The 288,358-nt window shown below is 40.4% G+C and overlaps 10 protein-coding genes and 3 long non-coding RNA genes across 22 annotated transcripts; 8 read left to right on the top strand and 5 right to left on the bottom strand.

Moving 5' to 3' along the window:
- Nucleotides 1-9,983: 9,983 nt before the first annotated feature.
- On the bottom strand, nucleotides 9,984-77,537 carry ccser2a (coiled-coil serine-rich protein 2a). Of its 3 annotated transcripts, XM_037782770.1 has the most exons (12): nucleotides 76,914-77,537; nucleotides 58,114-59,603; nucleotides 57,817-58,028; nucleotides 41,407-41,500; nucleotides 36,932-37,040; nucleotides 36,631-36,811; nucleotides 33,914-33,979; nucleotides 33,659-33,778; nucleotides 26,566-26,712; nucleotides 16,827-16,911; nucleotides 15,238-15,277; nucleotides 11,169-11,378 (listed from the first exon to the last, which is right to left on the bottom strand). In XM_037782770.1, the coding sequence occupies exons 2-12, from the start codon at nucleotides 59,558-59,560 to the stop codon at nucleotides 11,315-11,317; spliced, it is 2,565 nt and encodes an 854-aa protein (XP_037638698.1). In that variant the 5' UTR covers nucleotides 59,561-59,603; nucleotides 76,914-77,537; the 3' UTR covers nucleotides 11,169-11,314. The 3 variants fall into 3 exon arrangements, with proteins under 3 accessions (XP_037638697.1, XP_037638699.1, XP_037638698.1); XM_037782771.1 differs by lacking the exon at nucleotides 15,238-15,277 and having other exon boundaries at nucleotides 11,145-11,378; nucleotides 76,914-77,535; XM_037782769.1 differs by lacking the exons at nucleotides 15,238-15,277; nucleotides 16,827-16,911 and having other exon boundaries at nucleotides 9,984-11,378; nucleotides 76,914-77,533.
- A 3,129-nt stretch (nucleotides 77,538-80,666) lies between these two features.
- Nucleotides 80,667-90,354, top strand: LOC119495918 (SPARC-like protein 1). 2 transcript variants are annotated; one of them, XM_037782836.1, is made up of 9 exons: nucleotides 80,667-80,934; nucleotides 81,446-81,527; nucleotides 83,246-83,318; nucleotides 84,532-84,643; nucleotides 84,894-85,012; nucleotides 85,122-85,276; nucleotides 87,416-87,528; nucleotides 88,965-89,059; nucleotides 90,060-90,354. In XM_037782836.1, exons 2-9 carry the CDS (start codon nucleotides 81,465-81,467, stop codon nucleotides 90,113-90,115), a joined length of 786 nt encoding a protein of 261 aa, XP_037638764.1. In that variant the 5' UTR covers nucleotides 80,667-80,934; nucleotides 81,446-81,464; the 3' UTR covers nucleotides 90,116-90,354. The 2 variants fall into 2 exon arrangements, with proteins under 2 accessions (XP_037638764.1, XP_037638765.1); XM_037782837.1 differs by having other exon boundaries at nucleotides 81,419-81,527.
- Nucleotides 90,355-96,565: 6,211 nt separating this feature from the next.
- Nucleotides 96,566-108,602, top strand: ndnfl (neuron-derived neurotrophic factor, like). Of its 2 annotated transcripts, XM_037781901.1 has the most exons (5): nucleotides 96,566-97,128; nucleotides 99,681-99,933; nucleotides 102,630-102,754; nucleotides 106,449-106,980; nucleotides 107,086-108,602. In XM_037781901.1, the coding sequence occupies exons 2-5, from the start codon at nucleotides 99,755-99,757 to the stop codon at nucleotides 107,906-107,908; spliced, it is 1,659 nt and encodes a 552-aa protein (XP_037637829.1). In that variant the 5' UTR covers nucleotides 96,566-97,128; nucleotides 99,681-99,754; the 3' UTR covers nucleotides 107,909-108,602. The 2 variants fall into 2 exon arrangements, with proteins under 2 accessions (XP_037637829.1, XP_037637828.1); XM_037781900.1 differs by having other exon boundaries at nucleotides 106,449-108,602.
- Nucleotides 108,603-111,330: 2,728 nt separating this feature from the next.
- Nucleotides 111,331-114,312, top strand: dnajc9 (DnaJ (Hsp40) homolog, subfamily C, member 9). Its single transcript, XM_037781902.1, has 5 exons — nucleotides 111,331-111,643; nucleotides 112,875-113,015; nucleotides 113,349-113,603; nucleotides 113,759-113,845; nucleotides 113,937-114,312. Exons 1-5 carry the CDS (start codon nucleotides 111,470-111,472, stop codon nucleotides 114,042-114,044), a joined length of 765 nt encoding a protein of 254 aa, XP_037637830.1. The 5' UTR covers nucleotides 111,331-111,469; the 3' UTR covers nucleotides 114,045-114,312.
- A 691-nt stretch (nucleotides 114,313-115,003) lies between these two features.
- Nucleotides 115,004-128,681, bottom strand: fam149b1 (family with sequence similarity 149 member B1). 2 transcript variants are annotated; one of them, XM_037781897.1, is made up of 16 exons: nucleotides 128,378-128,681; nucleotides 126,741-126,857; nucleotides 125,517-125,661; nucleotides 124,636-124,784; nucleotides 124,350-124,487; nucleotides 122,315-122,476; nucleotides 122,038-122,219; nucleotides 121,805-121,947; nucleotides 119,996-120,064; nucleotides 119,376-119,488; nucleotides 118,851-119,075; nucleotides 116,951-117,074; nucleotides 116,571-116,696; nucleotides 116,279-116,360; nucleotides 115,756-115,893; nucleotides 115,004-115,591 (listed from the first exon to the last, which is right to left on the bottom strand). In XM_037781897.1, exons 1-16 carry the CDS (start codon nucleotides 128,422-128,424, stop codon nucleotides 115,509-115,511), a joined length of 2,043 nt encoding a protein of 680 aa, XP_037637825.1. In that variant the 5' UTR covers nucleotides 128,425-128,681; the 3' UTR covers nucleotides 115,004-115,508. The 2 variants fall into 2 exon arrangements, with proteins under 2 accessions (XP_037637825.1, XP_037637826.1); XM_037781898.1 differs by lacking the exon at nucleotides 119,996-120,064 and having other exon boundaries at nucleotides 128,378-128,679.
- A 240-nt stretch (nucleotides 128,682-128,921) lies between these two features.
- On the top strand, nucleotides 128,922-135,812 carry ecd (ecdysoneless homolog (Drosophila)). Its single transcript, XM_037781899.1, has 14 exons — nucleotides 128,922-129,159; nucleotides 129,267-129,497; nucleotides 130,481-130,598; nucleotides 130,715-130,802; nucleotides 131,467-131,645; nucleotides 131,968-132,160; nucleotides 132,382-132,510; nucleotides 132,653-132,778; nucleotides 133,469-133,554; nucleotides 133,662-133,765; nucleotides 133,990-134,239; nucleotides 134,597-134,664; nucleotides 134,748-134,962; nucleotides 135,071-135,812. The coding sequence occupies exons 2-14, from the start codon at nucleotides 129,293-129,295 to the stop codon at nucleotides 135,305-135,307; spliced, it is 1,998 nt and encodes a 665-aa protein (XP_037637827.1). The 5' UTR covers nucleotides 128,922-129,159; nucleotides 129,267-129,292; the 3' UTR covers nucleotides 135,308-135,812.
- A 2,587-nt stretch (nucleotides 135,813-138,399) lies between these two features.
- Nucleotides 138,400-145,081, bottom strand: si:ch211-248a14.8. Of its 3 annotated transcripts, none has more exons than XM_037781437.1 (5): nucleotides 144,906-145,081; nucleotides 143,453-143,510; nucleotides 142,824-143,025; nucleotides 139,039-139,339; nucleotides 138,400-138,926 (listed from the first exon to the last, which is right to left on the bottom strand). In XM_037781437.1, the coding sequence occupies exons 2-5, from the start codon at nucleotides 143,476-143,478 to the stop codon at nucleotides 138,520-138,522; spliced, it is 936 nt and encodes a 311-aa protein (XP_037637365.1). In that variant the 5' UTR covers nucleotides 143,479-143,510; nucleotides 144,906-145,081; the 3' UTR covers nucleotides 138,400-138,519. The 3 variants fall into 3 exon arrangements, with proteins under 3 accessions (XP_037637365.1, XP_037637367.1, XP_037637366.1); XM_037781439.1 differs by having other exon boundaries at nucleotides 143,460-143,510; XM_037781438.1 differs by lacking the exon at nucleotides 143,453-143,510.
- A 2,740-nt stretch (nucleotides 145,082-147,821) lies between these two features.
- LOC119495716 lies at nucleotides 147,822-152,908 on the bottom strand. The gene is made up of 6 exons (XR_005208549.1): nucleotides 152,813-152,908; nucleotides 149,140-149,265; nucleotides 148,729-148,989; nucleotides 148,497-148,628; nucleotides 148,249-148,378; nucleotides 147,822-147,997 (listed from the first exon to the last, which is right to left on the bottom strand). It is a non-coding gene; the product is annotated as an uncharacterized LOC119495716 (long non-coding RNA).
- Nucleotides 152,909-153,586: 678 nt separating this feature from the next.
- p4ha1b (prolyl 4-hydroxylase, alpha polypeptide I b) lies at nucleotides 153,587-171,464 on the top strand. 3 transcript variants are annotated; one of them, XM_037782471.1, is made up of 16 exons: nucleotides 153,587-153,847; nucleotides 159,118-159,200; nucleotides 159,347-159,443; nucleotides 159,639-159,790; nucleotides 160,142-160,279; nucleotides 160,444-160,683; nucleotides 162,573-162,790; nucleotides 162,892-163,068; nucleotides 163,870-163,940; nucleotides 164,621-164,686; nucleotides 166,509-166,608; nucleotides 166,832-166,885; nucleotides 166,984-167,049; nucleotides 168,517-168,585; nucleotides 169,148-169,244; nucleotides 169,960-171,464. In XM_037782471.1, the coding sequence occupies exons 1-16, from the start codon at nucleotides 153,834-153,836 to the stop codon at nucleotides 170,028-170,030; spliced, it is 1,713 nt and encodes a 570-aa protein (XP_037638399.1). In that variant the 5' UTR covers nucleotides 153,587-153,833; the 3' UTR covers nucleotides 170,031-171,464. The 3 variants fall into 3 exon arrangements, with proteins under 3 accessions (XP_037638399.1, XP_037638398.1, XP_037638397.1); XM_037782470.1 differs by lacking the exon at nucleotides 163,870-163,940 and having other exon boundaries at nucleotides 164,616-164,686; XM_037782469.1 differs by lacking the exon at nucleotides 164,621-164,686 and having other exon boundaries at nucleotides 153,589-153,847.
- Nucleotides 171,465-171,621: 157 nt separating this feature from the next.
- actn2b (actinin, alpha 2b) lies at nucleotides 171,622-198,134 on the top strand. The gene is made up of 21 exons (XM_037782468.1): nucleotides 171,622-171,955; nucleotides 176,934-177,048; nucleotides 177,273-177,392; nucleotides 177,522-177,608; nucleotides 177,744-177,831; nucleotides 178,778-178,856; nucleotides 182,623-182,704; nucleotides 183,019-183,104; nucleotides 183,328-183,420; nucleotides 183,764-183,994; nucleotides 184,748-184,895; nucleotides 185,302-185,452; nucleotides 188,491-188,599; nucleotides 189,455-189,595; nucleotides 191,215-191,397; nucleotides 191,682-191,816; nucleotides 192,154-192,333; nucleotides 193,341-193,487; nucleotides 194,170-194,235; nucleotides 194,331-194,489; nucleotides 195,898-198,134. Exons 1-21 carry the CDS (start codon nucleotides 171,827-171,829, stop codon nucleotides 196,054-196,056), a joined length of 2,688 nt encoding a protein of 895 aa, XP_037638396.1. The 5' UTR covers nucleotides 171,622-171,826; the 3' UTR covers nucleotides 196,057-198,134.
- LOC119495717 lies at nucleotides 186,080-188,481 on the top strand. The gene is made up of 3 exons (XR_005208550.1): nucleotides 186,080-186,694; nucleotides 186,790-186,848; nucleotides 186,951-188,481. It is a non-coding gene; the product is annotated as an uncharacterized LOC119495717 (long non-coding RNA).
- Nucleotides 198,135-201,435: 3,301 nt separating the features above from the next.
- ryr2b (ryanodine receptor 2b (cardiac)) lies at nucleotides 201,436-286,587 on the top strand. Its single transcript, XM_037782524.1, has 104 exons — nucleotides 201,436-201,695; nucleotides 204,763-204,882; nucleotides 205,346-205,450; nucleotides 207,028-207,102; nucleotides 207,231-207,309; nucleotides 207,459-207,571; nucleotides 207,940-208,063; nucleotides 208,997-209,093; nucleotides 209,183-209,257; nucleotides 209,694-209,850; nucleotides 210,032-210,196; nucleotides 210,631-210,752; nucleotides 212,328-212,511; nucleotides 212,599-212,734; nucleotides 213,693-213,788; nucleotides 213,998-214,116; nucleotides 214,848-214,981; nucleotides 217,882-218,123; nucleotides 219,433-219,625; nucleotides 219,857-220,076; nucleotides 220,312-220,416; nucleotides 220,593-220,696; nucleotides 221,647-221,730; nucleotides 221,942-222,101; nucleotides 222,388-222,535; nucleotides 222,810-223,018; nucleotides 224,250-224,424; nucleotides 224,629-224,837; nucleotides 225,003-225,189; nucleotides 225,530-225,662; nucleotides 226,017-226,131; nucleotides 226,457-226,617; nucleotides 228,438-228,597; nucleotides 228,809-228,895; nucleotides 229,047-229,273; nucleotides 229,570-229,783; nucleotides 229,893-230,519; nucleotides 230,639-230,839; nucleotides 230,945-231,056; nucleotides 231,192-231,332; nucleotides 231,916-232,192; nucleotides 232,388-232,502; nucleotides 234,051-234,183; nucleotides 234,505-234,608; nucleotides 234,943-235,078; nucleotides 235,888-236,074; nucleotides 237,433-237,541; nucleotides 238,685-238,805; nucleotides 239,520-239,689; nucleotides 240,123-240,343; nucleotides 240,924-241,014; nucleotides 241,606-241,746; nucleotides 244,510-244,673; nucleotides 244,929-245,007; nucleotides 245,767-245,856; nucleotides 246,118-246,255; nucleotides 246,412-246,489; nucleotides 248,343-248,418; nucleotides 248,585-248,708; nucleotides 248,931-249,046; nucleotides 249,437-249,513; nucleotides 251,119-251,231; nucleotides 251,461-251,510; nucleotides 251,661-251,721; nucleotides 252,255-252,502; nucleotides 253,290-253,371; nucleotides 254,737-254,867; nucleotides 255,009-255,329; nucleotides 255,438-255,675; nucleotides 256,036-256,123; nucleotides 256,238-256,324; nucleotides 256,494-256,655; nucleotides 257,206-257,268; nucleotides 258,840-258,962; nucleotides 260,419-260,531; nucleotides 260,842-260,938; nucleotides 263,367-263,497; nucleotides 264,145-264,196; nucleotides 264,415-264,468; nucleotides 265,208-265,307; nucleotides 265,647-265,726; nucleotides 266,478-266,554; nucleotides 266,990-267,063; nucleotides 267,361-267,441; nucleotides 267,756-267,844; nucleotides 268,089-268,217; nucleotides 269,082-269,186; nucleotides 269,447-269,528; nucleotides 269,642-270,930; nucleotides 271,064-271,137; nucleotides 271,432-271,567; nucleotides 271,640-271,726; nucleotides 272,545-272,757; nucleotides 273,499-273,629; nucleotides 273,857-273,899; nucleotides 275,164-275,300; nucleotides 277,064-277,124; nucleotides 277,497-277,643; nucleotides 277,843-277,977; nucleotides 279,111-279,267; nucleotides 279,531-279,595; nucleotides 283,207-283,307; nucleotides 285,281-285,332; nucleotides 286,305-286,587. Exons 1-104 carry the CDS (start codon nucleotides 201,513-201,515, stop codon nucleotides 286,398-286,400), a joined length of 15,000 nt encoding a protein of 4,999 aa, XP_037638452.1. The 5' UTR covers nucleotides 201,436-201,512; the 3' UTR covers nucleotides 286,401-286,587.
- Nucleotides 226,888-227,451, bottom strand: LOC119495766. Its single transcript, XR_005208555.1, has 3 exons — nucleotides 227,352-227,451; nucleotides 227,067-227,251; nucleotides 226,888-226,985 (listed from the first exon to the last, which is right to left on the bottom strand). It is a non-coding gene; the product is annotated as an uncharacterized LOC119495766 (long non-coding RNA).
- Nucleotides 286,588-288,358: the final 1,771 nt, after the last annotated feature.

Here is a 288,358-nt window from a genome sequence, read left to right as displayed (position 1 = left end):
TTTAGCCATGCCTAGTCCCTACATTAACCCTGCTACAACACACCGGGGATTAAAATCACATACTGTACAATTACCATTAGCAGTGTCCTGTTTACCTTTTATGCACCACTCGCCACTATAGGCCCGCTGTGCACTGTCACAGGAACTTTCACTTGTAAAAGCGCCCACACGTCAAAGTATAGGTCAGCTACGTCCGTGTTTATCAGCCACTCAGCATGACAGTCAGGTTTTCGGGAGTTTTTATACAGCAGAGGTGAGCCACCTCATCTGAAACAAAGACTACAACAGACATCGTAAAAGATTAAATAAAAGGTTGACCTATTACACATAGATTTAATGAGTGTGGATATTGTTTAGGAGGCTATCATCTAACTATGAGACGAGGTGACATGTAAATCTTAAATAATATGACCCCTCTATCTGAATATCAAAGTAGTATTGCTCACTAATTTACAAATTGCTATAAAGTACATCAGTTACCTGTACACACCTTTTCAATTAAATGCACTTAAATTACAACATGTGGAAAAGACTGCTGTTTGGCGTGAGCAGATTTAGTCTACATCCACACTGATATGTTTTTGTTTTAAAATACATAACTTTTGCTACTTTTATGCCTAGCGTCCACACTACTCGATGACGCACACACCCACGTTCGCCTTCTCTTATAAGTCATGACGTGTCCTTCACTGATTCATCACGCCACCATCACTAGGGCTCTATATATTGGCAAGAATCTGGCGATACAATACATACATATCATGATACAGAGGTTATGATTCAATGCATTTCCCATTATGACCGTTGGGTCTTGCAGTCGGTGGAGAGCGACTGCGGCGCCTGGCTCGAAAAACTGCGGCCGCCTCGATCTCGTGAGGTTATCGTTTCCCACGTGTGCATGATGTTAGAGCAAATCGGCATCAAGTCGGACACAAATCTAACCGGCATGCATTGCGCGGTGATCGCCGGTGAACGATTCTGCGCAGGCCTGGCTCATCTCGAACGAGCCTTTGCATCAATTCCCGTGCCCAGTGTACGTGAATGGTCATGTGATGTGCGTTTTAAGGCATGCTAGTATGGACGGAGATTAATTCGGAAAGGGTCTTAAAACTCATCTGAACAAAGATTGTTTTTTGTTTTAAATCGCTGTTTTAAATGAAAACGTATTAGTGTGGATGTAGCCTTATACTGTAAAATAAACTGCACCACGAAAGGTTGAAGAGATTAGCAGCTGGAGAGGGAGAGGTCGCCCTGTCAGACTGAGATATGGGATTATTTGCCCCCCAAAAAGTGAATGGGTGTTTTGCTTAAACAGGAATATATTTTTAATTAAATTAAGTTTAAGATAAGCGTCATCGTGTAAGGGTGGCAGATAATGCCGTGACATTTGAGGCAGTGATAAGTAAGTGAACGTAGGCCACAGAGCAATAGACTGTGAGTTTATATAGGCAATGAGTGCAGCAGCAGCAGCAGTAAACAGTAGGCTCAGCAGGAGCTCAACAAAAGAAATGTAATTATGATATGAAGAACAGCAAAGCAAGCTGGGACATTAATCCCTTTGATTTGAGGGGAAATATTTTTGTTTCTTATGCACCACAAAAGCCGTGTTGATAATACATTATATATTTATATTACAGGGAAACAACCATGTCATTGAGGTTGTGTACATGACAACAATAATATTTACATCTCTAAAGCCAATTTACATAATTAGTTTCCACCAAGTTTGCAGTGAGTTTACAGGGAAAATCCCCTTCAACAACCACAACAATCCAATCAGGGGGGTAAATATGCCTCAGAAGCTATTCAGCCCACAACACTTCAAATACTCAAATCATGAGCTGGCCTCATATTTCATCTCCAAGTAAATGAACAACAAAAAAAATGCACATGCCAAAACAACAACCAAGGAAAAATTCAGCCAGTACAAGAAGTTAAATCACAAGTCATATCAAGAGAAACATTGCACATGTCCAGCAGCAAACTAGCAGCCAGCAGCAGAAGCCAAGACATCATCAACAAGCAGAGCAACACAACAGCCAGCAGCAGAACAGCAGCAGCACAGTACAATAACACAAAGGTTAGCACAAACAGCAGAAAGAAACTCACCTTGAAGAAGTGAAAGGGGTGGTTTCGGACTTTTGGTCTGCTCCCAAACAGGAAAGTCTGATTCCGGTTTGAAGTCCCCTTTGAGGCCACATCTGCTATATGATTAAAGCCAAACAAACCAACAGAGAGTGCTGCAGCACCAACATCATCATTTGTCCACAAGAGTCTCCTGAAAGCACATGTTGGCATGCAACCAGTGTTTATGTCCATGTATATGAGTTGTAGCAGCAGCAGCTGTCTGCAGCAGTGTTTTAGCAGCATATAGTTAACTAAATGAGCCAAGCAGCAGAGTGAAGAAGTTAAGAGCAGAGCAGGTGGTTTTAATTGGCCGCCATTTTTTGAAAAGGTGTGTTGCAGTCAGAAAGCCTAAGTCCCGCCCCTTCCGGTGTCACCTATGGGACCTTGTTTCTGAAAAAAATATGAATGGTAGTCAATGGCGAGGGACAAATATATTTTTGATGCCGTTGGAATTGTGCCATGAATCACAAATATACGACGGAGTATTAGGGCCACATTGAGGAAAAAAACATCTGAGATTTAGAGAATAAAGTCATAACTTGATGAGAAAAAAAGTCATAAAATTACGAGAATAAAGTCATAAATTTACGTGAAAAAAAGTCGTAATAATACGAGAATAAAGTTGTAATTTTACGAGAAAAAAGTTGTAATATTACGAGAATAAAGGCGTAATTTTACGAGAAAAAAGTCGTAATATTACGAGAATAAAGTTGTAATTTTACGAGAAAAAAGTTGTAATATTACAAGAATAAAGTCGTAATTTTACGAGAAAAAAAGTCTTAATATTACAAGAATAAAGGCGTAATTTTACGAGAAAAAAGTCGTAATATTACGAGAATAAAGTTGTAATTTTACGAGAAAAAAGTTTTAATATTACGAGAATAAAGTCGTAATTTTATGAGAAAAAAAAGTCATAATATTACGAGAATAAAGTCATATGTTTTCCGTGTTATTTTAGAGGGGAAATAGAGCAGTGTGCCACATGTGTGAAAATGAGGAACCTGGAGCATCTTGTGAAGTTATACTTATATAAAGGTTTCACAAATAAGGAAATACTTAATCTTTTGGTACATCAGCACCACGTTATCATCAGTATCAGGACCTTGAAAAGATTGTGCAAGAAACTGCGTTTATTCCGAAGAAATAAACCGAGACAAAAAGCTTTATGGAGGCTTAAAATTTCCAAAAAATACTAAATATGTCAGGCAGAATTTGGGGGAAAATTTTCATTGAACGATGCAGACATAAAAATACAAGTAGTTCCTAGGCTTTGGGCTTAAGTTTAAACATTATGAAGCTTCAATGAAGAGCTGGAACATACAGAATATAAATGTGCCAAAGGTGAAATGAAAAGGGAACATTAAGGTTTTTACCACCCTGCTGATAGAAGTGCTCCTAATTTGCATTATTGAAGAGCCCCATTTGTACAATTTTATATTTTTTATGTCAAACAAGAATGTGCACTTTCCTCAATATTATCCCCAAAATGTCTCTACCAAACCTGTGTCCTGTAGCACTCTTAACGTTATACGCAGAGAAATATCTGCAACATATATTTGACAGTTTATGATGAAAGAGCCTGGCTTCCTTTCAAGAGAAAACCTTTTGCACTCCATCTCCCACTTTTCCAAGTTAATGACAGTGTCACGCTACTCCTTGCGCTTGGCAGGCTGTTATCCACCCATCACCTCCGAAGCGTGTAACCTCATTAGTAAGTGGACTATATGCAAGGTGTACAGAGGCTGCATAGTTTGTAATGAATAGAGATGAGTTATGCTTTATGAGGAATTGCTTTAAGTCCTAACAGCATCCTCATAGGGGCCTGAACATTGCTTAAATTTCTCAAAAAAGTGCCCCTGTGACACGTGCGCTAGGGCTTTGTGCCTGCTTTTGAAGTTTGTTGAAATGAATAGAAAAAAAGGGTGATAATTATTCTAAAAATGACAAAACATCAGACAAAAACCACGTTTCACGATCATACTTCTTTATTTCCACAGAAATACAACCAGTAGACGGTGAAAACAAGGAGAAGAAACTGAGAATGAGGTTTCTCTTTCATCTTGAACTGAGGTCAGCAGCTTTACGATTGTCTGTGTAAGCGTTGGCGAGGATCTGTAATCCGGATCAATGAACAGCATTGACTATCAAAGTAGTAGCTCCCACCATACCAGGGATTTCACCTTTGGCCTCTCATCGGTGGCACAGCTCCATCTTCCGCTCTGATGTTTAACATTTGCCATTGACCTACAGCTATAAGCATTGAAGGTAAACACGTCTGGAGGTCTAACATGCGAGCAAACGTTGATGGAAACAACATATTAAAGAAACATAGTTAAAGGTGACAAAGCTCCATTTAACAGAAGATTAGCTGAAACACCCCTTGTCAGATTTTTGGTTCGACCTTTATTGCTGTCTCACGCGGCTTCCTAGAAAAATACGATTACCTTCGCAAAACAGAGACACAATGGGAAAGAAGAAAGAATAGAAGAAATCAAACGGTACCGTAAAACCAAGTAGCTTTCTCAATCCAGTTTAATGTTCATTCAGCATTAACAACTAATGACATTTAAAGTGCCTCAGATCAGAATTTTCAAAAAGCTTTATTTGCTTTTATTTCATTTGCATAAAAGGTTGCTAAAAAAATAATGTAGCTTCTCCCTCATGTTTTTTGCCTAAAACAATATTGCACAGTATACTGGAGACAGTGCTCAGCAGCTGAAAGCAGCTGATAATGGAGATTATGTAGTGATGAATACAGTGACCTTGTGTATTACGGGAAGGAAATATGAACAGCTACACTACGGTATATGTGCTTTATCTGCTAACACGATAGACTTCTAGGTGGAAGTTCAGCTATGATAGAAATGACAACTGTAATACTTGGTGTGTGAAACTGCTGTAATAGTACATCAATGGACTGTACCTGTCTGTCGCAGTTTTTATAACATATTTAACAACAAGTCAAGTAGAGTTAGTATAGGTAGAGTTACTGTAAAAATAGATAAAGGCATATTTGCAGTTTCATGCTCGGATATTACTTTAAAACCAGCATCAGGAGCAGGTAGAGGTGGTAACAACTGCTCCTTGTGTTAGTTTTAAACCTGCATTAACGGATTTTTTGGCCATTAGAAGCAGCAGAACTCTGACTTATAATCACCTTACAAAGTTGATACGGCGAATGTGCAATAGCTTACAGTATTTACTCATTCAGCCTTTAGGTAGCGTTCATGTGGAGTCATGTTAGTGTCCAACTTCAAGTCCAATATTTAGCTGTTTTGCAAGAGTTAGCTAGCTGCTAACTTTATTTGTCTCTCCACAGTATGGTGCTGGGCAGATAGTGTACAGTGGGTTTATCAGAGTGTTTTTTTTTGCAGCTGCCTGCTGCATCTGCAAATGACATTGATGTTAGTGAACCGAAACAGTACAGCTGTGCGCTGTAAAACCAAAACAACGAGCTACTGTAAATGATCCGTAGAGCTGAGGGGGACTGCTGAGTTACAGTAGGTGATGATTATTATGACTCTTCTTAAATACAAATATAAATATATTGTTAAAGCTAGGTTTTGGTAATCCTAAGAAACAAACAAGAGTACGCTAGATTTGAAAAATTTGTCAAACAAAAAACCCAGCCCAGTGTTGCCAACTCTTTTCCAATGAAAGTAGCTAACAGCATTAAGTCCAAAAGTCTCCAGATCTAGTGAGAAAGTTATATCATATGAAAGCTTGTCGGGAAGGAGGTTAAATAACGCTCCAAACTTACGCTAAATTTTGGCGAGGAAAAACTGGCATGGTCATTTTCAAAGGGGTCCCTTGACCTCTGACCTCAAGATATGTGAATGTAAATGGGTTCTATGGGTACCCACGAGTCTCCCTGACAGCTGTTGTTGCCTGTTGGGCTGCAGTTTGCCATGATTTGAGCATTTTTTTTATGCTAAATGTAGTACCTGTGAGGGTTTCGGGACAATATTTGTCATTTTTTTTGTGTTGTTAATTGATTTCCAATAATAATATATATACATATATACATACGTACATACATGATATTAAATACTTGACAAATCTCCCTTTAAGGTACATTTTGGACAGATACAAAATTGTGATTAATTTGCGATTAATCGCGATTTAATATTTTAATCGATTGACTGCCCTAATATACATGTAGATTATAGCAGCTTTAAAGTTAAACCGAAAGCTTGAACCTGCAAAATGCCTTTTTTTTGCAGCAACTCTACTACAGTATATGTTCTAAACATCAGTGGATTTCCTAGTTACAAGTCAAGTAATGTGTCTGAGTTGCTGTGCATCTTCATTATACTGCATTAAAAAACATCTTCATAGATAGATAATGTGTGTCAGTCCTAAACCGTTCAGAGTAATAACACGGTACAACCTGGCCCCCTTTTTCCTGTTCTGCAATGCAGCTTAATAATATGTGAGTCTTATCGCAAAAAAATAAAGGGGAATCAAGATCCTGCATTAGAATTGATCCGAGTTGCTACACAGAGCGCCCGGTTGTGGTTTTGTTATAGCATAGCTAGCAAGACTGATTGGCTTGACTGCTAAACTGAGCAGGGACATTGATTTGGAGATAGGGAATACAGCACAGGGAGAGAAGGATGTCACTGCTCTGCTTTCCCTGGCATGGCTTTGCCTTTGGCCTGTGGGCAGACACATCTCCCACTCTATCTCTCTCACACACACGCACACATCAACACACACACACTCTTCCAAGAGAGAAACACTGGCAGTCAGAGGTGTCTGGAGACGCACGTACACACACACACACACACGGACACACAAACACATTCAGCAAGCCACATTGATTTCCTGTTTGCCATTACTAAGCAGTGAGTGACACAGCTGAGGGGATTGGAGCTGCTCTCCGGACCACAGCGCACACAAACAAACATGCTATATATTCCTATTCCCTCTCGTACACACCTCCACGACATTTTACAGACAAACATTCACAAGCAGAAAAGTCTGCCAGGAACATTCACTATTTCATCTATCCTTTACTCTCTCCTCCTGCTCCGTCTTCTTGTCTCTCTTCCTGCATCTTTCTCCTCCTCTGTATGTATCTTTCCACCTCTGTTTTCATTAAAAACACTTTTCTTTCTTGGCTTCGCATAGCGGCGTTCACGGCTTGGCCGGTTTGACACAACGTTGAACCGTCCAACAGGTAAGCACGTTTTATCAGCCACATGGATCCGCATTTTTCCAGCCTCTGCCCATTCCCGGAGTTATCTCGGGACGGCCACCTTTTTTTTGGCTACGGTGGAGCAGATGGATCAATGTGTACTTGGAGAGCTCATTTTGTGTGAGCCATACCAAAACAACACACTTTGCTATAGAAGTCAAAGTGTGTGTGTGTATGTAGGCGCACTTATTTGGCTGCTGGGAAGTGTGAAGTGATGTGTGCGTTCCCTCCGAGTTTTGTGTCTCTTTGAGTTTTGTCAGAGTTCCCTGTGAACGTGCGTCTACGCAACTTGTGTGTCCGGATGTGTGTGATGTGTCCGTGTGTCACTCTCTCTCTCTCTCTCTCTCTCTCTCTCTCTCTCTCTCTGTCTCATTCCGTCTATGTAGGTTGCATTATTGGACGCAGTAGACCGGACAGTGCCAGAGGCGTACACCAAGCGGTCACGCGGCGTGACAGAGAAGAGAGCAGAGTTGCTGTCAGAAGGCCTTTTTAACACACTGCTGCGCTCCGTTCGGGGACATTTCGGGAGCGTTTGACTGCAAAAGAGCTCCGCAAAGGAGAGATAAACACAATTCTCAAAAGCTCCCCGCAGAAACATCACTAAAGCCCCAAAGGCTCCCTACCTGAAAATAACGCGCTAATACCTTTGATGTTCCCAAAGAGATGTGCAAGAGAGCGAGAGGAGGAGAGAGACGGGCAGGGGGAAACGACAGACACACACACACACACACACACACACACATACAGACACCAGGCAGCAGCTTCACACGTCTAATGAGTCCCTGTTTGCTGATGTTTCTATGTGCGGGTCACTGAGGGAGACAGTTCAAGGAAGTCAGTGGGCATTGCAAAACAAGTTATTTAAGTGCACGAGTGCTTTATTACGCTGCTGTTTTCCACTAAATTATGAAACCTAATTCCCCCACTCGCACACTGTTTCTCCTAATCATATCTCCATCAACAGCACGGTGTTATTTTTCACAAGCCTATATTTCTGTCTGAGTTGCATTTACCCAGAAGATCCGAGACCCCTTTGGCTAATACGTGCAGGTTCACTCAGGAAGCAAGTATAGAGAGGCGAAGGCTTCGTCCCGAAATCACATTCGGACAACTTCAACGTTCAACATACGTTTGTGTGAATAAACCGTAGTATGTATCTTCTTGGACGCACTGAGCGGTAATTTACGTCGTCACTTCCTGAGAGCCTCCTTGCCGGTTGGAGACGCGTAACCATGGTAAACCGTGCCAACCCCATGCCACCAAAACGACGGTATGTGAGAATCAAAGTCTGAATTAATCTAAAATATATATTAGGCCAAGCAAAGTGAAATCTTACACTTACAGTTAAATTGAAGCGTTATTGTTGGTACAGAGTTGTCCGTCAACGTGTGATATGAATGTTGTCGTCACTACCACATTGTATTGGAACCAGTATCGGGTATCGGCTCCGATACTGTGCTCATGTACTCGTACTCGTACTCATACTCCCAAAACGGCACCGATACCACTTTACGGTGGTGCGCTCAACCCCGCTGGGCCAGGATCCCACCTCCGTCGGCGCGCACCGGCCCTCACTTTCATTGCGCCACAAGGTTTTTCTTGCACCCTCTGACTCGTGCGCGCGTTAGACTCCTTGGTACATGTTTCAAGACGGGTCGGGTGGGTTGCTGACATCACCGCAGACCCTTAGTGCCTGGGCCCGAGCCCCGATCTGGTGGCACGACTCGGTTGGGGCGCACTGAAAACAGTCTGCCCCGGTCAACAGTCGCACCGGGAGCATGGGGCCGTCCCCGGCGGGGAGAGAGGGCGCAGCGAGCCCTTTGTCCACAGTGCGGCGAGGTCCGGACGGGGAGCGCTGTAAAGCTGTGGCCGCGAGCCACCTTCGCCCCGAGCCTTTCCAAGCCGACCTAGAGCCGGTCGCAGCGCACCGCCTCGTATGCGGGACTACCCAGCCTGTTGTGTGTCGCTCACACCCTCCAGCTGGATGTTAACGAGGGTCTTTTGGCACAGAAGTACTCGTATCGGTACTCGTATCGGTACTCAGTATCGGCGAGTACCCAAATGTAGTACTTGTACTGGTCTGAAAAAAAGTGGTATCGGTGCATCCCTACTACACACCCAAAAGTCGCTGAAGCTACGATGCCTGTGTGTTTTGTGCTGGAATGTACTCACACGAGCAACAGGTCTCTCTCATTCTTTCACTTCCTGGTTGGTAAAAAGAGCAAGAGTTGCTGGATAAAACACATCAGGTAAGATCATCTTTCATTTGTGCGTGGTCATAGCTAAGTTAGCTAGCTAGGTAGTGTTGGTGACGTATATTGTGCGAGATGAAAGACGTAGCTCACTGAGCGGTTTCACACAAAACTAAATGATAAACCTACGACACTGCGACTTTCTTGACTTGATTATCTTTTAAATTGACAAACATCATATGTGTGATTCATGGCGCAATTCAAAAAGGATCAAAAAAAATATTTCTCTTGTCCCATGGGGTCCACCTGAAGGGACGGGACTTCACCTCTCTAAAACAAACTGAAGTCCAAACATGTCTGCACCTCACCTCTATGTCTCTCATCTCTCACTTTCCTACACAGACACACATATTTTCATTCTGGGAGTGACAGCTCCAGAGCACTTTGACAAATTTGTTTTTCAGTCTAGCCCCCCGCCCCCTCATTCCACTTCTGCTGTTATTTTATTCTTTTTTTTCTTTCTTTCCCACTTTTTGTTTTTGTCTCCATCTTCCCCTGGGACTTCTATTACACTGCAAAGGTCACATCCTTTGTCACCTCTATGTTTAAAACCAAATGCACCTGTGAGTCAGAGGGCACAGCTGTGTGAGGGCAAGTGAACTTAGACTTTTAAATTTGATAACAGCCAGCGGATATTACGAAACAAAACTAAAGCTGACTTCTCTGAACTGTGGTAACACTTTTTGCATCAGCAGCATTCACGTGCAAGGCTTGTAAACTGGACATTTCTACCTCCATAATTCCCCTCAATCTGGAAACTCTCATATACCACTATGAATAGTTGTGAAGATAGGATCCTGCCACATGCTATTTTTCGGCTACATACTATATTTCGATCTGTCGGTCAAGTTGGAGTTGTAGCTGCTAATTTAGAAACAATACAGCAGTCACAAATACCAATGTCAGCGACACAGGCAGTCCCTGAATGGTCCATATGGGTTTATGAGCTCAGTTCCTTCAAGGTAAAACAATCACACTGTTGTTGTGGCTGGGGAGAGAAAGCGGGGAATATCAATGTCAAGGGTGATTTCAGTTTGAAGTTTTGATGGGTGGGTTTAAGCTCCTCAGGGAATCTTTGGCTTGGGGAGGCACGAGCGACTCAAAGGGATCAGGATCTTGGTTGACCCGGGGTCTTTGAGCGTCCCCTGAACGGGCTCCTCCAGGCTGGAGTCGGAGTACCGCGGATCCCCGCAAGGCTCCGATGCTCTGCGAGGCTGAAGCAGTGAAGTGCGACACGGACTTGGAGAGCGAACCTGGGGTCCGGCGTTAAAGCAGGGAAGGCCTCTAGACGGAGGGGGCAGCAGCTTGGTCCGGTTAGCCAGAGGCCCTAAGGAACACCCCAGCTTCAGAAAGGCAAAGCCGCCAGTGCCGCCTGGCTTGAGTGCAGGGAGAGACACGCGCTTGTGAAGGCGAGGAGGCTGCAGCATGCGAGGGCTAGTCGAACTAGCGGATTTAAGAGTGACAGAGCTCTGCGGTATCACAGCGGGGGCTCTCCGTTCGTGCTGTGCTGCAGACTGAGCTGCTGATGCTGGACTGTCTCTGGCAGTTACCCCCTGTGGAGCCCCAGAGCCTGGGCGGCGCAGGTGGGTGCTGAGGAGATGACTCAGCTTGTCGGGGTTTGCTGGCCCGGACACATCCGCCATAAGGTCTTCAAGAGGACAGGCAGCGTTTATATGCGTTCCTTCCTGTGATCTACTCCTTGTGAGGTCACTGTGGGCCTCGGTGGGGGGAGTTTTTAGTAGTCTTCCCTGGTGGAGGAGCTCGTTGAGGCAGGGGTTGAAAGGCTGTAGTATTTGAGGCTGCAGAAAAGAGAAAAGAGGATTTTTTTAAATGTTATACAATAGTCAAAGAACAATCAGTGTATGATAAGGTACAACTCTTGAGTTGTTTTTATCATGTTCCAGAAATGGCTGGATTTAAAAATCCCCCATTTTTTAGTGTGATCCCTGTGGAATCCGAGCATTTTTAATATTTTGGTGCTGCAAAAAATATTCCGAATAAAAAAAAAACTGTAAATGCTGCCATTCTTTGACTTGTTTATTTACTCTTCAATATCGCAGCCACTGCCAGTCGCCAAACTATTCCTAGAACGGGAGAGTCAAAGTCACAGAGGAAGCCCTGATTCAGCACTTAAAAACAAACAGAGGAGAATAACCTTGGCATGTGAGTGCCTGGGACCTACTGAAGTTCTTTGACTCATTTTGTGAACGCTGCTGCAGAGGGGCTTCAAAGCGTTCAAACCGAGAGCCACGGCGCCCGCTGCCTGCGTAAGAGCGTGCTGAGTCGTTAACCACATGAAATTTAGACCGACCGTGGTGTTGTCCTCCACCAGGGGACACACACGGCGTGAACACAAAATCATGAACACCTGTACAACAATTCTATAACAGCCCTGCAGCAATTACTGTATCAGTGAAGCTTATTATGTTCATTTTCGTGTATGTTAGAGAGCTGCTAATTATGCAGCACGACGAGACAACAAACGATGGCTTCAAAAGAGTTGAGTTAACACCTCTCTGAAACAGACACAAGAAAAACTCATTATGATTTAACAGAGTTAGCATTTGTTTCAGCACTCCTGTGTTCGATTGGTTTCTGTCTATCTGTCCATTTGCACTGCTTTATTTGTTTTAGATTGAAGAATTCACAGATTCTAGATACCTTCTGCATCACACCTCCACTTTAAAAAAGCAAGGAAGATCATTTTGCTTATACAAGAGGTACCACTATATGCCCGGATGATGTACTGTAAAGTGCCATAAAACTTTTGAAGGTGCCAAATGTGAGATTCGGAGCATTTCTATTGCCTCCGCTCGGCTCTCAACATGGCAACGGCTGAGCTGACGGCTCGCGGTGTTAACAGTGGTAAAAACAATGGCAACAATGCTGACAGAGATAACAGTGTTAAAGGGAAAGTTAAGGCGTTTGGAAGTGAGGTTGTATAAGGTACTAATCCGTAGTCAGTGTATTACCTACAGTGGATGACGGTCGGCACGCCCCCAGTTTGGAGAAACAGACAGGAGTTACCGCACGGAAGCAAAGCAATGTACTGCTGTGGACGGGGCCGGCAGAAAAAATTATTTTAGCCACTTAAAAGAAAGACTCACCTAAAAAGAAAAAACAACTCCTGTCTGTTTCTCCAAACTGGGGGCGTTCTGACCGTCAGCTACTGTAGGTAATACACTGACTATGAATAAATACCTCATACAAACCCACTTTAAAACACCCAAACTATTCCGTTAACCTCAGGGGAAACCGAAGGGCAGGTGCCACGCTTCTGCAACGGCGCTGTCAATCGGGACGGCGTTATCAGCTGTAACCAAGAGCAGTGCAGAGCGATTAGCCATTAGCTAGCCACGGGGGCATGCTCACATGCACGAACATGCACTAAAAGGCACGAGCGGCCCGGCTATGTCAACAAAGCTCGGAGAAACATTCTCTGCTCAGGTAGACATAACTATATATACAGTATATCTTTACATAGCAAATAGTAGTTTGCTGCTATATTAATGCTCTGGATATATTGCATATCGTATCGTATAGAGCACCTTTAATCTTGTTTACAACTATTCTGCACCACATTTCAAGAAAAGCAGCAGAATTCAAGGCCAACTGTGCGTTTATTAGTCCATACAACCACCAGCAAGATCAGAGCTGCTCAGATCAGAAAAAAAGTCAATACAGAAATATGTATGAATATCTTATGCCAGAACATGAGTACATTTTCTGAATAGTTTATGACCTCAACATCTATAAAAATCAATTATACTATTACTTATGCCAGCCTTCTTGGTTTGAGACCGATTCCGTAAGGCATACTAACGCCATTAATGTGTTTTTACCATCAGAAATCAGACGACTGGCTTTTTTTTCCATCAATGTCCTTTGAGCAGAACCTAAAGAATCTAAATCCACCTGGAACCATCTAAAGCTACTGCAAAGCAGGGACTCAGTTTTAGCAGAAACATACCCTCTGTGAGTTGAAAGTAGAAAGATCTCAGAGGATGTGAATATATAGCTGTGCAGGTCAAGCTGCTCTGCCTGTTTCTCCCATCAGTCATTTATATAGTGAGTGGGAGTGGATGTCCGAGGACACAGCTCCATCTCCTGGTCCTGTGCCACAATGCGTTCTCTCTAGCCTGTTACAAAACCCTTGTCCGCCACCACCAACACCTCTCAGTGTCAGTGTGTTGCTGCATGTTTTTCAAGCACGGAAATACTGTTTTTAGATTTTCAAAGTCTGTCATTTAAAAACTCTTATATAAAGAATGTTTGTGTTGATTCCTTCAATAGCTCTGATTAGTCTGCCACTCAAACCCTGAGCATGTCATTAAGCCTTTTTTCTTTTAGCTCTGACATACAGTACAGTTCCTATTGAGATTCAGCCCGAGAGTGAGTACTCCCCACTGACTCTCATAGTTCAAAATAAAATTGTTCCAATCCACAAATTACAGGTGTCACCAAAGTGAATCAACTAAATAAATCACATATCATTATAGATGCAGGCCTTGTACTATTTTTCAGTTTGGACTATGTGGTAAAAATACTAACAGAGATGTCATTTCTCATAAGACTACCGGTAATATATGACACCTTTAATTGCAAGGTTTGCATTGAGTGCAGATATTTATAGCTGGCCCAGCTGGAAGAAGCATCTGACAGTGACAGCAACATGCAGTATCTATAGGGTCAATAATTATTGGCATGTACAGCTGTCTACTACAGATACCAATAATTAGCAGCAATCATTTTGAGCCCTTTACTGCGCTGCCAAGAAGTAAATATCTCAGCTCGCTAATGATAGCTATCACTTGAATAGCAAAGACGTCAGGTCCCCACCATAACCGATCTCATCTCCAGCCTCTCTCACCATGAAAAGTGGCTGCATGATTAGAAAAACAACACGCAAGAGTCTGAATAAGGATGTAAATGATCCCCGTTATGTCTGTCGGAAGACAATGTGATTGCAGCGCATAAGCGGATCAGAGTGGCAATACGGTGGCAATCGCAATTTCGAAAAAGCTAGATTAGACTTTGTGTCATCATTTAATGGGGATGGTTGTGGAAATGGTGATTTGGATCGGGTTTGACTTTTAAGCAGTGGAAACGGTGTGGGAGCAGAGGATGTGTGATTACTTTGATTTGTCCTTTGCTTGCTGTGCTTAACTGCTTTGATAGGGGAGTTAGAATGAAAGCGATCGCTCAGGACAGTGGTTCTACGCATTCACGTCCCATAACACAGGGGTATTCTTAAATGTTATTCCTTTCGAAATCCTTCAAGGCGAAACACCTAGAATAATAATGCACCTGTTCAATGAATAAAATATAGAAAAACAAATCCACACAGAGATTTCTTCAGGCATGCATAACAGTTCTTTTGATAGGATAGAAGAAATCAAAAAGACACCAAAAAAACAGGTATATGAAATATAAAATAATTTTAAAAAATGATCACTGTGACCTCCATTAAGAAGTGCAAACCAAAGTACAGACACACAAGATCAAAACCCCAACTGAAAATCGAACGCAAAGCATGCAGACGAAGATGTCGAAGGGCATGCTTCGGTCGTGCCTCTTGACGCCAAACCACAGCCCAACGTGCAAGAGGTGGGGGCGGCAGCAGCATGTTAACTGCATGTTAAAGAAACGTTACTGTACCACGCTGTGTCAGTGAAGTACTGCACTAGGTGCTCCACTCCTTCTCATAGGCATTATGTGTGGGGGAGGCAAAGGTAGAAGAGAGAGAGAGAACATGGGAGATTCAATTGTTTTTTCAGGGACAGAGAACAGAGATGAGATGAGGAGAAAAAAAGGGTTAAAAGGCAGGGAGAGGTGGGGTGAGTAAGATGCCAGAGAGAGAAAAGGGGGGTACAGACATGTAAGACAGACACTTGGTGTTAAGAACATTTTAAATCCAGAATTAACACCCAGCCCGTGCTTGCAAGAAAAGGTCACGCATTAGCTCGACAAACAATTTAAAGCAAAATATAATTAGTGCATCTTCCATTCAGCGTGACCTGTGTGCAGAGTCCAATTCCTTCTCTGATTTCAGAGCTGAAAATTACAATGTTTACTTCTAAAGACCTTCATTACTGGCAAGAACTCGTTGCTGGTTTGTTCCCGCAGCCAGAGCTCCCAGTGGGAGGTCAGAGCATTAGCAGTCAAATCCGCTGTTTATCATCTTAAATCTAAATATAACTGTGTTTTTCCTACTGTAAAGGCACTCTTTTGATATTCTGTGTTTTATTTAATCAGACCATGCAATCTACTGGTGGGAGGACGAATGCACTTTGACTGAACGCTGGGCTGTATTCACATGTTTGTTTATGAGCACAAGTGCACTTGAGATCGAAATAACCTGATATACACTTAAAGAAAATACCCCTGTGCCACGTTTTTATCACCTTCCCTCTCGGCACAAAGCTGAGCCCCACGGGGATAGATCAAAATAACACAGCGTGGGTTCCTCTCTGTTTGTTTGTTTCTTTCTTTGCTCTTTGCTCTCGCACATATGTGTATTTTCTGAAGTCTATTTACCCATAGTCGTTCTCTGCCTCCCCTACTTGCTACCTCATGAGTACAAAAGCTTTGTTGTGGGATTCACTGTTGTTGTGACTGTGCGGCCATTGTTTCGGCAGTCCTGTCTTTGTCAATGAACTGTTTTAGTCTACAGAAAAACGTTGCAATTTAAATTTTTATATACAAAGAGATCATGCTTTAGTCATGTGTAATATTTGTTCAAGAGCAGAAGATCCAGCCTCTGTTAGGGGAACAATTATATCATTCATTTACCTTGTATTTTGACACGTTCTACTGTAAATTATGGTAGATATATTATTTTTTACAGACAGTTGAGGGAGGTAAAGTGAAGGTTAGAAATGCCGGTTTTAGAAAATCAACAAAGTCAGCTAGTTTGTGACTAAACACAGCTAATAAATGGGAACTGAGGCTAGAAATGGGCAGCACAGGGAAAAGGACACCAGCAAATTAATTGGTAAGGGCCAAGAAGTCAGACTGTGTTTAGTAAAACTAACAAGGAAAACTATTTTACATGTTACTAATCTTGTTCCAAATTAATCTAAAAGGAGACACGCAGCACAAATCATCCAGTAATTGCACAGTGGAAACAATGTATTTCAGTAGTTTAGAGGGTTTTAATTGGAGATGAAGTATTTTTTTCAGGCTACAGTATGAAGTTGTGTTATGAAAAGATGGGAAAGAGGCTGCAAAGGATGTTAGTGACTCACTCTGTCTGCGCTGGGGCATGCTGGTACGGGTCAAGCCCTGCTGCTGTGCCTGCCACGGGGACAGCAAGGGGGTGGGCAGCACACCCTACGCAGAGAAAAACACAGAGGACAAAAGGCATGACGTACCAGAACACACACACACATACACACAGAAGCATGCTAACATAGAAAACACACATACACTCCCAGTCATAAACACACTGTTAATGAATATGAATAGCCCAATTTACACAACACACAAACAAGCAGATATGCACACGTATGCTGACACACAGAGACTCATACACCAAGTCAGTGTTAATCCATCCTAAAGATTTGCTGCAAAGTTCTTTGATTAAATTCATGAAATTCTTGTCTCCCCTTAAAGGGTAACTTTGATATTTTTCAACCTGCACCCTATTTTCCCATGTTTTTGTGTCCAGCTGACTAAAAGGGACATTTCTGAAACTGGTCTAGTATTGAGGGAGAGCGCTGCAGACGGCAGCTGCTCACGGGCTGCAATGTAATCCTATTGGGGCAAGCTGGCGCCGTCATTTACATCCATTAAAAGTGCTTGTTTTTGCAATGACAGGCTCTAATTGTTATTATACGTCCCTGAGATTATGGAAAGAGTCTCGCTAAAGGAGAAGTCTCGTTCTGAAATCTTGCAACAAGATACTAGGGCTGGGACGATAGACCTATTTCCCGAATCAATACTGTAACGCTACTTGGGTGCTGATTTGATATGTATTGCAATTTTTAAGTATTGTGATTCTACAAGTATTGTGATTCCATATTACGATTTACCTGGACCCTATTTTCCTATGTTTTTGTGTTTAACTGACTAACAGGAACAACAATATCTGAAATTGGGCCAGTATTGAGGGAGAGCACTGTAGGCGGTAGCTGCTGGCGGGCTGCAACATAGTGCTATTGGGGCAAGCTGGCACAGTCATCTACGTCCACTAAAAGTGCTTGTTTTTGCCATGACAGGCTCTGGTTGTTATTATAAGTGTCTGACATTATGGAAAGAGTCTCGCTCAAGGAGAAGTGTTGTTCTGAAATCTGGCGAAGTGACGTGTTGCCGGAAGACAACAGTGGAATAATGGAATACATCCATGGTGGAAACGCCAGCCGGTCAGAGTTTGATGTGTTGGAATACAGAAAGTGTAGCTTAGTGTTATAGAAAAGATTCTCAATGTCATGGTTGAATATTCAGATGATGTCGACAATGTGGATGAGGTCTTTGAATTCGATGGCTGTCTGTATTTATTTGAGCCAGAGTATACAGATATTCAGATTTCACAACGAAACTTCTTCATGAGTGGGACTTGGACACAATAACAAACACACTGGATCAAGCAAAAGGTAAGAAAAATGTTTTATTCTAAGTAGGGTCCTTTCCATAATGTTGTGAGACACTTATAATAACAATCTGAGCCTGTCAGTGGCAAAAACAAGCACTTTCAGTGAACGTTACATTGATGCTGCTCACTTGCCCTCGCAGCTCGTTTTGCAGCGCTCTCACTCGATAGTGGACCACTTTCAGAAATTGTTGTCCCCATTAGTCACTTAGACACAAACACATGGGAAAATAGGTTCAAAAGGTTGAAAACTACCAAAGTTACCCTTTAAGGAGCTTTTCCGTTGGAAAAATACTCTTATCCCACACTGTCTGACAGTATCATAAATATTCTGCTTGTTCCATCTCTTCATTGAAGCTACATACATACAGTATATATGATGGTTACACTGAGTGAAATATTCAACCCAGAATCCATTCTTTTTATGGCAGTACTATTCGCTCAAATTTAAATATCCTATATAGAGGTCTTGCACATAATTCTGTTCCCATTTCCCCACAGTTGATGCATACTTGGTGTCTATGGGCATATGGGATCTCAAAAATAAAGTTCTGTGATTTGAACAATGTTTGGCTGCACACTGAATGTGTATTTAAATGGACAACATTCAGAAATGTTCAACACACACACACACACACACACATACAAGAGTACTGTATACACTTATAAGTTCTCCACCACATCACATTATTAAGCGTTTGTTAATAGGAAATTGTTAAGTATCCAAACACAAACACGAACATGAAGCAAAACAATGCTTTCCACACCTTTTGCCACTAAACTGTGTATATATATTTGCTAATTTAGAGTTTCGAAAACCCAGGAGATTATTTTCTCACATTGTTTGATACAATATTAGACTCATTATCCTATAAAACATTCGCTACCTGGAGACTTACAATTGTCTTTAAGTTGTTTCTCCCCGGGCCACTCTGGAAACCATTTCTTCCTCTCACTGTATAATTGTTTTTACATAAATATAGTCAAATCCATTATAAACCATCCCTAGTGCCAAGCCTGCAATCCGTTGAAGAAGAGCACTCCATCATAGGCAGTACAAAGAAAACAAGGTGACACTGGAAAGGACAAGTTATATAAGTGGGGGGATTTTTCATAAAGCTGTGATGCCATCAGTAGTTGGGAATTTGATGTATGTCTACTGAACATGCTGAAGATATTTTTCAAAGTCTCTTTAGTACATCTGTCTTGGGCTACACAGTAAGACAATTTGCGAGGATGATAAATTCACACTTACAGTATAATTAGTCACAGAAGGTGGCAAAGCCATAGGTATTTATCCACTAGGATAGATTCAGCATGTAACTGAGGCCCAATGGGACAGCTGGAATCATTGTAAGTGTGGCTCAATGTGACTGTGCTACATAAATCGTGTATTTCAATGTACCTGACAGAACACAAGCCCTTTATTGATACAAAATCTATCTTCAGGTTCAGCAATTCAAAGATCCCTGGCCCCCATGGGTGAAGGCAAAGTGAAGGGGCGGCAGGGCCATCACGTTAAGCAAACAGACGGACTAAAACCTTATCACTTCTTTCCTCAGTTGTGGATGGGGCCGCCGCTCAAATAGGACTCTAATATAGACGAGAGAAGCATTCAATCTGTCAGAGGGGAGAAGGAACAGATAGAGAGTGAAGATAGAAGATGAGAAGGGGAAGGTAGCAACTTCCCAGCAGGTCCAGCCCAAGCTATTTCAGAGCCCACCTAGTGCGTATGCTAGAGGGGGGGAGGAATGAGTTCCCCCGAGCTCTTCTCGTCCATGTCCTTCCTTGAACACCAACAACGGCGTCAGCGGGAGGCAGAAGCCTCCCGTCGAGGCTTCATTTGCAGAGAGGAAAACCTTAGGCGGCGAGAACAAGAAGGTATGTTGGTGTGCTCTCCAACGCTTCTGACAGTGTCAGGCAGCTTTATTAGACCTCTGCAGCTGCTTAACCTGTCAATTTTTTACAACACTCTCCAATGAAGGGCTGACGAAGCGTTACAAGGACAGGGAGACAGAAATTGTGAAAATATAGAAGTTTTCCATATTCCATATTCCATCAATTTCATCAAAACTTCTTTCATTTCTCGCCCACCAGTGCAGAGACCCTGGGTTTGATGCCTAAGTCCTTCCAGCTCTTTCCAATGAACACAACTGATCACAAGTGGAAAACAAGCATGGGTTCTCTTCCTTGTTGCTGCACTCAAAACTCCTTCTGGTTGGTCTTGCCTGCACAGCGGGGGTGAACTTGCCCCACGGCACTGTGGAATAGTCTAAACCTCCAACGTATTACACTCCCCTGCTAAGGCTCAGGAGGTTGTGTTGGGACAATGGTAGAGTTGGCAGAGAGTTGGTTCACATGGAATTTGGCTGCAAATTGGAAAAAAATGGGTACAAAAATCTTTGAGAATAAATAAGATACAGCAGCAACTCCCGTTTTTCATTGTCCTCTCCCGGTTTCCTCCCGACGTCATAATTCTCCCATATTTCTCACAATTTATGACAATTTTCAAACCTTTTTTTTCCTTTACGTTTTTACAACCTGTTTCTGCTACTGTACTGTGTGTATGAGACCTACTGTTTCCACCACAAGCCACAAAAAAAGCTACACCAAATGTTGTTTCCTGGCAGAAAAGAGCTGCTCGCTCCCGACAGAACGCGGTTTCAGTTCAGCGCACATCACAGCGTGCAGCGCCCAAAGTTGGCCTTTCCCCGACGGAGTGAAAAGCTGTCGAGGCGTGGCGCAAGCCACTAGAAATAATGGGTTTCAGAGCGCAGTGGTGCCGTTGTCGCGTTGTGTCTGAAAGGGCCCTCAGTGAGTGAGAGAAGGAGAGAGAAATGGAGAGATTCTCCAGCAGGGGGAAAAAATGAATGAAGGAATGAATGAAAACTGATGAATATTAGTCTATAGAGCATAGGTCAGACTGCATAGATTGACTATACGCCTTCTAGGTTAAAGTAGAAAGCTTTGTGATTCTATCAGTGTGAAGCATTTCAAGATCTCAAAGTCATTGTAACAATAGTTGTGTTTATGTTTGTAACAAAAGGGCATTCAGGACAGGACAGTCCTGAATAACCTTACACTACCATGTTTGTGCCTCCCTCTGTAAATTATGTTTGTTATCAGTTTAGACTTATTTTTTGACCGTAAACAAAGAGTTACCATTCAGATGATACTGGGGCTATGTGTGTAACCAAAAGGAAACATTTCTCTTTGTGAAAGTCATATTCAGGTTTGTACATAAAAAAACTAGGTGCTTGTTAAGGGCTTAAAAAACACTGTGCTATTGCAAAAGAGCAAGACAGAATGACATTTAGCTGAGAGCATAAAAAGAAATGGCGGGACAGAACAGGAATAAATTACAAATAAAATGGAGCAGTCATGTTTTGACATATTCTCCTCAGCAGAAATAACCACCATATCAGTAATGGTCGTATGTTCACTAGAGGCCCCTCTCGTAGTGATTTGTTAAGCTACTTCGTCTGTGCGGAGTCCCAAAAGCAGATGGCGAAATTTGGCGAAGTAGGACAAGAATTTGAAAGTCACGTAAAAGTTGTTCTTTGTGAATCCCACAACCTTTTCATCAAATAACAACAGTATTTAGAAGAATCCATGATGCTAATCCCCTAAATCCACTACACACGGAGCCTCTGGTGGCTGGCTACGGCTAATACCGCAAGTTCGGCCTGAACAATGTCTCACTTCACAGACTTTGGCAATTAAATCCTCACCTGTCCGAGATGACTCAGCTGTGCGTTGCGTGTTAATGAGCGTGCATGTGTGATGGTGTGTCTGTGATGCAAGGGGGCAGACAGAGGGGATGTGGGTGGAGAGGTAATGTCGGGATCTGAGAGGGGGAGAACGTGTTCTTTCAACCTGCAGCTTAACACTGATCACGAAGCTTGTTCAATCCCCCTGCCTCTCCTTTCCCTGTCCTCTCTCTTTCTCGCTCTCTCCGTGACAGCAAATTGATCTAATTACAACGGAGCTACGAAGTAACACGTCAAAGAAAGAACGACAAGAGACAAAAATATAGGGAAAGAAAAAGAAATCACTGAAGCAGGACAGAAAGAGAGAAAATAACAGAGTGAGACGGCAGGAGCGATATAAAAAAAGACATGAAGGGTGGTGTGCGAGAGGTGAAGAAGAGGATGTTTAAAAGGCAGAGAGGGAGTAGGAGGGTGGCTGTAATTATCTTCTCTGTCTGCCACTGATGAAATACTGCCTATTGTGTTGCCCATTGTTTCACTGCTACTGCTCATCTGCGTGTTTGTTTATCTGGGTTATTAACAAGGTCGGCTCCCTGGTCCTCAGTCTGCTGAACTCATTGTTCAGTCACATTGAGTGTGCCCCGCACTTGAGTACAAGAGATACATGTGGGCACATCCCACACAGACAATCAGGGTCTTCTCGGAACAAAAACACAAACGGATACGCACACAAACACAAGGCTGAGCAGTTTTCTATTGAGCTACGCCTGAAATGACTAAAATCATACTGCTTGTGTTTCATTTGTTGTGAAAAAGCAGAGAAGAGGCACAGAAAACATTTCTGCTGCTGTGATTGCTCTGGGGAGCAATTCAAGAAGGTTATTTTTCTCAACAAGTGACATTTAAAGCGAGGGTATTTTGGTATCATTGGGCAAAAATTCCATAATAATCTTTCAGCATATTGTAATTCAAGTGTTCTGAGAGAAAACTAAACGTCTGCACTTCCTCGTGGCTCTGTTGTCAGGCTTTAAAGAATCTAGCCCATCACGGGAGACTTTGGCCAATCACAGGTCATTTCAGAGAGAGAGAGCGTTCCTTTTGGCTGTTCATTTTACGGAGGCAGCTGTCAATCACTTGTGAACTCCGATCAAACGGTCAAAGCAGCGCTGACCAAATATGAATCAATATTTGATTACTGTTATGCCTATTTCTCACCTCAAATTTTTTCAGAAACATCTTGAGTACACCTGTTTTCCTATTACCATTTCTACCCACTGCTGCTTTAAGTAGCTTCTATTGCTACACTGCATGTGTGTCTTGCTGCGTCCACTATTTCTCTGCGTCTTGTACATTGACAGACATATACTCATGCCATATTGTGAGACTTCTTTTTCTCCTGAGCATGCTTTTGGACTCAGAATTGGATTGTAAGCAGATTGAAATGGGACGCTGCTGGAGCCGATGCCCCAAGCAGTTGGTTAGGATGTGTTGCCAAAGCCTTCCTACAGACTGAGAAGAAGTAAGTTCATCACCAACAGTGAGTTAAAGCAGCTTCCAGAGCAATAGCACACAATGTTTTTTGCTGAGAAAAAATGATGGAAATGAATGGCTCTCTTGAGGAGAATATATTAGTCAGGGGGCCAATTCAGAATAGTGCTTCTGATATGACTTTTACTAACATGATTGGGTAAAAGCTGACATCATATTTTTGTTGGTTAGAAGGGACCCATAGAATAAGGTGGTTGTCATCCTGATAATCTTTTCTGGTGACTTTTATAAACCCTTAAATATTCAAATATTCAATTCATGCTCTGCCATGGTCAAATGGTCCAATTTCACATAATATGCATATGCTTAATTTTTCATAGACATAGATAAAAGATCAATAAGGAAACTTAATTTGAATGTTATTTATTTCAATATATTTATCTTTAGGGACCTTTTTAATATAAGAAGATTGTATACTCTGTTTTGTTTTGAGTATACATTAACTTACACAATGCAAAACATGCATTGCGGCAAAAGGGATAACATGGGCTAAGACAAGACTTTGAAAATATTAACATTCAGAACATTGTCATGCTAAATAGGCTGAAACAATACAAATGGATATAACACTCAATACTGGCTAACTGAGTATTATCTTAGCAGTAATGGAAATCATAAGAAGAAAAAATCTAAAAAATAAGAAGCATCTCTACAGTCTATAGTATGGTCAAATTTGAAAACAAAAATAATAAAATGTAATACAATTTCTATGTACATTTAACACAACAGCTCTGTGAGTTTCACATGTAGTCGATTTCTGTTTTTGCTCCTGCAGTAATCTTGCACGTTGAATTTTGCACATCTACAATTGCACATTTACTACCTCAATTATGTTTTATTTAAAAAAAAAAAACCACTGTAACTTGCACACTTGCAAACCTACTAATATATATAGTAGGTTATTCAATGTTTATATTTTAGTTTTTTTTATGTAGTTAGTAGTCGGGTATGTTTATAGTGTATTCCAATATTCAGATTTTACCAGCTTTAAGTATACAATGATGAAATGACCCATAAGTCATTTTCTGAGATGACAACAAGACTAGAACACATGTAAAGGGGTTAAATATTAATACTGGGTGTAGATTGTTTGCTTTTACCCAGAGGCGTTCATTTGCAATATCAGTTTTGGCCCCGACTATATCAACTGCTTGAAGATGCTGCAGGAGTAATGAACTGTACACCGAAAAGAAAATGTTCCTAAATAGCCATGCCCAAGGGTCATAGACCACAAGCTTACTCTTTTTGTTATCCTCTTAATCCAAGCTCAAAGCACAGCGAGATTTCTCCCAAGTCAAGTTGCTTATAAGACCCAGCCAAGGACTCAACTCTTGACCTCCCAGTTCCAGGGTGCACATTACCCCTGTGGGCTACGGATAAGGCAACAGATAGCAGCATTAAAGCTATAAAAAGATTATAGCAACTGGCCTTTTGACATCAAAATTATTCTTGGCTGATCCTTTCAGCTTAGCACTGAAAAAAAATACTATCAGAAAGCAAGAGCTACTCCAGTGCTGCGATACAGCGGCACTTTAAATGTCAGAGGAGCAAAAAATCAACAGGAAAGGGCATTTCAGAGAGCGAGAGGAAGAGAAAAAACAATACAGGTGACAGCGGATTATGAATGAGTGTGTGTGCGCGTGAGTGAAGTAAAGACTGTGCGAGCGGGGAACAAAGAAAATAATATTTGTATAAAAAATGGCAGGGGTTAGAAAGAGAATAGCTAGAGAGACAGACTCAGAATAACACACAATGTGAAAAACACGAGAGGTGAAAAGCAAAGCATTGTTTGAGGAACACTGTGAACCCGGGGCTTGCTGAAGGTGCCAAACCTGTCAGTGCGAGACCGAGAGCTTTGATAACCATCTAAAAGTTTGAATAACAGAGAGAGAAACAGCTTTTTCTTTCTGTTTACTCTGCGTTCTCTTTTCTAGTTACCTTGTCGAGAAAAAAAAACGCAACAAAAGAGCTCACAGCTAACCTTTTAGAGCAACCACATGCTCTGAAAAATAAAATGCCACTAACAGAATGTGTTTGTCCCCACGGCGCAGGAAATAGTCTCCACCCTGCTGATGGCGTAGTAACGTAGGGACAAAAACATATCTAAAAACAGAACAGAGAGAAAAGCATAAACTCCATCTGACGGTGTTTTATTGCACACCAGGCAGGCGCTACAGGTCACAGGTAGATGTTCCCACCGCGGAGATGCTTCCCATCGAGCACAGCTAGCCCTGCTTTGAAGGTTGCCATAGCAACTGTTAGACCATATGCTCTTGTGGTAAGCAGGACCCTACTGTAGTGGCTTGTTTTATCCTTTATTTTTTCCTTTTGTGTACTACATAATAATATATATTTGACAAAGGCAGGGCATCGTTTCTATAATTTATTAATACAATTATACCGATAACACTGGAAATCTCTTTTGTATAATGTTTTTGAATTTTCTATATAATCTCCTTATACTGCTTATTTCTGCCTCTTTGTGTGTGTGAGTATGTGGGTGCGTCACCCATTGAGGGCTGAGAGCAGGTCAATTAGGGGAGTGTTTACTAGGCACCCTGCCTGTGGCACTCCTGCTATTGAATCAATACTTGGCTGCCGCACAGCACGCTATTGTGGCATGACACTGAACACACTGAACACATATCTATCCATCTCCCGCCTCTCTTCCTCCCATGAAACCCTCTCTCTCTTTTCCTCCCACCCTCCAAATGTTCATCTTTTCTTTCTCACTCACTCACTCGCATATTAACACCAGCCTCACAACTCCCTGTTCAGTGTGAGTTTCTGGGTATTAAGAGCGTGAGACAGAGTGACAAGCCCAGTGACAACCAAATGAACTGTATTCCATAGAGGGGGGACATGGTGCAGTTATCGAACGATTCAGGCATGGCTGGTCTGAGAGAAGCAAATGGGAAAACTGGCTGAGTGACTCAGCAACATACTGCACGCTCGATCACCAGTCTATCCCAGTACGACTGTTAAACTGAGACCACTGCACCAGGAAAGTGCTGATAATGATAATAATATCTTGTTGAAATGAGGTGAAACACACACATTTTTATTCTTACCCACTCCTGTTTTGCAAAAACAAATGTGAGCACGTCTGTTATGGGTGCTGTGAATGTTTGGACTCACAGCATGGCTCGGTGGTCTCCAGTACGTCTGGGTGGCCTTGTCATACTGATGCGGCATCCGTCTGTCCATCTGTCTGTCGCTCTGTCGTAGGGACGAGGGAGCCCTCTGGTGGTGGCACTGGCACCTGACCGGCCGTCCTTGAGCAGGCTGAGGGGACGAGAATGAATGAATCAAAGACTGAATGTTGTATTTATTATCTTATTTTTAACCTGGGCCACATTTTCCTACTTCTACATTCATGCTGGCAATAAGCTTGTCATTCACAGTCAAATCATAGTGAAATTAGAACCACCTCAATACAATGTTTAAATCATAAATGGCTTGAAACTTAAAAAAAATATATACTTTAATAGATATCTACTTTGATCAGTGCTCGAAGTGGGCCGGTACTCACAGTACCGGCACTTCTTCATTTTACTCCTCGGCGTACCGTGACATTTTATTGCGCACCGGCACTCCTCACAGGCTGCCGGTACTCTTTTCTGCCCTCTACATATCAGGTTCTCTGAGAGATTCATAATGGCGATTCATAACGGTGCAGCGCCAGCGTATTTGCACCGCGCCTCATAAGCCGTATGAACATAAAAACTATTTGGAGAGCATCTGGACGAGCCGACGCAGGGGAGGGGGGTGCTGTAATTTATCAATACAATGTTCACAACCTTTTTGTAGAATAGTTGTTCGTCATAACATTTTTTATTTGTGAACAAATATAATGAATGACACATTATTTTAAAGTTTTCTAAATCTGCTCTTATAGGGCAAACATTTCCAGAAGAATTAAATGTTCAGACGAAGGCTGTGATATATGTAAATAATAAAATAATCATTTAACTAGTAATAATAATGGTCCAAAATGATGTCAATTGCATAGTTTTGAGTCAAAAACTCCCAAACCCAATAACTCCTTGTATCTTTTATTAAAGTTGAGATTATATCTCTTTATCCTGCTACATAATATGTAGGAGCATCCTGACTGTACTGCTCCTAAAACCTGAATGATACCCGACTATAGGCGTAAAATAACACAGGAAAGCGCTTTAACTATTAACACTATGCTAATATACAAACACACCACCTTAACCCTATAATGTTCCAGCTGGAATATGATTGGAGTGTTACAGGCCTACTATAGAAGATGCATAGCCCAAGTATATTAATAGCAATAAAACTACAGATGATTATGACTGACAGTATAACATGTTTAAAGAAATAATGAATAAATAGGAACAAGTCACAAGAGATTTCTGATACGGGCCGATACACACGCCAACATGTGAATAAGACTACTGGCACTTATTTTTTTTCCCACTTCAAGCACCGACATTGATAATTAGAAGAGTGTGAATAAAAGAAAGCAAGAACTCATTGTTGGGTTTAATATCTCCTATTTAGCAGTAACTATAATTGGCAGAAAATGTGCAATGTGTTCTGCACGTGGCTGCTTTTAAATTCACGAATAAAATTGACGTTTAAAAAATAGAAAATGCATATTTTTACATCTCAATTTCTTCAGATCGAATGTGGTAGAAAACTGTCAGCAGATTATTGCGTGGTTTTGATTAGAACTGACAGGCATGATGGCTAAAATCAGGGAAAGTCAAGCCAAGGTTGTAAAATGGCTAGAATTACCCTTACATGGTAATTTAAAAAGCCTGCAGTAAATTAAACTCACTGATATTCACTTTAAGCACAGAAAATTACCTCCGTTTTAATGTGCTAAAACCACTTTGACTGACTAACTGATGGGAGTAATACATGTGAGCGTTCAGTATTAACTCAATCCAATATTGAGATAAAGGTCAGAGCAGCTGATGAGGTGCATTAAATCATTTTGTTACCGTTTCTGGTGGAAGATTTAGCACTGAATCTCATGACTTCTTTCTTATATGTGAATAAATAGCAGAGCAACTTGTGCTTGGCTGCAAAGTCTATGGCAGGATCCGACAGAAATTGATAGTTTTTGCCAGCTTTGGTGAAAACTTCAATGCAGCTCAAACAAGACGAGCGCATAATCACAAGCAGTCTGCCTCAGCAGCGGTGGAAGCTGCATCCAGAACTGCATTCTGTCAAGTCAGACTGAGAAATCAGTTTTCTGTCTTTGATAGCGCCACTTTTCTCTCTCCCATTATTCCATTTTCTCTCCTCTCAGCCCTCCACACACACACACACACACACACACACACGCATGCACGCACGCACGCACACACACACACTGAAACAGACTTTCTCCCTGCCACACACAGCTACTCTATTGTTTTCTTATTACTCCATTATGTTCAATTCAGTCAACTGTTCCCCCCCTTCTGTCTCAGCAGTTTCTCTGTAACACTTCACCTCCCTCTGTATACCTGACTCTTAACCAACTGTAATACTATTTCTTGACCAATTTCAAGGACAAGCAGCAGGTCCAGTAGCCTTTGACTTTCTAATTCTAGATATCACGTGAACCAGATGATTGGCAATCTTCACAGACTATGAAACCTAGACTGTATATACTGTAAGAAGTGGACGTAGTCAACGTGACGTCACCCATTGTTTTGTGTTCTGCCGTTTTGAAGCATTGAGTTTAACATTTTGGCCGTTGTCATGTTGGTTATTTGTAGGGTTGTCAAAGTTAACGCGATAACACTTTAACACAAATTCATTTTAACGCCACTAATTTCTTTAACGCATTAATGCGACTTGCGATTTTTAGGTTGTAGTGGGCTCAGTTTTGAAGTCAGAGTGAAGATACTAGTATCATATGAAACTAGAAAATACATTGGTACCAACCATATTATAATAGCTTGTTGCCAAGGAGGTTGAATAATGATCCAAACTTACGCTAAATTTTGGTGAGGAAAAACTGGCATGGCCATTTTCAAAGGCGTCCCTTGACCTCTGACCTCAAGATATGTGAAAGCAAGCATTTTTGCCCACTCCCATGTTGATAAAAGTATTAAATACTTGACAGATCTCCCTTTAAGGTACATTTTGAACAGATAAAAAAATGTGTGATTAATTTGCTATTAATCACGATTAACTATGGACAATCATGCGATGATGGTGATTGAATATTTTAATCGATTGACAGCCCTAGTCGCACACTAAATAAGACATTTTTAGAAGTTCAGGATGTTACAACTAACTTTCATGAACTGAAAACACACTGTGAAAGGGTTAAAGTCGAAAACACAGACATCACCTAGACTGGCCAACGCCGTGGTAGCAACCTGTCAATCACGAGATAGTCTATTTGACTCTAAATTGGACCATAATTTACTAAATGAACATCATGCTGTATTGAAGAAGACTTGAAACTAGCGACTGAGACCATAAACTCATGTTTACAATGTTTACTGAGGTAATAAATCAAGTGAGAAATAGGCTCATTTTCTCATTGACTTCTATACAATCAGACTTCCTTTTGCAACCAGAGGAGTTGTCCCCTGCAGGCTGTTAGAAAGAAAGCAAGTTTAAGGCACTTCTGCATTGACTTCACTTTTCAGATCCTGAGGTTGCCCACTGCTCTGAACCAGCATTAGTCTTTTCTCACAACCAAAAATCCAGGGTTTGTCGGCACATTGAACTGATCCAAGCCTGATGTGTTTATTTGTTTTCTGGCTTCACGGTTGTTCAATCCTGTCCTGCAGGGACATCAGAGGCCATGAGAACACAAACCATTTTCAGCATTCCTCTAACCTAGCTCCCGAAGTGCCCACATAGTGCTTCAGCAGAGCAAATATGTTTCCCTCGCATCTTCTTTCTACTCTCCCCAACATCTTCACATGTGCAGCCTTGTCAGACAGAGATCTGAAAATACGTCCAAGCTTTTTCTCATCTTACTCTCTTTGCTTGTTGCGGGTGAGGGTGCAACAATATTGTGCTTGGCTGAGGAACCTGCTGTGGGTGTGTGCTAATTCTAATTGGAGGGATGGTAGCGGTACGGACGCTGGAGGACAGGCCTCGCTTTGACATTTTGGTATTTCTCGATATGGCGGGGCTTTGAATAATGTCAGCCAAGCTCACGGTTGTTTTGCTAACAAGCGAGCCTGGTCGAGACACTAATGAATGTTAGAGAGTGGAGATGGAGCCAGCTAAAAGCGAACAGAACGGAGGTTATTGGTAGGCAGTCGTAACCGTGCAAGCACACACAAGTGCACGTGGGAGTCCAGCAACATACTGAGCAGAAACTGAACTACGATGAAGGGTACTACGGTATGTGTTCACTGATCAGTAGAAAGCAGAACCGTGGATATCTGTACACGTATCATGTGCCTTTCACACTGTGTGTTTTTATCAATCCCTCTCCGTCTGTCTTCAATATGCTACACAGGTTATTGTTTCTTCTTTCCTTTTCACGCTTTGTCTTCATACAATCTGATAAATCTCGTATGAGTGTAAACAAAAGATAATAGAAGGCTGTGCCCAGACGTGCTTTACCATCTCAGATCTGTGAAGAGAATTGGTGTCAGGGAGGTGAACCACCAGAAGAGAAGCTACAGTACATGCTTGCGGCACATGAAAGCTACATGAAGGTAATCAGTAAATATGAGCTCGGGAGCTATTACAGCCCTGTTTGTACATTCTCGAGGAACACACGCGTAGATCCTGTAATACTCAGCTGAAGATGAACCTGTATTGATATTCTACGTGTTGCTCTGACATTCACAGTGTATGAGCATTGATCATTTACTTGTCAGTGATGAGCATCACCATAGGTGTCATTCATAGATACTTCATGTAGAACGTTTCTCAAAATGTTTACTATATTTAGCATCTTATCATAAAGATAATAAAGATGCTGCTATTATTTAACAGCCCTTCATAACAGTAAATATGGTTTGGCAACATTAAGTCCAAACCATGCATTTGTGTTTATTTCTTGTCAGACCAAAGACTATATATAGATGGATGATGGATGTCTCCCCTTCTTACCACTGTACAAAAGTGAAGCCAAAATATCCCGGATTTGGGAGCTGTCATCTTGAGATTTTGACGTGATTTGGAGCCAGAGTCTGCGCAGTAGTTAGCACCACGGTAGTTGTTTGGCTAGAAAGACACAACAACTAACCCAACTTACATTTATGATCAAATTGACACATGTTCTATTACACAGCCTCGTGGCAGTTATGGAAAGTTAAAGTTACATCTCCTCTCTCGTACAATTCCCGAGCCTCCGGCTCCACAACTACTTCACTCGGAGCAGCTGTCAATCATGACGTCTCACTAGGGTGACCATATTTTCAAAACCCCCAAACCGAGACCCTTAAGTGTAGCGCACGGTCATGCGCGCCCACGTGCGTGCGTTAATATGCAGGCACCATAGGCGTTTTTATCAGGATGGCTAACTTGGCGCACTTGTGGTGCATTTGAGCATGGAGTGGGATCAGAGAGAAGGCATTATTATAGGAGGGTGCATTAAAGGCTGCGACAATCATGATTTATCACATTCACTACTTTCACCCCCTTTCATCACAGGGCAATCCCCGTCATGACACACTGACAGTTTGGGAGTCCTGTTGAGTTTTCCTCAGAAGAAACTTATTGTTGTCTGAGACTATGGGAATTATTTTTCCAACTTTAGTTTTGAACCCGAACAATCTCTATCACATCATGTTGCTCGCCACAGCCACTATAATTAAAAAGGTGGAGCTCAGACGACATTTGTCCAGGATGGAGACACCGGGTGAAAGACTGACAGGAACGGATGGTCCTGAGGGAGTTATAAGAGGAGCAAAATGCCTGTTGATGCGCAGAAGGAACTGTGTAGAATAATTAATCAAAACGACATGTTTGACGTGCACATAAGCACAGGGGGGGGGGGTTCTGTGGCTTGACAGCGCGCAACATCACTCTAGTTAGAGACTACAGTGGGGTGCGCTGTGCTGGCTCTCTGTATATATACTTATATTCGGCACACAAGTAAATGAATGAGTGGGACAGAATATGATAAACATCTATGTAAGTATGATATTGTTATCATTATTCAAATTCAGGTGAAAACTGGGACAATTTATTATTGAGTGTTGAAAACCGGGACATTTGAATGTTTTACAGATATTTGTCGGGACTCGGGACACCCGGGCTTGAAACCGGGACAGTCCCGGACAAAGCGTACATACGTCTCAACCCTTTTTTATAGCATCAAATAAGTAATTAAAACCAAACCTATAAGAAAAATGAACACTTGAAAAGATATCAGTGTGATAAGAACTACCTAAAATGGTAGAAACCATCTTTGGGGAAAATGTATTTGATGTGTATTTTGTAGGGCTGTCAAAGTTAACGAGATAACGCAAATTCGTTTTGACGCCACTAATTTCTTTATCGTATTAACGCAATCAATCTTTTGGAGGTTGTAGCAGGCTCAGTTTTAAAGCTAGTTAAGCTATAAGCGAAGCTATTATTTTGACTTTTCTGACATACTAAATAATATGGTAATATGAATATTAGAACGTAGAGCATGTGTCTGACACACATTATTCATACACTGTATGTTTGCACTTAATTTATCTAATATTATCATTCATTCTTTTGATATAAATGTGTAATTTGCACAAGCAGTCAATCCTCTCAGCGTTGATCTTGTCTATTTCTATTCTCACTAATGACTCATTATTAAAATGCTTTATATACTTAATACCTTTAAAACATCAAACAACAGACGTCAATAGCAGAAACAACATACTGTACTTAAATAAAAAGTGTCAACCGTCTAATCTAGTGTCATTTCTGTCAGAGTAAAAGTCAGACAAAAAAGATGTGCACCATCATACTCGCAGCTCCCAGCAAAAGTAATTTAACAGAGCAACATTTAAATCTAACAGAGATCTTTGTCAGGCGTCGTCAAACCGATTTACTATTTGTTGGGAGATATCAGATCTTTTGTCAGACTTTTGCCTTCCATTTGTGTTTTGTCCCAGTACCTGTAGAAGTCTTTTGGATGTGCATGCCCTACACTCTGTTTCATGTCTGTCAGAGTCCCAAATATAAGACAGGTGTACAATGTATTCCAGGAATTGAACAGTTACATCTATTCCCCCGCGTACTATATACGGTCCCCTTTTCAGACTTTTCACTTGAATCAGACTTGTTCACACCAACTCACCATTTGTTCCCGCTGATGTTGTTGTAGCTGTTGACACTGCAATGTGAGCTGAGCAATGGTCTTGTCTCGACTCCTCAGCTCCACTCTGAGCACCTGCACTTCCTTAATCAGCTCTTCCAACTGAAAACACACACACATACAGTATACTGTAGTGGTAGCAGACTACCTCAATAGGAAACTGGAGAAAAATAAAGAATATATATATACAGCATATCCAATCAATCACTGCTATAAACTTGAGATAAAGTTTCCTACCTGTGATGCAGTGCTATTGTCTTCAATCTCTTCAGGAACATCCGCTGGAGGGTCGGTATCCTCGAGCTGGAAACAAACACACACACACATACGCGCATGCACAGCAACGGGCACACACACACACACACACACACACACACACACAGAGTACACAGTGAGCTGGATCAATGACAATTGCCTTAGGCGTGCCTCAAGAGCAATATTTCGCTAGAAGAACTTTACTCTATAGCATATATACTCTGCTGACCCTGAACTGTCAGCCACAAATGTTAGATACCTGAGGCAGAGCTGAGAGTTTTTTTGAACATTCAATACATTTTTTTTCATTGCGGATAAAGCATGTCTGCAGAGGCTGCTTAAATAAGTACTTGTGTGTTTTTTTTTCAAAGCAAATCCAGATTTCATCTTTCATTGACAGAATATTCAGTGCAGTACTGTAATTACATTATTTTATTATTTTACCTATTACTGTTTGATTAAAGGTGCTAAATGCAAGATTAAAAGCATTTCTATTGCCTCCACATGGCGCTCAACATGGTGACGGCTGACCCGGTGGCTCGCAAATGCTTGGAAGTTTGACTAATTATAAAATTCATTAAATTTCATTTTGTGGAAAATGATCAAATTGTTGTTGATAAATAATTCAGTCAACTACTTAAAATATAAATTTAATTTCAACACTACATGCCACCTGCTCCTTATTCAGGTCAGGTAGATTAATTCAGTTGGAACCAGCATATCTGGATGTCTGACTGTTAGCACAATAAAGCACAGACCGATTAGGATTCAGCAAGGCTGCAGGCTCATTTTACAGGCGCTGCCTTGAGCTCCACATCATACTAAAAAAAATACAATTACGAACAGAGTTACTAATGGGCCGAAATATTTTCCCTCTTGAGGCTATACAGCCAAAGCGTTACCTAATTGCAGTGAGCACAATGAACACATCTGAAGGAGACACTTCAATTAAATCCAAACGCAAATACCGCTTTTTATGCTGTAGATGGTAAATTGAGTCGAGGCATTCAAGATAATTTCATTTTACAGAGTGTGCAGTGTGAAGTGCTTGCGCTTCTGTGCATTTCGGCGATTTCAAAGACGGGGTTGTGTGTGTTGTAGGAGCGTGGGTTTTGTGTGTTCATCTCATATGCAAGAGCACATTTCTATAGCTGACATCTGTTATTTATCTCCTCTTCTTCCCTGTCTCTTCCTTCCATTTAACGGATTTCACAATAAAAATTAAAACTAACTTAGTTCAGTTTTGTCAGAAAATTTCATGTCGCTCATGCTGAACACCTGAGGACAATGATGTGTTGTACTCCTGGCAAACTTAAAGACACAATGAGTTAGATTTTCCTAAAAAATAATGTATAGACTCATACAAAAATTGACCCTCTCAATTATCACTTCTGACCCACTAGAAAAGTGTCGTGGTGTCTGTATCTGCAGAGACCCTGTCCTCTGCCTGGATTTTCTTTGTTTGCTGTGCTCCAGACGTTTTTGGACGTCAACCTCTATAAAAACGTAGCACCCAGGTGCCAGATAGTAAGCACGCATTCAAGAGGAAGCTATGAAAATGCGCCGAACAAACAGCACCGAAAATTGTGTGTGTGTGAAGAGTGAATCTGGGGTTGGCTTTCATCCGCTGGCGAGCATCTTAACCCTAACTGCGGTCAGGAGGCGGGCGTTTCTGGTGTAGTTGAGACGGGGCCAACTTTTAATGCTGTGTTAACAAACCAGTGGGCAACCTCTGGGTATGAAAAGTGAAGCCAATGCAGGAGTGCCTTAAAACTTGCAGTCTTTCTAATGGCCAGCAGGGGGCGACTCATCTGGTCTACTTCTTGATTTATTACCTCAGTAAACATTGTAAACATGAGTTTATGGTCTCAATCGCTAGTTTCAAGTCTTCTTCAATACAGAATGATGTTCATTTAGTAAATTATGTTCCCATTTAGAGTCATATAGACCATAAAGCAGGGTATGCTTTAGGGTGTGGCAACCTTATGATTGACAGGACGCTACCAAGGCACTGAAAGTTAACTGTAACATTTTGGTCACCTGAAAATGTCTTATTCAGTGTTTGGTTGTACTAAGCTCCACACTCTCGTGTCACTTCTGGTTGTAAAAGACCAAGATGGCGATGGACAAAACCAAGATAGCGACGACCGAAAATGCTGAACTCAAGGCTTCAAAACCGTAGTCCACAAACCAATGGGTGACGTCACGGTGACTAAGTCCACTTCTTATATACAGTCTATGTTACAAACCGACAAATCCTACTCATTGTGCCTTTAAGAATATTATTCAAACTAACCTTCTATCAAACTCAAATAAAGCTGCATTTAATAAACAAAACTGCAGCTGAAGTCAAACCCAAAATCCAGACAGTTTACAGTAGGTGGCCTCATTATAAGACCAAAATAAAAGCCTGGGATTGACAACATGATCAGCATGTGATTTGTAAGGGTGATGCCACAGCCTTAGAATAATGACAAACATATAAGAGTCAGTGAGTTTTCAGTCACTGGACAAATGCAGACATAACTGAACACATATATGTGTTTGTTTATGTGAGTGTGTCTGTGCGTGTACCTACCTAGCATGTGTATGTCTTTGTATGTGTATGTGTATGTGTTGTCATCCTGTAGAATTGTATTCACGCATGCATATGTGCAAGAATGTGCAAGTTTTGGTACATGCAAGCGTGTGGATCGAACCTGTAGCAACGTTTTGAGTCTGAGCAGCTGGTTCTTGAGCGAGCTGCAGTCCTGAGTCGCGTGTTCGAGTGTGAGTTCATCCAGCATCGCCATGTAGCCATGCTGCCTGCCTTCAGAGGGGACGGGCCGCGAAGAGATCCTCGAAGCCTTGAAACCATCGTAGTGCTGGACGACATGGGCCCTGAGAAAGAGACAAAAAGCCAGAGTGAGAAACAGTCACAGAGAGTCAGAAAAGTAGAATAATGATTTATTTTGTACTTCTTTTCCAGCAACATTTTTGAATCTTTCAGTCCTAACCAACCTGCTATCATTGTAGAAGTGATCAGGTCCACTCCAGCGTTGGTGTCTACGCCGCTGGCCCTGCCGACCGGCCCTCTCTGAGCGCTCAAAGTGAGACATCCTGTCAGCGTCTATATACAGTAGGAAGAATTTAGAGCCCAGTTAGTCAGAGTAAAGAAACTTGTGTATGTCAGAAACATGAGAGGACTCAAGGGAGCGATAAAAGAGCATATACACTGTGCTATCTGACCTGAAATGTATAAAGCCAGTGTTTGGGATACTGTATGCTGTAGTTGCAGCATAGATGCAAAGAATAAAAGTTCAAGAAAATCACTTCTGTATCTGCTACTATTTGTTGAAGAGGATGAAGCAGTATTGTGCAAAGGTTAGAATGTGTTTTTCTCTATTTTTCTCTGCCAGTATCTGTCTTTCACTACCAATACACAGGTACACACACACAAAAAAAATCCTATCTTGTGGTAATGAAAACTGCTGTGTACATTTCAGATACTCTATTCTAGAATATCTGCATATAAATCATGATCTGATCCACCGATCTGATCTCTCTCAACTGTCTCCGCTATCAAATGCGAACACACACGCGTTGACGGGCCATTTTCATTTCCAAGAAGGTAAAAGGACACAGCATTTGGCAACGCTCAATAGCATATAACTGTGAAATGAAGCGGGACCGCAACAAAATTGACAACTAACAGAGCGCGACCCCCCAGGAAATCAAAAGGACCCCTGACTTTCTATATTCCAGATAGTCTTCAGACTGAGAGAAAAGGGAGAAAGAGAGAAAGAAAAAAGAGAAATGTTGGCAGATTGAATGAGCCAATCCAAGGAAAGCAGCAGTGGTGGTTTAAATACTTTACCCTGAGTGTCACCACATAGCACAGGAGGAGACGTTCTGCTTCATTCTGAGCTGTTACATTCCAGGAAACTTCAGCGCTCCCAGTAACTTCTTTTCAGCTAAGAAAAAGTCCTCTAAAAAGTAATATATTCCAACTTGGGAAAAAAAAAACATCCACAAAGGCAGAGGAACTCACACGGAGAGTGGAGAGAAATGACTCCTTGTCCAGTCAGCTTGGTGAGCAGTTAAAGGGCCAGAGAGAGAAAGTCAACCCAGCTCCCACCCTGCCTGGCTCTGTCTTTGTTGACAGCTTTGTTTTTCTGGGAACTCCCTAGGAACTTGAGCTGGGAAGAAATGACTGTGGTGGTGGTGGTGGTGGTGGTGGTGAGAGACCAGCTGTGGCAGGCAAGGGAGAAAAGCAAAGGCCTCTCTCCTGTCACGGGACCCGACAACTGGATGAAACTTCTACCCTTCCCCTTTTTTCTACTCCCCTTCTCCTCTTCCTGTTGTGTGGCAGAGTCGGGGTGTCTTTGGGAGGGAGGGAACACCCTTCCCTATCCCGTGTCTCAGGGCCTGCCCCATGGGCTGGGTCTAACTGGACTCGTCTTACTTTCACTCTGACGCTCATGACACCGGCTCTAGCCATGACATAGAGCGCTATAAATATGGCCGCATCCCGAAAAGGAGTAGGAAGGGATGACGCTCTAAATCACATTCCTCTGGAGTGAACATTCCTCTCCCTCTCTGTCTCCTTCTCTCAAAAACAAGGAGATCACTGTTTACAGACTAGAGAACAATATCAGGGGTGTAAAGCTGCCTCAGTAATATATGCCCTTTTTTGGGGGGTAAAAGGTTCCCAGTAAATGTCCCGAGATTTAATTTAGATCCTGGTCCCTGCGGTCAAAACAAAAAGTTCCTCAAAAGGTTCTTAGTTCCTGGAGAAAGTTCCTGCGGTGGAAGCGCAGCTTCAGAGAGGTGTTGATCCAACTTTATGGTCATTATGGACGATGTAGTTTATATCAGTGAGGGTAGACTAAATATTAGAAACGGCATAACAGAATACAATTGAACAACACAACAATCTGCAGCCTCCAATATGGCCATAAAGTTGAATCAACACCTCTCTAAAACACTTCCAACAAAAGCTGAACATTATGGCCTTGATAGGATTTATTGCAGTGCTGTTGCAGTGTGGAGTAGATTGCAAAGTGTACCTTATAAACTGGCAACTGTGGACCATTAAAGGACCAATATACGATAATACGATACGATAACGATAATACTTTATTGTCAGACAGGTCTGAAATTTGTTTTGCATCACAGCAGCTCCGTTTGCAACAAACGGAGCTGCTGTGATGCAAAACAATATGTTATATATTTATTGTAATAAATCATAAAATGACCATGATACGTCATCAGAGGTTAAGGAAACATGCTGAATTGAAATACTGGCTTCTCCGACAAGAATGCTAAAACCAGTATGTTCTCCTTTGAAATTTCTATTCCGGTCCAGAACGTCTCTTTTTGTTTTGGATCTGTGTGATCCCGTCCACTGCACATTTCAACACCCCGTTAACACATATCAAATAAATTGGCACGCAAACACAGTCTTCTGCAGCCATGGAAGCAAACTAATGAACTGGATCAACAGAGATAACAGAACATTAGATTCTGCCAGACCTGAAAAGCCTGGGCACATCTCTCTGTGGTCCGTGTGCAGCTGGGTTATCAAGGCAGCCAGTATTTGAGACGCACAGCCAGTGAAGTGATTCTGACTACTGCTGTTTCCTTTAAAACTACTGCATTAAAGCAGGGGTAGGCAGAATGTTTTTGGCATCATTGGGCAAAAATTCCATAATAACCTTTCAGCATATTGTAATTCAAGTGTTCTGAGAGAAAACTAGACTTCTGCACCTCCTCATGGCTCTGTTTTCAGGCTTTAGAAAAGCTAGCCCGTGACGGGAGACTTTGGCCAATCACAGGTCATTTCAGAGAGAGAGCTTTCCTATTGGCTGTTCATTTAATGGAGGCAGCTGTCCAATCAAACGGTCGAACTAGGCAGCGCTGATCAAATATGACTTAATATTCTGTTACTGTAATGCCTATTTCTTGTCTCACATGTTTTCAGAAACATCTTGTAGTGTACTGTTTAGCTGTAAAATGAGAAACTTTGCTCCGGCTGGTGGGCGGTGCTTGGTATTTCTTCAACAGATCTCAACATGGCTGCCGGGTCACAAACTTTCTCATTTTACAGCTAAACATTACACTAAATATTGTGTCAGAAAACATTTTACACGATAAATAGACATTACAGTCACAAAATATTGATTCGTTTTTTTATCAGCGCTGCCTAGTTTGACTGTTTGATCGGTCTTCGCGAGTGATTGACAGCTGATCAGAGACGGCAAGGCTCCAGCTCGGCTCTGATTGGTTGTTTTCCTCCAGTCTGTGAAATCTTGCAGATGCATTTAGGAGCACCGGAGGACACCGGAGGACACCGAAGGACACAGAGGCACATGATTTTTTTCAGATTACCTGTCTCATGCTCTACTGTCAGGATATAGTAACCGTTTTATAAAAATAACTTTTTTAAATCGTATTTGCTCCAATCTTGCCTACTGCTGCTTTAAACACATTAGCCATGAATATAGGGCTGGCTTCAGGACTGACAAGGGGAAATTCACTTCATTATGTTTCGTGACAAGTGAGGTGAATATCCCTCAACCCTTCTTTCCCTGCCTCCTCTCATGTACGTGACACACACTATCCAATGAATCCATAATAATGTCGTCAACACTATTATTCTGTGGTAATAGTGTGACCTGATTACCTTAAACACCTACAAAGAAGCTGTTTTACTCAATTCTGATGAGATAAATGATTACATTTACAAAGTGAAACTGAGTGACAAAGAAAACTCCTCAGACTACAATAGATGTGATATCAAGATGTGAGTGGGTGGTGTTTTGAAGAAGAGTGAGCTATTAAACGTATCATGCTAACTCTGTTGTCAAGACAATCAAATGTAAACTCCTACTGCTCCTACTAAGCCTTTCATGTGCACTCTGTGGATGTGCTGCTACCATACTCAAGTGTGTGTGCATCTATTCATATAAACAGAGCCAGACAGCTGGCTGAATACTGCTCCAACTCACACTCGACACTAATTTCTTTAACACCTGTCAAGTTCACGGCCAGTTGCGTGGCAGTGGTGGAGTTGTGATTAAATAACTCCTCAGCAACCAAATATTAAAAGAGTAACAGCACATAATAGACAACAATGTGTCCATTAAAGATTTTTAATGGATGTTGCAGAGGCAACTCTTCGCCTAAGGCAAGGCAGGATTCAATTTATTCAGCCCATTATATGCCATAAAGGGACATTGCTGGAAATAGAATGCTCAGACCTTGGTAATGCATTAATTTACAACTATGATCAGAACAGTTTTGCTGGAGGTTTCCACTTATACAAAAATAATGGACAACCTCCAGCCAATGAAACCGAAGCATTTGTCTTGGCCATGGAATAACCTCACAAATTTAAATCCTCTGTCGGATAACTGCAATTAATTTGTGTGTGTTTGTGTGTGAATGTGTGTGAGTGTGTGTGTGTGTGTGTGTGTGTGTGTGTGTGTGCTGACCATGCAAGCCATCCTCTGGGAGGTCCACATCCAGCATGAGGTCATCATCGTCCAACTCTCCAGTTCCCGGAGGGTCCAGGTTGTTCAGGATATCCTGAGAACCACAGAAATCACAGGTAACTATCACTTCATTAGAAGGCATTAGATAACATTACAGGCACATTATGAGTGCATTAGAGTCATTATGTCATTTTGCTTCAGGGCAAGAGTGTTTTTTGTTCTGAGACCAACTGCTGGGAGAGAAATATCTCGACACCAGGGGCCAGATCCGTGTAACTCTGCGTAGATTCAGAAACAAAACCAAAAAAACACACCATGCAGAGAAGCACAGATATACAGACGCAGTCTTTGCAAGCATATTTTTGAGTCAGACATCATTTTGGAATTGTGTGCATGCACATAAACCAAAGTCCCAATCGTCCAATTAGCCAGGAATGGATTTTCACATGAGTCTAGTTTTGACATAAATCAGCATCCTTCTGTCCTTGGTCTGGCATTAGCAATGTCTTCCAACAGCACTACAGCAGCTTTTTGTTGTTACTAACCCATATTTTATTATGAGATATAGAAACCTTCACATTTTAGCACAAAAAGGTTTAACTGATGCTGTGACATATAGTATTCTTATTAATTCTATACTGTGAAATTTAGGTGGTTATTAGGGCTGTCAAAGTTAATGAGATAATAACGCGTTAATGCAGATTTGTTTTAACGACACTAATTTCTTTAACACATTAACACAACTTGCGATTTTTAGGTTGTAGCAGGATCAGTTTTAAAGCTAGAGTGAAGATACTGATATCATATGAAACTACAAAAACCTATGAATCCAGTGGTACCAACCATGTCATATTAGCTTGTTGAGAAGGAGGCTAAATAATGCTCCAAACTTTAACTACATTTTGGGGGGAAAAACCGGCATGGCCATTTTCAAAGAGGACCTTGACCTCTGACCTCAAGATATGTGAATGAAAATGGTTTCTATGGGTACACACGAGTCTCCCCTTTACAGACATGCCCACTTTATGATAATCACATGCAATTTGGGGCAAGTCACAGTCAAGTCAGCACACTGACACACTGACAGCTGTTGTTGCCTGTTGGGCTTGAGTTGCCATGTTATGATTTGAGCAAATTTTTATGCTGAATGCAGTACCTGTGAGGGTTTCTGGACAATATTTGTCATTGTTTTGTGTTGTTAATTGATTTCCAATATTAAATATATACATACATATTTGCCCACTCCCATGTTGATAAGAGTATTACATACTTGACCTTTAAGGTACATTTTGAACAGATAAAAAATGTGCAATTAATCACGATTAAATATTATATTTGCTTTAATTCTTATTCATTCTTTACTGTGAAATTTAAGTGGTTATATAAATGAACAGGAATTGAACACAAGAGCAGGAACACCTCTACAATGCAATCCAATCATTTCATAAATACCATCTTTGTGAAACTCAACGTTGTATAGAATGGAATGCCATGCTGAACTCTTGCACTTATTATGCATGGTGTTTTTAATTGCATCGTGACATTCGTACATTAATTTTTTTCTGTTATCTATTCAATAATAGTTATTTTTCATTCCCTGTAATTAATTGTTTTTGTCATTAACAATAACAATTTATGAAGCACTGTAAATTACATTTTTTTCTTTGATACTGTTTCACATGATTCTCTCACTCCAACAGCTCAGATTATTCCATACAGCAACAGATAACCAAACAGGCTTCTGAAAAAATATCACTCAATTATGAATGATAATACAGAACACTTTGAAAAGCCAACAAAAACATTTCTCATTACGGCCTCGGAGTATGCAGTTAGTCTGACTGCTTCGCTGCTGTCTACCGAATAATTCAAAGCATACCCAAAAGCAAAGGACTGAATCAATAGTTCAAAGCTTTATTTTTCAAGGCAATTTTGTGCTTCATGAAACTAAATTGACAGGGCTTTGACTAAAAGACACAAGCATAAAATTACTCATTATAGGAAATCTCATGTGTTGCACGATAACTGGCTGGTACTCAGTGTTTCAGACTTAATGAAGAAGGAATAATGAAGGGAATTGAATAGACAACACATATTTCTGCAGTCCTCCAAATAATGCCAACCAAGATATGGGTGGAATCTTTGTTGTTTGAAGAGTCCATGTACAAATCAACCTGTCTCATCTGTTTTAATCTCTCTCACTTCCTCCGTCCTCAGATTTACGTCTTTATTCTCACCCTGTTGCTCGCTTCTTTCTAACCTCCCACCTTATGAATATAAAGAGGTTAGACAAACACTTGATAAAGCAATACATTGTGATACATTTTTTAAAACATCTATTGACCCCAGTGGGAAACCTCCGGGTCTGAAAAGTGAAGCCAATGCAGAAGTGGCTTAAACATGCATTCTTTCTAATAGTCAGCAGGGGGTGACTCCTTTGGTTGAAAAAAAAGAAGTCTGATTGTATAGAAGTCTATGAGAAAATGAGCCTAGTTATCACTTGATTTATTACCTCAGTAAACATTGTAAACATGAGTTTATGGTCTCAGTCGCTTGTTTCAAGTCTTTTTCAACACAGCATGATGTTCATTTAGTAAATTGCCGGGTTACCTTCTAGCCCGCCAAAGTGCTAAAACTAAAGGCTTCAAAATCGTAGTCCACAAACCAATGGGTGACATCACAGTGACTACGTCCACTTCTTATATACACTGTATGGTTTAACCAGAGTAATTCTACTGGTTGGGATGCTCTATTTTCAGTTTCAGCCTACAATCACACAGTTCTGGTGAAATGTCAGCAATATACTGACATCAGAATTGCGATCCTGTGATACAGTACTGTATTCTTCCTCGGCTCCAGACAGTTTAACTCTGGATCTCTTCAGCTGTCTGACAGTTCACCTGTGTGTGTGTGTGTGTGTGTGTGTGTGTGTGTGTGTGTGTGTGTGTGTGTGTGTGTGTTAAAAAGACCCTCCATACAGTACAGCAGCCAAACAACAAAAGCAGCGAAACAGCAGCAGCTGCGAGTCCCCCATCAGTGTCTACACTGGATTTTTTTCAGCCAGGGTGTTTGACAAAACACACAGCTCAGTACAAAATCATACACTTGGGTGTGTAAGTGGAAAAACACTCTAAAATAGGCCTCTAAAAGCCTCTATGAACTGGTGTACAGAGCTGCAGTGGTTAAAATGAAATCGCATCAGTTCCGTCTGAAGGAGTGCGCTGAAACGCATCCAGTGTAGACATCTTGTCAGACTCTGTGGGCATTATTACACATAGTTGCATCACAGTTGTCTCTAGAGTTGTGCTTAAACTTAAAATAAAGGCAGTAAATAAATGGAGTGTGATAAATCACTGAGTTTAAAAATGAATTTTGACATTTCAGGGGTCTCTTTAAGGCAGTAATGACTGTGGGCACGAGACTCCTCCCAAAAGCAATCTTTCTACGGAGGAGTTTTCTGTACAGTATCTGTGGCCAGAGGGGAGTGCCAATGAGGGCTAGCAGGTTGGGAGTGGGGAGACCAATTATTTTAGAGGATATGTTGGTGATTTTCAGGAGCGTTTTTGTATTGGTGAGGATGAGCATGGTGAAATAGCAGGTGGTGCAGTACAGGAGGATGGGCTCAATGATGCTACGATACAGAAGGAGCAGCAGGTGGGGTTTGACTGAGAGGGCTCTTAGTTTGCGGATGGCAGGGAGTCTTTGTTGGCAGCGTTTACGGATGTCTCTGGTGTGGTGATCAAAGCTCAGTTTATTGTACAGGATGATGCGGAGCTACTGAAAGCTCTCTACCATCTCAGATGGTTGGCCGTCGATGAAAAATGGGCCCTCCTGTATCCTTGCAGTAACTTATAACCCTATAGTTTATTGATTGTATACAATTAGCACCAAACCACTCAACTTTCTTCATTCCAGCAACATTCACAACTTACTCTCCATCTCTGTTTTTCATTGACAGGACATTACATTTCACACAGTCCACAGTAGTCATTAATGAGAGCAAACCACACTACGGAAAGGACCTGGGCTTAGGTTAAAGCTGCAGTAGGTAGAGCCGAGCTGGAGCCTGCCGACTCTCAGCAGCTGTCTCCGATCAAACGGTCAAACTAAAAAAGAGCTTCAAATATAAAAACTAATCAAATATGAATCAATATTCTGTTACTGCAATGCCTATTTCTAACATCAAATGTTTTCAGAAACATCTTGTAGTGTACTGTTTAACTGTAAAATGAGAAAGTTTGTGACCCGGCAGCCATGTTGAGATCAGTTGAGGAAATACCAAGCACCGCCCACCAGCTGGATCAAATTTGATGTGAGAAATAGGCATTACAGTAGCAGAAGATTGATTCATATTTGATCAACGCCGCCTAGTTTGACCGTTTGATCGGAGTTCGCGAGTGATTGACAGCTGCCTCCGTTGAATGAACTGCCAATGGGAACGCTCTCTCTCTGAAATGACCTGTTACTGACCAAAGACTCCCGTCCATCTAGTAATCTCTCAGAACACTTGAATTACAATATGCTGAAAGGCTATTATGGAATTTTTGCCCAATTATGCCAAGAATATTCTGCCTACTGCAGGTTTAACAAGGCAAAAGTGAGCACGGCTCACATACACCCTCTCACCGCTTGACCCTTACTAAAGTAGGGCCAAAGGTTTTGCCGTTTTGGAACTAATGGAATTAGTCTATTGAGCACAATGTAGCTTGTTATTAGCTCACCTTCCTCAAATCACCCTGGATTAACCCCCAAAAGGCACAACTAGACCACACTGTCAACCATCATACCAAATTTGAAGTTCCTAAGTTAAATAGTTTCCGAGTTCTGCTCCGGAAACAAAAGTGTGACACGCGAACAGACGGAAGGACGGAAAGACAGACGGAAGGACGGACACGCGGAGCGCTATATACCCCGGGGTATAACTACTGAAATTACATAACAGCAAATGTTCAGTAGGAACATCCAGTGTGTCTGGCGCATTTACATAATATCTTGCTCTGCTGATGTGTTGCCGAGATGTTGAATCATTTCCTGCAATGACCCTGCACTCTGACCTCTTCCATGGAGGAGGGGGAGAAAAGCAATTGTGCTACACAACTATTGTATCATATTGTTTTTGAGTATGAGAGTTACTGAAATTCATCCTATTATGAAGAGTGTAAAAACTAAGTTGTTTAATAATGACTCCCAATAATCGCGTTGAGTTGTGGACCCTCGGATTCGACTGCGAAGTCAATATCTGCTATGAACTGTTATTAAAATGCATTTGAACAGCGGCTTTGAGCCAATTAAATCGTAGCTGTTGTGCTTGCTCTCACTAATGGGAATAATGATTTGACCTGTAGGAGTATATGAGTTTGACACATGACATGCACATTTTCGATATATCTTAGACACCCAGAGGTGCTCCGTCAATCCAAACCCTGCAGCATGAGCAGCTTTCAGAATGGTAACAACCCGAGAGAAGGTCTTCCAACATACTCAGTTTCATGGCACACCCTCTGCTCCCACCGTAACGCAGGATGAATCTTCCAACAAGCACGGCTGGATCAAACACGGATTAAAACCTGAATCAAAAATCACTGGGAAAGTTTTGAGGCTGAACTTCTCTCTTTGACAGTTTGCCCTCAAATGACCTGAGTGTCTGCACAGCAGCGAAATAAAAGCTCATTACAGGAATCTTAATTCTACTCATTGCTTTCTTGGAGAGTATCTTTTTGGGATCTCTGGTAGACATTTGGTTTTTCGTGGGCTGAATGTAAATTGGCATCATGGCACACAATCAGCCAAAAAAGACAAAAGCAGGCAGCTCATTTTCAGTTCTAACACCTTCAAAGAAAAGACACAAACGTCAACGTTTGGTAAGAGTGTCACATCAATACGTGCCAGGGAGGAGTCTTTAGACTGATTCTACTTGTTCTTCTCAGAAGTCTCTGTCTCGCTCTTCTCTTTTGTCTTACAAGAAGTAAGCCGCTCTTTTCAACCCCAGTACCTTTTTATTAGTTTGTAATGAAATCTCAGTTGAGCTACTGCATGAGAGAGGAGGGCTACAAATCAACATGAAACATAGTTTTTCCAGGATCATTAGTTTTCTGAAGGTCAAATACTTTCCAAAATAATGTCTTTAGAATTACTGAAATACTAGGTGATAGCTTATGCAGTGTCTTTACATAGAAATGGACTGGGTTTGGGGGTGATGTGCTCAGCTGCTGTTGCTGTGTGTGTCTCCTGTGTGACATTAGCACCCCTGCTCAACAGCATCATTTCTTATACTCTATATCTTGGGACCCGCTGGTGGTTTTGATGGAGGATATGTCCTCTACCCCAATCTTTTCCAGATGTCACAGTAATCCATTTGCCTGACTCATTTGCAGCTCTTGAACTAAGACCGTTTTTCAACAAATAAGTCAATTTTCACTGTCAGATCACGATTGTTCTGCGGTTCGACTGAAGAGAGCCATTGTAAGATGTGTGAAATGCAGGATAATCCCGTACACCCACTGTAAAAGCCTTGTTGGTCTCATTGGTTTTACAGGGATAATTAGGTGTCCGCTGTGAGCTCTGAGTGTTTGAGAAATTAATGAGTGGTGGGAGACCGAAACATCCAGGGGAATGACTCCAAATTACAGGTTCATAAAGGGAAATACAGAATAGCAGAAAATCTTAGTTTAAATATAGTAATCTAATTTTTTATTCTCTTCCTTTTCAACTTTGGCTATAATAGGCCTCCTATCAATATAGAGTGGGAGGGCACAATGGAGGGTAACAGTGAAATAGTATACCACAAACTGTCAACAAAAACTGGTACTGGCAAGATCTCAAATACTGACTCAAATAAATACAAAACAAAATTGAAATAAATAAATGCTTGAATAAAGGCTGGAGAAAAATATGAAGGAAAAAAAACACAAAATTATACTCCTGTATATAACAGCTCACATGGCAAATCTGTCAAAATAAGTGCTTCTAGCATTATTTTTTTGATCTTCATAGCATAAGAGATGCTATTCCGTTGACCTGTTCCCATTTGGGAGAGTGTTTGTTCAGTCAGTGTTTGTGCAGAGTAATACAGAAGTTAGGGCTGGGCAATATATCAATATTATATCCATATTGTGATATGAGACTAGATATCATCTTAGATTTTAGATATCATCTTAGATATGGCATAAGTGTTGTCTTTTCCTGGTTTTTAAAGGCTACATTACAGAAAAGTGATGTAATCTTCTGAATTTACCAGAATGTTCTAGCTGTTCTATTATTTGCCTTTACCCACTTAGTCATTATACCCACATCACTGATGATTATTTGTGTAAATGTTTTGTGAAAGCACCAATGCTCAACCCCACAATGTCGTCGCAGTATCGATATTGAGGTATTTGGTAAAAAAATATTGTGATATTTCATTTTCTCCATATCGCTGTAACCGCTTATCCTATTCAGGGTCGCGGGGGGGCTGGAGCCGATCCCAGCTGACATTGGGCAAAGGCGGGGTACACCCTGGACAGGTCGCCAGACTATCACAGGGCTAGTGTCTGAAATGTTCCTTATTTTTATAATGAAAATTGTATATATAAGTCGCTAGTGGGAAAAATGCTGCTTCAGTCCCCAGCAAGAGGATGCTGTAGGTCTTTGACACTTAAATTCTGTTCAAAATAAATGAAAAGAAACTGATCCTTAAGCATTTGTGTTTTTTTTCCAGCTGTACAAATGTCACATCGAACCTAAACACGGGTATGAACCGAACTGTGACTTCTTTGTACCGTTACACCCCTACTAGAAAAATATTGCTACAAATGACAATATCCTTTCTATTAACAGTGTATTTCTGTTGTGTTATGCTATGCGAAGGCAAACATTCAGAGAACGCAACAGAAGCAATGTGGAGGAGGCACGCTGAGTGAAATTGTTTGATGGCAGCTGCAGAACAGAGCAAAGTAGAGTTAGGTAACCCTCAAATCAGCAGTATGTTTTTTCCCAGCTTTATCTTTTTCCCATTTTGTTTGGTGTGTATTGTTGAGAAAATGACAACAATGTGGTTCCTTTGCCATAGTGTGTACATATACAGTATATATATATATATATATATATATATATATATATATATACACCTTAGACATAAAACAGACTGTGTCAACACAGGAGTATTGTTGCACTCAATGCCAAACGAGATCCATCAGATGGAGGAAATGCACCGATAGAGGAGCACTCACGACGGTGAGTGGATCCGCTGACACACCCCCTGAAAACATAAACAAAGGACTGTTCCTGCATTTTCATTTTGCAAAAACAACAGCTAATGAGAAAACTCCAACACTCGGCCGACCAATCATGTAACTTCAACACTCAGTCAGTCAGACTTTTGCATTTAAAGTAACCTCCAAAGTTGCAAATACTATAAACTATAAAGCCATTAAAAACAAAGCTCTTTAGAAAGAATACATTTTTGTGCAAGAACCAAAGGAATATTTTGTTTAAATCTGATTTGAATTCTAAAACACAATAGATGGATCTCCCTCTCTCTCCTGTCAAACTTTCGTTTTCATTCCATCTGCATAGATTTGGCTGCATGCTGAACGAAACTCTCTCTAGAAATGTGAGTTACAGTAGCTTTCCTTTCACACAAGCCGTAACAAAATGGACAGAGCTGGTACCTCTACAGATCACGAGGAAGACAAGACAAACTATCCATTAAAGACTAGTTACTGAATTACATCAGCATAATTTAAAATATCATAAGGAGCATGGAATGTAAATGAGAATACTGCGAGTTGAATTGGATCATGAAGGGTTAGAGGGATTCAACAAATACACATGTATTATGCATTAGAATCCCGATGTTATCAAAATCATTCAATGAGTCACTTCTTCCAGTATTAATTGTCTGCCAGTGGTGATCCTTGTAAGACTTTTTTGACATAGTCCAAACAAGAACATCTGGTTCTCAAGACAAACTAGTAAAAAGTTAAACCTGCTTTCTTTGTTTTGTTAAACTTCCTTTTAAACATTTAGATTCCGGGACTTTAATCGACAACCTAGAAAATACATTTTTCTAAATCAAGTTTAAAAAGAAACATTAGTTTGAGTTTACGTTCAGAAATGTTCTCATTTATAGTAAACTAGAGAAAATGTTACTGTAAAACATTAAGATAGATTCACTGTGTGGACTGTTATGTGTCATAGTCAATCATGTAACTGCAAGTAAAATATAGTCAGTGATATGGTTATACTTAATCAACCAAATCTTGTCAGTGAAAATGGTCCTGCTTTTATGCTGCCAATCAGCTAATATATTATTACCTTGATCTCACATTGGGGCCCAATAAGCAGCCAATTTAAGATTTAAAATATGTGAGGGTCAGTTGAGAGACAGAGTGGTTATAAAAGGCAGCGCGGTAATGATCTGTGGTAAAATAATAGTCACGACTCTGGTTGGAAACTAGAGAGTCAATGGCGGATAATGATGGAAGTATAGGCTGTAATTTAGGGAATGACTCACAAGTTGTGTGTTATGGTCTCTATTGAACGCACTGAATGCACCAAAAGAGGCACACAAACAGCATTGTTTACCTTAAAAGGGCCGCTGCTGCTGTCAATTTAAAAAAACAAGACAAACAAAAGCAGGTGAGCTATTAAGCCTCATTAATGCAACAGCATAGCCGGTTCACTGGCAGCATGTTCCATAAATGGCTAGGCACTCTGCAGACAAAAGGCTTAAGCGCCTCACTCATTTAAACACTAATGAATTGACCCGTCTCAACCTGGCTCCACAAAAGATTGAAATTAGAGGCAAAATAAATAAATTAGGGATAAGAGGCGGTGGTAACTCTGCAGCTTTGAGGAAGCAGAGGGATGAACTAAAGGATTACAGAACCTAGGAGTTTGGTTGGAAAACAGAAGGGGGAAAAAGGAGGGGAGGCTTAATGGATAAGATACCCATAAGGAGACACAAAATACTGCTAAAGTAAAGAAAATAGCAACAAAAAAACAAACAGTCAAGTATCCAAGAGCAGAAGGGATCAGTTATTGTTTTATTATAGAATGCAAAAGGGAAAAGTTCAGGTGTTTTACATGCAAGGTTTCATGCTGTGAGGAGGGACACTGGGCTGTAATTCAAAGGGAAATGTATTACGGCTAATTAGTAGGGGTGTAACGTTACATCGATCTGGATCGATATATCGATTCAATGATCAACGATCCATTATATTGATGCAAAGGGAAAATATCGATACATATCGTCATCTTTAAAGGGATTCTATGTAAGAATCAGAAATTGCTTGTTAACAGTGACACATGTGGCCGTTAAGTCAACAATTGATTTCCAGTAATAAATATATACATACATTTGCATAAAGCAGCATATTTACCCACTCCCATGTTGATAAGAGTATTAAATACTTGCTAAATTTCCATTTAAGGTACATTTTGAAGAGAGAAAAAACGTGTGATTAATTTGCGATTAATCCCGATTAACTATGGACAATCATGCGATTAGTCGCGATTAAATATTCTAATCAATTGACAGCCCTTAATGCAATACGATATAATAACCCTGCAAATGCATACTACATTTGTTGTTAATGTGATAATGTGGTTGGTGAGAATCTGCTAGAGATGGTTTAATTCTAGTTATGTTGTATTCCATTTAATCATATCTAATATTTGGTACCTCCTTGCATTGAGAGGCAAACACGGAGAGGAGACAAATTGTTGGCTGTACTTTATAATATAAAACAATCCAATAGCACAACAAAAATTAAAAATGATACAGCCAAACTACTAATTCCATCCTTCTGACACAGTTTCAACAAAAAATGAACATGATGAGCTCCACAGAATTTATATGTATCGCAGAGGTATGGTACTGGATTTGAGTTCACTGCACAGGTGTTGCTGTTATTGTGTCCATCTCGATGTGAAAAGCAGAGAAAGCATCTATCCTACTATTTCAGCTTCAGCTTTTCCCCATGCCCGATGCATTTATGATTGCGTGTGAGCTGCCTGACAAAAGAGAATACGTAATATCAAATACTCCAAAATACTTAAATTGACTTCAAATAAATTGTGCCCAGGTCTACTGATGCTGTTGCACTGCATGATAAATTGCGCTGAGGCCTGGGAAACATTAACAGCCACTGAGAAGTCGCCCTCCATTTCACAATGCCAATTTTGTAAAGCTGGTACTGTACCGAGCTCCATGGTGCATCATGGGAATGTTATTATCAGCTCAGGTAGCCCACTCCTTGATTTTGCACAGAGGCATACGAATGCAGATAGAGCCATACATAGCCAGAAAAATACTGGCACACACGAATCAGGAACACTACAGCAAGCACACGCACACTGTGTTGTCTTAAGGATGCACAGTGCCTCCAAGTGGACTGAGCCCGCCACTGCAGTATGGTAAAGTAAACCTGTTTGGAGCTGAATATCTCATCCATTCTCTCTCACCAATAGGAAACAAACACAGGGGGAGTTTTGCTTACATAAATGCTATAAACACCTCTTTCTAAAGAGGAGTTTATTGATCTTTCTGCTTAGAGCCGTGATTGCATGCCTTGCCTTTTTACGAGTCATTGAGATTGGGCCTGATTACTCTGCATTTCTTTTTCTCCGGCATCTAATTCAGAGCAGGAGGCTTTACGCATGCACAAGACCAAGAAAGTAGCCTTACTGGAAAACTCCTGGCATCACGTTCAACTACGAACAACACTGTGATACACATTGTCAACTTTGGATAAATCCGAAAGAATTACAAATCATTTTGGACACAGACGCTGCTTTGTGACAGGATTATATTTGTGGTTTTCTTCTGCTCATTACGAGGAACCGTTTACTCAGTGAACACGGGAAGAATGAGTAAGAGAGAGAGAGAGAGAGAGCGAGAGAGAGACAAACAGATGGAAAGAAAATAGGAGGAAAAAGGGGTGGGATAGAAAGAGCTCAGTGCAGCCAATTACAGTAAGTGGGCTCATTTCCGTTAATCAAATAGCTCAGTTAGATATCTCAAAGGCAGACCTCCCTATGGAGCTGATCTTCACACATCAGCAATCAGTCACTAAGCCTCCCTTTCTCTTTCTGGTTCCACCCTTTTCATCTTCAGACCTTTCCCTCTCTTACAGCAAGGACTACTCCCTTCTTCTCTGACCAGAGATATTTGTACCTCAGTAAAGATGTTACTGCCTACACTACATAAGTTAAGACAACCTTGAGACCTCAAAAATAGGGGGGAATTCAAAACCACAGTGGGGTTATCTAGAGGTCCTCCCCCAGAGAAATTTGCGTTTCAGAGACTTTGTTTCCTGCATTCTGGTGACTTTTAAAGAATGAAAATAACAAAATAATAAGTACACTGCAAACGCCTTTTTTTGTTCAATAGGCCTACTTTTAATTTGACTTTTAATACTCAGGAAAGAAAATGTAATAATTCGCCCCTCTGGCGTGAACTTGTGTGAATCTCTAGGCTAATATTTATCAGCTTTTCATTCAGTCATTTTTTTTTTGCTCCTGCTTGAGTATTTCTTTTTCTCAGTACTCTCCATTTCTCTCTCCTTCTCTCACTCACTGAAGGCCCTTTCAGACACAAAGTGAACACGGCACCACTGATGTGCGGCGAGCACAGCTCAAACTGTGCCGCTGTGTCGCGAGCAGCTTTGCTCTGCCGGGAAAAAACATTTGGTGTAGCTCTGTTGCCGTCCAAGTGGAAACAGTAGGGATTATACACACTGTAGAGTGCCAGAAATATGTTGAGATAATGAAAAGAAAAAAAACTGTGTGAAGAATTGCCATAAATCGGGAGAAATGCGGGAGAAGTGTGACCCCGGGAGGAATCCGGGAGAGGGCAAACGAAAGAGTGTCCCGGGAGGGTTGGCAAGTATGTTCATAGAAAGTTTTCTCACAAGCAGCAAACATGCATTCATTCATTTCTCCACAGATTTCTAGTGGTGTTAAACTTTGTTGCATTGGCCTTGGGTGGGAATGATGGCTGCTACTGATGCAATAACTGCCTCCAGTTACATTCACAAGAGACACACATTCTCTAGTTAAACACAAACTAGCAGCCTTTTGGCTGTTTTATTCTGCTAGAATAGAACAACATTGGATTTTGGCTGTACATCTCTTCAATCATCTGCTTTTTGCACAGTTATTTCAATTACAAAATGACATGATATTATCAGGTATGATAATAATAGTCTAACCTAGTTTGGAACTGCAGTCAAGTCATGTGAAGAGCAATTTTGTACAACTGTTTGTGGCACATTCAGTAGAAGATTAGAGGACTGGTTCAAATTTTTCTAATCTGTATTTGATTATTCTCCAATTATGTAATTCTGTAAAGATTTAAGCAGTGTTATCTAGAATATTGTGTACATGTCTGTAGATTTAGGTGGACCACACGATGGCGAAAAACACAAGCTATAATGTGAGCTACCGTCTCCGGGCTGCTATTATGGAATGTCAATTTCAATTTGCCTTTTCAAAACGACAAACAAGTTTACCACATGATGACAGTTCAACTAATCTGCTACACAAACATGAATGCACAACACACACACTCCTTAAGACATGCTGAATGACTCTTAATCAGATACACATGGCTAAAGCATGTGTGCTTGTACTGACAGCGCCAATGAACACATGCAGTCAGAGCAACACACAAACACACACACACAGGCACTCTCCTTTTCTTTTTGCTTTGGTATTTGCTCGAGAATCCATTCTTGTGAGATAAACATGTAACATTTTCAGTGACTTGAAGCTTGTGTCAACATCACATGGTAAAAGTAGTAAACACATAAAGCTTATTATATCATTTCTAATCCAGCCCTTTTTAAGCTCTTTACGCATTCTTGAGATCAGGTGCCGTGGTACAGGCATACAGAGAACCGAAGCGAAGGCCAGCGATGCTATTAGCACACAGTTGGTGGCCAGGTCAGCATTCCTCTCAGGGAGAGAGAGGCCTTGGCATGAAACCGGCAGCAAGAGTTCAGCTGGCAGAAACCTCTAGACAGTTTTGCTTTCCTTTTCAGCCTTTGTTCTGCTCGTTTAATCCCTAATTATAAAAGGAAGGAGGAATTACTTAAAAGTGGAACTGATTAATGGGCTAAACCACGTACAGTGTGCGTGTCATGCAGGTCTACAAGGACAGTATGTGCTTGATAATGGCCTCAAAGTATATTGGCTGAACAAAGTCAACCCCCTATTAAGAGAACTTAATGACATAACAAATAGGACCTGCATTACCATACACGGCACGTCTAACACTTTGATTAACCAACTCTAAAAAAGTTGAACTTTTCTAATCACAGACCAAAGAGAAGGTTACAAGTGCATAATACTGCATATTTCTTTTCTTTTTTTACAGATAAAAATACCATAAATTCATATATAATAGGATAATAGTGATAAGCTTTAACACACCCATGGAATAACTTTAGAGTAAATATATTCAGTCGGTATGCAGTGGGATTGAGGGTAATCTAGGTTTGACTCTTGAAGCTAACATTAAGTACATTGTGTTTTATAAAAAGGACCAATATGTAATATATTCACTGTAATAAATAATAAAATGACCATGATGTGTCATCAGAGATTAAGGAAATGTGCTGAATTGAAATACTGGCTTCTCCAACAACAATGCTACAACCAGTATGTTCTCCTTTGAAATTTCCATTCCTGTCCAGAACGTCTGTTTTTGTTTTGGCCGGTGTGATCAGGTCCACTGCCCATTTTGACACCCCCTTCCCACATATGAAACAAATTGGCATACAAACACAGCCTTCTGCAGCCATGGAAGCAAACAAATGAACTGAATCAACAGATATAACATCAACGTTAGATTCTACCGACCAGAAAAAGCCTCTGCACATCTCTCTGTTGTCCGTGTGCAGCGAGTATTTGAGACACACAGCCGGTGAAGTGATTCCGACTGCTGCTGTTGGCCAGAGGCTAACGCCATGATGCTAACACATGGGGCCACTGCTTCAATGTTTTGAATTTGGACTGTGGTACCCATTTTACAATGCTAGCTGTCAGTACCACACACCTTTAAATGTATATTACAGGGCTACATTTTGAGTCTTTTGAGGTGGTCTTTTGGAGTAGTGCCCATAGAAATGTTACAAGAACTCCATTTGTATAATGGGCATCAAGGTGTCTTACCCTTTACATTTCGTTCAACCACCTCCGTCTTAAAAAATGACTGTACTTGGAAATGAAACCACTTCTCAGTCACACATGCCTATTATTTGCCAACTAGCAATCAGTTAAAGCTGCAACAGCTTTAAGTGTTCTCTGAAGTTTTTAGCCTTAGTAATCGTATCATCGCTGGAGGGTTTTCGCTGCTCTCCACTCCTTTCCCTTTCTGAAATATGCTACAGAGCAATCTGCCAGTTGACATTAAGCGAGGAGTGGGGAGCATGAGGGGCTTGTTGGCAGACGCTACAACAAGAGTCTGTACATTAGGTGAGCTAGTATCTCATATTTAGTCCGTATCAGTTTTTTAACTGAAGAATTTTCTTGAACTCTGTCATCTTCTTGATAAAAAAGTGAATGATTTTTCTTTCTTTCCTGACAGCAGTGGGAAGAAGTGGAACCAGTGGCAAAATAGTTTTAAGAAAAAACAGATTTTAGGAATGACAAACTAACAAAAGGTTATGTTTTTTAAGGCTGTCAACGTTAACGTGATAATAACACATTAAGGCAAAGTCGTTTAATCGTTTTAACGCCACTAATTTCTTTAACACATTAACGCAATTGATTTTTCGGAGGTTGTATCGAGTGAAGATACTGGCATCATACAAAACTAGAAAACCTAAGGAATCCATTGGCACCGAACATGTAGGAGGCTAAATAATGCTATGAATATACACTAAATGTTGGTGTCATGGCCATTTTCAAAGGGGTCCCTTGACCTCTGACCTCAAGATATGTGAATGAAAATGGGTTCTATGGGTACCCACAAGTCTGCCCTTTACAGACATGCCCACTTTATGATAATCACATGCAGTTTGGGGCAAGTCATAGTCAAGTCAGCACACTGACACACTGACAGCTGTTGTTGCCTGTTGGGCTTGAGTTTGCCATGTTATGATTTGAGCATCTATCTTTATGCTAAATGCAGTACCTGTGAGGGTTTCTGGACAATATTTCTCATTGGTTTGTATTGTTAATTGATTTCCAATAATAATATACATATATTTGCAAAAAACAAGCATATTTGCCCACTCCCATGTTGACTATTAAATGCTATTAAATACTTGACAAATCTCCCTTTAAGGTACATTTTGAAAAGATAGAATATGTGTGATTAATTTGCGATTAATCACGATTAAAAATTGTAATCCTATTTTTTTTTTGTTGCATTGTACACATTTATGTCAAAATTCATCACAGCAGGAAACTGGGACTCACCATGCTGTTGAGCTCTGAATCATCATAGCCGTCACATAGATGTGTCCCAGGCCCCCCAAGGGGCTCAAGACCATCCTCATCCCACATGTAGGTTCCACCAGAGCTGTTGGAGGGCGACAGCTCCACAGATGAAGCCTGAAGGACATCACCCGGCTCTGAAGACAACACCAGTGGTCCCTGGGAGTCCTGCATAGGGCTATCATCTTTATGTCCTGCAGAAGATATATAAACACAGGGTTGAACAACTGACACAAATGTAACACAAAAATTTCCTTTCAATCTGTTTTTTTTTTTTACCTGCAAGATCAATAGAGTCCCAGTCCAGGGTCTCATTGAGAAAGCTGTGTAAGCGTGTTTGAGTAGCGCTGCCAGTTTTCCTGTTGTCAGGCAGGTCCCCATCACTGAACACATCTCCCACAAAGTCAAAGTCATCTAGAAACTCTTCACTGGTGTCGCCTCTGTCAAGAGATGAGGCAGAAGATAAGGACATGTCCTCCAGAGTCTCGCCTGCTGTCTGGCCAGAGCTCTTCCTGAGCACACCACTTTCTCCTCCTTTTCCAGCTCCCGAGCTTCCGTCACTGTCACTGTGTGAGTCTGCTTTGTCAGCTTCACCAGTCCGCTCAGTGTCTATTGCTATCCCTAATAGCCCTGCACATTCAGGGGCAGCTGAAGGTCTGATATCCCCCTTGATCCTACCTGGCAAAAGAGGCTTGGCCTGTCCAGATCGAGCCAGCCTAAAGCCCAAAGACCCACTGCTGCCCAGTGATTTGGTCAGCACACAACTGGGGAGCAGAGATTTCCTCAGAGCGCTGGGAGTAGTGGGTGCTGGAGGGACCGAGAGGGTGGGCAGGGAGGAGGCAGCTGAAGGAGTTCTACTGTACTGAAGTCCTCCAAGTCCTCCACCTAGACTTCCTGAACCTCCAATGCTACCATTCAGGCCTCCGAGTCCTAAACCCACTCTTCCATTGCTTAGCTGAGGGGGTTTGAGGAAACTACTCCGAGGAGTCCGCAGCTGAGTGTTTGCCAGAGGCTTGGCTAGCTCCACAGCCCGGTTAAAAGAGAAGGACCGTATCATAGGCTGGCTGGTGGGCGAGGGAATCTGCTTGAAGTGAGTGAAGCTGTTCGACCGCACCATGTTGTCCAGATCCAATGTCTTCAGGCTGTCACTGGACTGGGACAGGCTGTCTTGAGAGCTACTTCTAGGAGAGCTGGAGTCCAACTTTGGCCGCACAAGGCGGGACTCTGACCCTGTTCGAGCAGGAATGCTGGAGCCATTAAGGCCCATTTTAGGACCTCCATTCAGTGGGCTTTGGCCTAGCTTGGTCCCTACTTGGGGACTCAACTTCATGGATTGCTTGGGGATGGACTTCGGACTGGAGACGGCCACCATTAAAGCACCTGATCTCCTCATCTTGGGTGTAGCTGGGGAGCCATTCTTTACCTCCTTTGTCAGAGAGGGAAGCTGTGCCAGAGCCTTGTCTTCAACTCCATCCCCAAGGCTAGTCGGGGTGGTGAGGCTCGAGGGGGTCGTCACCTCATCTTTCTTCCATTTCAGGGAAAAAGAAGAGGCACGGATTATGCCATTTGGGCGTGTTCCAGCGGGAGTGGTTTTAGCATCCTGGGTAGGGGTGGTTGGCTGTGTGTAACCGTTGGACAAGGGGCTAGCGCCACCAGACGAGGAGCGTCCACCGAACTTAGGCAGTCTGGATACCATGGCAGACCTGATGGGTGCTTTTTCTTCCATTAGATGCCAACAAAGGCATGGAGGAATGTGGAATCACACACAACTGAGGAGAGAATACACAAAAAGACAGCACAAGAGATGATTAGATTTAAGTGTGCATGATTTGACTTGGGACACTGACAATCAGCTTTATATCTTACTTTGAGTGGTTAATATAGTACAGTTTTATACTGTCAATGACAAACAACACTAATGCAAAGTTCCATTACAGGTTGAGTGAAAGGTGAAAGTCAAGTGTAGTTCAAAAACACACAACGCAGTCAGACACACAAGCACACACTTGCCAACGTATGCCCTTATTTGTAATGGTATTATAAATCTCTGTAATGATAAACAGTAATTATACTAAGGGCAGTCCTGTCCACTTGCTGCAGTGGTTGCATGTCTCTCTCCTTTTAAAAGATCACTGACTGTGAGGAGCATTAGGGATTAATCTGGCAAGTTTACAGGGTGACTTGAGACCTTGTCACGGCAGGTCTGGCTTGATGCTTTCACGCGGTCATGTGAGAGGCATAAAGGCTAAACTAATCTCTGTCTCTATGCAACTGGTACAGGGCCACCAATTTCAGTGGCACATGGTAAATCTGATGTCTCTTCCTTAAAGGGATAGTTAACATGTTTTGAAGTGGGGTTGTACTGTATAAGGTACTTATCCAATGTCAGTGTATTACCTATAGTAGATGGCGGTCGGCACACTCCCAGTTTGGAGAAGCAGACAGGAGTTACCGCACGGAAGCAAAGCAATGTACTGCTGTCAAAATCAATATATGTTTAAGTGTACGCTATATTTAAAGTATTTTCACCACTTTACCATACCGCCAGACAGACCTTTCCGATGGGGAACTGAAGCTGTTATCTATGCTCTCGCTAAAGCATATATACTGTACAGCAACATACAGTCTCTTTTCAAAATAAACCTCCAATGTAGGTTTACTTAGTTTTTTAGGTGTACTTATAAAACAAAATTAGTTGGTTAGGTTTAGGAAAAGGTCTTGATTTGAGTTAAAATAAGTATGTTTCTTAAAATAACTACATTTGTTACCTAACTTGCATTCATGAAGTACGGAAATACGTAACAAAACTACAGTAAAATAACTTGGTTTCTCATGGGCCACCAACAGTTTCCTGGGTGAAAGTCCTGTTGGTTTGATTGACCCATCCAACCTGTCATTTGCTCTGACCATCTAATACTGACTTGGATGGGTTTACAATGGAGTTAGTCCAAAGCAGGGGTGAAAGTAGGCTGGTAAGGTACGGTACTCCGTACCACTAAAAGAAAATGTAATTTTACCTTGAGGAACACAGGAGTTTTTTGTCTATCGCTGCTTCGATCAGTTAGTTTGTTTGTTATTGTGTGACTTTGGTTTGGATTCACCAAAGTCACACAAACAAACTAACCAATCGATGCAGCTGCAGAGTAGCAACCCTCGTGTTCTGCAAGGTGAAATTACAGTTCTTTTCAATGGAGTCTGGTTGCTTTGGCGAGAGCAAAGATGGATACAACAACTTCAGTTCTCCATCAGAAAGGACTGTCTGAAGGCAAGGTAAAGTGGTGAAAATATTCTTAATATAGCGTATACTTAAACTGATATAGATTTTTTTAGGTGAGCCTTTCCTTTAGGTGGCTGAAATATGTTTTGCTGCCAGCTTGTCCACAGCAGTACATTGCTTTGGTTCCGTGAAGTAACTCCTGTCTGTTTCTCCATCTACCGTCATCGTATTAACATATTAAATATACACTGACTATGGAACCTCATACAACCCCACTTCACAACACCCAAACTATCCCTTTAAACACTGTGCTAAGTACTTGTGACTCTATTCAAATCAGACAGCAAAAATGGATGAAACTAAATCCAGTTCAGGAAAAAGCAGTGTGCTTGTTGTGATCTGTTTGAAACCATGTAATTGTTACATAAAATCTCCCACATCTTAAGGGTCAATAAAAGGAACAAACAGGACATTCTTAATGAGAAGTTAATAGAATAATGAGCTTTAACGTTTTTGAGGAGTGCCACGCATGCCACGACCTGTAGCTGGCACTGGTTTTGGAGGATATGGCGCCAACACGCCTGGCCAACAAAATAATGGGCAAACGGATAGACAAGGCCTGGGGGACAAGGGGAAAGCAGTGCTGGGAAGGTGGCCAGCCCACTGTGAATAGTGAATGGAGGACGTACAGCCGGTAAAGCCAATGGGCTGTTTCCTGCTACTCATTGTTAAATTCATTCAATTCCAATCAGCCATGTGACAAGCGTACATGTGTTGTGGTGCACCTGCGTGTTGCATCCATCTGGCTAGTGCTGGAAAATTATGAATAGGAAAGTTACTGAGATCCAGATGGCTGGTGCGGTTAGCAGAAAGTGATTCATCTGCATTAGGGAGCATAGCAGTTACTAAAAACTGTCTGTGTACTGTTGCCTCCCATAGAAAATAAATTATTGTTGCATCAAGTAATATTCACAAATACTAATTCACTTGTAAGTAGGGCTGTCAAAGTTAATGCGGTGATAACACGTCAACGCATATTCATTTTAAAGCCACTCCCTTTCTTTAACGCATTAACGCAACTTGCGTATCATATATAAACTAAAATACCTAAGGAATCCATTGGTAACAACCATGTCATACTAGCTTGTTGGGAAGGAGGCTAAATAATGCTCCAAACTTGCACTAAATTTTGGCGTTTTCAAAGGGGTCCCTTGACTGCTGACCTCAAGATATATGAATGAAAATGGGTTCTATGAGTACCCACGATTGTCCTCTTTCCAAACATGCCCACTTTATGATAATCACATGCAGTTTGGGGCAAGTCATAGTCAAGTCAGCACACTGACACACTGACAGCTGTTGTTGTCTGTTGAGCTTGAGTTTGCCATGTTATGATTTGAGCATATTTGTTATGCTAAATGCAGTACCTGTGAGGGTCTCTGGACAATATTTGTCAGTGTTTTGTGTTGTTAATTGTTTTTCAGTAATAAATATATACATACATTTGCATAAAGCATATTTACCCACTTACCCATTCATTTGCGATTAATTGCGATAAACTATGGACAATTATGTGGTTAATCGCATTTAAATATTTGAATCGATTGACAGCCCTACTTTTAAAAAATGCCTGCTATATTGTTGATTCACAGTAGATCAAGCGGTTTCTCCCATGTGAGTGGATCCTTTGACAAACTGGCACAAAGATACAAAGGCAGATACTGGGGCAATAATCCACTCAACTTTTGCAGCGGTGGGGGAGGGGTGCTGTGTTTCGATGTGGGTCTAAAACTCTGTACCACGCTGCCCCACATTTCCATGCACAGACACACGTGTCTACAATCAAAGAGACACACTCACCACTGCCACAGAAGTCTGGCTATGACACGATCCTAATCTGCTTCATAAACACACATGGACACAAACACTAAAACGCACAGATACACACAAAATCAGGTCAGCATGTGCAGGCAGGGCAACCAAAGCCTCTTTGCCCCCGGGAGAGGGCGGTGCTAGTGTGTGTCTATGTGTGTTTAATGGGTAGCAATTAGATTAGGGCTTTTTCGCTACTGTGAATGCCCCGAGAACTTCTCAAGTTTCATTCACATCCAGCGTGGCAGATCACTATTGCATAGCAGCAAATCCACACACTGCTGTGGCAAGTGTTTATTCATCTGGGTCATCTCACTCATCCCCCAGCCACTGGAAGATATCCGTCTGCTGTGCTGGAGTTTTCTTTGATGTTTTTTTTGTTTTTTTTACATAAGTCACCATAAAGAAATCCACAGCTTCTATTCTTGTCATATTATAGTTTTGCTGTAATTATTGGGCTGTTAAATATAAAAAGAGGTGCAGTCAATGAAAAGTAATAGTCGAAATCTGCATTTAAAGTTACTACAAAGAACGTTTAACTGGTTATGAAACGGTCTCAATTTAATACTGATGCCTCTGTATGACCTACAGTAAACGAGACCATCAGTGAGAACATTGGCTATTTCTATATAGTTATTCGTAATGCTTGTCATTGGTGCCACCAGATCCTTTAATATAAATAACTATGCAATCACTTTGCCTAAATAAACACTTTTTTCACAAATCAGTAAATATCTTGTCAGAGAATCAGAAAATAATACAAGTATCTGACCAAATTTCAGTAGTGAAAGTGGTTCAGTGGTTCAGTTACTCAGTGCTACAGACACAATATGGTTGATACCCAGCATTATTCTTTAATACTAGTACAAAGACACAGGTCAGCTTAAGAGCACCACAGATAAACAACAGCCTAGTGGACTGACACACATTCAGAGGTAGGGCAGTAAACCGAGCAGGCCATCTGTCAAACTCTCATATATGAAAGCCGGCCCTTCCCCCCCCAGAGTAAAGTACTGTAAATAAATATCCCAAAGCTTCAGTAACATCAACAGCAAGGCTTGCACTAAACCCCATATTAACCACGGCCAAAAATGTGCCTCTTGTGGCTCTGCACTGCATATGAAGCAAAAACGTGGAACATTGACAGGTCGATTGGATGAATAATGTAAAGAAAACAGTGCAGGAAGACACAGTCCGACTGAAGTCAGGTTATAATCGTACTTCTATATCGTGAAAACAGAATGTTACAAGAAAAGCAAATTATGTACACTGCAATGAGAAACCCTCTAACAAGCCTGAGTGATGTTGATTTCATTTTAACCTGGTTCTACGTTGAGGTCTACAGAGATGGTGTAAATAATTAAGTTTATCTTTGTTTTCTGGTCTGAATTCTTCACTGCACTGAGAATTGGCAAACAACGGCAAAAAAAAAAGAGTTGTATCTCAAAGTCCCAGAACCTCACTGTTTTATATATTCCGTCTGTTAAGATACTGTTAAATATAGAGTTAGAATGGGAGAGACAGAGAGACTTCAGGCACACTTGTCCCACAGAGAGATCTTCTGCTAGACCTGCAAATTAGCATCTCAGCAGGGATCCCTGTGTGTGTGAAATGAGCAGGAAAGTGAGATGACATCTTTTCTTACTCTCTGTCGTACAGGGAATGGGAGCTTCCTGCCAGTGAGGCTATTTGGCCTTACTTCATTTCCGACTCAGAGGACAGCCAGACAGACAGAAAGCACCTGGCAGAGATGCGGGAAGGCTGAAAAATTGGATCCGCAAGAATAAGGTCGCTCATTACTCCTCTGGCAAAGCTTTCACTTTTGAACTGCACACACACTACAGAGATGCATTCTTCAGGAGTAACAGGATGGATGCAGATAGGATGTGACAGGCCGAAAGGCTATGATCTATTGGGTCATCGGGGCTGTACGCATGAATGGAGGTGCTCCACTACGCGCAGTAAATCCCCCATCCTGCTGTGTATCCCTACAGCCCGTCTGTCCCCATCTCCCAGTGTTCATAATTCCCTATCATTACAAAGTCTCAGCACCATCTCTCTTTAGCAGAACGCCAGGCTGCATCCATCTTTTCTCTCATACCTTTCCTTCATTCGATTTTGAAAGATTGATAAGGGGAACATTTTATTTGACTTTATTCAGACTGTGGAAACCCCAGAGGAGGATCCAGGAGCTATATAAAAAAAAACAATCCCCTTTCTTTAGTATCTTGGAAAGAAAACAGTAAACAACATCAAAAACTGACATTGAATAACTTGTGTACTGCTTATTAAACACGAGTATGAAGCGAACTGTGACTTCTGTGTACCATTACACCCCTAGTATACGTTACTGCTAACTATTTTCTAAAGCATGGCAATGTCAATGCATTCCCCTGCTTTTCTGTCAGTCATTTAATCTATATTCATTTTAACTACCGAGGCCCGCAGGATTGAGGGCGATCCCGACTGACTTTACTGTCTTTCAGAGGCTCTAGTAGGTTCAGTTTTAAGGCTAGAAGTGTAGACACAGATATGATATGAAACTAAAAAACCTAAGGAATCCATTGCTACCAACTATGTCATGCTACCATGTCGGGAAGGAAGATAAATAACGCTCCAAATTTGTGCAAAATGTTTGTGAGGAAAAACTGGCATGGCCATTTTCAAAGGGGTTCTTTGACCTCTGACCTCAAGATATGGGTTCTATAGGTAACCACGAGTCTCCCCTTTAGTCAAAATTAATGTTAGCTATTGTTGTATGGATAATATAGTTTAAAAGTAGAGATGCAAAGATTGATCGATTAATCGATTAGTTGTCAACGATTAAATTAATCGCCAACTAATTTGATAATTGATTAATCGGTTTGAGTAATTTTTAAAGAAAAAAAGTCAAAATTCTCTGAATCTAGCTTCTTAAATGTGAATTTTTTCTGGTTTCTTTACTCCTCAAAAATGTCATCCTGCCATCAGAAGAAATTTGAAGATGCTATAATCACTTACAAATCTACCCAGACTGACTACTATTTTGGTAGCTTTGCTGTTGCTATTATTTCCTGTGTAGAGTAATTGGTAGCTCATATAGTTACATTTTCAAAATAGCTTCCTAAACACAACAGACTTAACAAGCAGAGCGCTTTCTCTTTTGAATAAAAAAATCTGTATATCTGAGCAATTCAAACATGATGAGGACAACGGAAGAAAGGGAGACACAGAAGGGAAAACTTGGAGGGGAGGGACAGGAAGGATGGCTAGAGTGAGTGAGCGAGCGTGAAAAGATGAAGACTCTCTTCTGGCACTGTTTCATTCTTGGTATGATGTGGAAGGCAGCTGTAACTTGTAACTTCTCCGTACCTCCTCCATCTTTCTTTCTATATCTTTCTGTCCATCTCGGTAAATCTGTCTTTCATAGCGCCAAACTAATCAATTATATGGATCGATAGTCATAAAACCCCCGTCTGTAGAGTCTAGTTTGTCATCCAGCTGGCTCCACTCTGGATTACCCCAGACTCACACATAACCACTATATCATCCCTCTTGTCTCAGTCAGTACAGATTCAACAAATCCAAGGGCTTGTTTTAACCAACCACAGGCCAGATACATTTAAAAAAAAAGAAAATATGTCAGCCTGATGATATCCAATTCAAAGTCTCTGATCTGAAAATGGATGAAGACATAATAATATAACATTACAATCAAATGACTCTCTCGTCTCCTGCTGAATCTAAACCAAAGCCCAGTTTCATTTACATATATTGACAGAGTCCAGTGTCCCAGTGGAGTAATAACTAGGCCAGTCATCTGGACAGAGTAGTTGTGGGCCACAGCTCTGTCCCTGAAGAGATTAACAGAGTGCCATTAGAGCGGGCTAATAGAAAAAGACGGGGATGAAAGCAACTCTGACGCTAGGCTAATGTGTATTGAGTGAAAGCAATACTGGGCTGAGCTGCACTGATGCTACGTGATGCTAATCCAATGAGACAGCATAGAGTGTTTGGTAATGCTGTATACTAACTGTGCTGGATCAAATGGCAGAGACCAACAGAGGATACAGTGAGTAGAGAGAAAGTGGAGAAAGTTAAGGTGTGGCAACATGCTACATCCATAACTGTACACATTGCATGTTGTAGTATACTGGACCGCCACAAGCATATACACACATACAGACACAAAGTCAAATCACCTTTTTTTTGCTCATGGAAAAGTAGATTTAGAAAACATTACCTTAACTCAGTGAACTTATGCTGACTAGTCCAATTATTTTCATCCGAGAGTCAGAGCTAAATCCTGCCATGTCACCCTGCACTCTGTTTCCTCCATCATCTAAACTGAAAGTAAGGTAGAAGCCAAGAGAGGGTAGAGTAGAGCACAGGAACAGGAAGACAGTCTTCAGAGGTCGATCTGTCTGCTGCCTAGCTCTCTCCTTGCATGTGTGCCTGTGTGTAATGTGACGTGTGTGGCGATGGGTGTGTGGGTGGGGAGAACAGAGCCTTTATGGGTGTGTTTAATATTTGATAGGGCATCTTTTAGGTGCCCCATCCAGTGGGCTGCAAGAGGAGAGTTGAGGAGAAACTATGTTTTGGGGGAAAAAACACTAAAAGAAGAAAAACATCATAAAGACTCCAGTAAAAAAATTAATTATCTGTAGCAGGAAAAAATCTGATCAATTATCCACAAAATGGTACAAAGTCTAAAGACTAAAGCCACATATAACTTCCGACTCAAGACATTTTACCAACAAGCTAAAGTAGCAATTGTTAGTGCGCATGCTGCTGTATTCCCTATAATGTCATGAGATCACCATAGGGGATAATAAAAGGAAACAGATCCTGCCTATAGCACTCAGCTGCACATGAAAAGTCCAGTAAAGAGGAATTAGTTGTGGTTCTCATAAAGATTCAATGCGAGTTTCAATTTCCCCCGTTTCACGGTTGACAGCATACTGGTTCCACTCAGTCAACCGTTTCCAGCTAAGTGCCAGCAGTAAAACCGTACGAGCTTTGCCAGTTCCTCAATACCTCCTGTTTATAAGTGTCACGTGCCCTGATATATCACAGCAGGGAGTCTGATCCAAACCACATCAGCAGCAGTAAAATAAAAAGCTAAAACACAGGGTTTCTAAGGACTAATTCAGCCTTTGCATTGCTTCCTGTAGTGCTTCTATTAACAAGCCTCAATCAAAATCAGCTGTTAGACAGCTACGTCATTATAGAGTGTTGCAGGAATGAGTCCTAAAACCCTGGAAATGAGTTAGCATTTAAGCACTTCCTGTTCCCTCGCCTGGAAGTCAATGGATTTTCTGAATGGGTTTTTAGTTAGATGCCTAAAAAGGTCTGTGGTTAACACAAGCTTAAGAGATTTTAACATTTTGTTCTACAATATAAAATACATTGGTTAATACCCCGCGTTAACGCAAATTAGTAATTAGTATCATAAACGTTTCTTTGCCACATAGCTTATTTTCTGCAATAATCCAAAATCCAATGGAAAAATCCCATTGGCTTTTTGCCCAGGGAACTGGTGTGATTCTAACTTCCAGGTTGGCCTACAAAAATACGTCATCCCTGCACCACTCTGTGTTGGTGTTCTTCAAAATTGTCGTGACTGCTAATTCTAGCCTGAAAACTTTTTCTACCGTATAACTTTGAACTGTGGAAAGAAATAAAATATGTTTCGTGCTACATTAATTTAGGATATATGCACAGAACCAAGACAGTGACAAAGAAAGTCTGAACCAAAATGAGTCATACTACTGACTAGTCACGACACAAACATGCTCAAAAAGTCCTCCTCATCCACCCTGACTCATCCATAAGAATAACTCTGCCACTGCCATCTTTCTGGGTATGCTGAGCAGTAGAAGTCTTGGCAGAATCTAATTATCTTCACTGTTTGAGCAGCCCAGATGTCCACACACCCATCACCACAATCACATTTTCTCCTAACACCACTCCTCCCTCTATGATTTATCGTTCACAGTTTTTAGTGTGTAGACATGAATAGACAGACACCAGTATCTCTTCCCTCTTCCATATATGACCTTCACTTGAACCCTGCTGTGAGAAGACTGCAGTGCAATTTGACAGCTCCATTTAATTCTCACCTCCTGATTGGCCACAAGGGCTAGAAAGAGTCGTGAGGCAACAGCGCAGGTGTCAATCACTGTCAGCGAGGTCATTTATGTACGGAAGATGGTAGCCAAAAGCCGGGCGGACAGCAGCACGAGGGTTACTTTTCTGTTTGAAGCATAATCAAACTTCACTGAGACCACAGGACATCACATTCTTGATTGATCAACCAAGTGAGACATCACACAACTGCTGCCAACAATGTACTAATTTAGTCGAGTGATAAAGCTCTCTTGCCTGAACTGACTGGATGAGAATCGGTACCAAATCGGTTAGGCAGCATTTTTTCATATTTTGAAATTGATTCATTTGACCTTATTGGAAGAGTATGTTGTTACGACAAAATCTGAAAGTGCAAAATGTCAAAATCAATAATTCCTCCTAACAATCCTGATTATTCTACACAGTTTTTTTTCTATAATTATGCACACAGTCTTGGTTTCAACTCAAAATAACCCATGGCGTGCATGGGTGCACGTGCATGTAACATAACCGTGAAGGAACTCCACCCTGTCCCTGGCCAAGTGGATGTGTGAGATCATTTTAATACATTTTTATATTGCAGAATTTTAATAAATCTGCAGCACAGAATTTATAGCAAAATTTAATGATGAGCTGAAAACATCTATGGAAAACATCTACTGAAATGTATATTGGCAGCACACGGGAAGTAAGTCATGCTGGTGTGAAAGCATATTTTATGATCTGTTATTAACTGAGATAGTTAATTTCTCTTTATGATATCAAATCTGATATGGAAATAGTCTGCTTCAAAGCTTTGATGAGAACATGAACACTAAATGAACCCAGAAAGCATGACAACATTTATATGAAGCATAATATCACTTTTAACTGAAGTAGAGGCGCATGCATAGGATTATGCACCGCTATCTCAGCCCCTTAAGTGAAAGATAAATCCTTTATAAGCATGCTTTCTCACATGATTCTTGAGCAGAACCACACACCACAACATTTACATAGCAACTAGGACTCGGGGTCACATGCAGAGTTTACAACCAGTTCAGCAACCGCCTGCCTTCCCCCGAGCTTTTCTTTGATACCACAACAATGACATCCATTTGTCTGCTGTGCCAACGGCTTTTCTCCACACTGACATGTGAGTTCATCTGAAATATCTCCAGCTTATCAGCCCGCTGTGCCGTTTATTGGGCATTTATGCCAACTCTGACTCATTCCTTATCGCCACAAGATACAATGCAAAACACAGGCCTGTCATGAGAGGTGAGAGATGTGGCTTTCAGAGAATGAACCTAATGTTAAGGCCCTGAATATGAAACATAGTCTAGCCTGAATAATAAGCTTTTAATAGATCATGTTCCTGCTGGATTTATCCTCTGTGAATGGACAATACACTGCTACTTCCTCTCTGCCAAAACTTCCCTCTTTTCCTGTGCCTCCTTCCTTTCCACTCATTCCATCAGGCTGAATTCTCTTAACAAACGCTTCCCCCAATCTCTTTCTTAAGCAGCACATGTTTGTACAGTAACTAGCAAACAGTCTCATGTGAGGCTAGGGAGAATAAGGCATTCTCACATCAAATAAGGTCACAACTCGTGGTTAACATCCACCAAAGTCCATACCTTGGTGTCCAATTTTTCACAGGGATTAGAGCTATTAGGTCAACTGATGAAACTAGAGGGGAACCCATCCAAAAGAGTGTCTGATACAATGGAGTAACCTTTCTATTCACCTCGGGAGATAAACTGGCTGAATACTCATTGGTTGTGGCCAGATAAACCCTGCTGTGTAAATTGCTTTGAGCACAGAAAGGCACCGTAGAACAATGAAGTCCATTATATGGTGCTGTTGGATGCTGCAGTTGAGCCTGCCATGCAAACACAGCATTTGAATATGTCTGTGCAGGTAACCCCTTAGACATTCAGGACAGGATTCTTGCCTTTGAACAGGACATGAGTAATGGCTCTGTTATCTTGGGTGAAATAGAAGTTTAGGAGTGACAATGATATGGCAGTACTGAGTGGCTAAAAAGGGGCAATGTGCCAAAATGAAACTGGTACAGTAACACGAGAACAGAATGTTTTATTAGCTTGGCAGTGCTCTGGAAACAAGCCATCATGTCTGAGAAAAACATCTATTTTGAACAGATGCATGCGGACTGCAGCAGGTCACATACTGTGACTGAGAGTGAGCAGCTCACAATCTGCAGCACATTATGCCGACCTTACACAAGACGACTTTTCAAGTGATTTCACTCTCGCAGACATATTTCCAATGTCAGAATAAAACCACGAGAGTTTTTGCTAGAGTTGCGGCGCGCTCCTGTGATCATAAAACTCGGTTCAAGCTGTCTTAAGTCAGTCTTTTTCACGTCATTCTGATAAAATCAAACAAGTTTATTATTATTATTGTAAGTTCAATGACGTGGACATTGTCAACAACCAATAGATGCGCTCTCTCCAGCACCAAACGGGAAGCAGTAAATGGATTAGAAAGTAAACATGGAGAAACTGGTGGAGTTGTGGAGTGAACAAGAGTGCCTCTTTGACGCGTCCTCCCATTTATACCATGATAGAGTGGAGAAGGAAAAAAGCTGCAGCCCCAGCTGTGAGAGGGTATCAGACTTACAGTCTTTTAAAAGTCTTCTAATGTATGGTAGGCATTAGTTGTCCAATGCCTGATCCCAAGGACATACAGTAAAGACTCTATAATATCACATGACTCAAAGCTTTGAGGGATTATTGTACGGGATGTAAAGGTTTTAAGGGGAGCGAACCATGCGATCTGGTGTAGTTCAAGCTCAATGCAGTCACATTACATGAAGCTAATAAGACACAGAAGGACTGGGTGACATGCTTCGTTTATCTGTCACATTGATATGAGCCACAATGGCAGCTGACATGCTGACAAGTGCAGACCTCTGGTGAGGAGCATACTGCCATGCTTCTGAATTTGACCTCAATATAGGAACAGCATGCGGTTCAAACATCATATAAAGTACTATCAACACCTGTGAGGGTGTACCACTGGTATGTAGGAGCTTTAAATGATGCACGTTATTAGCTCGTTTGAGATGAGCAACATCCATCATCGGCGATCGCCGCTCAATGCACGCCGGTTAGATTTGTGACCGACTTGATCCGGACTTGCCCTGACATCATGCAAATGTGGGCAACGATAACCTCATCGAGGCGGCTGCAGTTTTTAGAGCCAGGTGCCGTAGCTGCTCTCCACCGACTGCAAGACCAGGGAATGATGGGACACACCTGGCTGTCGCCTGATCAAGGAGCTGATTGGCTCTTAGTTTTTCACAGCAAACACCACGTATTGTAGAAAATACAAATTGTCTGTATAATTGTACAATTTAACGAAAGATTGTAGCCTATTAGTCTCATGTTGTGACACACATCTGTGAAACACATCTTGTGTGGTTGATAATCATAATAACACGATCCTTATTATTCTCTAACAAAGCTGATGACTGTTAATATTATTACTAACACCTGTGAGTTTCCTATTATAGCAAGTGTGTGAAACAGGTTTATTCAATTTTGAGTCAAAGATTTCAGCAACTGCTCATGTCTTGACAATAAATGTCAGCAACAAGACAATAATGACACACATCTGCTGCTACCACCCTGCATTGTGTTCATAACAACACCTGTGCAAACACACTATTTGGAGCAGAAGAACAGAGGGACTCATACACAGGGAAAAACACTCAACCCATTCTATATAAAAGTGCTGCTTTCTGTACAGAAAACATCAATTGTATATAACCTACAGTTCTATATAATACAACAGTTAAACAGTGTGCCAATATCACAGTGCAAATGAAGAGATTGTAAATTTATCACTCTCAATAAAAAACATTTAATAAAATGTTTAATGTCAAAGCATTTACACCAAATTGAGACCAGGCAGCGGCAAAGTGCGGCTCGCGGCAATAATTAAATTTTTCTACAGGCAGTATTCATGTATTTCAGGTGGGAAGAATTCTTTTGAAACATAGGTCAACATGTAAAAGGAGTCACGGGATCTATTTACTGATTGGCTGCGGGTCCTCTCTGACCGCACTTTGCTGCTAAAAGTTAGACTTTTCTCAATTTTTGTTTGGCTGCACTTCGCCGCAGAATCAAACGGCCGCGGCTCGCTGAGCTTGGGAGCCGCCGCCGCAGCTTTTCATAGACATTGCGTGGCAGTTTGCCACATGCCACACTTCGCCACTGTTCTGGTGTGAACTCGCCGTTCAATGTCACTCTTCGGCCTTTTTTTCCCTCAACCATGCCATCTTTCACTGTCTTTTCCCTATATTGACCCATTGATGCTGTAGTTTAGGTCAGTATTTTTCATTGCTGCCTTTACAATTTCTATTACAGTCTTTTATTTTATTTGAAGGGCATTTCCTGATCTTTTAAGGGCATTTCTGCCCAAAGCGCCTGTCAGTTTCTGACCCTGTGTCAGTACATCTGAGATCCTGCGTGTCTACACTCTGCTACACACTGAGCTATTCCAAGCACTTAAACATCTGTGGTCTTACCGAGGGAACTGATAAGCGTGGCTATGTATAGCTCTAATGATAGGCCTCATACAGAGAGCGGAGAGGGTAATGAGGATCAGAGAAAAGTCAAAGTCAAAGCCAGTTGCAAGGCTCTGAGCACAACACCACAATGCATACAAACAAACTACACAACAACACACATAAACATACTCAAAACTAAATTATGAGCACAATGTATTATCCTGAATGACCTAATCTCCGGGCATTTAATTTTTAGTTTACACCACCTTACTTTAGTGTGTTTATTTTCACCATGGGATTTGTGTGTGCGGTGAACGGGTGCAATTAACGCAGTGAATTACACGAAATCCCAACGGCAGAATTAGCACAACACACTGTCGGTCTTTCTCACTCGCTCTCTTCTTTACCGTCTCCAGCTGGAGATAGATTAACAGAAAGCAGTCAATGCTGTTTTGGAGGTTTACGCACAACTTTCAGCTCAAGAGGAAACGAGAGAAAAGTCCCGGTAGAGAAATAAACTAATCACTGTGCGGCCCGGTGCGGTGTCAGTGCTGGGATCTGAGGCGAGAGCGGCCGGTAGTGGTGGACGGTGCAACTCCAAAACGTCCCGAAACTCCATTTCAAACGCCGGACCACGACAATATGTGTATCCGTCCTCCGGTGCGCTGTGGCCGGCGTGCGGAGGTGCGGCTCTTTGGTGCATACAGTAAATACAACACCAACAGCTCATGTCTGAAAGGTTGTTTAACGCCTCACCTTGATCTATGCTGACTCCCTCAGTCTGTGATTTCTCGCAATGCCATACAAATGACTCAACACTTCTCAGTGCTCTAAGTAGTCGCTTTTAGCATCATGCATTCACACTTTAACATCTTATCCATTGGCCTCGAGGTCGCCCTTAAGGGAAATTGCAGTGTCTTGGAATGACTACTATGCACAGGGTAATGTGTATAATGTGTATCTTCACACATAGCTAGACGCTGACGGTTAGGGCACACATGTAGACAGGCAGACAACAGAGACACTGTCTGGGAAAACCCTCACATGTTGAACTGCAATTTGGGGGGTCTTTAGCAGGCAGGTGCATAGTGGAGACATTCAGCTGTTGTTAGGGGGGGAATTAGATTGTAAACACACCCTCAGCCAAGTTGGCGCTCCAGGACCTATGCCAACAGGTGCCTGAGAAACACACACATGGATTTGCATGCGTGTGTGTGTGCGTGTGTGTGTGTGTGTGTGTAAACGCAACCCCACCCAAACACTGAGCACACCAGAGGAGTGTCCATCTCACTAAGGGGCAATTAGTCATGCCTTATACTAATGTGTGTCGGCACATTGATGCCATGGCGCTTTCGCAGTGTCTGACCTGTAATAGATCACGGCTTAAAATGGCACAGACACAGATAGTTATGAGACCTGACTGACAGCAACTTCAGTTGCGGTATAAAAATATGAATATGTGAGACTGCACTGCATGGTATAAAAACCCTGGTTAAATTTGAACTCCTGTCATGAAGGCTAATCATGAGTCATCTTAAGTTACCCTTTAAACCTGACATGTGCATGAGGAACACACGGTTTCGGTGGTGTATCTCAAACAAGACTGAGTTGCCCTCAAGAATTAAGTATTGAGACTTACAGAGAGAGACTGTGTGACATGGTGAGACACTTGTCAAGCAAGAAATACTGGTCAACTGGCCATCACTCCATACCAGGCGTCAGATCCACTGGAATCAGTTCATTTATAAGACTGTCATTGGTAAAACCCCTCATATCTCCGCTCACTACTCACTATTTCTAACAGTAACTTAACTTAACAGTAGCAATTTAAGTTCCAGCACCTATATACTGTATATATATATATATATATATATATACAGTATATATTTGTATATACTGTATATATCGATGTTTTATTTTTAGGGATGCACCAATCTGACTTTATCAGTCCCGATACTGATAACGATACCTGGGCTTTGGGTATCGGCCAATACTGAGTACTGATCAGATACCTTTAATTAATAAACTGTATGCCTCACTGTGTGGAAGTGACTTGGATTATTCTTTTATGTGTAAGGCAACATCTGGCTTGACTTAAATATTGCTTTCCTACCTTTGTAAAACAAAATATGACCAATAAATACATAGATTTAGATACATTTACTGAATTATTCTTGATTATTAAAATAATAAATCACACACCAGCAATTTGTTAAAAAATCTTAAAAATTAACAGTGTAAACCTTTTTAATGCAGCAAAAAATTGGTCAAAACTTAAACAGGATTAATATTACAGTATATAATGTGTCTAGTGTATAAACATAAAATTTAATTGAATAGATCGGCCCCATTGTCACCAATACCCAATCCAACCATTTAAGTCAGTATCGGCCCGATATCCAATCGGATATCAGTATCGGTGCATCCCTGTTTATTTTTGTCTAATGTTTGGTTGTATTTATGTTCTATGTTTAATGTCTTGTATCGCCTTGCCTTCTGTCGCTGCCTCTTGGCCGGGTCGTCATTTCAAATGAGAATTGGTTCTAAATAAAGGTAAAACTAATAAAAAATAAATAAATACTCCAAAATGTTTCACTGTATCTACACTGTGAGACCAGTGTGCACAATTTCTGCTATAGTTTGTTATATAATAAGTAACTTTGAATATGCTTATATTACATAAAGGCCTGGTCATCCTCAGTCATGGTAGAGTAACTCTTTCCAGGGCATGTTATTATGACTGTGGGGGGTGACGCTGTGACTGTAGAAAACATGGCCTCTTCTGCTTCACTGATAAATAGAACCTCATAAAAGGTTATCTGCTGCTTCTCTTCATCAGTTTAATTAAAAAAATATATATACATAGCTACCATCTTCCCGATAAGACAAATAAGGAGATGCATTATTACATAAAGGCAGCAAATATTGCCAACAGAGTACGTTTAATTGTTTCCCCATCATTTCACAATCATAACAGGAGTTCTGCACTCTGGTTTACACACCAAAAAACTGACAATAACCTGATATTTGCAGGTGGAATTCATTCATTCATTCATTCATTCATTCATTTCATTCTCACTGTGCAATATCATTTTCCACTTGTGCAATTGTGTTAATAGTCTGTTTATTGTCAATACTGTATATACTGCTCCTATTTTTATACTTCCTTCTATTTAAATGGTTCATATTTTGTTACACTTTGTTTAGCTCTTTTTTTTAAATGTGTTAGCTGATGCATCTTGTTTTTTTGCACTATCCCCTTTGCTGCTGTACACTGCAAATTCCCCCACTGTGGGACTAATAAAGGAATATCTTATCTTATCTTATCTTATCTTATCTTATTTACAATATGATTGCACTTACCAGAGTTATTATGCCGTTAAAAGCATGTTTGCAGCCTCTCAGCGATGGGTCCGCAAACAGTCTGTCCACTTGTTCGTTGTCTTGTGAATAACATGTTGTAAAGTAGAAGTTGTTGGTCTTTCACTTTCTGTTAAAACTGTCTCTCATGACGTCATGATTCACTGATGAAGTGAGAGCTAGCCACATAGTCACTACACAAGTTAAACGAACAGCTTTTTAGCTTGATATATACTAGTATCAAGTCTGTATGTTGAGTCCTGTACACTTAAGACGAGCTGACTGGAAAATAAACACACAATATGTTGTGAATTTCCTCGCATTTCCATGAAGTAACAACACTTTAAAAAGGTTAAAATAGCCCGAAGCTACTACTGTATCGCTGAACTAACTGTCAACCGTGGCAACAACGACCAACTGATGAATAGCGACCGTTACCATGGATGTATTAGATCGTTACCACGGTCCGTAAAGCCGAAGTGAAGACGTAAACAAAACTGCTGTAAAAAATCCTCATAGAAAACAGTTCTTCTAGTGTTGTAAATGAACTAACCACAGCAGCAGAAGACCTCACCACACGGTGCCAGACGGACTTCCCACAGCAGGTCATCATATCTCTGACAGCGTCGCTTCCAGCTGGGCGGAGCGTCTACAGATGTCACCTGGGTCTCAAAGAGTGACGCTGCTAAATGCTACATGCTACTATGTTTGGATGATGTGACGTCAGACTATAATGATGACGCGTGCACAGCAAATCATGACAGTAATAGTACATTTACTCTTTTTGTAAGAGTTTGTCAGAAGAAGTATTGAAAATAACATGCTACATGCACATCATACAATTATTTATAATTTTTCTAAAAAAAAAAATCTATATTCATAAGAAAAAATGGTCAGGAACCATAAGCCAACTTTCCTGCACTTTATTAATGAGTTATATATAATACAGCACCTCTTTAACCACGTTTATGATTTATTTGATGAGGAATAATGTATGCTTTTTTTCTTTTTTATAAAATTATATTTTAGAGGTTTATCTAATTTAATTTTAAATTACTCTTTTGTAAGAGTTTGTCAGGAGAAGTATTGAAAATCATACACTTATTTATAATGTTTTCTAAAAAAAAAATCTACATTCATTAGAAAAAATGGTGCCAACTTTCCTGCACTTTATTAATGAATTATATATATTACAGCACCATCTTAACCAATGTTAAAAACACTAAGACATTTAAGTTATTCAATTAATATAATATGATGCATATAACATAAACTCTGGCATTATGAAACGTATATGTAATTACTCTTTTGTAAGAGTTTGTCAGAAGAAGTATTGAAAATAACATGCTACATGCATATCATACAATTATTTACAACTTTTCTAAAAAAATTATTTTTTATATTCATAAGAAAAAATGGTCAGGAACCAAGCCAACTTTCCTGCACTTTATTAATTAATTATATATATAATACAGCACCATCTTACCCAATGTTAAAAACACTAAGACATTTAAGTTATCAAATTAATATAATATGATGCATATAACATCACAACACATTATTATTAATAATAATATTATTTATAATTCATTCTGATGTTATTCATTTTTATTTTTAACTTAAACTGAATTGGTATGACTGTTTGTAATTTATGTACTTCTATTTTAATTGTAAGTTTAAACAAATGTTCTATATGTTGTTACATTGTCAACAAAACAAATTGTAAATGTTTGACTTAAATAAAGGTAAAAAAAAAAATTATGATAAAAAAGACACAACATAATAAACTATTTGAAGAGGAATAATGTATGCTTTTTTTCTTTCTTATAAAATTATATTTTAGAAGTTTATTTAATTTAATTTTAAATGATCACTATTATTTCTATTATTTATTTCTAATTTATAACATTATGTTGAGTAAATGTCTGCAATGTTTGTACATTTCAATGTTTTTCAATTAAAAAAGACCACAAACTCCACAACAGTGTGCACAAGTATGCCTATATGATCACAAAGCACCAGTGGTGGAAGAAGTAGGCTACTCAGATCTTTTACTTTAGTAAAAAAAAATAATAATAAATAGCAAGACCACTGTGCAGAAATACTCTGTTACAAGTAAAAGTCCTGCATTTAAAATTGTATTAGCATCAAAATATAGCAAAAAGTACTTTACTTTATGCAGAATGGCCCATTTCAGTATATAGTATAGGCCTATCAATGAATTACAGTATAATTATTGATGCATTAATTGCATGTCTTTATCACTTAAAGGCTTATTGGTATAATAATATCAGAATGTACATGTATTTGTTGATTATATTTTGTATTATTAATCTGAATCTGGAAAGTAACTAGTAACTGGGTAAAAAAAAGAATTCCATATCAACAAAATATATTATTATAGGTTAAGATAAGATAAGACTTTATTGATCCCTTGTACATTAACGTGATTAACGTACACATTAATGCAAGTACACAATAATCCAATAATAATTTAAAAAAATAGTGTAATATAATCAAACATTCCTGTATAATCTGCCTAAAATGTCCCTAAATTCGGGGATGGATCATCCCACGGGGCCCCCTGTAAAACATTAGATCTGGGCCCCGATTGCCCCCCCTGTTGTGGTCATTTCTGACGGGTGATCAAGGCAGGAGATATAACAAAATGCTATCATTTTGTTTGATATTGTGATCTGGTGATGTATGTTCCCAAAAAAAATATGCAATTACTGAAATTACCACAAACCATCTTATATAAACTGACAATGGGACCTTTAAGGCCCCTGAAGATAGGTCAGTTGCTCGCATTGCACCGTTGGGGGCGGCTGTAGCTCAGTGGGTAGAGCGGTTTAACCACAAGGTTGGTGGTTTGATCCCCGGCTCCTACTGGCTGCATGTCTAAGTGTCCTTGAGCGAGACACTGAACCCCAAGTTGCTCCTCGGGTGCTTCACAGCAGCCCACTGCTCCTAAATGCTTAAGACGGGTTAAATGCAGAGGTCAAATTTCATGTATGTACCTGTATATATATGACGAATATAATAAAGTTTAAAGCTTAAGCCTAAGCTTTCTTAAATTACAACATAAACCCGCTGCTGCTTTACCAACACTGTACTTTTCAAGGATATATTTGTTATATAATTTTTTTATGTTTTACTAATTCATGTTTTTTTGTTTCATGTTTTCTCCTCAATTTAATATTCAATGTTTCTTCCGTGAGGGGAGCTTACTTAGGGAAAATGTTTAAAGCATGGTTTCATTAAATATTTTAAGAGGAAACTGAGTCAAAAAAACAACTTTAAAGCTAAAAGTGTTCACAAAATTATGGCCTTCCTTCAAGGAGAAAAAAACAACAACAACAGACTGACGCATAACTTTAAAATACAGGTTGTGATTTTACAGAATTTGTCATACAGTGAGACTGTTATTGATCAACATAACCACTAGAGAGCAGCCTTTTCCCTTTTATTGCTGTTGACAGTGGTGTCCTTCAAACACATTCATTCTCTTTTACCTGTGCGTGTGTTTGCATGTGTCTGAAATATGAAGGGAATTTTAATGTGAGAAGGACAGAGAGAAGAAGAAGAAGAAGAAGTGTGGCCATATGCTCTCTCTGGCTTGTAAATCTTTCTGTGGACAAGTGCCAACTTCAATGAAAACCACCCTACTTCCCCAAAAACTAACCCTCTCTCTTTCAGTATAAGTTCAGCTCTCCTGTACTTTCCCCCCATATCTCAGCAACAACACTTCAGATACTTGTGCACTTTCTCAACTCCAGTCAACAAGGAGCTAATGTGAAGGGAAGAAAGTCAGACAGAGCAGAGAGGAGGGGTTAGATGAGGCAAGAATGTTAAAATAGATGGATCAAATGAACAGAAAACGTAAAGACTGCTGAAGAGGAATGTAAAAAAGAATACACCCTCACAGGAGCCGGTGAGACGGAGAGACACAGGTATCAGGCAACAAGGAAAAGAAGGAGAACACGAACAAGGGAATAACAACAGAAGAAAGACAGAGGCCCAGGTAAGATCTTTTTTTTTTTCCAGCAGCCAGGAGGATAGAGAATGACTTGTTAGACTATAATAACTTCCTCAACTGAAATCCTGAATGTCCTCTCAGTGTAATTCAACCCTCTGTTTCCTCTGTGATGGAAAATTATTGTTTTCTTGAGTCTCAATGAGCTGCATTGTTTCCCCGCTGCATTATCGGAATGACTGGAAATAGAGTAATAGTCGGTAATTGACACCACAGAGGAAAGAAAAAGAAAAATGCATCTATTAACGGAGCATTATCTGAGTAAACTGATCGTTCTTCAGCACTATTTATTTCTTAGATTTGAACTCAAAATGTAATTGATATCAAGAAATGTAAAGGTGGAGGGGTGATGCTGCTGGAAATAGATACAAATATGTATAATGTCTCTGTTTTACTCTCATATGTGTTCTACAGAGATAGTAACCACGGCTGCATGATCGCTGTGAATTAGACCAATATTTTCCTCCTGCAGGAACATTTGTCATTTCCCCTCTTGTAGCCCACTGGATGTTTCAGCCATGAACCTGAGCTTGACCTTTGCCCTGTTTCTTCTCCTGAGTCTTCACACTTGTACAACCACGGTGAGTCTAACGCTGTCTGTGGCTTCTGTCTAAATGTGCTTACAGGGACGATTCTAGGATCAGACCTTTAGGGGGGCTCAGCCCCTACAATGAGAATGTGACATGTGTGCAGTCAAAGCCGTAGGTTTCGTTTTAACATTGAGGGGGACACATATTAAGTGGGGGGGTCATGGGTGTCCTCCCCCAGGACAGTTTGAGCATGAAACACTTAATTTCCTGCATTCTGGTGAGTTTTCATGCACCAATTTCTGCCTTTTCTGCATCAAATAAGGTGGAAATGTCTTTATTTATGTAAAGGAAAACAAAATTCAGGCGCCAGGTGACAATACAAAATATAATGGGATATAATGCAGTAGCCCAAGGCTCTCAGTCTGTATTGCTTTCAAATATTTATTCTCCTGTTGATAAACATTTTTCATTTAATGTTATGCCTTTATAACCTATATCTATGGTAAAAACAACCAATATGACCCAACATTTGACCCCGTTCTCTGTCAGAACATTCAGCAATTTTATTTGCCAACGTTTCAACTTATTTGTTTTTAATCTATGGCATCATGAAATTCACTACCTACCTCTTCTCCTTTGGTTTTACTGGCAGACTACCAACGTTAAAGATACAAACCGCCACCTACCCTTATGGAGTGTGTAACAACATGACTTTATAGAGAAATCTGGTTATTAAACCTGTTTAAATAACCTGTTATTGTTTATAGCAGGTCAGTTATATATATAAATTGTGTATAAGGGCTTAGCCCATGCTCTATTATGTCTCATAAGTTGTTGCAGCAATTTTGGGGTTGCAAAAAACTGCATGGTTTTTACCTAAAACTGCATGGGAGTAGCATAAAGTGGACATGTCTGTAAAAGGGAAACTAAATGGGTACCAATAAAACCTGTTTTCATTCACATATCTTGAGGTCAGAGGTCAAGGGACCCCTTTGAAAATGGCCATGCCAGTTTTTCCTCTCCAAAATTTAGCTTAACTTTGGAGCGTTATTTAGCCTCCTTCCGACAAGCTAACATGACATGGTTGGTACCAATGGATTCCAGCTGTAAACAAATGGTAAAAGATGGATTCATGGATACTTTGTAAGACATTTAGTGTTCCGTCACCTGTTTGTTTTTCCACTCATCAGGAATGTTTTGTGATTTTTTGCAAAGATGAGCTATGGAAGTGTGGCTTCAGTATTTTGGGTCAGCATTGCACCTGTTTCCCATCTCATCTGGGAGGACTTTGGGGGCAGATGTGGACCTGGCACCAACTACAAAGTTTCTAGAAATATAAGTTTGGATTTGGGGCGTATGAAGAGAGATGGATGTGATCTAGAATGCATGCCAGTTACATTGTGGTTTTCATTTGATGTTTTTTTTTTTCATCATCATTTACATTACACTGACCGCAAGAAGTTGAAATGTTTTGATAATTTAGATTAGATAATTCGCCTCTTCACCTGTGATGCATCACACTGATGAAAACAGAAATTATTGTCATGTGAGGACGTATCATTTTTGGCTCATGATGAAGTCAAAGAGAGTCGGTTTACAATGACAGACACGTTTATAATGTAGAGTTAAGTGCATGTCTGTGGAATGACATGAGAAGAAAAACAAAGGATCCTTTCATCCTTTCAGCTCTGCCTAACATGATACAGTAGGAAAACTGTGTCCGTGTCCATGTGTGTGCGTGTGTGTGTGTGTGTGTGTGTATGTGTCAGGGAGGCAAAGCCCAGCGCAGACAGAGACAAGCTGAGGAGAGACTGAGACCGTATATTGGCAGAGTAGAGCCAGGTAAGACATAAAGTACAGTAGAGGGGTGCCATTTTCTGGCTGCATGTCAGTTACATATCTCTTATAGACAGAGTAAGTTCTGTTTAAGGTTATTTGCTCTCTTTCTTAAGTCCAAAAAAAGGTGCAAAAGAAAAGAAGAGCATCATGGGCTGCATCTAGTGATGAAAAATATGTTTAAAATTGTTTACATAGCTCTAAAACTGGCAAGGACAGTCCAGAGTCCAGAAAGTACAAGACAAGTAGTATTCATAATGAAAGGAATGAGCAGACAATGATCTGTACCAGTGGTTCCCAACCTATTTTCCTTGAAGCCCCCCCCCCCTACTTGTAGCTAAGAAAAGCTGAGCCCCCCAGCGCCATCACCCTAAAATAATTACAAATCCCCAAACAAAATCCTCTATTTGAATAAAGTGATTCAGTGTATTAAATGAGTTGGTCTTTTTTTTATTAAATCAGCTTTCTTTAATCAATATAACTTGTCATTTTCATCAACATAAATAAAGTGATGACGTCTTGACAGATTCGCCAAGTGAATGCAGATACATAATATGATCTTTCTTTTGGTAACGACTTCATTAATTTACTATAGCGTTGGAACCAAAATTGATTTTTGGTTATTGTGCTTAAATACAATTTAATTTATTTGTTAGATGGCTGCTAGACTGCCCCGTTAATATAGGGGCCGGCCTCCCCAAATAGGTTTTTGACTGCAGTGAACATGTTGTTCTTCAAAGGCTAAATGCCAACAAATATGGATTGAACATTTCGTTAGATTTTGCTACTGAGTATCCAAAAATATATATCATTTTAAATAGTTTTATTTGCAGACTTTTGTATAAATTATCCAGTTAGATACAGATACAAGTGTTATGATTTTAGTTATACGAGCAAATCTCATTTTGGCAACTTCAGAGCAGACAAATCAGGTGATTGTCACATCATTTATTGTACTGCCATTATTCATTTGCTTTACTTTTCCTTCTCCTAAGTCACTTTGTTTGTTCATCCACCACTCTGTGACATTTCATTATCTTACAAAGACTCTTACAAGACCTTTTATATGATGCTCTCATCCAAAACACCTTTAATCAGCGCTGAAAGATAAATAAGTGGTCATAGGAGCAGGCCTGTAATCAGTCAAAGAAAGCACAGATGTTAAACTTGGAAACAGAAAAAAATGATGTAGTAACAACAATGTTTCCTCGTGTTTCAGAAAAGCTTTGTGAGCTGCTGAAATGCCACAGTCCAGTTGGATCTTGGTGCCAGGTAGTTCGGGAAAATGGAGTCCTCGTCCCCAAGTGTGTGTGTCCTCAGTTCTGTCCAAGGTAAACACCTCATGGTATTTAAACCAAGTGACAGTCTATTTGGGATTTTGATCATTTTCTGTTTGTGACAGAAAATGTATCCTTTATATTTATGTAAAGTTGCTTATTCACTGTTTCAATTTGTTAATGATTCTCATAAAAACGAAAAAAGTTGTAGATTTTGATATGAAATCATAAAGTACACATGTGCACATTGTATGATCCAGCCTCACATAAAGTTTTGCTTTTGGGCACCGGCTCGTGCGATCAGGCAGAGGGCACCAGTGTGCAGTGTTCTGGGAAAGACCTATGGGAATGAGTGTTTGCTGCATAAAGAAGCCTGCAGAAAAAGACGCCGCACAGGGCTGGCTCACACAGGACCTTGTCTGGGTAAACACACACACACACACACACACACACACACAGTATTAGATATTACAAACAATTTCCACTGTGTATAACAGCCTGCCAAAGTAGCTCTGTTATCCCTCTTGATCAGTCCCCAAGGCTGAATGCACCGAGGAGGAGTTAAGCCAGTTTCCATATCGTCTCCTGGACTGGTTTCTGCTCCTGAGTCGTATGGGGGAGTCCTATGCACCTGCTGCTCCGCCCCAGAGCTGCCTCAGCCACACCCAGAGGACACAACTAGCACAGGTAACTGAAATTATACATGTTTAAAGTGAACCTATAAGCAGCAGACTGACAGACACCAAAAGTCTGCAACAGAAGGAGAAAATGATTGTAGAGTACTAAACATGATTTATGATGATGCAATGAAATCAATGTCCACAGCAAAAATGTAATACCAAAGAAACTATAGCCGGAAGAAGAATATACCAAGGGATCCCTTTCACTCCCAGCGTAACCTAACACTGAACACAAAGTTGTTTTTGACACCAGACACCGCCGTCGTTCCAACATACAAACTGTGCTTCATGCATTGTCCAGTGAGAAATCGATGCTAACAACCTACTGTAGCTCTAAGTGGCAAGTTCTTGTGTTGCTTGTGGTGTGGTACTCCACAGAATGAGACACAGGCTCTCAAGAACGTCATGTATAAATAGGGTTTGGTCAATAATCACTAAATTATTCAATAAGATGTTGAATGGAGGGATAACTTAATATTCTTCCGCCAGCCACCTTAACCTCATGACCTCAGATGAATTAAAAGAAAACGAATGCATTATTTTGATGATCTGAAAAGTGATATACTTTTGACAGTGATTCTCAAAGTGGGAATCATTTTCTATAAATTATAAAACTGTGCTGTATCCTTAAAAAGTGTATATCTACAGATGGGGACCATTTGCACCAATAAAACAAGTGGGCCAATAAAACTCTGATGTGATTGCACACAGCAAGTTCATTATTTTTAAATTGAAGCACTTACTGACAGTCAGCTTTAGACTGGTAAGTTTAAAGATCTGGATTTATTAGGACTTTGCCAGTCTTGTTACTGTTCATCCTGATAAACTAAACTAACATTTGCTAATTAGCAGTATAGGCTATAGGCCTAAACACAAAGTACAGCCAATGGGAATGTCATGAGCTTTAGTATTTGACCCAGTGGTGTCATTACATGAAAAGTCAAGGGATCACCAAATTAATTGGGATTAATCCTCTGAAGACCTTGAATGTCGGTACCAAATTTCATGGCAAAAAGGAATGGGAATCACAGAGCATTCTGGGGCGGCAACGCCATTGTTGGGGGTAGCGTACGGTAGCTGTCATTATCTGTCAATCGTTCATCGACAGAAATGTATAAAGTACGTGCGAAAGACAAATGCCCATGTAAAGAGAAGTTGACAGAGGCAAGGGGTCGATATATTACAAAATTGAAGTTGTTTAATGATATTGATCCTTACAAATTAGGAGGACCTTGAGAGTTTGCCACCCATTACAGTCGCTGATGTGTTTTGGCGTCAGTGAACACCTGTCAGCAGTTCAAAAATATGTAAATCTTTGGAGGCCAACACAAAACAATGACAAATATTGTACAGAAACCCTCACAGGTACTGCATTTAGCATAAGAAAATATGCTCAAATCATAACATGGCAAACTGCAGCCCAAAAAGGCAACTACAGCTGTCAGTGTGTCAGTGTTCTGACTTGACTATGACTATGACTATGACACTGCATGTGATTATCATAAAGTGGGCATGTCTGTAAAGGGGAAACTCATGGGTACCCATAGAACCCATTTTCATTCACATATCTGGAGGTCAGAGGTCAAGGGACCCCTTTAAAAAATGGCCATGCCAGTTTTTCCTTGCCAAAATTTAGTGTTAGTTTGGAGCGTTATTTAACCTCCTTGGTGACAAGCTAGAATGACACGGTTGGTACCCATAGATTTCTTAGGTTTTCTAGTTTTAATATGATACCAGTATCTTCACTCTAGCTTTATAACTGAGCCCTCCGAAAGATTGATTACGTGAATGCGTTAAAGAAATTAGTGGCGTAAAAACATATTTGCGTTAACACGTTATTATTGCGTTAACTTTGACAGCCCTATTATACGTATACTACATTTCGTCTTTAGAATCTTATTCACTGTGTAGTGTTGTATGTTAGTTCAGCAGTTCTTTTGGCAGATGGCACTCTTTTACCCTCCAGGTGATGTCACATTCCCATTCCCTATCTATAGGGAATAGCTGCAGGCCAACATTGCCATCTTGACATCTAATGTCGCAAGCATGGCTAACAATGCATGTTTATGTCATTTAGTGCCATACAAATTAAATAAGCAGTGCAAACCACAATTATTTTTTTATCTCTCTTCTTCTCTTTCTTTAGAAAAGATTTACCATCCTGGACAAGAACAACGATGGCAAGTTGAGCCGCAGGGACCTGAGGAAGCTGCGTTACAAGAGGATGCCACTGGAGCACTGTGCTACACCTTTCTTTCAGTCAGTCCCACCTCTAACGCTACATTGCTGCCTCCAAGATTGTACCTGTTGGATAATACAGTATATGATGATTAACTTAGTCAACTGAGATTTAAAGGGACTATTTGTAACTTTCAGAAATGTTTGTTAACAGCGACACCTGTGGCCGTGAAGTCAACGAAAGTCAGCGTCGGGATCACGCTTGCTCGCTCTACATAGACATGAACGAGCATCGCTCAAAACAGTGAGGCGACACACGTCAGCTAAAAGCACAATATCACTCTATATTTCACCTGCTTGTCAGTAATGTTAGCTGACCAGACGAAGGTCTCTCCATGAATCACTGCTGATCCTAGTGTTGGCTTTTCCTGTTGGCTGAAGCATATGCGAGCGCGCATGTGTCCCGACCCGGTACATTTATACGCTTAAAAAGTTACAAACGGTCCCTTTAAATGAATTCAGTATTGGCATGTTTTTTTTTTCCTGAAATGTCAAGCACATACCATCATAGCATTCACATATAATAACTATGATTATGACGATTATTATGATTCATTTTTTAGTGTTGCATGTATTTTCAGGTATAAAAGTAGCATGGGTGGAAAACCATCTATGATTACATGGCCTATTTGATAAGTAGGTAAAATCCTACTTACCATGAGGAGACTTAGGAGTAAATACCGTGAGGGCTGTGTCGCTCACCATGTTCATATCAACATCACACCATGTCACACAAAGGCTCATAATGTGAACCTTCTGTCTCTTGCAATATGTTACTTTCCAGCTAATTACTGAAACACCAAGGGTTAAAAATGTCACACAGCGATGCATTTCGCCCCCGCTCTGTGACCAAGTTGCACCTCCCACCATGCTGTTCTCTCTGCACGCCATCCATCCATTCATCCTCCATGCCAACACCCGCTTCCTGTGTCCTCCTCCCCTCCGATCTCATGACCACACCATCTCTCCATCATCTTACTCCTCCTCCTCCATGTTGAAGCACTTCTGTCCCCCTTCCGTGCTCCCTATACTTTCATCTTCAGATCCTCTGCCTCTCTTTCTGTCAATCCTTCCTTCATATTCACTCATTCTTTCATCCTTCCATCTCTCCCCCTCTTTCTCTACCATCCATACTACCACCCAACCCCCTTTTTCTCTGTCAGTATGCGGTGACAGGTTTTGTGGGAGAAGGGCTGGCTGTGTCAATGTCAAGCCATTCCCAGCAATGATAATGTTTATTACCCACTGTGTCTCCCGCTGCCCATGGATTAACACAAATTGAAGGAGTACCCTTCAGAGATGACGCTGCAGGGTGAACTGAAAGACAATAGCTGTTGAAGAGCCCCAACGCACTATGTCTTTGTGTATCTGTCGTGTTGTGTGTACATGTAACAAGTGCATGAACACATGCTGTGTTCTGAGGTCACCATGTGTTATATACTGTGCTGTGTTTGCAGGTCATGTGACCGTAACAGGAACAGGAAGGTGACCCTGCGAGAGTGGACGACCTGTCTGGTGGATCACTCCGAGGCCTGGTTCTACCATTTCATGTGTAAGTCACAACTTTTTTGCCTCAATGTTGCCGTAATTCCTCATGGTGACAGACGGATGTTGATGAAGGTTATAGCTTACTTAAAGCACATTGCAAAAGAGCAAAGTTTATCAACCAGCTTAAGGGGAGACATGTTCTTCCATTCATTTTGCTTTCAAGTTTTACTTCAGGATTAAGTCTAAATCATGAACTTTCTCCTTACGACAATATTTTCCTGGATGAGGATTACATTTATTATACACTTATTACATTTAGTATTGTACGTCCATAAAATTGGTGGACTTCTGAGAAGTAGATTTAAAAAAAAGAATGGTCAGAATAGTTGCAGTGGAGGCACAGACATCCTGAGTTTCATTGACTTCAGGGAAATGAACCCTGATGACATGATTAGGGTCTAGTAGTAGTACTCCTCGAGATGAGTAAAATGGTTCAGGCTTGATCTCTGTTGGTCTGAATTTGGTCAGACACCAAAATTCAGATTAGAACATCCAGATTCAAACACAAGCGACCCACATTTTTTTTTACATGACTTGAATTTTGATTCCATGCCATTTTTGACTCCAAATTGAACTGAATTTGAACAATTTGAATTTGAAAAAAATACAACATAACTTTGAATATTGAGCACTTGAATTTTCTACCTGAATTTGTGAACCCTAAAAATATGTATATTCACTGGAAATTAAGTTTTTGCACAAACTTTATATTAACTTTTATTGACCACATGAATTCAGATATATCCAGAAATATTTCGGTGCTATAAATTGTATTGTATTTAAATTTCAACATTGAGTATTCAGAGTTGATTCAAATAGACAACTAAAGAACATTACCTACAAGAAACATAACAGAATTAATTTAAAAAAAAATCTTTTGTTAAACACATGCTTTTTCCAAGTCAGTAAAGCAAATTGTCTACACTTATATATCATTTGTCTCAATTATATCACATGCCATTCCAAACCAAAATGATTTGTTGTTTTATTTGTTTTATCCACAGCAATGAGAATGGGCTCCCGTCAGCTGTGTCCAACAATCAAAGAGAACCACCTTTGACATGAAAAACGGCTATGATCTCTTTCCCGCATGTCTTTTGTACTGTAAAGAACTCGCTGAAGACAAAGTCACCACAGTTACCTGATTTAAAAGCTACAGGATGGCATCTCTACCACACTGCTCACGCATCTGTTTCACATTGCAGCTCGTAACACAGTGATTTATAACCTCATCAAATGTGAACGTCTGCTGGTTGTCTGTGCATTCATGTGAGTAAATAAATGTCTGGACGGACTGACCGCCAGTCTTGTTAATTACATTTGCTGACATTTGTACATTTGTGTTGTAAAAGACAATAGGCAGTATCAAGTACCAAATGACTTGGCATGCTTTGAATAGCCAATTAAAAGGGAGGACGGCAGCAGTGCAGACAGACAGCGTGATGTACACTGAATGACAAACTAGATGGGAAGTAAAGATAAAGGGGGAAAAGAAGGGCTTATAATGGGATGACGTGACCGGAGAAGAGACAAAGAGATAATAAAGGTGGTGAAGGGGAGAAGTAGAGGAAAGTGTCATAATGCACTAGAGGAGAGCGAGGGAGGGGAAAGGAGGGAAGCAAAGTGACTGAAGGAAGGAGAGAGAAGTGTAAAGTGTGTTTGTGAAAGATGGGAGGAGGTAATGCACTGTAAATGGGAGTTGAGAGTAATGGAGTAATGCATAAAAAATGGATCAGAAATGAGGGAAAGACTGAGAACGGAGAGTGAGAGGGGGGGAAGGGACGGCTGAGAAAAACGGGAGGAACTGAGGAGAAGAGGAAACGCAAGAAAAAAGGTTTTGATGCTGCAAAATATTTCCTTTACAGCCGACTCTGTAAATAGCATCTCCGAGCATGATGCAGAATATTTGAAACACTTGACCTCTGTCAAGGTAAACAAAAAAAAAAACTTGCATAATGCAAGCTTGCTGACTTTTTGTACATATGTACCATCTATAATACATGCTGCTCTAAAAACTCTTGTTGCATCTTGTTTGTTTTGCTCTGTTTTGTGCGTGAATGTGTGTGTGTGGTTTGTCTCGTGTTGGTGCTACAAGATCAATAGGAGGATGCGTGTGTGTGGCCTGCGGTGGTTTCTTTGGTATGACTGGTTTCTCTGGACTAATTAGCCTTCACATTTACCATGCCTGAAGGATGAGGGGGGGTGAGAAAGAAAGAAGAAGAAGACACTGGAAAGAAGATGAAGAAAGGGGGAGAGATTTCAGCACTCAATGTGAGATGCAGATTCAGTGCAGACGCGAGGCGAAAAACGAGGACCGAGGACTGCTTGCTCTACATGTCGTGCGGAAAGAAAGTGCATCATCATGAATATCAAAACAAGATGTTTTCATTCCGTCAGATTTTCATTCCAAAACTTTTTGATAAAGTGGAGTGTACCACTGGAGGGCTGCAATTGGCGTACGGAGTGAAAAACAAGTCTAAACTGGGAGAAAAACAAGAAAAACAGGCATGGAGAAAGAACAAAAACGGAGAGATTAACTTTACTGAACTGAGATGGAACTGTATTTGCTAATGATGAGCGACCTGGTACCCGCTTCGACTGTTATCAGGCCATTAAATAGGCGTTACAACTTCTTTAGATTTAGGCAAAAACAGTTTTTGGTTAAAATAACTACGGACACAAAGACAACTACACATTATTGATCTCACACAGGATGTGAACTCCAGTCTCCCGGGTGAAAATCCTGTGTTTTGAGTCTCATCCATAGTCCCCAACGTTCACCCCTCAATGAGTTTCACGCTATCTATAATGCAGCGCCTGACTACCGCTTCTGCTCCTGTCATAACTACTACGGTCGCTTGAGGTCGCTGTCATGTTCTTTTATACCTTCTTTCGGTGATCTACCATGTGAATAGATGATAAAAACCTACTAGTGGGTGTAGTAGGCCCCTACTGACACACATCTATAGGGCTTATAGCGACTGATAACGCTTATTTGATAGCCTGACAACAGTCTAATCGGCTGGACCACCGGAACATCTAGTTGTTGGTCCTGTCTCTCCGCTATATGTAAAAAAAAACAAAGTCCATGCCCCCACTACCTCCTCCAAACAAACATCTCTCCTCAATCGCTCCCTTCTTCCCCAGGGACTACTTCATCTATGTGGAAAAAAATAAATAAAATGAGCTGTTGGAGCCACCCCTGGAGGTCCAGCATAGCCTACACACCTCCTCCTCCACCGCCTCCTTTTGTGTGTCTTCATACCCCCCTCCTCGGTGCTAATAGATTCCCTTTCATTACCTCTGGACCACCACTCCTTCCATCCCCCCATCCAAAAACGCAGAGGGCAGTTGTAGATTGATCCACCTAATCCTACTCTACCTTTCTCTCTCACACACACACACACACACACAGGCACACACCGTTCACCTCCATCCCTACTGTCCTCCCCTGTCACACCCCATTTGGGTATTAGAGGAGAGACATATCTGTGTGCCACCCACCTCTCTAACCTTGTTCTCTCCACACCTCCTCCTTTTGGAGCTGATCAGAGATCTGATCTGTGATGGCTTGCTTGCATCACTCTCTCTCTCTCTCACACATTCACACACACACACACACACACTCCCAAGGGACTCTGACAGCACAGGAGCAGATGGGCGGCTGGTGATGACATGTTGTTAAAAATAAGAATTCCTGTTAACCCGTTGTCAGCTATAGCACGCCCTCCCTCCCTCATGTCCTCCCCATTTCATCTCCTCTCTCTCTGTCAATTTCTCTCCATCACTTCTTCTCACTGTCAATCCCTCTTTCTCTCTTTGCTTCTACGGCACTGTCCATGTAGGCTATTACTCAGTACCAAAGCCAACTATAGCTGTGGCAAGTGAAAGCACGCAGCCCCGAGACCCCCCGACCCCCAGAACATGATATTTAATACATGGTTGTCATAAAGACGGCCACTTGCATTATGCATGGCTTGTAAGCAGGCATCAATAATAGATGAAAAGGCCAGTTTTGCAGTTTCTTTTCATGCGATTAAATGAAATTTTAACTCTCACTTTCTGTCGCTCTCTGTGCGGATGGAGTTTGTCCGGTGACTGTATGACGATAAATTATTAAACGGCAACACAAGAGGAGAGGAGCTGTGCGGATCAAAAGAAATATTCAGGCCAGTCACGATGGCAGTGAAACAGAGAGAGGATGTGTGTGTGAGAGCTTGCGAATGTGTGTCACCCAAGCTTGTGCATCAATTCCAGGTCTGACAGATGTCCGACAGATGTCCGACAGATGTCCGAAGTCTTAGGAAAACAGACCACAACGTGTTTCTCAAATCTCCCCCGAAAAACAGTATAAAAGTTGTTATAGTACGCAGCTCATACACAAAGTTGTATGTGTGCAGTAATCTCTCAAAGGTTAATCACCATCCAATCTTCAAACGCAGCCGCCGTATCGTGCTCTGCCAGATTGCCGACTTTCAGAACTTCTTAGGGACTGTAAAGTGGGCCAGCGAATGGAGAGGGAGAGGGAGACTGGTGGCTTTGAAAGAGAGTCCAGCCGCAGCAAAGGGTCCTCACTCAAAAAAAAAAAAAAAAAAAGGACCAGTTGTGATACATTTATTAATAGCGCTCATGGGCCACATTTTTTATTCTTCTTTGAAGTGATGTTGCAGACAGAGAGGAAGGGAGAGAGGGGATCTCTCAGATTTTAGCCTCCGGTCAGACAATATTCCCTCTGGGTGGAGTGGGTCCCATTCAGAGCGACCTCAATAGCCCTCCACTGAAGTACCTGGTGAATGAGCGAGAAAAGGCCCCATCACAGAACGGCAGAGGGGGAGTTAGCACACAATGAGGCGAGCCTCTTTCTATTTTCCTAATGATATTGATTAAAGAGCTCAGGAGAGAGAGCGCCGTACATGAGGCCCACCATTGTGTGGAGAGGAGAGGGCTGGGTTGGGTTGGAGAGCTACTGATATGAATGCCCCCCAATCCTCTGAGATCTACACTTGACCTATAGGTGGAGGACATAAAGCCTTCAACATGGATGTCCATATACAGTCTTTATAGGTATAATCTCTGTCTGGTAGAATTCCAGTTCATTACATTGTGTTCTCACTCATAACAAGCGGGGAGCACAGGTTTCTTATTTCAGCTATACAGACCGGAGGATTAACTCTGAAAACAAGTCCCAGACAGCAAATAGCCAACAAGCTACTGAATGCAACAGTTTTCCCAAACTTCCCTAACAGCAAGACTGAAATCAAGATTGCAAAGTCTTCGATGAGAAAAATATGTAGAGAGAGAAAAGGTGAGGAGATTTATTGTTAAAGGAATAGTAGTCTGCACAGTAAATATGAAGCTACACAGATAACCTCCCGTAACACCTCGAATTGGCATTTTTACACTGCAGTTTTTGTACATATTTAACAAACAAGAGATTGTGTAATGTGTTAATTATTGAGCCAGGCTAGCTGCTTACACCTGTTTACAGTCTTTGAGCTAAGTTAAGCCAGCCAACAGTCTCTTGGCTCCAGCTGTACAGACGTTGAGAGTGGTATCGATATCATCTTGGCCTAAATCAGTGCAAAAAAGTGAAGAAGTATTTTCCAAAATGTCCATTTATTCCTTTAAAACAATGGATACGATAGTTGCTGAATTTTGCATAACAAAACTATTTAAACAGTTTAACTGTTCCTTTAACTAAGATGTAACTTTATTAACTTTGTATGCAAGAAGGTATAAGCATGAATTCATTGAAATAATACAAATCTGTAGTAGTTCATGTTCAAATTATGTAGGCTATATAACATGAAATAACACCCAGACTAGAATGGCACTAGGAGAGCGGAGACCTCCGCCAAGGTGCCCGAGTACGATTGCCCCCCCTCTCCGTTCAGGTTGCGCCATCATCTATGTCTATTTTTGTTTATGTTGAGATCAGCTGTGCGTAGCGGAGCATCGTAAAACACTTCATACAAACTTGACAGAAACAAAATAAAACTCACCAAAACCTTTCCCACAATCACCAAGTGTGCTTTGGTCGAACTCAACTCTAATTTTATCGAGTTTAATTTGAAAAAATGCCGAATCTGCAGTTGTCCCATAACATAAGGAGGTCATAAGACATTTTGCTGCAGTCTGACCTGAGGAGTTAAAGGTGCTCTTTATGATATCCAGAGCATCAATATAGCAGCAAACAACTATTTGCTATGTAGCTAAATATATAGCCTAGAGGAGTAATGTCTACCTCAACAGAGAATCAAGTCACTCTCACTCTGTGTGTGTTGTAATCAGCGCTTCTTTGTGCTTTGTTGACATGGCCGGCTCGGCCGTGTATGTTTTTAGTGCATGTTTGTGCATGTGAGCGTGCCCCATTGGCTAGCTCACGGCTGCAGCTCTGCATACAGAGGTTACAGCTGATCGGTTACCAACCGTTGGCGTCATCGCAGAAGCGTATAGCACTCATCCTCCAGTTCTCCCCCAGGTTAACACTGTTAGCTCTGTCAGCACTGTTGACTTTTATTTCATTGTTAGCACCGTTAGCTACGAGCTGCCGGCTCGGCTGATGCCATGTTGATCGCTGTGCAGAGGTAATAGAAATGCTCCTAATCTCACATTTAGCACCTTTAAATACTGATAAAATATGTGCATTTATTCATTTACCATATATTATGTAGCCTACTTTATTTTTAAGTCCCCAAACCATCCTTAAGTAAACATCACATTCAAAACTACCGTACATTGATATTATCTGAATTTGAATCCAGTAAACAAACCAAAATCCACTGAAATCCCAAAGAGATCTGCTATCCATATTTAATGGCAAAAATAGCAGACACATAAACAACCTGTAGTTATACCTATAGGAGCTCCAAGTAACATGATGCAATGTAGAAAATGATATATGATATACAAAAATCACATCCAAGTGATGATGAAACAAGGGGCATACTGTTTTCTTTTATTATTATTATTATATATCTTTAGAAAAAATGAATACTCATTCAAATATTCTCATTCTATTCATTTAATGGAAAAAAGATAAAGGTTAAAATGTGTAAATGTTTCCTCAGCACTGTTAGAAACATGTCAAAAGTCCAGTTTGTCTCTTTTTATTTAACATGGCACAGTTTTTAATTTGTTTTTAAAGCCAGCAAGCACACTAAATATTTGCATAAATCCATTAAGCATCAGATAGGCCGTCCACTTCCATTTAAACATGTTCATTTAGAGGCAGTCTAAGCACCTGATTGAACAAGCGATAAGGGCACAAAGACAGTGTAACCTCTAACATGCTGTCTGAAGCCCTCTCCTACAGATGTTATCACACCAGAACGGTTAATGTATTTAACTTTTGCATCACCTCCCCTTTCCCTAATGCTGCTCTCTCTCTCCCTCTCTCTCTCTCTCTCTCTCTCTCTCCTCATCACCACCCCCCATCCAGCGACCTCACCACCAGCCCCCTCACACTCACCCACTCGCTCCCTGCACTCTCAGATTGCACATTCAGATACACAAACACACACAATCACACGTGAGCCCATTTGAATTGCAAGTGAGCTCTGTTCACTATACCAGAGAGGACGTAAACAGAGAAGTGAACAGAAAAGGAGGGGGAAAAAAGAGTATAGTTACAGAGGGAAAACAAGAAGAGAGGAGGAGAAGAGGGGGGACACACAAGCTTCACTGACCGGACGACATTTACACAGTGTTTAATAGGACATGCCCCCACGTGTGAAGGACTGAGAGACAGCAGAGTGAGGAGAGTGCCTGGGGAGCCTTGCACCACACCAGGAGCACACAGGAGCTGGGACAACCCTGAAGGGACACCTGATACCCTGAAGAGACACCTCCTGAAGTACAAGGAGCGAGCAGCACCCCATGGGAGACGGAGTCAGAGGAACACCCGACAGCAACCTGCTGTCGCTCCTCCTCTCCTCGCGACCGGCTCTCATCCCCTTCTCCTCCTCCTCCTCCTCTTCCTCCTCCTCCTCCTCCTCCATCCTCGCTCCCTCTCTCATTTGATCCCATCCCTCACTTCCTGCGCAGGAGAGGGAGAGCGTGCACTGAGAGAAGGTAAGGGGGATGCATGCATGCATGCATGTTGTTGTCCTTGCAGGGCATGTGTGTGAGTGTGTGTGAGTGCATCAGTGTCTCATATTTCAACTGGAAGTCAGCAACTTGTTTCTCTTTGGATCAGTTCTGTGTGTGTGTGTGTGTGCGTGTGTGTGTGTGTGTGTGTGTGTGTGGACTCTGGAGGGTTTTTAAAAACAGCTGAGACAGATGCAGGGCACTTTTCATTTGTGGTAGGATCACTTTCATCTTGACAGCATGTTTAAGGGCTGGTCTCATCTGTCATCTGTGTATTTAGTTGCTCTCTGACTACCAATAATTCTCTCTCATTTCGAAATCTCAAGAAGAAAAGTATGAGTGCAGAGTGTGGCAGTGATCGCAGAGACATAAAGTATGCATCAAGAAAGGGCATGATACTAAAAGTACGAAAGTGTGTGACAGATGCAGTCACATAGGGACATGGAAAGTGAGGAAGAAGGGTTAATATATTCAAATGTGCATGCAGCGAGGTAGAAAATCAGCCGTAAAATCCTATCAAGTTCCGTGGTCATTGCGTTTTTCCCCCCTGCCATCATCTCGTCAACCCCCGCCACGAACCACAGACCAGTCCTCTGCCCATAGTAGTTTTTGGGGGGGGGACAACGGATCCTGCAGGGACCACCCCATGCCATTTAATCTGTCCCTGCCCACAGATAACAGAAGGCAGATGGTCCTGCCAGAGCACAGGGAGATAGAAGATAGCGGAATACAATGTGCAGACAGATAGCACACAGCACTCAACCTGTCCCTCTGAAACTGAGCCTGCATCAACTTCTAAATGAGGGGGCCGAAGCAGGCAGGAAAAGGAAAGAAGGGCAGGGAGAGAGAAAGAAAGAAAAAGACAAACAGAGCAGGGGTTGACATATCTTTAATTAAAACCCAAACAGTATCCAGAATAAACAGTGAGTTGACAGTCTGGGATAAACATAATGGAAAGAGGAAACTAAAAGAGATGAAAAAAGAGCAGAGAGTAAGCAGGACCATCAAAGTCAGGAGCTCCTGTGTTTAAAGGGGAGTGTGTATTTATTTATAGAGGGCGGTGGTTAAGTTCACTAAGCTCCCTCTCTCTGGAAGACCCAGCCTTTTTTTTGCCTTATGAAAATTCAATTGGCCATAATTTGCTGAGGAGCCGTATGCATATTTTATCAGCGGGTGCGTTTTGAAGAAACAAGCCCGCCAAGCTTCTTTTTTTTCATTTTCATCAAGAGGGGGAGTGTGAGGTCGTGCAGCCGTCTGGTAATATGTGACACATTAGAACCCATTCGACATGGGGGCTAAAGTAAACACCAATCAGCTTCATGTGTCTGGCTAAAAACGCCATAACAAATTCATCGCAACCTTGTTGCATGGCAATAATGTTTCTTTCCCCCCCCTCTGATTCCAACCCGCTCTCTTCCAGTTCTCCTCTTTCCCTCTCTCCGTCTCATTCCCTCTAATTACTCTAGGATCCAACATCCTCCTCTTCTTGCTCTCCATTTCCACAGCCATCTCTTCCTCAGCCTCCCCTTCCCCTCCCCTCCCCTCCCATTTCAATCTGCCTCTCTCTCCCACTGCATGTCTCTCAGTTAAAGCTTTATGGGTCGTTCACTCCCCTCTTTCTTTGCAAGGATAATGAGCAGGCGCCTCTGTTTCGACTTTGTAGCCGTGCGCCGGTTTGTGAGTTTGGATCCGTGCGCGTCCCGGGGCCCGAAAGACTCAGATGTGTACCTTCTGTAGCCGCCTCCGTGGTTCCACTGTGATTGTCATCTGATCTATAGGGCACAGCACTGACATAATACACCTTGTTAGAGGAAGGCGGGGAGTGTGTTTGTGAAGACTCTGTGACTTTGAACATATGTGTTTTCTCTGGGGAGCGAGAAGAACACTGAGACCTGTAATCATCCTATCCACTATCACTACACACACAATCACACACTATATATAAATATACACATAAAAAAAGACAGATACAATAATAGAGTGTGAAAGAACTATAATAAAAGACAGAAAAATCTGCTCTTGTTTGGGTGCTGCATTTATGTATGCTGATTGGATCCGACTGCAGATCAGAGCAGCTCCAGGTGTTGTTTGTGTCTCTTCACATCAGCATGGCGTCACTTTTTCTCCTGATAAAATGTCTGCTAATACCCGTGATGAAAGACATTTAGAGAAGAGACTCATTTGACTAAAAATAGAAATGTCGATGTAAATGCATCGACTTCAGAGTGATGTTAGAAACCCACTTTGCACTTTGAAAAGTAGTGTGATTTTTTTTAGTGTCAAGCTGTGCTATACACGCACACATCCCAGAGTAATATAGCGTGGCAATTTCTATACCGCTGCATGAATAATTCTGTCTGAATAGGATAGGATGTTTCTTCATATCAATGAATCATCAGCAGCCGCAACAGCCTCTTTAGTGTCTGTGTGAATGGTACAGTAGAAATTTAACTATTGAGTGTGTTACTGTGTGTGTGTGTGTGTGTTGCTGATGGGCTCTGATTGATGTTCTTGACCTTTCCATCGTGTATTCTCAGAGCCCAGGAGACATCCAAGAGGTTGCGACTGAGGGAAGTCAAAGAGTGAAAAAGACAGACAGCAAGAACCAGCGATGGCACCCGTGTCCCTGTCCTGGTGTCTCGGTGCAGCTTTGGCACTGTTTTGTGGCTCTCCGTGGCCCCAGGTGCACTCCGCCCTGGCACCTGAGAATGAGGTGCCACTGCGCCCAACGACATGGTTCCCAGAGGGAAAGATCACCTCTGTAACTCTCCCTAAAGGACGAACTCGCAGGTAACAGATGGGATGAAGCAATATGCATTCAGGTGGTCTAGTCAGATCTATAGTCTATTCAGATAACTGTCAATGTTGATCCATTTTAATTACTTATATACATTACTACTGGGTAGCTTGTGAATTTATCAGAATCTGTAAAGTAACTAGTAACTAATGTCATCAAATATAAACTATGGCTGTCAATCGATTAAAATATTTAATCGCGATTAATCGCATGATTGTCCATAGTTAACACAACTTAATCACACATTTTCTATCGGTTCAAAATGTACCTTAAAGGGAGATTTGTCAAGTATTTAATATCCTTATCAACATAGGAGTGGGCAAATAGGCTTGTTTCATGCAAATGTATATTATTGGAAATCAATTAACAACACAAAACAATGACAATTATTGTCCAGAAACCCTCACAGGTACTGCATTATGCATAAAAATATACTCAAATCATAACATGACATGACTATGACTTACCCCAAACTGCATGTGATTATCATAAAGTGGGCATGTCTGTAAAGGGGAGACTCGTGGGTACCCATATAATCCATTTTCATTCCAATACATGTATCTTGAGGTCAGAGGTCAAGGGACCCCTTTGAAAATGGCCATACCAGTTTTTCTTTGCCAAAATGTAGCGTAAATTTGGAGCGTTATTTAGCCTCCTTCGCAACAAGCTAGTATGATATGGTTTTCCAGTTTCATATGATACCCGTATCTTTACTCTAGCTTTAAAACCGCTACAACCTCCGAAAGATCAAATAGTGGCAAAAATTGCAGGTTGCGTTAATGCGTTAAAGAAATTAGTGGTGTTAAAACAAATTTGCGTTAACGTGTTATTATCGCGTTAACTTCGACAGCCCTAATGAAAAGTAGAATATTTCCCCTTGAAATGTGGTGAAGTAGAAGTACTATAATGGTAGCAGGAAATATAAATACTCTATTAAAGTACCTCAAAATTGTATTTTTCACATGAGTAAATGTACTTTCCACCACTGACAGTGATCGACAGTGCATGAAAAGTAAAGTAAGTAAAGATGTTTTTGAAACTTAAAGGCAGGGTAGGTAATAGTGACAAACTAGCAAGAGTGTACTAGATTTAAAAAATGATCCAACCAAAAAAACCAGCCCAGTGTTGCCAACTCTTTTCCAATGAAAGTAGCTAGCAGCATTAGCTTTTTCCATTGGGTTTTGGATTAATGCAGAAAATAAGTTCTGTGGCTAACACACGTTTATGATACTTATATGTTTTGTTCCGTAAGATAATGTCCACAAAAGAACACCACTTTTATGATTTTTGAAGCGTGAATGCAATCACAAGAAGTAAAAAGCTGACGTTAGGCTATGAACGAATTGCACCACGGTCGCATGATTGCGAGTATACACAACGAGGCTGTAAAAGCAACGAGTCGGCGTGACGACGTTTAGAAGTCTCATTTAGCCAGTTGTTAACAACTGCCTTTTAACAATGGTGATGCCTTTTTTTAGAAAAAAAGTTTCAACAAATATAACAAAAAAAATGTTTTTGAACAGCACAAACAACCCTACCTTTAACACCACACTAAGATTGTGTGAAGATTTTCACCTCGTTTGCAGTTCATTGAAGGTGCATGAATAAATCTTGAGGCCTGCTCATCAGATTTGCCCTTGTTTCCACTTCAATAACATGTCACCAGCCCATCCATCGACCACCTTTTTGGAGACGGTGGCTGATTCCAGCACCACTGTAGCGAGAGCGAGAGGAAGTGGAGCCCATTTGGCCTGAACCCCACACACCAGTGCCAGTGCTTGCTTTCTAAAACTGGGAGCTGAAAATTGCGAAATGCATCTCTCTGTGTGCTGCAGTCTGTCCATCGGTGCAGTTATGCAGAACCGCACGGCAAATAATGGTGAAAAAACACTGATTCAGAAATCAATCACTCTATTAAATAAGCCGCAAAGCGCCCTTGAGAGTGACAGTGTCGCACATCTGCTTGGAAACAACCGCTTCCACCATCTGCACCAAATCATGAATAATGATGTTTGTAAGGACGGAGAACAAATATTTATTAGCAAATAACCGCGCGGTTGCTTCATTTTGATGAAGGGTAACTAGCTGTGAAGAAATGACATAACAAAAAGAGACAGACTTCTTCTATGTCGCGTCCTTGTTTGAGGTGAAAAGTTCAACATTGACTCATGAGTTAACAACAGTGAGTGTTTGAATTAAACCAAGACCAGACCACCACAGCGGGAATGTTAAACGTCCTTTAACTGCCATCTAAAATGCAAATCAGTAATCCAACATGCAACAACATCTGATCACAATAATGGTTTCTATGCTGAGCACGATTCCAGATAGTTACAGCAAACAGGCAGATATCCATCTGAGACTGTCAATGCAGTCTTATCATCCGACTCCCAGGTCACCTCTCCTGATCTGCTATCAAACCCCTGATCAGCATGTAGACAAATGGAAAGACAGCGACTGGCAACGGTCTGCAACGTTGAAATTCAATTCAAGCTTTTGGAAAAAGAAAAATTTCAACCAGCCCATGCACCGTATCTGCAGAATCATCCAACAAAATGAAAGAATGTTGCACAGTATGCACTTGTCTTCTCATCCATCACCTCGCTGCTTAATCGAAACAGGATGTTATCTTTTTGACAGTCCCCCGTGATGAAACTTCTTTGTGGTTATCTCTGGTGTTTCTCCACAGGCTATACTTCACGCTGAAGAAGAAGGCTCCGGTGATGTCGGTGACTGTCAGCCCCTGTGACCTCCCCATCGAATGGAGCTTGGCAGCCCGCACCCTGAAGGACAAACCCCTCAAGAGCCTGCAGTGTGAGTGAACAGTAAGACCACAACTTTATGGAAGTTTTTATTGGACTTTATTAGTTGTAACCCACAGAAGACGTGTTTATCACTTTACATGTAAACCTTACAATACATATTTACAGAATAAGTTATGTGTATTTGCAAATCGCCCTATATTTTTGTGGATGTGACTTTACACAACACAAATACAAAAATGCGTTTGTGGGTAGTGAAATATTTGCAGATCATGTTACATATTTGTGAATTGTCTTCTGTGGATTACAACTATTATCTACAGATCTGCTGCGGTACCAATCGGACAAATTATGTAAACAAACAGGAGGAAAGTTACAAATGTCACATGGCCCACAAATGCACAGGAGGTGATCTGCAAATGCGAAATAGATGCACAAATGTCTAGATATCACTTTACATGTAAACCTTAAAATACGTATTTACAGAGTAAGTTATGCGTTTTTGCAAATCGCCCTTTTGTGAATGTGACCTTATACAACACAAATACAAAAATACATGTTTGTGGATAGTGAAATATTTGTAGATCATGGTACACATTTGTGGAAAGCTTCTGTGGGTTACAACTAATAAAGTCCAATATAAACTTCCATACAACTTGCACCTCTAGGCATCCACTGTACCCTGAAGATCATCACTGCGTCTGGCTAAGCCAAGACGATCAATTAGATATTATCATCACTATATCACAGATAGGGATTTAGTAGAGGGCAAAGACTCTAATCTTACTTAAACACTTTGTGTTTGTAAAAGAAAGTTTACTTTTTGGAACACCAGAAGTTTATTACAGTATAAGAGTGATCACACTATTGGAAGTCTTATAAGGTATATCATTGTTTACATTGCTTGTTTGTCTTTTGTTTGCAGCCTGGAGGTCATAGCTTTAAAGGGGCTCTATGTAAGAATCAGAAATTGCTTGTTAACAGTGACACCTGTGGCCGTTAAGTTGCAGCGTCCTGTTGCTCGCACTTGTGCTCGTACTACGTAGACGCAGTGAGGCAACACACACAAGACTGAACGTGACAGCTAAAGCCACAGTATCACTATATATTTCACATGCTTGGCAGTAATGTTTGCGGACCAAACGAAGGTCTCTCCATGAATCGAAGGCCCGGCCGATGTTGATACTAGTGTTAACTTTTCTTGCTTCAGCCTCCCGATCGTGGCCAGAAGGCACAGGGGAGACATCGTAGTTTTGTTCTCCTGGGCCGGAGTTGACTTGGAATTCTTCCCTTTAAAAACAGTCTACAGGCTGATAGAGGAAACCCAGAAAGTCGCGGAAGGTCTAAATTTTTATGTTGGGTTACAACCTGTTCACACATTGGCAATAAAAAAAGATTAAAACACGTTTATAAAAACGTACACACAGTCCCTTTAATTTACCACTGCTGTTATATCACATTTATAGACCAATAAACTGATTCCCTTCGACCAATCACATCACAGCTGAGGCCTTTGTTTTTTGAAAGGAGATTTTCTCTGAATTTCTTTGTCACAAATTCTCAGGTAGATAAAACTAAAATTATTTCTCCGTCTTCTTATCAGCACATTTTACCCGTTTGTCTATAAGTTCAAAGCAAAATAAATGATATATATTTTTTTCTAAATGCCACCCACTATCTCTGACAAGGACAGAGACAGTGAGTGTGATCATATCTGGTTGTCACACCGCCATAAATGTTATATGAGGCTTTGGATTTCAAAATCTCATAAAACACACACATGAACTGAAAAGCGCTGCCAACTCCTGATTCAAACATTGAAATAAAACTGAGCTCTTATTTTGTGCTTCACCAACCAAACAAATCAAATACACTCAAGAGATTAAAACATACTATAGAGCAGCAGAATTACAGAAGGGCCTAAAACTAAAGTCAGGGCAATAAGGGCTCAAAGTAAATCAAATTTCTAACCTAAAGAGGTGCAGATTTCTAGAGAAGAAAATATACCTCGGAGTGTTCAATGAGCACTTTTCAAGGTTAACTAAACAAGCTTCTCTACATGGTAAAATAACATTATGAAGTTATAAAATGACACATGAATCATTCAGACCCTGAGCTCGTGGGTCCCCATCGCCGGCCTGAATTATTCACTTTGATTCTGTAACATTTGGTCTCATTTGAGGAGCGATTTCTCATCTCCAGAAGTGATGAACAGTGGAGACGAGCGGCGGCAGGGTTTTTTTTTTTTGTCGGGTTTATTTTGCCAGTTCAGACGTTCAAGTGAAGAGTGTGTACTTCAAAATGACAACACTTCAGGTATGAATAGAAATACTGGCAACCATTTTTGAAGTGGCAATTGACGTATTTATGTATTTGTTCATTTGTGAGGTGTTTAGGGTTTTCTTTATATCAGCCAGGTTCTGTTCTGTTTGTTGTTCATTGTTTCATGCACAATTGCCGTGCTTGTGTGTCCTGCGACCCCCAAAATACATTACATCATACATTAACAGGGCAGCATGTTGGTCATGTGCTTGTTATTTAACTGAAGGCAGCTAGCAGTGACCACTTCCTTTATTATAAGTTTAAAATCATTTAAAGAGATAAGAGTCTCAAGTTTAAGCTTGGCCTGCAGATTGTTCCAGGACCAGGACCGTAGGGGAACAGGCTTGTTTTGCCAGCTTCTGTACTGATAGAAGACACCTCAAACTGAAGCCATTTAAGATTATAATACAAACTTCCGACTTAAGAAGTGGGAAATTTGCCAGAGATGATCTTATAGACCAAAATGTACCAATGATGTAACCTGCGCAAAGTGAGGGATGATCATCCTACCATCCTCTATAAGGTACAATAATGGGTCCTGAAGCTAGAATCAGCTTGTATTAGCTTATAATTAGTCATGGTTTTAGTTTAGGTTGAGTTTAAAAGCAAAAAAAGCTGTTTAAAAATAAAAAAGCTGTACTATTGTACAGTGTCTTTGTCTGTTCAGTTACGATTGCTGCCCACTGAATCAGAATACTTTCTTCAGTCTTATTTTAAGCTCAAAAGTTTAACTCCTGGGTGCAACATATGTCCTATAATTAATTGAAAAGTCCAATCTCAGTGTATGTGCACTGGAGGCTGCAACACTTGTGCAAGTTGCATGATTGGTTTCCAAACTAGTGGTGATGTCACAAAATCCTGGTTGTACGTCCACATTTTTAAGGTGAGCACAGAGAAACTTTCCCCCTTCATCAAACGAATGTGAAAACAGCGTTCTTGCAAGGTCGGCTCTAGACCTTTAGGTAGTGCCCTCTGCAAAATTCGGATTTGGAGGCCAATCACAATCTTACGTCCTGATCCTTACTGCTGTTTTGATGCGCACGGCACAGTGTGCCCACCACTCCGGGCCCCCAGTGCGCTCAGCCACAGTGTGACGTTTAAGTGCAGCCGGGCAGATGAAAAAGTGTATTTCTTTCATAATTTATTTATTTGTTCATTTGTTACATCAAAGCAGAAAATGAGGAAAGGCGCCCATCGGCATTTTTCTTTTTAATTCTTTTTTTTTTTTTAGAGGGCGACCAGCGCCCCCCAGAAGGTGGCGCCTCAGGCGACCGCCTATATGGCCTATAGGCCTTAAGCCAGCCCTGCTTTCTAGTGACTAACTCTGCACAGCGAAGGTCACACATCCAAGTGAAGTGAGCAATAAGCAAAACACATTGATCAATTATATGTGTGTTTTCCATTTTATGTTTCTTCCCTCACAGGGAGCACCAAAAAGAGTATGCCCGAGGTGTGGTGGCGAGGTCCCGGGATTGAGGAGAAAATGCACAGCTTCACAGGCAACGCAGTTGACACCTTCCGGGGTCCTTCCAATCCCCAGGCGTCCATCTACATCCTGAGGCTGCGCTCTAAACAGCAGAACACCAGAGCTACAGTGTACCTCCACGAAGGCCTGGGGCAGTCAGGCGCCTTCCCTCTGCTCCCAGCTGACCCCAGAGTTCACACATTAGGTGTGGGCATGACCAGTGTCACCCTCAGCTGGGCGCCCAGTGCCTCCATCACCAGCCTCCCGCAAACGCAGAAAAGCTACGACTACTGTGTCCTCGTCAACTCTCAGCAAAACTACCCCAGCCTCTGTGCCGCACGAGAGAGCACGGGGAAAAAGCAAGACCCGAAAGAAGAAAAGAAGGAGAGAAGGAGGAGAGTGACGGCGTGGCCGATTTTGAAAGAGTGGTGGTGGCAGCAGTGGGACTCGTATCCTGAACCCCAGAGTCCACCTTCCTCCCTCGCTGATGAGTACGCTGACCTCCAGTGTGCGTGTCAGGGGACGGAGAGCGTTTGCACTGTCTCTGAGCTCCTGCCTGACACCCAGTATTACTTTGACGTCTTCGTGATCGACAGGCTGAACGGGACCAGCATGGCGTACAAGGGGATGTTCGCTAAAACGCACGAGGAGGCTCGGCCGGCGATCGTCACACTAAGAGAAGGGGAGCTGAGGTGGGTGACCTTCGGCGACAGAGGCTCCAACTCGGAGCAGTTCTTCACTTTCCGTCCTCGGGGCTGGCAGCAGAGCGGCCTCCTCACCTTGCAGAGCTGCAGTGGAGGTGAAAAGGTCAAAGTCACCGTATCCAATAAAGGTCAGGTTTTGACCTCCCAGGCTGTAGGGGGAGATTTAGTGCACATTTGGCTCCAGGGAAGTCCGTCCTATCTCATCCACTTGGAGAGAGAAGGAACTACCGCCGGCCAGATCTCTGCTGCTGCTGCAGACCCGGCTCTACCAGGAGGTCTGATGGCTTCAGTCAAAATGCAGACCTCCTCCGCCTACCACCGCAGAGGGGTCCCATCTCTGCCCTCCACCTTGCAGATCAAATCCTTCAACCGGTTGCGTGGTTGCAACAGTGTCACCCTAGCATGGATGGGCACAGAGGAAAGGAGCCTGTACTGCGTGTACCGCAGAAAGCTGGGAGAGCATGAAGCAGAGGCAGGGGGAGCAGAGGCAGGGGGAGCATCGGCGCCCTGTCTGGGACCAGAGTCCCGCTCTGACACCGAGAGGGTTCTCTGCAAGTATTTCCAGGAGCTGAATCCTCGGCGGGCCGTCACTACAGCTGTGATCGGGGGCCTGGAGCCAGGGATGGCCTATGTGTTTGATGTCTATCTAATGAGACGCTGGGGGATCCCTATCAAGTACGCCAGCAAGATGGTGAAGACCAGAAAGGAATGCTGAGCTGCCGCCCCCTACAGGAGGTTTTTAGACTGTCCCAGTTTAGGGGAAAATGCATCGGCCATGGACAATGCTGTAGACTGACCATGAGAACAAAGCCATTTGACTGTTGTGGAGAGACTGTTACCATAACAAGGAAATATTCCCCCTGGAGGAGCCATGGTTTTATTCAAACTCCACTCGCACTATGCAAGTGGATGGAAAGCATATGAGAAGGATTTGCACACCAGCAAAAGTTCATAACATTTACAATACAACTCTCGTGCTTTTTGTCATTTTGTTATTCATTGTTGATCATGATAATGACGTGCCAGTTGTCCAAGTGCTTATTTTGTGTCGGAGTACAAAAGGACAGATGAGGTTTGTGATGACAGGAAGTCAATGCAAAAACAACAACAGAGACTGTGCCAAATATGCAACAGAAACAGATGGGGCAATAATTGGATAACATCTGAGATGTGGGGGTGGGAGGGTGGGCGGGGGGGTTGCAGTGTATATCTTCAGTGCTGCATATTGTACAGGCTTATAAACACAGATGGGTGCAATCTACAGATGCTTAGTTCAAAGTCAGTGTGTATCTTTGTGTTCTGCTTTCGCATGAAACAGTGAAAAATACTTAGTGACTTGCCTCATTGTCTTTGATGTATTCTTGTGCTGCTTCAAACGCACCAATAAATACTAGGGGTATCTGTACGTTCTTGACTGAGTGATGCATGCACGTGAACTGGACTGTCAAATTAGATTTTCGTGCTACCAAATTGTTTTCAGATAGCTTCCACTTTTACTGTAGTAGATGACACTTTGTGCAGCTCAGCGCCATAGGCTACTAATATGAGACATTTCATTCTAGGGAGATTAAACATGTTTATAGATGGGGCTGCATTGGAAAGACTCAGGTTCAAATATTACAGGGAACTTCTGATGTGGCTTGAAGTAGTTCTGTCGTGTCTTCTTGACATGAAACTCTCACTTTTTACAGTATGGGACCTTTAAAGGTACAGTGTGTAGGATTTTGATTAGCATATAGTGGTGTGGTTGCAGATTGCAACCAACTGAATAGCCCTTCGCTCACTCCTCCCTTTCCAAGACTGCGGTAACGTGAGCCACCGAGTGCAAAACCGTGGTAACGCCGTTCGCCTCACTCAGAGACCATCCTTACCATAATAACACTACTTTAGGAGAAACGGAAGTCAGACGGTGGCTGGCGGTACCGCGGTTTTGCACTTCGTGGCTCAAGTTACAGTTTCACAAGTGTGTCGGAGTACTACGGTGGCCTTCAGGTAACGTAAAAACACAAAAAGCTCTCGTTAGAGCCAGTGTTTGGTTTGTCCGTTCTGGGCTACTGTAGAAACATGGTGGAGCTACATGGCGGACTCTGTGAAGAGGACCTGCTCCCTATGTATATATGAAGGGCTCATTCTAAGGGCCCAGACTTAGACAAGCCCAACATCAAAGAACTAGTGGCGACGGAGGTCGCCCGTTGAGTGGCCTCATGTCGCCTTTGTTGTCTTGGCCAAAAAGGTTTTTCATTCATCATTCAAAATGGGAAACCGGAAGACCGAGGATGGTGGATATACAAGCCGTGGTTATGATACGTACATGAAACAAAGAGGCGTTTGCCGACCATTTTCACACCACTCTAGCTCAACACTTATCTTCATTCCAGATGGCCATGTGGTTGTGAAAATATCCGTGTATTGGAATGATCAGATGAGATGAAGATGAAAAATGAGAAGAGCCTTCTTTGTTTTTCCTCTTGACTTTACTCGTTGGCTTGCTTTCCTCATGTCCCTTTCTCTTCTTGTGCAATGATTCGTTTAAGCTGAACACCAATCATAATGCTTTCTCTCACAGACGAGCTGCGTCGCCGATTCAACATGCTGAATTGGCCGAAAAAACTCTGACACGGCAGACTAGGGCCAACGGTACACACGGAAAAAACTATGCCGACAGACGCTCACCGACGGCCGACCGTTGGCTTAGTGTGTCAGGGCCTTTAGCTAACGAAAACACAATGATTCTTAGTTTCAGGTGATTATACACTAATGAAAACATTGTTATGAATATTATATTCTATTTCTGCTAATAGATCCCCCGAAATGTTACACACCTTTTCTTCCAAGACAAATCTGTCCTTTGCGGTCAAGTAATTACTCAACTATTTTCTCAACCAACTCAACCATAAGGCTGCATAAGAGATCAAATATTAGCGCAGAAATCATTACACTATTTTAGCAGTATAGGCTATAATTCTGATAATTAGTGAGTAAAGTGTGTCGGTAAAAAGTCAAACAGTATAAGGTGTTACAATCAGAAATTTAGGATTAATGTTACGAAAGTGAGCTTAGAATTTAAAACGGAGTCAGGATTAGGTTTAAAATAAAATAAAACTTATTAGTTAATTATTATCAATTAATAATCAGAATTGGGATTAGCAGTCTAGAGGAGTGTTTATATTTATGAAAGAATTTGTTCAACGTTTTGACACCTAATAGATTATCAACGGACTAATCAAGTTAGTGTTACTTTGCATAACTCCACGAAATCAACAAGATAAGATAAGATAAGATAAGATAAGATAAGATAAGATAAGATATTCCTTTATTAGTCCCACAGTGGGGAAATTTGCAGTGTACAGCAGCAAAGAGGATAGTGCAAAAAACAAGATGCATCAGCTAACACAGTAAAAAAAAGAGCTAAACAAAGTGTAACAAAATATGAACCATGTAAATAGAAGGAAGTATACAAATAGGAGCAGTATATACAGTATTGACAATGAACAGACTATTAACAAAATTGCACAAGTGGAAAATGTATAATACAACAATATATACAGTACAACAACAGCAGGGTAAAGACGTTATTTATGTAAGATGAGATAAGACAAGATAAGATGAACCTTTATTAATCCCCGGAGGGAAATTCAGGTGTCAAAGCAGCAACATCAGCAAACAGAGTGAAACACAGGAGAGGTAAAGGTATACAAACATTATAAAAACAATAATAGAGATATAAAAGATACAGAGTGAATGGGAGAACATAGTGTGTAAAGTCCGTCAATAAATAAATGTAGTATGTGCAATAAATAAATATACATATACAAATAAATAAATAAATATATATATATATATATATATATATATATAAATAATAATATATAATAATTATATATATATATATAATATATAACATATAATATATAATATATATATATATATATATATAATAATATATATATATATATATATATATATATATATATAAAATGAAAGATAGGCGACTAAGTAAAATACAAAAAATGCAAAACAATTCATTAATTCAATTATTTCTCCAGAGCCTCTTTCTGTTGTCCTCATTTACATAATCTGACGAATTCGATGATGGCAACCAATAAGAGGGCGTTTGTATTGTTACGTAAGCACGTCGCTGTACGTAATGCGGAAGTGACAGGCCAGCGCGCCAAATTGACACTGCCAACAAAGGGAAAGCTGGAAATAAGGCTTATTGACTTTCTTCACAGTTAACAACTAAACTCAAACTGCGTTAGATTAAATAGTTTACAGGATGGGTTTACTCGAGAGGTGCCAGGAGCTGTTCAAGACCTCAAACCCCTACGAGGTGCTGGGCATCAACAGAGAGGCGACCGAGGCTGACATCAGGAGGAGCTACTACAAAGTCTCTCTGAAGGTCCACCCGGACCGGGCTCCTGAAGACCAGCAGGCCACAGAGAAGTTCCAGGTTAGATGTGCTCCTTGTTGGCTGTCAGACTCACACAATGAACACAAGCTAGCTGTCCTAGCTGACTCCAGTAGAGCAGTGAGAAGTGACCAGATCCCATGCTGAATTTAACCTAGTTTAGGTGCCTTTTTGTTAGAGCTTTGGTGTAATTGTAGCAAGGTGCAAAATTAGAAATTAGGAAATTAGATGTGTTATGAACCATACATCAGGGTCATAACAATGCCGATTAGAAGAGGGCAATATGGACAGCATTTTTGGGCATATTATATGTACTGTCATATCTCAATTTTGCTATATTATACTGTTTATTGTGGAATACTACATTTTCTCAATGGAGTAACGTTATAGGCAAGGCAAGGCAGCTTTATTTTGTAGAGCACATTTCAGCAACAGGGCAATTCAAAGTGCTTTACATAAACATTCAAGAACATTGCGAGAAAGTGCAAAAGAACATTAAGACATAATTAAAACAATTATAAAAACATTAAAGATTAGAAAATAAAAACAAGCTAAAAATAAAAGCTAGGATAGAAGCTAAAATTGAAATATAACACACAAGAGTAAAAGCTCTAGTGCAGTATATAAGATCATTATCTGGTTTAATAAAAGGCAGCAGCAAACAGGAAAGTTTTAAGCTTTGATTTAAAAGACCTCAGAGTTGGAGTTGGTCCTGCAGGTTTCTGGGAGCTTGTTCCAAATATTTGATGCATAAAAACTGAATGCTGCTTCTGCATGTTTAGTTGTGACTCTGGGGACACTAAGCAGACCTGATCCAGATGACCTGAGAGGTCTGGATGGTTCATAACATAGCAGAAGATCAGAAATGTATTTTGGCCCTAAACCATTTAGTGCTATAGCTCAAATAACCATATGAAAATGTGTGTATTTTTTTGAGTGTCCAGTGAATTAAATACCTGGCAGATTATGATAACAATCCTGTTAATCCAGTCTTCTTGTCAGCCAGGTAAAAATACCTGTTCATTAATTGCAGCATTGCCCACAAGGTGCTAATACAATCAGATATATCAAATGAATAGCTTTGGTATAGAAGGTATGGCAAATTATGACTATTGACAAATGTCTGTATTGTCATTTCACCTAAATTGAATATAGATGTGTATATCATATAACGTGTATAATAATAGTACATACATATACCATACTTTCGGTAAGCTCTGCAGATGTGTGTGTAAAATTGGGTCTCACCTGAATTTTTTTTGTTGCCCTCCAGGTGTTGGGAAAGGTGTATGCGGTGCTGAGCGATAAGGAGCAGAGAGCTGTTTATGATGAGCAGGGGACGGTAGATGAAGAGTCTGACCTCCTGAGTAAAGAGCGCTGCTGGGAGGACTACTGGAGACTGCTTTTCCCCAAGGTAACGGAGCACAGCTGGTGTTTGCTTTATTGTTATTAACAAGAGTGACTTAATAATGAGTCACACCACATTGCTTTGTCTTTGTGTTGTACATGCGATGACGTGACACTCGGGAGTGAGTCACTTGTATTCCAGGAATGTTATTTTAGATGATAGACAGTAGATCAGGGGATCGATGGGGTGTCACTGCACCTGCCGCAGTACAGCAAATAAATGTACCCTACTAGTTTATTTGATGCAGCATCATTAAAATTGCACATTAACATAATTTTATTTCCTTGACCAGCAACTGTCATACAGTATGTGTTTTTTTCCTCACCATCTATCTCCTAGATTACGGTGAAGGACATCCTTGAATTTGAGAATAAATATAAGGGCTCCGATGAGGAGCGGCTGGATGTGATCCAGCTGTACGTGCAGCACGAGGGAAACATGGACGCCATCACAGCTTCGGCCATGTGCTGCTCCCAGGAAGATGAGCCCAGGCTCTGCAGCATCATCCAGGCAGCTATCGAGAGCGGAGAAGTCGCGGCGCTTCCGGCGTTTACGCAGGAGACCGATAAGAAGAAGAGGGCTCGTAGGAAGAGGGTGAGAAACGTGTTGGCGTTAAAGCCACAAAATCCTCAAAGCTATTTCCTAGATTTTCTCACAGTTGTTGAATGGCCAAAAGATGCCTCCAAAACCTTTAAACTTTTCTACTTATAAGGTCAGTCTTAATAATGTGATTACAATTGACCTTCCAGGCTGATAGAGAGCGACAGGAAGCAGAGGAAATGCAGAAAGAGATGGGGCTCGGTGAAGAGGATGACAGTCTTGTGATGATGCTTAAGGTAACAATTGCACACACACATGTATGGAATTGTTATGGGGTTGTTTGTTTGCTTTTCTCTCAGTAACCATCCTTTCATTCTTATTTTCCAGCAAAAACAGAAGTCCAGAGAGCAGAATTTCAACGGCTTCTTGTCTGACCTGGAAGCAAAATATGCCAAAAAAAGTGGTGCCAAAAAAGGAAAAAGAGGGAAAAAGTGAGAAGCATACAGGCTCTGGTTGTAGCAGATAAAATGTATATAGATGGTGGCACTTGTTCAAAAAACACCATTTAAGATCAATAAGAGCGTTCAAGTAACATGTATGAGCAGCAGCTGTCTAACTGCTCTAACTTCTGTATGTCCTTGATCTGGCCTTTGTAGCTTTTTATGTGACGCTTATCGAAATGTAAATGCATCTTTTATTCTTTTCACGTGTTTTGTTTTGTGTGAAATTCTTCATAAAACAAGAATAAATTCATATTTATATACATCATTTGTACACAGCTTTTTATTGTTTTTGTATCAAATGGAATCAAAGAAAACACATCAAAGAAAAGCGTTGATTTTCAAGCTTTGTCACCTTTGTAGCATGGCTGTCCGATATACTATTTTTTAATAATGCATGAAGGGAAAACTACCCTTTGTGCAGTAACCCTGAAGGCACGGTCACACATGCGCGAAATTAACATTCACCTCCCGTTCACTTCAATTCTGTGCGAGCGAGAAAAACATTTGCTTCTGGTTGCGAAGCAAATTCACATCTCACATTCTCTGGTGAATTTTCGGTGGGACTTCTAGCTCACCTGGTAGAGCGTGCTCAGCACAGTCCTTGGCAGCGACCCGAGTTCGATTCCAACCTGTGTGCCTTTGCTTGGCAAATTAATTTTTGCCTCAGTAGGTGATGGTCACTCGCCTGCATTCGCGCATGTGTGACCGTCCAATGATGTTACCTGTCAAAGCATCCCCACTTGGCTTTGCTCAGGTGAAAACAAAAATGTACCTCAAATATAGTATTTTGTGCAGACACGATGAATGACTCCTTAGTTATTTACAAACAATTTCTTATAACTGCCTCTTGTATTCCTACATTAATCTTAAGGTGATGTTCAGCCACCACATTACCTCTTATGATTTAAACTGAGCTTTAATGGAGAAAAAAGGCAACTGAAAACATTCGAGGTTGGTTAATTTCTTCTCTTTGTTTTTAACACAGGGTGTTTGAGTCTGGGTCCTTATAAAAAGATACAGTACCAAACTCTCTGACGTAGCATCAGAGATGGAAAAAAGTGCTTGTTATCCTTTCTATCCCTGTCTGAGTGGATGTGTTATCCCCTGCATAGTCATTTACCAGCAAAACAACAACACACCACGGAGGCTAATATACTGTACATTCACATTTAAATAGATATATACACATTCAGATCATACATACATACATACATACATAAGTATAAATGTCCAGGCATACACCTCATGCTGTACATGAAGATGGAGTTATCGTTGTGTTTGGCAGCCACATAAGCTGATTTCTGAAATACAAAAATAGGCCTCTTAACAAAAACTTCATCAAAGCAGCATCATGTGAAAAAAAATTTTGCTACTTCTGTAAAAAAAAAAAAAGTTTAGTGGAGTGTTGCACTTTGTTGTGAATAAAAATGAATGGCTGAAGGTGTCTGGAGGCAAACTACAAGCCAGGTCTGCTGGCTCTGGATGAGATGCCTCCCCTGGTGTATGAGCGAGGTGGGACTGACACGGGCACCAGCGGCGCTGCGGAGGAAGAGGAAGGATCAAAATCTCGAGTTAATGAAGATACTGACTGAAATCATCTCACCGGCAGGTAAAATCTTACTTGAAGCCAGCTGCTGCAACCTCTTTGATTCATAGTTTATCTGAGAACTGGAAGAGTTTCATCAGCGCTATAATCTACTGACCTGGGACGGGGACTTGTGAGTCTGGCTCCTCTTTATCTTTGATGGGCGAGTGCCCCAAGGGGTGGTGGGAAAACGAGTCCAAGAAAGATGAGCTGCTGATGCCAAGACTGATGCCTGTCACGCCGATTCCAAGAGAGTCTGGTGGAATGAACGAATAAATGAATGCATAAGTGATTAACTGATGCACTACTGGGTATGTACAGTACAAGTACAGGCAAAACAAAATGAAGTGGGTCTCAGTGTACAGTATCGGTGATTGCCAACGAGGGGATTTAAAATAAGAAGCTCTAAGCAATGGATAAATGGCTGAAATAGACAGTGACAAATAATGGATAAACACTTGAAATTGATGGCTAAACTACCAGTGGAACATGAATGGGTGGTGTTGATGAAGCGGTATTTGTATTAGTCTGACAGGGCCCTCTGAGAAAAACAGTTGGGATCCACTGTAGTATACCACATCTCTTTTCTGGGAGCATTTTTTTATGTTTTTATATTCAACTATTCAAGTTGAATTTCTGACCTGTGGCAACAGAGGCTCTGCCTGTCCGCCCCTGCCCGATGTTGTCCAATACTGTGAAGGAACGACGGTATGGAGTATCCGACTGAAAAAAAAACAAAAAAAGGGGTTCAAACATAAATCTCTGACACTCAAACCACTAAAAAGAATCGCCATTGATCATAAAATACAGAATATAAACTTTGCCAGCCCATTACTTGGCATATAAAACCCTTCTGCTTAAAGGGTAACTTCGGTATTTTTGACTTGTGAGAGTATGTGAAGAAGGCGTCTGTGATGATAAACAGCATCTTACCCTGTATGTGTGAGTGGTGTTGGGGCGAGAGAAGACGTCCAGTAGGAGGTGACGATCCCTTGGTATTAAACTGCCAGCTTCATCATTTATAGCACTATGGGCGCGGCTGGATGGGCCTTTCTGACGCTGGTCGGACGGAAATAATGGACAGATACGCAATCTTTTAAACAGCTGGTTAGAGGTGGTTTACGGCATTTGAAAAAAATTGACCAATGCATTTGATAGATGCTACAATGCAATTGTTTTTAGACTGTATACTTTAACACTTAAACCTATTATCTATTCAGAAAGCCTTCATTTAATCTGTGTTTCTGTTCCGGTGCTGTAACTGAAGTTCTTCATTGTCAGTGTAGTTGTGTTTCAGCAGTGTTGTACTCCACCTGTGCAAGTTTGGACTGCTGCCCCGAGTGAGACGACTCTGGGTCTCCGGTGCTGATGGGGGGAAGGAGTGTGTTCCTGCTCAGAGGCAACAGCGGAGACGTCAGGCAGTCGCTGGCTGTGTGTCTGTGGAAGAACACACACACTTCAATAAAGACCATAACTATCGATATGGATTGTTCTACGCTGCATCTGTGACGCTAAACTTATACTTGTTTCTGAAAAAGGTTGTGGGAGTTGTGAAAATTCACAGCTTAGGTGTAAGGATGAAATTCAAAGTTAGAATTTGACTTCTTGTGATAGGGTAGAAATAAAGAAAAGATGTGATTAGATAAATGTAGAAAATGTTTGTTCTTTAGGGCTGCGGTGAATTCTTTTGCCACAGTGCTATAAAATGTTGAAGTCATCCCTCCCCAGATAGAATTTGATGACCAAGATGCTACGGTAACAGTACTGTTTTTTGACATATTTGCATATAATTATCAATTTCCTACTTATTCCACACGTATCTCTTGTCTCTTTAGACCCCCTCATTCCCGAACTTCCCAATCTCAGTTTAGTATATTCTACCGAGGGTCCAAAATATGACATTTTCTGCCTTTACATTTGCATTTGCATTTTAAAAGATCCCAGAAATCACTTCTTCTAACCAACCAATATTTCCCATATGGACTGCCTATGAGCTGGGTCCAAACAATATTTCTTTTGTCCTACAAGTCTAAAAGCCTATTATGAACGCTTGATTTTCTTTTTTATTATCATTTGTGTTTATTTTCTCCCTATTTTCTATCTTATTTATCTTTCTTGCCTTATGAAAACTCTGCCATATCACACGAGTGTATGATCTTAGTTTGTTAATGACAGTGAATTATGAATGAGTCTTCTTTATGTGTGTGTGTGTGTGTGTGTGTGTGCGTCTTATTACTGATCCAACATATTTGCGTAACAGATGGGTGTTTATGGGATGCATTGCTGCCAAGTACTTTGCTCAACTATGTCTCTGTTTTACACTATGTTTTTTACTGCAGTATGTCTAAAGTATTGATAAATACATACAAATTGTGCACATTACATTACTGTAATTATTTCCTGTAATATGCCGCCTTGAGAATGCCACTTCACAAGCCTCTGGAAGGTTTTAGGCAGTTCTCCTTCACATTCCCTTGCAAATTGTATATGGCATCTTTTTTTTTTTTTTTTTTATACGTGTAAATAAAGAAATAAACAAACTGTGATATTAAAGGAATAGTTTTGAATGTGCTATTTCACTTTTTTGCTGAAAGTTAAATGAGAGGATCCCACTCTCAAATCTGTCTGTTAAATATGAAGCTGGAGTTTAGCATAAAGGCTGGAAACAGCTAGCCTAGATCTGACTAAAGACTCAAAAAAACAGCTATCAGTACCTCTGAATCTCCCGAATTAATGTGTTGTATCTTGTTTTATGGGCGGTTATGTGCCGGACTATTTCTTGGGGTTGAGCCTCATGGTGATGACAGTAAAGCAAAAGTAAAGTGAAATTACAAACGTTTTTACACTTAAAGTCTTCGATGTTCTCATCTAACTCTCGAATGAGCATAAAATGACATAAAAGTGCTCACAGAGTTTAACATTGAATAGAATATTTGACATTTCAAAAGAAAGGAAAACTACGTCGCATCACTTTAAACTATTACTCTTTCACCCGCGGTTCATAACAAGTTCATCTGTGAAGTTGATTTCACACATGAAACTTCTATCACCCACCCCATTATTCAGAGCCATGAGGCACAGAGTTGAAAGGGAGTCTGTTTTCAAAGTAATCTCACTCTGCCTCTGCACAACTTCAGAGACCGTAGGGGGAGATTGAGAGTACAAAAGCGAGATAGGAGTTTGGGTGGGGCTTCCCATGACACTACAACTCACAGACGTGTCCCGCGGATGACCTCATCCATGGATCCCGCTGCGCTGGCCTGACTAAGACTGGGAACCAGTGGCAGGAGGGTTCTGGGAGGAGGGTTTCTGCGTCGGGCAGACTGTGCCGGGCGGGACAGCGAGGAAGAGCTCTGCTCCAGGGTTCGGCGAGGGCGAGGTTTGTTGGAGGGGACCGCGCTGGAGCCTGGTCTGTGAGACGCTCGCTCTTCTGGCTCCCTGTATGGCAAGGACAGAGAGAGGAGCACAGTCGCTGAATGGTGCATTTCCACCTGCTGCCAGCTGACTGTGTGCTCTGCCAAACAAGGTGTTAAGACCAGGGACAGAAACATGGCATGAGCACGGCTATTGTCCCTCTATACTTTGTTTACCTGCATATGGAAAAGAAGAACTACAAGACATCTATGCCTGTTTTCATTCCCATTCAAATGCGTCGTGGATGTGTCATTGATTTTGCTTTTATTTTTTTCACTTTGGCACCAATGCTCATTGGATAGGAGAGTAAAAATGTGTGCATACTGGTTTCTTTCCAGCACACCCAGGTTCCTCTGCTGCAGTGGGATGCTGTGGATCACGATGAGGTCATTCAGGTTGTGCTGGGTCGCTGCTGTTCCTACTGGGACCCTTCCAGCCTGGGGAATGGTGTGAAAGTAATGAGACAGAAGGGGAGGGTAAAGGAAAAAGATGCAAAAGGACAGGAATGATTAAGAGAGATGTAAGAGGAGACATAATACAGGAGGAGAGGCAAGTCAGATACAAATAATGTATTTTACGAGAGCCAGTAGCCACACAGTTAGTTGATTCCATATCTACAATACAACATATTGTCAAAGAAATGGTTATTCATCATGCATTGATGTCAGGAGGGCCCCATATCCGCTATGCCATCAACCAAAAATAACATTCACATAACATTTAAAATGCAACAAAAGCAATAACTAGCAAAACAAAGCATTCTCGTTGTGAAAGGAAATAAAGTAGTTCATGTTGAAAATAAGTTGCAGTTAATCAAAACGGTGGTGATGAATTAATCAACAGGCAACAAGCACATTTATTCTAGAGATAAAGATAATGAGCCGTCATGGATGGTGTGCACACGACACGCCACCACTTTGGCTCTAAGTGAGGGAGTTACATACACTGGAAGGCCTTTTCTGCTTTTTGGTTTTCCGTCTGGACTTGTGCTTTGAGCCCCTTGACTTTGTGTTCTTTGAGGGGGGAAAAGGCAATGACCAAAAGGAAGATAGTGGATATAGAAGAAAAGGAAGGGAGATGGGTGAAGAACATGGAGGGAAATATAGACAGAAAGAAGAAGGGAAGAATAGACAAACGAAACAAAAGGTGCACGAAACACATTGGCAAGGTGAGGGGCAGAGAGTGAAGAGGGAAGAAAAGGAAACAGTGATACAAGTTAATGAACTGGAAGCATTGAAAGACTAAAAGAGCAACAGGCAGGAGTGAAAAAAAAGTGTGGACTGTGGAACAGAGACATGTGACTAAAGCCTGCTAAGACCTCACAGTTAGGAATGCTGAGCAAATGTTATATACAATACAGTAGTCTCCTCAGGGCTGAAATGATTCAAGGTCAACTTGAGTAAGACATGTCTTCTAATACAAATATCATTTTATTTTCATGTTATATATTGCAGTTATTATTAAAGTGAAGAAAACTCTAAAAAGTAAACTGTTGTTTAAAGGTGGTATTGATAACTTTGATAACTTTCAGCCACTAGATATCGCACTCTCCCTCCTCCGTTCCATAGAGAGGTGAAGCCCCGCCCCTTCCGGTGGACAACCATGAGACCTTATTTAGGAAAAAATATGTACGGTAGTCAACGGCGAGAGACAAATATTTTTATGATCATGTTTAAATTGTGGCATGAATCACACATATGATGTTTGTCAATTCAAAACATAATTTTCAAGTCAAGAAAGTCGCAGTTTGTCGTAGGTTTGTCGTAGTATCATTTAGTTTTGTGTGAAACCGCTCAGTGAACTACATCTCTCGTCTAGCACAGTATACGTCACCAACACTAGCTGGCCAACTTAGCTATATTTCACACACAAATGTAACGTTTGTTGCACCTTACCTGATGTGTTTTATCCAGCGACTGCTGGTCTTTTTATCAGCCGGTTGACAGAACGAGCGAGACCCGTTGCTGGTGTGAGTACATCCCAGTACGAAACACATCAGGCATCGTAGCTTCAGAGAGAGAGACGTCACTACGTGACTTTTGGGGTGTGTAGTCTTTGTAATTATGTGTTTTCAAAGTCTTATTCTTCAACAGTTTTACAACAAACTGGGACTTTCTTGACTTGCAAAATTATCTTTTAAATTGACAAACATCATAATGTGTGATTCATGGCGCAATTCAAACAGAATCAAAGAAATATCTCTCGCTGTTGAGTACCGTTCATATTTTTTGGAAATAAGGTCCCATGGTGGTCCACCGGAGGGGGCGGGACTTCGCTTCTCTATTGTATTCACTTCACAACAAGTGGTTGCCAGTTCGTTGCACAACCTGCATATTTTATGGTCGAGTGGAGTGAGACTCCAACAGTCATGTCAAGTGATGAATCTTTCCTGGTAGAGCAATAAAGTCACTTTGCAACATGTAGCTATACATTAGCTATAGTTTTAGGTTATTTTGTGCAGTGGTGTTTAAGATTCATGTAATGTAATCTATGGTAATAAAACTTAGGATATGGCTATCTGGACGCAACTGTAACTAATGCTATAGTGGCTAATTTTTATGAATATAAAAAGGTCACTATTAATATCATTATTTAATATGTTTCATAACATCTGTTAAAAACCCACATAGATTACTTTTTAAAAAGGATAATCTTTTGATTGACCTCCTGAACTGCTGACAGTGATGAAAGTGAAATGTGGCTCCCCGTCTACTCGCACCCTGCTGCCTCCCGACCCCCCTCAGACCACTGACCTGGAACTGCAGCCCGGCTGTGAGCGGAGGCACCCTGCTCTGGCAGAGTTTGGGCAGCATCGTGGGCAGCATGGAGAGCAGCATGAAGGGATTCTGGGAGTCTAGTTGCACGGGGCTCAAGTTCCCAGAAATCTTTTCATCATCTGCCAATCACACATACAATCACTTCCAAATACTGTACTCGACAATGGAACCATGTTAATATAAGTTAGTCTTAATCAATTCAGGCCTACTTGAGGTGCCGCATTCCCAGTGGCGTTGAACCAGCTCTTTCATCCAGCCAACCAGCTGCCGCCACACATCGTCAAACAGCAGGTCGAGCACAGCTTGACGGCGACACCGGTATGGAGAGACAGGGGGCATACAGTGATGCCTCCGACCCGACTCCGAACAATCCTGCTCCCACTCGTCCTCCCTGCAGAAGAAGACAGATACAGTAAATCATGTTAACAGCTGAGGTTTAGATTTAGATTCTGGCATGAGAAAGAATAAGGAAAGTGAGTAACTCACACGTCCTTGCTATCGAAAGCCAAGTACTCTTCCATCAGACCCTCCACTTCAATCACTCTCGGCTTGTCATGACTGCTGGAGCCACTGGAGGTGCCAGGAGGCTCATCCAGCTCTGCTGAGGTGGAAGTGATCAGCGGCGCTCTCCTGCCTTGCACGTTCAACCTTTCCCCCAAGACAAGGGCACACACAGTTAAAGGGAAGTGGTGTTGTATGAGGTACTTATCTATAGTCAAGGCAAGGAAGCAAAGCAATTTACTGCTGTGGACGGGGCCGACAGCAAAACGTATTATAGACACCTAAAAGAAAGGCTCATCTAAAAAAAAATCAATATCAATTTAAGTGTACGCTATGTTTAGAATATTTTCCGACGGGGATTTGACCTGAAAATTAAACTTATCTATACTGTTTTTGTCAACGGAGTCTTGTGGCTTTGAAGAGAGCAAAGTTTCTACTTCAGTTCAATTCCCCGTCAGAAACGGCTTTCTGGCGGTAAGATAAAGCGGCGAAAATATTCTAAATGTTGCTAAAGTACGTTTTTCTGATGGCCCCCGTCCACAGCAGTACATTGCTTTGCTCCAGTGTTGGTACTCCTGTCTGTTTCTTCAAACTGGGGGTGTGCCGACCGTCATCTACTGTAGGTAATACACTGACAATGGATAAGTACCTCATACAACACCACTTCAAAACACCAGAACTATCCCTTTAAGCACCTAAACATATACACATAAAGTGGTACGAAAACAGACACAAGCCAACACATTTTGTATGTTTTCTATAAATGATAAATTAACTCAAATCCAGCTGACAACTCCAGGCTATAAAAGCAGAAGGAAAATCCTGAAGAGAACTTTTACAGTATACACATGCACATGCACATGCACACGCTCACACTAACACACTGCATATGGTGACAATAGTAAAGTGGCTAACACAAACTCCTTTATGTCAACTTGGTTTTAAGAGTGGCAGTCCTCCTAGCAACTAGTCATCACAGCTAAGCCAACGTGACCCACAAACTTGATTAAGAAGCCCGAGCATCTAGGTCACAAAACCACAGAGTCAGCCGGGACTACTGTATAATTGATGCTCTAACACCAGTCATCTCTACAACCGGCCAACAGCCGCTCGAGAGAGAGAGAGAGAGAGAGAGAGAGAGAGAGAGAGAGACATGATATTTCTGATGAATTTCTTTAAATAATAAAGCAACTAGAATTACCGCCTTGTGGTTGTATGCCTCCGCCGACCAGTCAAGTTGCATTATACATCCATGTTTGTTCAAAATGTCATCACTTCATCATTTTATCCTGTTAGACATTTGTGTGAAATTGTCATAATTAGCATGAATTCATGAGTTATGGTCACAGTGGGGCTGCCCACTCCCACCTGCAACTGGATTTTAGATTTCCTGACAGAAAAACCTCAGGTGTCGCACTACATGTTGCTGGTGGATGAGACAATCGCCTATGAGGAGGAAAACCGTCTCGTCCTCAACACCGACAAGACCAAGGAGCTAATCCTGGATTTCAGGAGGAAAGCTCCCCCTCTGCAACCTCTGTGGATTAAAAGTGCAGAGGTGGAACGGGTTGACAGCTTCCGGTTTCTGGGCTTGCACATCACCAACAACCTGAGCTGGACAGTACACACCTCAGCCACTGTCAAGAAGGCACAGCAGTGGCTCTATTTTATCAGGTTCAATGAAGAAAGCTGGCCTGAGCCGCCAACCTCTTACCCAGGCCTCAACAGATCTTGTGGAGAACGTACGGAAACACCACACTAAAGGAGAGGAAAGACCTCCAGAGGTCTATAAAAACAACAGAGAGGATCATAAGAACACAAGCTACCCTCCATAGACACTCTGTTCACTGCTGCAGGAATAAAGTACAGGCCTTTCTTAGAGACCCACATCATCCGGGACACTCTGTTTAGGTGGAGAAGCTCCAGACACCAGGTAAGACACCAACAACCAGAGAGCATCAGAGCAAAAAGGAAGGGACATCAGACAGTCAACCAGTGAGTCAGTGCAGTAAAGACTTACTCGGTGCCACCCTTGTCTTTCTCCTGGGACTTCACACTGCTCTCTTTGCCTGCTGATGGGCTGCTGGCAGCGCTGCCTGAAGTAGCGTACCACTGGAAGCCGTCATCACTGGGACACATCAGCTGAGTTCCCAGGATCCTGAGTGACACACACACATAATGAATATTTTAGTAAAATAATTTTGTTTTCATACAAGAAAGGAGTGTTTTTTCCAGGTTTTTGATCCCACCACTGGTGCCCTGACGTAAAAGGTCAGGAGGTTGGGAGGAAACTGTGGATAACATACCGAAGATGTGGGAAACGTGTGGCCCACTGCTGACATTCATCCTGCAGCCCCTGGAGTATCCCTCCCCCGCTGCCTCTCCCCTCGTACAGCTCTTTGTCGATCTCCTCAAACATTTGCTGCACCTGCCGTGATGCTGCCTTGTCGAACTCCTGTGGGACAGCAAAACAAAAAGAGACAGACAGAGGAAGGAAAGCTAGTCAGTCCTCTGTTCTCATACACCGGCTCTACGACTGAAAGCCGCTGCTTTTCAGTCTGTTCATCAGTTATTGGCGACACATCGCCATATTTTTTTATCGTTTTTATCTCAAGACAAACTTCAACATGCATAATAATTAGCCTCTATGGCCCTTTGGGATGTGTGTATAGGTTTGTGGTCAAGTAAGAAATGAGAAAGAGACAGAGAGAAAGAGGTGAGTTAGTTTGCGTAACTTCTTTCTCAGAAGCAGCTTGAGGACAACAATCTAAATAAATCATTGAGTCCTGGAAAAGTTTTGCAGGACGAGCTGAGGCTAGAAAGCGCAGCATAATAACAAACCAATACCCAGTGGAATCATGCCTTGCATATATAAAGACGTACCAGACAAACAAGTCATCTACTATACGATACGGTAACTGGTTGAAGGTCGTTCTATGTTTTTCCACAGGTTTGCCAAAAGGTGACAAATGTTAGTAAGTAAAATCAAAATCTGACATTACAAAGTGCATTAACATATGTCTGTGGAGTCTTTTCATCTTTGCAACAGAATAACAGAGAGGATGGAAAAATGCTAGAGGAAAAACAATGTGTGTGTGTGTGTGTGTACGCTTGAGTATGTTTTTTGTGCAACAGACAGTCGGACTGGCATCATCACTTCACATTAAGATCTCAGGAGCAGACTTACATCGTAGCCCCAGGAAAAAACAGAGCTCCTCTCTGTGGAGATGCCAGTGCCCGTGGAGCTGTGGATACCTGACCAGGACTGGCTGGAGTCTACTGAGATGACGGTGGGACAGTCAGAGTGACCTGAGGCAGCAGACGTCTCTGAGCTACATAGAAAAAAGGACAAGGAAGTTGTGAGGTCTAAATGCAGTTAGAGAAGTAATGTTTCACCACGTTTCATGTAGGGTAGGGCTGCATCGATACCGGATCAGATACGGGGGCCTATACTGACTCAAATAACTGGATCGGGTATCAGTGACAAAGGGGGGCAACCTATGTTTATATACTATATACATTATATACTGGAATTTGAATTCCTGTTTAAGTTTTGACCAATTTGTTGCTGCATTTAAAAAGTTACACCTGAATTGTAATTCCTGTTAATTTTGAAGATTTTTTTTACCAAGTTGCTGGTGCACGATTTGTTATTTGAATAATACATTTATTTGTTATTTTTTGTTTTACAAAGTTAAGAAAGCAGTGTTTAAGTCAAGCCTGATGTTGCCTGACACATAAAAGAATGATCCCAGTCACTTCCACACAGTGATACAGCTTAAATTTAAACACTGGTAATGGATCGGTACTCGATATTGGCCAATACCCAAAGCCCAGGTAACGCTATCGGTATCGGGACTGAAAAAGTTGGATCGGTGCATCCCCACATGTAGGGGATATAGTTCACAATCTATGTTTCCAACAACCCCTCTCTCACAGCAAACCATCGCCTGTTTTGCATATACCCAGCAAATTTAACAAGTATATACAAACACCTTGACTCTATGTCACAATATAAACCAGGTCTCTATTATGTGGCCGCGTAAATCTTACTGGCGGTGGTTGATGACATAATCCAAGGCAAGGTTTCAAAGTGGAAAATAAAGGGCAAATGTCAAAGTAATTGAATATTCCAACAGCCTGACTCATTATGTATTCTTTTAACTGCACATCTGAAGGAGGCAATGTGATATCAATTAATCCACTGCTTCTGGGTGTCTTGTTTCACATAGCAAGAGCCCTGAGAATCAGCTGTCCACTCAAGAGGGTGTAACATTACAAAACACACAGGCAGGAGTATGTTTGTGTACTAATTGTGAGTAGTTTCATCTTGGCCGTACTCTGGCATTGCCTAGGTTTATCTCCTTGCAGAACAAGCCCGGGCTGCCCTGTCTGTAGAATGACCAGTTACCTGTTATGAGCAGAGACAGCTTCCTGGAGGTCATGGAGGTAACGCTGAGGCGTTTGGTTATCGTCTGCTTCCTCTGGGAGAGGGTGGTGGTCGAGGCTGCTGCGAGACAACCCGCGACTGCATAAAAGACAGATTGAGAACATCAATCAATAAAGTCTGATGAAAATAGTGAGTTTGTAATCACATTTTGGAGAGGCCACTACTGGTGTGTTTAATGTCTAATGGGCTTACAGTCACAAAAACATGACAAAACATTATGAAAATATTGAATTGACTGAAGCAGCTGTGTGGTTGAATCCAGACACAAGTGAAAACTGAGTTAGATGTCCAATTATAGAAAAGGATATGATGGTGATGTACTCTATGTGATCTGTATCATAATTCTTGCTGTGTGCCTATCCAAAGGACCATACTGGTGTTTTGAATAAATACTGTATGTATATGTATATGCTCCACAGACAGACTCAGGAAATCCTTTGTCCCCCGAGCCATCAAACTGTACAACACCTCTCTAGGGACGGGGGGGGATAAGGACAGATAATAATGCACACAGTGCACTTTCATAGACTAAGCTACTGGAGTTACCATGCACTATACTCATTTTTAACAGTCTCTTCTACACTATATTCATTTTTAACAGTTTCTTCTGCACTATATTCACTTTTTTAATAGTCGTGTATCACAGCTTTAACCCTGCACTATATTCAGTTTTAACAGTTTTTCTTCATCTCCTTGTATTTTTATATCTGGTATATTTGTTTTGTACTTTGTACTACTAACTTTTTTACTGCCTTTTTACTAACATGTTTTGCACTATGGAACTGTGATGCTGGAAACTTGAATTTCCCTCGGGATCAATAAAGTTACTATCCATATATCCATCTATCTATCTATCTATCTGTCTATCTATCTATCTATCTATCTATCTATTTACCTATCTATCTATCTATCTATCTATCTATCTATCTATCTATCCATCATCCATCCATCCATCTATTTTTCTATCTATCTATCTATCTATCCATCCATCTACCTACCTATCTATCTATCTATCTATCTATCTATCCATCCATCTACCTACCTACCTATCTATCCATCTATCTATCTATCTATCTATCTATCTATCTATCTATCTATTTACCTATCTATCTATCTATCTATCTATCTATCCATCCATTTAATCTACCTACCTATCCATCCATCTATCTATCTATCTAACTATCTACCCATCCATCCATCCATCTATTTGTCTATCTATCTATCTATCTATCTATCTATCTATCTATCTATCTATCTATCTATCTACCCATCTACCCATCCATCCATCCATCTATTTGTCTATCTATCTATCTATCTATTTTTCTATCTATCTACCTATCTATCTATCTATCTAATCTATCTATTATACTTAATTTTACTGCCGACTATTAACCAAAGTGTGACCTCATGAAAACAGGGAGATGTTGTTCCATGATGTGACAGGTGGCCTGTCATTAACTGGATCAATAAAACTATTATTTTACACTGTCACTCGATAGTCACTCATCTCCCTTTCCCTCCAGTATAACGTTATAATGACATCATTCAATCCCTAGAGAGAAGCCGTGTCTACAGTGCTCAGCTGGTACATTACTCACATCTCCAGCTTGTGAGATACAGGTCTTCTGTTGTATCGTGAAATCATCCTCCCTGTCTCCTGTGTTTATAGGCTCGAGCCCTCGTCTCTCATTCTCGCCTCCTCGACTCTCTGGTAACAGATCAGAGGAAGGTCTGACATCTCCTCTAGTCCGCAGATATAAACACCCTCAGCACGGCTACAGATGCTAATGTTGTTGACAATCAATTTTAACGCTACATCTTTAAAAGACAACGTGAGAGGAGCCAGCTATCGGGGGTTCTTCTTGTGCTAATGTTAGCACCACCACCAACCACCAACAATAATAATACGGCTGTCATGGATACGCAGCTCTGTGTGCCCCGTGGCCTCACGGGAAATAGAGTTCCGACCACCACAAAATAGCTTTCAGTCTATTGGCTATTTCACTACAACTCCAAGCATGCATTGCGATAAAAAAAAGAGTATTGCGTCTCTGAAATGTATCCGCTTGGTTACGGTGTCGACTGAACTCAAAAATGCGTAATTAATTATTTAATTTGTATTAAATTCCATAAAAAAATCTGTTTTATTTTCAGTGTAAATTTATGTATGATATAGGTTTTTTTTTTTTATCTGTAGATGAATCGAATGGGTTAATATAAAAGGTAGGAACTATTATTTTGTTACACAATTTGGGGGGTAGTCGAGTAGAATTCACAGTAGGACCTAAACAGTGACATGTGTGGCGTTCAAGTAGCGTAGGTAGGAATTAGACAAGTTTCATGTTTTGTCCTGCATTGAAACATTTATAAACACGACAAGGTAAGGTTGACTGACACTTTGAAGAAATTGTGTTGTAATAAAATAATAAAATGTTTGTGTTTAGCTGTTATAGCCTTTACTAACCTCTGTTTTCTATTTGACTGCAGAGACTGTCTTTTCTACTACTGTGAACATGGACGCCCTGCAGAGGAGAGAGATCCAGGAGGACATGGTTCAGTACCAACTCTTCTTGATGCAGCCAGACGGTTCAGCTTCACAGCACACTGAGGAATATCTCACACATCTGGTGGAGGAGATGTTGGCAAAGGTTGCCCCACTATTGATACAACACATCTGGCAGCATCAGTCATTCAACCTCAAGTATCATCCTGAGAAAGGTATAGGTCAATTTTCAATTCAATTTAAATTCAATTTGCTTTATTGATCATGACTGTCAGGTGAACAATATTGCCAAAGCGTCAATTCAATAATAAATAAAAAGAAATAAAGAACAAAAGAAAAAAAAACATATATATACATATATACAATTCATTAAGCAAATTACAATATATAGATATTTAAAAAGCATGTAAATGGAAGAAAACAATAAAGAAGTAATTCATGTTTGTTGTGTCAATAAAACAAACAAACAAATAAAAAACAATTAGGATAAATGTAAAAAAACAAAAAAACATGAAGTAGATGAGTAAATAAAAGGCAGAGTGTGAGTTACATCTATTATGTGTTGTTGTGGTTGTCTCTTAGGCTGGGACATGCACTGACATTAGTCTTTATCAAGAACACCCTAGGGAGGAATTTATTTAAAGGTCCCATATTGTAAAAAGTGAAATTTTCATGTCTTTTATATTATAAAGCAGGTTTAAGTGCTTTATATAAATACTGTGAAAGTATCGAAGCGCTCAATATACGGAGAAACACTCACAGCCAGTATTCAGAAACTGTGCCTTTGAAACAAGCCGTTTGTGATGTCACAAATATACAATATTGAGACCGTTTCACAGTTTTAAACGTAAACATTCTAAATGTGTCCCAGTTTATTTCCTGTTGCAGTGTATGTAAATTGCATCAGCTGACAGGAAGTAAACCTGGACCCAAGCTGTTTCCTAGCAACGCAATTCCGTTGTCATTCTGTTGAAATGCACTAAAACGGAGCGTTTCAGACAGAGGGTGAATACAGGTATATTCAGGCAGACCGTATGAGAAAAATATTGTGTTTTTTGAACATTAAAGCATGTAAACATGTTCTAGTAGAAACACAAAATACAAGTATGAACCTGAAAATGAGCACGATATGGGACCTTTAAATATTGTCACACTTACTCACACTAAAGACTGATATATATGTTATTTTTATTGACAGGTGGTATCCCTGCTCACATTGGAGGTAGCACTCAGTTTGGGGATAATGTGGAGGACGAGTGGTTTGTTGTTTACCTCCTGCAGCAAATCACAGAGGTCTTCCCAGAGCTTGCTGCCAGGTGAGACAAAATGTGCTTTGAAAACCAATGATTTCATTGCCATATCGCAGTGCATAAACATGCATCAGTTTTAGATGTTTGTCATTAGCTTCTCTTTTTCGTGTTTTTGTCTGAAGAGTTGAGGACAATGATGGGGAGTTTCTTCTGATTGAAGCAGCAGATTATCTTCCCAAGTGGCTGAATCCGGACACCAGTGAAAACAGGGTGAGTCGACCAGATGAGATGGCAGATAATATAATGATGTTTTTTTTATAGTTCATGGTCTTTATCACAATTTTTGTTTATGTCTGTTTAGAGGACCATACCAGTGGAATTACATGTCTTAGCCCTTTAAATACAAATCACACTGCCGACCATTTCCCAAAGCATATCGTAAATTTGTCGATGGATATCACACCTTCCAAGCAGCCATTGGTTTCAGTTAATCTGAGTAATGTATAAGAACCTAATTTGTTTGATTTGAAACATGTGGTAATCACCATTATGTACTGTTCAGTCATGACCTCACCTTGGACTAGTTTTAATATTCTTCCTTGTTGGCATGTTGAAGCACAATTCCTCTTCTAAGACTTCCAAAAACCAACACTTTTAATGCAAGAAACAATCACCTAACTACTTTACCTTTAACTAATTTACCTAACTACTAACTTTGTGGTAATCCAAAATCTATTTAACATAATTCATGCATAATGATTTTTTTGTTTTGTAATACAAAAGCTGCCAGGGCAAAGCTTGATGTTGATCATGTAAGTGTAACAAAAAATACAAAGACTCACTCATAGGGCCCTTTTTAAATATCTTCCTCTTGTCATTGTATGTGTTTACTGTGAGTTTAAGCCTTCATTGTTCCACTTATTCTCTTTTGCAGGTCTTCTTCTACAGAGGAGAATTGCATATTCTGCCCTGTCCCTCCAAATCCAGTCCAGTGGGGGTCTCAAAACATGTGGCACCAAGTGTGGCACAAGCTCTAGCACTGCTCTCCTCCCACCCAGAGGCCTGTCGGGCAAGCCCCAAGATCTGTTCAGCCCTGAGGAAGCGATTAGAGGGGTGAGAGGACGCCTATCTTTAATACACAAATGTGTTGCAGATTCAACGCCATTTACATTTTTATATGCTTTCCACTGTGGATCCTCTGACTCTGACGTATTTTTACACTAAAGAGGAAAAAGCAAAATGTCAAAATCCAGTATTTCAAGGTGCAGAATCAGTGTTAAAGTGATAAAACACTTGCAGAAGCATAAGAAGAGCTTGTTAACAGCCTCATAAATATTTTATGCAAGTGGATAAAAACAATATGCGACTGGTATCAGCAGGTATTTGTAAATGTATCAATAATGAAAAAGCAAATCAATCTCTACTTTCCACTTAGGTACCCAGAGAAGATTAAAGCTGGCCTCCATCGTGCCCACTGCTTCATACCCTCAGGTATCGCCATAGTGTTAGCACAACGACCAGACCTGGTCGCCCCCGCAGTGTCAGCGTTCTACCTGCGAGATCCAGTAGACCTGCAGGCATGTCGAAGTTTCAAGACCTTTCCCCCCGACACAAGAGTCCTCACCTCGGTAAACGCAACTTAAAGATTCATTATTGTAGCGGTCTAGGCAAAGAAAGGGAATTATTTCAAAATACTGCTTCTGTGTTGTGTCATAAATGTGTTTATTTCATGCACAATACTGTAATCACTGTTTGTGTTTTAGTTTTTTATTAGTATGTTTCAGCTTTTGTGAAATATCTTCAAACCTTTATGCAAACTATAACCTTGTGTGTGTATATGTATTTCCAGGTGACATTCACCCGTTGCCTGTACGCCCAGCTGCAGCAGCAACAGTTCACCCCAGACCGGAGGAGCGGCTTCACACTGCCTCCTCACTCTCATCCCCAGTACAAAGCCCATGAGCTCAGCATGAAACTGGTGAGCCATCATCTATGTTTCCTCTTGTTTCCGATCTCTCTTTTGGATTAGTACATTTATGCATTTGGTAGGATGCAAGGTGGCCTTTTAGTGTTGTATTTGACTATATGTCTGTCTCGCTCTGTGTGTGTGTCATCATCAGGCCCATGGCTTTGAGATCCTGTGCTCTAAGTGCATGTTGCCATCATCGGAGCCTGATGCCCCCATCAGTTGTAACCCTCAGTGGAAAGGCTTCATGGACAGCCTGAAAAGGAACGGCTACTTCCGGGTTAGTCACACTTTTTTGAATGTTGAGGTCAAGATCAAGATACAGAGTAGCTACTTCACCACACCTGGAATATTAGGTTAGGCATAAAAGGTCAAAGTTAACGCAATAATAACATGTTAATGCAAATTCGTTTTAACGCCGCTAATTTCTTTAACACATTAACGCATCTTGCGATTTTGAGGTTGTAGCGGGCTCAGTTTTAAAACTAGAGTGAAGATACTGGCATCAACTAGAAAACCTAAGGAATCCATTGGTACCAACCATGCCATACTAGCTCACCGGGAAGGAATTAAACTCGCACTAAATTTTGGCCAGGAAAAACTGGTATGGCTGTTTTCAAAGGGGTTTACCTCTGACCTCAAGATATGTGAATGAAAATGGGTTCTATGGGTACCCACGATTCTCCCCTTTATGCCCACTTTATGATAATCACATGCAGTTTAACACACATTTGCATAAAGCAGCATATTTGCCCACTCCCATGTTGATAAGAGTGTTAATTACTCGACAAATCTCCCTTTAAGGTACATTTGAACAGATAGAAAATGTGTGACGAATTTGCGATGAATTGCGATTAACTATGCACAATCATGATATTAATCGTGATTAAATATTTTAACCGATTGACAGCCCTATTAAATATGCAACATACTACTGTGGAAAGTTTATTTTATTGTTGTCAAAACGCAGGGAGAACTGGAAGGTTCGGCCCGTTACAGAGAACTGACAAGATCTGCGGAAAACTTCTTCAAACAGTCCGTCGCTTCAAACTCAAGGTGAGGACTGTGGCTGTGCATGTGTGTATGAACACTGTGAATAATATGCCCTCCTGCGACATCCGAGTGTATCGGTCTGAATGTACCTGTTGTCTACGTTGTTTCAGTGCTTCGTCCCCGGGTGAGGATGTTCTCCAGCTGCTGCACGGCTGCAGTCCGTTCAACTTGGAGGAGCTGAAGAAACAAGAGTCACAGCTCCCCCAAGAGGACAGTAAGTGAAAGTTTTACTTTTTACTACTGTACTTACTATAAAATAAAACTGAAATGACATTGCCAGAAAGTAGACATTGTCTTTGTCTCTGCCACCTGGGATTTTCTGCTTCCTGCCAATTTCCTTTCACTTTCTCTCCCTTTTTAGTCTGCATCCTCCATTCTCTACCATCTCTCCCTTTCAAGCATTTCCCATAGTTAGATGCTTTTTGTGTCTGTCTCCAGATGACAGCTGGCTGGATATCACAACTCAGGATTTGGAGCGCATGTTGCAGGAGAGGAGTGGGGGGAGAGCTGATGTTGGCGGCCAAAACTCCAGCTCAACCAAACAGACACAGGGTGCAGAGGAGAGGAGGAAGGAGATGGAGGGCGTCAAGGAGGAAGAGGAAGCTGTTTTCAGCCTGGTAGCAGTCAGTCAGGGGATGAAGAACTTCCTCAATGCCATGTCGTCGCATGAAGGTGCCGAACTTCCCTGGTGAGACTGACTGACAGACTATCTGGCCTGTACACCTGATTGATTTGGCAATATTTAGCCAAGATCATCAACGGCACATTTGGGTCAATAAATAAAATAATTTAGCATTGTTTATGTATTTGATTTTTCCATATGATACTAAAAGGTAATGAACAGAAAAACACACACATGTTGGAGCACAGTAAATCTAACCCATGTGTAAATCATTTTAGTGTGCAGTTAGATGTAACAAATCTGTGCTGCAAAGGCCAATACGTTCATACTTTAGCCTGTCTAGCTAATGCATTTCAATGTGTATCGTCCCACCGATAGTCTGTCAGTTCAGGTTTCACATTGTTTTTTTTCTCTGTATTCCAGGAGCAGTTCAACTCAGCCTTTCAGTTTTGATCCTGACTCCATGTCCAACGCACTGGACAGACTGCTAGGTAGGTAGAAGTTATGAAAGATGTGGAACGGTAAAAAAATAACTATCAGAAAACTGAATCTGTCTGTCTTTGAATTTGTATAGGAAGCAAAGAAGAAGAGCTAGATTCAGATGATCTAGATGATGATGATGATGAAGGTGATGATGATGATGAGGAGGAGGAGGGAGAGAAAGAAGAGGGGTCCTCTGGTCACACAGAGGTGAACGGGACAGAAACGTTGGACGGTCTCAGAGGATACATGGACCAAATGGATCAGGAGCTGATGAGCACTAATATAGGGCAAAGCTTCAGTCTGACGGTAAATTATATATATATAACATATATATAATTTCCAAAACATAGGTGAAATAATGCACGTGTATCATCCTGAATCTAGTTATTGAACCAATTGTTGTCCTTTCTGCAGAATTACAACAAGGCCGGCTCGGACAACGGCTCCGCTCAACCCTCCGCCACGGACGGTGTCCCGAAACATGGAGGGGTGGAAGAGACAGAGGAGGAGATCCAGCCTCTGGACGTCGACCTCAATCTGGTCGCAAACCTGCTCGAGTCCCTCAGCTGCCAGGCCGGGCTGGCCGGACCGGCTTCTAACCTGCTACAGAGTCTGGGTATACACCTACCACCCAACTCTGACCCCTCGTAAAGGACAAGAGGTAGGCTGAGAAACTGAAACACGCAGCAGCTGGGATGAGCATCTAGAGCTAAAGCTGGTAGCTGAATGCCTTCATTCACATTGACAGTAATTCGGTTGGCAAAGCACTCATGGATGTCGTAGACATCCTGTGGAGCTTTTATTGCAAGCAAACACTGTTTTGTTTACATTAAGTGTTTTCTCACCGAAACTGTAAAACTGTATTATTTAGGAATGAAAAATACGTTGGGTGCATTTCCTACATCATAAAACATTCGCTTTTGGATTGGACATGCATAGTTTGTAGTTTACAGTTAGTACTAAATATACTGTGCACCAGTACAAAAAAGGAAAGAAAGCTCATACACGTGCACAAGATACATTTAAGATGACATTAATTTAAACTACACTTAAAACTGCATTTGGTAACTTTGAGCAAATGTGCTAAAAAAGTTATTTTTAAAAGACAGTCACTATATCCTGACAGTAGTGCATGAGACAGATCATCTGTGAAAAAATCATGTTAGGAACATGATTTCTTCACAGATGATCTGTATAATGACCGTTTTATAAAAATAACTTTATCATATTTACTTAAAGTTACCAAGAGCAGCTTTAGCACATCAAATTAACATAATGAAATTATGTACACGGTTTTACAATATATATTTTTTCCAGTGGATAGTTTCCTGTTTGGTCCATCTTAGTGTACAAATTATAGATATTATAGGATGTCTCCATGAATTATGTACGATTGGGACATGTTTATCGCAGTGTTAAAATAAATGCATTTATCTCCAGTTTTGGTTGCAGTGTAAATACAGATTTTTTGTTCTGTCTGTGTTGCCATGAATCTTTGTCAAGTTTTTATTCATGTTCCTTTATCCAACAAACCAAGTCTGTGACAGTCTGACAGACAGGAGAAAGCACATTTGAGCAATAAAGCCCGAGGCAGGATGAAGCAGAACTCCTGCTACAGAATACATTACAGAAAAAGCAAGGTATGACCATTATGATCAGGTTCACAGAGGGTTTTTAATACATGCAGCTTTGTGTAATGATGGAATGTGTGTACTGTTGGTGTTTTTGGAGAGCACTTACATTTGGTTGTCAGAAACAATAAATATTTTTTGGAAATAAAGTCTTATCAAGGTGTCATTTCAGTTTATACAGATTATCTTTGGTGCACCATCATCAGGTAGTTCAACTTTATTATCACATTCACATTTGCTACTTATATTTTACAATATAATACATACTTTCGAGGAAGCTAATTAAATAATAATAAAAAGCATATTCTTAAATTAAAACCATTTAGCTTCTGGTAATGGCTCAAAGACGTTGGTGACAGCACCATTTAATCCATTTCATTACGATCCCTTCTCATCTGACTAACCTCAGCAGTCAAATTCATTCAAGGGCAACTTCTACAATCCTCTGGTTAAAAATTAATTCAGTCAAGGATCTGAGTTTTAATATTATAAAACACTGTTAAGTAAAGGCAATAAAGCGTGTTCAACAGTCTGTGTCCAGTGCGAAAAACACATTCCTCATCGTCGTCCCTTCTCATCTGAAAAAGCTGTCAGAATCATTCAAGGACAAACATGGGCGTTTAAATCTGTTCATCTTAATACTGTTAAGTTAATCATGTCACATCATATCTAACTCTCTCCCATTGTTTATCAGACAATGATTTTTTAAAAATAGCCACAATTCTCCTCAAATGTCCCCAGCTTTTCGTGGATAAACATTACAAAAAAGATGCCTGTTGATATTTGTTTCAGCTCTAAAAGAAAACTTGTATTGTGTGACTCATGCTGCTGATATGTACTCATTTCAGAGTCGCTGGTTTAGAAACTGCTGCTCTCCCATTAAGGCAACGGTCTGTCTATCACTGTTTTTAAAAAGTGCCTAATGTTCTTTACCCAACTGGAACAGAGTGATCTTTGTGATGTTTTGTTTATACTGTGTCCTGTACAGGTGCTCAATTTCTTCATGTAACAGCAGCAGAAGCATATGGCGTACATGTTAGTATTTAAAGGTACAGTGTGTAACATTTCAGGGGATCTATTAGCAGAAATGGAATATAATAATCATAACTATGATTTCATTAGTGTAAAATCATCTGAAATTAAAACTTGTGTTTTCGTTAGCTTAGAATGAGACCTTCATATCTACATAGGGAGCAGGTCCTCTGGCGGAGTCCGCCATGTTGCTCCACCATATTTCTACAGCAGAACAAACAAACCAAACGCTGGCTCTAGAGAGAGCCTTTCGCGTTTTTATGTTACCTGACGGCAACCATAGTTCTCCAACTCGCTTGTGAAACTGTGGTAACGCGAGCCGCAGAGTGCAAAACCGTGGCACCGCCAGCCGCTGTCTGACTTCCGTTGCTCCTAAAGTAGTGTTATTATGGCAAGGATGGCCTCTGAGCGAGGTGAACGGCGTGACCACGGTTTTGCTCAGTGGCTCACGTTGCCGCAATCTTGGTAAGGGAAGAGTGAGCAGAGGGGTACTTCAGTTGGTTGCAATCTGCAACCACACCACTAGATACCACTAAATCCTGGCAGAAATGGAGTACAATATTAATAAGCCTGTTTTCTTTAGTGTATAATCACCTGATAATAAGAATTGTTGTGTTTTTGTTACCTTAGAATGAGCCGTTTATATCGCCGCTGCACTCTCTCTCTCTTGCTTCACCATTCACTGCCAACATAAACACACACTCTACACACTGACACACTGACCTACGCTACTCTTGCAACAACTGGCTCTAGACAGGGCCATTTGCGTTTTTCGCGTCAGCCACCGTAACGCTCCAACACGCTTGGCACACGGAAGAGGCTTCAGCTGGTTGCAATCTCCTCACCTCACAGCTAGATACTGCCAGATTTACAGAGGTAAAACTGTCAACTGAGTAATAAAAGAGAATGAAAAAACATAACCTAGTTTTCATTTATACTGTTGGACCCGACTGTTAATCATTAGCTTGTTATTCGTTTACGACACGCTATCATGGTTACTAATGATGTTGCTTCTCTGCTGACATTCTGTATTTTATCTTGGTGGCTCAGTAGCACAGGTCTTGTTTAGTGATTTGTTTCTCTCCATAAAATGAAATGACGCTGTGGTCATTAATGTGGAGATTGAATTACAATGAGTGCATGTCTCGTTGATGAAGTACAAAACAGTCAATGGTTTTTCTATAGTCCTTAAGAGTGAAACTACAAAAGCTGGAGGAACGGCTGCATCACCTGCCTCGCCGAGTGTAGCAGTGCAGCAGCAAGCGGCGAGACGCACAGAGCCGACATACCGACCAGGAAGTTCAGCACCATCCCCAGCAGGAGAATAGCGAACAGGTATCCGTGGAAGAGCAGGCTTTGCCAGTTGCTGTGACTCAACACCTTCCAGGGACTGTGCGGGTGCAGCAGCCACAGGAGGCCCAGCACCCAGCTCTGGTTGACCAGCTGGGTGTAGTAGATGTCAAAAATGGAGGCTTGGGCATCGGGCGAGTTGCGGCACTTGGCTTCAGACACTTTAGCCAGCCAAGTCAGAGACAGACTGTGGAGGATTAAAGCCACAGGTGCATACATGTACTCCAGAGGATCGACACCTGACAGACCCCGGGAGGCTGCAGACAGAGAGCGAGAGAGAGAGAGAGAGAGGAGGTTGATTAGTGGTCAGTTAGTTCTGAGGTGAAGAATCACCACTATCACCTCTAAATAACATCTAACCTTTTTTACCTGTGATGATAAACGATGTCCCACCCAGTATGGAAATCAGAACGGAGATGTGGATAGACGGAGGAGATGCCAGCTTCTGAGTGAAACTGAAGCCCACAGTAAGCATGGGCAGCAGAGGCAGCATGAGCGGGAAGAGGCCGACGTACGAGCTGCTGGCTTTGGCCCACATGGCCAGCACCCCATGGATGCTGATACAGATGGAGGGCACTAGCAACCTCTCACCGAGCGACCTGGAGTAATGCTTCAGAGGCACCAGATCCAGGACATGGAGGAGGTTTAAGAATAAGAGAGAGACCAGCACCTGGGAAAGATTGTGTCAATAGAAAGAGTTAGAATAGATAGAAAGAAACACAAAGCACTAAAGACGGAGGAAGTATTTTAGTCATACTGATATAAGTCTGCTGATTAGATGCTTAATAGACAAACTACATGCAACAACTCATGTAATGGACGTTCAGGGCAGATTACAGAGAGCTGTAAAGCGTTTAGTAACATCTATATTTCGTAATTAAACTGCGATTTCCCCAGAATCACCACAACTTGTATAAAACTTGTACAGCGTGTACAAAACGTCTTTTATACCAAAACTGTCGCTTTGTTTAATTTTTTTCTACACTAGTTTTAAATTCCTGACTTACAAACTAGAGGTGTCGCGATATACCGGTATTGACGATAACCGTGATATTTAAAAATGAAATATTGATATCATGTTAATCATAAAAATATGATAATATCATGCGAATAATCCAGCGCCTCTTAAATCACGCTTTTTTTCAGTTATGGTTACAGACTCTTTCTCCACCTCCATACACTTGTATTTTGAGTGTAATTCATTTGCCAAAAAAATGACATTTTTGAATTTGACTGATAGAACTATTATGATTATTTTCAAATTTTCTAAAGATATCGCAATAATATAGTTATTGTGAATTCTTTTGGCCATGATAATCGTGTAGTGAAAAGCTGTTATCGTGACAGCCCTAATGCAAACCAGTAACGTGTTGATCCTGTGCCTATACTTTGCTGATTTTGCTGAGATGATTAGTCAATTAAATTGATAGGTCAAAATATAGAAAATGAATGAGTGACAATTTTCAGTAATCAATTGATTATTTATGTAATTTATCCAGAAAAATAGGTCAAACATATGCAGGCTCCAGCTTCTCTTTGAATTGAATACCTTTAGGTTTTGTTGGACAAAACAAGCAGTTTGAAGACATCTGCACTATTACCTTACATTTTATGGACTGAATAGTTATTACATTAATCATAAAAATAATAATCTGAGTAATTGATAATGAAAATAATTGTTGGTTGCAGCCCTAATCTAATGTCACTGTATTTTCTGTACATTTATACGTATATTGTATTTTCGTATACTCTTTCCTATTATTCTGAATGAGAAAACTGCTTGCAAAAAATGATGCATGCATTGTCTTATTTAAAATGCCCTGCATCATAACTCATTTATGTCCTATTGTTTTGAAGCATACTGTACATGTTTAATGACCAAAAATACACACATAAATGGAGGATAAAGATCCGGGATGTGTGGATATGAAGTAGAATATACCCATCCAACTCCTGCGATTTACTGACATCACTACAAGCGGTATGCCACTTGGATGAATACTACTTTAACCTATGGACTAATGTCATTCAGTCTTTACAGCCCCTCCCGGTGTGTCCTTACTTCAGAACGTGTCAATCACAGGTGTGTGTGGCTTTGTTGCATAAAACCACTAGTTCCTCTTGTTTACTGTAGTGTGATGAGTGTAAAAACCAAGGCAGAAATCATAAAGCCTACATTTTCACTGCATTTCCCTTATATCCACACAATGAATGCATGTTTACAGTCAAGGTCAATCTGCACACTTACATGATTCATTCACAAAGTCATTTGCTAGTTTCAACCTTTGGTTGGGGTCACATTTGCATCTGAGTCCTTTGGTCAGCCATTTAGTTAAACATCTATTGGCCACGAGTGTTAATCAACACTGAAGCCCTTCTGTCACTCTCCCCCAATAACATTACCACATGCCCTGTCCTTCAAACAAGCACACACACACACACACACACACACAGCAAATACTGAGTTACACTGTACAGGAATGAAGTTAACTGAACTGAATGATTAACAACAATCCAATAGAAGAATTGTAATTTTTTTTTAAAGAGTTGTCAATGAATGACAAATTATTATTACTTATTATTTTTTTTTTTAATTCTGCATTGTTTTACATAAGGGTATATACAGTATGTGCAAGTTTTTAGCCCTCTGAGACCCGTGATAGACCCGTTTTTGTCTATTTAGGGGATACAGGGGTTTTTTTTAGGGGGAGATAGCAGGTCAACACTAGATGTCACATAGAAGTGGCGTACATCATCTGAAAGCTGGGAAACCTGAAGATTAATGTGAGATGCAGCTCAGCACTGTGTGTCAAGTTATTCTAGTCATTAATCAGAAATAAACATTAATTTATTTATTTATTTATTTATTACTTAAAATAAATTGTGAAAGTGTATAAGGGTTTAGAACATTATGATGAAGTATATGATGGCCATTCCATGCTCTATTATGTCACATAGATTTGGTGCTAAATTTAACCATTTTTTTACCACTCGAGAATTGATCAAAATGATCAAAAATCCCTCCAAAATACCACATTAACACACCAAGACCTTGAGGAACACCATAGAAAAAGCCATGCTGTGATTTGGTATCAAAGACTTTTGACATTTGGAGATTTCTTCAAGAATTGCATTTTTCGGCGATTGGATGGCGAACACTTCTGTTCTGGAAACTGCTCAGAAAAAACTTTTTTGTCAATATACTTAGGAAAGCCATCCATCCTCTGAATGCTCTAGGTCTCTAGTTTGTGGCTGTAACGTTTCCTGAGGCTGTGATTATCCTAGAGGTCACCACAGGTCATTTTATACAATGAGGTCAAATTACAAATAAAGGTCTCACTAAAATGAAATGGCTACTATGGGGACTAACATCATCACACATGAATACTATTTGGGCCATTGGATCCACAAGAGTCTCAGCTTTACAGTCATATAAATAATATTCATATAAGAAATATTCAAACACACCATTTTATAATATGCAATTATTACACATGTGTACTGCATGAATAAAACTGTATGGTTTTTGCCCCAAACTGCATGTGATTATCATAAAGTGGGCATGTCTGTAAAGAAGAGACTCGTGGGTACCCATAGAACCCATTTCAATCAAATATCTTGATGCCAGAGGTCAAGGGACTCCTTTGAATATGGCCATGCCAGTTTTTCCTTGCCAAAATTGTACCTAACTTTGAAGCGTTATTTAGCCTCCTTACCGACAAAGTAATATGACATGGTTGGTATCAATAGATTGCTTTTTTCTAGTTTTCTAGTTTCATATCAATAGCTTCAGTCTAGCTCTAGAACTGAACCTGCTACATCCTCTGAAAGACAGTAAAGTTGGTCGTGTTCGCGGCTCTCAGGGGGGTTAATATATGGGACTTTTGCCTATGTGTTGGCAGATATACCATAAAGGCACATGTAATTGTAGTATGATTATATACCCTGCTCTCATGACACACAATACTAATGTGTGAACTTAGCAGCAGGTGAGCAGTATACACAGGCGCTGGTGGCAAACAAAGAATGTCTCCATATTTGATTGATTAAACTAGATAAAAGTGTGAATCATTCTCAGAAATGTCTCCATATTTGATTGATTAATTCAGATTAAAGTGTGAATCATTCTTAGAAACGAGGCAGCAGACACCAACCTGGCCAAAGCAGAGAGCCACTGCGTAGGGGTAGTGGTACTGAGGGATGAAGATGCCGGCCACAAAGTTTCTGAGTTTGTCAGCCAGGCCGTATATCACCACGACCACCAGGCAGAGGGTGGGAACCAGGGGCTTCAGTGCATGGTTAGACGAAAGACTCCTCGTCGCTGAAGCACACCATCCTCTCCTCCACCTCCCTGAACTGAACACAGCAACTTATTGTATGAATCATACAATTACAATGACACAGCTGAGTGTAGTTTGGTGGGAATTACATTTGTAGTTTAAATAAAACAAAGAAACACAAATTAAAAGTAGAACTGAATGTCTTCCAAAGAAAAATTGAAAACCAGCTCGTCCGTTAACTCATGTTTGACCCATTGTTGTCGAGCCTAATGTTTTAAATGTTGGCCACCAACTGTAGAAGGCTGCTTTGTTTAGTCTGACAGATAACCTTGAAAATGAATGGGAGGTTTGCATATTCGCTGTAATAAACTTAACGCCAATATACCGTATCTATGCAAATAAAACTTGGCTATATAAATACAGCTGGCGTTCTCGTTTGCCTGGTTCCCAGTATAAGTAAAATAATATATATAATGTATATATATAAAAGCCAGGTGGATTACCTTTTACCCAAAAGACATGCTGTCATTCTGTGCAGAGGTTGCTGCTGGGATCTGTTGTCTGGAGTCAGTGTGGGAAGAAGAGAAATTCACATGGATGTAACATTACTGGCCAGTAAGGCAATCATTATGGCCTCCAAAGAACAACAGAAGAGAATATATAACATCATAACTACTGCTGTTATATGCTGTTTACAGATGAGCTCTAAAACTATTTGAATATACATGTTTCTTATATTCAGGACTACATTTGCACCGTTGTTATTAGCAAAACTGCCCCTGACTTATTGTTGTCTTGTTCTTAGGTGTTTTAATGAGTTTTTACTATATACTAAGGTCTATAATTCTTACTTAATGCTACTCACGCATAGTGTGTTTTTCTATTTAATATCTCTTTTTTTATTATGTTTTATTGATGGATGCCTCTGTTTTCCAAACCAAATTTCCCATGCTGAACTAGTTAATTATGAGTCAGAAAATAAATAATAATTAAAAAAATAATCACTAGGTCTACCTATATAAATATAAACCTATAAAATAGCTTAGGCCTAATAAAATAATCTTATGTAGCCCAAATAAAAGAATATCTTTATTGAAATTCACACAAATTAAAGAGGTGTACGCGTATGATAATAGTTAGGCTTTATGTGAAATCATAGGCTATCTTATTTTTTCTATCTTAATTTATTTTGTAATTAGTATTTTATTGATTTTTTTTTTTTTACATGAACATTGTCACATTTTGGTCAACAAATCAAATAATAATAATAATAATAAATAATACATTTTATATTTATTTATTTATATATAGCACTTTTCAAAGCAGATGTAACAAAGTGCTTCACAAGACACTAAATCAGATAAATAAAGTAAAAAATATGGTAACTGTTAAGACAGAACATCAAAGAATATATCAATAATAATAAAGTGGTAAAATTGTAGAACAAGGTGATAAAAACAAAAATATATATAAATGTGTATAAATGACTCCTACATGCAAAATAATAATAATAATAATAATAATAATAATAATAATAATAATAATAATAATAATAACATTCTAAAAAATTTAATATCTACAGAATCATAATAAAATAAAAAAAGAAACACAAATCAGATCTAATCTTATTTACAAGCAGCCAATTAATATTCATACACATAAAGAGTGTGAAGCCTATGTTTGCGGTGTATGCAAGTATTGTGTGATGATGTGTGCTTTACTTCAAGATCTGCACATTTTATTTGGCTTATTTTTATCAAATCAAGCTGAAGACATTTTTTAGAAAGTACACGCTACAAATGATCGCAATAATAACACGTAGGCTCATATTAGATTAACAGCTGCTTTAAAAAGAAACGTCTATTTAGTGAAAACAGTTTTGTCTACATTGTGCACCTCTTTCGGATAGCAGCAGGAAAAGATAAAAAAGTGTGACAGAAACATCAATTTACTCACCATTTAGTATTCCTCATAAAGTCGTATTTAATCCCTCTGAGTGATTACTTCCAATAATAACACGGTTTGCATGTAATAACATTATAAATTCCCCCTTTTGTAATAACAAACTCGTGTCTCTCCACCATTCTGCTGAATGAGCCTCTCTGCTCTCTGCTGAGGACATTCACCTCTTTTGTTTTTCTCTCTTTTTCCAGATGGACTTTGGCCCTCCTCTATTTATCTTCCCATAATTGGAAAGTAATCTCGGTGGGCAGTTATCCCGAGATACAACAATAACAGACACCATCTGTGGAATCCCTTATATTAGGATCCCTGTTTGCTGACACATTTTATTACATATATTGTGTGATAGTGAGAGATACAGCAGCCTCATGAGAGGAATTTGACCTTCTTTGTTATCATGTCATGCATCTAAACATTGATAACAGATGTGCAGGTTTATTGATGTGCTTTCTGCTGATGAGAGAGTAAAACTCAGGCTCTGTTTTCTTTGCAGCTTTGACACCTGTTTGTGACATTCCTGACACTTTCCACCCCCACCCAGCTTTATGTCCCCTATAGGCTACCTAGCATCATGGAGTCCATGAGCCACATGGCTGCAGTGGTGGAAGAAGTACTCGGATCTTTTAATTAAGTAGAAAGTCCCAATGCCACCATGTAATAGCACTCCATTACAAGCAGAAAGTCATTCATTTAAAATCGTACTTTTAAGTAAAAGCGCAGAAGTATTATAATCAAAATGTATTTAAAGTATCAAAAGTAAAAGAACTTGTTTTGCTAATAATATATAACTATATTTATATTATATATTATATATTATATCAGTAGTTTAGTTTGCTGGTTCCCAAACCTGGGGTCAGACTCCACAAGGTCACAAAATAAGTCTTCGGGGTAGTGAGATGATTGATAGGGTAGAAAAGAAAAAAAAACAAAGTTCTGCTACACAAATTTCTATTAATATTTTTGACTTTTCTCTAATCTTTGATTTTTAGTGAAATGCTGGAGAATTTGAAACAGTTATTTAAATGAAACTATAAATGAAAAAAAATTGGGGTGCCAAACTAGAGCAGCCACTGGTTTAATTTTCAACAAATTGTATCTTATAAACTGATATAAACATGACACGTTTTTTTTAATAAATGTAGTGGAGTAAAAAATACAATATTTCCCCTCTGAAATATAGTGGAGTGGAAGTATATAGTAGCTTAGAATGGAAATACTCAAGTAAAGTACACATATCTCTATACTTGAGTAAAAGTACTTAGTTGCTTTCCACCACTGCATGGCTGCATGAGTGAGGGTCACGAGTCTGAGAGGGTGGAGGTCTGTGCACTCTGGAGCAGTGTGGGGGCCTCTGATTGATCCAGAATACCATGACAACAAGCCTGTAAGATGATATCAGGCTGGACGAGCATTACAAAACCCACACTAACTACACAATGGACGATAGCGACTGTGTACATATTACATGTAAGCACACTGATACGTGGAAATGATGTGTACCTACTTGTGTGTAGACTGATATGAGCGATATGTGTACACTGATATGTGTGTATATATTCTTAAATTACCTTTCACAAAGTGTAGATCAGGGGCCTGTTTCACAAAATCAGAATAAAGAAATCCAGGATAAGAGAGAAAGCGAGGCTTGACCTAGACTAGGTTGAGCCAGGTGTAATTAATTCGGATAGATGCGCGTTCACTGCTTTCTTCAATAGACTATGAGGTTGATCACAGATTTACTGATGCTGGAGTGGAATAAACGTGTTCCGCGTACTTTAACCCAGTGAGAAACATCCACTTATGAAAGATTACGAGGAAGTTAAGCATATCATATGTACATACAACGCACTGGAATGATCACTTACTTCTCTTTCTAGTTTCCTCATTGTCTTTCTTTTTTATCTCCATATCTACTGTAGGTCCATTGTGCATGGTGTGCCCTATTACGACCATTATTTTTAAAGAAAGAAAGAAAGAAAGAAGGCTGGATGTATAGCGTACATGTCAGTCAAGTAGAAATACTTATTAAGTCCATAATGGATACAAAGTCAGTGATGTGGTGCTCATGGAAAACATCATTTTTTACAGGACCCAGACGCTATACTGAAAGCCAGCCTGGTAACATAGTGAGTCCTGTAGGACATCCACACTATGCACAGTTCCTGTTGTGCAGCATACACATGATAACACACTGATGGGATTAGAAAGAGAAGTAGCCTGCAGTAAGTGTAAATTTCAATGCACAATGTAAGTATACACAGTAACACAGCGTATTAATCATTGATATTTCTTTCTCTCCCAGAAGACAAGTGATCCAAGAATAATAAAAGGTCAAAAAGCAATGTGGCGTGCTCTCCCTGTTGTTTCATGAATATACACTATGTAGTTACTGGCCCAGTGAACTTTATCAGCCATTTCTAGTCAATAATATATTCATCAAACCTCTAACAACAATATGAACAGCAGTCTTCGAAAACACAATATAACCGTAATAATGATTATCACATGAATGATTGTAAAAATAGAAATGAATGATGATCACAATGTTTAAACAACAGTACTTAACTGAATGGTGGTATGTATTCAGTTAAGTACTTAAATTATGATATTTTAAATGCAGGTTAATAAAAATAAGGCTTGATTTGTTGCTACATTTGAAATTTTTACTTTAAATGCTGATACGTTTAAACATAATGCATCACACTATAGCTTATTGATCACTTTTAGCATTCCTCACTGAAACTAATACGAACAGATAGCAGCCGACAAACTGTAATAAAAATGATAGTAATTAAGAAAAGTATATTATGAGAAAATGGCGTTAAAAATGACAAATTTCCACTAAGATGTCAGATATTAAGGTATCTGTTTTTGCTAATTTTTGACGATTCAATTGACTGATCTGATGACTGGAGAGATTGATGGAGTTTATTGAGCTTTGAGAAGAGCAGCAGTTGGAGGTGAACATGGAGGATGAGGAGGAGGAATAAGCATCTCTGATGCTCACACCTCTCGTAGAAGGAATCATCTGCACGGCTGTTGATCAGCTCCTGTCAGATCTGGACGTCTGTGAAGTCCACCAGGGCCTAGAGAAATACCACAAAGAAAATGTGTTTCAGTCAGAGTCAATCGTAGAAATATTTACATTCAGACGAGTATCAGACCTTCAAACAGTTGAGTTCACACCTGAAATATTATTCTAAGATGTTCTATCACAAAGACATCCTGTTTTCACTTAATGACTTCTACAGGCGTGATCGTTTCTAACATGCATTCAAAAATAAGATTAACTGAAAATGCATGGACAGACACTGAGACATCACCAACTATCTCATACTGTTGTGCATCACACTGATAGCAGTGAAGAGCTCTTTCTGGTAGATGAAGTTCAGCATCACGGTCCAGTTTGCCAGATAATAGAGTTTCATGTTGATGGTTGTGTGTTCTTCCTTCACACAACATAATACCTGTGAGAAGAAGAAGATGGTGCACATTTAAATGTAAAGGCAACTTTAATTCTTCAGCCCAGGCAGACTATTATTACACAGTTATCTATTTGCATGTTATCTAAAATGTTATATTTACCATAGTGAGTGTGTCCCTGGCCTCTGCTCTTCCACTTAGGTCTCTACATGGCATTAGGATAGTTCCTCCTTGGCATTATCAGTATACAGATAATCTCCTCACTTCCATTCACAATGAAACAACTCAAAATCTCTGTACATGTTAAAGAGGGTATTTGCGCTTTAGTCATTAATAAAGATGCATATAATGAATTTCTGTTCATCTGTAAAATGTTTAAAATGTTGTGTCTTACCTCTGCATCTTCATGGTGTGCTAAGGTGCTCTCTGGGTGACAGGTGGGGGCTGCAGGATGCTGGGAGAGGCTGCAGGTGGAGGTTCAAGCTGCACCTTTCTGTTGACTGAAGGTGTCGATGAAGACTGCAGGTTGCTGGAAAAGGCTGCATGCGGGCAAGATCTGGATCAGGTTTTTGGGTGCGTTGAAGCTGTCTCTCAGAATATACTGGTGGTGGCGGCGGGTGTAGGATGCTGGCAGAGTCTGTAGGTGGATGTATGTCTGCGACAATACACACTCGTGTTAGAATGAGGCACAGAGGAAGCAGATGGAAACAACATGTCCTCTGTGCTGGTCGGGACGGGTCGATCCTCATCGTCTTGGCTGGTGGGTGAAGCGGGTGGCGTCTTGGGTTGGAGGGGGGGGACTCACTAGGGTGCTGAGAGTTGAGGTTCAGTGGTCCGCTGTGGTGCTGCTGGGACTTCGTGGGATGATTGGTTGGTTGTCGTCCACTCTCAGCTGCCCAAGGAGGCCAAAAACACAGAGGAGTCCTGCCCTCTGAAACACAAACACAAGTCCTGAATACTTCTGAACTCAACTATACAACCTTTACATTGTTGTGTTGAATGTGAATAGGATGATTGACGTTGAGAGGGTCAAGTTTAGAGACAAATGGGTGAATGAATGAATAGTTTGGGGTCAACACACACAACTCAAATTCTTTCATAATATGGATATAAATTTAACAATAAAAAACATTTTGTTGTTTTTCTGAAGGACGTTGAGCAATATGTGAAACTACTTTCTAATTCCACACATAATACTGCAATTCACGATTAATTCCGGTAGTTAATTGTCGTATTTTGTGTGACCTCATCTAAAGTGAGGACCATCTATGCCTTACAGCTTAATGATATAACATATTATACTATGACTAAATACTGTATACTAATACAGAAAGTCTTGAGAGATTTTTAGTCTTTTCATGGAATTTGTTGACAATAAAAAAATATAAAACATCGCCTGCCTCATCCTCTGAGAAACCTATTCTACTATAGAAGAACATTGTGTAAAGTTGCCGTTGCAGTTATCATACAGCGGGGGCCGCTGTGACAATGATCCTCTTTGTGTTGGGCTGTCTAATCAGCTATGTAGAACTGCAGTAGTATTCTGTAATACTGCTGTATGCAGAGGAGGGACGCAGCCCAGCTCAGCAAACCACATTCACACTCTATCATCAGGTTGACATTTTAGGCTTTTACTGAATGGTCTTGATGAATTGTAATAACTTTGGTGATAAATAAACATAATAGATCAAATTAAATTAGAAATAAAATGTATTTGTAATTGTACAAAAATCAAGAAATAAAACTATAAAATAGAACAAAATTACAAAAAATACTATAAAAGTGTGTACAATAAAAGATTTTTTTTCTTCATATTTTCTTTTTATATACTTTATTTTTTTCAAGGTTGTTTTCATATATCCAATTAATAGTTCATAATATATAAAAGTTTATAAACAATTTTTTAAGTAATGAGCTTAGAAACTAACAAAATAAGATGTACATAAAAGAAAACAACATCAGCATTAGAAATTATTAAAATAATTAAATGAAAAATAATTAAATGAAAAAAGTAATAATAATAATAAAAAAAAATATATATATACATTTTTCTTCATATTTTCAATGTAATTTTCTTTTAAAGACTTTTCATTTTAATTCAGATATATAATCCATCTTTTTATAGTACTTTTGTATTTTTATTGTAATTTTCTTCTATTCTATATTTATGTTTCTTGATTTTTGTAATTACTTTTATTTTGTTTTGTTTTTTATTTCTGTTTCAGTGAGCAGTGTGAAGGCCAGGACAGTCAGTGATTTGGTAATGGACCCTGTCATCCTGCTGGGGGGATTTTCAGCCTTCCATGCCACCTATACTCTTTCCTCTACACCTCTCCATGTATTGGTCCTGCTGGAACCTGAGCGGTACACTCTCACCATCTATCCCTCAGAGATCCTGGAAGAAGCTCTCTATCAGGGCTCTGCCTCCCAGGTCCCTGACTACCACATCATCAAGAATCAACACGTCACACATACCAACTGCCCTGATGCTTTCCCCAACACGCTGTGCTACCTGAGGCTGTGTCTGAGCGACAATGGTCAGCAGGACCTGGTGGAGGAGGCCCTATACCGCTGGCATCCAGGTTCATCAATTCAGCCCTGCTGGCTGAGCCTGCTGTTTGGGAGCAGACTCACCTCACCTGAACATCATCTGCTGATCACTGGGGTAAGAATGGGAATGGAAAGGAGGATGTTTATTTTCTCTGCAGTTCACATTGAGACAAAGACTACAATATTTTATTCCTACAGTTCACATTGAGAAAAAGTGTAAAAGAAGCTGGACTGAACAAACAGAGGTGGATTTTGTAATGCAAGAGAGTTAAAACCTGGACAAGTTTGACATTAATCTTGCTTCACCATGAAACCCCTCAGTGTTTCCTGTGCTTTGCCTCAATAACAACAATAATCAAACAGATGTTTAATTTATTTATTTTTTTTTACCTCTGTAGGACCCACTTAATAAAGTGTATTAATAGCGTTTTACATTAGAAAGGTTTCTTTTCTTCCACTCTATTCCATGAGGTGCTGATATTACGATACTCTGAGGCATGCAATGTGTTCAGCAGTATTCATGTGGAAAAGTATTTAAAAACAGAATGGAGGCTTTGCACATTATAGCCACTTTCTCACAGACATACATAGGTATACAGTCTGTAGTTTTGACATAGATAGGGCATGCCATTGAGATTTAACTAGTTGTTTAGCAACTTAACAGTTTGCTTTCTCTCTCTCACACACACACACGCACTTAAAATTCAGCGGCCAGGTTATTAACCAGAACTAGCCATCGGTCTCACATCACCCCTGTTCTGACATCCCTCCATTGGCTCCCTGTAAAATTCAGAATCAACTTTAAGATCTTGCTTATTACATTTAAGGCACTGCATGACCTCGCCCCCCAGTTACATTTCTGATCTCTTAGTTCCATATTCGACCTGTCGAACACTTCGATCCTCTAATCTCGGCCTTCTATCCATCCCCCGCTCAAACTGCTGAGCAAAAGGTGATCGGGCCTTTTCTGTTTTAGCCCCAACTCTCTGGAATCCCCTCCCCCAATCTATTAGAGCTGCTGAATCTCTGGACTGTTTTAAGCGGCTTCTAAAAACTCATCTCTATAGGCAAGCCTTTCTATAGGCCGCATCCACATGTGTGTTTGTTTTTGTTTGATCTGTTTCTCATGGTTTCTGTGTGTCATATTGTCATTTTTTCCTTATTTTTTCATTGTTTGATGTTTCTTCTTGTGTGTGAAGCACTTTGTAACACTGTGTTTTAAAAGGTGCTATATAAATAAAGCTTTACTTACTTACTTACTTAACAATATTACATCATACAGATGTTTAATTTTTTTTTTTACCTCCGTAGGACTCAGTAAATTATAATCCCTGTTTTTGCTTGATGATAGTTGATAGAAGGTATACATTAAGATAAGATAAGATAAGATAAGATGAACCTTTATTAATCCCCGGAGGGAAATTCAGGTGTCAAAGCAGCAACATCAGCAAACAGAGTGAAACACAGGAGAGGTACAGGTATACAAAACTTATAAAAACAATAAATAGAGATATAAAAGATACAGAGTGAATGGGTGAACATAGTGTGTACAGTCCTTCAATAAATAAATGTAGTATGTACAATAAATAAATGTAATATGTACATATGTGCAGTCTATAAAGTGTATTTATAGCGTTTTACATTAGAAAGGTTTCTTTTCTTCCACTCTATTCCATGAGGTGTATGATATTATGATACTCTGAGGCATGCGATGTGTTCAGCAGTATTCATGTGGAAAAGTATTTAAAAACATAAATGGAGGCTTTGCACATTATAGCCACTTTCTCACAGACATAGGTATACATACAGTCTGTAGTGTTTACATAATAGGGCATGCCATTGAGATTTAGTTGTTTAGCAACTTAACAGTTTGCCTTCTCTCTCTCTCTCTCTCTCTCTCTCACACACACACACACACACACACTCACTTATAGCTCCACCCTGCTGAACTCAGTAGCTTGCAGCAGGAATTCCCTCCCTCCAGTCACACTTTTTTGGGAGGTTGGGAGGAGGAAGGAATTTTCTGGAATGTGAGAGAGAGAAAAAGAGGAAGAGGAGACACTGCAGGTGAAAAAATTGTGAAGAATATGTGTGTATTTGGCCAAATTAAACATTGCAAAAACTACACAGAAGAACATTAGTTTAAATGGAGAAATTTTATTTATTTGTATTTATTTGACCTTTATTTAACCAGGTAAAATCAATTGAGAACCAATTCTCATTTACAATGATGACCTGGCCAAGAAGCAGCAGCAGCAAGAGTATAAAATCACAGACCACACAAGCGACACAAACAGCACAGATACAGTACAGTATGACAAACATACACTATGCCATGACAAGACATGAGAAAATGGCTAAAAACAGCATAGGTAAATAAATAGGTCAGAAATGAATAAACACTTTGTACAAAAAAATGTGGATTACTGGATGTTCTTTGTAAAATTGTAATGGAAGAGAGAGAGAGAGAACCTATATGGGTACACATGCCCTATGTCAAATAGACAACTGAAAATATATGGTAAAAAAAGGGTTTTTTATTATAGTTAGAATAAAAAAGCACATTTCAACACGTGGCAGAAGGGTGACGCTATAGTAGACACTTTTTTTGCATTAACACCCTAAATAGCCTAGTCATCCATGGCTGTATAACCAGGAGGTCAAGACAACTAGACACCTCCTCCCTAGCAGTGCAAAGCCAGCCCACTGCGTCTCTAGTAGCAGGAGGCTTCACTTTTCTGCATGTGAGAATCTGCACGTAGCCATTCAGACTTTTAGGGAATCCAGCCTCTTAAAGCTAGATGGCCAACAACACAGCGCCACCGAAACACCACAAATAGGACGAACCATACCAGACTACCAGTGTCCATCTATCTTCTTCTTCTTCCCGTCAAACTGCTGCAGCGAGTTGGAGTTGAGACCAAACCAGCAACATTTCTGCTCTTCGGGATGCCCTCTATTAGGTAAATATTGTTATTTGTGATGGTTAGCAGCAGCAGCAAATATTATGATAACACTATAGAAGAAATAGAGAGTAATATAAGCAAAATTCAGATAGTAAAAATAGAGAAAATAGGGGAGAAAAAGAAAGAAAACCGAGCCTGAGTTTGTGCCTAGTGAGCTTATAAAACTTGTTGTGGCATTCCTGTGCAACGCAGCGTGGGATGCTGCTGCTGCTGCAGTCACTCTCTGCTCTACTTTATATATATTACAAACACACATTAACAGCAACATATTAGTTTGTTAAGATCTTTCTGTTCAGTCACATAATCTGACATATTACACACTTCAGTGAGCCCATGGTATTAGTAGCTGAAGTAGTTTGTGGAAGTACACAAACCAACAGCTGCCTTCCTTCCTTGCAGACATTCTAAGAGCCCTCCTGCTGTGTTCAGTGAGTTAGTGAGCAGAGGGGTTGTTGAGGGGTTATTTAGGGGTTATATTCCTGGTGAAATAAGTCGGACTCCATTGGTGCAGCAGTGTTCAGTTCACTTCATTCCTCGCATGAGTTTCCTCTGGTGGGGAGGGGCGAAGACGTGGCAGTCCTCTCGTCCTCTCTTCCATCCACATCCTGTGTTATCTGACTCCACTGCTTCACTCCATGCAGGAACAAACTAGGAGAAGATAGTTTGGGATGAAGGGAAATGTAAAAAAAGGGTTTTAATTGTGTGAATGGTACTCAGTTTGTGGGATTATACTTTCTTTTTTATCATTTTGATAATTTTATGGAAATTATATTGATTATTTTATTAATAATTCTTTGCTTTCTGATTTTTTTTTATCAACTGCAGGCTAAAGTTTTATTGTTTGTGCCATGCACAACAATTTGGTTATTTTTCATGGCTTTTTTTTTTTTTTTTTTTGTAATTTCTTTAAAATTTAAGAGCAAGGCTTCTTCAGGCTTTCATTATCTTGCACAGTTTTTAAAGAACAAATAATTATACAGGGGGAAATCAATTTGTGGGATTTTTTTTTTGGACCATTTAAACATACAGTACAGTGATGTAGAATATGATCATGATACCATACTTTTTATAATTTTATGGAAATTACATTAATTATTTTATTAATGATTCTTTGCCTTCTGATTTTTTATCAACTGCAGGCTAAAGTTTTATGCCATGCACAACAATTTTGGTTATTTTGACTCCACAGCTTCACTCCATGCAGGAAAAACTTGGAGAAGTAGAAGTAGTTGGGGATGAAGGCAATTTCTCTTGTGAGGAAGCTACTGAGATACATTGCAGAACTGTTGTAAACTGTAGAAAAGGGTCTTAATTGTGTGAATGGTACTCAGTTTGTGGGATTTTGTGTTACCATTTAAGCATATAGTACAGTGATGTGAAATATGATCATAGTTTCCCTGTGTATCCTGCTGTGGATAACTGTTTATGCCGTGCACAACAATTTGGTTATTTTTCTTGGCTTTTTTTTTTTTTTTTTCTTTAAAATCAATTTCTTTAAAATCAAAGAGCAAGGCTTCTTCAGGCTTTTCATTATCCTGCACAGTTTTTTAACAACAAATAATTACACAGAAGGACAGAGGGAAATCAATTGCAGAAGAGGTAGAAATACCAATTTATGCACCATTTATGCACCAACAGCAGCCTTAAGAGTTACTAATATAATCTAGCCTTTTGAAAAAGGGGTCAAGCTTTTCTTCCAAGAATAAAGACTAGGGATAAACCAATCTGACTTTTTCAGTCCCGATACCGATAGCAATAACTTGGCTTTGGGTATCGGACGATACCGAGTATCGATCCGATACCAGTGTTTATTTAATTAATAAGCTGTATGCCTCACTGTGTAGAAGTGACTGGGATCATTCTTTTATGTGTAAGGCAACATCAGTATTGACTTAAAACATTGTTTTCCTAACTTGGTAAAACAAAATGTAACAAATAAATACTTGGATATAAATGTAGTGAATTGTTAATTATTATTAAAATAATAAACTGAACAGGAATTACAGTTTAAAATTAACAGGAATTTAATTTCCACTATATAATGTATATATTTTAGTATAAACATGGAATTGAATTGAATAGATCGGCCCCATTGTCACGATACCCGATCACAGCGATATCCCTAATAAAGACACCACTCCTTGCTATTATTTCTATTGTTGATGCTAATTCTCTGTCCTATATTGAAATTCTACTCCTGAAAGTAACTGGTTCTGTTCTGGTTTCAGGTGTCTGAAAGTAATTCTAGGAAAAAGTATGAAATAGTTGAAGTGACAGGAATCAGTAAATTGAAAACTCCCAGAATGCAATGATCACAATTCATTATGTATCAGTTTTTTTCTGAGGGTGGATCCTTCCTTGCAAATGAGAGCACTGTGATAAATCAACTTTCACACAATTAACATGAAGCTGACTGTGACGTTATAAAAAAGAAGTCTTCTAATCAGACATGTCTGAACAGAAATCAGCCCAATTTGCACATAGTTTGAAAGGTCAGAAAACAAAAACTTTCGGGCAAATTTCATGCAAAATAGTTTTCTATAACCGGTTTAAACAAATGGCTTCACAAGTGTCTGGCAGGTTAAATGTTAAATGGCCTTCAGGAATGTTTTAGAGTCTTCACATTTCACGTACAAACATGCACACCATGCATACAAACACTCTCACTACCACTCACTCTCATGTCTGACATGACACACAGATCTAAATTATAACTGTTGTACCTACAGCTTTAATCTTGACATTACACTTCTATAATATTATAACAAGAGAGACACAAAGTAGCTGTCACCCCGTCATTACAATAATTATATTCTAGTGAGTTTTTATCCTGGAAATCTAAGTGGCATAGGCACGTTTAATGGTGTCTTTGACTGAGTGGCACCACAGCTTCTGGAAATCCAGTAGTAGCAGTTAGGGATAATTAGTATCTTGCCTCAGAGTTTCTACTTGGATATACTTTAATTTAATGTAACTTAATTATGCTTTAATGAAATAGCTCTGACAGATTTATTATCCTCCCTCTCTGCTGCCTGCTGCTGACCGAAATTGAATTGAAATATGAAGTCATTCTTTTATTTTCTCTGAAAGCTTGTCCTTGTGGCAAAGTCAGAACCTGCCCGAGCCTGTTGTCTGCTCCCAGTGAAAGCAAGCTTTAGAAATCTGCATAGATGCACATTTCATGCTTGACCTTTACTTTGCAATTAGGTGTATGTGTGTGTATGTGTGTGCGTTGCAAGCGGGAAGGTGTATGTGAGCGTTTGCATGGGTTCTTGTGTGTGCAAGTGTGTTTGTGGTGGTATGGTATGGATCTTATTGTACCTGACACCTCTTGTGTTTCTATTTCATGCCATGTCCAGCTATTATACAGTCAAGAAAGCAACTCGACTAATGATTACTTTCATTATCAATTATTTTCTTGATATTTAATCGATTAATTCTTTCGCCTATAAAACACCAGAAAACAGTGGAAAATGTAATCTCTTTTTTTTTTCTGACCGCCAGTACAAAACTCAAAGATATTTAATTTACTATAATGCAAGAACAAGAAAAGCCGCAAATTCTCTTATTTGAACACATGGAACCATCAAATGTTTGTTATTTTTGGATCCTAACAATGTATACAGCCTATTTAGCGTCACTTCATTGCAGTACTTGCAGTTTAAAAACCTGTAAATCTTTATGTATTACCCTCTTTACACTTGCTCTGGCTTGCAAAGGAATCAGAGTAGTGTGAGAATGTGTTTGTTAATGACCCTATATGACCTGAGGAGAGTCTTGCTCAACACAACACTGTCTCTCGTAAGGTAGAGTTTTCAAGAAGCAAGAGAGGAGCCCTGTTCAGCTTGTCGTCTTACTTGTCTTGTATATAAGATACATAAAACACCCAAAGGTCATAGTTTACTAATCTCCACTGTATTGGTAACAAACCAGGTATTCCCACTTTAAGTTAACGTCCCACCAAGACAGAGAATAAATACTAAGGTCAGTATACACAGCTTCAGACTTGTGTTGTATAATTTTGGATTCTGTTGGAATCATTTCTTTCCACCACTTTCCTCCAAGTCTACTTCCCAGCATTTTAACACAATGTGCTGCACAGAAGTTCAGCAAGTTTCAGCTTCGTGCATTATTTCAGTGTCATTTGTCTTCTTTTAGTTCAATAATAAATATGTCATAGTCCTTAGTTTCAACTACAGTATAAACATGTGCATATAAGTGTGTACACAGACATCGACACTTGTCTCCACATATCTTCCTGCCAGTCTGTCTGGTCTGTGCTCTCTTTTAATTTCTGTCTGTATGGGTAGAAAGAACACAGTGCCACTCCTCACAGGCCAGAAGCCCTGTAGTGGTTATGGCTGTGCCAACTCCTAAACCAAAGCGGACACAGTGACAGCAACCAACTGCAGACTAGGCCTATATTTGGCTTTGTGGTGGTTGGGAGGATGCTCTTCTAAAAAGTTTTTGTTTCAAGGCTTTGATGACTCTTTTTACTTTTGTTGCATCTGAATGTATTTTTTCTTTTTTGTCTCTATGTTTCCTAAATGGTCAGTTTACCCAAATCACATAAACACATATGTTCCCACTTTACCCCCTAGTAATACTTAACCATGCACTAAGGTTTACTCAGGTCTTGAGATAACTGCTGCAGAGACTTCTGTTATTGAGGAAAAAGAATAAACTATCCACAGTATGTCTGTGGATTATCTGCTCTTAAATGGTGCTAACCAGGTTTTGAATTCAGTAGGACCAGCACTGGAGGGAGTAAAGTAAGGCAACAGTATGATAAATCATAAAAGGTTTATAACAGCAGAGGAAGAAGTATTCTGGATGAGTTGGAAGGTCAGGAATGTTTGATGTGGCTCACTGGAATAAGCTAAAATCCAGACGTTTAATGACTAAAACTTGAAACATCTGTCCGATTTTAGAGATGGTAGGGATGTTAGAGTACAACGGCCTGCAATATTAAGTCGTGGCTATAATATGGGTCTGACATGACAGTCGGTTGTTTAGTAGGAGTCATTTGGAGGGCAGGGGAAACAAAGCAGCTCACCTTTTTTAGCAGTAAGTTTGATGTGGTTACCTGACATCCAGCTGGAACTGAATTTGAAAAGAAATATTCAGCCGAGTGTCATTTGCCAAATACAGCATAACACAGTCAATTCTGTGATTAACCTTCATGGAATTATTTTTTGATATGCGAGATTCGATTTTTGAAGTTAATGTACTGAACAATATATCTAATTATTCTGCTCTTTCTTCAGGATGGAGCTGCCATGTTGGTGTTTATTGCTGCTGAGCTCTCTGCAGTCGCTCTCGGCCAACAAAGACTTCTTCACCTCCATAGGTAAAACCGCCAAGCAACATATGGTACTCATGTTAGAAATATTGCTCCCTCTGCTGACTTGTGTTGTACCACACATAGACATTGTTAGTGATGCCCTTATAATTGCAGTATTGATGGTGAAATATCTCTGATTTGTATTCCTTTAGGCCAGATGACAGATCTGTTGTACACAGAGAAAGACCTCGTCACCTCTCTAAAGGACTACATCAAAGCAGAGGAGAACAAGCTTGAGCAGGTCAAACGGTGAGTTTGAGGACACGCATTCACATTGATTCACAGATATGCATCCACTGTGTGCACGAGCATACAGTAGCATACACATAAATGCACTCAAAAACAGACTGTCCTACACACTATTCTTAATATTTCTGATTAATCATTTTATGGATTCAAGTGTAAGCAATGTATCTAACTCTGTATTACCATTCCTTGTGATAGGTGGGCTGATAAGCTGGATTTGTTGTCAGCCACAGCCACACAGGACCCCGAGGGCTTCCTGGGGCACCCTGTCAATGCCTTCAAACTGATGAAGAGGCTGAACACAGAGTGGGGGGACCTGGAGAGCCTTGTGCTCAGTGACACCACTGAGGGTAAGGATAAAGCAGACCTGTGACTTTTAAAAGACACTCATTAATCCAGGGAAAGCCGTATATGTTTGCTTGTTAGGAGCAATACTTTGCTGCTCATTCATACTTGATATGTTTTAATACTCAGTATATTTTAGTAGCTCAGTCACCTTAACATGAGTTTTTGAGGTTGGAGAGACCATTATTCAAAACTCTTTGCCACACGTCTGGCTTAATAACACCATCATTCTCTCACTCAGGATCACAGTCACTCCAAGCAGTTTCACTGACCATTAGGAGAGAGTATTTATGATCCATTGTCCATTGTTCATCCTGCAATATCTTTCTCTGTGCTCTCCCGTCCATCTCTCTCAGGATTTATTTCCAACTTGACCATCCAGAGACAGCATTTCCCCACAGATGAGGACCAGACCGGGGCAGCTAGAGCTCTCCTCCGGTTACAAGACACTTACAGACTGGATGCCAACACCATCTCTACAGGAGATCTCCCTGGTAAGGGCCTTAAATCTATGGCACATGAAAAGTCACAGTAAACAGCGGGCCATGTGGGGATAGAGGATTTTTCTTGGTTTCTGTGTTATTTTCAGTATAAAGGAAATGCTTTTCCTCTATGCCAATGTTCCCTTTGACGTTCCCCTCTATCCTCTGCATACTAGGAGTGAAACACAAGAGCCATATGACAGTGGAGGACTGTTATGAGCTGGGGAAAATCGCCTATTCTGATGTTGATTACTACCACACAGAGCTGTGGATGATCCAGGCCCTGAAACAGCTTGATCAGGGAGAGGAGTCTACTTTAGATAGTGTGACAGTGCTCGACTACCTCAGCTACTCAATCTACCAGCAGGGGGAATTAGAGCGAGCCCTTGACTACACCAAGAAGCTGCTTGCACTGGGTGAGTCCCTCCACACTATAATGAAGTATTTTTCCAATTTTGAAAAGTATACTGGGAGGCATGTTTCGCAATGAGAAGTGATAAGTGTCGCTTTGGATTCTAAAATTCCTGCTCAAGGCTAATAATGTCACATAAACATCAGATAGATTAGGTTGATGCATATTCTTGTCAGTTTTTGTCACAGACTTGCACACATACCAGACTTTATTTTGTTTTAGATAAGACTGTAAAAACGAGGGAAATATTCTTAATCTTACAAAACACATAAAGACATTACAAAGAAAGAAAAACAGAATAGGATCGATTATCTAAATTGTTGGAATTATGTCAGTAAGTAAGATAAATTAAAAGATAAATTGAGCAGCGACATTCACTTTGGTTTGAACTGAATAACACACCAAACAGAGGTGAACCAGAGAACATTTCCAAACCACACAGACAGCATCAGGCCAAGCCAAAACATCCATGCCACTACAAGTATGTGATGTTTTGTCTAGAAACAATATGCTGTTTTAACCACGTGCAGTCAGTGGTCTGATTAAAATCTCACTGGAATTTGTTTGGGTTCTTTGCAGATTTGACATTAAACAAAACAGTCTTCTGTGCAGAGACATCCAGGGATGTGGATAGAACTTCTCTTACCAATGTTTGTAGAAACTTTAGTGCCATTTGTCTACTTTGATTTATCAATAGTAGTGATTTAACTGGAATCAAAAAGGACTTTATATGTTTTATTCATTTGACGGTGAATAATTGTTGAACTCTCTAAACGGTATCTGATTAGATTAGACCACAACATTGTTGCAACAACAAGTTGCAGGATTTGGTATTAACAGGATTGGTGAAACAGTTTGACAGGTTGGGGATTGGTGTGATGGGATTCAATCTAGTGTGATGCTAGTAAGAAGAAGGATGTCCTTTTCAATAGTGCTGACTGATAAATCGTATTTTCATCGTCATCACTGCGCTGTTGTTGTTGACAAGGGTTGGAGTAATAAAGTTATTGCTGTCTTGGTGCAGACTGCGAAGCCTCCTTGTAATTATTTTATTACCTTCATGAATTATAGGCGCAACGTAACCCTCGGCTACACAAGCTAAAACAAAAGCTGTTTAGCTTAGTTTGCCACGTATCTTAACGTTCTCGTAAACTTATCTGCTGGCACGTCAGTGTTCTTCATTCTTTATAAACTTCGCTCAGGAATATGATTTATTTTATGTCATTTTAGATTTGTTTCCAGTGAGATATAGAGTTCATATAGTGACTTTGCTGTTGTAAGCAGTACTGTTTCTGCTCTAGAAACAACATTTAGCTTAGTTATATTTAAAATATTCAATTCTAATCCTGTTATTTAAAGACATTGAAAAAATGTATAGCTAATATGCACACTTTATTTTATTTGTAATATTAAACAACATTATCTCACATCACAGATTTTCCTCATATCGTGCAGGCTTACTTTTCAATGACCTATTGTCTGGACAGTGCCAAACACCATCCTACCAGCCTCGACGTTGCATATTCTAACCAACATTTATTGTCTAAAAAGTCCATTAGTTGCATTTGCTCTAGATTAATACCCTTAATAATAGATGCTGCAATACATTTAACGTCATTCAATTTGAAACCGCTTCTGCTGAAGCGTTGGAGGTGACCTTGTTAAGCCTCATTTTCCTTCAAATGAGCCCCTGAATTAATTTGTCCTGTTTGTACATGTTGTTTTCTGGGAACTGGATAAGGTCAGACTGAATAAATAGCATATAATTATCATGTTGGAAGCTCAGTTATTTTGATTGCAGGGGGTGTGATATTCTAGGTGACATTGCTGCAGTCCTCACTGTTTGTAATCACCACTATTATTTCTGTTGGTCTCTCATTTTCCCATTTTTAGACCCAGAGCATCAGCGCGCCAAGGGCAACCTAAAATACTTTGAGTTCCAGTTGGAGAAGCAACAAAAGGCTGCGGATGACAAAACACAAAAACAGAAGGAGCGAGGGAAAAGAGAAACAACTGAAAAGGAGGAGAAGCCCAAAAAGAAGGTCTCCTTTCAGCTGGTCCCAGAGAGGAAGAAGTATGAGATGCTTTGTCGTGGGGAGGGCATCAAAATGGTGAGGAACACAAAGAGATACGCAAAAAAGCAATTTGTAACTTAATAAATGCACATCAGTTTCAACTCCTTTGTTCCCTGCTTTCCTTTTCTCTCAATCAGACCCCCCGCAGGCAGAGCCGGCTGTTCTGTCGTTACTTCGACAACAAACACAACCCCATGTACATACTGGCACCTGTCAAACAGCAAGATGAGTGGGACCGCCCCTACATTGTCCGTTACCTTGACATCATCTCTGACCAAGAAATGGAGAGGATCAAGCAACTGGCAAAGCCACGAGTAAGCAATTCTCCGTAGTTTTGGTGCTCCCACGATGCCATATGATGATTATATGAAGCTATATTGGTCACTTACAGTTAACTGTTATCTAGTACAGTGGTTCCCAACTTATTTTCCTTAAAGCCCCCCCGTACTTCTGTCTAAGGAAAGCTGATTTTTGTATTTTTTTTATTAAATCATCTTTATTTAATGAATAGAACTTATTAGTTTCATCAACATAAATAGAGTGATGACGTCTTGACGGATTCGCCAAACGAATGCAGATACATAATATGATCTTTTTTTTTGTAACGACTTAATTAATTTAGTGTTAGAGACAAAATAGATTTTTGGTCATTGTGTTTAAATAAATGTAATTTATGATGTTGTTAGATTGCTGCTAGACCGCCCCGTTAATACAGGGGTGTCAAGCACGAGAGCAAATGTTGAAAATGTTGTTTTTGAAAGGCTAAACGCCAACAAATATGGATTGAAACTGAATATTTTGTTAGATTAGCAAAAAGATATATCTTTTTAAATTGATTTATATCCAGACTTCTGTACAAAACTTCAGAGCTGACAAATCCTGGCGCACCCCCCTGTGATCTTTGGCGCCCCCTGAGGGGTGCCCGGACCCAGGTTGGGAACCACTGATCTAGTAGGATCATTCATTAGTTACTGTTATGTGGTTTAGTGTGTTGAGGGGTGGGAGGTCAAAGCTGTGAGGCTGGTTGATGTGATTCTGCAAGTTAGGCAAACACACAGGCACACACATCTTTCTGTGTGTCTGTGTGTGGGTAAATCATGTCCCTGGCTTCACAGCTACGCAGGGCCACCATCTCCAACCCCGTCACAGGAGTGCTGGAGACAGCGCCATACCGGATCAGCAAAAGGTAAGGCATAGCCAAGAGCCGCCAAGAGCAGAGGATATACTAGGAGAGAGCTGAGAGGGAGGAAGTGAGAGTTTCTCCTCTTTTTTTCCCCTCAGTAACTCATCCCATTTCTCCGCTGTACTCCGTCCGTATCACTCCAATTCTCCGCCCTTCCAAAGCTTAAAGGCTCTTGAGCTGAGGCACCGGATCCAGCTAGAAACATTTGTAGACTATTATTGGTCTATAAAGCACATTCCTTAAAGTATATTATCTCATGGTGCTTTCATCAATGACACAAATTTTTTATTTGGAAAAAAAAGAAGGCTGTTGTTTTACGTGTCTGCACAGGAGTCTGCTACAGAAATGGGGAAAATGTGCTACTTTTTCTGCTAGTTGATATTAACATAGTTGCTTTTGTGAGCCAGGAGGTGTATCAGAGGCACTCATTGATAGTCATTTTCTTAATTTGAAATTTGTTTTTAGCACTGCCTCGTGGAACACTCTCTTGGCTCTTCTTAAGAATAACATTGACAACTTTTGACCGGATCTGCCTTTCTTTTTCTCTCCCTCTTTCCTCCCTTTGCTTTCCATTCGTCCTCTTTGTGCTTATCACATTCCATCATCTGTTTTTTCCCTTCTTTTATTTGTCTGCTTTTCCTCGACCTCCGTGTCCTTGTCCTGCGGGAACTACCGTAGTTAAGGCGAGCCACGGTGCATGACCCCCTAACCGGGAAACTTACCACGGCCATGTACAGAGTCTCCAAGAGGTAAGGGGTCACAGGTTACTAGGAGGGCCACAATGCCTCCTCCTCCATCCTTCTCTTTATCTTTATGTCTGTGCCCTGGCTGAAACACTTATTGAGCCCTGCACCATCATTGGAAAACATGAAAATGTGTCACTACACCTGGAAATCTAACATTAGAGGAGGTTTTAATTTGGTTTAAGTGAAAACTTCAACAGATTTCTGCCGGAACACCAAATTGATCTCAAACATAATTTTGTTTAAACCAAGATAAACAATCTATTGTTTTTTGGTGTAGCTGAAATATTCTTTCAGCTTACCCAGTGATTTAGGAATTTCCATGGAACTACAAAGTGACAGATATTGTTTTCCTTCCCCCAGCCATCCTTCACAGGTTATTTGAGATCCTGAGCACTCGATCTCTATTCCCCATTGTGTTTTCCAGGAATGAATCTGCAACATATTCTCATATGAACTCCTTACAGCTGCTGCAGTTTTACTATGCTTCCTCAACTAACATTTCAGCAAGAGAGATTAATAAACTTAGTAATAAACGGAGTCTGGGTGCACATACTTGAAAACACATAAATGTATGCTGCAAACGTTTAGAGAGAGAGAGATTGTTATCCTCCTGTTGATGTGAAGAAAGTAGTAGTTAAAAGGACTGTTCCACTTCAATAGACGCAATCCTGTAGTAAGTTAAACTTTCATCCCACCCTTAAAAATAGCAGGCATAGCAGACCACCAAAAACCAAAAGGTTTCTTTGGTTTTTCAGTTCTTGGCAATTAATGTTTGGGCGCGTGTGCCTGTGCATATGGGTGCAAGGGTGTGGTATTCCTTTGATGTGTTTGTACGTTTCAGGCAGCATGGATATCCAAATTCAGTGGACGTCAAGTGAGAGAAGGAGCAGATGGATGAACTCAGAAGAGTTTGACCGCTCACTGAACTGGCTGCAAGACACATTAGAAAAAAATGTGTTGGCTCACATTTGGTCCATTACGCCTTCAAAAATATTACTTATTATCAACATAAACTCTTAATAAGAAAAGCTGACTCATCTCACTGCCTCCCTCATACACAAAGTAGATCTGCTGAAATTCTCTGAAACACGTCCATGAGACAGTGGGGGTGGGAGTCAGCTCATAGACTTTGTTATGTCTTAAAAATCCCCTAAATTTGAGAGTGTGTCAAGAGCAGATGTTGGAATTTGTCTTTCTGTCGTCACATAAACTGTATCTCCAATTCTCTCATAATATTATGTGTGGTTTTACAGCTTTTTATGTGGATACTGTGGCTTTTTAATACATTAGTTAGAACAAAAATGTCATTTTATGATGTGGTCTGCAGAGCTACAGTTGTGTCATGTTATAATATTTCACAAGAGGGAGTTCATTGCTATGCTCAGTCAAGAGCTTATTTTATCAGGGGCCTTCTCTTAGACTGGGGTGTGAGAGTGAGTATGAATGGCAGGTAGTGTCGGGAAAGTTAAACCCATGAAAATATTTTGCCGTCCTCAACCAGACTCTTATGCGAAATGTCCACATGCTTAAATGCACACATAGTTTTAAATCAGAACAAGCCTGTACCCTGAGCTGATTGGAGATTCTGAATCTCGGGCCGGTTTCCTATTTTTCATTTTCTTCATACCTCAACTGATTGTATTGCCAAACTTCACTTTCTTTTCGAGCTTTTCATGGCAACTTTTCAGCATGACATGACTCTCAGTCGCCGATTTCAGAAGAAATCTTTTCTGCCATCTAGTGGACAAATATGTGCATCACTGACATACTGTATAGCACGTCCCTGTTCTTTCTCACTTGTTCTGCTTTCCCTCCTGTATTCCAGTGCTTGGCTCACTGGTTATGAAGATCCAATAATTGACAAGATCAACCAGAGAATTGAAGATCTCACAGGGCTGGAAATGGACACTGCAGAAGAGCTGCAGGTAAAGAGTTAGTTCATTAGTTGAAGGACATTCAACACAATTTTTCTTTGATTTAGAGTTTTCTTTTACTCTGCAAAACCTTATTGAATCAACATAATTCTTATATAAATGTGATATAAATTCTAACAATCCCCCTGCCCCTGCCCATCAATTTGTGTTTGTCTATTGGAAACCTGATTCATAGAGTTGTGAGACTTAAATCATATTTTATTGATCTTTGTAGATTGCAAATTATGGCGTTGGAGGTCAATACGAACCTCACTTTGACTTCGGAAGGGTAAGAACATTTGTGATTCACACGAGTGAATTTCTGTAATTGTACAGTAGTGTTAATGTGGCAGGACATTAAACCTGATATTGACTTTCTCTCCACAGAAAGATGAGCCAGATGCCTTTAAAGAGCTGGGCACTGGGAACCGCATAGCAACATGGCTCTTCTATGTGAGTAAACTCTTCCTAAATACACCTAAAGACCAGTGTCGTTAACTTTAGATTGAACTTACACTTTGGCCAAGCCATCTTAAACTCACAAATGCGGAGCGTTATTATTTTTAAATTGTAGTCAAGATCCTAAAGTCAAAACACTGAATATCTCATCCTCACGGTGAACTATGTGTATAAAATGAACTAATGGTGCAGCCATAACAATGGCGTCATAGGTTTAAATAGGTCACTCAATATAAAAAACATTAAACTTCAATTAAGTGTTGTAACCAGCAGAAGCAGAAAACATGATATTGAAATAAAGTGGGAAATAAATGATTTGTATCCACTTTGAAATGTATTATGGAAAACCATTTGAAAGATTAGGGTCCATGGGACAAAAGCCCAGGATAATTTCAGTAAAAAGATGTTTGCCCTTCTTTTTACAAAAGAAAAAGTTGCATTAGGACATGTCATGTCTCATTAGGTTTTAACTTTAAAAAAGTTTAGGGTAGGTTTAAGAAAATGAGGCCTTAAAGGTGCAGTGTGTAGGATCTGGCGGCATCTAGCGGTGAGGTTACAGATTGCACGACAGGACAGCTCCCCAAAAGTGAAGCCAAACCATCTTGATCGCCCCCTGGTGGCTGGCTGCAGTATAGGGGATAAATCCCATGGGACATGGGACAAAATAAGAAGTACACGTCAAATAATTTTCCACCGCCTGATAACTACAGCGCAGACTCTGGCTCCAAATTACGTCAAAATCTCAACATGGCAGCTCCCATATCAGGGATATTTTGGCTTCACTTCTGTACAGTGGGAGGAGCTAGAGATGCGTCGTCCATCTTTGTATACAGTCTATGATTGCAACCAACTGAAGCATCTTCTGTGTGCCAAGCTTGTAGGAGAACTATGGTGGCCGATGCAAAAACGTGAAAATGCGAAATGCCCTATCTAGGGCCGGTGTTTGGTTTGTCCGTTCTGGGCTACTGTTGAAACATGGAGGCCAGCTCCGTGAAGAGGATCCCAAACGCTACACACTGTTCCTTTAACCAGGCAGGGCAGTGAACTCTAAAATTTAGTCCCTGTGATTAAAAAAAGCTGCATATAAATGGAAAAGTCTCATACTGACATACAGCCCGCTATTATTCATTAAGGCCTCTCTGTCATCTTTGATTATGGGCTTTGCCAGTGGGTAACATCTTTGCTGTCACAAAAGTAACATCTGAGTTAAAGCAGGACTTGCTATACTGATGCAATAAGGAGGATTTTACATCGGCTGGAAGGAGGAAAGATGGCACAAAGAGACAACCAGTAATATTTTCTGTAAACCGAGCCGCAAAATACATTTTCAGTGTTCATGTGAAGCAGTTGATTAATTAAAAGAGATTGAAGCCACGCAGAAAACAACAAATGTGAGCTTATTTAGTAGGACTACAGAATTATATGATTTGAAGTTTCTTTGCCTCTCTGTCTCTGTTGTAGATGACTGATGTAGCTGCAGGGGGAGCTACTGTTTTCCCAGATGTTGGTGCAGCAGTTTGGCCCCAAAAGGTAACCGCTTATGTTCCACCACTTATTACAATACATAATTATTGACTAAGGTAGCTGTGTCTGAATTTGTCATATTATGTAGCCAACGAATCCCTAAGTGTTTTTGTTTGTTTTGAAGTAATGTACACACTAAAAATAATAATTAGTAACAAAAGCGAATTTTGCAAAATGCTGTGAATGTTGTTTTTGCCACCCAGTGAGGAATATCACCAATTAGTCAGCACATTCATGCGCTATCTCCCTCTCACACACAACACAATCCTCTAATAGGCAACCTTTCCATGCAAAACAGGATCATTTACTATTAAGCAAATGTCTGTTAATTCCTGTCATCGAAAGAATGTTCCTCAAGTCTACATACACTTCTCAGCATGTTTAAAAAAACACAAAATGTGTATTTACATATACATTACGTTATGTTACGTTATATTATAATTTCACCTGTCAATAATCAGTGGGAATTAATTTAGGAGACTCAGGCTGACTTTCTGACCTCCTGGCTATTCCTGGAGGGTTTGCAACACTACTAACCTCCGCTGTCTGTTGTCTGTGTGTATTCCAGGGCACTGCAGTGTTCTGGTACAATCTGTTTCCCAGCGGGGAGGGAGACTACAGCACCCGACATGCAGCTTGTCCAGTGTTGGTCGGCAACAAGTGGGGTGAGCTCCTCTTTGTTCGTTTCCCTATAAAACCATCAATAATTACATAAGCAAATATCTCTTATGAGAATGTTAACTTTAAAAGCCCAGTGCCATTAAAGGTCCCATATCGTGCTCATTTTCAGGTTCATGCTTGTATTTAGTGTTTCTACTAGAACATGTTTACATGCTTTAATGTTCAAAAAACACATTATTTTTCTCGTACGGTCTGCCTGAATATACCTGTATTCACCCTTTGTCTGAAAAACTCAATTTTAGTGCATTTCAACAGAATGGAACGGAATTGCGTTGCTAGGAAACAGCTCGGGTCCATGTTTACTTCCTGTCAGCTGATGTCATTCACATACACTGCAACAGGAAATAAAGTGGGACACATTTAGTATGTTTATGTTTAAAACTGTGAAACGGTCTAAATATTATATATTTGTGACATGACAAATGGACAGAAATCCTAACGGCTTGTTTCAAACGCACAATTTCTGAATATGGGCTGTGTGTATTTCTCCGTATATTGAGCGCTTCGATACTTTCACAGTATTTATTAAAGCACTTAAACCTGCTTTATAATATAAAAGACATGAAAATTACACTTTTTTACAATATGGGACCTTTAAATAAATTACTCTTTTGTAACTTTGCAGACCTTTTACATGCACAAAAACTATATAACACACTAAAGGAAGGGGAAAAGCTTAATTTTTTTTTCTGTCTTTAGTATCAAACAAATGGATCCATGAACGAGGCCAGGAGTGGCGGCGACCTTGTTCCCTAAATGAAACTGACTGATGGAAAAAGAAAACCTCCTCTTCACCTCCCTGGCCCTCTCTCTCTCTCTCTCTCTCTCTCTCTCTCTCTCTCCCTCCTTGTGAACCACCCAGGACCAAAGAACGCCGCTGCAGATCACACATGATACACATGGATACATGGGGTCCAAATGGCTCACTCCCTCTCTACAAACACTCCCCTTTTTTTTCCCCCAGCTGTTATGCTCTGAGCACAGAGATTGTTTGGGTTAATGTCGAGCCCCTGGACAGTATTAGCATCACTGTGACAGAGAACATGTTCTTAAGATTGTCGGGTGGTTTGGAGAAACACTCGTGCCCTTTTCACTCCCTTGTGTCTTGCCTTTGCACTCTGTATGAACTCTAGCTCTGTGGTGAGGGTATCCTTCAGTAGGGACTGTAGGGACCAGCTTCCAAACTGGCAGTTTGACCTTATATGTACAGTTCACATTCATTGCATTCTTTTCATTTCATTAGCAGAGCAATTGGGGCGCGTGGTTTTTTGAGAAAATTAAAGGATTTTTAAAAACATTTTAAACAATGGAAATTCACCGGGGCTGCACGCTACTTCTTTGTAAAATGACTGTATATGCACCACCTTCAAAACAAGTTTAATGTTTTTCTTAAACTGGCTTTTTAATGAGAGGGATCGAATTAGCATACAGAAGGTTTACTGAATTTCTTTATTTACATTTGGTAAAAATCTCTGCTTCCAATAACTTTTTCTAACTAAAAACAAAGTGCTCTATGGAAAGAATGAAAAGATACATACAAAAAATGACCACAATTCAGGGTAGTGTTTTGGTTGAAAGAAACACTTTATTCCCTTTAAGTTGTGTAACTAATCAGAACTGATTTAAGTTGCATGGCTACATCTATGCAGTACATTTTGACATATCACATACCTTGTTGGTCTGCCTCAAAGCCTAATGTGTTTTCTTTTTTTAAAGTCATTTGAATGGTCACACTATGAGATATTGTTAGATTTTTTTGTACTTGAAAATGAGGATGTTCACAAATGCGTGGGCAACACAACACCTGGATGCAGACACAGTTACATATGCACCCCAGTGCTGCGTAGAATTTAGTATTTGTTCACCCTGATTGTCCCAGGACCCAAATGACCATTCATTGAATAAGTAAGAGCAACAAAGGAACAAGTAGTACATGAACATTAGAGGAGAAAGAAGAGTGAGGCTGTATACACCACATTGTGCCGTGACAGGTATTAAAAACACAGTTTTACATATATAGAGTGAATGATTCTGTTAGGGGTTTTAACAGTGTCCAGTGCTTTTCAGTGTGAGATTATATATGGGTTTTCCAAGGAAGAAACATTTTTATTTATATGTCCCAAGCCAATTTTGTGTTGTTTTTTTGTCTTAAAATGAAAGTGTTACATTTTCTACAATAAAGACTGTTTTTATTGATCTCAAGATAATAAACTGTCCTGCTGCTGTTTGTCTCTGTGTGTGTGTGGGTGTGTCTGTGTGTGTCTGTCTGTGTGGGTGTGTGTGTGGGTCTGTGGGTGGGTGTGTGTGTGGGTGATTTTTGGGGGAAGGTATGAAGGCATCATGTGACTGTCCAGTACTAATGACACCGTCCTCTTGTTCTTCTGTGGCAACCAGGGCCAGACGTCTGTCTGTCAGGTCGGGAGGACAAGGGCAAGCGTGAGAGACAGAGAGAGAGAAAGAGAAGCAGCAGCAGCTCAGAGACAAGAAAGTCAGGGAACTATCCCGTCCTCAGTCATTACAGTTAATAATCCAGAGGGGGAACAGAACAGAAAGTAACAGCACAAGGATGATGACCATGGTGGAGACCACGGTGGTGCACTATGATAATGGCTACGAGGAGGTGTACATGAACCAGGAGGATGAGTGGGACAGGGACATGCTGCTGGACCCGGCCTGGGAACAACAGCAGAGGAAAGTAAGTTTTTAAAAATGATAAAAACTAAATTGTGATGACTATAAATGTGTCTAGAGCTCAGTCAGAATTACATTTACAAGTTCGCAAAGTTCAAATAGTTTATTTGGTATTACCATATAACGCTAATACTCTCCCTTTAAGTTGCTTAAATATCGGACAACATAGTTTAAAGACAGCTCTGTTGAGCACACACCATAGTAGAGATCTGAACATCCGGTTAAGGCTTTCAAAATAAAAACAACTGGAGGCTAACCTACAAGTTTTTCGGGTGCGTTAAAGTTGATTAAACGTGGAAAAAGAAACACAGAATTTGCTTTTTTCTTTTATCAATAGACGCCAAACTGTTCTCAGACGCTTTTCTTAATTGATCAAATGCTGCACTTCACTGTCTTTTGATTGTTTTTATTATCCTTTTAATTTTTTTCTTTTAACTTATACTTTTATATTCTTTTATTCGTTTTTATCTTGTGCACTTTGTGCTTTATTATCTTGCTTTTATATATGTAAAGCACTTTGAATTGTCTTTGTGTTTGAAATGTGCTATATAAATAAACTTGCCTTGCCAAGTTAATGAAGCATTTGTCTTCTATAGTCAGGCTGGCTGCCCTATTTGTGTGTGAAGGCCTAACGTACTATGTGAGGAAAAGGCGCTATCAGAAGACACATATTCGGTAGCTAACGTAGCCGTTAATATCCGTTAATAATAACACATAAACGTTATAAAGTGTTCTAACGCCAACGTAAGCCAAATGCTCGGCACCAATTCACATAAACTGTTAAAAGAAGGGAGGAGAAAATAAAGCATCGACATCAACTTTTTAGCTTATAGCACTGCGGAACAGGATGAAATAAGATAAGATAGAACTTTATTAATCCCGAAGGAAATTCTTGTGCCAGAGATTGCTCAAAAATACAACAAAATTACAACAAGTTCAAGTGTTTATAAAATACAAGTGTATAAAATAAAAAAGTAAAATTTGAGCACCAATGCAAAAAACACATTTAACTAGATATTACATTTTTACATTTATAGATACTTAAAGGGGAACTACGCCCTTTTTCAAAATTCATACATGGTCTTCCTATGGTCTAAGACAGTCCAAAAAATATTAGAAAACATGAACAACTCTATCCCAAATCCAAAAACTAGAGTCCCAAAAACTCAAACTAGCTAACTACTACATCAAATTTTTAACCATAGCCAGCTGGTCTTATTGCTTTGAAATGTAAGTAGGCAGAGTAGGTTTTTTTCCCACCATTTGAAAGGTTCAGTAGTTTTATTTTGCTAGACAGCAACTTCCGGCGTGGTTCTAGTTACGTGCTGCAGACTTGACGCAGACGTGGGGGACCAGGGGAGGGGGTGCTTGACGGACGGATGCGGTGGGTACCAGCCCAGCAGCCCCGGCTAACAATAGCTCTCTGCTCTCCAGACTGCTGCCTCTCTCCACTGATACGCGAGGAATGCGAGCTGTCAACAGATGCTCCTAACACATGATGACGCTCTTGGGGATTAGAATGGACGCTGCATCTAATTTTAACCATCGGGCACCAAAAGGCATTATAGTAGGGTTAATCCTGTGTCCTTGGGTGCGGAATTCTTTTGTTTATAGAAACCACGCAGAAATATTGTTGCCAGCAGCGAGCAGCTCAACTCAATATAGCCTCCTCGGCCTCCCACACTGTCAAGTTGGTTTTAGGGGGTTTAAAAAGTTGGCCTTAAACTGCAGCTCTTTGCACAACTGGAGGCCATCATCAGCTCCATGCCCATAACCTCCTTTGGCCCCCCACAGGGGATGACAAAACTGTGTATTTCTGGCAACACAGGGGTAGCAATAGGTCCCTGGTCTATAGCTATTTTTTCCAGTGTTTATCTTTTTACTGATTATAATTTGGAGTTGACAAGTTGCTCATTGGAGAGTGAAAGCAGCTGTTCAAAATGATCAGAATTAATAAAGCAGGAGTGATGGTTTGCATACAGTAACACTGGTATAGTGTTTCTTTTGGCATGGTGGGAGGTGATGATGTTGCTCTGTGCCCGACAAGCTTATACATATACCCCTGCTTGACACTATTGTTGCCACAAGGCTTTTGTTTGCTTCATTAGGGGCCAATTTTAGTCGCTTTTTCCAAATAATTTCTCTCCTTCAATCTATTTTCTAGCTCAAGCCCTGGTGCAGAAGACTTATTTATATATTATTATTATATTTAAAAATCCTACTAGCAGCTGTGGTAGCTTGCCTTTAATATTAATGTGACCTTTATGAATCTCTTAGCTGACTCAGACAGGTACGCCTTCAGTACCCATTCATGTTCCAGAGGCTGTCTTCTCAAAATGTTAAACATTCAGTCCTCGTGTATTTTCCATCCTCCTGGACGCAGCCTGCCTGCCAGCCTCTGACCTAGTGAGGCCCCAAAGACATCAGCCCATTCAGCGACAGGGTTGGTCCTCCTCACTGGATGTGGTTCATAAATATTTTTAGCCTTAATCGTCACCGGTCAGTAGTGCCAGAGAGAGGGAGGCAGGGGGCTTGGAAAGTGGGCAGCAGGGATCTGCGACTGTGGCTGAGTCAAATTTGGAGAACCAGCAGGCCACGTTTTTTCAACAAGGAGGGCAGCAGTTCAATGTCACATACACCCTGGGGACTCAGTCAGTAGGGAATGTGATGGCCTTTACTCTAAAGCCTGTAATATTCTGTTCTTGCACTGGCACCCAGAGCGGAGGCCTGAGTGGCTGGCTGGGCACACATACTGTATAAACCCCTTCTGGGTTCAAGAATGTGTAAGAATCAGGTTCGGAAAAGCACTGAAATATCTTCCTCAAGTAATGTCACTTTGTTGGATTCATATATTAGCCGATAAAACTACAGGTATAAAAACACACTCATTTAAAAGTATTTAAAAGTAGCTAAAAAATGAAACATTTGCTACATTTGAACACAAATTCATTACACCGGTTTCTCAGAAACGCAAAAAAAAATTCAAAATGAAATGAAGCCAAATGTGAAAAATGCAAACTAAAACCATCTTAATATGCTTCCTTTCTTTCCTGAATGACTATCAACTGCTAATATTTTTTTTTAAAAATGTGCTATAAACGTCATACTTCCACCGCTAAAAGTACTTTAAAAAGTACAAGTACTCATTCAGACGTATTTGATTTTGTCAAGGTGGAAAGTAAAAGAGCAAAATGTCAAGTCTAGCATCCACTTAACTTACATTTTAGACCATTTAAAGGGGAACATCACCCAAATTCAGAATTCCCATATGTTATTTCCATGATCTGGTAAAGTTAAATCAATATTAGTAAACATGAGCTACTCTCTCTGAAAGCCAGAAACAGAGAAGTAAGTCTCAAACTTGTGATGTCATCGGGTATAAAGTCTGGAGCGGCTCCATAGACAATGAATGGGAGGCTGATTTTGTGGACCCACAGAAATATTGTTTTCTTTTTTTATACCCAAATGAGCTTTATTCTATTGTAGTTCTCAGCTGTTAAACAGAAAATGTTCCCATATTATCAATGTCATCTATAACATTTCTCTCAATTCATCGTCTATGGAGGAGCTCCAGACTTTATACACTATATGACATCACACGTTTGAGTTTTAGCACTCTAGTTTTGGGATTTGGGAGAGAGTTGTTCATGTTTACTAATATTTTTTGGACTGTCTTAGACCATAAAAAGAACATGTATGAATTTTGAACAAGGGCGTAGTTCCCCTTTAAGTATTTATAAACGTAAAAAGTGTAATTTCTAATTTTGATTGTGGCAGGAGTTAAATGTTTGAGACTATGACAGCCCCATTCATTCGTCCTTGTGGCATGATTTTAAAATAGATGATTTGATTATGCTCTCATCCTTTATCCACGTCTGCCTGCCTTCATACCTCAGCATAGTAATGACCTGGAAGAACAGCATACATGTGCCGCGATAAAGCTATCTCCTCGCAGCTGTAAACCAATCACACTGTAAGTGGGCAAAATAGTGACAGAAAGTGACGTGAGGGGAAAACTCTCTCTGCGTCCACGTGACATTTTCACCCATGTTGACACGGCGAGACGTTTTGACGTTTTTCCTCCCGCTCTCTTATCGTGAGGCACAGCAGAGCAGTCTAAATTTAACACCTTATATCGGTCGGAATGTGCTCTGCGGTCGGCCCACAGCTTTCATCCGTGCAGTGTTGAGCGCCTGTGAACTCTGTGGCTCGCTATTGACAGACTATATAAAAATAGGAGGAGAAAGACAATGATCCTGTCTTAACTTGATTTACAGTATTTCAGTCCCCCACAATGCAGTGTGTTTGTTCTGATGGTTGTTTAGCGGTGGAACTGCAGGAATAAAACGTCGAAATTGGACACTAATGGGTCACTGAAGGTTAAGCTGAAAATGTAGCAGTGGTCAAAGAGGTTAACGTCGGGTATATAGTCCTGCAGTGAATACTTGTTAAGCTGTTAACTGCCTCAGTTTGTTTAGGTCTACTGCAGAGAGCAATATCATGTTTGTAGTGTAATCCACATTATGTAATGGAGTTTTTTCAAACTGTGCTATATGTATTGTTTTTTTTTAAAAACACTTTCTTTATTATATTTTTAAGAAATATAAACGATACATAATTATATCAGTATACAAACACACACAAGACAAATACATAATAAAATAAGAATACATTAAAAAAAATAAAAGACAGAAATAAAAAAGCAAACAAATAAATAATATATTTATATAAATAAATTAAAAATAAAAAGAAGAATGTTTCTCCTACAGCTACTATTCACCAATGTCCCATTTCATGCCACCATACAGTTACTATATGCATTCTTATAAATTAGCAGTATTTATCCTTTCTAATTATCTGTGTTGCATCAGCAAAGCTTCACAGGAAGTGCAGAATTTTCCACACACAGAATACTTTGCATTTGTATGGTGACATTTCATCAAATCCCCTTTTAATTAACCCGGGTCTCCCTTTCCTGCTAGACATTCACAGCCTGGTGTAACTCCCACCTGAGGAAAGCTGGCACTCAGATTGAAAATATCGAGGAGGACTTCAGGAATGGACTGAAACTCATGCTGCTTCTGGAGGTTATCTCAGGTGAGATCGCTAAAGGAATATGTTTCTTTTATAACTTCATGTTTTTATGATATATTCTTTGTGATACTACACCAGTAGGACACATTTTATTCACCTTTTTTCAGCGTTTTCATCAATGTAGTATTCATTTTGTGGTTTATTTTTTGCTTTTAATGTGATATACTTGTGTCAGATTGAGCACATAAGGTTACATACATATCTGACACATAATGTTCTCTGTACAGGAGAGAGGTTACCCAAGCCAGACAGAGGGAAGATGCGGTTTCATAAGATTGCTAATGTCAACAAAGCGTTGGACTTCATCACGAGCAAAGGAGTGAAACTGGTCTCCATCGGAGCTGAAGGTACCCAAAACCTTCCTGTATATATGAATATACGACAGGGCAGCCATTATGAACTCACAAACATAGAATAATAAGAATCCAAATTGTATTATTCACTCTAGTGATTGTAACAGGTTGTTTGCCTTTCAGAGATTGTGGACGGTAACGTGAAGATGACTCTTGGAATGATCTGGACTATCATCCTCCGCTTCGCCATCCAAGACATTTCTGTTGAAGGTGGGATAATAAAATCCAAAGAATCCAAATCTAGCTAATCTTCTATGGACATCGTGCCCACTTAAAATGTAGAAAACACATAACCATGTCATCATTGCTATGTAACAAATTCCTGTGAATTCACTTTCTCCTCAGAAACATCTGCCAAGGAAGGTCTTCTGCTGTGGTGTCAGAGAAAGACTGCCCCCTACAGGAATGTCAATGTCCAAAACTTCCATGTCAGGTAAGTCTTTAACACATTAAATACTGTTCACTGAGTCTTAAAGTCTGTTTGGTCATATGTGATCGATAGCTAATCCAGGTTGTCCTCTCATTCTATACAGTCTTGCCCTATTACAAGTAGGGATTATACATGCCAACACATGTTTCAAAATATTTTTTTTTTCATTTCAATTGGGCATACAAAAAAATTATTATAGCAGTACATATCAGTAATATGGAGTTTGTACAGTAAATAAATTAATCTTATGTCAGTTCTAAATTCTTCCCGAGGCTGACTTTAAAGGAACAGTGTGTAACATTTTGGAATGCAATATAATTTTCATAACTATATTTTTATTAATGTATAATTACCTGAAACTAAGAATCGTTGTGTTTTCGTTAGCTTACAATGAGCCCTTCATATCTACATATGGAGCGGGTCCCTCTTCACGGAGTCTGCCATGTTGCTCCGTCATGTTCTATGGTAGACCAGGACGGACAAATCAAACGCTGGCTCTAGCGAGAGCCTTTTGTTTTTTTATGTTACCTGAAGGCCACCGTAATTCTCCGACACGCTTGTGAAACTGCGGTAACGTGCGCCGCAGAGTGCAAAACCGTGGTACCGCCAGCTGCCGTCTGACTTCTGTTGCTCCTAAAGTAGTGTTATTAGGTTAAGGATAGCCTCTGAATGAGGTGAACGGCGCTACCACAGTTTTGCACTCGTTGGCTCACGTTACCGCAGTCTTGGAAAGGGAGGAGTGGGTGGAGGGGTACTCAGTTGGTTGCAATCTGCAACCGCACCACTAGATGCAACCAAATCCTACACACTGTACCTTTAAACAATACAAAATATCTAGACTGGAGTATGGCTGTTGCACCTCTGATAGTTAACGCTAGAACTGGACTCCAGCATCATTTTCCCTCTCTGAACTGACATGTTGGTTCTCTCCGCTCTTCGGCTCGTGAAGCTGGAAGGATGGCCTGGCCTTCTGCGCCCTGATTCATAGACACAGACCCGACCTCCTCGACTACTCTAAGCTCAACAAGGTGGCGTGTGGTTTCAAGTGTAACCAGGATGCTGTGTTTCATCCCCGAAAAACTAACATGACTGATTTCCACAAAGTTATCACCTCTGTCACAGTGTGAACTGATTAAAACAAATACGGACTGAACTCAGAATAACAGCACTTTTTATGGGCTACTTGTTATGATGTGTTGACTGAAACACTGAGGAAAACTAGTCTATATCTAGGACTGGAGGTGTGTGCTATATTTATCTTGGTAGAGGGAAGTGTTTGATCCAAAACATAGCAGTGAAATAGTTCCTTGGGACTGTTGGCACTACTTATGGCACTTTTGGATACACTTAGAAATATGTGGCATGTCTCAGGAATGTAGAGTACTTTAGGTGAAGTAAGATGTCTATTGGAAGTCCACTCGGTTGTCGTAGGCAGAAGCAATGTGCAGTAATGTTTGCTGTAGATAAACAGTGTGTTTTTTGCTAAAGCAGTGAAGCAGTTTATGTGGTACACAACTTAAGCATAATTAGCATGCATTGCTTCAGTTTGTAACCCACCTTTCCCATTGCAACATTGGATTCAATGGTGAGATGGTGATAAATATGCAAACCAAGGCATGTCTATATGGAGGCCGGAACCTGCCGAGATCAAAAATATACGAACAAATAAATAAATGACTCGATAAATAAATAAATATGTCATTAAATGTAATAACATTATATTAGAAATAAATGTAACCATTAATTAGTTGATCAAATGTGACATAAATTGATATGTCTGTTTTAATTGATTTACTCTTCTGTTTAATTTTCCCTGTTATTAATTTCTGTATTTATTTTTTATTAATTTCTAAAATGTATTTAGTTATTTTTGCATTATTTATTAATTTATTTTATAAAGAAGCAAATTATAACAGAAATATCAATTTATGTCACATTTTATCGATTAATTAATGGCTACATTTATTTTTAATATTATTTTTGCTGCATTTAATGACTTTATTTATTTATATATTTATTTATTTTATTTTATTTTTTTATTTTGGCATGTTCCATCCTCCATACATCTACCTTCAAATTATGACAAATGAATACAGAGTTTGTCTTTTCTCGCCCAGCATATCGGTGTGTGCATACTGCTTGAGCTTAACTATTTTTCAGGGCAAACAAACCCACAGTTCATTTAAATGCGGTGGCTTTAAACAATGCCCAGGACTCTCAGTGTTTGTGCATCAACAGGCGAGGGCCTCAGCTGCTTATTTGCAGAGCTCGACAGCCCAGCTGACAGCCCTCAAAAGTGTGAGTCAACTAACAGTACCGCACCCTTTCCTTACTGGAAGAAACTGCTGACGGGAAGGCTGTCTGTTTGAATATTTGAGGCTTCTCTCTTCCACTGCCAAGTCTGTTTTGGTGTTAAACTGCAAAATGGGGGGGGGAAACAAGGATAGAAATTGTGTACATAAGGTTCTATTGTGATTATTTTACTTTTGCAAAGAAATTGTTCTTGGCCTAGAAAAATCAGACCATGTATTCATGTGAAACCAGATTGCTGAGCTCATACAGGAACATTTACTTTACCGAGGCCAGATTTGGCCCAATACCGTATATGTAGAGTAGGGGAACACCATGGCTGATTACGAAGAGTGACATTTTCATTTGTTTTGGAAACAGGAGCGCTCACTTTTCAGCACGCAACTCACTGGCCTGGCTCGGAGTTGACCCTGAATAGTCACAGAAACATGAGCCTAGTCCCCGCAGAGCTCAGGCTTAACTTCACCTCTGCTATTGTCCATGATGTCACGTAGTGTTCCCCAGTTAGAGGCTGCCGGTCCTCATGAAAGGCAGGAAGATGTCTATGAGATGGGTACCGTTATGTTTGTCAGTCAGATCTTAAGTAAGGATGGATTAGATTTTCATCGTTAGGAAAGGGCACTCAGGGGTAAATATGAGTGATGAAACAATCTACCATATCTGTTTCTCTTTATTGCTTTTTATCACTCTTTAAATCTCTTTGACGTACATATTCACACACTCGGTCACGCCTCGACTTTTCATTTTCTGCCCGCGCTGCCAGGAGTCAGTTGCATTGTGTGTCAGCCAGGCAGCTGTTTCGTCTGGCTCCAGGTGAGCGTGTTTGTTAAGCTCGCAGTGTTACTGCCTGCCGAGACGGCTCTGGTCAGGGGGCACGCACTCGCACAGAGACCTCGGGGTATCCTTCTCTCCATTCATCCATCCTTTCCATCCCATCATCAATTTACCACCCTATCCATCCATCTATGTGTCCTGCACTGGATCTGTGAGCAGCTGGCCCTGTCATGTAGTGTGTCTGCCCCCGGCCCCCACCCCCACTACCTTTATGGAACAGAGATAGGGACAATAGCAGCAGCATGATAGCATGATCCCTTTACCCCATTGCACTCTCACTGACTGCCTCGTTAGAAGGGAAGGGTTCGCCGTCAGCTGTTGGCTTAATGCACCACTGCCACTCTGTTAAAACACTTGGCTTATCCTGTCAGTCACTTGTGTGAAAATCTGTCATTTCAAGAAATATATAATCTATATTATAGGGGTGAAATGTTTTCTTGAGTAATCTGTGTTAGTAAAATAAGATAAGATAAGATAAGATAAGATAAGATATTCCATTATTAGTCCCGCAGTGGGGACATTTGCAGTGTACAGCAGAAAAGGGTTATAGTAGTTTAGTTTAAAGCTACAGTCGGTAACTTTGAGCAAATATGGTAAAACGTTATTTTTATAACTTACTTTTAATATACTTACTGTCAATCGATTAAAATATGTAATCGCGATTAATCACATTATTGTCCATGGTTTATTGCAATTAAATGCACATTTTGTATCTTATCAAAATGTATCTTAAAGGGAGATTTGTCAAGTATTTAATACTCTCATCAACATGAAAGTGGACAAATATGCTTGCTTTATGCAAATATATGTATACATTTATTTATATTGCCTTTTGGAAATCAATTAACAACACAAAACCATGACAAATATTATCCAGAAACCCTCACAGGTACTGTATTTAGCATAAAAAATATGCTCAAATCATAACATGGTGAACTCAAGCCCAACAGGCAACAACAGCTGTCAGTGTGTCAGTGTGCTGACTTGACTATTACTTGCCGCAAAACTGCATGTGATTATCATAAAGTGGGCATGTCTGTAAAGCGGAGACTTGTGGGTACCCATAGAACACATTTTCATCCACATATCTTAAGGTCAGAGGTCAAAGGACCTCTTTGAAAATGGCAGAATCTTGATTCATATTTGATCAGCGCTGCCTAGTTTGACAGTTTGATCAGAGTTCACGAGTTTCGGGAGCTGTGATTGACAGCTGCTGTAGAGTCTTTTGGTCTTTTTGTTCAGGCGTGGTGGAAACTTGCAAATGCCATTAGGACCGCAGGAGGAGGCAGAGGAACAAGATTTTTCATAGATTATCTGTTTCATGCACTACTGTCAGGATATAGTGACCGTTTGATAAAAACAACTTTTTATCATATTTGCTCAAAGTTACCGACTGCAACTTTATTAGTATAGTTGTTCAAGTAGTTGTCTCCGTCATCATCCCACATCACTTTGTCATGATACAGACTAAAAGATCAATTGCTTGATCGAAAACTAGGAAACTAAAATGAGTGCTATTAAATGAATGTGCAAGTGTACAGTAGGTAATCAGGGAGTATGATGTGTCCACCATAGCATGGAGGTCAGCGCGGTGACATTTTAAGTCCAGCATTGCTCTTCAGTGATGTAGAATTGTGTTTCTTTATTTAGGATGATCCTCTGGGGAACCTGAACCTGGCTTTTGACTTAGCCGAAAAACACCTGGACATTCCCAAAATGCTGGACGCAGAAGGTAATGTTTGATGTTTGATGGAATACGAGTACCAAATATGAGTTTTCGGGCAACATTTTTTAACTTTCTCATATACTGTTCTTTGCAATATGAACTTCACTCTGTGTGTGTGTGTGTGTGTATGCAGCTATTTTGTCAGTCTATTTTTGTTTGCAATGTATCAGTCTTCAGTCAATCACACTTGAAGTAGACCTAAAATGAATGTGCTGCTTCTATCTCCTTCCATTCTTCCAAAGTAATTTTCCACTTTTTTGACCTTTCACTTTTTTCTTCCTTTCGGCCACCTTGACTTCTCCTTCCTCTCGATGCCATAGACATCATCAACACCCCCAAGCCTGATGAAAGAGCTATCATGACCTATATGTCCTGCTTTTACCATGCTTTTGCTGGAGCTGAGCAGGTACAGTGGTTGAACCTATCACCTTACTAATCTCTATTTTTAGATGACTTCGCTATATGCATTTTGAGAACATGTGCATGCACCTGTTGTCGGTTTGATTCTGACATTACATTTAGATCAACAAAAGTATTGTGAGGACAATGTTATTAGAGAGTTTGAAAGGATCAATGGGAGCATGGCCCCGCTGATGTAATTACATTATTCTTGTGCCCTGTGCTCTCAGGCAGAGACGGCTGCCAACAGGATCTGTAAGGTGCTCGGTGTGAACCAGGAGAATGAGAAAATGATGGAGGAGTATGAGAGACTGGCCAGCGAGGTAAAGCAAAATTAGAAATTAAATGAAAAGATGTGCTCTTGAATGATGATGACACACTGTGCAATGAAATCTTTGATTTTTCAAAAGGAAAGTAAGCTTTGGAACTTGTGAGGATAATAGTATACACAGTACATGTTACACTGAATCTGAATCTAGTTCAAAGTATAGATTTAAGCTTAAATTAAAAACATTTATTTCCCCCACGTATGGATCCCATTGCTGTGATAAGCTGAGACCCATCTGCTGAAAAAGAAAATCAATAATTCATCACAGTCTTCCTGACACACTGCTATCTTAACATGGAGCTCTCCACTTATTCCCACGTTGTCCTTGTGTTTCCCAGCTGCTGGAGTGGATCCGCCGCACCACTCCCTGGCTGGAGAACCGGACCCCAGAGAAGACCATGGCGGAAATGCAGCGGAAGCTGGAGGACTTCAGGGACTACCGACGCCAGCACAAGCCCCCTAAAGTGCAGGAGAAGTGTCAGCTGGAAATTAACTTCAACACCCTGCAGACCAAGCTGCGGATCAGCAACCGCCCTGCCTTCATGCCCTCTGAGGGGAAGATGGTGTCTGTGAGTCACAACTCCAAATTCTTTCACTGCTTATCATTCAACAGCCAAGATGTGTTTGGGATTGTGTGAACCACTGTTTATGTCAAGTACCACAGAGGTAAAATCTCACTCAGGATGAAGGAGTGACAGCTTCTGACAGTCTACCAATAGAGGGGGATTTGTTTTTTACATGTTTTTGCAGCTTCAAATATATTAAATATAATATTTATGTGCATTTCTTTGAATCATGCTTTTTATTGTTTCCTTGAGAAACGACCTAAACCGTATGTACCTATAACAACAGGTAGTAACTGTAAATTGAAAAACAAAGTATTCAAAAAGAAGGGAGGAGAAAAAATGGTAATAATAATAAAAAATAATATTAATAATAATACTAATAATGAAATGTAAAAATAGATAAATAAATAGAATATAAATGATAATAAATTACAATTTATACATTTTAAATAAAAAATAAGTAATAATAATAATAAAATAGAAAAGTAAAAAATAGATAAATAAATATAAATTAAATGAAAATTATAATAAATTATAATTGTAAAATAATAATAATAATAATAATAATAATAATAATAATAATAATAATAATAATAATAATACATATAAATAAACAAAAATGAATAAAATAAATTCACACACCAAATTCCCAATACCTTATTTATGTACATTTCTTATTTGCCAGGGTAGAATCATTTTAAAACGACATAAGTGATTTTAAACTGTCATTCTGATTGATTGTCATTGTGTGTACAGGACATAGCCAGTGCATGGCAGGGCCTGGAAGGGGCAGAGAAAGGCTTCGAGGAGTGGCTCCTTACAGAGATCCGCAGGTTGGAGAGGCTGGACCACCTGGCTGAAAAGTTTCGCCAAAAAGCCACCAATCATGAGAACTGGGCCAGCGGTAAGTTGCAGTTGTACATTTGGTATTTAAACTGTCTGCATGCTTGGGTTTCTGTCTGTCAACATCTGTCATATATCCGTTTACTTGTTACATGTAGCTCCTTGGCATCTGTATTCCTGTCTCTCCGGCTGCTTTTTCAGTGTTTTCACTAACCTTGGGATTTGTTTGGACTTATTCCTAATGAGATTGGATTGAAGGTTTTAGAGTCTGTCCAATGCAATCAGCCTCTAGTGGACCGCAACAGGTCATTTTCTCCATTTGCAATGACCAAATAAGGCCTGTGTTTATACCTAAACTACTAATCATCTTGTTGTTCCCCTCTCTAATCTCATCTCTTCTCTTCCTCTCTCTCTCTCTCTCTCTCTCTCTCTCTCTCTCTCTTTCTGTGCATATGTGTGATATTCAGGTAAAGAACTGATTCTCACCCAGAAGGACTATGAAACCGCCACCCTGACAGAAATCCGAGCATTGCTTCGAAAACACGAGGCCTTTGAGAGCGACTTGGCAGCCCACCAGGACAGAGTGGAGCAGATTGCCGCCATTGCACAGGAGCTAAAGTACGCACTCCCTATAGCAGACGTTGAGTTGATGGAAAATCAACTAATGCCATCTTGTTTTAAATTTCTCTCTTGTGAATATTACTTTAATAGTATTTTAGACAGTATATGACCTACGGAGGCGATTGTCTGGATAGATAATGGAGGAAAGGCAGCAAAAGGACATTTACACTTTACACACAACACTGCACTTACAAAGAAAATGCTGTCCTTCACTGGTCCCAAAACATCTGTTGTCTTTGAGACAGTAGGAAAACAATTTGGAACAATATTAACTCACGGTCTCTTAAAGGTGCTGTTGATAACATTGATAACATTCAGCCACTAGATGTTGCATTCTCCCTCCCTCGTTCCATTGCATTCACTTCACAACAAGTCATTGCCAGGCATTTACTGTCAATCTCAGCCGTCTTTTCCACACTAGCTGACAACCCAGAGACACCACGTGATACCAACAGCCTTTTTCTATTGGCTCACAAGCCTTGTTAGAAGTGGGAACCAAACGTCAGATATAAACAAAACATTCATTTTGGACCCGCCAACATTTTTCACAATCAGAATAATTTTTTTCAGGAAAAGCCATACTTTTATTCAGCACATTTCTAAAAGCTCTGTGGATGTGTTATTTAAAAAAAAAAAAAAAATTATATTCATCTACATACATTTTTTATCAATAAGACCTTTAAATGTCATTTGCATGTGAGATGAGTTTGAACCACTTTGGAAAAAAGATTCATGAAAATGGCTTAAACCCTCTTCTCTTTAGTTAAGAACGTCCATCCATCCATCATCTGTAACCACTTCTCCTATTCAGGGTCGCGGGGGCTGGAGCCGATCCCAGCTGGCGTTGGGCGAAGGCGGGCTACAGGGTAGTTGCCAGACTATCACAGGGATGACACATAGAGACAGACAACCATTCACACTCACATTCACACCTACGGGTAATTTAGAGTTGACAATTAACCTAGCCTGCATGTCTTTGGACTGTGGGAGGAAGCCGGGGAAACCAGAGAAAACCCACGCCAACACGGGGAGAACATGCAAACTCCACACAGAAGGGCCTCAAGCCGGGTTTTTTTTAACCTGCAACCCTCTTGCTGTGAGGTGACAGTGCTAACCACCCCTGTTCATCGTTACCTTCTCAGTCTGGGATTGGCCACAGAGTACCTGTTTCATATTTATCCAAGACCAGAAGATATCATTTCACCTGACGAGCAAAATGGCTACTTGGTTTCCTGCCAGGTATGTGGCGGTTAAATGACTGTTTGCTTGTTCATTTTCTCTTTATGGCTTGTTTATTTTACTGACATTTTTGACCATGCTGTTTCTTTTTGCAGTCAGTTGCTCCTCATTGCACTGTTAAGCTGGAATGTCTATTGCTTTCCTGCTAAAAAAGGTAATCCCTTCATGCAGACTATAAATGTACTTGGATGCTTCCAAACTTGATTTCCACACTTTCTTGGCTCACTAAATTTTACTACGAACATTTCCCCTCTAGGCTGGAGCCAGCCTGATCCTTATTATGAGGGTGATTTCCCTAACATGGAAGTGCGTCCTGGCTTCAATTACCGCTCATCCCTAGGTGCTCCTGCACAGCCTTCCAGTGTGAGTTACCCTGCTGTGGAGGAGGGAGAGTATTCTAGTCCTGGAACCCGTCCAGCAAGCTACTCCAGACAGGTCCAGTGAGGCTTCATGAAACGCTGCTCCTAGTTGGGATCCTGCGGAAGAGCCTACGACTACCTACACCGCGTCCAGAACATCTCGGCCTGCACTTGACTGTGGCCCTCCCCCTTCACTTGTCCCCCAAGCAGGCGAGCTTAACCACTATGAAGCCAACTCAGAGCACGGTAATTCGGAAAGGGAAACTGAGGAGCTAAGCTTTCCTGAGCCTCTGCTGCCGCCGCCACCTCCTCCATATCCTGACTTCCAAGCTGGTGAGCTGAGTCGGTATACAGCAGGAAGAGCGGGAAACAGAAGAACACCGCCTCCCTATGATTCAGCGCCACAGGAGGTTGAGGAGTCAGCTTCTTCCACGTCAGACCACAAGCAGCCAGTTCCAGAAGAGCTGATCCCGGTTGGACTGAGCCAGTTCTTGACTGGTCAGCTTCCTCCTGGCACATACACTCACTTTCAGTCAGACTACGAGGCAGGCAGAGACCACTGGGATGAAGCCCATTATGAGAGACACCACTACCCCACTCTGACTCAGCAGCACCAGGACTATACCAAAATCTAACCAGGACTGTAGGTCTTTAAAACAACTTGAAGCAGATCAGGGTAAAGGCGACTCTAGTAGTCTTGCTTTCTACTCTTAACGTGTCTGTGAAATGTGCTCAAGTTGTTGTGACATTTGAATAAAGTGCAACATGACCATTAATGAATTGTGTTCTCTTATGTGGGTTGGATGGACTGGTCTTAAATTTGAGGGGGAGGATTTATTCTAAGGAAACTTCAGGTACTGCGTAAACTCAAGCCTCTTTGCTACTGTGACAATAGCTCAAATCTATCCACGTGAAGTCACTGTGGCTATAGAAAGACGTCCAATCATACCCTGGTATTCAAACTGTACTGGATGCTTGTGTGAGTGTTCAAATTTAAGATAATAGTGAAGCTGTTACACTTTAGTCAGGGGCAAAGTTATGTACTCTTATGTAGTGGGAAGCTGTTTTGTGGTGCCTCAAGTGTGTTAACTTGCATAATGCCTTCAATTTTACTTGCTTTTCCAGCACCCTACAAGGAAGCCTATTTTATGACCAGACTGTCTAACACTTGCCACTATGGCAGAGTCTGATTTTTTGCTTTGTGTACCCTAAGTTATCCAGTGGATGACTTAACTTATCGGGTTTATTTTTGCCAGGTAATGCATGGAATTTGACTCCGTTTTGTTGCAGCTCTCTCAATGTACTTACACAGAATAGAAATATAAGCTAGGAACAATAATGACAAACAATAAAATAACAATACAATAATGAGTCTTAACACCGTAAAGCTCTTTTCCACAACTGAAACAACCACCTGTTTGTGCTTTTTTTTCCCAGTGAGCTGGACTACCATGACGTGGCTGCTGTGAACCTGCGCTGCCAGAGCATCTGTGACTTGTGGGACAAGCTGGGAACCCTGACTCAGAAGAGGAGAGAGGCACTTGAGGTGAAGCGAATGAAAATTTGGTATCAGTGACTTAATGTGACTATGACTAAAAGCTGATGAAAGGCATTTATATCCACTTTAGCAATTTTCTCATAGGCTAAAGTGTTTTTTTTTCATTTTAGCTTGTGAGATCCTGAATATGTAAAGATTCATTTCTTTACATGTGTTAGGAAGTCCCCACAAGAGTGCGCTAATGTTCCACTCAGACCCCAGTAGATGAAGAGTGAAGTTGCATCCAAAACCAGCTTAATCAAAATGTCAGTGTAAGCATATATAGGTGTCTGTCAATGACATCTGAACAGTGAAGACATGAATGATTGATGAGGGGAGATAATTGGATCCCCTCTAAAATCCCTGACCCAGATAGGATGGTAAAATGGGAAGGGTGGAGGGGATAAAGGAGAAATAGATGTAAGAGTCCTGTCCAGGAAGTGACTGGCTGAGAGCCCACTCGCCACTTCCTCTGATCCATGCTGGCCATTCCAGACCTGCGAATGTGTGAGGGCTCTGGAAAAGGGCCACGGATTAAGTCTGAATGACAGGGACAGAGGTCTGTTGTCTGTCCGTCTCCTGCTCCCTCAGCCATCCGCTGGCTGCTGAGGGGAGGGATTGAGTTGGGAACAACCAAGCCAAAGCTGGGGGTTAACAAGGCCATACCAATGTTATGCACCCTTGGATTAGTCATCAAAACAGGTGAGGGCATGCTTGTTAGGGATTTGAATGTGAGACATGAATGAAGATGGTGACTCCTCCTTAGTTCAGAGCCTAATGATGAGCTACAGGTTGGATATTTTGGGGTTTTCAGGATTTAAAAATATACAAAAACCAACATGTGATATCTTGCAACCCTCTCAGCGGACAGAGAAGCTGCTGGAGACAATTGATCAGTTGTTCTTGGAGTTTGCCAAGAGGTCGGCCCCTTTCAACAACTGGATGGAAGGAGCCATGGAGGACCTGCAGGACATGTTCATAGTGCATACTATTGAAGAGGTCCAGGTAGGCCCATTCACAGCACTGTGGACTCACACAATTACTGCTATAGAGTGCTGCAGGGATGAGGTCATTTTTGTAGGCCAACCAGGAAGTTAGTAACGCCCTGGTTCCCTGGGCAAAAAGCCAATGGGATTCTTCCATTGGGTTTTGGATTATTGCAGAAAATAAGCTCTGTGGCAAACAAACGTTTGATACTTACATGTTTTGTTCAGCAGGATAATCTTCACAAATGAACACCACTTTTAAGATTTTTGAAGCGTAAATACAATCGCCAGAAGTAAAACAAAAAAAAACACGATAATTAAGGAAGACGGCACATGGGTGTGCAGCCAGGCATATTTAATTTTACACAGAAACATGAAGGATTTAAGATGGTACATAAAAACACGTGAAATCAGAGGAATGCAAGCATTAGACTATATTATACAACTAGTTTATTCATCAACCATTTCTTTTAATTTTGCTTAAAGGGACTGTTTGTAAGAATCAGAAATGCTTGTTAACAGCGACACCTGCAGCCGTTAAGTCAACGAAAGTCAGCGTCGGGCTCGCTTGGGCTTGCTCTAAATAGACATGAACGAGCATCGCTCAAAACAGTGAAGCGACACACGTCAAAACCACAATATCACTCTATATTTTAACTGCTTGGCAGTAATGTTAGCTGACCAGACGAAGGTCTCTCCATGAATCACTGCTGATCCTAGTGTTGGCTTTTCCTGATTCATCCTCCCGACCACGGCCGGAGGAAACAGGGAAGACACTGGCACCCCGGTCGGAGACGATAACGTTTCTCGCTGCGGACCCCCGTCACTTCACAAGACACGGGAAACCTCTTTTGTTCTGGAGGAGCTGCTGCAGTTATTTCTGCACAAACGTCCACTGTACATTCACTAGATATTCTCAGAGCTGCGAAGTCTTCTGCAGCGTGTAGTGTGCGCGCATGCACCTGAGGTGGAGCAAGCTGAGTGAAGGCAGGCATAACTTTGCGGTTTTGGTGCTTCCCTGTAGTTTGTGTTGGAGTCTTGTCTGAACAGCGTAGCCACACGCGAGCGCATATGCAAGCAAGAACAAGTAAGAAGTTACAAACAGTCCCTTTAATAAAGTTTGACAAAAACAAGTAAATTGATTTTTTTTTACCTCTTTCTTACCTCTTGTCTTGTAAGGCAAGAGCCTAGAAGATGTTCAAATAGGCAGTAAACGGTAAAATAAAAATCCACAATTGTCAATGTCAAGGTAACATGATATGTCACCGCAAAGTGCTGTACCATTCGTATCTACACCATTTCAAGCCCTCGCAGCCTCTCGCACTCACCCATTTACTAGGTGACGTCAGTCAAGTCCCTGAGGGTTAAAGGCTTAAGGCCTTAGGGGAGACACTAGTATTGGGCCACTGACTTCCAGATGAGGCACTCTGTTTGTGAGATTCTACTTTCATTTCACATTATGATATTGCTGCTGTTAAAAAGATTAACCTGCTCACAGTCTTCCTCTGATTCATGTTTGGATGTTCAATGTTATATAGTGAGTAATGTTGGTATACAGTAGAAAACCACATAATGTTATCACTCTTGACAAAATTGAATTTTTAATAAAATTCCGGGACTTCCCTTTTCCCGTTCCAGAGTCTAATCGCGGCTCATGAGCAGTTCAAAGCTACTCTACCAGAGGCGGATGCAGAGAGACAGGCCATCTTGGGAATCCACAATGAGGTGCAGAAGATTTCCCAGAGCTATGGGATCAAGGCCAACATTATCAACCCGTATAGCACCCTCACAACTGAAGAGCTCCTCAACAAATGGGAAAAGGTAACCACAGCTTTAAAACTCACTCAAAGACTCATATATGCAGGAATAAAGTCTCTATTCAGATAGTTGCTGTCTGGCCGTATAAAAACATTAATTATGAGAAAGGAACGAGGAGTGCAATATCTACATTGTATTGATAAAGTAAATGTTTTATCACTGAGTTATAGGACTCAGCACCAAGTACGGATCTAAAACATAATTCTGTGTAATGTTAATGGCTGTTTTCAGGGGGAGCCATCTTCTTACAATTACAGCTAAGCCCATTGTTTGCATGTGTTTTCTAGGTGAAGAAGCTGGTTCCTCAGAGAGATGGTGCCCTCCAGGAGGAGATGGCTCGTCAGCATGCCCATGAAAGGCTGAGACGACAGTTTGCTGCCCAGGCTAATCTGATTGGACCCTGGATACAAGCCAGGATGGAGGTTAGACACACAGGCTTCATAAGCAATTCGACAGTCATCTCCATCTAATCAAATGAAGGCCTGAAATGGAAGATGATTATATTCAAATGCATCGTACATAATGGAGGCACAATGGTGGCGGCTGCCCTGATAATGATGATAATTGAATAATGCAAAGTATTATTATTATACCCGTAAAATATTTCTTCATCAAATGCTATATCTCCTGACAGAATTTACTCTCAGCCACAGGTAAATGACTCCCTGTAGTATCAGCGAGGCAAACCGTCTGATCTTCAGACCAGCATTTCATGATCTAAACATTAAGTTGACCTTGTTCGGTGTGTTGTCCTAACAGGAAATTGGGCGCTGCTCCCTGGAGATACGAGGCGCCCTGGAGGACCAGATGACCCAGCTGAAGCAATGCGAGCACGTCATTGTTGCTTACAAGCCCAACATCGACAAGTTGGAGGGAGACCACCAGCTAATCCAAGAGTCCCTGGTGTTCGATAACAAGCACACCAACTACACTATGGAGGTACAGGGCGGTGGCGGTTACAACACTATGCATGGACATGAACACAGTCTTTGCAAACACATGCGCATGATATTATAAGATACTCATTGTAGCTCTACATGGATACTGAAATTGTGTTAATGCGTTAAATATTTAATCGCGATTAATCGCACATTCTTTATTTGTTCAAAATGTACCTTAAATGGAGATTTGTCAAGTATTTAATACTCTTATCAACTCTTATTCAACACTCTTATTTATTATGACTTGCCCCAAACTGCATGTGATTATCATAAAGACTCGCGGGTATCCATAGAACCCATTTTAATTCACATATCTTGAGGTCAGAGGTCAAGGGACCCCCTGAAAATGTCCATGCAAGTTTTTTCTCGCCAAAGTTTAGCGTAAGTTTGGAGCATTATTTAGCCTCCTTCGCGACAAGCTAGTATGACACGGTTGGTGCCAATGGACTAGTTTCATATGATACCAGTATCTTCACTTTAAAAGATTTAAAACTGAGCCCGCTACAACCTTAAAATCGCAAGTTTCATTAATGTGTTAAAGAAATTAGTGGTGTTAAAACAAATTTGTGTTAATGTGTTATTATCGCGTTAACTTTGACAGCCCTAATTAATAAACATACATGAAGAACATACAGTTTTTCAACATATTCATTAAAGGTGCATTGTGTAACAGGTGAATTTGGCAGCATCTAGTGGTGAAGTTGCAGATTGCAACCAACTGAAACTTCTCCCGTGTACCAAGCATGTAGCAGAACTACACAAAAACGTGATTGGCCCTATTTAGAAGAGGATCCACTCCATATGTAGATATAAACGGCTCATTCTCAAATAACAAAAACACAACGATTTGTATTTTCAGGTGATTATACACTAAAGAAAACATACTTATTAATACTATAATCCATTTATTCCAGATCCCTCTAAATGTTACACACTGCTCGTTCTAAACTGCTCAAGGTGTGTCTTCCCTGTGTTAACATGCCTGTCCTGTCGCCACATCAACAGCATATCCGCGTCGGGTGGGAGCTGCTCCTCACGACCGTCGCCCGAACCATCAACGAGATTGAGACCCAGATCCTGACCCGGGATGCCAAAGGCATCAGCCAGCAGCAGATGAATGAGTTCAGATCCTCTTTCACCCACTTTGACAGGGTACAGCTCTTTTACCATTTCACATCACTGCAGTCTGTTTTTGGGCAATTTGAGTGACTGATCTGAAGCAATCAGAGCGATTCAGAAGCAGAGCAGCGGGCGGTGGTGGTGGTAGCTCTGTATTTAGAGATTGTCCTGTGGCTTTGATTCAAGCTACATCTATACTGGAGGAATTCCACAGACTGACTATGTCTCACCGTGCCGGAGTAACAGCATGGATGATACACCTGCCAAATACAAACTTAAACAAATATTGCTGTGTACTGATGTCCCAGATAAGAACATTTTGTGTCCGTGTAAACAACCTCCATATGCACAGTTGTAGTGTGTATTACAATGACTTCTTTCCTGAGTTTTTACGCTCTCAGACATCAGTTATCATGAAATCTTCAGCATCTTTAATGTCTTATTGCAAAAGCCAAAAGATTAGGTGCTTAAAGTTGAAAGCATTCCTATTTATTTTATCATAGTGCAAAACATGTGCTTGCTAGTGTCAGATTTGGAAAAAGTTTGAGCATTGCATACTGTATGTCTTGAGGATTTAGTCTTATTGCGGTCTTGTTTTATGCTATATTGAAAAACATGCTATACTATATGTGAAGTACTTTGTTCTGTAATCTCCCCTGACTTTCATCCTTTTTTTTTCCATTTGGTGAACCTGAAATTGTGTGTCTGACTGTAGAAGAAGAATGGAGCCATGGAGACTGATGACTTCAGAGCCTGCCTCATCTCTATGGGTTATGACTTGGTATGATCTATTCAAATGCGGATGGGTGGATGTCATCAGTATTTAACACCTATACTGTTCAAACTCTTCTCATTATCCATCCATGTCTTTTTCAGGGGGAGGTGGAGTTTGCCCGTATAATGATCCTGGTGGACCCCAATGGTACTGGAAACGTCTCTTTCCAGTCTTTCATTGATTTTATGACCAGAGAGACTGCTGACACAGACACTGCTGAGCAGGTTGTGGCGTCCTTCCGGATCCTGGCAGCTGACAAGGTACGTATGTGTGTTTGTGTTAAGCCAAGTTCACACGACACAACTTTCAAAGTTGTCAGATAGCTGTACTGTTCACACTACACAACTTGCTGTCTTGTAATCGGGAGTCTTTAAGTTGTTGTGGTTTTCACTATACATGACTGACCGGAGACAGGGGGGGTCACACACTACAAGATCTTTCACCGGGAGGAATTCGCTATGAGGTTTCCAAACGATGTTTTATCACGGAAACACGCGAGAAATACACGGTAAATGACGTGATACCATATGTGAGACACATTGCTGATGTTGTTGTTGGCACATGTGTTTACAAAATAGCCTGTTTCCACCAGTTTCCACACTTTTTTTTACTATTCATTTCCATGGATGAATAAAGAGAACTGGATACAGCGTTCATTCCTGTGAGAGTTGCTCAGTGGCACATGAAGCCAAAATGGCTTGAATGCGAGTAATAAAGTACCCGGCGTTTTTCCGCATTCATTGGGCGCAGACGCAGTAGCGTTTCCTTTAACCCCGCCTCGCAGCCCTCGTTCCAGCCTCGGTCTGGGTCTCATTCACATGAATGAAGGAAGGGAAATAACTCTGGATTCGTCTATTAGTGCATTTTACAACTTTTAGGACCTAATAATTTAAATAAGGGCTACTCAATTGTTCGTAATGGGAAGTTAATTTACCTAAAAAAAAAATTGCCGCTGATCTACAGACGTCTCTTTCCCAATGTAAGTCTATGGGAAAAAGTATTTTTGGGCCCAATGGCAGCATTTGACGGACACGGAAGTTGTAGTGCCACCGTTTGGCCACTATGGAAATTTGCTTCAACGCCCGGCGTTCTTCCTGGGGGCATGTTTATTCCTCTAGGTGCAACAACTTTATGTGTTGCAACACATACAGTAAGTTCCTATTGTTACAGGCGACCCCTCCTCCTCCAGGTTTCCCCTCAACCCGTGTCTTGTGCTCTCATTGGCTGTCGCTCGTGGCCGGAGTCCCCGACAGGGCCAGATATTTAGCATGCTAGATATCTGGAATGTGTCTGCGAGGCATTGCTTTGAGCAATTCACACATGACGCTCGAGCGCCGATGTGCGATCACCTATGTGTGCGGGGCGAGCCAATGCCGATTTGCCTCCGACCTGGGGCTTTTGTCTGGGAGCTCCAAAAACTGTCGGGGAGCGGAAAATCAAGGCTAAAGCCGTGCAGTGTGAAATAGGCATCAGTGTGGCTTACTGGCATATGGGCAGATATTCTTAACCAACACTTATCTGTTCTATTCCAGTCATTATTTCCAAGTATTAGCCATGCTATTTTAATGTATGATCTAAAATTTAGATCATGAGCTCAAAATGGAAAAAGGGGGTATTGAAGCATGAATGTGTCTGGAAACTTGTCTGAAGCACTTTTTCTCTCCGCAGCCCTACATACTAGTGGAGGAGCTGAGGAGAGAACTTCCCCCTGAACAAGCAGAGTATTGCATCAAGAGGATGCCGGCTTACGCCGTCCATGGAGCACCACCCGGGGCACTGGACTACACCGCCTTCTCCACTGCCCTCTATGGAGAGAGCGACCTTTAACCAACTAGAAACAGCTTTCATCTACTGACCGTGTACCTAACCGCCCCCTCCCTGCCCTCCATCTCTTGCTGAATTTAAGGAATCTATACAAAAGTTGGATCCAATATGTTGAATTAAATGTGTTTGTGACCCTACCAGGTATTTGTTGATTAGTTTTCTGATATTAGACTGTCTGTAATCATGCTGAGCATTGTCTGTTGTCTTGGCACTCTGCTGCTGTCCTCTTGGATAAAAATGCCCCCTAAACAAATAGAAATGGCCATGCATAAATTATATTGTGAGAAACAACAATGTACATTTTATCTTGTGTGATATGGTGTTTGTGCAGAAAGTAGGGTTCTGTGATTGTGAAATTTACTCCCATCAAAAAATACAGATCATTTGGTAATATGCTAACAGGATCATGGTGTTTCAGTTGAAGAAATTAGACATAAAGTTCTATCTTGTCCAGCAATGTCATGTTTTGTTTTCATGTTTCCTCACAGCGCCTTCGTTTCGGGAATACAATCTTCCGATAAGGCATTTTGAGATGCTTTAAAGTGAATTACTGTTTGCAAAAGCAATTTTAGACCCACTGCCATCCAACAGTAAACAGTGTACAAAATGGGTTCCTGAAAGTCTAAAAATATACAGTAACAACAAGAGGAAAAGAAGTGGGAAACCACATGAATGTGAAAGTAAATGTTTACAATTTGCATAGTGGTTTAAAGGCAGAGACCACATATTAAATGTGCGGTATTGTGTTTTAAGATGAAACATTTTCTCAGGCAGCGACAAACACATTAATGCTTACACGTGCCTAGAAATGTGCAATAAATACACAATTAAGAAAAAGAAGATCAAATGAAGCACACAGGTCAAGTCTTCATTTATACCAGCTTGGAAAAAATAGATTACAAATACAATTGTCCATGGTAGCAGTATTCATCTAAAGCCTTCAATTTGTGTTGGAGGTTCCCTTTTTCCTCCATTTCTTTTTGTTCGATGGCTGCAAGAGATACAAAGCATCTTGTTTGCATTTGTGCTTTATTAAACGTGGGGAAAGTTTTGCCACTATAGTGTGGGGCGAGGATATTGTATGGCGCACACGACACCCTTTATGAAATGTGTGTTGGATTACTCTTTAACATACTTTATTCTTATCATTATTTACACTACAGCATCTTTTCATAGTCATTTTTTCTATTTTGTTTCTGCTGCCAAAGTCATTGTGCTGACATTCGTCTGTCTTTTCCCGACTTTCTCTAGAGACATGTAAGCATTTTTTTCCCCGCTTGTTCCTGCTCGAAGTTTTGGCTTAAAAATCAACTCCATATTTAGCCATCTATGTGTCGTATGCCTTTAACGTGTGTGCTGAAGTTGTTTCCACATTTAAGACCTAGAACTATACGCTGATTCCTGATTTGTATACAGCTGTTTGGCTACATGTTACCTTTCCGTATACTCACGTTCTATACCGTTTGAGAATAAAATTAAGAAATTGTATTTAAAGAAGTTCCATATTGTCATACACAAATGGAGTATTTAAATATACAGTAGTGGCGATGCTTTAACCAAAATCTGCTAGTTATGTATATGCTCTAATGCTAACTCTATGCAATTTGCTTTCTGCTAAAAACAATAATGTAATGATAAATCAAACATTTTGTGTGCTTGATTTGGCACCCTTTTGCAATTTATGAATCATCGAGAGTGCTAAAGTACTGTGGAAGTTATCAAAGTAATGTAACTCTCTGTGAAGAGGATCATTGGCTGCTTCACACAAACTGAAGCACAAAATTAAATTTAGATGCAAGCAATCCCCGTTAAAAGACAACTGAACATTACCTTAGTCACCACTGATCTCTATAGACCCAAGAGATTTTCTCATTTTTGGTGAAAGCTTTGATTTGTTGTATAGGAAAATAAAAGATACTCAGGCGGTACTATCATCTTGAAGACATTTGCTGGCTTTGTTATCAACAAATTCAGTGAGTTAAACTTTGTACTTAAGGGTAATGGATTAATTAAATGGATAGAAAAATAAAGTTTGTGACTAATTCAAACAATTATTTCAATGAAATAAATCATTGCTTGTACTATGTCTTTCATTTGTAATTTGTCACTGTAAGGTTGGCCGAGTGGCTAAGGCGTAAAAACTGAGAAAAATTCCAGTTAAGCAGTCCAGGTGTATTTATTAACAATTAGTGGAAACCAACAATCCAGTGCAAAAATATGTACAGTGTAGGCCTGGCATCCAGGAAACAGGTTTTTCAAAAATAATGAAAAATAATAAGCAAAATGACAAAAATATATCAAGATACAGCATAGGCTATGCCCCTTTAAATTTTGGGCCTTTGCAGCTCTCCAATATGGCTTGTCTCTCATCAAAGGTTTGCTCTCCACTGAACCACCTCCAGGTATTCCAGCCTCCTCTTTTATGAAGCTGGATCCTACTAAGTAAAATTGATAATAATTAATAATCAATCAAACAACAGCATAATAATATCCAGTCAAAAAAAATAGGACATAATTTATAATTAAATTATAAAACATTTAATATAACATTTTGAGGCAAGCAATTATTCAAACTAATTAAAATGACCTTGCCTATTGTCAACCCCCCCAAACACCCCTCCAACTCTACTGTACTTGGTACCTTCTCTGGGAACCCCCCTTACATAAGCTATTGGTACGCTCCTGTTCGGTTTCAGCAGTCCAGGTCTAAACCAAGGAGCGCATCTACAGCAGAGAAGAAAGAGTGACAAACAATTTACTGAATATCCATTTTACAATAAATGGAAATGTTCAATATTAATACTTATGCCTTAAATAAATACATTGATGCTTTGTAACACTATGACCCCCATTAAGAAATTGATTACTTTGTCGGCGGGTCTCCCAACATTTAAGAAGTACTGATGCTGCAGTAACAGTTAACACCGACACCTCCAAGCAGGCTTGATTTCATATATGATGGAGGTGGCGTTACAGTGTGTGTGCGTTGCATCTTACTTTACAGGTCTAACCCATGACAGTCACCATATTGGAAAATATTTAAAGCCACAATTCACAAGACTCAGTGATCAGAAAGTCTGAAAGATTTATTTTGATCAGAAGTGGTTGTGGTTTTACTTGGTATAGAATAGTGATATATGCAATGACATCTTCTGAAGCTCCAATTATTCCTTCCTTATTCCTGCTTGATGTAGGAATTTGCTTTTTGTAGAGCATTGCCTCAAGATGTCTGGATGGCATTACAGAACAGGGCAGTGAATCACAAAACTCAAAAGGCTTCTCTCTTCGAACACCATGAATGTGGTCAGCGAATGTCAGGGCAATCAACCTATTACATTATGCAATATCTTCTGTGGGAGCGGACTGTTTGGCGCTAGGGTGCTATAAATGTAAATCCAATTTTATTCGGAAAGGAAAGGTCATGTAACCAAATGGGCAGGGGTCATCTGGGGATAATGAAGCCATCAGGGAATTTGATTGTATTTAGCCCATTTGATTTTGACATATTTGGTGTGGTAGCGAGAGAAAAGTCAAGAGGTCATCATAAAACATTCTTGTTAATTCCTCTGGGCACTGTGAATATCCAAAATCCCAAAGAAATCCATCTAATAGATTGCAGATACAAAAGGGACTAAAGGATTAGTAAAGTGAAAGTTATGTCCAGATTGTGTCTCTGGAGGAAATATTGGGGGATCATTAAAATCAAGCAGAAATACAGACAGGAACTTTTTCCTAATAAATTCCAAGATGTTTCCGAGGAAGAAAGTGGACGATTGAGACAGTTAGAACACTTCCAATTAATTAAGCTCATACTGTAGATTATTAAAAAAAACAGAAAGTCTTTTAGTCACAGAGGGTCAGCTAAACAAAAAAGACTAAGGTTTCAAGAAATAAATGACTACTTGAGTATTTCCATTTCATGATACTTCATAGGCTACTTCTACTCCACTACATTTTAGTGCCAGTATTGTACTTTTTACTCCACTTAATTTGACAACAGATACTAGTTACCTTGCAGATTCTGATTATTAATGTGAAATATAAATCAACTAATAAATTACGATGTATTAAGCTGATGGAATTAGTCCCACCTATACCAGCTGTAACATTGGTGACATTAATGCATCAATTACAATCCAAAAATGTCATATTATAATATTCCTCAAAAGAGAAACAGGACTTGTTGCTGAAATAAAACCCTATCTTCAGCCTTTTTAAGAATATTATCAACCAGAGGGTTAAAAGAAATGCAGTCATCAAGCAAAATACTAAGATATTTATAACATGCTATATACGTATTGATAAAAAATAAAAAATCATTGTAACCTGGTATTCCTTCCACCACTGACAACAAAGCACTTTCTGGAAGTAGACTCAAAATGTAGTATTCATCCTAAATCCACATTTAGTCCATTTACAACCCTCACAAATTTGTTAAGGCTTCAAAGAATCCCCAGACCAGAGGTCAGCAACCTTTACTATCAAAAAAAAAAAGGATCTGTCTGGAGCCGCAAAACATTTGAGCATTGTGATGAAGGTAACACAGTTTATAGTCTAAATTTATAGTATATAAGTCTAATACAGTGAGGGCCAAAGTGCAAATACTATGGAGTATTAGGGCCACATTGAGGGAAAAAACATGAGATTTCCAGAAAAAAGTCATAATATTACGAGAATAAAGTCATAATTTAACGAGGAAAAAAGTCGTAATATATCGAGAATAAAGTCGTAACTTAACGAGGAAAAAAAGTCGTTATATAACGAGAATAAAGTCATAACTTAACGAGGAAATAAAGTCGTAATATTACGAGAATAAAGTCGTAACTTAATGAGAAAAAAAGTCATAATATTACGAGAATAAAGTCATAATTTAATGAGGAAAAAAAGTCGTAATATATCGAGAATAAAGTCGTAACTTAACGAGGAAATAAAGTCATAATATTACGAGAATAAAGTCGTAACTTAACGAGGAAATAAAGTCATAATATTACGAGAATAAAGTCATAATTTAACGAGGAAAAAAGTCGTAATATATCGAGAATAGAGTCGTAACTTAACGAGGAAAAAAAGTCGTTATATAACGAGAATAAAGTCATAACTTAACGAGAAATAAAGAAAATAACACATAAAATTACTACTTTATAATATTACGACTTTATTCTCGAAATATTCAGATTACATTTGTTTTCCTCAATGTGGCCCTAATACTCCGTCGTACCATAGACCTACAAAAATTATAAATAAAAATGAAAATGTAAACAAAAAACAGTTATTCAGCCACTGGAGAGGGGCTAAAGAGCCGCGGGTTGCTGACCCCTGCCCCTTCCAGACTATAAGGAGAGAATATTTATCAGGTAGAAATGTAGATACTGCAGCTCACAGACTGGATGCAGGCCTTAGATACTGCAGGTCATAGATTGTATGCAGGCCTGGACCTTTAACCTTTCTTCACAAAAAAGATGGCGTCAGGACCGCCCATTCAACCAGTCTCCTCCCCTCACATCCACGGCTGTACACACCTTCTCACTCCCGCTCCTCCAGTCCTCCTCTTTCTCCTTCTGTGCCACCAATGTTGCTCAAGTGTGCTTCAAAGAATGACTGACACTGGAGAGGCCGACGACGAATTCCAGTTTCTACGAACGGTGAGTCAGCAATCTTTCAACCTCGTTTACATGTAATGTTACCTGGCTGATATTTGGTCCAGAACAGAGAGGATCATGGGAGAGGATGTGTTAGCCAGCTAAACTCCATAGGTGTCAACTAATTAGCTAGTTAGCTAATTAGGTAGTAAGCTAACTTAGCTCTTTGGAAGGGAGTATATATTGATATTTAAAAAGAACATGCATTAATGTAAATGGAAGAAAACAAGAAGTAATTCATGTTTGTTGTGTCAATAAAACAAACAAACAAATAAAAAACAATTAATAACAATATATTGCAATATCAAAGGATTAATGTAAAAAAACCCACAACAACAACCATGAAGTAGAGGAGTAAATAAAAGGCAGAGTGTGAGTTACATCTATCATGTGTTGTTGTGGTTGTCTCTTAGGCTGTGACATGCACTGACACTAACTTTAGGCTAACGTTACATCTTTACACACTGAAGTTTAACTCTTTAACTCTTTTTATTAAAGATTACCTGCAACCTGAGTAACTGCAAAATAGTTTCTTTCATTATCGTATCACCTCTGTTTTAATAATGTCTACTTTTCAGTGACTTATTGTAGTAACAGATGAGCTAACATTAGTTTAATATAAAAAATGTGACCTTATGATGCAAATAAAAGTTCTTAATTTCATGTTCTTCTTTTTTATTGAAATTATGTTTTATTTATAAGTATAAGTAACATAAAAAGTATAAATGAATAACAATAACATTTCATTCATGAGTGTGCTTTACTGTTAGTGCACAGCTCCCCCAGCTGCATTTTTGCTATCTTCATCAGGTTGTTTGGTTTTGTCACTGACAGTAAAGGAACACCACAAATGGCTTGTTTCACCCTCACTGCAAGATGCTATCATAGCTCCCTCGTTGCAAGTTGTCCTCTCACAGCTTGTTATCTTTACCCTCTGATAAGGGCATGTCACAGGCAGAGTGTCTGCTGTGGATATGAGACAAACACATACTTGCAGTGATGAGACGGTGATATAGATGGTTACTGAACCAAGCACACAGATCAATTCCGCAATATGAAATTGCACTGTAGATATCTGTGTCATACATTATTTCATTAAATGCAGGGTTCCCCCCAGGACATTTACCAACCGAGGCTGGAAGCCACCCCGATCTGACGGATCTTGCCCCATGATCAATTTAGTTGGTAGATGACAGCAGAAACATACCGGTTAAATATATGCCGTTTGTGAAATAGCACCTCTGCTATTTGTCCCTGAAGGTCAATATTTTATGTCATAAAAGTGTATTCATATTTTTTGTGATGCTAGTAGAGGTGGTCTTTGTTTGATGCAAGGTGGTCCGCCTCCTCTTCAAATGTACAGATTGGATTACATAGACCAGCTTCGGTTTCAAATCCAAAACGAGACTTTTTAAAGTCTGTTGCAGCCGAATAAACATTTTCCAATTGCCAGGGCTTTTGACATTTGGATTAAATCCTGTTGCTTAGTGAATTTCCACTTGCCAAATGTACCTCGAAGAAGAGCCGAGTCCTTTAGCCATCTGAATGCCCCACAGTGCCTCAGCGGTGGGCAGTGTGTTTGACTGAATGCAGAGTACTGCTGATATGAAGAGTGGAAAGTGAAGGGTGAATCAGAGGTCAGACAGTGCAGTATCTTCCCAATATGGAGGTATGGAGAGGTGTTTGTAGTCCCGGCTGAAATTTGGAGACCAGTTGTCTGATGTCCCTCTCTATAGTTCCTTAAATAGATGTGAAACGCCTAATTCGTTTCACGTGGTTCGTTTGGCATTTAACTGAAGATAAGATAAATTATAGGTGATATACTGTACATGCATTTACAGCAGGGCTTGACCATGTTTCGCTGATATATAAGCAAGGCTCTATGCTTACATTTATTTTTAGGGGGCACTTATAAAACCTTCAGTAACAGCTCATCTTTTAATATATATACTGTATATTTTCATGTAATCTGTTCAGGGGTTTTGTCCATACTCGGCAACCTCGGGACATCAAAAATAGGGAGCATTTCAAAAAACAAAGCGAGGGGTGATTCAGAGACTTTGTTTCCTGCTTTCTGGTGACATTTAAAGAATGAAATTTACAAAATAATAAGAACACTGCAACAGCATTTTTTGTTAAATAGGCCAACTTTTAATTTTACTTTTAATTCTCAGGAAAGAAAACTGAACAATTCACCCCTGTGGCGTGAAATTGGGTGAATCTCTGGTATAAACTAGGCTAATTCTAATTCATCAGTTTACTATCATTCATTCACTTGTTGCCCCTGCTTGAGTATTTCTTTCTCTTAGTACTCTCCATTTCTCTCTCTCCTCCTCTCACTCACTGAAGGCCCTTTCAGACAAAATGCGACAACGGCACCACTGTGCTCTGAAACCTGTTATTTCACACACACGCACAGCTCAAACCGTGCCGCGGTGTCACGAGCAGCTCTCCTCCACCGGGAAAAGACAATTGGTGTAGCTCTATTGCCGTCCGGCTGTAAACAGTAGGGCTTATGACTTATACACACTGTATAGTGCCAGAAACAGGTTGAGATAACGAAAAGGAAAAAGAAAAGGTGTGAGAAATTGCCATAAATCGGGAGAAATGTGGGAGAAGTGTGAAACCGGGAGAGGGCAATGAAAAACGTGAGTTTCCCTGGAAAATCGGGAAGGTTGGGAAGTATGGCGTCATTTATTTCTTAGATATTTGTGGGTTGGTTCACAGGATTCCTAAAGGTCAAATGTTAGCACTGAATGGGTATGTTGGGTCACCATACCTGAAGACGCTGTTAACTCCCCTAAAATAATTCTATTAGCCTAATATGAAATTCAGTAGTGATTTGTAGTGTTCCTGCTTCAGAGCCTGTGCTTGAATTTCTTTTGCCATGATGGTCTATAATTGATCTGTATCAGCTTTGACCTTCACAAACAAATCAGTTGAATCTTCATTTTTTTTTTCATTTTATGAATGTGCTTTTTTTTTTTTTTTTTTAATATGTAGGAATCTGCAACTCTTATGCAAATGAATTTGTGCTCATGGCTGCCATCTGTGTGTGTGTTTTCCTCAGGGAGATGAAGTGGTTTTGCAGAGTACCTTCACCTCCCATGAGGAACATGTGAAGCTCTGTCTGGCAGCAGAGGGATTTGGCAGCAGACTTTGCAGACTTGAGCCCACCTCTAACTGCAAGGTAATATAAAGAGCTCTACCTCCATTGTCTTTCCTCATTGCCAGAGCAGTCTTATTTGTCAATTATTGTCACACTTTATCTCTCTTTAAATTTGGAATAATAAAAGAGAGATGTGTAAAATGATGCAAATAATTCACAAAAACGTTTAGGAATGTTTGACTTTTACAGAGTTTCCTACTACATATTCACCTCTAAATTAGTAACTCATCATATTTAATATTTCACAATGTTAAATTCAAGTTTAATGTTTCTTACTCATTTATTTTTTATCTTTTTATAATGTATGTATGTCTTGTCTTTGGCTGCCAGATTTGCTTCTTTTATTCACAGTTCGGACTGCCCAATTCCCAATTCGCTGTGGTCCTTGTCACTGCTAATTGCACTATTGGCCCGTGGATGGAGTCGACAGATAATGAAGCTGCCTCAATGACACACGCTCTACTGTCTTTTTTATTTCTACCAGAATGTTCCTCCAGACTTGTCTGTATGTGGCTTTGTCGTGGCCCAGTGTCTGTCTGTTCGAGCCCTGCAAGAGATGCTGGCCCACAGTGAGCACCTGGCTACAGAGGTGAGAGTCTTCTCTTCTCCCAATGCATCTCAACCCTCCTGAAACTTATGTTATTTGCAATGTATATATCAATGTCACTGTGACATCCATACTATAATTTATGGAATTGGATTTAAGTACCATAATTGGAATTTCAAGATACTACAGAACAGTGCAGGAATTTCACCGGCAGCTAGTTGCCGTCATGACCCCTCTGTCTGGCCTTGATGCCCTTCTGAAAATGACCATATCTTTCCTGTCAATACGGCTTTGAGACATCAATGTCTTTTGTTGAGATTCTGAATTCTTATTGGACAAAATCAAATGAAACGCTGTGCACATAACCAGAGGTGGGTTTGATTTCCAGCCTGGTATGAGCTGCTGAAAACCGGGCTATTTATGACAATACTTTGATACTGGGCGCAGCTGCGCTGCATTCGTTGGAGCTGATCCACTGTAGACAATCAGACGCAGTGCGTTTCAGAAGCGTCCCAGAAGTGGCTCTCCATTCTGCTCCGCTAAAAATACACGCTTAGTATATTTTTGACAGAGCTGCAAGTGTCTCCATCGCTGGCTGAGGGGATGCACCCAAAACTGGCTCCTTCTCCTTCTACCCCCTTTTTCCTTTTTGTAGCCTTTCAAGTAGGAGAAGAAATGCGAGCGTTCTCCTCCTGCTAACAGGCACTGTATGTGAATATAGACACAAACTAATGAGAAGAATGACTGTATTTTTAACAACTAAAACACAGCCACAAATCTTTGATCCATGTTGTTCATAACTGGAATTTAAATTTAATTTATACATTTAATTTTATAACTTTGTCTGTAGACTAACAAAGTAGGAAATAACAACTTAAAAATATTGGTACATTTTAAATACCAATAAATTATTTTGTGATAGAAACAAACAGCTTTATTTATTTATTTGTTTCTCTGGTAGTAATACTATGTATTAAAAATAAAATCATCCTTAACCATTAAGTTAAACTCATTATTTCCATCGACTTAAAGTCATTGTTTTATTTGATGGCCTTGCTGCCCTGGCATTTGAACTTTGTGCCCTCAAAAAACTGACACCAAACACCAAAGGCCAAGTGGCCTTGACCCTAAAATGATGAAAATCCATGCCTACAACAGACTGTCAAAATACTGTCAAGATACTACCGCCACAACAAGTTGCCAGGTTAAACTGACCTCATATCAGCCTTACTTGCAGTTGAAAGTAAAATACATGTTATTGTACTGACCTCTACTATTTTGTAAACTGTTGACCACAATATAGACCATTATTTTAGGGATTTGGACTGTTCAATCATCTGGAGGAACAAGGTTAACACAATCTTATAGCACTGACAAATAAAGCCATTGTATAGCTGGAACAGCTTTAAGTGTTTACTTAAAGTAACAAGCGAACAAAATAATCACATTTTATGATGATTGTGTCTTTTATTTGCTCTATTCTGCTTAATTATTTGCTATTATTGAAACTGATCATTTTTTCATTTAGTCTTCGTTTCTATTTCTTTTTTAGTTTATTCACTTTTCACTCTACTTTGGTGTTTACTCATACTCTGAGTTAATGTGAATGTGATTCACAGGTGGGAGCTGGAGGAAGCCATCGCACCCTTCTGTATGGCCAGGCAGTGTTGTTCCTACACTCATACAGTGGCATGGTGAGTCATCTTGATATAATGGGGTCCAGTCTTACATTGCCAACAGTTTTATTAGTTTTTTTTTCATTTTTTTGTTCATATTTTCACTGAAATATACAGCATATCTATTGTTTATTTCACTCACACAGTATCTCAGCTGCTTGTCTTCATCTCACGCTTCAACGGACAAGCTGGCTTTTGATGTTGGTCTGCAGGAGGATAAAGCAGGTATTTGGTGTTGGGCCTTTTTAAACCGATGAAATTTGTAAATGTTTTTCTTTCAAATTCTTTGTTGAAATACTTTTTACCAGACTGCATATATCATGTGGAAGAGCAAAAACTCTTCTTGGTATATATTCTCTGTGTGTGTGGCTCAGGTGAGGCATGTTGGTGGACCGTCCACCCAGCATCCAGACAGAGGTCAGAGGGTGAGAAAGTGCGTGTTGGAGATGACCTCATACTGGTCAATGTTTCCTCAGAGAGATATCTGGTGAGTCAGTGTAGAAGTAAAGATGTTTATGCTTAAATGACAAAGAATCTGCTTTAATTATTTCAGACTATATCCAATGTCAAACACCCTCTAACCTATTTAAATAAATCACAAACTACTAATTAAACATTTGAAGCTGTGTGTTCTTTCCCACTGCATTTCTTCTCCATCTTTCTCCGGAGCAGAATCAGAAACTGCTATATATATCATTAGTTTAATTTCCTTTGACTTAATTCGGTAGTTGGCAGTCTGCATTCTCTCCGCCTCTGATGAGTTGATTAGCATAATTGTTTATGATAACAGCTATTATTGTAGAAAAATCAGAAGTTGTATTCATTGTTGATGAGCCCATTTTTGTTTCTTCCCAGCACCTGTCCTTTGGCACTGTATTTGACAACAAAAGCTTAAGTGACAGCCTGATTGTCAATGCAGCCTTCCAGCAGACTCTCTGGAGTGTCGCTCCCATTTGCTCTGGAGGTGGAGTCGCTCAAGGTAAGTTTTGTTTTCTTTTTGCTATCTAAGCATATTGGAAAAAACAAACTCTCAATCTCTAAAATTATATAACCCAAATGATTGTTGTGTCTAAGAAACGTGATCAACGAGGTATTCCAGCCACATGTGATGTCCTCTGATGTTGGCGATGAGTCACAATCAGGTTGCAAATGTTCAAGTGCAGACTTTTAATGATGTTAGTTAGCACTCTGTATACGCTATACGTGTTCAGACCAATAGCGAAACAAATCTTCACCTCGCTTTACTTGCGCGAGTTGGACCACCGGTATCATTTGTCTTCATTCGCGCTAGACGAGCCGGAGAGGAGAAGGAGCTTGTCTTAATAGATACCAGCAACTTTTCTTTCTGCCATTTCCGCCATCAACCATGGAAGAAATAACCACTGTTGCTGCTTTGTACATGATTGTGGAAGTCCCAGATGTCAGAAAACCAAACGCCGTCGTGTCTGGGTTCATAACATCACCTGGCGGCGAGCTGTATTCAAAAACAGTGCCATTGCACTGACTGTATCTAGCCAGCCACACATCGCTACTGTGGTATGAACCCAACATAAACAGATTTTGCTGTGATTTAATTACAATAAACAGATCAAAAGGATGCCGAAATAACTACATAATAATGCTGATTAACATCGTAGCTGCTCCATCAAATTTCTCGCTTGAGTTGAAATATTTCAACTCCCGCAAATGATGCAAATTTTGCGTATTTGCATCTATTTACCTCTTTGCAATGACTTTGTTTGTAATAATTTCGCTCTTGGTGTGAACACACCATAAGAGCTGTGCCTACAGTTACTATGAAGCATACTCGCTTGGAGTAGTAACCCTTGTTTAACAGTTACAGCCTGCTTCAAGATGCAGTAAAATGCCTCTTTCAGTATATTATGTCTGGTGTCTGTTGTGCTAATTCTAGGATACCTGAAGGGGGACGACACATTGCGGCTACTCCACAGCCATAGTGACGCCTGTCTGACTATTCCGTCCACAGAGCAGGGAGAGGAACTGCAAAGGTCAGTTGAAGGGAGCAAGACAACCTGTCGTGTCAGCTAGACAAATCGTTCTTTAATTCTGTTGTCATGTCTTTTTTTTCTTAATTTAGGATAATGCATTATGAGATTGGATCAGTCTCCAGCCATGCCCGCTCTCTCTGGAGGCTGGAGATTCTGCGTGTTGTGTAAGTAGACATGGGATGTGATGATCCGCTCACTTTCAGTTTCAAGTAATATTTAGCCTCATATAAAAGAATGGTATTTTAAGCTCGACAGTTATAAACTTATTTTTGGAAAATTATCAAATTTTGAAAATATTTTTATAGTCTCATTTGCACACATACGCACAGCAGTTGATTATTGTTAGTATTATATTGCACAAACTGCTGCTAGTCACTGCCAGAGCAGGGCCCAGAATTTCTGTTTCTGCTGTTATTGCCCTCAGAGGCTGGAACCATATCTAATATCACTTGCCCAGAATGGAATTAGGGTTTTGTATCCCCTGCTTGCTCCCCCGCCATTTCAACAATAACGAGGGAAAACTAAATGTTGTAGACTGTTCAGTGTCCTTCGAGGGAAAACAAAACCAACTAAAAACATATTTCTCTTGATATTCCTTAGTTGGAGTGGTAGGCACACATGCTGGGGGCAGCCTTTCCGGCTCCGCCATGTGACCACTGGGAGGTACCTGGGTCTTACAGATGAGAAAGGCCTACATCTGGTCGATCGAGACAAGGCCGACATCAACACAACCTCCTTCTGCTTTCGATCATCGAAGGTCAGGAGTCACATGAGAAATACACTGAACTTTTTTAAGACTGCTACAGTATGATCAATTCATAATCCAAAAGATTCCGTAGAAGACTCGAAGGTCATTAGTCATTAGTGTAGCAGATCAGTTTATTATTTGAGAAACACATCAGTTTGTGATACGTTCAACAATAGATTTTCTCTTACAGGAGAAGCTTGACGCTGGCACAAAGACAAACGTCGATGGCATGGGGATCCCAGAGATCAAGTATGGAGACTCCATTTGTTATGTTCAGCATGTAGACTCCGGGCTCTGGCTCACCTACCAAGCTATTGATGCCCAATCTACACGCATGGGAGGGGCGCAGCGAAAGGTAAACCTTTTTAGATAAAATTATATTATGATAAGAGAACCATTATTGATTAATCAAAAGGGTAAGGCTCATTTTATATAGAGTGGTGCAGGGATGACGTATGATTGTAGGCCAACCCGGAAATTAGGAATCGCACGGTTTCCCTCGACTAAAACGAGGTATTGTATTTTATATCGTATAACAAAATGTTAAAATCTCTTAGGCTGTTGTTAACCAAAGACCTTATTTCAGGCATCTAATTAAAAACCCATTGACTTCGAAATGAGGGACCTGGAAGTGCTAAAATGCTAACTCATTTCCGTGTATTAGGATTCATTCCTGCACCACTCTATATTGACTATCTTATAAGAATGTTGAATATGAAAACGAACTGAATTGCACTTTAGTATAGTGAAAGAATAGATGGGAAATGATTGCAAATACTGTGTTTCCAGGCCATTTTGCACAGCGAGGGCCATATGGATGATGGGCTGACGCTGTCTCGTTCTCAGAGGGAAGAATCTCACACTGCCCGACTCATCCGGAGTGCTACTCTCCTCTTCACTCGCTTTATCAGGTACTGCATGCCATGTCTAGACCCTCAGTCGGTGTAACAATGTCTCTATCAGTGGTATCCATGAATGACTGAGTGAAGGTTGTTGTTTCCCACTGTCTAGCTGTCCTCGTTAGAGCTAGACGGATATATTGGCCTAGCCGTTATATCGATATTTGCTTATTGCAGATGTATTGGTATCCGTGTATATACTGGCCGATATGTAACAATGTGTCTCCATTACATAGTTTGTTCACCAGAGAGCACTGACATGTTGATTTTTCCTTTCTTTTTTATACCCGTTTTTTTTAATTGACATTCAGCATCAAACACATTTTCAAATATTGTATGCATACATCATCCATTTATGTTTGTCTGAAATGACCCATTTTAAGATTTGTGACAAACACAGAGAAAAGTAACAAACAGTGAAAACTATGTGCATTTGCACATACTACTATGTGCATTAAGGGAGACATGTTGATTTTTCAACTGTAAAATGCCCCATTCATTTTGTGTCTTGGTCACATTTCTTTAAAGGTGCTAAATTCCAAATTCAGAGCATATCTATTGCCTCCATGCGACTCTACATGGTGATGGCTGAGCTGACGGCTAGCAGCAAACGGTGCTAACAGCAGGAACAGTGCAAACAATGGCAACAGTGCTGACAGCTAACGGAGTTTACCTGAACTCAAATGCACTAACAGGCGCGGCCGGACCGGCTACGTAAACAAAGCACAGAGAAGCTCGGATTACAACACACACAGAGGGAGAGTGACTTCATTCTCTGCTCAGGATGCCAATACTCCACTATATATTGCACCTTTAAAAAAAAATCTAAGTGATGCATGTCAAGATTATTTGTTTTCTTGTGTTTATGGTTTAAAAAAAATCACAATCGGCCGATATACCGTTATTGGATTTTTTAAACTCAAATATTTAGGAGGCTTCAAAGGCCTTAAAAATCCATTATCTGTCATTTGTAAGTCATTGTCGTCTACGAGTGGTACTTCATTTAAGTATCACAAAGCATCCAAACTCTATGACTATGTATGAGATGTACCACACACACACACACATAATACTCAGTTACACCACCACAGACTTTGGCTGTCTTGGAATATCCAAAAAAATATCCTGTGGCATACAGTACCATAGCAATAACTGAAGAAAATTTCAAAATACCATGGGAATACAACCATGCTTTTAAAAAGCTAGAACTGCATAATTAAACACTGAGAGAAAACTCTAGAAGATGGAATAACTTACGTCTCAGATACTCAGACTTTCTGTTTTTCTGTTTTTAAAAAAACAAAAATAACATTAAATTTTCAAGGGCTTTAACATCTGTATATAACACCCTCTATAATTAGACCTTTGATAAGGATAACATATCAGTGTCATAGATACTTCCAAGGGCCAGTCATACTGGTCAACTTCCAACCCGATCTTCTTTTAATGATGGCAGGAAGATTTAGAAGTCTGGTAGTTAGCCAGGAAATAATCACTTCTATGATATATTATTATACTTAACCTGACTTTTCTTTAAGTAACATTTCCCGCTGGGATTATTAAAGTACTCTATCCATCCATCTTTAGGAAACTGGATGGCTTTACTCAACAAGGAAACCTGACATCTGTCAGCCTGCCAATGGAGATAGTGACATGTAGTCTGCAGGATCTGATAAACTATTTCCAGCCTCCACCGGAGGGTCAAGGCCATGAAGCTAAACAGAACAACATGACAGCGCTAAAGAATCGCCAGAACATGTTTCAAGAAGAGGTAAATCTATATGTATGAATTAATAAATCACCCCTTCATATGATATGTTTATCACTGTTCCATAAGTATAACCCCTTTTCTTTGCAGGGCGTGATAGATTTGGTCCTAGATTGTATTGACCGTCTACACCAATATAGTAGTGGCTCTCATTTTGCTGAGGCTGCTCAGAGTGACACAGGAGAAGAGTGGGAGACCATCCTCAACCGTTTCTATGAGCTGCTGGGTGAGAATTAACACACATCTTCTCAGTATAGATGGCTCAATACCACATATTCAGTTTCAATACTGACACCGCGACATCGATTATCTACTGACACAGATACCAAACAGATGCACCTTTTCGTCTTTAATATTTACTGTGCTGTTAATAACCCATTAAATGCATTTTACTTTACTCACTAGACATCTTGAAAATCATCCATCTGTTTTTCCGTGAAATACATTAGTTGTGTGTTATGCCAAGTTCACACTACACGACTTTAGCCCAGGTTTTTCACTCCCTGACAGATTTTGGCGCTCCCCAACAAAAGCCCCAGATCAGAGGTACATTGGCGCTGGAGCATCGTGTGTGAGCTGCTCAAAGACGAGAGCTGAGAGGCTCGCCGATGCCACACACAGACACATTCCAGATATCTAGCATGCTAAATATCTGGGCCTGTTGGGGACTCCGGCCACGAGCTACAGCCAATGAAAGCACAAGACACGGATTGAGGGGGTAACCTGGGGAAGGAGGGGTCGCCTGTAACAATAGCAACTTAGAGCAAAGTTGTTGTTGCACCAAGAGGAATAAATTATAAAAAAACAGTGTGGTAACCAGTGGGGAAAAATGCTATTTTGTAAACGCGTGCCAACAACAGCATCAGCATTGTATTTTGAATATGGTATCACGTCATTTACCATGTATTTCTCACAGGTATTATTGTGACAAAACATGGTTTTGGAGACCTCATCAGGGATTCCTCCTGGTGAAAGATCTTGTAGTGTGTGACCTCCTGTCAGTCATGTAGTGTGAAAACCACTATGACTTAAAGACTCACGATTATAAGACGGCAAGTTGTGTAGTGTGAACGGTACAGCGATGTGACGACTTTGAAAGTCGTGTAGTGTGAACTCGGCTTAAGTGACTAAGTCTTGTGAATCCTGAATATTCTTCTAATAAAATCCTTCCTTTTCTCCTTCAGCTGCTCTGATCCGGGGAAACCGTGCGAACTGTGCACATTTCTCAGGTTCTCTAGACTGGCTGATTAGCAGGCTAGACCGTCTGGAGGCCTCTTATGGTTGGTTGGATTTGTGGGCATTTCAATAACAATCCTTATGATATTTTTGGTACACCTGTGTTTGAGTTGTTTTACATCAGTTAGATTATGTAGTGAAATATTCTTTCTAACATTAGTTATCATATCTTATCTCAACATCATGGCGAAATTATAGACAGTAAGTGCAGGGTATCTTCCCTACGGTAATGAGCTATTGCTTCCATGTACAGGAGTCTTGGAGGTTCTACACTGCGTCTTAGTGGAAAGCCCTGAAGCACTCAACGTCATCAAGGAAGAACACATTCATTCTATCATCTCTTTTCTAGACAAGCATGGATGCAACTGCAAGGTAATGTTTGCAAGGTTTTCGTGTTTTTTGAAATAAAAATCGTGAGAAGTTATGTGCATGCTTTACCAAAAATGCAAACAAAATTTTAGTTTTTATTTATTCAGTTTATTTCTCAGGAACAGTGCATATTAATAAACATCAAACAACAAAAATATAATCATGATGTAAGGCATATCGATTACAGTAAAAGTAAAACACAGACAGACATAAGCAGAACACAGACAAGGGCCACAGTAAAAGCAGAGTAAATTATGGCTCAACAAAACAAAAAGGAAAAACAGAGAGCGATATGAGCAACAAGACAGCAGTAGCACTAAGGTAAGTCAAGCAACAGTGCAGTTTAGCGGCATACAAGTTGTATATTGACAGACATTTGATAAATGTTAAAAGCATTCAAACCACTGCTGACAGATTTGGTGGTTTATAAGCCATGTTGACCAGTATTGTTCTTGTTGTGATGTTATTTCTGCATTTATTTGCTCAATTCAATTTAGATTTTTAGGGGAAAAGCACACCTGTTATTATCTTTTCTGAGATGACATTTACACTGTTTTGTATGCATATGCAACATGGTTTGGAAATGAAACAAACTCAGTATTTCATCAACAAGAAAAAACACAGAAACAAGTATTGCGGCTGTTAGCAGATTTTGATCTCTTCCCTAAGGTGGGATCTTTTCCATGTGTTTATCGAGCTATTGCCGGATGAAGTGCTGACAGGTTGTGTTGCAGGTGCTGGAGGTGCTGTGCTCTCTGTGTGTGTGTCACGGTGTAGCTGTGCGGTCCAATCAGAACCTCATCTGTGACAACCTGCTGCCAGACAGAGATTTGCTGCTTCAAACACGACTGGCTAATCAGGTCACCAGGTACAATTTTAGAATGTTTTAAAATCTCTAAATATGACTTTGTTTTTGTCTCTGAATCTTCTTCTGCATTTAAATCTGTCTCTAATGATGTCTGCTTGTCAATTACTATACACAAAAACAGACATACAAAAAATATCAAAATCAGAATATTTGTTATATCTGTGATATAAAAGAGCTAGGGCTGGACGATATGACCAAAAATGTTATCGCATATTTTTTTTTATATTGATCGATGTTGATAATTATCACGATATATATTTAGTAATAATAATAATAAAAATGCTCAATTTACAGTTATTCTCCTTAGGACGAAACCCTAAAGAAATCAATCGATCAATCAATCAATGACTTAATTTGTCCCCAGTGGGGCATTGTTTATGAAGCAGCTGGATGAATACATTTAGCAGACATAAAACACAGAGAACATAAATACAACACTAAAAAAAGACAATAAAACATACAATAAATACACAGTAAAAATACAGAGTCAATTAAAAAAAAATTAAAAATAAGTCAAACCATTATGCAAATAACTACCTTTATCTCCTGAGTTTAGGAGGGAGATAATAATAATAATAATAATAATAATACATTTTATTTATATAGCACTTTTCTAAAAACTCAAAGACACAGATGGCAGAGAAGGTTAATTATGATTTATAATATACAATTATTTAATTTCAGAACGGGTCAGGTCGTGCTGGGTTGATTACATATGTGCAGTATATATACGACACTTGTTGGCCATCTCACTGCTGCACGCTACTTTTGCAGAATATTTGCAGCGTCTTGCCTGCAGAATCCAAAGAAGACTTGAATGAGGATAAAATAATTGAATCGTGCCGCTCGTCTAGACTTTTCAAATGTTATTGGATTGAATTGATCAAATGCAGATAGTGAAACGAATCATTTCATGGGAGTTGTGACGCTCAAATGAATTTATCCACAATTTATTCATAACTGTAGCGACGGAATAACGTTAGGCTTTGGCGGAGCCTACAAAGATGAGAACCCAAAATAACTTCATAATAACTTTATCAAAAATGTATCTCTAAATGTATCATAATCATGGAAGATTTCAGAGTGAAAATGTTTGACATTGTTTTATCGCCCAGCCCAAAAAAGAGCACATTTAAAAATCACGTGTGTAGCATGGAGTGCATGTTCCCATATTCTATCTTTGCTTTTATTTAGCCTTGGAGAATCAATGAATGAGGGCTTTTGTTTCTCTAGCTCTTTTCATCCTTGGGTCGTGCATTTGTTTGGCTGAGTGCTGTTTGTCAATTGTAGAGAGCTCACTGCTGCGGGTCTTGGTCTATCTGTAATTATGTCCACATCCTTGATGCAGGAAATACTTCAGATTTCTCCCCAGTACAGCACTCATCTTTTCTCTAACAGACTTGAGTTAATTGAAGAATTATTTGTCTCCTTCAGTGTCGTCTCTTCATTTGTTGCACCAATTGCTTTTTTTTTCCGAATGATGTCTGAGCACAGATGTTCCTCGTCTCAGCCTCTTCCAATGAGATTTTGGAAAAGTTGCTTGCTGCCTGAGGTGGTATGGCTCAAAGACTTAATCTTTGGACATTTTTATCCAGTTTCATCATATTTCATCTCTGAATATTTTGGCCCGGCTGTGCCAGTCTGATCTTATAGGCAGTTTCCATTTCCCTTTTCCTTTGAGCTTGTTTTTTTTTTCACTCCATCTGCCCTTTCTTCCGTAGCAGCTGCCTTCTTTTATCACACTTTTCTCTATCAGCAGCCGATTTCGTTCCTCAGGCCTTATAGCTTATTTTGTTTCAAATTTTTTTTCGCACCTGCTCAGTCCATTCCCAGCTCTCTCCTCCTCTTCAAGCCATTTCTCATCCTTATCACTTCTACTGCTTGTTCAACTAAATGCCTCGTTAGTGCACTTCTTTTATCTCATCAATTTCTTTTCTCTTTTCCATCTTCTCCTTGCCCACCACATTTTGTCAATGCTTCCAGATGCCCTTTTTTTCTATTCTTTTTTCTTTATCCATTATCCATACTTCTGATCCATTTTTATCTAATCTCTTTTAGCATCTTAACCAGGTCACACATTTCTCTCCGTCTTTTTCCCATTCTCTCAATTCCCTCTGTCTTCACTGTCAAGGGCAAGGTTAGTGTCACTATATGAACCGGCCTTTATTCTCAAGACACTGTGTTGGCCAGACTTATTTCCAGCAACATATTGGTGATTTTCTTGTCCACATACCTCCATCATATTATCATACTCTGCTTCTAAATGATCTGTGGTAATTCAGTTTCAGTATTGATATTGGGGATGGCAAAAGGAGGACCTCTACAAGAGCCTGGTTCAGTATGTGTTCATTCATTTATATATTCATAACAATGCAATGTGCTGTACCCTTGAGAGTTGAGTTATGCTCTGTGGGAACTGGAGAGATTACCGAAGGCCATGTGAGGTTGATGAACCCTTACAAACAGGATGAAAGCCAGTGGGATTGAGGTGTAAAGCGGGATGGAGAAATGAACAACAACTGTCAAGCAGGGATTTTTTCCATAGATGTGATTATTACAAGTGATCACACATTGTTACAAAAAGTTCCACAACTCTCAGCAATGTGTAGCTGGTGTACAACAAAAGCAGCCTCACAGGTGCAGCAGATTCTACCAGCTACCCTCTCTCTCTGACGCACCCCACTGCTCTCCCACCAAATCTAATTCTAAATCTAAAATCAAATTAATTTTCAGGTTCCCAGCTTTCAGATGATGTACACCACTTCTATGTGACCTATACTTTTGACCGGCTATCTCCCCCTAAAGACCCCCCGTCTCCCCTAAAAAAGACAAAACAACGGGTCTATTGTGCGTCTCAGCGGGTTAAGTTGTTTGTGTTGTTTTGTTTGTCTCCACCACAGCATGAGACCAAACATATTTTTGGCTTTGGGGGAAGATTCAGCCCAGCATCGGAGGTGGTATTATGAGCTGGTTGTGGATCATGTCGACTCCTTCCTCACATCTGAGCCCACACACCTGCGTGTTGGCTGGGCTCGCACTGAGGACTACCAGCCCAGGCCCACAGGTGGTGAAGGCTGGGGGGGCAGCGGCGTGGGAGACGACCTCTGCTCGTACGGCTTTGATGGGCTTCACCTCTGGTCAGGTGAGGATGAGAGCAAACAAGAGATAAAAGATTCAGTCATTCACTGAAATATGATTAGGATTATTTCAGTCATGTTTAGTTTAGTTAGGCCTAGGAGGATCTAGGACTGCAAGATATCTATAAAGAGCATAGACCAGCAGAAACTGTCAGAAAAAAACATTGTAAACAGACTGTAAACATACATACACATACAATATACACATGTTGTCTAGAATATAATGTCGGGTGGGATATCACTTCCACAGGAAATATTTAAAATAGGGCTGTCAATCATTTAAAATATTTAATTGCGATTAATCGTCTTGTCCATAGTTAATCGTGATTAATTGTAAATTAATCACACATTTTTTATCTTTTTATTTTTTATGCGTGCTTCATGCAAATGTATATGTATATATTTATTATTGGAAATCAATTATCAACACAAAACAATAACAGATATTGTCCAGAAACCCTCACAGGTACTGCATTTAGCATAAAACAATATGCTCCAATCATAACATGGTAAACTGCAGCCCAACAGGCAACAACAGCTGTCAGTGTGTCAGTGTGCTGACTTGACTATGTCTTGCCCCAAACTACATGTGATTATCATAAAGTGGACATGTCTGTAAAGGGGAGACTCGTGGGTACCCAAAGAACCCATATTCATTCCCATATCTTGAGGTCAGAGGTCAAGGGACCCCTTAGAAAATGGCCATGCCCGTTTTTCCTCGCCAAAACTTTGTGTAAGCTTGGAGCGTTATTTAGCCTCCTTCACGACGAGCTAATATGACACGAAACAACCTCCAAAAGATCGATTGCGTTGAAAGAAATTAGTGGTGTTAAAACGAATTTGCGTCAAATTGAATTTAGTGCCAAAAGGACATATATGGAATATGTATTACTGTGGCTACTTTAAAAGAGCAACAAAGAAATTCAATAAAATAGATGTTTTTTAATTTGCCTGTTTTGGATTCTCAGCAGCTTGTTCCTTTAAGCCTGCATAGAGAGAGATTGGGAGTAATAATAATTAATCAACAGCAGCAGCAGCAGCAGCACTAATGCTTGCAGTGAGTGATGCAGCAACAATACTTTTGGTTTTAAAAAAAAAAATAGTTTATGCCACATTGAGATCAGTACAGAAACTTGCATTTAGTTTTATTTGAGTTGCTGTGGGGTTTTTAAAGTACTGTAAATCCTTGAATCTTAGAAACGTGTTGCTGCACTTAAATGCTGTCTGTTTTGAGGTTAGGAGAAGCTAAAAACAAACAATACAAAAGAAATCTGAACCCGGATGACTTCAAAGGCTGTGTCTCCTGAATCTCAGGCTGCGTGGGCCGCAGGGTGAGCTCTCTCTTCCCTCACCTGCTGAAAGATGACGATGTGGTCAGCTGCTGTCTAGACCTCAGTGCTCCCTGCATCTCCTTCCGGGTCAACGGTCTGCCTGTGCAGGGCATGTTGGAGAACTTCAGTGCTGATGGACTTCTTTATCCTGTTATCAGCTTCTCTGCTGGAGTCAAGTCAGTAGTGGAGATGTGTTTTTGTTTAACTGGTCTACATAGCATTAAAGTACATTTTGCTGTATTCACTAGGCTGTCCTTTTCTCTATAGTAAAGAGTAATAATAAATGTTAAAGAAAAGTCAAAACTTTCCTGAAACATCATTCTTTTTGTCTCACGTAATGCTTTTGTCTCTGTAAGGAACTCAATACATACAATAAATGTCTTCCGTGTCCTCTTTCTGGAACTCAGGGTTCGTTTTCTGTTTGGAGGACGACATGGAGAGTTTCGCTTCTTGCCCCCACCAGGTTTTGCTCCATGCTCTGATGCTTTGCTCCCGAGAGTCAAGCTGAAGTTAGAGCCATGTCAGAAATACATCTTGGATCATGGAGAGGGGAAACAAGAGCTCATTGGCCCCTTAGTACCTGCCACTCCAGTGACCTTTACTCCCACACCAGTAGACATCAGCAAGGTAAAAAAAAATCTGCATAGTCAAACAGATGTTATTAAAAAATCTTACTTTTATTTATTTTTTTTATTTTAGAACATTGATTTACCTTTTTGGACAGGTAGAGATTTAAGATTTAGAAAAATATAATATCAAATTGGATATAAAGATATTTATATCAAATTGAAGTTGATCCTTTGTGTAGAAATATACCATATCGATGTAGTTAAGTTACCTTTAACTCATATTACCCTCTTAGGTGGTATTGCCTCAACAACTTGAGGATATCCGAGAAAAAATGGCTGAGAATATCCATGATCTCTGGGCAATGGACAAGATTGATCTTGGATGGACACATGGACCTGTAAGAAATGAGAAACAACATCAGTAATTTTAATTACATTGCATAAATGAAAAATCACCTTGTCACATAGTATGTAAAAGAATAATAACATTGAATGCTTGACCTACTTGACTTGTCCAGCTCGCTTCAGTTTTACTTGCTGCATAAAAAACAAATATTTGCTTTTTGTCAAACAGGTGAGAGATGAAGTCAAGAGGCACGATCCGTGTCTAGTTGAGTTCTCCAAGCTGTCTGAGCAGGAGAGGAACCAGAACCTTCAGATGGCTCAGGACACCCTCAGGTGAGCTGTCTGCTATCTGCATCATACAGTACACAACATTTTTGAAACTTTTGAAACCTTTCCACTCCACCCACACAACACAAACAGCTTAACCCTTTGAGTCCCACAATAGACCTATTTTTGTCTTTTTAAGGGGAGTACAGGGGGTCTTTAGGAGGAGATAGCAGGTCAACAGTAGATGTCACATAGAAGTGGTGTACATCATCTGAAAGCTGGAATCCTAAAGAATAATTTGAGATGCAGCTCAGCACTGTGTGTCAAGTTGTTCTAGTCATAAATCAGTCAAAACCGGGCTTAGAACATTAGAATGAAAGTATATGATGGCCATTCCCATGCTCTATTATGTCTCATAAGTTGTTGCAGCAATGTTTGGGTTGATACCATTTGTTACACATATTTAGAGCTAAATTTAACCATTTTTTACCACTCGAGAATTGATAAAAATGATCAATAATCCCTCCAAAATACAACGTTAAGACACCAAGACCTTGAGGAGCACCATAGCAAAAAGCCATGATGTGATTAGGTATCAAGATGTTTTGACATTTGGAGATTCTGCAAGAAGGGCATTTTTCAGCGTTTAGATGGCAAGCACTTCTGTTCTGTACACTGCTCAGAAAAACCCTTATTGTCAACATAGCTAGGAAAGTCATCCATTCTCTGAATGCCCTAGATCTGTAGTTTGTGGTTGTAAAGTTTCATGAGGCTGTGATTATCCTATAGGTCACCACAGGTCATTTTAAAAAATGTAGCATGACCTAATTGGTACCAATTACTTAGGTTTTCTAGTGATATGATAGCTCTAAAACTGAGCCCGCTACAGCCTCTGAAAAATGTAAAGTTTGCCGAGGGCGCCGGCGCCCTTAAGGAGTGGAGGAGGTTAAATTTACATATTTTCGAGGCTTGTTTTCACGATGAGTGAATGATTTCTGTTTGTTTTTCTACTGGAGGACTCTCCTTGCCCTTGGTTTCCACATTGGTTTGACTGATGACCACGCTGAGGAGAGAATCAACTACACAAGACTAGCCACCAAGTATGTACATGTTTCGTTGCATTTTGTTTGGAGTCCTTGCACATATGAATGTCATGTTTGTCACCGTTTTTTTCAGCCTAGGATGTGAGTTGCCTCATGTCTATGTTTTCATGAAGAGTTTGCCTAGGGCAGCTCAAATTCTGAGTTTACGATATTTATTTTAATGTGATTTCCATCTTGACACGCATCCATTTTTTATTCCCTTTCTCAGGTATGAGCAGCCCAGTGGCTATAGACCGGCCCCAGTAGACTTGAGCCAGGTTTTTCTGAGCCCAGCCCTCGAGGAAGTGGTTCACTTGCTGGCAGAGAACGATCATAATGTATGGGCCAGAGAGCGCATCAAGCAGGGATGGACCTATGGAGCCCTACAGGTTTATGTTCTGTATTTCTGCATTGGCCAGACACTGCTGAGGAGGAAATGCATTTGAACAACTTGTTTTAGGTCCTAATATTGTATGTAACCTTAATCAAAATTAGCTTTCTTGTTTTCAGATAGTATTAAGAATATAGTATGAACAGGTATTACCTGTACATCGTCTCTCAGTCACAACATAGAAATGCACATAGAAACAACCTGCTCTGGCAACACAATCACTGATACTGTTCTCTTGCAAATGTAGTAGTCCATTTCTTTCCTCTTTGCGTCTGTGATTTTAGGATGTGAAAGCGAAGCGTAGCCCGCACCTCGTGCCCTACAGCCTTCTTGATGAAAGGAGTAGGAGAGTGGGCAGGGAGAGTGTCAGAGAGGCCGTCTGTACTCTGCTGGCCTACGGTTACAGCTTGGAGCCTCTCAACCAGGAACGGAGTATGTCTCAAAGCCCTGTCATCAATCTCATCCATTATAGCTCAGTTCAGTTCACTGTTGTTTATTGTAACCAGCATAAGATAATGCATGCAATGTTTAGTTAAGATAAGGCTCTGTTTGTTATCAACCAAATGAGTATTAGTTGCACCATTTTACAGAATATTCACAATACTGCAAAATATGTCAAAAATACACTGTTTTTAATGGGGGTTGAATGAAAATCAAGTTATTATTTTGGCAGATAACCATTTTTTTCTGCTTCTTGGATTTACAGCCACATTATCAAATCCATGTCTCTTCTCTGCCGAGAAGTGCAGAGTGTTCCGACCAGATAAATCCTACTCTGTGACCCGGGGGAAGTGGTACTTTGAATTTGAAATAGTGACAGCTGGTAATATGAGAGTGGGCTGGGCCCGACCAGGCTGTACCCCCGATAAAGAGCTCGGCTCAGATGACCAGGCGTTTGTCTTCGATGGATTTGAGGTGAGATATTCAAATTTGAGAGTTCTTAATATGACCGCAATAAACGTCAATAAGCCCACATCACAATGTGACTTTGTTAAAGCCCCAATATGGATTTTTTTCCTCTTGTCATAATAAAACATGGCTTTATGTTCCCACAGTTCTTAATTTCCTCTTACAGTATACAGAATTATAATATGACTGGATCTAATAAAAATTCAAAATCTGTTTACAAACTGGTGAGTTTTGGCAGTGGCATCGGAAATGATGCCAGATGATGTTTCGTAGAGCAGACAGAGACAGAACTGTGGCCTTATGCTTATCCTTTTCTGTAAAACAGCCGCCTAATGAGAGGAATTGAAAGAATTAGAAACAAAATATCTAACTTCAACATCCGGGCACTATCATCTGAATTCAACCCCGGTGCGTGACCAAAAACACAGCTGTAATTAAGATGTGTGACCCTGATTAAACAGTGCCAGCGCCAGTACCAGTTTCTGCTGGACTATTTCCATATTATTTAAAGATAATAGACATAAGCGCGGCCACTGTTATCTGCTGAGTTGAGTCTGATGATCTTGTTGGCATCTTATCTCCAGCTGTGCCTAATGGTTTTTTCACCTCTTCTCCTGTTCTTGTGTGAGGCTTTTACACTCCGGTAATTGAAATTACAATTATGACTAGTATCAATTAGGTTGTAAATATATAAAATGTGGGTTCTTCCTAGTAAGAATTATATTGCAGATATCCAGAATGCTCATTCTGTATTTCAAAACTGCAATTGTGGATATCTGGAATTGAAATTCCAATACAAACATGAATGGCAAAAGTGACGTCATTTGTCCTAGGAAGAATGTCATTGTGGATGTCTGAAATGTTCATTTTGATTAGGAAGAATTGCATTATAGATATCTGCAATACATATCCAGTCTAGCTATTAAATGTTAAATTGGCCACTTATACTTTTTAAGGATTTAAAGATATCTTAAATAGTATTTTGAATAAGAAAAATAAAGTTTTAGATATCTCAAACAATTCTTACTAGTAATAATGTCATTGCAGATATCTCTAATTGCCATTCTGACTAATAAGAACACAATTTAGACTAGGAGGAGAAATATTATGTAAATCTAAAATACATAAAGTGTATTTTGGACAGACATGAGTGTAAACTTGACTGGTTGGCGGAGGCATACAAGCACGAGGCGGTAATCTAGTTCTTTCTAACTCCTTGTCTTCCTTCTGCTCTCAGGCTCAGTGGTACCATCAGGGCGTTGAGCCCCTGGGACGTCCGTGGCAGAGAGGCGATGTGGTGGGTTGCTTGGTGGACATGGCTGAACGCACCATGATGGTCACGCTCAATGGAGAGGTGCTGTTTAATGACAGAGGATCAGAGCTGGCTGCCAAGGACTTTGATATCGGAGACGGTCAGAAAGAGTTTTTTGACTTTATACAGTGTATTTCACAGACTTAGTTACTGTTTATTAAACTGAAAGTGAAGACATTGTTTTTCAATGTGGCAGTGATATCCTTTTTTTTTGAGAAAGTCCAAACTATATCCAAGACTTAAATATATTTATTAGACGGAAAAAACATTTTTCGTCCCGTCTCTCCCCATATTTCCCATACAGGCCTGTTGCCTATGGTCAGTGTCGGGGTGAACCAGGTGGGAAGGCTGAACCTGGGTCGTCAAGCGGGCTCTCTGCAGTACTTTACTGTGTGTGGCCTGCAGGAGGGCTATGAACCATTTGCTGTCAACATGGCCAGAGACCCAGCCCTGTGGATGAGTTGGAAACAGCCTCAGTTTACCTCTATAATGCCTGATGATCACAACCTACAGGTTAGTTTTTACCAGTCTACGGGCTTTCGTTTATCTAGTAGCTTGGTGAATATGTCTTCTCGAGCATGTAGTATTGTGCAGTGGCTGTGTGGGCTCCAGAGTCGCTTATTGCACTGCTTAATTGACAGCAGTGATCCTGAAAATCTCGTTCAAATCTTATTCAAGGTCACTAGAGTCGGTGGCTCAAAGGATTCCTTATCCAGCCTGAGGGTTTCTCAGCGGTTGTTTGCACACCACGGCGGAGGCAGTGAGATGGGCTTTTACCGGCTCAGCATGTCCATCCAATGTGCTGCCATCCTCACAAGCCCTGCGGGGGGCGTGCTTCCACTGGCCTCCAACTCTCTCTCTCCAGGTTCAGATGCTATTACATCATGTCATATCATATACAGTGTGTTCAAGTTAGCCCCAGAGAACTGGGTGGGAGAAATAAAGGTGACCTCACAATAAGGACCACAATAAGGATTTGTTTGGTTCCCCATAGGTTCAAATAACAAATTACATTACCCCCGATGCAGCATGTCAAAATGACGTAGCTATTACGAGATGAAAATTGAGTGAAAATTGACTGTGTGAGATCTGTGTAAGTGTTCTTTGCAGTTATCCATTGATATTCTATCCATTCTGACCTTGATGTGTTGTTCTGCTTAAGCTCCCCAGGGCCCTGCTGTAATTAATTCCCATTGTCCTTTTAGGAAGGAAAGAGCAGGAGGAGGTGGACTCTGACTTTGAAGTACTGATGAAGTCAGCCCACAGCTTTGCTGGCTCAAGAGATGAGCTCAACCATAAGGATCATAGTCACGACAAAACATCAAGATTGAAACAACGGTAGGTTGTGGAGAAACTAAAACTGGGATCATATGTAATGAAATGTATGTTATTTGGAACATGGAAGAGTAAACACAAAAACATGACATTTGGGTCATTAGTGTTACTTTAGCTAGAGTAATAATGTTCCTGTTATTTAGAAATGATATCTGTATGCTTGTCCATATTTGTCTGCCAGGTGATTAAAATGACAAAAGCATGGTTATGACTGAAGTTTTCCCCAAATGAAATGACAAAAAAACAGGAAATGAAGATTGTTAAAAGAAACAAACAGAGCAAACAGGCCCTCTGTCTCACCTCACTGCAACGTTCATTGTGCTGTGTACGAATTAATGTGCATTTCTGTTCTGCAAGGTTCATGCTGAAGAGGACTAAGCCAGAGCTGGTCAGCAGCAACTCATCTGCACGGCTTCTAGAAGATGTCGTAGTCGACAAAGATAACCATGATCACCTTATCCAGAGCTCCAGAGTAAGGCTTTCATTTGCTCATCATCTCATCTCATAACCACAGAACATACAAAAAAAACAACGCTAATGAGAAAACTAAATATTATGTACTGTTACTTCTAAATAATTCAATAACGCCCATAAACAACAGAGAAGGTGAAATGTATTTGGACACTTTGCTGCCTCATAGTGCGCTAAAATGAAACTAATTGCACTGCAGGGCTTATGCACATACATTTTGCAGCTCTTCAGCTCCTTTCTGGACCATGTAATTAGTCACAATAAGAAAACATAGATTGCAAAAAGCAAATACCGAACAATGACACCAACTGCCCTCTCTGTTTCAGTATTACTATTCAGTGAGGGTTCTTCCAGGCCAGGAGCCGTTCAATGTGTGGGCAGGCTGGGTGACCTCTGACTTTCATCAACACAACACGACTTTTGACCCTGACGATGTCCTCACTGTGACAGTCACCCTCGGAGATGACAGTGGCAAAGTCCAGGAAAGGTTAGTATACACCAAGACTGTTAAAGCTATATTAACTCTTGTGAAAAAGTTCTCAATCGTCCTCTTTTGAATTTTCATGACAAATTAGCAGCAAACTGCCAATATAGATGCACCGTTTGCAATATTCATGGCCAATTTCAATTTACCAATTTTCCAAGCCTGACCTGCCCATTCCGATTTTTCCCCAATTTCCTTACTTTCTAAGAACTATAATTTATCACGGTGTGGTACAGATTGTTCCAAACGCAGGACACTGACAAGAGGTTGGTGAAGTTTTAAGAAGGTTTATTGAGAGACCAGGCTGGACGTGGGTGAGTGATGTAGGCAGGCTGAGGTTGCACCAGGGTAGCAGAAAGGGCGACAAGAATCTCGGAGGACAGGAAACAGACACAAATTAATACAAGTTACAGGAATAAAAAGGATCTTATTACTAAGCTTGGCATAGCTACCACGGTAGTTGAGATAATGATCTGGCAGGAGTGGTTGACAAGCCGGGGTAGATATACTGCAGGCTGATGAGAAGCAGGTGTGCAGACTGGGAGGGATGATTAGCTGATTGCAGACAGGTGTGTATGATGAGCAAAGCCGAGAGCCAGGAGGACCACGCCCACACACAGACACCGACACCGAGGTGCTGGAAACACAAGAAACACTAGGAAATAAGCCGGAGCACGGCCATGGCCCTGACATAATAGACAGCATACACAATTGACATTGACTATTAAATAACTTACTTTTTTCCAAAACTGCGCCAAGTTACAGGACCTACTCTTACTCAAACAAATCTCAAAATAAAAGTGCTTAGGGCTGACCCAAATGCTTCAAAGCTTCAACCGTTGCCATGGTAATCGACCTCCAAATCAGTATTCGAATGCTTCATTGTTGTTGTTTTTTTAAATATATATGTATGTATGTATGTAATAATAATAATAATGTATAAATCCCAAAATAGCCCATCAAATAAGGAATAATCCCACATCATTATTATCATTTTTCATATTCAACATGAATTATTATTAGTTATTCTCAGATGGATATTGCTGTTTTTTGTGTAGAGGTGCGTGTGTGTACAGTAGTGCAGCAGCAGCACTGTCCCAAAGCTTTGAAACCCCAAAAATGGTATTCGGGACAGCCCTAAATGTGCTCCAAGTTACTGGACAAATAAAATCCAACTGAAAATTAATTGCACCTTATCCCACTTTATCCAACATGGAAAAACCAGTGCAACATATAACAACACACCCAATGTCACTTACATCAAAACTTGTTTTTAATACCTGCACCTACCGGACCTGTTATGAGAGCCAATACCCAACCCGCTAAAATATGCATCAGCCATCTGAACCCGACCCGCAAACTGCCAATGTTATGCGTAACACAATTGTCAGGAGGATTGAGGACTGAGACAAGGGCTGAACGCCACAGCGCTTGGTGTCTGTGTGTGTGTGTGTTTGAGAGAGAGAGAGTAACAGAGAGAGGGGGAAGAGAACATTATTACTAACTTACTCGGAACGCACGTTCACTTTTTGGCACGCCTGCCACGAACCTGTGATATTTTCCTTCCCCGGAACCCGCACATCATTATTTCACACCGACAACGTGAAGTGTGTGTGTGGGGCTGTGATGTTACTGTCTGTGCCGCTGTCTGCGCAAAGTGAAACCATCATGCGGCTTGTGTGTAAATTTGAGCGACAAAAAAATCGGATATATGACTCGGATCGACCGGTCATGGCTGATCAGCTGGCAACCGGCCGGTTTCAACCGCTGGCCAATTGATTTGTGCATTTCTAAATTAAACATATTCCTATCCTTTTGCACAGTGTGAAGCGGTGCAACTGTTACATGGTGTGTGCTGGAGAGGCAACAGGCCTGTCTCAGAGTCGGAGAAGTGCAGGGTTGGAAATTGGCTGTTTAATCGACACAACCACTGGGCTTCTCACGTTTACCTCCAGTGGAGTGGAAATGGCCACCTTCTACCAAGTAGGTCACACAGGAATCTACTAATCAATATTTTTGTCAAAGTAATACGTGTTTATTAATCTAAATTTAATACACATTAATCCTCATTTTGACCTACATGTATGTCTGTTACGCTTGGGAAAATCACTTATTGAAGTAATTGTAGTGATTAATGTTTAACACGGAGCATCGCATTGTTAACCTGAGGTAGTATTGTTTCACCGTAAATCAGGTGGAAGCCGGTACAAAGCTGTTTCCGGCTGTGTTTATCAAGCCCACCACGAGCAACATGTTTCAGTTTGAACTGGGACGCGTCAAGGTAAAGGAGCTTTTATTATTTAACCCTGTTAAAGACATTAGACATTTGACCTTTGTCTGCTTGTCAATCAGTGTTTCACCCTGTTTTATTCTTTATAAATGTCGAGTTGTCTGTTACACCTTTCCCTGTATTTGTCTTCCTCTCGATCCAGAATGTGATGCCACTGTCAGCAGGTTTGCTTCGCAGCCAAAGAAGGAATGCCGCTCCTCAGTGTCCTCCAAGGTTTCAGGTCCAGCATCTCAACCCGGTGTCGTGGACCAGAGTACCGGACCGTGCATTAAAGGTGATGGTGGATCGGCCAGATGAGCACCACGGCTGGAGAGTCCAATGCCATGATCCCTTGCAAGTCATGACCCTTCAGATCCCCGATGAAAACAGGTTAAAGAGCTGGAATAAACATGTGTTTTTGCAATTGGACGTGCAGATTTAAATGCACAGGAAGTGATGCATGTGTTGTTTATCGTGTTGCTTATCAACCCACGTGCCTCTTGTTCCGCTGTGATCTGCAAGCACCAGGCAGCACACGCTTGGTTAGTGTGTAATATTCATCACTAATGCAACAGGCTGTTGCATTTGGTGGCGCCTTTGTGCCAAAATTATCAACTAAAGCTTTAATTTGATCTTCAGCAAGCAACAACACTGACACTGTCTTTTTCGACGACATATATGTCTAGGTCTGTTGACATCTTGGAGTTGTCGGAACTTGACGACCTCTTGACCTTTCATCACCACACTCTCCTCCTGTACTGCTCTTTATGCGCCCTTGGAAACACCAGAGTTTGCCATGCCCTCTGCAGTCACGTGGACCAATCCCAGGTCCTTCATGCCATTCAGAATCCCCACCTCCCTGGCCCACTCCGCTCTGCGTTTTATCAGCTTCTTATTCAGGTGATGCTTGTTTGAGTTCATGTTTTTTCTTTAGGTAACATTCATCAATAACAGGATGAGGAAATGTTGGTCTTCGGAGTGTAGGTAAATGAGTATTCTTGTTCTATAGGTTCACCTCAGCAGCCACACCGCAGCATGTCACCTGATGAACCACGAATACATTGTGCCTATGACTGACCAGACCAGGGAAATCACCCTCTATCCCAGCCCTGCTAATGGTGTTAATGGGGAGAATGGTCAACCTCAAGAAGGCATTTCCAGCACTGGTCTCAGCACATCCCTTAAACCACGGATGCATTTCTCATCTCCTTGTTTTGTCAGGAGTGATGGGATGGACGGAGACGCAGCAGGTGAAATAGCCTGCACAGACAGTCCAGAAATCCCTTTGGACACATTGAAGAACCTGACTGTGGAGATGCTGACTGATGGAGTACGGGCTGTGGGTCAGGGTGTGAGGGATCCTGTAGGAGGCAGCATTGAGCTTCTGCTGGTTCCCCTAATTAGACTGTTCTACACTTTACTGGTTATGGGGGTATTCGGGGATGAGGATCTGGGGAAAGTTTTGAGACTGATAGAGCCGAGAGTCTTCTCGACAGATGCCGAAACCCTCGAGAAGGAAGAGAGAGAAGAAGATGGTGATGATGAAAAAGAATGGAAAGGGGGCAACGAAAAAGAAGATGAAACGCTTAAACAAGGACTTCTCCAAATCAAGCTTCCAGAAGCCGTCAAACTTGAGGTGAAAGAACTAATACATTTCTTTGACGCTTGTCTTTCTTCTCCTTCCATTTGATGTAATTTTGGATTAGCTTCAGATGCTACATTATTATATTCATATAAGATCTTGTTTTTCTCCAGCTCTGCCATCTGCTGTCCTACCTGTGTGACTGCCAGGTGCGCCACAGGGTAGAAGCTGTGGTCGCCTTCTCTGACAACTTTGTGGGTCAGCTGCAGGAGAACCAGCGCTTTCGTTACAACCAGGTCATGCAGGCACTCAACATGTCCGCCGCTCTCACCGCCCGCAAGACCAAGGAGTTCCGCTCACCTCCACAGGAGCAGGTTGAATTTTCTGTGTTATGTTAGCCAAGAAAATGAAGGTATAAAATGCTGTGTTGTGGTTTCTGGAGCTGTGCACTGTTTGTGTCATCTGTGACCTGTCTTTAGATCAAAATGCTGCTGAGCTTCAGAGAGGATGAGCAGCAGGAGAACTGTCCTTGTCCAGTGGAAATCCAACAGCTCCTGCAAGACTTCCACCACCTGCTCAACACACACTGTGGTTGGAACACTTTTTTTATTTGACTGATTCATTATTAGTCTCCATTGAGCCAGGCCACTATAAAATTAGCTTTGTCAAGGCACTTACCGTGATTGCCACCCAGTAAATCTCATCTTTTTGGCTGCTATTGTGCAGGCATTGAATTGGACAGTGACACAGCGGATGAAGAGGATGCCGAGATGTCTCTAAAAGATCGACTTCTCAGTCTGGTGGCGAGAGTCATTGGACTGAAGAAGACGCCGATAGAAGTGGAGGGGAGTAGACCGCAGAGTGCCAGTAAGTGCATCTATGTTGTGAAAGCCCTTTCTTTGTCTCACTTTGTACATTTTTAGGCCTATTCATTTACGTGCACATTGGGATCGTGTAACATGTTTTGATTCAGGATCAATACCATATAGAAACATAGCTGAGTTGTAATAAGAGAGGGGATGGGTGAAAGTGGATATGTGATCAGGGATGGGCATTTTAAGCAAAAGAACTATTCGATAATCACTGAGAAGCTTTAGGCGCCAACAAAGATAGTAATCATATCACATCCATACATGGTCAGTAGTAAACAGCTGTTAAATAGTAATAATAATAATAATAATAATAACAGTAACTATATTTATTTATTTTTATCATGCTGGTATCGGATCAGTACTCGGTATCGGCCGATACCGCAAGTTCAGGTATCAGAATTGGTATCGGGAAAGGAAAGAAAATGGTATCGGAACATCTCTACTCTCCATTGACGTATCTGCTGTAGCAGGTCCAACTAAATCTTTGTGTTGGACAACTACCTAAATGTTATAACATGACCTATTCAGTCTCCACTTTTCTGCTTTTATCACTACTTCACCTGCTGGTATTTCTTCAGAGTCCCTCAAAACGCTGATCTCTGAGACGATGGTGCATTGGGCTCAAGAGACTGAGATGGAGGACCCTGAACTGGTTAGGGCTGTCTTCTCGTTGCTGCACCGCCAGTATCAGGGCCTTGGGGGCCAAATGGCAGGACACCTCTGCAGAGCCTATACAATCAGCCAGGCGTCGGTAGAAGACACCATGGCTCTCCTGTCCTCCCTGAGCCAAATCCGCTCCCTCCTCAGTGTCCGCATGGGGAAAGAAGAGGAGCGGCTGATGATCAGAAGGCTAGGGTAAGGGGACATTTGCAATGCGTCTTGGGTTTACTTCATTTGACACCTCTGGATTATTGTGAGCTTGTGTAATTATTTCTATTGGTTAATTTCCAACATACTGTATATGCATCATAATATCATTTGTGGTGTGTAAAATATTCTTACAGGTTTTTTTTGGGTTATTATTCTCTGCATGCTCTGTTTTATACACAGGGACATCATGAATAATAAAGTTTTCTACCAGCATCCAAATCTAATGAGGGCATTGGGGATACATGAGACAGTGATGGAGGTGATGGTCAATGTTCTTGGGGAAGGGGAATCAAAGGTAAGAGACACATTTATACTGGTAATATGGAGAAAATGTGTGCAACAAAGACGCAGAGGCCTCATTTATAAAAGTCTGCATAGAATCCACATTAAATGTTTACGAACGTACAAATGAGGAAATTTATATACGGCATAAAATAATCTGATTTATAAAACCGTGCGTACGCCTGCCAGTACACAGTTTCCTTTGAAAATCCCAAACCAACTTGGAAATGTGCGCACATGGATCGGCCTCATATCCTGCCCTCTACACGCCCACATTCAACCATAAATAGTCAATGCAAAGCACCTCATGAATGTTTCTGCATTGAAATTAGCCTGTTGATCAATGGTTCTTTACGGTGAATCACAACAACTACCAAGAGGAAGACCAAGAAAAGGAGTTTTTCTGACACTGGGAGTGCCAGTGCATCCAGCATGCAGCATTACGAGTGTCACCGCAGTGTTTATATGTTCACAGCAATCACACTGATGAGACAATCAGTTGTAGCCTATCCCCCATCCATTTGAAAATGGAAATTAGGGCAAACTTGGCCTGCATTATGATTAGGACACATAATGAGGATATGGAGTATAACGATTGTGCGAGAGCTGACCCTGGCTGTATTTACGAACTTTGACACTGTGATAGTTGCATCGGATTGCTGTTTTGCAGTTTGTCTATATATACTATATTTTTCCTTATCTAATAAACCAGAAATAAATAAAGTCATGTTCACTGCAACAATTTAACACACAAAAAGTCTATGAAAATTAAAGTCGTACTTGGTGATATAAACACAGTGTTAGAAGATATTATTAAAAGTATTGACACTCTGTTCTACAAATTCTTTAATGCTATTTGATGTAATCTTGTGATCTTGGATTTCTACCACCAATGATGATAATTTCATCAGCTGCGGTGGTTCACAGCTGACCACGATCGTTGGTAGTCCGGCCCTCTCCTGCGCTCCGTGATTACAGACAGCGCTGATCAAATATTGAGCGAAATTTGATTAGAGTTGGCTTATATGTTTCACATTTGAAAGGTGCTTATGCAATAGTTAGGTTCAAAACACTGCTGGTTTGAATGTTTATGATAAAGTGGATCTATGAGTATGAAGTGAAATAATAATAATGCCTCACATTGAATTTCTACAATCTGACAATTCACCACCTCACCATCTGTTTTGCCAATTTCCCCTGTCTCATTAATGTGCATACGCATGGGTGAGATTTTCCCTAAATGTACTCACATTTCCATGTCAAGTTTTTTTTTTTATAAATCACAATTTATGCATAGAAAGTGGAATACGCATATTTTAAGCCCTTTTTTGTGTGTACAGTGATAAATAAGGCCCAAGGTCAATTCATTAGTTGGTTACTTGGTATTGGTATTCCATAGGTCATGTTCGAAAGGTAAAGGTTGAAAAAGCCAAAGGTGAAACACTGTGTTACAGCCGAATCATTAATAGAGCAATAACTCCCTGCAGTACAGTCAGTTGTATCATCTACCGCCTCACGTCTTGCTTCTCTTAATATCCATGCATTGATTATATTTTCTCAGGAGATTACCTTTCCCAAGATGGTGGCCAGCTGCTGTCGATTCCTGTGCTATTTTTGCCGCATCAGCCGTCATAATCAGGGAGCCCTGTTTGACCATCTCAGCTACCTGCTGGAAAACAGCAGCGTTGGCCTAGGTAAATCTTATTCTTTCACTTTTCTGTGTCAGTAGTAACAGAAAGCCCTAGTTCGTAGTGCTGTTGCAAGGCTGGCATTCAATTTTCAACATGTAACATTGAAAGTTTCACTACGGTAGTCTACCAAGTAAGAATTTATTGCAGGACTGTTACACAATAACACATAATACGCTTTTACTCTTTGTGAGGTCATTATCTTGCACAAAATAACCCTGTGAAGGTGTTAGGAGGTTGTCCCTGTGATGAAAAGCCCCCAATATCCTGACATTATACATAGTTTATGAGTTGGTGTTCAGATTGTTTTATGACTTCGTCCCTTAGCTTCACCATCCATGCGTGGGGCCACTCCTCTGGATGTGGCAGCGGCCTCCGTTATGGATAATAATGAACTGGCCTTAGCGCTGAGGGAACCTGACCTAGAGAAGGTGAGTTCATATTCTGTGCCTTTCCTCTACAGTACTGCTGTAAATAGTCTCCATTATGTCATATATACAGTATATTATGTCTGCTCTGGTATATAACTAACATGCTCTGCCACTCCATATTGTTTCGCAGTGTGATTGATTGATATTATTTGATAATAGATATAAAAAAAATACATCTAACACTGCACTGATTCCTTTACTTTCATTTGCATTTGGGTGTTTAGGTGGCTCTGTCATTGTCTGTGAAGTCTTAGTTGTCTTTGCTGTACCCCATTAGTTGTATAGTAGATGCAATGACTCGTTATCTGTTAAACTAATCTAATTTACTATCCAGGTGGTTCAGTACCTTGCTGGCTGTGGTCTTCAGAGCTGTCCGATGCTAGTGGCTAAAGGCTATCCTGATATCGGATGGAACCCTGTGGAGGGCGAGCGTTATCTGGATTTTCTACGTTTTGCTGTCTTCTGCAATGGTAACCTGTTAGTTCTACCCATAGTTCTCCTATTCATAAGACATCCCGTGATAGTTTAAATGTAGCAATTCTGTAGATGGGTGTTATTCTGATTATTCCAGTCAGTTTATATCATTCAGAATTGACCTAATTACATAAACTCTATTGTCCCATTTGAGAAATCTGGTTGGCTTGATTATTTTATTTGACCATTTGTTTTTAAGTGAATTAAATTTTTTTGGCAGTCTTAAAAAAAACAAAATTATTTAATTAACTGTATTATTTATGTATCCAGTTGCACATTTGATTTTTAACCTATTCAGGGCATTCATCACTTCTCAGATATTTGCTTCAGTGCTAGAATAGCAAGAGCCAAAGTTAAACAAAGTTAAAAAGGCACAAGAGGCTGCGTCATGTCATGCTCCCAATTAAGTAAGCTATTTGCAATAGAGGTAATTAACTCTGCGGTTCTCCTACTATCGATTTTCTTACTCTGAACTGGCGCCCTCAAGGCATCAGTTCAAATTGTCCTTGAGGGTGTTGACAGTTCAGTCAAATGGGATTGAATTTCCATACCAAGTACCTCTCAGTGATTTCAGCTGCATCTGTTTTCAGTCTATAAGCTGTGCATATATTGACCTGGGTATCATTATTCTATCGGTCATCTTTGTGTGTTTTCAGTTTATTGATTTCCTTTCCTATGAAATCAATTAGAATATCTGAGAAAATTAGAATCTAAAACAAACAAATGCCCTCCCACACACAATCCACCATTTCTTCCAGCCCACCTGATGGTTAGTCTTTATCTTCTGTGTGTTTTCTGACCCCAGGTGAGAGTGTAGAGGAGAATGCTTACGTGGTGTTGAGGTTGTTGATTCGTCGGCCTGAGTGTTTTGGACCTGCCCTGCGAGGTGACGGGGGAAATGGCCTCCTGGCAGCCATGGAGGAAGCCATCAGGATCTCAGAGGACCCTTCTATGGACGGACCTTGCACCACCTACCAGTCCAACAGAACACTGTCAGTATTAGATGTTGAGTACTGAGTGTGTGCATGTATGTGACACATAATTTAGTAACCAATACTGAGTTTCCACCAAAAGTTCCCGGGACTATTAGTACCTGGAACTACTTTTCAAGGAACTAAAAGTTTCCTTTTAGCACACCGTTGTCTGCGTTTCCACCGCGTCCTAAAGACTTGCAAAGATTAGGCAAACTATTCCGCTGACGTATGAAAAAGCAACATGACATGGAACGAGGACTGCTGGTGGTCACAGAGGTTAACACACTCTGCAGCCTGCAGTTCAGTATGTCCGCCTGTTTCATCTAAAAAATCACATTCAGTACAAAATCACGAAAGTACTAACCCCTGACCAAGGCCTTTTTGGGGGATTAAAAGGCCCTATAAAATGTCCCCAGAACTTACTTTAGACCCCGGTCCCGGCAGGCGAAACGCGATGAGTTCCTCAAAATGTTCTTAGTTCTAGGGGAAAGTTCCTGCGGTGGAAAAGAGGCTTTAATCAGGTGTCATTAATTTGATAATGCTGCAATCAATACAAAATTATTTTGATTCTGTACTTTAAAAATTAGTTTAATATCGTACACACACAACGTGTCTATGCATGAAAAGCTGTCTAATGGATACTACTGATTTTGACCTCAGCAGTTGGCAAGAATACAGACAGTTTTAGTGCATCACATTTTATTTTCTATTTTGTAGTGTAGAGAAATACTCCTAAAATAAGTTTCAATGATTTTCTGCTGTATCACTTTTTCACACAAATGTATAAACTCATTGATTGTGCACTGAAAGTTCACTGGCAAACGGAATCGGAGTTCAAAATGAGTACACTTAACCAGCGTCAAGAGATTTTGTACGTGGACAAGGATTTAATGTAAATGCTATACTTTTTGTAAGAAGCATTGAAAATCAACTATATATAGCAAAACATTTCATTGGGTACCAGCCTGTTCAGCACTGTTTTTTATGCCCTATCATAATAAGTCCCAGGAGTAATTTTCTCTCAGGCTTTGTGGAGCATTTCTTGGCTGGAACACAGCTTCTGTGTTCAGCCGACCATCCCTTGGTAAATAGAGGTTAAATAAGCTAAATACAACGCAATAATGACACTGATTATTTATAAGATGCGTATTTGGGATTCATGTAGGGTGGGAGCTGACTGCATCTCTTCTATTGCAACTGTCAGATTTTTAAATAAATATTAAGGTCATTTGAAATTAGGAGGAAAGATCTTATCTCGCTAATAGGCTGCTTTATTTAGGGACAATCAATCATTTGATTCTGTTATAAAATTATGATTAATGATTTATTTTAGTTCATGACAAGCATTTGACCGCTATGATTGTTTCCTGTAACAGAGATGTGGTCCAGGACAATGATGATGACCTCATTCACATGGGGCATGCCATCATGACCTTCTACTCGGCCCTTATCGACTTGCTGGGACGCTGTGCTCCAGAGATGCATGTGAGTGTTTTCCCAGCTTTCAGAAGCCCTCCTGCATCAATATCCGCTAATGTCTCAAACTATAAAGCCTAATGGAAAAAGTCTGCAAACTGCTTTTTAAAGAATGAGTCAGAATGAGCCAAACAAACAAACAAATTGTCAGCTTGCTTTTACCTTTCCACAGAATGGCCTGGTCCACTTACTGTATGTTCAGACATAAAACTGAAAACATTTAAAAGGTAACTTTGGTATTTTTCAAGCTGGACCCTTTTGTCCCATGTTTTTGTGTCTAAGTGACTAATGGGAAACGTTGCAAAGTGGTCGCGCACATCTAAAAAAAAGGTTTAAGGCAGGTGCTGGGCTAATAGAATACAGCAATGAAAACATAAAGGTCTGCACACTGTAGCTCCCTTAAGTGCAATTTATTGGCACATCAATAACAATAGATTGTGCTTGAGGGAGCTACAGTACACAGACCTTTATTTATGTTTTCAGAAGTAACTAATGAGAATAACATTTACAGGATATTGAGAGTAAATGACTTACGCCTGTCAGAATTTACACACTAGGCCAGTTTAGGGAGTGAGCATGTTTACCTGACTGTCAGCATGAGTGCATGATAAAAATTGCCTTTCGAAAGGATGCATTTTTTTTGTCTTTTAAAGTGGCATTAAAGTGCAAAGGCAAAACAAGAGAGGGACATTTTTTGTGTTTCATCTTTCAAACATAAAGGCTGTTCAAAATGCCTTATAGAAGTCTCAAAATGCATTACAAACTTTAAAAGATATTGAAAAAGCAAATAAAATTGTAAAAAAGTAAACAAAATGACAAATTAACAGAACTACAACACTCGCAGGAAGAAAATCTGCAAGAGTTAATGCACAAAAAAAGTTTCAGAAAACAAATTAATAAAACAGTCTACTTAGTGTCTCTGACACAAATAACGTTTGTACTGCAAAATGGGCTGCAACTCAACATTAGGACGATGTCTCCAATATATTATAGAATCAGTGTACATCCTTACACTGACGATACAATATAATACAATATATGTACATAATATATCTTTATTTGTTACTGTATCATTGCGTATTATGCCTAACAGGAATCCATCATAAGCTGTAATTGACTGACCAAAAACAATGTTTTTGAATTGTTGTCCAGTTGATTCAACGAGGCAAAGGAGAAGCCATCCGCATTCGAGCCGTTCTGAGGTCGCTCATCCCCATTCAGGATCTTGAGGGAGTCATCAGCATCTCCTTTCAAATTCCTTCAGTGTCTAAAGGTCAGATGAGCCTACCGGCCAATCTTACTACAATAAATTCAGCTCGTATTAAGCCATTGCACAGAAAGCTGACTTGTCTATGGATGCCTATTATAATTTGTAACCGTAAGATCTTTTTTTTAATTTACTCATTAGTCATTAAAGGCAGAATGAGTATGATTTGTCCATTGCGGTTTGTAAACACAACATTCAAAGTTGGCCTCTCCTCCTGGCTCAATGACACTAGCCAATGCGTTTAGTGATCTTCAGTCTTTCTAGCTAATGGGTATAGTATTTGTGTCCAGACAGGAGAATTTAGCGGAGCTTCTCAATCTTTCGACTCAGACGACAACGATTACAGCGTCAGCTACGGCAGAACAGAACCCCGGGGGGAAAAGGGGCAGAGAAACGGCCGTAAACGTCCCGAACACAGCAAAATGAAAAGAATAGAGAAAATACAGGCAGAGGGCTGCAGGGTCTCTGCAGATACAGACACCGCCACACACTTCTAGCGGGTCATAAGTGATGATTGAGAGGGATTCTTTTTTTTTATCAATCTATACATTGTTTTTTATTTTTACTCATTATGCCTTTAAAGTCTCACTCCAAGATTATTATAGTTAGTCCGCTTCCTGTCATGTCACCATCCTGTACAAGATGGTGACAATGGTTGAGTTTTTATGTCAAGACATTGTGTCATAATATCTGATCTTTACTTTTCATTTGTTTGTCCAGATGGTCTTGTGGTTGAGCCTGACCTATCTACAGTGTTCTGCCCAGACCACAAGGCAGCTATGGTTCTGTTCCTGGACCGGGTTTATGGCATTGAGAACCAGAATTTTCTTCTCCACCTACTAGAAGTTGGCTTTCTGCCTGACCTTCAGGCAGCTGTTTCTCTCGACACTGTGAGCAGAGAAAATCGTATTGTGTTGCCCTGTTCACCTTCTTGATAGAGCCAGTTTAAGATTGTAGCAGTGACATGTGTGACTCCGTATTGATCTAAGCTGCAGGAAAATATCCACTTCTTGTCCCTAGCATTGACTGTACCATATTATAATATTACTGTGATTGTTGAAAATCCTTACTAACAGGATCAATTTGCGTCTGAAAAAAATGTGTGCAACTCAGATTTCTTCTAATGAATTGGTGTTTTGTTTTCCATGAAACTTTATAGCATGCCTCCCTCCTGATACAAGTAGATTTTTCAGCTTTAATCTTAACTCTTTGTTCAATCTGCCTGATCATGGGCCCCATTTCTTCTTGCTGCCTCTTCGCTCCATCTAGTCTGTTTTAGTTCCACTTGGACTCTGTAAGAGTAACCTCTCTTTTCCATTGCAGGCTGACTTAGGGTCCACTGATATGGCCCTGGCCCTCAACAGATACCTGTGTACATCTGTGCTTCCCCTGCTCACCAAATGTTCAGCTCTCTTCTGTGCTTTAGAGGACCACGCTTCGCTGGTGGATTCTCTCAACCAGGCAATCTACAGCCTCTCCAGAGCTCTTAGCTTGACCACGGCTCAGAGAGACACTATTGAAGATTGTTTGTTGGCTGTATGCAGGTACTGCTTTTAGTTGGTATGATGAAAACAACCTACAGAGTTAGGGTTCTGTCTCTGCTGATTGCAAGGAGTAGTTGCTGTTGTTGTCTGCAGATAGAATATTGATTTTTCTGCAAGTTGTCAATATGTTATATATGTTATGCATTCAATGTTATTTTTTGAAGCTGCATCTTCTGTGGTCTGCCATTTTTAATTCATTAACTTTTGCACCATTAGTTTTCTATATCCATTGATCTGACGGACTTTTTGCTGTTTGACCAAATCACATGTTGAGAAGAGAAATGAGAAACAGCAAAAAAAAAATTTAAATTGTGTTAATTGATGCAGACGCATATTCCCACTCATTATGTTTAATGAGTCACCATAAAGCCTGTTTTAGCCCAATTTAGATGTAATTTACCAAAGTCAATAACAATGTTGACAAATTAGTTGCATCTTGCCCATGGCATCTTCTCAATTATATGTGACATTCTTCTGAGACATAATAATCAGTCATGACATCATTCATCTGGTGTGTGTGTTGGTGGATGTGATATGTATCTGCTCATGTGACTAATTCTGCCCTCGTTGGCGTCCTCAGTAAACTTCAACCATCTATGATGCAGCCTCTTCTTCGACGTCTCGTCTTCGATGTTCCCCATCTCACAGACTACAGCAAGATGCCACTAAAGGTGGATAAACTAATTGCATTTTCCTACAGTATACACCGATCAGCCATAACATTAGGACAGCATGGGCACCCTGACTGGTCTGCAGCTACTCAGCCCCATACGTAACAAACTGCGATGCACTGTGTGTTCTGACACCTTTTCTACCGGAACCAGCATTAACTTTTTCAGCAATTTGAGCTCCAGTAGCTCTTCTATTGGATCTGACAACACGGGCCAGCCTCCGTCCCCAGGTGCATCAATGAGCCTCGGGTCTGACCCTGTCGCCAGTTCACCGGTTTTCCTTCCTTGGACCACTTTTGGTAGGTCCTGAACACTGCAGACCGGAAACATCCCACAAGAGCTGCAGTTTTGGAGACGCTCTGACCCAATCGTCTAGCCATCACAATTTGGCCCTTGTCAAAGTCGCTCACATCCTTACGCTGGCCCATTTTTTCTGCTTCCAACACAAAGTTCAAAATTCAAAATGTTCACTTGCTGCCTAATATATCCCACCCTTAATGTTATGGCTGATCGGTGTATGTGAAAACATATTTGCATGCCAAGTTAAAATGATACATTTTATTGACTTTGGTCAATACTTTCATCCACCAGCTCTTGACCAGTCACTACGAGCAGAGGTGGAAGTACTACTCCCTAGCTGGAGGGCAGGGCGACCAGGATTTGGCCTCTGAAGAGGAGCTCCACCTGTCTAGAAAGTTGTTCTGGGGCGTATTTAAGGCCTTGGCAAAGAAGGTAAACCATAATGAATACCTGTGTCAATCTCAAAATCACATTGAAGCTATTTACAATTGGAATACAGAAGAAACCGCTTATAGTGATCACGGTTACAGCCGTGATCAACCGCTTATATGGATCAAAAAGCTTGGGACGGAATCATTCCTTTACAAATGCTGTTTAAGTAATCCGCTTATAGTTTTCATTTTAGTTCTTTTCATACATGACAACATATGAAAAACATTTTAAAACTACGTTAGACTAATGTTAATTGAATTTTTGTTTTGTTTTTTACTTTACTCTCCTGATACTTTGCCTCGTGGACCGTCTGATTTCCGGCTGAATACCTGATGCTACGTGCACATTGATATCTAAATTGGAAAAGGAAAGTAATTTTCTCTGAATAAACAATTAACGCGCACGGGGAAAGCGCTTGTGGTTGAAGCAGCCCTCATCAAGTGGATTGATAATGCCTCGTCACGTAATGCCCCTAAAGGGAAACTCTGCAAACTCTCTCCTCTGCACTACAGCGCCGGCAGCTCATGCAGACCGGCGCCCGTCTCCCTCCATACCTCCACCAAGTGAGAGAACGAGGAGCCCCGGCAAAGGGGCGCCGTTCTGCATGCATGCTCGTGCTGCAGAGCCGGCCAAAAACGGCACAGCGTCACCCTTGGCGAAGCGATCCGTTTCATTACTTTGTATCCATGTAATAAATATATAAATGTCAATTAGATGGTGATCTGCATTAGAACTGATGCACAACAACAAAATATTGGCTTTAATAATCATCCGCTTATAGTAATCAATTTGACCCAGACAGACGTGATCACTATAAGCGGTTTCCACTGCATCTAGTGCAGCGCCCGTTCAGGGCGTGACCGTTCAGAATGGGTTGATTGCTTGGCTCCCAGTATTGCTGCTAGCAGAGTTGCCATGGGGGTGTGCCCGTTCGGAACGCATGCCCGAGTGGGCTGATTGCTTGGCCCCCGAAAGTGCTACTTTCAGCATTGTCGAGAACCACTCATCATTCGTTGACTCCAGGGAAGTGAAGAACAGTTAGTATATCCAACATCCAGCAGCAAAAGTGGACTGCAGGCAATGAGCAGCGGCCTGTAAAGTCCTGCTGCAGACGACATGCTTGACTCTCTGCAGAGTCTGCAGAGCCCTGAAGCCCCGCCCCCGGTTGCTGCACAGAGCGGTCATATCTAGAAGGGAACCCTCAAGTTGAAAACTCTCGGGAGACTCGCTGCCCAACGACCCATCCTAACGTTAACTATTCATGATCAAAGACTAACCTCAACAATCTGGTGAGAGTTTCGCAACTTCTGGGTTACCTTCTAGATACGACCGCACAGAGCGCTGTTTGCCTGTTTATTAAAATTTAGATAAATATTGAACGTGTCGTTTGTCCAAATTGCACCAACTTTGACACTGCACGTTTTTGGGTCTGCAGCAATACACCCACCAAGTGTGAAGTAGATCGGATGAACGGTTCTCGAGATATGCAAAGGACATATATACACATATAGACACAGATTCCTTGCTTTATAGCTAGATATTTTCGTGGAGCACCAAAAACTTTGTAGAAAATGAATAAATGTTTAATGTTTGGACAGGTATCCCATCATTGATTTATCGCCTCTTCTTTTTCCAACCTCCTCAAAGTTCATTGGAGGAGAAACAGCAAAATACGTATTTGATTTTCTCCGTGAGTAAACTTCTAGAAGGATTTCAGTGGAGGATGATATAACACACTTGAGATTAAGAGTACATGTTTCAAATCCTCCCACCCCTGCACCAAGTTCTGGGAAATGTGAGAAACATAAGCAATAACTGGATCTTTCCTCAGTTGACTGTATGCATGGACCAGCATACTTCTGAACTGATACTTACCTCATAAGAACCTTCACAAGATCATTACAGGCCCACTTGTGACCCACATCAAACAGCCTCAGAAACCGAGAACAGAAGAATCTCTTCAGAGAACAATGACAGTGTATATGTAGTGTAGCTTAAGCGTATAGTATTTCAGTTGCCCTTTTTATTGTACTACTATGCTTATTTTAGATTGGCTACAATTGTACAAACCACTTAGTTAAGCGTGTTATCGTTGGCTTCCTGCAGTAACCACATTTCTTGATCATCATGTAAACGAGAAACTTCTCTTTTATTGGGATAAGGGATTTCTCAGCTAAATTCCAGTTGGGGAAATGGGATGTCTTGACGACTTAACAAGGTTTCTAACAGGGTTTTTCAGCCGAAGTATTTCTGCAACAAGGGTAGGTCTTTGTATCCAAAATAATTAAATCACGTATTATTAAATTGGATGGTTTCCTCAGCTGAATAGTGTTCCGTTTGTAAAATTCAGACACAGACTCAAAGTAAAAAAAAAGCAAACAAGGACATAAACTGTTACTGTTGCAAGCAAAGCACCAAAAACCAGGCTTAACCAATATCATCCAATAGTAGAGTTGCAGTGCCAGTTCTGCAATTGGATGTCAGCTCTGCAATATGCTTTGGTATTGATTTGGTGCATGTGTGTATATAAACATAATAACAGCACTTTTGATAAATTAAAAAAGCTGCATAAAGTGGAAAGGTGCATTCTGTCAAAATTGTACCGACCATGTCACGTTAACACACAGAGCTAAGAAATCAATGATGTATATTGATGATGTATCATTCCCTCTTAGAGCAATCACTGTCTTCTTGTAAAATGTGGAGGATGCTGACAAACAGACTGTTTAAATCAATAATTATTATCCTTCTCCAACTCTACAGCCCTATGAGCTTCAGTTATTCAGGCTGTGTGTCCAGTGTCTGGCTGCAGTGGCCAAGGCCCTGCCTCCTGACCACATGGACTCAAGCTGTGTGTCCCATACAGAGGGAAAAGCCTCGATGGACACGGACGGACACTTTGACCCCCAACCTGTGGTTACCTCCAAGTAAGACACTGACCAGGGAATAGCATACTGTATGTTGATTCTGGATGACCTGTTCTGCTCCAGGAAAAGTGTAAACTGTAATTTGGTAGACAGAATTAACTTCGGGACAACTTTTGGGTCATTTTCAAAAGAGGTGTGGATATAAAAATCTATTTTCATGCTCTTGATACATTTTCCCATTAATAATGTGCAGTTGTATCCTAATGTGTTACTGTGCGATAGAGCTAAATGATGTAATTTCTTTCCCTACACTAGCGTGTCAGTGCCAGAGAGACTGGAGTTTGTAGTGAACAAGTATGCAGAGCACACTCACGAGAAGTGGTCACTGGAAAAGGTAATATCACAATAATTAGTCCTCAAATCTGAACGGCCTGTTTAAGCTGATAAAGTAGAGTTGATGTATGATATCTTAGTCAGGACTGAACCACTTAAAGTTACTAGGAGGAACTTTAATTTTGTATTGAATGTGGCGGTCCCTGTGGGGAAAAGTGGTAGTGTTTACGAGCACCAGAGTCCCTTCAGAAAACCTCTCATTTTACTGCAGCAGGGTCTGACAGTCTGCCCCGCGCAGTCCTGGTTCTAGTTCTCCTGGGCATCCCTTCCTTTCAGTTGGCCCAGCAATACGGCATGGGCCTCCAGCAGCGTGTTGTCTGTGTTGGCTCCGAGCAGGGACCAGCAGAGCTCCTCCTGGCCTGGCCTAGCAGCAGTGAAGCCGGATCTGGGTCTGTTCACGGTTGGCTGCCGGAGGCCCCTCTGGAGTCTGAGCTAAAGGAGTTCCTGGTGAACCGCATGATTTCATCTGATTCCGGTGGCACTGATGATGATCGTTAAGAACAACTGTATATAAATAGCCAATCATCTTGCTGATGGTCTCATTTATTAATGTCGGTCATATAGAGGCTTCAGTATTACGTTGAGAGTGTTTCGTAAACATTTAAAAGTTCCTCATAGTAACTTTAAGAATACATTCACAAGATAATTTCTCTGCTTGATGATGATGATCAATGTCAAAATATCTGTGTTGTGTGGTTGAGCTAATATATTGATGTCTGCATATTTTCTATAACGTGTGAATCTGTGTGTTATCTGTCAGTTTGCCAACGGCTGGGTTCATGGGGAGCAGCTATGCGAGAGCACCAAGGTTCACCCTCTCCTCAAGCCGTACAGGGCTGTGGCAGAAAAGGTAGAGTGAGAAGTCAAAAAAGAACAAAAAAAGAAAGCAGTGAACTGAGAAATCCCAGAAGCACTTGCATACTTAATGTGGTGTATGTAATATAAAAGATTAAAATGCCTCGGTTCGTGGTCTTTGTTGTATGGAATGGACAACAGACTTCTTTTCAAGTTTTTGAAATATGAAAATAGTTCGATGCTGTTGTTCTGCTGTCCTTCTGTGACCTAAGTTCAGTTTTATATGAGGGATTATCTATATTTCTGTGTTTTCCAGGAGAAGGAAGCATACCGCTGGGCCATTAAAGAAACGATAAAGAGTATGCTGGCCTTTGGATGGACCATAGAGAGAACCAAAGAAGGAGACGCATTTGGCACGCATACCTGCGCACAGAGAGTATCTCAGTCTGGACAGGTATATGTACTCCATAGGCCACATTCACTTAGCCTCTGTGCACCAAACGTGTCTGTTCTAGTAAAAGTAATCTCATTCATGACTAAACTTCTTCCCACTGGACTCACTACTGAAAGTTTTTTAATTGAGTAATCAGCCATTTGTTGTCTGCCCTAGCTGTCTTTTGAAGGAGCATCAACCTTCAGCCCCAAACCTATGGACATGAGCAGCATCACCTTATCATGGGACCAATGTGTAAGTCAGTTTTTTCTGCTTTATACTATACTATACTATACTATACTATACTATACTATACGTACAACTTTCTCTGTACTTTAATCCTGGCACACAATCTGCAGAGGTAGTAATGCTGACCTATTACCAGTGTTGTTATAAGGCAAATGCATTTGAATAATCCAAATAATATCTTGCATGTAAACAAGATTATAATTGTGAGTTGTCAGATGTAATGTAAGTGGCTCAACACCCAGAAACCCACATAGGCCCATTTTTGTATTTTTTTAGTGGGTCCAGGGGGTCTTTAGAGGGAGATAATAGGTCAACAGTATATGTCACATCAGAAGTGGTGTACATCATCTGAAAGCTGGGAATCTGAAGATTAATTTGAGATGCAGCTCAGCACTGTGTGTCAAGTTGTTCTAGTCATAAATGAGAAATAAGAAATAATCGATTAACATATTTAATCGCCATTAATCACATGAGTGTCCATAGTTAATTGAGATTGATCGCAAATTAATCACACATTTTTTTATCTGTTCAAAATGTACCTTAAAGGGAGATTTGTCAAGTATTTAATACACTTATCAACATGGTAGTGGGTATGCTTTCTTTATGCAAATGTATATATATATTTATTACTGGAAATCAATTAAAAACACAAAACAATGACAAATATTGTCCAGGAACCCTCACAGGTACTGCATTTAGCATATAAAATATGCTCAAATCATAACATGGCAAACTCAAGCCCAACAGACAACAACAGCTGTCAGTGTCGCAGTGTGCTGACTCGCCCCAAAACTGCATGTGATTATCATAAAGTGGGCATGTCTGTAACCCATTTTCATTCACATACTGTATCTTGAGGTCAGAGGTCAAAGGACCCCTTTTAAAAATGGTCATACCAGTTTTTCCCCACCAAAGTGTAGCATACGTATGGAGTGTTATTTAAACTCCTTCGCGTTTGTGTTCCTTAGGTTTTTCTAGTTTCATGTGGTACCAGTATCTTCACTCTAGTTTTAAAACTGAGCTCGCTACAACGTCCGAAAGATCGATTGGGTTATGCGCCAAAGAAGTTAGTGGCGTTAAAAATTAATCTGTTTTTAACGCGTTATCACATTAACTTTGACAGCCCTAAAAATAATTGATTAATTAAAACAAATTGTGAGGAATGCCATAGAAAAAGCCATGCTTTTGTCAAAAACTTTTGACATTTAGAGATTTCTGGAAGAATTTTTCGGGAATTGGATGACAGGCACTTCTGTTGTGGAAACTGCTCAGAAACCCTCTTATTGTCAATCTACCTAGGAAAGCCATCCATCCTCTGAATGCCCTACGTCTCTAGTTTTTGGGTGTAAAGTTTTATGAGGCTGTGATTATCCTAGAGGTCATATACATACCCAATAAATGTAATTCCAAGACTGTTAAGGGTCCCCAGTACTCATACATTTTCAAATACACCATAGGTGAAAATAACTGCATGTGATTATCATAAAGTGGGTATATCAGTAAAGGGCAGACTCGTGGGTACCCATAGAACCCATTATTTTCTTTTAAAACAACTCAGCGACACAAATTCCAGTGCCTGGAAAGTGAAGTCGCCTTAAAAAGGTAAAATCATCTACCATTAGCATAACATGTTTGGAGTGCTGTGTAATCATATTTGAGCTACAGGACTCATTTTTCTTGATGCATTTCCTTGACAAAAGTAGTTTCCTTGTTGGAAAAGTGGGCCCGGACTCTCCACCGGATCCATTAGGATACTGTCTGCTGCCAGCTGCTTTGAAAGCAGAGTGAACGGAGCTGATATGTTTGTGGTAGACAGTTCAATATAGATTTTTACTTTTTTCTTTTTTTTTTTTCTGTAGGCTATGGCTGAACAGTTGGCTGAAAACTACCACAATGCCTGGGCTAAGAGGAAGAAATTAGAACTTGAGAGTAAAGGTACCATACGATGGTGTCAACAACTATTTCATATTTCTTCAAGTCGTCTCGTCTCCTCTCGTCTCGTCTCGTTTCCTCTCATCTCCTCTCCTCTCCTCTTCTCTTCTCATATAAGCACAGAACAGTCAACACAGTTGCAATGTATTTGACTCATTTCTGTTCTCAGGAGGGGGTGGCCATTCAATGCTTGTACCCTATGATACCCTGACTGCCAAGGAGAAGACTAAATTCAGAGAGCGAGCCCAGGATGTCCTCAAGTTCCTTCAGCTCAATGGTTACACTGTGTGGAGGTGAGTACAGAATGAGCTTGTGATTGCGAAAGGGCAATGTGATACAGTATGTATGAGGTGGGTAGCAAATGAGGTGTTCCATTTTCATTTCACAGTGGTGTGCAGGCCTTTCCTGGAAATACAAAATACATAGCCAGATTATACAGTGATTAAGGTTAGAACTCTCTGTCTTTTCAGGTAGTGATGTGTCATTATCCCTGTTTTCTTTCACTTCCTCTACAGGGATCGGAAGACAGTGGAGATGGACTTTCCAGCCGTAGCCAACTGCTTTGGCTACACTCTCCTTCAGCGGCTGCTCTCTCACACCGAGGATGCCCAAGAGCACATGTTGGAGCTGGGTAAGATGATAATGTTCATGACTGTAAAGGCCAAAAACATAAATCATGGAAATAAAACACATAAAAGAACTTTCACATTATACATCCCAAAGGAATGAGTACATTATGTAGCTGACACTGTAAGGTTTTGATCATACCGCTGGGCCTTGAATCTTCACATTTGATCATTAATGAGCAGCAGTCTCTTGCGTCTACATTCAGCCTGTCCCCTCAGGGTAGATTTGATTTGAACCACAAAATAGCTCACAGCAGGCCTGGGTATGTGGACTGGTCTGTCTTATGTGAAAATTACCTCGAAACACTTTTATTATTTATATTATTCTATTTTATCTGCAGTATTGTGGTAGTTTAAGTCTTTGATTTTGTATTTCATTGTGTTTTTCTTTCCAGAGGTGATGCAAGCCAGAGGACAGATGTCTAAAGGAGAGAGAGCTCCACACCAGCAACCACTTCATTTTTTCCCCAAGGTTTGCTTCTGATCAAATACATATCTAAGCACTGTCGAAATCTTCTGTCTGACATGGAATCTCTAACATTGACTTAGCACCCTTCCAATTAAATTTTTCCAATGCCGTTTTCTTTCTTCTCCTTAGCCCTTTTTTTTAATTATTTCATTCACGTCATCTAATTAGTTTTGTTAGATGGTTGCCATGGGCAACCCCTCTAAGTAAAACCCTTTGTGGCTGTGTAATTTATTTAACCATTTTGGAAATCCATGTGGGCGTGTCGATTGCCATCAGGACATTGATTAAAGCTTCCCACACAGTTCTGCCTCCAAGGAGTCAGCGAATGAAAAGGGTTTATTTCTCATTGATGGGGCCCACTGAGTCAGACCCAGTCAGCCAATACAGTGAACAGTCATGCCTCAGATCTCTACACCCCACACCTCCTCAACCACACGCTCAAACAACCGCCCACGTCTTTGTCTGTCTGGCTGTCCATCTGTCTGTCTGTGAATTGCCAGTGCTTCATAAGAATAGCTAATAAAGTGCAAAATGTTTCCCCCCCAGGTCCTTGCTGGGTCCATCATTACAAACTCATGTTAAACAGGCAGGCACTGCTCAGACCTCCAAACCATTTTTGAAATTGTAGTCATGATCACAGTCGATTTAAATATTTAATCGCGATTAATCACAAATGAATCGCACATTTTTTATCTGTTCAAAATGTATCTTAAAGGGAGATTTGTCAAGTATTTAATACTCTTATCAACATGGGAGTGGGTAAATATGCTTTCTTTATACAAATGTATGTATATATTTATTACTGGAAATCAATTAAAAACACAAAACAGTGACAAATATTGTCCATAAACCCTCACAGGTACTGCACTTAGCATAAAAAATATAACCAAATCATAACATGGCAAACTAAAGCCCAACAGACAACAACAGCTTGACTATGACTTGCCCCAAACTGCATGTGATTATCATAAAGTTGGCATGTCTGTAAAGGGGAGACTCGTGGGTACCCAGAGAACCCATTTTCATTCACATATCTTGAGGTCAGAGGTCAAGGGACCCCTTTGAAAATGGCCAGGTCAGTTTTTCCTCGCCAAAATTTAGCATAAGTTTGGAGCATTATTACGCCTCCATCTCAAACAAGCTAGTATGGTTGGTATCAAAAGATTCCTTAGGTTTTATAGTTTCATATGATGCCAGTATCTTCACTCTAGCTTTAAAACTGAACCTAAAACTCGCAAGATGCGTTAAAGAAATAAGTGGCGTTAAAACAAATTTGCTATAACGCGTTGTTATTATCGTGTTAACTTTGACAGCCCTAATCACAAGACATTCAAATTGGCTGAACTAAGAAATGATGAACAAGACTTCCAGATTTATCTTTTTGATGTAATGGTGCAGCCATAAAAAAAAAATGTGTCTATGAATTAGATATTCTTTTCAGCGAGTGTGATGTACCTTCAATGAAGCACTAGGAAAAGAAGGCGCAGAATATAATATTGTTTTTAAATATAACTTCGAAGCTACAGTGGTCAGAAGAAATTTAAGGGGAATTGTGGGTAATACATGTTGATTTATGAAGTGACCTTTGACTGTTACTCCATTCAACAGGTAATCCTTCCTCTTTTGGAACAATATGTGATGAGCCACCGTCTGTATTTCCTCACCACTTCTCTCTGCTCGCGAAGCCATGCGTCAAAAAAGGAAAAGGAGATTATTGCAAGGTATGTGTTACTCCCAACAAAACACACAGTATGTTGATAACACCAGCAGTATTTTAAAGTTTTCTTAAGCTCTTGCACATTCTATTGTATTGGGACAATTCCTTTGCCGTGTTTTGCATAATAATTTTTTTGACAGAAGAAGCCTCATTCTTCTGATTATGTGTCCCGTAATTACTTTTCCCACTCCTCTCTCCTCATTACTGCACTTGTCTTTTCTCCTCACATCCAGTCTCTTTTGTAAGATTGCAGCTCTAGTAAGACACAGGATCTCACTCTTTGGTAAGGATGATATGGGAATAACTCATTCTTGTTCGTTGATTCCTTGGTTTGCTCTTTGAGATGTAACAGTGTGAGATTCAACTAATTCCTTGTGTGTTTATGCATGTTCTATAGTTGCATATCTTTTCATCTCTGTGTGTTTTTTACCAGGAAACGAAGCCTCCTCAGTTGCAAGCTGCCTCCACGTTTTGGCTCAGGCTCTGGATGCCAGGTAGCTAGATGGCACTACCGTCACACTCTGCCAGAATCGATCTCCTTGCTCTGCCTGCGGTCACATCAGTGTCACACCACCAAGTCTGAGGATGAGATGACTGGTGTAATTGAGCCACTGATACACTGATGCTATCTAATTGTGGTTGATATCACTTTTACTCCCTGAGGACAATGCCTCTGAAGCATGACGCTAGAAGTAGAATCTAGGCTCAGCAGAGATTGATGTGATTTGGACTTGCCTGGTGGATAGATTAGCAACTGATTTAGTCCACTTAACTGCTTTTATTATAGCTTGCCGAAAGAGACACTGCATGCCACCTTTAACATTTTCATTTTCTACACTTCTCATTTAACATAAAAAAAAAGAAAGAAAAAAAATTATAATTTTCACGGAAAGTCTCTTCTTTTTTTTTTTTTTAGGTTACAACCTGTTCACACATTGGCAATAAAAAACAATTAGAAAACGTTTATATGTGTAAAAACTTACATACAGTCCCTTTTAACTGCCATTTTTCCACCCTTTGACCTTAGGGCATTGATGAAGTCAGCACCAGAGGCTATCCAAGCATCTCTGCATTCATTCTTTGAGGCGGCTGCAGCTGATCTGGAGATGACCGTGGAAAACCTTTCTGTGACCTTAGTCTGTTTGCCTCCGAGTAGGAGTCAACAGGCTAGAGGAGTGGCCAAGGTTCTCAGCTTCACCACCTCCGTTCTCCTCCCCACCCTCACTTCCCTCTTCCAGCATCTTAGCAACCAAAACTACGGAGTGGACCTTCTGGGTAAGGGCGGGAATAATGTCTCAAATGAAAGTATGATGGATGCATTTTACATCTTAAATACACCCTAAAATACACAATAACAAATACAGTCTGTTTTATTGGCAGAAATAGAATATAATATCAATAAGTATGTTTTCTTTAGTGTATAATAACTTGAGATATGAATTGTTGTGTTTTCGTTACCTTAGAATGAGCTGTTTATATTTACATACGGAGCGGATCCAACGAATAAACCATACTCTGGCTTGAGATAGGGCCATTCACATTTTTCGCTTAGCTACATTAATTGTCCTACACGCTTAGCGGCACACAGGACAATTTTCCGTTGGTTACAATCTGAAACCTCCCCTGTTAGATGTCGCCAAATCCTACACACTGCACCTTTAACATACCTTCCTCTACCTTCACAATAGTACACATACAGTACAAGCACCACCACGTGTTGTCAGTAGTGTCGTTCGTTTCCCTCCGTATGCTATGGAGCTGGATGAACAGCTGGTTTCCACACCCCTGACAACACTCAGGGACACCCTCCACTCAACTTCCTACCTTCCAGATCTTTGAAACCGGCTCTCATTAAGTGTCTCAGTCATTGCCACAGAGCAGCAGGAGCATATTGTCTCCCTCACTAATATCCTGACCTTCCAGGAATCATTCATTATATGAAGCAGCAGCCATCCTGCTAGTCTGTCTCTCTGTGATTGTACGCTATCAGCTTTCCTACTCAGTGTCCTTGGTGGAAACCTAACAGGGATTCTCAGCTTTAAGTATCACCTTGTCTTTCCAGTGGGGAGTATCCAGGTGTCCTGTTACAGGATCCTCAACAGCCTCTACTCTCTTGGCACCAGTAGCAGCATCTACATGGAGGGGTACTACCTATATTGCTATGTGCTTTCAGAGTGTGTGCTAAATGCCTCTCTCCATTTAATGTCTGTCTTTCGGTTTTGAAAAAAATGATACTTCTTGCTTAAATGTTACCTTAACAGTTTTTTGTGCATACTGTACATACAATACTTGATCATAGATATCACAGAAATTATGAAGTACGCAAATTGTCCACCCTCATTGATTATATATTATTGTTGGGTCTTACAAGTACATATTAAGACTATTGATAATTGTATTAAGGCCAAGGTAAGATAGAGGCACATGTTTTAACCTGAGATAGAAAAGAAAGTAGCTGGCAAGTAAACTTACATTAGTAATCCTACCCCATACATCAGACCGGCACATACGGGTACTTCGCAAAAAGTCAATGCAAATTACGAATGTTTGGTTTCAAATTTTTCGTATACATTCATCTCTTGTTATACAAGCAAATGTTTAATACATGTCTAATAATTATTTTGCGATCTTGCCTGAACCTGAGGGTTCGCGATACCTAAATAAATTAAGGTTGATCGCCGCCATGTCCCTTCAGTCTTTCCCTGTCCAACAGTGGCCGGATATTGCTTATCCAGACATCTCTACATATTTGATTGAATCACGTTAGGCAAGTGTAAGTGTTGTCTGTAAAAAAACGACCTGTTAATAGCCAACTGTTTGATCTGTAGGCATTAAAGCTGAACTGAACTGAGATTTAGTTGGAGACGACAGTCTGATGCTGCTATAACGTTAATGTATGACTGTACTGCAGCAGCCTCACACTCAAACTAACGTCAGCTAGCCATGCTAGTCACTGTCACCAGCTTCATTTAGTGATTTACCACACTGACAGTGAATATTCATGTAGTGCATGTAGCTCAGATCTCAGTGTGAAAGCTTCGGTTAACCCGCTACACAACAGCTTTTTCGGCATTTTCTCTCCTGTGACGGCGAGTTTCTTTCCCCCAAAAGGGAACGCAACCTCGGCGATGACACGCTGCTGGTCTGGTCTATAGCTTGGAGCCATAAAGCCCCTCAGTTATATCTTATTTAGGACATAGCAGAGGAACTAATTGGAGATCTGTGTTTTTGGATTTATTGTTGGTGCAACCAACTACACAGCAACTCTTCGGCATAGCTTTATAACTTACCGGTTTGTTTAAAGTAGAAGTTTGGAGACATGTTTCAAATTCCTCTGTTTATGCTGTTACCGTCTTCGAGGGGCACACGATTGTTTTCCCCCAAAAGGGGGCGTGGTCATGTGAGCCTACTCTGGATGACGTATTGCCGGTCTGATATATAGAGTTTGATATGATTTAGACATTAGTCAGCCCCGTGCCTATACGTCCTAACACATCATTCCCATACAGGCAGAGGTCAGCAGCAGGTGCTTGTCTCGCAGCCCTGACTGGGACTTTTCCTGTATGCTTCCTGGAGCCATCCCTAAACCAAAACAACCCTTACTCCATCTACAACACCATGAGTGCTTCTGAGAGAGAAGGTAATAAACAAACACACTGCCTACACACTGATATGTATCAGTGTTGTCCATTTGATCTTGGCCTCCTTGAACAGCTCTCCACCCCCACATCTTAACCCCATTGTTTTCTCAGCCTTATTTTCCCACATCTGTTTCTGTTAGACCTGGGGCTGCCAGATCAGGTGGTGGACATGTGTCCTCTCTTGCCCTCTCTGGAAGAAGCTCTGGGGGAAGTAAAGGAGTTGGCAGGTGCTGGCGCCGGAGCTCGCCAGGCGCACTACATCCATGTCACGAAGGTCACTTTGCCTATGCTGTGCAGCTACATGTCCCGCTGGTGGCACTGGGGCCCTGAGGGCCAGCAAGACAACCCAATCTGCACCGCTGTCATTCCTCAACATGCTAGTGACCTTCTTGGCCACATTCTCCGTATCATCCACAACCATGTGGGAGCAAGCCAGGGTGACTGGATGAAACAGCTGGCAGGTATTGTGGTCATGTACAATACTGTGACTGATTGGATTTCTTTATTCCACATCAGATATGCCTTTCATTTTTTTCTTCCCACCATTAACAGTTGTCATATCTTTTCAGTTTTTTCTCAGCCAATTATATGCAAAGCCCGCAGTGAGCTGTTAAAGAGCCACTTCCTGCCACTGATGGAGAAGTTGAGGAAGAGGGCTGAATGCGTGCTGCTAGAGGAGGAGCAGATGAAAGCAGAAGGGTGCGATACCTCCGAAGCGGAGATGCAGATACAGGAGAAGTTCACTGTGCTGGTGCGAGACCTCTACGCCTTCTATCCCCTCCTCATCCCATTTGTGGATTCTAATCGGTAAGGCATGCTGCCAAGGAGCTTAGATTTTCTGAGACCAAAAGCTTGTGGAGTAATTAGAAGTTTTTTTAGTCTCAGTGGAAAGTGAAACTTAATTTACTCTAATTGATGATGACATTATCCACCAGTAATTAGCATCTGGCCCCTGAAGTTCTTCAGAAACCTTTTGATCTCCAAATTCATTTCCATTATTGTTAGCGAAACAAGTCTTGTAAACAATGAAAAATACAACTAAAACATATGTTTTTTTTGAAGATACAAATAGAGTAAGATGGATGTCGTTAAGCTTTACATACGTTCAGCTTTACAGGAATAAACTTTGTAATGATACTGTGTGTTTTTTGCTTTGTCTTGTCTCAGAGCCAGCTGGCTGAAAGAGTCAAACCCTGATGCTGAGCAGCTGTTCATCATGGTGGCAGAGGTCTTTATATTCTGGGCCAAATCTCATGTGAGGATGACACATTGTGTTTTTTAATTATTCCTCTCATGTCGATGCGATCCAAATTAATATTGTTCCCTATTAACCATGCTATTTTTTCTTCAACCTTATTTGCTATAACAGAATTTCAAATGGGAGGAACAGAACTTTGTGGTCCAAAATGAAATCAACAACTTGGCTTTCTTGGTCAACAACGACAAAATGTCCAAGGTCAGCCCTATTTCTGAATAGACCATACAACTGATGTGCAAGAACGGCAACTCTTTAAATTATAGACACTAGTAGTAGTTGTATGGTAATCACAAAAAAAGTTGTCAACTGCCAGTTAAGTCTGAAAGTTAATTTAACTCCATGTCTTTAAATACTTTTTGAATACTAGTTTGACCATGAGCAGAGGAGGATGAAGAGGAAGGGAGATCGTTATTCCACACACACCTCTCTCATTGTGGCATCCATGAAGAGACTGCTCCCTGTGGGACTCAGGGTTTGTTCTCCAAGCGACCACAGCCTTATCATGTTGGCTAAGAGCGGCTTCACTCAGGTCAGTCGGAAATGTACCAGCATTAATGTCGTCCTCATGGTGACAAATCCTTTGATGTAATGAGTGTATTTATATGTTATTCTGCAGTGTAGTGTGATCACGGTATATGGTGTTACACTATTATTATTTCTTCTCCTCCTCCTTCTCCTTCTCCTTCTTCTTCTTCTTCCTCCTCTGTTATATACTATATAATACTAAACTATAACTGAAGCATTTTAGTTTACATGTTATCAGCACTACAGCATATTAAACTAACTACTAAAGGAAAGATAACATCAGCCGTGAGCTTTTAAAATAATGTCCTATAATTATTAACAATGAGCATGAGCTGTAGGTGCATGACCGCTCAGCCAGACTGCTCCTGTTTGTCCCTTTAACTCCCACACACTCACTTATGTCAGTTTTTTTTCAATACCGTAGATCACAGTATGATAACCGTCACCTTTTATACCATAGTTTACCGTTACAACCCTAGGTGAAGTTGAGTGTCTTAAAATATCTATGTGTATACAGTATATATTTAATTTTGGCCATTGTTTGCTTTTCACAGAAGAACACCCAAGATGAGATTCGAGAGCGTGTTTTCAGTTGCCTTATACATCATCAGAGTCAGGTAAAGACACTGGATTTACATTTTTGTGTTCTAAACATTATTTGAAGGAGTATTTTAATTGAAATAAGACGTAAAATAAGTTGAATTGAAACAATATCAAATTAAAGAAAATCCTAAAAGAATGATGTGTTGACTGATATGGTTAGTGGAATTCCTATATCACTTATATCCTTAGTTGGAGCATAAATGTTAACGCGATAATAAAACGCAAATTTGTTTTAATGCCAATAATTACTTACAATAACGCATTAACACAACTTGCGATTTTTAGGTTGTAGCAGGCTCAGTTTTAAAGTTTGAGTGAAGATACTGTCATCATATGAAACTACAAAACCTAAGGAATCCATGTCAAACTAGCTTGTCGTGAAGGAGGCTAAATAACGCTCCAAAGTTACGTAAACATTTTGGTGAGGAAAAACTAGTATGGCCATTTTCAAAGGGGTCGCTTAACCTCTGACCTCAAGATATGTGAATGTAAATGGGTTCTATGGGTACCCACGAGTCTCCCCTTTACAGACATGCCCACTTTATGATAATCACATGCAGTTTGGGGCAAGTCATAGTCAAGTCAGCACACTGACACACTGACAGCTGTTGTTGTCTGTTGGGCTTGAGTTTGCCATGTTATGATTTGAGCATATTTTTTATGCTAAATGCAGTACCTGTGAGGGTTTCTGGACAACATTTGTCATTATTTGTGTTGTTAATTGATTTCCAATAATACATATGTACATACATTTGCATAATGTATAATATGTGTATATATATATATATGTATATACGTATATATATATATATATATATTCATTCATTCCTGTTTTGGATTATCCTTAGAGTATTAATAAAGAGTACATCTTTTCGACATCCTGCAGACATTCTGCATATTCATTGCCATGCCTGAGTAAATGTGACTTTTAATTTGTGGAAGGCAGCAAGTGTGTGATAAATTAAATTGAAGAATGCTCTTGTAGCCTGCAAAATCATAAGCGGTTTCTTTCTGTTCATTTACTCATTGTTCACCAGAGACATCAATATGACATAGTCACAATACTGTTCAGAATATGCATGTAATATTTGATTATTTATGAGTCAGTGATAAATATGTTTATTCATAAGTCAGTGAGGAAAAAAAGCTTCATTCTGCTTTGTCATTACCATAAATAAACTTTTTAAACAAACATTTGATCATATTTTTTCACAGCCTATGATCTATCCTTTGTTGGTTGTATGAAAATGTGTTATTAGTTGCAGTGAAATAGTCAGCTTTGTTGTTGTGGATCATTTCAGAATTCAAGCAAGGAAATTAAAGGCAACAGAGAAAGACAGATTCAGCTTTATTCTTTAATTATGTTTATGAGCCTCCCGATTTCAAACCAAGCGCCTTCATTCATTCTTTCATGTGTTTTGATGGTGCTGGCTCTGAATTCTCTCTTCTCATTACCATAGCCCCTTTGCCCCTTTAGGACCTCTCCAGTAGCCTTCCTAAAAATATATGTAATTGAATGGTTGAGATACAAAAGAAACAACGAAGACAAAAGAAACAAACATGTCGTTCTTTTTTCTCTTTACAGGCGTCAAACTGTTTGAGGCAGGAGACCCTTTATGCTGAACACCAGCTGAACACCGTCGCTGACGCCCAAAGGACTGTAGACAGGGTTCTGGAAATAGCTCGAGTCCTTTATTACCTGGACCAGGTGAGCTTTTAACCCCATGACCCATGTAAAGCTGAGACTCTTGTGGATCCAATGAGCCCCATTGTATTCATGTGTGATGATGTTAGTCCTCATAGGAGACATTTCATTGTATTGAGACCATTTTTTGAAATTTGACATCACTGTATAAAATGAGGCTGCACGGTGGTGCAGTGGTTAGCACTGGCGCCTCACAGCTAGAGGGTTGCAGGTTCGAATCCGGCTTGGGACCCTTCTGTGTGGAGTTTGCATGTTCTCCCCGTGTTAGCGTGGGTTTTCTCCGGGTACTCCGGTTTCCTCCCACAGTCCAAAGACATGCAGGTTAGGTTAATTGTTGACTCTAAATTGCCCGTAGGTGTGAATGTGAGCGTGAATGGTTGTCTGTGTATATGTGTCAGCCCTGCGATGGACTGGCGACCTGTCCAGGGTGTACCCTGCCTTCGCCCAATGTCGGCTGGGATCGGCTCCAGCGCCCCCGCGACCCCTAACGGGATAAGCGGTTGCAGATGGATGGATGGATGTATAAAATGACCTGTGGTGACCTCTAGGATAATCACAGCCTCATGAAACTTTACAGTCAGAGAGACCTAGAGCATTAAGATAATGGTTGGCTTTCCTAGCTACAGTATATTGACAACAAGGGGGGTTATGAGCAGTTTCTAGAGCAGAAGTCCTCGCCATTCAATCGCCGGAAATGGCGAAAGTTTTTGAAACCAAAAGTGGTTAAAGCAATTTGTGTAGCAACCCAAACGCTGCTACAGCAATTTATGAGACATAAATGAGCATGGGAATGGCCTTCTTTCATAATGTTCTTAACCCTTATACTTATATACTTCACAATTTATTTTAATTAATTAATTGTTTCATGTTTATTTCTGATTTATGACTAGAACAATTTGACACACAGTGCTGAGCTGCATCTCAGGTTTCCAGCTTTCAGATGATGTTCACCACTTCTTTATGACATCTACTGTTGACCTGCTATTTCCCCCTAAAGACCCCCTGTGCCCCCCTAAAAAAGACAAAAACAGGTCTATTGTGGGGTCTCAGAGGTTTAAAGCAATATAAAAACATCATTAGTAATACATTCAGATATTTTTTTTATCATATTGGCTTAAAAATGTGTAATATTATTACCTCGCCAACCAAAGCTCTAAAGAGACAAGAGGATATTTTTACTAGCCAAAGTTTCAGTGATGGTCTTCTGTTTTGTAGGCCTTTTTTTTTTATAGAATTATTGACATGTCACAGGTGTAAATAATAAAATGAATTTTGTCTGAATTTCATTTGATGTGATGCCTGCAGTGCTAATGCATGATAAATGCAAGACAAATGCTTGAGGGTGAACCTCTACAACAGCTACCATTGAAACCCCTTAGGGTCCATTGGAGGTTAATGTGCACTTCCTTTTTACATTATCTATATAACATCTTTGTTAATGTTTGGTTTGGGATTTCAGGTGGAACACCCGCAGAGAAGTAAAAAACCTGCGTGGCACAAGGTCTTATCCAAACAGAGGAAACGAGCAGTGGTGGCCTGCCTAAGGATGGCTCCCCTCTACAACTTACCCAGGTACAGACATATGATGATTACATTAGCATTAACACATGAAAATCCTGTCGTATAGGAATAATATTTGAGTCTGTGTCTAGTGAATTAAAGATGAGGTCTAACACTCTTTACTCCGTAGTGGACGTAACAATCGTCACCTTGGATAGGCATGAGAGGCTTGGATGAATGATTAATAATTGGTCTAATCAGAGTTCTTTTATAGCTTAATAGTGTCCTTCCAGGCTGCCTGTTTTTCAATCTTGGATTAGCATTTGTCTATGCAAATGCTCATCTCTTGTTATCTTCTCACCCTTCCCTCTTTGTTCCCCAGGCACAGAGCTGTCAACCTGTTCCTCCAAGGCTACAATAAAACCTGGATATCAGCTGAGGACCACAACTTTGAGGAGAAGCTCGTGGAGGATTTGGCTGTGAGTGGAAAAGCAAGCCATATTGAAATTAGTGGTTTAAAATAACTCTCCTGTAACACACTGGAGTTAAAACAGGCATACTATATTCTGAATTATGATCAGGTGAGAAACACAAATTACCTCTTTTCCTATAACCCAGATTTTTTAATCAGGAATGTGTTTGTACCTCAAATATGGCCCATAATTGCTTCTGATTCATTTGTTTATTTAGTTCATTAGTTAATTTAGTTAATTTATTTAGTTTGTTTATTGCAGCTTTTGACTTTGTTCAGCACACTTTGCAGATTACTATATCAGGGATAGACGCTAATATTATTAAGCACTGGCCCCAAGCCCCAAATATGGTGACCAAAGTACATTTTTGGTGGCCCTAAATGTATGTGAAATCAATACGCAACTTAACACAGTCTTCCTTAACTGTAACATTAACAGAATGAAAATATGGAATTATTTATTTATTTAAATTGAAAACTCAAATTTTTTGATCTCTCACAGTCTCTTAGTACGCACACTACAAAACATACAGTCTTATCTCTTTCACATTCACTAACAAAGACAACGCCGATAATGGTATGACGTGTTGGAGATGGAGGGGAGCAATGATGATGTAGGAGGAATGGGTTAGGGAGGAGGATGAGGGATGAAGGGATGGGGGTCGAGGGATGAAGGGATGGGGGTCGAGGGATGAAGGGATGAAGGGTTGCAGATGGGGGGATGAGGGGAAGAGGTGTTGTAGAAGGATGAATGGAGGAAAGCGGTGATGGACAGGTGTCGGCTGGAGGCGGAGGGAACCGGGGGAGTCGAGACTCTAAGTGGGGAAGCTGTCTGATTTTAACAGAGCTCCCAATGGTTCCTGTAATCAAACGAGAGAGAAAGGCACTGAGAGAAAAGGTGTTTTGAGGGGAAGGGATGTGAAAGCTGAATCAAGGGGAAGTGAACGGATCAGGTGTGCTTATATACTTTAGCTGCAGAAATAGGATGTGTATGAGGTGTGGTCTTTGTTCCCAAACTTAGTTATAAAACTTCATTAAAACATACACTTCAAATGATAAGGAAATAAATGATTGTCATTTTTATTTGAATATTTGCTTTGATTTGATTGCCATCATTAGTTTTAATGATGTATTACAAGCTGCTTAGAGCAAGTGTTGGGAAGTTAAGCAGGTCATAATTCCATAAAACAAAACACTACATTTTTCAAGATTACATTTTTACACATCATAAACACACCATGATAATGTTATAATTTACCTTTGCTCAATACATACAATACATTCATTTTTACTGAATAGAGCTTAAACACATCATAATGTGGAAGTATCATAATGTAGTCGGTAGAACTCAGTGGGTAGCTCAGTTACTTAGTCAAGCAGGACTGTGATGCCCACCGGCTGCTATCAGCTAACGGCGACAAGAAAGCATTAATGCCGATCTCCCAATTGAAGCCGTAAAGATAACTCCTCTTTTCTACTTCATTAATCAGCCGTTCCTCTTACAGTTAGTCGCTTTCAAAGCGAGTGACGGGAATAAATAGAAATGTTAGTGTCCGACAAAAGTTCAGAGGCTCGAAACCAGTGAGGACACTCAAATAGAAAACAATGCAGTCAAACTGTTTCATTCAGTATGCAGTTTATGGTTACAGACACCATAATCTCATTGAGATGCAGCCTCATTCTCAAGAGAGACCTGATGAAGCTTGGTGCATTTTTTTGCCCTCGGATGAGCTTTTTAGGCAGCACGTCCTCTTAGCTGCATACAAATTCCACCCACTTTGTTGCAACAAATTCACACTGTAAACCAATTTTGCTGTTTTTGCAATACACATGAAATAAACATGCTTTACTATTCCCAATAGGAAATAATGCAAGATACTCAGTCGCCAGTCAAACCATATCTATGGGAAACCACCACTATTTTCTAGTTTCTAGTCTAGTTTCTAGTAGTTTAACATCCTTTGTGAACATTAAAGCATTAAACAGTTTCATGTTTTTTCCAAAGATGTAATACTTTTTTTTCTAATATTAGAGCCATCTCACTCCCATGCACAATTTGTTCAACATCACTCCTAAGCAAATTGAATATGCTAATGAGAATAAACTTCACTTTGCTGTGTTTTCAGTGTGAACATGCTGTATTCTCAAACCTTCTCAAATTATGTTATTAATGCTTTAAACATTTGAAATTGATTTGAAAAAGTTAAAACATCAAGGCCTTTTTGAGTGTATGTATATTTAGCATACGTTCCAAATAAAACTAGTTGTATCTTCTCTGTGCACATAAACATGATCATGTTATGTACGGTAGTGTATAGTTTGGGTTTGCCAGAGAGCTAACCTGCTGAACGTTAGTCAGCCAGCAGAGTGCCAGTGTGTGACTTCATTTAAGAGCACACACTGTGGGCTTTTCTCTCTCTCTCTCTGGTCTGCAGAGGGGAGGAGTGATAGAGCTGTATGGAGGTGACAGAGAGGAAGAAAAGGATGTGGAAGAAGGTGCCAAACGAATCGATCCCCTCCTACAACTCATTACACTCTTCAGTCGAAGCGCCCTCACGGAGAGGAGGTGTGTGTGTTCATTCTAAAAGCTCTCATGCAGTAAAAAACACTTTTATTTCTGATCGTACCCATCACCATGTCAATATTAGATTCATCAGAAGCTTGATTTTTCTGTTCAACATCTGTGGCCACTGCTTTCTGAAATCTTGAAATCTATAATGCTATATGCTCTTCTTAGTCATGCATGATTTCTCCTACCAATCCCACTGAGGTATCGCTGTGATATTCTCATGATATTCTTGCAGAAGACTCGCATGCCATCTGAGAGCATAATATTAAATGAACAGTTTCTCTCCACGTCACTGTAAAGACATTAAGGGGGTGGGCGGGCACTCTCACTTGTGCAGTCACTGCGGAGATGTGATCAAATCACCCAGGTTCCAGGTGTACTGGCGTGGTCAATAAAAATGTACAATACCACTGGGTAGACTTGTGAATAAAACGGTCCACACGCTGCTTGGAGGCGTTTTGAGGTGGTGCTCCATTTAACTATGTTACTCAAGGGGATCACGCTTAGGCACTGTGAATGGATCCAGTGAGAATCAGCTACAGATTGGCCTGGACTCTGTCATTGACTAGCCATTTTTAGAATGCTGCGTCTGTCCATACCTTAATATACACTAATACTATCTCATCCGCCTTCCCTGTTCACAGTAAGCTCGGAAATGACGCTCTCTATAAGTCCTACGCTGCTATCATGGCCAAGGTAATGGAACACAAGAATGGTCTCATTCTAAATGTTTAATATGTTCAAATAACGTATGATGTATTATACATTTTTTTTTTGCTCTCATGTCTTTGTGCACGTCACATGCAATATATAACAAGAGAAGTGAGTTTTTTACATTTTGTACCTCTTCTATATTGATTCTTTTTCTCCCTTTTTTTCATCACCACTCTGCGTTTGTATGTTTGATCTCCCAGAGCTGCCACAGGGAGGATGATAATGATGAAGAACAGGAGGTGGAAAGCTTTGAAGTGAGAGAATGGGCTCTGTTCAAAATGTACCTTAAAGGGAGATTTGTGAAGTATTTAATATTCTTATTAACATGCGAGTGGGCAAATATGCTTGTTTTATGCAAATGTATGCATATATTTGTTATTGGAAATCAATTCATAACACAACATATTGTTCAGAGACCCTCACAGGTACTGCATTTAGCATAAAAACATGCTCAAATCATAACATGGTAAACTCAAGCCCAACAGGCAACAACAGCTGTCAGTGTGTCAGTGTGCTGACTTGACTATGACTTGCCCTCAAACTGCATGTTATTATCATAAAGTGGGCATGTCTGTAAAGGGGAGACTCGTGGGTACCCATAGAACCCATTTTCATTCACATATCTTGAGGTCAGAGGTCAAGGTCCTCTTTGAAAATGGCTATGCCAGTTTTTCCTCGCCAAATTTAACGTAAGTTTGCAGCAACATTTGTCCTCCTTAATGACAAGCTAGTATGACATGGTTGGTGCCAATGGATTCTTTAGGTTTTTTAGTTTCATGTGATACCAGTATCTTCACTCTAGCTTTAAAAACTGAGCCTGCTACAACATAAAATCACAAGTTGTGTTAACGCATTAAAGAAATTAGTGGCGTTAAAACAAATTTGCGTTAATGCGTTATTGTGTTAACTTTGACAGCCCTAAAATAGATATATTTCTATTCTAAGACAAAGTAGTTTAGATACAGTAGTGAACTTAACCTTTCTGTGGCTCAGGAAAAGGAGATGGAGAAACAGAAGTTGCTGTACCAGCAGGCCAGGCTGCATCGTCGTGGAGCTTCTGAGATGGTTCTGCAAACCATCAGTGCCAGCAAAGGTACAGTAGGAAAAATGTAAAATACTGATAAATGATTTATAATACCAAATATAATAACTGACTTATATTAAGGTTACTGTGTTTCTTAGTTGAAGGGCTTTTCTCTTTAAGTAAATCGTTGTTGCTTTAGTATGAGCCAGTCGTAAGCAAGTTACTTTATATTTGGTGAGTACTAAAACAAAGATGAGCTGACACTGAGTAGTTGAGAATAAAGTAAAGCATGTCTTTGTACTTTGTCCCCTTTTTCTTAAAATGTCAATCATGATCTGTAGTAGCCCGTTATTCTTTTGAGTCGGTACTGCACAGCCTCTGATTGTGATACATTTCACATCCTTTCAGGGGCTATGGGCTCCATGATTGCCCCTACGTTGAAGCTGGGTATTGCTGTTCTCAACGGAGGGAATGCCACTGTTCAACAGGTACAATACTGCACCTCAAATCACACAACTTGTTTTTCTTGGGGTCCCCAAAATAGGTTTGCATAATCACACGTCTCTGATATTGGCCATATCTCTCAGACAGGGACTAGAGAGTTTAATATCCTGAAACAAAAATTATAATTAACATGGTTGAAATACAGAAGAGGTAAGATTAGATTAAGTGACACTAAGAAATAGGATTTATTGCAGCAGCTAGATTGGATTGCTAGATTTATTGCATTCAGGAGAAAAAATATAAAATATAAGCACAACAATTTTGTGTCTTAAAAAGTATATTAATGACTACTGATCAGTAAGTAGAAAAGTAAAGCTGTAAAATATACAGTAAACAGTTTTGGACTGTGGAAGATGTGGCCTGCTGTTATAGCAGCTGCATAACAAACAACAATGACGTTTTTAATGAATAGAGAGAGTTTTCATGTCATGGTGGCACATTATGTGGTAGCTCATTACTGAGCCCATCGCTTTCATAAAGGACCTTGACTATTTATACACCAGTGTTTTAGTTCAAATTCAGAAAGGGCCAATTCTTCAACATGTACACTTTTTCCCTATTCAGAAACATATCGCTTTCATATTCTGCGTCTTCTTATGAGCATGATGCCTTGACTCAGAGACACTGCAGCAAAGCTCGCACTAATGAAAACATGATTATAAGTTAAGCACGTCAGCTTCAGATGAGATCCTCCTCCATTTATCAGACCTTGTCTTTGATGCTTTTGTGTGATAGAAAATGCTGGATTATCTGAGAGAGAAGCAAGACGTCGGCTTCTTTCAGAGCATGGCCGGACTCATGCGGTCATGTAGGTGAGTGACTGTCGGACAATTCTCTTGACGAGTCCCGTCAAAATGTCACAAAGGCTTTCAGACTTGATTGATGAAAATGATAAGAGTGCAAACACTTTTTTTAAAATCCTTTTGTTGGGGGCGGCTGTGGCTCAGAGAGTAGGTCTTCCACCAATCGTAAGGTCGGTGGTTCGATCCCCGGCTCCTCCGGTCACATGCCTCGAGCGAGCCACTTAACCCCAAATGCACAATGGTGCATTGCTATTTAAAAGGTGTGAATGAGTATTTAGATTAGATCCTGATGGGCAAAGTTGCTGCCTTGCATGGCAGCCTCTGCGTGTGAATGCTGACATGTAGTGTAAAGCGCGTTGAGTGGTCGGAAGACTACTATATAAGCACTATATAATAGCAAGTCCATTTACCATCCATTTATGTGTGTGGTTTTCTGCTATTCAGCGTACTGGATCTGAATGCATTTGAGAGGCAGAACAAAGCAGAAGGATTAGGCATGGCCATGGACGAGAGCTCAGGTACTGTATTCATATGGAAATGTAAAAAAAAATGTGTTTCTGTGAATCCATGTTATAGCAGAAGAGCCAGCTGTGAGATCCCTGGACTAGTACATACTCTATTCATTCACACTCCAAAATCCTATTTCTTTCTCTGCTGTCTCCCTTCACTTCAGTGTGAGGTGACCCTGTTTTCTTTCCTTTTTTTTTCTAAATTCTTCACACGTTTTTTCTCATTCATTCTGTCGTACCTTTCCTACAGTATTACTCCATTCCTTGTCCTTCACCCTATTATTTATTGTGCCATCTTTTTCCCAGGAGAGAAGGTGATGCCTGACAAAGATATAACCTGTGACCTATTCCGTTTTCTACAGCTGCTCTGTGAAGGACACAACTCAGGTTATTTGTCCTATGCTGTATCCATTTACACACTTGTCACAAAGTTCGCAAAGATTATAATTGTTGTCTGTGAGAAAAAGGACCACATACTGTAAGAAAGATAAGAAATCAGGCTTTGTTGTTTTTCACTTCAATGTCACTTCATAATTATGGTAATAGGAGTTTAGCACTGATTCATAATTGCTGCTTAAAACACTTTAGCTTCGCTCCAGTCGATGTCTATTGTTTAATTACATTGTCTACACAGGATGAATATTATTGCGACGCTCTTTTCATGTTATATTCAGCATGCTCTTACTTCCTTCACGTGTTAGATTTCCAGAATTACCTGAGAACACAAACAGGCAACAACACTACTGTCAACATCATAATAACCACTGTGGACTATTTACTGAGAGTACAGGTAAGCCTACAATGATGCTTGGCTAACTTAATAACTTGATGATCACTACGAACCTTTACTTGGCTGCTGTGTAAATACGGGTTCATCTGACATCAGATTGAAGATTCCTCAAATAGTAAATTCATCATGATGTAATAATAACATTATATTTCATCTTTTATTGATCACAATGATATTTTGTATTAAAAAAAAATGTTTTATTTAAGCTCACAAACCACAAATATTTTGCTGTGCCGCACTGTAGGAGTCCATCAGTGACTTCTACTGGTACTACTCAGGGAAGCATGTGATTGATGAACACGGACAACAGAACTTCTCCAAGGCCATCGAAGTGGCCAAGCAGGTCTTCAACACACTCACTGAGTACATACAGGTCGGTTTCCATTATGGGTTACAGTGTTATACGGTGTTGCATGCATAATTCTGTGAGTTCCTACAGAACATATATATATATATATATTTTAAGGCTGTCAAATTTAACGCGATAATAACGTGTTAATGCAAATTTGTTTTAACGTTAAACTAATTTCTTTAACGCATTAATGCAACTTGCGATTTTTAGGTCGTACTGGGCTCAGTTTTAAAGCTAGAGTGAAGATACTGGCATCATAGGAAACCAGAAAACCTAAGAAATCCATTGATACCAAACTTACGCTAAATTTTGGCTAGGAAAAACTGTCATGGCCATTTTAAGAAGGGGTCCCTTAACCTCTGACCTCAAGAAATGTGAATGAAAATGGGTTCTATGGGTACCCACGAGTCTCCCCTTTACAGACATGCACACTTTATGATAATCACATGCAGGTTGGGGCAAGTCATAGTCAAGTCAGCACACTGACACACTGACAGCTGTTGTTGCCTGTTGGGCTGCAGTTTGCCATGTTATGATTTGAGCATATTTTTTATGCTAAATGCAGTACCTGTGAGGGTTTCTGGATAACATTTGTCATTGTTTTGTGTTGTTAATTGATTTCCAATAATAAATATATACATGCATTTGCATAGAGCAGCATATTTGTCCACTCCCATGTTGATAAGAGTATTAAATACTTGACAAATTGTCTTTTAAGGTACATTTTGAACAGATAAAAAATGCGCGATTAATTTGCAATTAATCCCGATTAACTCTGGGCAATCATGCGATTAATCACGATTAAATATTTTAATCGATTGAAAGACCTAATATCTTTGTCAAAATGTTGTGATGTTTCTTAAAATGATCAGTGTGTTCCTCCAGGGCCCATGCACTGGGAACCAACAGAGCCTAGCTCACAGTCGTCTGTGGGACGCTGTAGTGGGTTTCCTCCATGTCTTTGCCCACATGCAGATGAAGCTCTCTCAGGTATAGCACATCATTTCCCTCTAAAACTCTGCTGAGACATAACATTGTGGATGCTCTAGGTGATGTGTAATGTACCATATAGCACTCATTTTTGTCTTCTGGCAATGTTATTTCAAAGCATTTACTGTTAATCTGTTGTTGCACTCATTGTAAACTGCCTCTGGTAATGTGTCTTGTAAATATGTAAAATGTAAGATATGAAGTGACTCTGTGACTATTTTCTATTTAATGTAACCGTAAATATATTTTCTTATATACAGGATTCAAGGCAAATTGAGCTTCTGAAAGAGCTTATGGATTTACAAAAGGACATGGTTGTATTTTTGCTTTCCATGTTAGAAGGCAAGATTTCCAATTATTCTGTTTTTTTTTTTTTACAATTTATGATCATATATTTTTTACAAGTTGTCACTAATCCAGAACTTTATTTCTCTGCTTGTGTCTCTTCTCTGCAGGTACCGTCGTGAATGGAACTATTGGAAAGCAGATGGTGGATATGTTGGTGGAATCATCAGGCAATGTGGAGATGATCCTCAGGTTTTTTGACATGTTCCTCAAACTTAAAGACCTCACCTCCTCAGACGCCTTCAGAGAGTACGACCCTGATCGTAAGGGCTGCATCTCCAGGAAGGACTTCCAGAAAGCCATGGAGAATCGCAAACGTTTCTCCCAAGCTGAGATTCACTTCCTCCTCTCCTGCATGAAGTCCGACGATAGTGAAATTGTGGACTACGAGGCCTTTGTGGATTGCTTCCACGAGCCAGCCAAAGACATCGGCTTCAGCATCGCGGTCCTCCTCACCAATTTGTCCGAACACATGCCCAACGATGCAAGACTTAGTACGTTCCTGGAATTGGCGAAGTGCGTCTTGACTTACTTCCGGCCCTATTTAGGACGCATTGAGATCCTCGGCAGCGGGAAGCGCATCGAACGCGTCTACTTTGAGATCAGCGAATCCAGCCGCACACAGTGGGAGAAGCCTCAGGTCAAAGAGTCCAAGAGGCAGTTCATTTTTGATGTCATCAATTCGGGTGGAGAGAAGGAGAAAATGGAGATGTTTGTCAACTTCTGCGAGGACACCATCTTTGAGATGCAGCTAGCAGCCCAGATATCTGGCTCTGATGCTGGAGAGAGGCACGCTGATAAAGGAGGAGAAGAAAAGAGTGAAGATGAAGATCTGGACAACAAAGGAATGTTTTTCATGCATCACTGGTTGCTATTGCTGATATCTCTACTTTCTGTCAGAAACCTGAAGGCGTTGATGAAGATGACCTTAAAGGATATCCTCATGTCAGCTGTGTTCTTCCTCAGATTCATCGTTATGGCTCAGGTCTGGTGCATTTGTGTCGTAATCCGCAGCATCTTATACATGCTGTACATAGCCTTTGTTAATGGTGGTCTCATAGAGGGAGCCAAAAGGATGAGGATATCGGACTTGCTCGGTGGTATCATTGAGCCAACTCTTGATGAGGTCATGGAGGTGCCAAGTGGTGTGGATCGGCTGAGGAAGTACTCTGCCAGTTTCTCTTCCCAGAGAGAATTGAGGGAGATGGGGCATGTGGCAGCTGTGACCTCCCCCGGGGAGGCCGATGTACTGTCAGACGTATTCGGCCTTAAAGTGAAGAAGGATGGAGGTCAATACAGACTTCTAACACAAGCCCTCACTGCCAGTCTGACTGACCTGTTCAACACAACCTCCAAAACGATTGCCACCGCCGATACTTCTGAGAAGCATCAGCGGACGGTATTTAATTCATTTGCATCTTTTGGATATGAGACGAGTTTTGTTCCGAATCATTTTCTAAAGTTTTGTATTGCTTTGGATACTGTACTGAATCGTATTAATTTTTGATTTCCTCATGAATTTTAACTGACAGCAACTTAAGGCCCACACAGCCGCAGAGGAGAAAACAGAAGATGAGGCGATGCCTGAATCAGAGAACGCAACTTTGTGAGTCTCTTGCTTCCCCGTTAAATATTCAAGAGGGATTGTTTAACTTTCTCATAACATTTGAAGTATTGGATGCTGAGTCAGTTATGGTAGATTAAATAATTACAATAGCATTTGCATTACATTACAATGCACCTGGTAGTAGTGAGAGTGCATGGTGGGTCTAAAACCAATAAAAACATTGTCAAATTAAGCACTGCGGTGATGATGTCACACTTCATCAAAAACCAACTTGAAGTTATTAAGAAGTAAAAGTTTGATTTCATCATCGCTTGACCCTCCGTCTGTTTGCAGAGGGAAGGAATCTGAGAATAAAACTGGGAAAGCAGAGGCAGAATGGAAAGCCAAGAGAGATAATAAGTCAGAGGAACCAGAGAGCCAACACTCTGCCCTCTGGGAGATGATAAGCACTCATCACAAGAGCCTGCTGGTAATATACAAATATACTCATACTGTACATGCTTATGCGTACACATACTGACACTAATCTTTTTTTTTCCAGAATTACTTTGCAAGGAATTTCTATAATATGCGTTTGCTGGCTCTGTTTGTCGCCTTCGCAATCAACTTCATCCTCCTCTTCTACAAGGTGACAGTTTGCTTAATGCTTTGGTTTCAAAGTGGTGTCAAATTTGGAAAGTAATTAAGAACATCTAGTCAAGAACTTGTAATTAAAGGTTCTCTATCTACATTCAGAGCATTGATAGAGCAGCAAATAACTATTTGCTATGTAATGATATAGAGGAGTAATGTCTACTTGAGCTGTGTGTGTTGTAATCCGAGTTTCTCTGTGCTTTGCAAACGTAGCCAGTCCGGCCGCATGTGCCTTTTAGTGCATGTTTAGTGCATGTGTAGTGCATGTGAGCGTGCCCTGCTCACGGCCGCCGCTCTGCTCTGCTCTCATATGGCGTTTACAGCTGATAATGCCGTCACGACCCACGGCGTCGTCACGGAAGCGTACTGCCCTCCCTCCGGTTCCCCCACAGGTTTACACTGTTAGCTCTGTCAGCACTGTTGCCGTTGTTTTCACTGTTAGTGCTTTTAGCACTGCTGCGAGCCCCCCTGCTCAGCCATTGTCATGTTGAGAGCTGCGTGGAGGCAAAAGATACACTCTGAATTTTGCATTGAACACCTTACCACCTGCTTCTTTGTACTTCAATACTACACTACATTACAGAGGGAAATCATTGCACTTTTTACTTCAATACTTTTATTTGACAGCTGTAGTTACTACTTACTGAAGAGTAGATTTTACATACAAAACATGGGATCATCAGCACAACAGTCAACATAAACAGCACCTGGACCAATCCGTGTGTTCATCATACTTTGTCAAAAATGTATGCTTGTATGTCTTTGGTGAAGTCACTCTTACTGTCTCTTACTGGTCTCTTACTATCTTCCCAGGTAGCATCCTTGCCTGCATCACAAGCAGAGGAAGGAGTGGTCGTATCTGTCAAGAGTGAGGGACTGGACTCTGCTGCTGACGACGACAACAAGGGCGGAGATTACTTTGTGCTGGAGGAGAGCAGTGGATACATGGAGCCATCGCTCCGTTTCCTGGCTGTAGCTCACACGATCATCTCTTTCTGTTGCATTATCGGGTACTACTGCCTCAAGGTATACCGGCTCGAGCACACACTTCACTTTTTTGAACCAGTTTCTCGCCATATAGTGCTACAAGAATGAGTCATAAAACCGGGAAATGAGTTAGCATTTTAGCACTTGAATGGGTTGTTAGTTAGACACCTGAAATAAGATCTGTGGTTAACACAAACTGAAAAGAGATTTTAACGTTTTGTTCTACGACAAAAATCCATCAGTAAATATCCCACACGAATTTTGAAGCCTTTACGGTATGTGTCTTAAAAAGGCGGTTGCTAACAAGTGGCTAAATGAGAATACTAAACGTCATCACGCCGCCTCGTCCGCCTTTACAGCCTCGTTGTGTATATATAGCCTAACGTTAGCTTTTTACTTCTGGCGATTGCATTCACGCTTCAAAAATCATAAAAGTTGTATTCATTTTGAAGACTATCTTACGAAATAAAACGTGTAAGTATTGCAATAATCCAAAACCCAATGGAAAAATCCCATCGGCTTTTTATCAAGGAAACTAGGGCAATGCTAACTTCCTGGTTGGCCTACAAAAATACGTCGTCCCTGGAGCACTCTATCATATAGAATTAGAGTATATTTCAAAACCACAGAAGAATTGACAATTAAGCACATTTCTTACAAAGATAGGCTTTGACTCATACAGCTAATTTGATTTTCAAAGATTTGAATCGTTGCCAACTCAACGTCAGACTGTTCATTTACAGAGACGAGTAATCACTGTAGTGCATTTTTGATTGGCAGGTTCCATTGGCAATCTTCAAACGTGAGAAGGAAGTGGCACGAAGGCTGGAGTTTGACGGGCTGTATGTGACAGAGCAGCCCCCTGAGGAGGACATCAAAGGGCAATGGGACCGACTGGTCATTAACACACCGTATGTTCACAGCCATATGATCAGCTGGGCTGATTTCATATTAACATCAAACATGTTTTATGCTTTTAAGCTTTTTTTTGAGGAAATGGCACCTATTTATAGTCATGCTACATGTTGTACGGTACAGAAATGTTTCACTTACAGTGATGTTTCAGTTGTTAATACGTTTTTAATGACAATGTTTTTCTTTAAAAATATGTTTTGATACTATTTGTTTGTCTTTTCAGATCGTTTCCAAGTAATTACTGGGATAAATTTGTGAAGAGGAAGGTAAAATCTTCTGCAGTTTGGATTTTGCACAGCAAAATATTATATATTATATTCTAAATGTGCTTATGGATGTATGTAATTGTGTGCGTATTTCACTCCGTGACACTTCATTAAGAAACTAACTGAAATGTAATGAGCCATTTAATGGCAGGTGTAATTATTCCCCTGCCTGTTACCTAAACAGTTTTATTGTCTCCAGAGACAGGGCAACACTTATAGCTTCCTCACGTGGATTGCCTCTCCTGTTTATGAATATTATCATTTGTGTTAAGAACATTTAGTTCACCTGGAGAATTTTCAAGAAATGAATGTAGATAACATATTGTAGGAAAAGAAAAGCAGGTCTGTTAAATGTAACTGTAATACTTTAACTGGTTTTACTAGTTCACAGATGCATTAAATCAGGAGAGCCAGTTATAAAAATGTTAAAAGTCTTCAAATGGCTGTAAAGAAGCATATTCCATCTCCATTTTTTAAGTGTTTGTGCTAATCCACTTTTGAGTTTGGAGGTTGCAGATATTGATTATCATACGTTGAAGTGCTTTGTAATAACAAAATGGCTCTGTAATAAAACTAGACTTTGGTTGGCTCTTGCTTTAGGACAATAAATCAAGTGACAAAGTTTATTATAGCCACGGCAGCTCAATAAGAAGAAACCGTTCATATGGAATATGATTAAATTACGTAAATATTTACTTGCCAAGGTTCACTGTACATGCACATTTTATTAGGAAGGTAAAGAGAAAAATATAATATATATAAGATATATATATAAGATCTGTAAGATTGCACCCAATAAAAATAACACAGACCAGAGTTGCCATCAGTCAGTCAGTCAGTGGTTCTCAACCAGGGGTCCCCAGAATAATGGGGAATAGTTTATTTTCACTATTTATTTCACTATAGAAGTGAGCCCAATGTGAGTAAGAGTCCTAAGAGTAACTATTTTGATCATCGGTTTCACATGTTTCACTTCCTCCACAGTTATCTCCTCAACACAACCAGCATGCCACTGTGAGGGGCACAATCATTATGCCCCTTAAAATCATATATCTGCAACACAGGTTTCAGGAAATCCTTACTTTTTTGTTCAGTAGCTATCATAAGCAGCACCATCATCTTGTCAGCAGAACTAAGCTGCCATCTCATACGTGCTGAAGAGTTCAGCCTCTTACCTTTTGCTTGCTCCTATCATTCTTTATTCAGGTGAAAAGGCACCGGAGAGACTATTGCTTTATGTAAATCTGTCTTCCTTCTCTGTCAGGTGATGGATAAGTATGGTGACTTTTATGGCTGTGAGAAGATTAGTGAACTCTTAGGTCTGGACCAAGCTGGATTAGACTTCAGCTCTGAGAGAAATGAGAAGAGGAGACTCAAAAGAGACGCTGCCTGGAGTGCTCTGTGAGTAGAAAAAGTCCTTGCCATCTTACATTCTTAAAGGGATCTGCGAGAAACTGTAATTTATTTTGCATTGTATGCAGTTTCAGTTTCACAAAAATGTGGATTATTTAATAGGATAGCATTTCTAATAGTTTTTTCTTGTCTGTTTGTCGTACACTGAGGCATGACGCATCAAAGGACACAGTGTTCAAATAAAATATATTTATTTTTTTAATTTCAGTATAGTATAGTGTGTATATACTGTATATATATATATATATATAGGCTGTCAATCAAAAGAAATATTTAATCGTGATTAATCGCATGATTGTCCTTAGTTAATCTCAAATTAATTGCACATTTTTTATCTGTTCAAAATGTACCTTAAAGGGAGATTCGTCAAGTTTGCTGCTTCATGCAAATATACGTATATATTTGTTATTGGAAATCAATTAACAACACAAAACAATGACAAATATTGTCCAGAAACCCTCACAGGTACTGCATTTAGCATAAAAAAAATATGCTCAAATCATAACATGGCAAACTGCAGCCCAACAGGCAACAACAGCTGTCAGTGTGTCAGTGTGCTGACTTGACTATGACTTTCCCCAAAACTGCATGTGATTATCATAAAGTGGGCATGTCTGTAAAGAGGAGACTCGTGGGTACCCATAGAACCCATTTTCATTCACATATCATGAGGTCAGAGGTCAAGGGACCCCTTTGAAAATGGCTATGCCAGTTTTTCCTCAACAAAATTTAACGCAAGTTTGAAGCGTTATTTAGCCTCCTTCTCGACAAGCTAGTATGACATGGTTGGTACCAATGGATTCCTTAGTTTTTTGTAGTTTCATATGATGCCAGGATCTTCACTCTAGCTTGAAAACTGCAGCCTGCTACAACCTAAATATCACATTTCGTTAATATGTTAAAGAAATAATGGCGTTAAAACAAAATTACGTTATCGCGTTAATTTTGACAGCCCTAATTTTAAATAATTTTTTCTTGTTTATGTTTGTCATCCACTGAGGCGTAACGTATCAAAGGACACAATGTTCAAATAGTCATTGTTTTATTTATTTCAGGATAATATATACTGTATATATATATATATGTATATATATATATATATATATATAGTTATAAATAATTAATAATTCTGGCCAATGAAAGGTATCCTAGTATGCAGTCGAGCAGGTGGCTGTACACAAAGCAGCCTGCAGTGATGATAGCAATGTGGCATCCTTCTCTGGAGAGTACCTGCAGATTGGTGTTTGCATACAGACGGCCCGGTATTGATAAAAAAGGGAAATGTTCAAATAAGGAACTCAACACAGCTCTTTCTCTAATGCATTTTAGAGGTGAATGGGACTCCTGAATGACCCCCCTGCTGAACATTACCACGAGGGGCTTGTTTACGGCATATCCAGCTCTTTTCTTGGCCTTGTTGTATTTCAGACGTTTCGATTGCTGCTGTCATTATTAATAGCCTACGCCATTATAAATAGCCATTTCCCTAATACTGCGTACGTGTCTTTGAGTATGTGTGTGTGTATGTGTGTGTCACCTAACAGCGGCGGCCAGACAAAAGAAGGTCCTAGAACATTATGTTGCACTTGAGGAAGAACAGGACATTCTGTAACGGAGCCACATCACAGACAAGGCTCTTTTAGAAAAGACACTGTAGCAACAAGGGTCTGATTTTTAGCCATGGCCATTTTGGCCTTTTTGTCAATGTTCTTACCATCATGTATCCGTGTGATGATGCCTATTTATTTCAGATTCAACTCCATTGACGTGAAGTACCAGGTCTGGAAACTCGGTGTTGTGTTCACTGATAACGTAAGTTCAGCTCCGTCTAATATTTAACGGCTTTCGCTTTGTTTGTGTGTGCCCTCTTGTTCCTACAAAAGCCAAGATAAAGGTGTCACTTCCTGCAGTTTGTAATAACAGATAATGTAATACGACCGAGCAGTGTGTGTAGAACATATCTGACGTTTTATGACTTAACCCTCGTTTGTTTCATCTCTTGTTCTGCTGTGCTAAGATTTAGTTTGATACAATTGCACACGCTGCAGGAGTGACGGTGGTAATATCCTGTGATTCTGCCCTTATCTAAAATACACATTTGTCTCTACACATCTGTCCTGGTAATCTATATTGCCTGTTTTTTTATGTGTGTGTGTCCTTGTGTGTGTGTGTGTGTGCTCACAGTCCTTCTTGTACTTGGCCTGGTACATGGCCATGTCGGTTCTGGGTCATTATAACAACTTCTTCTTTGCTGCCCACCTTTTGGACATCGCCATGGGCTTTAAGACACTTCGTACCATCCTTTCCTCCGTCACACACAACGGGAAACAGGTGTGTGTGTGTGTGTGTGTGTCGTCCTGTCTTTAATTCTCTATCCATCTGTCTTAATGTGTGCTCATATGAGCAGTTTGCATGCATGTCATGTTTGCTTTCACGCTGTAGGGTTATATTGAGTCTTTTCTAAGATGAAGAAGCGTATTACAGCCCATCTGCCTCTGCCTATCCCTTTGTAATTATGTGTGTTTGTCAGTTGGCCCTCACCGTGGGCCTGTTGGCGGTCGTGGTGTATCTCTACACCGTCGTGGCCTTCAACTTCTTCAGGAAGTTTTACGACAAGAGTGACGACAAAGACGCCCGAGACATGAAGTGCAACGACATGCTTACTGTGAGTCAAATGTGCATACAAAACACACACACACATAGCAGTCTGTCTCTCCACATGCATATATCCACCTATCTATCCTCTCTATCTCTCCGTGTTTATCTTTCTAACACAAACACAGCCACACACTTCATTCTCTGCCTCCTCAGATTGAGAGGGGCTAGAGGAGGATTCTGACAGTGATCCCAATTGTTGAAGTAAGAACAGCCTCTCGTCTGAGTCCTTCCACTACTTTTCCATAAAGTGATGGACACATGGATAGAAAACAGTCCCTCAAGCCTCAGCAAAGCTTCTTTGTTTGGCTATTCACAACGTTAACACCCCGCCGCCTGCTCTATTCTAATGCGGACTCCACTGTCACTCACGTAAGCAGGCGGATGGGCAGCGATAGCATTTGAATAAAACCCTACCATTATAGGAGGCAGGGGATATTACATTAAATCCTCAGTCGCACTCGCCGTGTTATTGTCTATGCTGGGCTTTTAGTAGCACTTTTGCCACAGTCATTTGCGATCCCTCTCCCATGACTACAACACCACAACATTGTTTTTTAGACACATAATGCAAAATGTCAACAATATGAGTCCGAAAACGAGCAGAAGACATCTCACTCTTTACTGTTATGTCTCGTTCTGATGGAAAAAAAAGTTTCTGTTTTTGTTGAAGTTACTTGTGGAAAATAGCATCCTTGGCTCTTATTGTGAAAACACACAGTACAGTCCTTGCTAGACAGCTATAATGCTAATTCTTTTTGCCTCATACTCTTACATAAACTCCTTGTGGGGAAATAGGGTCCGAGGCAATGAATACTGATTGAAAAATTTCTACTGTTCTGAGAAATTGTATTAAAATGCTGCCTGTTTGAAACTTTTTAAATGCCTTCCCAAAAGCAACTAGCATGGAGACGACCATGAAAATCGATTGAATAAATTCTCCTTTTGTTTTGCAGCTTGAATTTTCATGTAGTGTTATCCTTGCAGTTTGGACAAACACGACTCTTAGATACCTTACATGTCCTTTCCTTACGTCGTAGCCTTGTCAAACAGCACACAGACGGAGAAAACGGCTGCTGAATACATTGAGGAAAACATGGAAAGCATAATATACATTAAATATAAATGTATTTTTTCTGTCAGTGCTACATGTTTCACATGTACGTGGGAGTGCGTGCGGGCGGGGGCATCGGTGACGAGATCGAGGACCCCGCCGGAGATGAGTTTGAAGTGGAACGCATGGTCTTCGACATCACGTTTTTCTTCTTCGTCATCGTCATCCTCCTGGCCATCATCCAGGGTGAGTCACACACGGCAGAATTTGTTTTTAGGAATACAGCTCAGCATCGACATGTATTCCACATTTACACAGACGCACACGGATACATTTTATTCCCCTTGTTTGAGTAGAACCTGTTTGATGAATTTGTCACGCGTCTGTTTATTCCACCGAGTCCTTCAGTGACACCTGTCATTCAGAGACGAGCACCGCCGTGCACATGCATACCTGTGCACAAACAGATACGCAGACACACACACTATTGTGTCCTTTTTTGTCCCCAGGCTTGATAATTGATGCCTTTGGGGAGCTTCGTGACCAGCAGGAGCAGGTGAAAGAGGATATGGAGGTGAGATTTGACACTTTCTCTTGCACACACAAATACATGCTCTATGCACAGAGGTTTGAGGTTGTACGGTATGCTGTGTCAAATTTAGATACAAATACTATTGAAAGATACATACCTACTACGTCAGTTGTAATTTAAGCGCGTGTGAAGAGATGACTGTGTGCACAAGATTGGTAGATAAAGTAAATTCAGTTGTTGTGTGATCTCGTGTCACAGGAAACGATCGTACCATTGGCCTTAATGAGAGGAAACCATTATCTCTTGCTCCTGAATAATTAGTGGATAATAACAAAGTTCAATCTGAGAAAAACAAATCCCTGATATTTCAGCGTAATTGGCGCACATGGAATAATACATTTTTGATGAAATATCATCGTATTTTCTGTTGACTGTTTCAATCGTTATTTGCTCTGATCTTTCAGTCTCTAAGGCTGGTTTCCCTCTTGTCACGCTGCTGCTTGCATACTGACACAAGTGTAGTGTTGTTAGAGAATTTTATTTGGAGCTTTGTGAGTGGAGGCCCGATGCAGTAGAATACTAATGAAGATGTGTTTCTTCTTGATTACGATTCCACAAATTGCATCGCTTAAAGCTGCTGAACCAGACTTAGATGTAATGCTTGTTTTGTTGGAGCCTGAGGAGTAGCTTTATTGACCAAAGTAGCCACAGTGCATACTTAGTGGTATGCCTCTAAAGGCTTCAGCAGGTGAGAACCAAACTCTACCAGAGCAGACTCTGCAGGTAGGATGCTGGGCACACGCTACACGAGAATCAAGCCCATTTGGGCCCGATCCCCCCCCCCTCCCGACAATCGTCAGCAAAGCCCAGATTTTTTGATGTTTCTAAAGATTATCTTTCCAGATATTCCTGTGGTGTGAGATATGTTAAGAGTATTGTTTACATCCCCTGATCGGCATCAGTCCGTCCTGGACACACCGATCTCAAATTGTAAATATTAATCATGTTCAAAATTAACGATGGGATATCCTGTTGTGTGTGGGGAACCCCGAGGACAGCCGATGACGCCACGATGGAAAAGAACGATAGCCAATTGAGAACCAAGCTGACTGAAGAGGGAAGGACAATCACCGTTGTCGTGGCGGCTAATGCATGAGCTAATGCAAAACGTGAAGCATAAAGTAATAGTAAGATGGACCTCAGAAATGGAGGACCAACTCGTTGATTTGTGGCAACAACATGAGTGTTTATTTAATGTGTCTCCATGACTTCATCCATCCATCCTTCATGAATTTTCGGTACAAAGTAGTGCATCATCAACATCACTAAGTCTTTCTGCCCGTCGCCCGCCATGTTTGTTTACAAGTCATGTTTGATCCAGATGTTTTGCGAGATTTTTGTTTTTTTTAGTCAAGACTCTTGTTGTTCATGAATGTTTAATGTGTGGTGTGCTGTTTTGGCCAAATTGTTGCTCTCCACACACTATAGGAACAAAACTGTTAAATTTAACATAACATGTCATTATGTGTGGGTTCTCTCACATTTTTTTAAATCTGTTAAGATTTGAAAAATCTTTTAGTGTGGGCCAGCCTTAAAGGGACTATTCGTAACTTTCAGAAATGCTTCTTAACAGCGACACCTGTGGCCGTGAAATCAACGAAAGTCAGCGTCGGGCTCGCGCTTGCTCGCTCTAAATATACCTGAACGAGCATCACTCAAAACAGTGAGGCGACACAAGTCAGCTAAAACCACAATATCACTCTATATTTCAGCTGCTTGGCAGTAATGTTAACTGACCAGACGAAGGTCTCTCCATGAACATGATTTAGATCTGATCCTAGTGTTGGCATTTCCTGCTTAAGTTCAGGTCGAGGCAGCGGGGCTCTCCAGCGTGTCTCCCTGCTCTCTCCGCCCGCAGCCGGAGCAGAGGAGACACCGGCACCCGGTCGGTAACGAGAAGACAACGTAAATCTCTAGAGCTCCGTCACTTCACAAGATACGGAAAACCTCCGTTGGTCTGGAGGACCTGCAGCAGTTATTTCTGCACAAATGTCCCCTGTACATTCACTAGATATTCTCAGAGCTAAACTAACTCTTCTGCAGTGTGGAGTGAGCGCGCGTTCACGTCTAGAGGTGGAGCGAGCTGAGCTGTCTGAGTGAAGGCGAGCAGGCAGAGGAGGAGGGTACAGCGGCTACACGCGAACGCGCATATGCGAGCGTGCATGTGTGCCGACCCGCTACATTTATACGCGTACAAAGTTACAAATAGTCCCTTTAAGGTTACAAGAGACTTTATCAGCAGGATGACAATCAACAAAAGGTATGTAGTCAGAACAGGCAGGCAGGTAATCAAAGGCTGGACCAACAAGAGGGTCTGACAAACAGTGGTGAGCTGCCCCTAAATATAAAGGTGGTATGGCTATATATATGTGGTATTACTGAACGCATGTTGGTCATGGTCACTCCCACTTGAATGGCAAACAAACAATAGTCAGTATCTGCCATAGTACATTGTGTTTTTCACATGGAAAAAAAGTAAAACACATCACATGAAAAATAGCAGAGAGCTGCAAAACAGATTGAGAAAGAATTCAAGTAAGGTGTTTTCACAGAAGTATTATATTATATTATATATATATTTCTTTTGTTATTAACCCATTTGTGCCCACGACTTTTTTTCCTTCCTTCTTTCTACTTATACTGTATCTAATATTTGGGCACATGATGGGACTACTGTTTTTGCAATAGACTGCACACATATGCAGTGTTAAAAAAATATTTCATATGGAAAACATTTTATAAACACAATGTAAGCGTGTTTCCTCATTTTTCAAAAAATCCAGAATAATACTTATTAAAAGTCAGATTTTTCATGTGATCTAAAAGTTTCAAAGTTATATTAGTTACTTGCCCAAAGTATGTCCGTACCAAATTTCAAGACTTTTGACCAATCAGATCAAATGTTGTGGCATTTTTCCCATATCATACTAAATATAGTTTTTTTGGGCACAAATTGGTGTGCTTTCATGTGTCTCTCTCTCGTTTTCTTTCCCACTGTGTGTGTCACATTTAAAAGTCTGGGAAAAGCAGCTGTAAATATTTGTGACACTGTTTTATTTAGACGCAATTTGCTCTGCTGCAGTCGGCAATGATAAATCAGTTTTAGCTACTTCCATCCTCCCATAATCTGTAGCCCTACAGTAAATAGGAGTCCACTAAAATACATATTTGAAAAAAACATTTTCTGTCATTCTACCAGCAAAAAAACCTTTGTACGGCTACATAGTGAATAATTGCAAAAGTAATTTGACTGCTTAGTTCCCCCAAAATGATGCAAATCCTCAGCAAATTTGCCCCGCTGTGTCTTATGAAAACCTGGCAGCGAGTAATCCTGGGAGTATTAACTTGCCTTTATTTACAGTCTTTTGCCTTTCGGGTGTCTTCTTTGTAAAAAGATACAACTTAAAAGGTGTCATATTGTTGTGTTTGCAGACTAAATGCCACATTTGAGTCACAGAGCACTAAAACAAAAGGCCTCTGATCTAGAGGTTTGGACTTTATTATATATTTGTTTCTAATATACTCTAGAGAACTTGATGTTTGTCAAAGCCTGTTTCATGAATCATACATGTCTTACATCTCTCCTCCTGCAGACCAAATGTTTTATATGTGGAATAGGAAGTGAATACTTTGATACGGTCCCTCATGGCTTTGAGACTCACACTCTGCAGGAGCACAACTTGGCCAACTATCTGTGAGTTGATTTAATGCTCGCTACATTCATGCCTCGGGGCTGCCAGCGTCTCGACCTAATAATTTTACATACTAAATACTAAAACTCACTATTTGATGTGTTGTCACTAAAAAGGCAGATATGTGGGATGTTGCCTTTCACAGATGTAGGGCAATGTAAATCTTCTGCATGCTCCACCATCACTAAACCTTAACATAAAAAGAAATTACACCTCCATCAATGTTTTTATTAGTTAATCATTCATCCATTTGGCTGTTCAACACTTTATCCCTGTAAACCTTTAGGCCTGTTCTTGGAGTGAAATATTAACGGCATTGTCATGTTCACATTCCCCAATGCACCCCTCAGCACTTGCATTTATATTTCAGATTCAAACTGCTGTTCTTGTTTCATATTTATCAATAATTTACTAATATGTGCAACATTTAACATCATGTCATTTTGAAGTTTGAAATGACAATCAGGTAAAACGCTGCACACCTCATAGTCTTAGTAACAGGTGCTAAGGACCAAACTCCATAGACTGAGAGGAAGTCCGTCGGCTTAAAGGGAGAATTTGAGTGTTTAGAGGTAGGGCTGTATGAGGTACTTATCCGTAGTCGGTGTATTACCTACAGTAGATGACGGTTGGCATGCCCCCAGTTTGAAGAAACAGTCAGGATTTACCGCACCGAAGCAAAGCAATGTACTGCTGTGGACGGGGCCGGCAGCAAAACGTATTTTAGTAACCTACAAGAAAGGCTCACCTAAAAAAAGTCAAGATCATATATAAATGTACGCTATATTTAGAATATTTTCACCGCTTTATCTTGCCGTCAGACAACCCTTTCCGACGAGGAACTGAACTGAAAGTGAAACTTATCTATGATCTCTCCAAAGCCACCAGACTCCGTTGACAAAAACACTATAAATACGTTTCACTTTCAGTTCAGTTTCCCATCGGAAAATATTCTAAATATAGTGTACACTTAAACGGATATCGTTTTTTTTTTTTTTAAGTGAGCCTTTCTTTGAGATGGCTAAAATTAATTTTGCTGCTGGCCCCGTCTACATCGCTATATTGCTTTGCTCCCATGCCGGTACTCCTGTCTTTATTTCCAAACTGGGGGCGTGCCGACCGCCATCTATTGTAGGTAATACACTGACTATGGATAAGTACCTCATACAACCCCACTTCAAAACACCTGAACTATCCCTTTAAAATGTCAAAAAGCTCTACCGCCACAAGCAGGTTAGAATCTACCAATCGCAGGACGTCAACACATCTTACAACATCCATATAAAGCTTTTTGATCACAAACAATATTACAATAGAAAATGTTATAGAACAATCCTTGTATACTATGAGAAAAACATGACGATACAAATAAAACTCATTACAAAAGGATAAAATAAAAGTGAGGGAATGTTTGTGTAGAGCTTTAGGTATTAATGGCATCATCAAATTGATTATGACACATTCTTCTTTTAATGTTTTTGCACATGTAACACATACCACACAAACTAAGTAAATCAACACTTCTTCCACTATATGGATGGTTAAAACCGGTTATTTAGAAGATGTTGCGCTGTAGCACGGTTGCCACATCAGTAATTGCCATTGGCAAGAGCTTATTGAACCTAATTAGTATGGATTCCTCGCTGTGTTTGCATCCTCTCACTGATGGAGTCTTCTTCCTCATGTCTATGTGTGTATGGTGGTCCTTCATGCGACATTTTAAGCTCAACTGATAAAGGTCTACTTGTCTTCTTGTCAATCATCACATATTTCCAAGCCCTTAAGTAAATAACCTGATTGTCAAAATGCAGCATTACTAGCTGTGTTTCCACTTGAAATACCTAACAACTGCCTCCATAATCCCCACAATCCCTGGACTTGTGCACACGCTCTTAATTTAATGTAATGCTGCAACTTTCTGTGTGTGGGAGGTATGTGAGTCGCTACATGAATTCCCTCTTCTGTATCCTTGCAGATTTTTTCTGATGTACCTTATCAACAAGGATGAAACGGAACACACGGGGCAGGTATAATAGTTGTCTCATCTGTTCTGTTGCATGATCCAATCAAAGTGAGAACAAGGATGTGCACTTTCAAAGCCCTTAAACAATTCTACTGTCATTGCCAAATGTCACATTCCTTAATATATCCTTCCACAACGGTTCCTCCATGTCTCAGTGCCCTATTTATTCCAGTCATGACAAAGCTGTAGTGTAACCTTTTCAACTAAGACAGAATGCATTCATTCTGTCTCTCACGAGCCCTATCAGCTCTGACATGCATATTTTATGATAATGCACATGCCAGGCATACCCCTTGTGATTATAATTCCGCTTTTTAGTCATAAACCATTGCAGTATTGCAGCTACATATTTGAAGTGGGGGGGGGTTTCAAGTATTTTTATTCGCCTGTCTTATCTTTTCACTATAACATATTTTAAAAGACTTGTGGAGGAAAGACGAGCGCTTCACTGTAAATCAGCGGAAACATTTCACTGCGTTTAAAGAGCTGCAACTTTTTCCTCTTGTGTCTTACACTTAGTGTACTTAAATCTATGAAAGGGATGTGCATGAGAATAGATGAGGACAGGTTTCATTCTGAATGCTGCACAGTGTAATATAAAAATAATAATTAATCCATTCTTTTTTGGATTTATCGTGGTGGCACAGAATGCATTTTAAAAGGAAGACAGTATTACATTTTTTATCAGCCTGAAACATTTTGGACTATTGGGGGCTTTTTCCAAATAGAGTTGGGTCCTGGGACTCATCCCTAGATATATACTGTGTCTATTCTTTCAGCTTAGTGTTTTTCTCAGGTGTAAATTAAAGACGGAGCTGCTAGGTGGAATGTGGAAAACATCTCTCCGTCGGGACGGACAAATAATGACAGAAATTGAAATAATATTCTCTGTGGGCACTGTTTGGATTGTTATGTTGCTGAAGAATGGCATAGTTAATGACTTAAAGATATACTGCAACTCTGTTGTCTCTGCCAGGAATCCTATGTGTGGAAAATGTACCAGGAGCGTTGCTGGGAATTCTTTCCTGTGGGAGACTGTTTCCGTAAGCAATATGAGGATCAACTGGGATGAAAGAGATCGAAAGCCTTCCTAGATAATGGCATCACACTGAAGCCATCTTGATTGATGCACTTGGACTCACTAAATTACCTTGACTTTTGTGTGTGCACTATTGATTTTGGACGGATTTTCCCACAAAGTATACTTTACATTTATGCTAATCAGTATTTAAAAATTATATTGATTAAATTATTTGGAAACTAAAGAATGAGGACCGCTTGTTTATGTTCGGATTAGGGCTGTCTATCGATTCAAATATTTAATCCCATGATTTTCCATACTTCATCACGATTAATAGCAAATTAATCACACATTTGTTGTCTGTTCAAAATGTACCTTAAAGGGAGATTTGTCAAGTATTCAATACTCTTATCAACATGGGAGTGGGCAAACATGCTTGAAATTAATTAACAACACTAAACAATGACAAATATTGTACAGAAACCCTCACAGGTACTGCATTTAGCATAAAAAATATGCTCAAATCATAACATGGAAAACTCAAGCCCAACAGGCAACAACATCTGTCAGTGTGCTGACTTGACTATGTCTTGCCCCAAACTGCATGTGATTATCATAAAGTAGGCATGTCTGTAAAGGAGAGACTCGTGGGTACCCAGAGAACCCATTTTCATTCACATATCTTGAGGTCAGAGGTCAAGGGACTACTTTGAAAATGGCCATGCCAGTTTTTCCTCGCCAAAAATTCCCAAGTTGCGTTAATGCGTTAAAAAAATGAGTAGCGTTAAAACAAATTTGCGTTAATGTGTTATTATCGTGTTAACTTTGACAGCCTTAGTTCAGATACATAATGAACTTGCTGTTTGTTTTGGGGATTTCATTTCAGTAGTTTCTTGGGTCTACAACAAAAGTATTTAGAGTTACGCAACAGTTTACTGTTTTATACATCATTATTTCAAGTAGTCAAAGCTGGCAATGCAAATTCAGTTTTGACGGCACTTTGCTGACTGCATGTTTCTAATCACAGCCTCCCATCCCTTTTCCCCCGTGTGACATGCAGATAAACACTCTCCCTTTGGCATTTGTTCCTTTTACCCTCCTCTTCCCTGTTTCTTCACTCTCTCTCTTCTTGTCTGCTGTGCTCATCTCTCCAGGATCCTTCTCCTCCCCCTGTCCTTGCTCCTTATTCTCTTTTTTTCCCCCTTCCTTCGGCTCTCCTCTCGTCCCTCGTCTCCAGCTCTTTTCCCTGCTCATTATCAGCCACGATGTAGCATGGCAGCAGGTGTCCCAGTGCTCAGGTCAAGACATTGCCATGGAAGCGGATCACCGAGCATTAATGACGTGATTGACCGCTGTCTCCGATGGACGTCTTTGGGGGAATCCCCATGTACAACTCATTGAGTTTTGTTAAACTGTTAACAACTCACACAGAGTGTGCGTGTGAGCGCGGAGCTTAGCAGCAGGATGACAGGCGTGGGACGGCCACCTACACATATTGTCCTCATTATGCAAAGGTCGAACGCAGGGCAGACACAAAGTCTGCTACCGATATGTATTCATGTTGTTTTTGAGTCATGACTTGTAAGCATAGTTAGAACTCATTGAAGGACCAGAAAATAGGTTTTCAGGTAAAAGATGAGAAACTCTTGCTTTTTTCTGAGAAATGGAAACATTATATTATGTGCATTAGAAGAAATATTGCCAAGTGGATAATGAAATAATTCAAATCAGGCTTTATACTGTAGAATATAAAATTGCTACTGTCTGAATTAGATTGTGGGACTTGATTGCTGCACTTTCCCCATTCAAAGAGCTATAGTGGTATAACTGTCACCATTAGGACTGAGCAACGTTTTGATTAGATCTTTAATCTCTGATGTGTGAGAATCACCGATGTGAAAGATGATTTAAAGACCCTGAAAACATATTCTCTCTATTAGCTTCTTGCTTACTGATGGGTTCCTTAATGAATGCACACTTTTCTGCTAACAGTTTTGTTTATTCCACAT

This window comes from Sebastes umbrosus, chromosome 10, assembly GCF_015220745.1.
Source record: "Sebastes umbrosus isolate fSebUmb1 chromosome 10, fSebUmb1.pri, whole genome shotgun sequence".
Taxonomy (NCBI): domain Eukaryota; kingdom Metazoa; phylum Chordata; class Actinopteri; order Perciformes; family Sebastidae; genus Sebastes; species Sebastes umbrosus.
This window is presented reverse-complemented; position numbering and strand designations above follow the sequence as displayed.

Excerpts from the sequence above, each read along its gene's own strand:
- ecd (XM_037781899.1), top strand. The coding sequence starts at position 129,293 with ATGGACGCCCTGCAGAGGAGAGAGATCCAGGAGGACATGGTTCAGTAC. Across the intron at positions 130,599-130,714 it reads TTCCCAGAGCTTGCTGCCAG|AGTTGAGGACAATGATGGGG; the intron begins GTGAGACAAAAT and ends TTTTGTCTGAAG. Across the intron at positions 134,665-134,747 it reads CGCACTGGACAGACTGCTAG|GAAGCAAAGAAGAAGAGCTA; the intron begins GTAGGTAGAAGT and ends GAATTTGTATAG.
- p4ha1b (XM_037782471.1), top strand. Across the intron at positions 167,050-168,516 it reads TAGCAACATGGCTCTTCTAT|ATGACTGATGTAGCTGCAGG; the intron begins GTGAGTAAACTC and ends TCTCTGTTGTAG. Across the intron at positions 169,245-169,959 it reads GTTGGTCGGCAACAAGTGGG|TATCAAACAAATGGATCCAT; the intron begins GTGAGCTCCTCT and ends TTCTGTCTTTAG.
- ryr2b (XM_037782524.1), top strand. The coding sequence starts at position 201,513 with ATGGCGTCAGGACCGCCCATTCAACCAGTCTCCTCCCCTCACATCCAC. Across the intron at positions 230,520-230,638 it reads CAGAAGCCGTCAAACTTGAG|CTCTGCCATCTGCTGTCCTA; the intron begins GTGAAAGAACTA and ends GTTTTTCTCCAG. Across the intron at positions 251,511-251,660 it reads ACACAGGATCTCACTCTTTG|GAAACGAAGCCTCCTCAGTT; the intron begins GTAAGGATGATA and ends GTTTTTTACCAG.
- fam149b1 (XM_037781897.1), bottom strand. The coding sequence starts at position 128,424 with ATGATTTCACGATACAACAGAAGACCTGTATCTCACAAGCTGGAGAT. Across the intron at positions 124,785-125,516 it reads TTTTTTCCTGGGGCTACGAT|GAGTTCGACAAGGCAGCATC; the intron begins GTAAGTCTGCTC and ends GCTGTCCCACAG. Across the intron at positions 122,220-122,314 it reads GCTTTCGATAGCAAGGACGT|GGAGGACGAGTGGGAGCAGG; the intron begins GTGAGTTACTCA and ends CTTCTTCTGCAG.
- actn2b (XM_037782468.1), top strand. The coding sequence starts at position 171,827 with ATGATGACCATGGTGGAGACCACGGTGGTGCACTATGATAATGGCTAC. Across the intron at positions 182,705-183,018 it reads CAAAATGCTGGACGCAGAAG|ACATCATCAACACCCCCAAG; the intron begins GTAATGTTTGAT and ends TCGATGCCATAG. Across the intron at positions 184,896-185,301 it reads TCATGAGAACTGGGCCAGCG|GTAAAGAACTGATTCTCACC; the intron begins GTAAGTTGCAGT and ends TGTGATATTCAG.
- ccser2a (XM_037782769.1), bottom strand. The coding sequence starts at position 59,560 with ATGGAAGAAAAAGCACCCATCAGGTCTGCCATGGTATCCAGACTGCCT. Across the intron at positions 37,041-41,406 it reads CCCAGAGGATGGCTTGCATG|ACGCTGACAGGATGTCTCAC; the intron begins GTCAGCACACAC and ends TACTGTATATAG. Across the intron at positions 36,812-36,931 it reads CACTTCTACAATGATAGCAG|GGCCCATGTCGTCCAGCACT; the intron begins GTTGGTTAGGAC and ends TCTCTTTCTCAG.
- ndnfl (XM_037781900.1), top strand. The coding sequence starts at position 99,755 with ATGGCACCCGTGTCCCTGTCCTGGTGTCTCGGTGCAGCTTTGGCACTG. Across the intron at positions 99,934-102,629 it reads CCTAAAGGACGAACTCGCAG|GCTATACTTCACGCTGAAGA; the intron begins GTAACAGATGGG and ends GTTTCTCCACAG. Across the intron at positions 102,755-106,448 it reads ACCCCTCAAGAGCCTGCAGT|GGAGCACCAAAAAGAGTATG; the intron begins GTGAGTGAACAG and ends CTTCCCTCACAG.
- si:ch211-248a14.8 (XM_037781437.1), bottom strand. The coding sequence starts at position 143,478 with ATGACAGCATGTCTTTTGGGTAAAAG. Across the intron at positions 143,026-143,452 it reads GCATGTCTTTTGGGTAAAAG|TTCAGGGAGGTGGAGGAGAG; the intron begins GTAATCCACCTG and ends TGCTGTGTTCAG. Across the intron at positions 139,340-142,823 it reads TGGCTCTCTGCTTTGGCCAG|GTGCTGGTCTCTCTCTTATT; the intron begins GTTGGTGTCTGC and ends AATCTTTCCCAG.
- dnajc9 (XM_037781902.1), top strand. The coding sequence starts at position 111,470 with ATGGGTTTACTCGAGAGGTGCCAGGAGCTGTTCAAGACCTCAAACCCC. Across the intron at positions 111,644-112,874 it reads AGGCCACAGAGAAGTTCCAG|GTGTTGGGAAAGGTGTATGC; the intron begins GTTAGATGTGCT and ends GTTGCCCTCCAG. Across the intron at positions 113,604-113,758 it reads AGAGGGCTCGTAGGAAGAGG|GCTGATAGAGAGCGACAGGA; the intron begins GTGAGAAACGTG and ends TTGACCTTCCAG.
- LOC119495918 (XM_037782836.1), top strand. The coding sequence starts at position 81,465 with ATGAACCTGAGCTTGACCTTTGCCCTGTTTCTTCTCCTGAGTCTTCAC. Across the intron at positions 83,319-84,531 it reads TATTGGCAGAGTAGAGCCAG|AAAAGCTTTGTGAGCTGCTG; the intron begins GTAAGACATAAA and ends CTCGTGTTTCAG. Across the intron at positions 85,013-85,121 it reads TCACACAGGACCTTGTCTGG|TCCCCAAGGCTGAATGCACC; the intron begins GTAAACACACAC and ends CCTCTTGATCAG.